The sequence below is a fragment of the Sitophilus oryzae genome, unplaced genomic scaffold (assembly GCF_002938485.1).
Source record: "Sitophilus oryzae breed Bouriz unplaced genomic scaffold, Soryzae_2.0 scaffold_1060_pilon_pilon, whole genome shotgun sequence".
Classification (NCBI taxonomy): Eukaryota; Metazoa; Arthropoda; class Insecta; order Coleoptera; family Curculionidae; genus Sitophilus; species Sitophilus oryzae.
This window is the reverse complement of record NW_022145683.1, coordinates 353,109-627,776: the sequence shown is the minus strand read 5'-3', so window position 1 is coordinate 627,776 and position 274,668 is coordinate 353,109. Positions and strand designations below refer to the sequence as shown.

Below are 274,668 nucleotides of genomic sequence, written 5' to 3'. Positions count from 1 at the left end.
ATAGTTCTTCCAATTTAGGTAAAAGGCTCAGTAAATTTCTTAAATCATCTCTCGGTACCCAATAAAGATTATTTATGTTTAAAGACCTGATATGATCATACTGCACTTTTTCTTTAATGAATTTAACGAAATCGACCTGCACAAACGTGTAGTTTCCTTGCACGTCAAACTTCCTTAAAACAAAAACACGTTCAATGTATAAAGAGGAGTTAATCCATCAACTGTTAGAATCATACTTTACTATATTTTCGTCTGTTAGCAAATACTCAAACTCGTTAAAAGCTTCACAAAAATTTATTAAATCAGTTGTCGAGAGATATTTAAAAATTTTAGTCCACATCTCTATAGGAAGGTGAATAATTTTCGTCTTTATATAGTATATAACACCAAATGTGACTTTGATATATAAAATTTTCTTTTTCTGAAATAAAAATATTTTGAAATTACAAAAATCAGTCGTTATTTTTGTTATTACAGCGTTTTCAGATGGAGCGGAGCGTCCGCGACTTCGAGCAAGTACCATGAGTTTATAGCTTTGTCCCGGTTCTTGTTATTACCGATTCTGAACCGTCCTAGACCTGTGATGCGTATGCGCAGAAGGAAATATGAAGACATTATTTCATTTGCGCATGCGCTGCAGAGCTCTAGGACGGTTCAGAATCGGTAATAACAAGAACCCGAAAAAAGCTTATATGAACGATTTCACATGGGTCGCGTACGCTCCGTCCGGATGAGCTATATCAAAGAATATTATAGTTTTAAGAACTCTCGTGTGGAAGCTTTAGTGATTTGTCATACGGTGGCGCTTTTGAACATAATCGAAGCCTGAAAATGCTAATATTTTAAATTTTGAGGACTACGCGCGGCGATATTTCGTACGGTGTTGCCAAACATATTTTATTTCTTGATATTTAAAGAAATATGTATTGATTATATATTTCGTATATTCGATAGTACATGAGGCATCCTAAGGCTATGAAAAAAAACGTAGCTATGAAAATAAAATTTTAGATTTTTAATTTTTTTTGTACCTTCTAATAAAATTACTTCTATTCAATAAAAAATTAACTAGTATGATTATGTGTTATCTGTGCTAGTATTAGGAAACTGGAGTAAATACGGAGAATATTAATTGTTCTCCAAGATGAGCACTACTAAGTAATTTTTAAAATTCGACCCATAAGGGGGGTGTAATTAGATAAAGGGATGTAATTATACAAAAAAAAAATCTGTACCTACTAGGAGTATGAACTTTTGCACAGATGTGGCGCATTTGAACATTAATAAGCGATTTTTGGAAATGTATAGCCTAAGGGTAGTGAAACTGGGGGTGAAATTTTGTACAAAAAGTGTTAGTTCTAGGAGTATGAAATTTTGTACAGAGTTTCCTTAAGTGACGAAAGTGATTACCTAGAAGCTAATTTTTGACATTCATCCCTTAGAAATAAGGGATGAAAATTTGTACAAAAGGTTAAAATCGGTTTTAGAAGTATGAATTTTGCAGACGTTCCTTATGTAACGTAATTTAGCATTAAGAAGCAATTTTGGAAATTCGCCCCTAAGGGTGTGAAATGAGGGGTTGAACTTTCTGGAACAATAAATTCTGTTCAAGGAATATGAGAATTTGCACAGAGGTTCCTTATGTAGCGTAATTGAATAATTAGAGTGATTTTTGGAATTCATTCCTTAAGGGGGTAAAACTAGGGGTGAAAATTTGTATAATTTTTTATGTAAAATCCGTTCTAGGACTAGGAGTATGAAATTCTGTTCAGAGGTCCCTTAAATGATGAAAGTGAGTACCTAGAAGCGAATTTTAGGCATGCATCCCCTAAAAAATAAGGGATGAAAATTTGTACAAAAATTTTGTTAAAATCGGTTTTAGAAGTATGAATTTTGCAGACGTTCCTTATGTAACGTAATTTAGCACTAAGAAGCAATTTTTGGAAATTCGCCCTCTAAGGGTGTGAAATGAAGGGTTGAACGTTCTGGAACAATAAATTCTGTTCAAGGAATATGAGAATTTGTACAGAGGTTCCTTATGTAGCGTAATTGAATAATTAGAGTGATTTTTGGAATTCATTCCTTAAGGGGGTAAAACTATGGTGAAAATTTGTATAATTTTTTATGTAAAATCCGTTCTAGAACTAGGAGTATGAAATTCTGTTCAGAGGTCCCTTAAATGATGAAAGTGAGTACCTAGAAGCGAATTTTAGGCATGCATCCCCTAAAAAATAAGGGATGAAAATTTGTACAAAAATTTGTTAAAATCGGTTTTAGAAGTATGAATTTTGCAGACGTTCCTTATGTAACGTAATTTAGCACTAAGAAGCAATTTTTGGAAATTCGCCCTCTAAGGGTGTGAAATGAGGGGTTGAACGTTCTGGAACAATAAATTCTGTTCAAGGAATATGAGAATTTGCACAGAGGTTCCTTATGTAGCGTAATTGAATAATTAGAGCGATTTTGGAATTCATTCCTTAAGGGGGTAAAACTAGGGGTGAAAATCTGTATAATTTTTTATGTAAAATCCGTTCTAGGACTAGGAGTATGAAATTCTGTTCAGAGGGCCCTTAAATGATGAAAGTGAGTACCTAGAAGCGAATTTTAGGCATGCATCCCCTGAAAAATAAGGGATGAAAATTTGTACAAAAATTTGTTAAAATCGGTTGTAGAAGTATGAATTTTGCAGACGTTCCTTATGTAACGTAATTTAGCACTAAGAAGCAATTTTTGGAAATTCGCCCTCTAAGGGTGTGAAATGAGGGGTTGAACGTTCTGGAACAATAAATTCTGTTCAAGGAATATGAGAATTTGCACAGAGGTTCCTTATGTAGCGTAATTGAATAATTAGAGTGATTTTTGGAATTCGTTCCTAAGGGGTAAAACTAGGGGTGAAAATTTGTATAATTTTTTATGTAAAATCCGTTCTAGGACTAGGAGTATGAAATTCTGTTCAGAGGTCCCTTAAATGATGAAAGTGAGTACCTAGAAGCGAATTTTAGGCATGCATCCCCTAAAAAATAAGGGATGAAAATTTGTACAAAAATTTGTTAAAATCGGTTGTAGAAGTATGAACTGTGCAGACGTTCCTTATGTAACGTAATTTAGCACTAAGAAGCAATTTTTGGAAATTCGCCCTCTAAGGGTGTGAAATGAAGGGTTGAACGTTCTGGAACAATAAATTCTGTTCAAGGAATATGATGATGATTATATATGATGATTTGCACAGAGGTTTATTATGTAGCGTAATTGAATAATTAGAGCGATTTTTGGAATTCATTCCTTAAGGGGTAAAACTAAGGGTAAAAATTTGTATAATTTTTATGTAAAACTGTTCTAGGACTAGGAGTATGCAATTTTGTACAGAGGTCCCTTAAGTGATGAAAGTGTGTACCCAGAAGAAAATTTTGGACATGCACCTCCTAAAAATAAGCACTCCCTATAAAACAATTAAAATAAAAAATTTGTCTAAAAAATAAAAAAAAAAAAGTTGGGGTGGGCCACTCTTATCACTTAGGGGTATAAAAATAGATAACAACCTAGGAATAGGTTGTGACCAAACCAAACCAAACCAGACCTACTGAATATACATATAAAATTTTATCAAAATCGGTCTAGCCGTTTCGGAGATGGTAACAAAAATAAAAAAACAACCCCTATTAAAATATAGGGATGATGGTGGAACGGTGAAAATTTAGGGTTATTTGTATTTATTAATGCCAACTAAAATAAAAACATTTTTTCTTTTCAAAAAAATAAAAAATGAGGGTGGGCTACCATTACCACATAAGGGTATAAAAAGATAACAACCTATTCTTAGACGTACTGAATATACATATAAAATTTTATCAAAATCGGTCAAAGCCGTTTCACGGATGGTAACAAAAATTAAAAACAACCCCTATTAAAAAATAGGGGGGGATGATGGTAGAACGGTGAAAATTTTGGGTTCTTTGTATTTTTTAATGCAAAATAAAAAAATAAAAATATATATTTTTTCAAAATATAAAAAATGGGAATGGGCTACCCTTATCACTTAAGGGTATAAAAAATAGATAACAAACTATTTTCAGACCTACTCAATATACATAATAAAATTTCATCAAAATCGGCAAAACCGTTTCGGAAATGGTAACAAGAAACTTAAAAAAAAACCCTATTAAAAATAGGGGATGATGGTAGAACGGTGAAAATTTTAGAGTTGTTTGTATTTTTTAAGGCCAAATAAAAAAATATTTTTTTCAAAAATAAAAATTAGGGTAGGCTACCCTCTCGGCTACCCTTATCACTTAAGGGTATAAGAATAGATAACAACCTATTCTTAGACGTACTGAATATACATACATATAAAATTTTATCAAAATCGGTCAATCGGAGATGGTAACAAAAAACTTAAAAAAAAACAACCCCTATTAAAAAATAGGGGATGATGGTAGAACGGTGAAAATTTAGGATTGTTTGTATTTTTTAATGCCAAATAAAAAAATTAAAATAATTTTTTTTCAAAAATAAAAAATGGGGTGGCTACCCTTACCACTTAAGGGTATAAAAAATAGATAACAAACTATTTTCAGACCTACACAATATACATAATAAAATGTCATCAAAATCGGCCAAGCTGTTTCGGAGATGGTATCAAAAAACAACCCCTATTAGAAAATAGGGGATGATGGTAAAACGGTGAAAATTTAGAGTTGTTTTTGTATTTTTAAGGCCAAATAAAAAATATTTTTTTCCAAAAAATAAAAATGAGGGTGGGCTACCCTCTCGGCTACCCTTATCACTTAAGGGTATAAGAATAGATAACAACCTATTCTTAGACGTACTGAATATGCAAATAAAATTTTATCAAAATCGGTTAAGCCGTTTCGAGATGGGAACAAAAATCTTAAAAAACAACCCCTGTTAAAAAATAGGGATGATGGTAGAACGGTGAAAATTTAGGGTTGTTTGTATTTTTAATGACAAATAAAAAAATTAAAATATTTATTTTTCAAAAATAAATAAAAAATGGGGCTGGGCTACCCTTACCACTTAAGGGTATAAAAATAGACAACAAACTATTTTCAGACCTACTCAATATACATAATAAAATGTCATCAAAATCGGCCAAGCTGTTTCGGAGATGGTATCAAAAAACAACCCCTATTAGAAAATAGGGGATGATGGTAGAACGGTGAAAATTTAGAGTTGTTTGTATTTTTAAGGCCAAATAAAAAAAATATTTTTTTTCCAAAAATAAAAAATGAGGGTGTGCTACCTCTCGGCTACCCTTATCACTTAAGGGTATAAGAATAGATAACAACCTATTCTTAGACGTACTGAATATACAAATAAAATTTTATCAAAATCGGTTAAGCCGTTTCGAGATGGGAACAAAAATCTTAAAAACAACCCCTGTTAAAAAATAGGGATGATGGTAGAACGGTGAAAATTTAGGGTTGTTTGTATTTTTAATGACAAATAAAAAAAATTAAAATATTTTTTTCAAAAATAAAAAAATGGGGGTGGGCTACCCTTATCACTTAAGGGTATAAAAACAGATAACAACGTATTCTCAGACCTACTGAATATACATATAAAATTTCATCAAAATCGATCAAGCCGTTTCGGAGATGGTAACAAAAAATTTAAAAAAACATCCCCTATTAAAAAATAGGGGATGATGGTAGAACGGTGAAAACTTAGGGTTGTTTGTATTTTTTAATGCCAAATAAAAAAAATAAAAATATATTTTTTTTTTAAATAAAAAAAATGGGGGTGGGCTACCCTTATCACTTAAGGGTATAAAAAATATATAACTACCTATTCTCAGACCTACTGAATATACATATAAAATTTCATCAAAATCGGCTAAGCCGTTTCGGAGATGGCAACAAAAAAAAAATAAAAAACAGCCCCTATTAAAAATAGGGGATGATAGCAGAACGGTGAAAATTTAGGGTTGTTTGTATTTCCTAATGCCAAATAAAAAAATAAAAAACATTTTTTTCTTTTCAAAAACTAAAAAAAAATGAGGGTGGGTTACCCTCTCGGCTACCCTTATCAGTTAAGGGTATAAAAATAGATAACAACTTATTCTTAGACGTACTGAATATACATATAAAATTTTATCAAAATCAGTTAAGCCGTTTCGGAGATGGGAACAAAAAATCTTAAAAAACAACCCCTGTTAAAAAATAGGGGATGATGGTAGAACGGTGAAAATTTAGGGTTGTTTGTATTTTTTAATGACAAATAAAAAAAATTAAAATATTTTTTTTTCAAAAAAAAAAATGGGGGTGGGCTACCCTTATCACTTAAGGGTATAAAAACAGATAACAACGTATTCTCAGACCTACTGAATATACATATAAAATTTCATCAAAATCGATCAAGCCGTTTCGGAGATGGTAACAAAAAATTTAAAAAACATCCCCTATTAAAAATAGGGGATGATGGTAGAACGGTGAAAACTTAGGGTTGTTTGTATTTTTAATGCCAAATATAAAAATAAAAATATATTTTTTTTTTAAATAAAAAAGGGGGTGGGCTACCCTTATCACTTAAGGGTATAAAAAATATATAACTACCTATTCTCAGACCTACTGAATATACATATAAAATTTCATCAAAATCGGCTAAGCCGTTTCGGAGATGGCAACAAAAAAAAATAAAAAACAGCCCCTATTAAAAATAGGGGATGATAGCAGAACGGTGAAAATTTAGGGTTGTTTGTATTTCCTAATGCCAAATAAAAAAATAAAAAACATTTTTTTCTTTTCAAAAACTAAAAAAAAAATGAGGGTGGGTTACCCTCTCGGCTACCCTTATTAGTTAAGGGTATAAAAATAGATAACAACTTATTCTTAGACGTACTGAATATACATATAAAATTTTATCAAAATCAGTTAAGCCGTTTCGGAGATGGTAACAAAAATTAAAAAACAACCCCTATAAAAAATAGGGGATGAAAGTAGAACGGTGAAAATTTAGTGTTGTTTGTATTTTTTAATGCCAAATAAAAAAAATAAAATATTGTTTTTTCACAAAATAAAAAATGGGGTGGACTACCCTTATCATTTAAGGGTATAAAAATATATAACTACCTATTCTCAGACCTACTGAATATACATATAAAATTTCATCAAAATCGGTTAAGCTGTTTCTTGGAGGAGTACGGTAACCAAAACTGTAACACGGGAATTATATAAGATAATATTATATGTAAACTGGCGGAGTGCGGAGAACGGAAAGACTGATTATAGCAATAGATAAAATTTAAAACTATAATTTAAAACTATTCAAGAAAGTACACACAAAACAAGGCAACGCCGCGCGTCTATTCGTTCAATTCCGAGCAAAATAGCGAGGCTCCACGAAGTTGGGGCCTCGCTCGCCAAAGCGAGGCCCCATCGACAGGTCAGATTTTGATGCCAGACGAGACTTCTAGGGTATTAAGATATTCTTTGGCTATATTGAAAAAACATCCGTGCGTACGGCCCGCTCCATTTGAAAGCGGTTACAGCGTTTTCAGATGGAGCGGAGCGTCCGCGCGGACCGTCTGTCGGGTACCATGAGTTTATATGAACGATTTCACATGGATCGCGTATGTGTACGATCCGCTCCATCTGAAAGCACTGTTAGACAACTACGTAATGTAATCATCGAGAAATAACGTATGTCTATGTTCGTCTAATTGGGACAAGCTAAAATAAAATATCATAAAGATATATTTTTTTATTTTTATTGTATGATTATTAGAAATGCAATATTGCACGGTGCTAGTCGTCATATGTGTATAACTCCCTTCGAATTTAGTACTTTTTTATATCACTATTATTATAGTATTTTTTTTATATCATAGTAATCAACCCCAAGCAGCAACACCAAGGAATCGATTTCATTTTTTGGCGAATCAAATTTGCCAAAGATACAATTTTAAGTGATGTTTAAATTTTATTTTTATGTAAATTTAAACTCTTACTATTTCTACTTTATTATTACTACTACTAATATATTGCAAAATACTTTTTTAATTACCCTTATTATTTCTATATTATTACTAATATTTCACTGTAAAACAATTTTTGTTTTTTGAAACCTAATTTATTACTATTATTTCATTTTATTATTGGCTCTTAAAATAGTTTTAGTTATTTGCAATGTAAATTTATTGGTATTTTTGAAAAATATTTGCAAAGATCTCAATATTTTTTTTACTCGTAGATATTGTTAAAACGATTATTTAAATAAGTTCGTTTTATTATTATCATTCTCCAATTAACAATTATTAATGTCAATATTTTACCTAAAACATGAAATTTATGAAATTTCTTTTAATCATTTTGCGGTTCTATCTTCCAGGAAATATCTATGGATCTTGCAACGTTGTCAAAATCTGGTGGAGGTTTAGCACTTAGGTTTAGCATAAACCACATAAACTTTCTACCACGTAAAACCACGTAAACTTCTACGGGTTTTTATTGATATCGAATCTGGGCCTACCGAGAAATAGAATGAAGAAAAAAATGCTGCATATCTCAATATCTCTTTCTGCGCGTGCGTTTCACAATTCTATGAGGGATCAGGAATCGATAACTGTAATTATTTTTATTTCCATTACAATCTGGCAACAATGCTGTCAAAAATGTAAGCACGTGTTCGACAACGTGGAAAAGCATTTATTTTGTACGATGGTTATCGATATTTTCAAAAAAATACAGATATACAGGGTGTTTCAAAAAACATGTACCATATATCGTGGCGAGATTCCTCACGTAAAAATAAGATTTATTTTTCATATCAACATAGACCCGATTCTGCTTTGTTTCGTAGCTACAGGGTGTTAAAGTCTTAATAATCTTTCGATTTATTATAATAACCCCCCACAGGCACATAGGTATATGTTTTCTGAAACACCCTGTATAATTAAGAGTTGTTAAACTGTAGACATAGATAATACCGAGAAGAAATATAATATACTACTCTAGATTGGATTTCTTCTTGTTTTATAAGGCGAGGCAAAATTGCCAAGAAAATATTTATCTAGTTTATCATTTCTTCTTTAAACGGTTATTAATTATTAAAAATTAAAAGTATAGGTATAGGTATTTACCGTAATTACCTTAACTCTGTAACAATCAACAATTCGAAGCCTGTATTTTAAGATGTCACTCAAACACCGCAAAATAAAGATACCGTAAAATAATGACAGCACAAATGGCAGTGATGGCAAATAACGGATCGATGGCCGATAGAAATGCTATATAGATTGATGCAACAGTGTTGCCAACTATTCAGCGTAAAATCCCGCGTAACTCCGCACCCCTACATCACCACTATGGCGTTCTCAAAATTTCGCTACATGATACAAAATTGTGCTACTATACAGAGTGTTTTTCAAACTGGTCCACCCCTATAACTTTCTTATTTTTTCAGATAAAAAAAAAACAGATTTGGTATGTTAGTATATGACATAAATAAGAATTGATTGACATATTCAATTAGTTTTATTCACTCCCTGTTTCACCGAATGACTATGACTTGTTTTTGAGTGCCTCGGTATTTTTTTAATCCTTGATAGAAAATGAAACTTCAAATAGAATGACATATCATATGTCAACTATAGACCATTTTCCCTTAAAAAAATAGGATTTCAAAATGATAATTTGACTCGAAATACGAAGTATATAAGTAGGTACAGTACCCTTATGGTACCAAATTATTTGTAAATAAGAGCTTTTTCCAAATATGCTAATGAATCACCCTCGTTCCATTTAAAAAAATTGAGTTATGATTAAAAATACGATTTGGGCATCTTTTAACTGGCCAGGAAAAGACAAAAAAACATTAGACGATATTGAAATTTAGAATGCTATTTTTTATTGAAAATACCAAAAGCTGACATATGATATGTCATTCTATGCACAGGATGTCATTTTCTATCAAATAAGTGAAACAAGGCAGAGACAATTTAGTAATTGTTTCTGAAATAAAGTAAAAATAGCAAAATAAAACACTAATTCGCCAAAATACACTAAAACACTTTACTTTTGAACTGGTTGCGCGTTTCGCTAACCATGTTAGCCTCATCAGCACATGATTACAACTAAACTAATAAGGCTAATATCTACAAATTGAGCATTTATATAGGCGCTCAATTGGCACTAACCAAGCATGTCAAAACTAGCCAAAATCACCCGGGCGTAATAATTTGTTACCGAAACTAGAGTATCTAATAGGAACAGAGAACTGGAAGGAATTGGACCATTGTCTCTGTTCATATTATCTTTACACTTATTAATTTTGACACCCTTATATGCATCTAATTGTCTGTTATTTGACACATGTTTAATTAATTTTAAATTATTAATATTTATACAATGATCTCTCTCAACTAGGGTTTCCATACGTCCGGATTTACCCGGACTTGTCCGGAGCGGTGCGGCCCGGATTTGGAAAAGCGTCCAGGATACCTGCAGTGGGATTCTGTAAGCTCCGTAGCAAGAAATTTCCTGTCTAGCCTATGCTATTTATAAAGGATTGATGAGTTACTAGACAGGAAATATGCTTACACAATCGGCCTCTGATCGCAAAAACATTTTAACTTCGTAAAATATTTTACAGTTACAGTTGAATTATGGAAACCCTCCTCTCAACAATATTTAAAAAAGGCGTCCATTAAACCCAAAGAGACCTGGTTTGTAATACAAAAGCCCAAGCAATAAGACTCTAAGTTTGCTCTAAGTATCGGACACTCAGTATTGTTTTAGTATGTAAGATGTAAACGTGTGTGGTGACCTTATCTGTAAATTTGTTTGAGGATGCTCGTATGAACAAAACACGTGTAACAATTTAATTTTGTCATATTAAATGTTGAGACCGAGACTGAGTCTTATTGCTTTGGCTTTTGTATCTCAACAATATGCAGAGCAACGCAAGATTTATCCGGTCTACCATAAATATCTTATCTCAGCCATATATTCTCTAAATCTAGTTAATATGTTTTTCTAGATTGCCCAACATATTTCTGATTACAATCTTTACATGAAATTTTATAAATAGCCGGCCTTTCCAGTGGAGGTGTTCAACAGAATTGAAAAAAACAGGAGTTCATAATGTCGGTTCTGTCTCTAATGAATGCATACGTGGATACCAATTCAAAGAAATGGGTGAGGGTGGATTAAAAATTTGATTTAAATATTGTAATATTTTTTATACTCACCATTTTAAAAGCCAAATAAAGCAAATTATTTTTGGTGGCCACGAATGCATTTTTAAATAATAAAATATCAATTTCGTATATATATTTTTAATAGATTTTAGCATTAGACATACATAAATGTTGAAACAATATTTTCAGTCCTAGTTAATACATAAAAGATCAATATACCTACATACCTATTTATAAAGTAATTACCGTAATAGTACTTATGTTAAAAACAACAAAAAAGTCTTCTAATGGCAGTTTTAAATAAATATCTACCAATAAAAAGAAAAATATCTCTTCTATAATAAAAAGACAAAAAACATATTACATCTAAAAAAAAATCAGTTCATAGAACTAGTACTGGTATTCGAATTATTAGTGTGATCAAATAAAAACGACGTCACAGTGGGTCAAGAAGTTAAGTTTCAATTTAACTTTACAAAGAACTAGAACAGCTATTATATACAGGGTGAGTTTCCTACGATGTTCTCTATGGGTATCTCGGAAACTACTGAAGATTAAATAGGGAAAGAATTGCAGTTTTGTGGGGTCATAAATATGCGCCTTTCAGATTTTTGAAAAAGTTTATGGCTAGATATTTCGAAAAAAAACAAATTTTGGCTATTTTAAAAATTGTCCCTAATCCCATTATAAGCTATTTTAGACAAAAAGTTTTCAGATGGAAGTTGTAGATAATCACATCCTTAATGAGATTATATCCTCCGTTTTTTTCTAAAGCCTGTCATTTTTGACATATAACACAAACTTATGTTTTTTAAATGGAAACCATAGTTGGCCATGACTTCATAAAAAGCGCCATTTTTCAAGATTTCATCGATATAAGCTGTAATATGTTTTTTTCGAAAAATTACTGAGTTATAGCCAATTCTTATAATTTTTAAACAATTTCACTTAGTTAGCCATGGAAACAAGTTCAATCATCTTTGCTCTCAGAAATTTAAAGCTGTCACCATAGACTAATGTCATGTACTAGAGATAGATTGGACACTGATATAAAACAAATGGGTCCGTCATTTAGAGCCACCTGGTGATCCGGAAGAAACTAATGGAGAGTTTTGGCATAACATAATTTTAGCGTTCCGTTACTTATTAACGCTAACTAAAACGGTAACGTTACTCAAGCTCAAAATTACTCCTTGTAAAATATAAAATAATAAATATAGACTTTTTTGTTGCATTTTATGTTTTATTAGATCATTAGAAATGTAACATAATTAAAACAAAATTAAAATATATACATACATTTTAAACACCAACAATAGAGCACATAGCGCCTATTTTTTGATTTACCAAATAAATTATATAGCAAAAATATAGACTACTAATTAACTGTTACAAAAAATACTATATATTACCAACTATGTACTTACTTATTTATGATTAAACTATTTTTTTTTATTTGGTTCATAAATTTATACTTTCTAAAATGTCAGAATGACTTTAATAAATAAGTTTAGTATCTAACACGAAAATGATGATCGACTCTAAATATCAGAATGCACAAACTAATAAAAACACAAACTATAAACACAAATCACTGAAATCACCGAACTTTCCGATAAATCAGGAATATCTGAATTAATGATTATTTAAATAATGATCAAAATAATGATTTAAAAATAACTTGACGGATCACCAACATTTTGTCAAAATGTCAACATGATGTCAATTAGACAAAAACTAGACCACAGACAATAGTCAACATAGGGACTGTCATGTCATCTTCATATATAAATTAGAAACCTGTACTTTAATGTCTTTTACGCCGTCTGGCGATGCGGAAGAAACTAAATTTGGAGTTCTATAAAATTACCATTGAGTGTCTAGGACATGGCTGTCATATCCAAACTTTGTAAATTAAATTAAACAAAAATTGTAAATATGAATTTTTCAAATGAAGAAAAGCGTGTAGGATTATTGGTTCAACTTTTCTTGGCCATACATTTTCGAGGATACGTTGACCGGTGAATGTTACGTTCTTTAGAGAACGGTTTTTAAGACATATGTTAGAAAAGCTAAATTTATTTATAGCCAATTCTTAGTTTTGAGTTGCCTCTTTCAAAAGTGAATTACTACCTAGTCTCACAGAAGGACCGGTCGACTTAATTAAACTTCTCTCGTACCGCCACAACGAATGTCTCTCTTAATTCATAAGTTTTTTTGTAAACCTTATTGTTAACCATACCGCATGAAAAAATCCAAAATGGATAGGTCAGGTGATCGAGGAGGCCCATGCAATTGGTCCACCTCTTCCTATCACTGCATTATTATGATATAAATGATTTTTAACATTTCTTTCATTATGGGGGGCATAATGAAAGTCTTGTTGGAACCACTCTATTGATGCACGAGTATCTACATGCTCTTCTTAACTTGAAAAATGCATATTTACAATTTTTGTTTATTTTAATTTACAAAGTTTGGATGTGACAGCTTCACATTTCTGAGAGCAAGGGCGATTGAACTTGTTTCCATGGCTTATTAAGTGAAATTGTTTAAAAATTATAAGAATTGGCTATAACTCTGTAATTTTTCGAAAAAAACATATAGCTTATAACGCTGAAAAGCTTGAAAAATGGCGGTTTTTATGAAGTTATGGCCAACTATGGTTTCCATTTAAAAAAACATAAGTTTGTGTTATATGTCAAAAATGACAGACTTTAGAAAAAAACGGAGAACACAGTCTCGTTAAGGATGTCATTTTCTACAAATTTTATCTGAAAACTTTTTGTCTAAAATAGATTATAATGGAATTAGGGACAATTATTTTTAAAATAGCCGAAATTTGTTTTTTTCGAAATATCTAGTAAGCCATGAACTTTTTCAAAAATCTGCAAGTCGCATATTTATGACCCCACAAAACTGCAATTCTTTCCCCATTTAACCGACTCTCTATCTCCAGTAGTTTCCGAGATACCCATAGAGAACATCGTAGGAAACTCACCCTGTATAAGTTTTTTGGTTTAAGCGTTAAAATTACAATATAAAAATATTACAACATACATTTTGGAAACTATAGTCTGTCCAGCGAGAGGATGCTTGACAGTGACGGTTGGTTATATTGTAGTTTTAACGAGTATTTGAAATATTAGAAAATCGAAAAAAAGAGGCGTCATAGTGGCTAAACGTCAATCGATGGTGGATAATAATTTCTATCGGACCGATCCCAATATTATTAAAAAGCGGCATAAAAGATTTTCAAAAAATTATAAAAGTATTTACCGGGTGTATCAAATTCGCCTCTCGCCAATCTCGGAAAAGATAAGAGATTGGGGGTGACACAAATTAGGGCAGTTGCTTGTTAGTCAATATTCAATGATAATCCGTTTAGTAATCGAACTTATCTTGGTCATTTCCGGAAATATGGCAGAAAAACTAAAATATCCGGTTTTGGTTTTTATTTTTTTTACGAGTTTATTTTGACAGAAAAAAACTACAACTACATTCTCAAAGAAACTTTTTTAGCTTTATTCTTTGGTGACGTCAAAAATCACTTAAGACGTTTCGTTTTTCTAGGATCATCATCAACTTTGTTATTCTAAATAGAGACCTGGATTTTTCTTATTTTAGAAGCTTATGACCTCCCAAATACAATGATTACTTACTGCACTTACCCAAAAAATGTTGCGTGTTTTTTACACGCACGACATAACGAAAGAGACCCGTATACCCATCTCTCTCGAACACATTGCCTCTTACGAGAATATTATTCATTGTACCACATTTCTGGTGCAAGTGCGCTACATTACTGTATTTGAAAGGTCATAAGCTTCTAAGAAATTAAATAGCTAAACCATATACGTATTTAAAAAAATAAAGTTGATGATGGTTCCAGAAAAACGAAACGTCTTAAGTGATTTTTGAAGTTCAGAAGATGAAGCTAAGAAAGTTTCTTTGAGAATTTCTTAATAGATTTTATAGACTGTCAAAATAAACTCGTAAAAAAATAAAAACGAAAACCGGAAATATCAATTTTCCGCCATATTTCCGGAAATGACAAAGATAAGTTCAATTACTAAATGGATTATCATTGGGATCAATAACAGGCAACTTTACCCTAGATTAGGCCACCCTGTATCTCTTACCGTTTCCGAGATCCCAATGCACAGTGGTTCCCCTTAATGAGCTGCGCGGTCATAACTGTTAGATATCTAGATATAGCTTGACTGCACTTTTTTTAATAGAAATTGATAACAAATGCCAAATAAATGTATATAAAAAACTTAATGTAATATGTATTAAAAAAATTGGGCCCAGTTCGTGTGATTTGCATTTTAAGTTTAACTATTCGGAAAGGTATACAGATGGCACATATGTACAGGGTGGGTCAAATTCGACGCTTTTAAATGGAAACACCCTTTTCTATAGGAGATAGACAAAAACTAATATCAGTGTCTGGAGCTCAATTTTTGTCAAAAACATGATGGTGAAAACCGCATATCGATATCTGGTACCGTTTCGGAGTTACGGGGTGTTTTTCAAAAATATGCATTTTTGACAAATCGCTGTAACTTTTTTGTTATGGAAAATTTTGTATTTTTATGAAAACATTTCCAAAGCACCTTTTCACGTAGAATTTAATGGTTTAAGTATAATTTTTCTAAAATTAATAATTTAAGATTTATCAACAGAAAATTTGATTTTTTATATGGGACACCCTGTATATTTTTAATTTATTGAAAAGAATTTAAAATTACCTTTCCAAAAATATAACACACTTGATATTTTGCTCGATTCCTCTTCGAGATATAGAGTATATAAAAATTCGCCCGCTTTAAATAAGTAGGCTTTGAACGGCACCGGCTGTAATGTAAAAATTTTTTAGCTGTGAGCATCAATTAAAAGGAAAATAATATTTGCTATAAGAGATGCAGAATTTTATAACAATTTAAAATATATTTAACCAACATCAACACATTTAAACTATCTAATAACAATAAAAATAAATAGCAAACCAAGACATGAGATTTTGCTACAGGTGTTCAACATATCAACCGTCTTCTGTTATGGACAGACGGGGCAGTTTTTTGAATATTTCTCGCGGAATTCATTAACTCAGTGGGGGTGAAAGATACCCTATCATAACTGCTAAGTATTTCTAATTCTTGTCTAGATTATACGGAAGAATAAGGAACCTTTATTCTTCCGCAAATATATACACAGGATTAGATCCATGGGCACTAAGTCAGGCGGCCTCGACGGCCAACGGCTGGGATCTTGGTTAGCTATTCAATTATTCTTGAAATTGGCTGCAAAAATTTGCTGATAACTTCAGCGTTCAGAGGCGGTGCGTCGTCTTGCTGGAAAAATATGTTTTTCGGGTTCCATTAAGGGCATTTCATCAATAAGGGGTCCAAAGCCTACTAGTTAAAAGTGGCGAACTTTTAAAAATTCTGTATTTCGAAGGGATTATATCAAAATATCAAGTGTGCTATATTTTTGGAAAGGTAATTTTAAGTTCTTTTCAGTTAATCAAAAATATACAGGGCGTCCCAAATAAAAATCATTTTTTCTGTTGATAACTCTTAAATTATTAATTTTAAAAAAATTATACTTAAACCATTAAATTCTACGTAAAAAGGTGGTTTGGAAATGTTTTCATAGAAATACAAAATTTTCCATAGCAAAAAAGTTACAGCGATTTGTTAAAAATGCGCATTTTTGAAAAACACCCCGTAACTCCGAAACGGTAACAGATATTGATGTGCGGTTTTCACCATCATGTTTTTGATGAAAATTGAGCTCCAGACACCGATATTAGTTTTCGTCTATCTCCTATAGAAAAGGGTGTTTCCATTTAAAAGCGTCGAATTTGACCCACCCTGTACATGTTCTTTTCATATTGAAGAGGTCAAATTTATTTTAAATGTTGAAAAAATAAAAGAGACAGTTGTTTCATTTTATAAATACAATTTTATTGTCAATTGATATACAGTGTGTCCACGAAATAAGTTGACACGAAGAGGAAAAAATAAGTTACTTTTATTTTAAGACAAAAAGTCAAATAACCACCCGATATAAGATCCGGCAGCAATTCGTGGCAGCCAGTGGCAATTAATTTATATGCAATATACTTTAAGCAACAAGTATTATCATGCCGTTTAAAGCTTGATTTTCATGCATCCGTTGTCCGACGATACGATATTAATTTTATTGGTTGAATTTAAAGACTTCGGTTGGTTAGAAACAGTAAACCAATCGAAGCCTTTAAATACAACCAATGAAATTAATATCGTATCAACGTATCGTCGGACAACGGATGCATGAAAAGATGCTTTAGAGGATTTGAAAGGGAAAGTGGTTAAAAGTCTTAAAGAGTGAGAAGCAAAAATGTAAAAATACTATTTTTGTTGCCTTCAAATAAATTGCCATAAACTAATATTACTTAGGTTTAATTAAGTGAAAAAAAGAAAAAACAGTTCTTTTTACCTTCTTTTCAAACGTCCATTACAGAAAAGGCAACAGCTTTTATCAATTTTAATAAAATAAGTAATTAATTGGCTTTATCTGAAAACTGTTTATGACAGCTTGATACCAGTAGCAAAAATGTGACATTTGTAATAAAAAAAAGCGCTACACTAGGCTTACTTGATTTTGTTATTTATTATGTATCGTTTACAGGGGAATATAAGAAAAGTATTATATAGCAACAGTTTCATGCAAACATTTTGAAATTAATATTTCTAAGTAATGACCTATCTGGGAACCACTGTGCAATGGTGAGAGTCGAATTTGAAACACCCTGTATGTAATAGGGGTCGGTCAGACAGAAATTATCATCCATTGTCAGTTTTTATTCAAACATATAAAATTTAAATTAAATCACGATCAGTAAAGCTCGAAGAAAAACGTTATTTCGACGCCTATTATGAGGCCTTTTTCATCTGCGAAACTAAGTCGATTCGTGTTTTAAACTATTTACAAATTGTAACAAAACTAAGCATTTCTCTTATCTGAAATCGGCTAGATCCACTATAGAAACGTTTGTATTGAATTGAAGTATGTCCTTGTGAACGTGCTGGAGAGAGACGTGAGACATCGATTCGGAAGTCGGATAGAGATAGTAATACTTGGCTTTGTTGTCGCAAAATTCCTTTAAGATCTTTCGAATGAGCATTTTTTTCGTAGTTTGTTCGATTTGGATGGCCAAAGCCACGAGAATCAGCTGAGGATTTTTTTTCAGTAGGGTCTCTAACTCCGTCTGAAATCGCGTATCTTCGTGTTTACAATTTACGTATATTCTTCTTAGTTTACACGAGTTGATTTCGTTCAAACCTTCCAGTAAGGATTCCAAGTTGATTTGTTCACTCTCGATACTGCAAAACATAAAATTAAGTTAAAATTATCACCCTAAATTTCTTGATACAAAAAAATAAATGTATTAATAAGAAGTCTATTACGCTGTACCGTTCGGGTTGCTCTCAGGGGTCGGGTAAAGCGGGTGTGTGGCCGAAGAAAATATATATTATATTTCAGAAATCAGCCTAGACTTAGCCCGATCCTGTCGTGTTAAACCATGCCCAAAATTCCAAACACATGTGCTTTGATTAAGGCTTCATTAACGTTTGCAGAGCTTCAGCATTTGCCATATAATAGCGAGCAGTTTGTTACAAAACCATATAAATTATATATCATTGTAATCACAAAACTTCAATCTATTTCCGTATTGTAAATTGTAACGGAATTTTAAATTATGTCTTTATTTTCGGGAAAATTTTGTCCAAACATTGGGAATATTTTGTTGATGTTTGACCATCAAAATCTTGAAAATAAAGAAGTTGTCCAAAAATGTGCTACAATACGGATATAGTATAATCCTTTATCTTTAATGTCCTTCTTCATTTGTGTAAAAATACCTAGCCAGTTTTACATAAAACGTTAAATACCGAACGCTTATTTTGCTACTTTTTCGGACTAGTGAAATGGACTCTTAATACGGCATCGCAATGATTAGAATGGCCACTGAGGGAATTCCACTCCTCCAACTACCAGTAGATACCAAGAATGTACAACTTTAAGAAACACCTCACTGTAGAATTGAGCAATAACGAGAGTACGATAGCTCTTCACTGGCGCTGTACTGGACTATGTTGTCTACACGTTTACCTTAGCTGATGTCAGTTTCACTGGTACGCTAGCTCTTGACTCGGGCAGAACTGGCTCAGATTGTTTAGACGAGTAAAGATGTTAGTAGAAAGTTTTTTTTATCTGTGATCAATTGTGAGGTTATTTATTATCTTGTCACATGCCCCCCATTGTCACTTAAAAAAATCAATTAAAAAAAACTCCGCTGTTAAAAATTAAATGTATACAGAAAATGTCTACGTTATTATTATAGAGATTATTATGAAGTCATTATTATGGTTCGACTGTGCTCTTGAACCAATTATAATTTCAAACAAAAATAATAAATAATAGATAAAAGATCCCATGAATACAGGTTGGCGTTTACTTTAGGTACATATACGTTTCGCCCAGCACCAGATCTTTTTTTTCTCAAATTTTTCATCAATCAATCATTCAATTGTATCTATTTCTAAATAATATATACTTCTAATATTCTTTATTTTGACTTTAATATTATATAACTCCTATTCTTTTGATTCCTTCATGATTTTTTTTTTGAAATGAACACCGATGCATTGTCTATTTTTATATTTTAATATCCCATAAGCATTTTTGTTCTCTCTAAAGCTGAATAAGTTTGAGAGTGTCATTTTCAGATAGTTTTCTGGCCATTCTACTACAAATTTAATAATTTAATTGCGTATACACCATGTATACACACACCAATTAAACTTCAGGTTTTATATTTTTGCTTTATTTTGCACCCTTATGCTTGTTTACAATTCGCAACGATTGCAAACTGGCTAATATAACGCAAAATGCAAGAAATGACGTGGCTTATATCACGTTGTAACGCTGAGAAGCCAACTCCATACTATACCCCATTTGGCGCATTATCCTATTTCATTTAACACCGCGTTAGAGACATCTTACATCTTCAATGCTGAAGTAAGCTTGGGGGCGGGGCTTAGAGTCCCTATGCCCTCTACATGGTATATTATGGAAATACGCGACCCGGCGCACGTTTACGCGCACGCCTGCATTTCGGCCGACAACGGTTTTAGAATCCCACAAATACGTTTAAATAAACATTATATATAATATTTAAACGTATTTGGAATCCCCAAATTACGCCAGTGTCTGAACAGAATGACATATCATATGTCAACTTTTGACATTTTCGCATATAGTTTATTTGAAATTGTAACATGCGGTTCATAACGACAATTTGACTCGAAATACCAAGTGTGCGGTACCAAATTATTCGTAAAAAAATTACTTTTTCCAAATATACTAATGGGCTATCCTCGTTCCATTTGAAAAAGTTGAGGTATGATTAAAAATACAATTTATCTTTTAGCCGGCCAGGAGAAGACGTTAAAAACATTGACAATCAAATCTATTTTTTCAAGGCTCCTTGATTAAAAATTAGTGTTTTAACACAATCACATCACTCTGAAATTTAAAATAATTTTTTTAAGCAATAATGTTAAAAGTTGAAATATATGATATGTCATTCTATTCAGAATGTCATATTCTATCGAATAAAGTAATACCGATTTTTTCTACAAACTAATGTCAAGTCGTATCGATTGCTCCAAGACATTTGAGGTCACAATCATTGCTACATTTAAAGACATATTCAACTTTGAACCCCTCTGGCGAATATTTAATAAATAAATAAATATACTTAAATATACTTACGAGAAATCTTCTAAATATTTTGCATCCTTTAATGCAAGTGATAAATTCCGATTTAACATTTCATTCGTTCCACAGCTAAGAACTTTCAGGTACTTCAGTTTTTTACAATTTTGTATCACCTAAAAAATTAGAAATAGTTTTAAACTTAAGCGTAATAAAAATATTTTGTTTTAAACTGTATACCTTTATGAGGAAATTGCCATTAACAAAAATAGGTACTTCGACAGTTAACCTTTCCAAATTAACTAACTGATTAATCAACATATAGCAATCCGCTATAGTGACATTACAACTAAAACAGAGTATCGCATTTAAAAGATTTAAATTAAATTAACATATAATATAATGTTTACAATGTGACTTCCGATCTTTCAGTCGAAGAATCGTTATCATTACTACAAAAAATAATACGGAATAATAAGACATGTATTATCGAATAACAAGACTAAGGAAGGAGTGTATCTACAATTTTTTTTTTCAATATGGCGGCCGACTTAAATTCCCGTTCATCAAATGGCGTTCTATTTTTTTTAAATGTATAGGAAATAGTAGGCTTATGTTGAGTCAATTGATGCTATATATTAGTTATTAAAATTAATAAACGTAAGTATTTGTGACAAAAATAAACAAATCAATATAATTATTTTAATAATAAATGCACAGATACGCTACTGAACAACCTGAAGAATCAACCTGAGGAATCAACCAAGTAAAACTGACGTAGCCTAATTATTTTTGACCACAAGTAGTAAATAAATGCGAAAATGCAAGAATAAAAACATAATCAGGTAACAACGAATATTAAAATTGGTTTACTAAAGATTGTTCAGCCATCGTTCGCCGTTACGTCATCATTATATATCAAATATGAGTTTTAAGGTGGGTCTGAGGGTGCAGCCACACTATCCTAAAAACGGCGTATCGGCGTAACGGCGTAACGACCTTGAATCGATTTCCAGTAATTCTATTGGCTGAAATTTTTGACAGATGAATTTGACAGATAAAATTTCTGACAGATGAATGTTTCAGCCAATCGAATTACTGGAAATCTATTCAAGGTCATTACGCCGTTGCGCCGTTTTTAGGATAGTGTGGCTGCACCCTGAGATCCAGTTCATATTGTTTACAAAATTTTAAGTACGTTCCTATATTACTGATTGAGCGAGTTTTTTTTTTAAATTAAACTCACAACATAGCAATAATTACTTTGAAAATGGACGTTTTAAACACTTTTTGGAATTTTTTCATTGAGAGCGGTTTAGATTTTGAAAGATTTTATAATCTTTGAAGATTCTGACTTTGACAAGAGATATGGACAAGTGAAAATTATTTCTGTTTTTGTTTGCGGTTGTTCTTAGCAACCGCTATAGCAGCGCCGGATCGCGTATAACGGTCGCGACCCAAAACAATTTCGCGACCACAGACCACAAACACTTAGATTGGCAACTCTCATCATTTATTGAGAACGCGTTTTACAGCGCTCGGTGAGTTGAAGCAGTACTAAATCTTCATTTTTCCCGCCAGGTGCTGGGAATTTAAAATTGAATTGCATTATTGCTTTTTTACGAAACGTGAAAGTATTAATACTGTTTTTTTTTTGTTAGTTTTCTGTAAAATATAACTTTTTTTTACAGAAAACTAAAAAAAAACAGTATTAATTCTTTCACGTTTAGAAAAAAAGCAATATTTATGTATATAATATTTCTAATAAGACTGATACGGAACAATAATACAAAAACCAATATGAAACACAAAAATTTTATTAAAAATCATCAAATAATACTATAATATTATCCCTTCAACATTTGAATAAAAAATAATTCGTTATATAGATTAGTACCTTACGTTATAGACATACACATTATACAGACATTTTACATTATAATATAAACAATATTTATCAACAAAAGCAATAAAAACATTAAACTTTATAAAGGGACTTGTTTAATTTTATTTAAGGCTTTTATGTTTTACTTTATTTTTTTAAAATACTTCAAATGCAAGTTTTTTAGAGGATCTCCTGGACTTGCATAACCCTAAAAAATTCTACATATACGAATTTTTTAAACGTAATAAGTACACTTACCTCTTTATCAACACACAGCAATATAACACCATTTTTAAAAAGTCAACACAATAACACTTCGTAACAATTACAAAAATTTAGATCAAACCACGAACAAGCCGAAAGGACGACGGGGATAGACTGAAGATTTTTAAAATTCAGCCGGTCGCCCCCCTTTTGACCAGGTACCAATCATAAAACAGAAAAATTCTTATTGGCTGTCGCTTTCTCCCGCCAGGCGACACTAGCGCACGGTGTCTTGAAGTCGTACTAATTTCGTGGTTTGACGTTTCGCGGAGAGTGCGCAGGGCCTGTTCGCGACCTAAAATTTTGACGGGCATTCCCTTATAAAAACTATGCTTACATTTTTGCTCTTTACTATCAAAAGCAGATAAATTTTCGTGGACCCCCATTAACATCTTATGGACCCCCATTTTTTGTTCACGCCTACGTAGACCCCCAGCAAGTCTCCCGTGGACCCCTGGGGGTCCACCTGGACCACTTTGGGAATCACTGACCTAAAGGAACGACACGTCCCTCCTGATATATACCACTTTGCGCAAAATCAATTAAAACAAAAAATAATCTAAAATAAACACGAAAAGACAACAACAAACTTTGTATCAACTCGAAAAATGTGGAACAAAACTGACAAGAGTCTCAATATGGTTACCATGACATCGCTTCTGTCTCTTTAATGGACGAATATAAAAATAGTATTAAATACGCTCATTCCCTAGTTTATTATTCTAATTTTTATTCAACGGATTGAACAGTACTTTACCTGGAACAGCTCATTATTTCAAGTTCTTCCAATTTACTACAGTTTTCAACTATATCCTGAAACGGGTAGATTCTTTCGAGATTTTCTACAACGTGATCTTTCGTAGGAGGTGGTTTTCCTTAAAAAAATATATTTGCTTATAAAAATATTATCGCATCATAACAAATCGTTTACTTTGCAATACGCAGGATTTTATACAAAGTTTTTTCAGGTTTCTCGAGTTGGGTGCTTTGAGAAAATCCCAAGTTGCAGTTATAAAGTTTATATTACAGAAACATTTATTGTGACAAAAATTCAGTTCCTCGAACTGCGCGTCCTTCACGTTCCTGGTCATGTAGATTTTCTAAAATAATACATACAGGGCGTGTCAAAAATACAGTTCATTGCAACGTTTATTTTAGCAAATTCGAAAAAACCGTTAAATAGAAAAAATTAAGGGTTTAATTTTAAGATAAACAATTTTAAATTATGTTTGAGTATACAGCGTATATGTAAAGGATATAACATACCGGGTGTTTCAAATTCGACTCTCGCCGTTAGGACAATGAAATCTCGGAAACAGTATGAGATACAGGATGGCTTAATCTAGTGCAAAGTTCAAATAGGAGGTCATAAGCTTCTAAAAAATGAAATAAAAAATCCAAGTCTATATTTTAAAAAACAAAGTTGGTGATGGTTCCAAAAAAACGAAAGTCTTAGTCTTAAGTGATTTTTGACATCACCAAAGGATAAAGCTCAGAAAGTTTCTTAGAGAATGTATTTGTAGATTTTTTCTAACTGTCAAAATAAACTTGATATATTACTATATTTGATATCAATTAAACTTTTTTATAATCGAGGGCGCGATTTTTACATTCGTTGTTGCCAACCATGGACTTATACAGGGTGTCCCAGATATAAGTGCAAGTATTTTAATGGGTGGTAGATGTCGATAAAAGAAACATATTTTCTCTTTATCGTTTTTCAAATAAGTCCAAAATAACGGAGTAAGATTTTTTTGCTAAAATTTTGAAAACCACTGGGTCTTTTCTGGATTTTCTTTCTTGTAAATTTTATCTAATACCTATGTTGCCATATTATCAAGAAATTATATTTTTTAACTATAAACTAAAAAAGAAAATTCAAAAAATTTCGAATTTTCAATTTTTTTTTCGCGAAAAAAAAATCATAGGCAGCTGGGGTTGAACTATACTGCCAGTTAAAATACTTGTACTTATTTCTGGGACACCCTGTATAATATGACTTTTAAAGACTCTTGTAGGAATGTGTTTAAAATTAATAATATATTAACAGTGTGCATATATGTAGGAGAGCATAGTTTTTTTTATTTAACAATAAGTCAATTTTTAAAAAATATTCACAGAATCATAACTATAATACAAGGACACTCAATTTTGACTTTCCAGTTCACAGATTTACACTGACGGAAAAAGGTGCATATCACATGTGCATAAAATGTTTTAACAAATTACCGAGGGAAATTAAATGCATTCAAATCCATAGAGTATTTAAGAAAAAAGTTAGAAAATTGTTAATTGACTTAGAACCATATTCATTAAGTGATTATTCCTATGGATTATTCGAATTAAAATAATATAGGGTTACATTGTTTTATTTGACGTCATTTCATTTTGTTTTCATTTGAAGCCACCCCGTATCACTTTCCGTTTCCGGGATTTCACTAATGAGTGCCTAATTTGAAACACGCTGTATATATTTTTCTATATATTGTCATTTTCTGTTAAGCTTACCTCAGCGGCTTTCACATCGTAGGGCATTTCACAATAAAACCTACGAAGTACGTCCCAGGCTATTTCGAGTTGAGTTTCGAAGGGATCAAATATGGAAATATTTTTTAAATGAACTATTTTGTCTTGAGGACACTTTACTAAAAATATTAATGAATTTATGTACTTAGTATATAAAACTCTATTGGTACTTTACCATAGATTATAACAATCGATTTAAATCGTCTACTTTCAAAAATTTTAGCCATTCCAACAGGTTTATAGTCGAGAAATGGTATGCTTATTTTCGATTTTATCACTAATTTATTCAAAAATTGCAATTTATAGACAATCATGTCATAGTTAATTAGCTCTGAGGGACGTTCTGTTAGATCCTCAATCTGAAATTATAACTATGTGTTAATAAACTTATAAGAAAGCAAATAAAAACACTAATTACCCATAATTCTCTTAAAGCAAACAGTTCTTTAAAGATTCGATACAAATTTGTTATATTTCCCCTTCTCGAAGTCACTTTAAGACAGAATCTCTTTAAAAGGAACATATGAACCTTAACTAAATTAATGTCAATGTTACAATCATTTACTGATGCGCAAACTGCCAAAACCCTAAGCTGAAAATAGTGTGATAATTATGAGATAATAGAACAGAAATTTGCACATACGTTTCCATAAAGTTTGACATCTTTTTCTCGTAAACTTAAGTTTGTTTCCAAGGCAAACAATTCTTCTAATTTAGTTAAAAGGCTCAGCAAACTTCTTAAATCTTTTAACGGAACCCAATAGAGATTATTTATGTTTAAGGACCTGATATGATCATATTGGACTTTTTCTTTAATGAATTTCACAAAATCGACTTCTACAAACCTGTAATTTCCTTGCACATCGAATTTCCTTAAAACAAAAATACCTTCAGTGTATAAAAAGAGTTTATTCACATAAATATTTCATTCATACTTTACTATACTTTTGTCAGTTAGCAAATACTCCAATTCCTTAAAAGCTTCACAAAAGTTTATTAAATCAGTAGCAGAGAGATTTTTAAAAATTTTACTCCATATCTCAATAGGAAGATGAATCATTTTTAAATATCAAATAAAAATTTGTTTGTTATATAAAAATTTCTTTCCCTTTTAAAAAAAATATTTAGAAAGTCAAAAAATCAGCTGTGTTATTTTTTTAGTTGTCAAAAACAGCTGTGTAATTTAACGTAATCAGGAGCGCCACAAGTGAAATATCATAAAGAAATAATTTATGTTCATGTTGGTCTACCTGGGTGGAATTCCTAAAAAAATTAACATAAAAGCCAAAGTTAACACATTTTTATTATATAGTTGTTTGAAAAATAATAATCTACAATTATTTGAAGCAAAGCAATAATTAAAATGTACTTTTAAACGTTATTTTTGGTTTTATTTCAAAATTCGGGGCGTAGTTATTCCGAACGAACTTACGTAAAACGTTTTCGAACGTACTTAGATATAGATACGTCACTTGTCACGTGATGCATCAGTTTTTTTGTGAATGTCGAAGTGGAAGTAGCTTTCGTTGGATTTTAAATAAAGAAATTTGTATTTTTCACTTCATTTTTGGTGAGTATTATTTTATATTTAATTCTACATATACGGAATGGTACTGAAGACGTAAGATATATAAGGATTTGTAAATAGAAAGCTTCTTTTTTGGCTTTAACGTTAATACGCCATTTCTGTTATTTGACAACCATATGATGAAATGGCAAAGCTCGTGTAAGTTATTATTAGTAAAATTCGTTACAGTAGTGCAATAGAGCTATTTATTGTTATTTCTGAATATAAAAAAATGTTGTTTGCTAAAATTTCCACAGATTTAAGTTAAAGCTTGTTGATTTTTTTAATCAATTTCCAAGAAACTATTGTGCAATAAAAATCATGATTTTCTTTATTGTTTCTGTTGAAAAACGCATATTTGATGAGTGTATTGTGATAACAACGTACATTATTTATTTTAAAGATGCTTTTTATTGTTTTTTAGGTAAAAACTAAATCAAAAGTGGACTTTTCATAGTTGGAATCTACAAAAGAAATGGTAAGTGAATTCAAATTAGAACCTTAAATAGACGAAACATTTTTACACTCCAGTGATATTCTAATGCCCGGCTAGGCTAGACAATGCCATTGTCCCATTGTCTTACCCGTTTCCTCATAACAAAAATATAAATATTTCATTAGACACATTTGTCCTTGGATTTTGCGAAATGTCACTAGCAATGACTACGATTTTTTTCCATTTAGCATTGGACAAGTTTAAAAAATACGCTCGTTTACAAGGCCAGAGAAAGTGTAAAAATGTGATAAAACGTGCGTTTGAACCAGTTCTTATGAGTATCTTTCGCTTGGTTATTTTGATTATAACAGTGATGTGTCAAGCAATAAAAAAATAGTTTAAACATGATTAAAACGTGGTCCTTGAGAGAGAGTCGTTAGATTTTTATTACCTTGATAGTAATTCATAAGAAAACATTAATTTTTATGTTTATTGATATAGTTGTATCGAGTTATTTTCAGCCAGCAGAATGAGTTCATAGACATGGTTAAAATGAATAGTACAGAAAATTACAAAATTTTTGCTTTTATTTTGCTGGATTTGAAAATTTGTCTCATGAAAAATAATACTATAATTTCATAGAAAATACACGTCTGTCATTTACAAGCACGAAGGCCCCGTCAGACTCACAAGTCAGGGAGTTAAATGAGGAGAGGAAATGGCATTGTATAATTGAACATGCCGAATTTAGCGTGCCTGACGAGCGTTGGACGAGTCTGGCAAGGCTTTCGGGTTGTTCCACATCAGCCAGACTATATTTACACCTGCAATTATAATATAAACTATCATTTGACAAATGTTTTAGGACTGCGAAAATAAGGGCGATGGTTTCAATAATTTTTATCCAATAAGTCTCACTAATAGAACTATTTTTATCGCTGTTCTTTGAGACTTTTTTACGTTCTTTTAAACTTTTTTCACCCTGGTAAAACTTGTATTGAGTTATTTATTGCAAAAATGGAAAATGGGGAAAAGTCCTAAGGCCATCGACACGAATGGCGTCTGTTTTGTTGCTTTGTCGTTTTCAAGGACGTTTTTATTTATATCCCGACGCTGTTCATGATAGATATACGCACATACGTGTTGATAATTATATACTTACCTACTCGACGCGTACAAAGAGCCCCGTCTGCAGTTCCGCCCCTGAACGGTGGGATTTTTCTCTTAAGCCCCGCCCACACCTGACGTTTTACCTGTCAGTTTTCCGGATATTAAATGCCGTGATTCCGAAAATCTCGAAAAAATTAAAAGCCGAATCTAAAATGATTAGAATTTTATACACTTTAGTCTTTCTAAGATCATATTTTATAAGTCCTGAAAATCAAAAGGCCTTTCTATGGCAATATAATTTCGATTTCATTCTTTGATAGACGCGGTGATTAATTTTGATTAACGTCATATTTTTTTCTGTCGTTAAAGTATCATATTTTCCAATAATTATGACCATCATTTCTGTAGCATTGAACTGAATAAATTTTGTGCTTTTTTAACATTTTATAACGGCAAAAAATATGGCGTTAATTAAAATTTCATCAATACCGATATAACCTTTGGATATAACAAATAATGAAAACGAAATTATATTACCCTGGAAACGCATTTTGATTTTTAGGTTTTAGAAAAAATTCAACTAGTATATTTTCATGTTTTTTTTTAAATTTTCTCTTAAACGGTATGAAAATTTTGAAAAGTATAAACAAGATTAACCTCGGGATTAACCATTTTAGAACAAGCAAACATTTTTAGCCGACCATACCAACAGGTATGGTAGGCTATTAAGATCGGCAAAAGAAAAGTTTTTTTAATTTCATTCAAAATGAGTTATTTGGGTCATAAATGACCTAAATACAAAATATTTTCATGGTGTCTGTCTGTCTGTCCGTCTGTCTGTAACACGATAACTCAAAAACCGATAAACCGATTTTAACCAAATTTGGGACAAAAATACTGTGCACCCGAGAATCTGGCCATTAGTTTTTGGTGGGGGTGGGGGGTTGGTAAGGGGGTATGGGAGGGGGTTAAAAATTTTAAAAAATCGTAACTCCAAAATTACAGTAACTAGCGAAACGCGGTTTTCAATTTAAGATTAGGAATATTTGCAACCAAATTTGTAATAACATCAAAATCAGCCAAAGTCGCAGTTTTTGTGATAAAAAAAAATATGAAAATATTGTTTAAAAAATTATAACTCAGAACCAAAACAGCTTTATGTACGGAAATATATTTTAAACAAAACTTAAGATAATATCAAAGTGTGTCGAAGCCGTAGTTTTTGAGATAGTTAAAAAACTTATAAAATGAAAAAAAAAATAAATAGGAAAAAAATAAAAAGTTTTCCTCCCAGCAGTTGTGTCAGTTTTTAATTACTTAGTTAAATTAAAAAAAGTTTTAATTTCCATTTCTACTTATCTAAAAAAGTTAATAAAAATCTCAAAAAAATATATAAAACTTATTTAAAAAAAAAACAAAAAAAAAATCTGTGTGGAGAACTCCAAACTCCCATCAGACGCGACCCCAGGTGGCGGATAGGGGAAATAACCGCGGACCAAAATTGGAAAAATTCCTTTACTTTGAAACTAAAAGAACTGCCTACTAACTTTTCATTAACATATTTTAGTATGGGCGGCTATACGTGCCTCCCGGCGCCAATTTTTTTAAAGACAATCTGGGGACATAACAGGGGATCTCGATCCCGAAAATTGGAAACGCTAATTATGGCGAAATAAGGTTTTAAACAAAACGTTTAAAACATAACAACCGTGGTTAAAGCCCTATACAATTAATCCTAGAGTTTTTTTACTAAACATTTGCTGAGTTTTTGCATGAAATAAATATGCATATTATATTGATTGGATACCCTGCCATTCTTTAACTAAGCGAATGACAGGGGGGGGGGAATAACACTGAAATAATAAACGGGGGAGTTTATTGTCAGCGTCGCTTAGTGACGCTCTTTGGAAAAGGGATAGATAACTCCCAATTGGCTGGTCCTGAGAGTATCATATGGTTTGGTTTGATTTAAAATTCTACCTGTTTTATAAAGTCATCTAAAAAATCAGCAAATATCTAGAATGATGGAGAAATTCATCAGAGCGAAAAAGTTCATATAGTAGAAAATTTACACATGCAGATTTGATAAGCAAAGTTAGAAAGATGGTCAAAACTGTAGTGGGTCTATTAGCAGGGCATTACTAACAGGGACTGAATAGGCATCTAAAGCTGATGTTAAAATCTGTCCAACGACAAGATCCTTGACAGTAATAGATGTGTCTGTCATTTTAATTTCAAAGTAGTTTATTTTATTTTACAAAAAAATAAGTTGGTATAATTGAAACGCATAGCAGGAAATTAATATATTTAAAATTTGAGTGACAAGTGCTTATTTCAAAATAATTTGAAATAAAACTGTATAAAACTGAAAAAATCTAATCGAGTTATTTTATTAAAAAAAAACGGTATGTGTGAATACAAAACAAACAAGAACAAAACACCATATACCAAAAAATATAAAAAATAACTATTTCTTACTTTCAAGCTTCCCGCATTTATTATTATATTTATCAATATAACTTTTGTACAAATACAAATTTGTAATATTCCACAGGAATAAATAAAACAACATAAATAAAACAAACTATTTTATTAATAAACACTTACCAAATTTTATAATATAAATATTTATATTATAAACACCCGTACTAACACGAATCAGAATGCATCATCTTCCAAAACGCAGGGTATTTGACATAAGTTGACACAAAATTATAACCTATAATTTGGCAAGACTTTGACAAGCCTCAAAAATCTAAAGGCGAGTTCATACGCACGGGCGCGCGGCGCGGCGTCCATTTGTCGTTCATCGTTCCGTTAAACCAATAAAATTGAAATATGGTCTGTCATTTTTTAAATAAACCAATAAAACTGGTTAAAAACAACAAGATACGACGTATAACGGATTTATATTTAAACCCATCCATAGTTAACTTAAAAAATATTAGAAACTTTTTTTAGTAAAATAAATAGATTGGTATGGACGTCATCTGCTTTTCTTCTGTCATCGTCTGTCGAAATCTTACTTGAGAAAAAAAACAGAGTATAGTCTATAAAGCTTCAGGTTGCTAGACTTTTTGAAAATGATAGGGTTGGAAAATATAACTTAAGGATCAGAAGAGGACTACACACACACAATATGGAAGGTCGTAGTGGAATGAATACCCACTATCGTTTTTTTTTGTGGAAACGAACATTACTAATTAAAAAACAAAAGACAAGGCGCACAAAGGCGGCCGTGGCGGTGCTATTTCGAGTGGCGCGCGAAACAAAAGAGCGCCGCCGTTTCCTGGTTCACTAGACTGTTGCGGCGGCCGCAGCAGCGATGACGGCCAGCCAAGGACGAAGTCGTACCGGGGTGGCCGATCATGGGCGTTGGTACTTAAGAAGACCACCGATCGTTTCCATGTGTAATTGGGCGGATCGAGAACAAAGTACGACGCGGCGGCTTTAAGACTCTTCTTTTTTTAATTTCCTATTAAAAATGTGAGGTAAATCGGTGGTCCTCAAACTTGAAGAAACCAGTAGTTCTCAAACTTTTAGACTAGGCACTGAGATGTAAAGGTACATCCATAGTGCACCGACTTTCCGGTGGCCGGCTTATCTCGCGGCAGGCCTTATCGCTTTGTGAACCTGCGCCATTGAAACAGGTAGTGGCCATTAACTATTTTAACTAACCGCTTGCAGGAAGCTGATCTATTATGTCTTCTTATTAGCTAGTGATAATGTTCATAGGGTGCCCGGTGGCGTAGAGGTACAGCTCTCGTCTACCAATACAAAGGTTGTTGGTTCGAATCCCACACCTGGCATTTCATCAGCCGACTATTTTTAATAAAATAAAAATAGTTTGGGTTTTTGGGTACCTAGGTCGACTCAGCCTTAAATGAGTACTTGGGATTCACAATCCTGAGGTAATAATAGGCGGTTGAAGCGTAATGCTAGCCACATTACCTTCCTTGTATACCGAACGGCTCTAGCATGGCAAGCTGTACCTTGCTTACTCTCAAGGCGTTAAACGCTATATACGGGAGCTATTATTATTATTATAATGTTCATATTAAATTGATACAAAAAAAATACTACTCGCGTTCATGAATTTAATCGGTCTTAATTTGAACTTGGTATACAGGGTGTCCCAGGCTGAGCGTGCATTAGAAGTTTCTAGAAAACCACAATATCTAGATTGCAGGTTTTTTGCACGTCATTGTTTTCCAACGGGATCTGTCGATTAAAAATATTTTCAATATGGCGGCACTTCCGGAAATACCGGAAGTTAATAACAACTTTCTTATTTTAAATGGGTGCCATCATTTTTTATTACTTACTTAAATTCTCTGTAAAATTCTATGAATATTGATGTTAAACACTCTATACCTAACATTAACCGTTTTTGAGAAAAAAAATATGTGTCAAAAAAAATTGTATAGCCTAAAAATTAAAAGTAAAATTTAGTGATTACTACAGCCACTCTGTGACATAAAGAGAAGACTTGTGTGGCTATCTATTTTAAAAATTAAATCGTTAAAATGTCCTATAATAATGGCGGTAGCTGTCATGGAATTGAGCGATTAAAAAATTATCATAATCATTTTTTTCAAATGGAAACCCACTTTTTTATTTCACTAGCGAAAAGGCTTTCCAGTTTGTTACTTTTTAAATATGCATGTTCCTATATGTACCTAAAATAAATTGTTTATAAGTTATTTAAGATTTAGTTTGAAAACGTGTATTTTTGTAGCTTCTTTTGACATGAAAAAAAAGTCTTCCTTTGATTTGAAAAAAAAAACAGCGCAAAATTGGCTTGGAAATGAGGATCAATAACATACTGATTTTTGAACAAAATGTCACAATATGACATGGCCAGATCTATTGTTTTACATTACTTGACGTTTAAAGTCATAGGCTGCTGGTTAAAATCAAGAAAAATATACGCTTTAAAACTAAATCTTAAATAACTTAAAAACAATTTATTTTAGGTATAGGAACATGTATCTATATATACAATATATGTATCTAAAAAATAACGAATTGAAAAGCCTTTTCACTAGTGAAATAAAAAGTGGATTTCCATTTGAAAAAAATGATTTATTATAATTTTTAATCGCTCAATTTCATGACAGCTGCGGTCATTATTATATGACATTCGAACAATTTAATTTTTAAAATAGATAGCCCCACATGTCTTCTCTTTATGGCACAGTGGCTATAGTTAACACTAAATTTGACTTTTAGGCTATAGGTACACATATTTTTGAGAGACAGACAGTTTTTTTCGTCAAAAAATTTTAAATATTTTTCTTCTCAAAAACGGTTAATGTTAGGTATAGACTTTTAATATCAAAATTCATAAAATTATACAGAGAATTTAAGTACATACATATGTAATAAAAAATGGGGGCACCCATTTAAAATAAGAGAGCTTCTGTCAACTTACGGTATTTCCGGAAGTGTCGCCATATTGAAAATATTTTTTATCGATAGATCTCGTTGTGAAACAATGAGGTGCAAAAAATCTCCGATCTAGATATTGTAGTTCTCCAGAAACTTCTAATGCACGCTCAGCCTGGGACACCCTGTATATCAAACTCCTGGATATATTTTTTCCCGGACCCTTCAGTTACATTTGACAATGATAAAATCATAGATTGACAACTTATGTTTTAACATTTGTCTGGTTTTACATTGTTACCTGTTTATTTTTTATTTAAAGATTATAAGAAAATACTTAAAATCGGCTTCTCCAAAATTGATGTAATTGACATGCAAAATTGATATGTAAGATTAACAGGGGAGCCAATATTCGGACAGTTCAATATTTTCATGAGATTTCCCATGTTTCCAACGACGATGCACCACCCGGTAGATATGTAGATAAAAATTAAAAAAATATTGTTACATCATTTACGTAGGATATACCTTTAACATCTAGCCAAATCGTTTGGCAAATGGCGATATCTTCCTGGCTTTTTTCTGGCATTTATTTATATTTTTATTTCTGGGCGTCCTAGATTCCCGGCTATATCGAGCGTCAATGTTTCCTAGTCTGTATTTTATGTCCGAATCTTATAGAAATCAAGGTAATATCTATTTTTTTCTGAAGGACATAAACATAGATATGTCGAGTTAGAAGTTATTATAGTAGGTGAGCCCAAGATGTTAAATTAGATTCTAAAAAGAAAAGGATTAGATGCTAAAAAAAAGGTTATAATATTATGATTAAAGTCCGACCGAACCTGATTTTTAGTCTCGGCCGAGACCGAGAGAAAAAGAAATTGTCGGGCGAGAACGAGACCGAGACACGATGCAATATTTATTTAATAGTTTATTATATTATACATGAAAAAACATCTGATAATACTGTAATAAAAACGTTAAAATTCCTAATACTAACAAAATACGTGCCTCCCGGCGCCAATTTATTCTACTTCGGAAGAGTATTTCATTCATCCACGCATCGATAGAGGTGGAGTGATGCGCTCAAAAATAATCTAATTTGACGATCGTGAGCAGTCTCGGCCTTTTTATGCCGAGAACGAGACCGAGATCTCGGCTTTATTTTTCGCCGAGAATGACTGTAACCGAGACGAGACCGAGATCTCGGTCGAACCTTAAACAAGAATTTTAAATTAATAAATTATAATATTATCCTGCAATTAAGTACATTGAAGCATATTTTCCAACGTTTCATAAGAACGACACCGACGACGGGGCCCTGACTGCGGCTCAGTTACTAGACCAATGTTATTTCAGTTGCGAATTGTAACTGCGATTTGCGATTTTGTTGCGACTGTGATTTTACGATCTAGTCTAGACTGCGAATTGCGCTGGACACCGTATGCGCTGGACGTCGATGACGCGACGGTGCGATCCAAAATCGTAGTGTTCGGAGCTGCGATCGCAACTCGCAGTGAAAAATCGCAACTGAAGTAATATTGGTTGCCTAAAAATCCAAAGTTAGCAGTCGGATATTTCAATCGCAACTCGCAGGTTACTATGAAAATGGATCGCAGTTTGCGAATTTCTGCTCATAATGTCCGGGTGACTTTTTTTGCAACTTTGTGATTTTTCCATTTCCTTATGTCACGCTTAAATTGTCATATTATTTAAATGTTCAGTTTTCTGTACGTAATTAACGCACTCTGCCTTAATCTGATGCGCTCGAGTTTTTCTAACGAACAATGTTTTTTACCATTCTGATGGGCGGCGCGGCGGCCCTACAAGCATCACCCTATATGAAAGGTTCATGTATGGTTGGGGTTATTAACAAGGTGCAAGGTTTTTCCCATCATATTATTCTGATGCGCTTGGGTAAATCCCAAAATCCCCGCTTGGGCTACTATTACTTTCTCATCGAACGTATAGTCCAAAAAGCACATTTTAAAATAACAATCGATGTTTCTTTCGATCCTACGGTATATAAATATATAAACTCGACAAGATTGAAGGCTATATTCAAATGATTCGTAGAAATCTGTATGCAACTGAAATCTACTAAGTAATTTTTGGCTGGGTATTTTTCAAATTCAACACAACTTGCATAACACCTAAAATCCAAGTTATAAATTCGACCTTCTTGGGAAATATTTCTGTAATTTTATTTTTACGAAATAGGTAGGTACCTCGTTAAATTCGCCAACCTCTAAAGCCGCGCCTACACGTAAGGTTTTACCGCGTTAAATGCGCCTGATACAGGCTAGAAAGACGTTTTAAAGACTAAAAAGAAAAATATTTATCATATATAAGAAATATGTGTCTATTATTAATGTATTTGGAAGGCCTTTCCATTTTCTTCTCTACATTTTTATTAATATTTTTTTAAAATTTATTTTACTATAATTCGAGCTATAAATCTATTAAAAAATGAAAACGATGAATTTCCGCAAGAAATTTCTTACGTGTTTATGTTTAGAAGAACTAGGGAATGCAATCCCGCAAATGTGGGATCCCTCTGAGATTCCGCGGGATCCGCGGGATTTACACATTACTACTGGGTAACCGAATCGATCTCGATCAAGGTCAAACCGCTTCGTTCCGGGGCCGATGCGTCGACGCTCGGAACCTGGGTGATTCCCCTTACGGCTTGGCCATTAAAAATAAGTGAAACAAACAGGTTAGTTGTTAGATTTCTTTCTGATGTATGTTCGTAAGTAAAGAAAAGCGTTTAACTAGTACTTGTGGACAATTTCGTCAAGTAAACTGCTGGACATAATTATCGGGACAAGCAAAATTTTAGGGTAAATTTAAAGTTGAATATCTCTTAAACTAAAAAAGATTTTGGGATGCGGTTTAGACCAGGTTTTAGATGCATCTATTGTGATTAAGATGCTATGTGGTTTTCGAAAATATATTTAGCGAATTCTCGTATACAGGATGTTTTATAAGAGTGTGAAAATTTGGTCAAGAATCTTTTTTACCGCAAATTTACAATTTTTAAAAAATCGAAATTTGTACCAAGTACGACTAATCTGTATTGAAATTAGAAAAAACAATTTGATCGGTTTTTATTTATTTGTTTGTTTTAAGGAAAATACGACGTTTTTTTCGAAAAATATGCATTTTTAGTCCTATTCGTATGGTCCTAAATGGTACAAAAAGCTTAGTACATTCTGCGCATATGCCAAAAAATTATGGATATAGAGTGTATCTAAAGCAGATAACTAACACAAGTTAAAAAAACTTCAACGTCAGAATAATATTTTTTTTATATTAAATATGTTTTTTGAACACCCTGTATACATCGGTCCAAATTTTTGTACAGCTAGTTTAAGATACACGCTACACGCTATATCAATATATTGTGGGCCTATGCAAAATGTACAATGCCTTTTGTACCATTTAGGACCAAATGTATGACTATTTTTTACAGTCCCGCAATTTTGCGAATCCGCGGGATTGATTGCTTTAATCCCGCGGGTTTGCGGGATTGAGATTTTGGTGCGGGATTGCATTCCCTCAGAAGAACGTATAGAAATGTAAAACAGGAAGGTGTATTTATGTAACTATTTTCAGTTCTACGAAAGTTAACACACTTTTATTTCAAAATGGAAATAACATATTTCCGCAAGAAGTTTTTTGTGTATTTAAGTTTAGAAAGGTCTTTAGAATAATGTATCTAAAGCAAGAACATGTTTTCATGTAACTGATTTCAGATGATTTAAAGTTTTTTTTCCATTCACAAGGTTTTATTTGAGCGTTTTGACTTTATAGCTACTTTAATCAAGTAATGTTTGTTTATTATCAACTAATATCCCTGATATTTTTTTTATTTTTTTAATATCGTTTTTTTGGCTGGCTGTGTAGCGCAAATTTCATTTTCCAAATTCGACCTTCGCAGATTTATTTTTGGTATAAATAAATAGTATTTAGCCCAGTGCGATTTTTGGCTCTCCGTATATAGCTTAAATAATGGGTTTGTATCAATGTGACATTGAGGATGTGATCTCAAAAGCGTGTGCCAGTGATAATAAATAGATAAAGGTTTGTAAAAAGTATTGCATAATAAAAAAACATATAGTGGACTGTGTGGCAGCAAATCATCAAAAAGTTATTTTCTAAAATTACTTTTTATTCATTTCAAATGCAAAAAATTTAGGATGTCTGTAGGATTCTGGAGTAGGTGCCCATTGATTCGGAGTATTTAGTTTTCGGCTCAAATACTCCTATGCCTGCTCCTGCTTTGGTTTCAGAAGCATTATATAGTATACTACGTTATGGTATTGTCTTTTTTTAACTGCTGAACAGACGTTTCTCTTTTCCAATTCTTTTTATTGCTATGTACTTGCTTTTCAGTACTACATTGAAGTGTTTCTCAAAGTTGTACATTCTTGGTATGTTATCCACTTGGAGTTGGAGGAGTGTAGTTTTCTTTTTGAGGGTGTTCCAAGCTAACAATCCTCCTACTGTTTCCGTTCGTTGGCGTATCTACCGATGAGCAATGTGCAGTGGTGTTAGCCAGTGTTGGCTCTAGAATGACCTCTATTGCTGCTGTTGGGCAGGTTCTCATGGCTTCTGTGATGCATGCCTTACATTGAGATGCATGCCAGTCTCTGCACTTTGCACAGGTTTTGCCTTGCTGAACGTTACTCTAGTTTTGTATACCAAGCAACTGCTCCATAAGTAATCATAGGTCTTACTATCATGGTATACATCCAACGCAAAATATTAACATCTATTTCCCGCCAGTCTTCTGCATATGATGAGAGCCTTTATCGCTTTGCTGGTATAATGTTCTTAATATTTCTATTCCATAGTTCCAAGTGTTTACTGCCCAGGCGTATTCCCAGATATTTGACTTCCTGTGATGGCAGTTGGAATGGGGGAGTCTGTTGTAACAAGATTTTACTTGCCTTTTCATAAATAAAACTACTTCCCATAATATTCTCCGCCATTCTTATTTTCCATTTTCTCCACTTCCCTACCCGACCATCTTTCCCCATAAAAGTCACGTTCATTCTATGCCGTAAATTTGAATATTCCACAAAAAAATTATGCTTACACAATAATGCATTTGAATCGTTTATGTATTTTGGCAGCTCGTATATTTTTTTGTCGGTACGCGTGGGCTGGACACAGACTGTGAACCCCAAATCGCTGTGGTGTCGGCCCCACGCGAGGGGTCATCGCATGCGGGTCGAGGCCGTTCCACCCGCTCCGAGGCAGGCAAACGCCGGGCGTCCGTACACCCCGTCGGGCTGGAGCGTGGGGCCCCACCGGGGTCGACGCCCCCGCCTAACGCGTCGCTTGAAGGGTGTCGACCACGAAAAAGCGGCGGAGAACGACGCGGACGCCTCAAAAACTGCGTGGCGCTATCCCGAAACTACGAGGACGGATCAAAACATTGTTATCGACAAAGGAAAAACACGTACTTTTTATATCACTTTTCATACTATCATTTTTTACTGTAGGTCGGTCCTTTTTGTAGGTACGGGGCATCCGTAAGGAGGGAAACAAAATTCTCTGTTAGCGAGCAATTCATGGACGTGCTATAAATGTTTTAACTTAAGAGTCCATTTCACTAGTCCGAAAAAGTAGCAAAATAAGCGTTCGGCATTTAACGTTTTATTTAAAACTGGCTAGGTATTTTTACACAAATGAAGAAGCAAATTAAAGATAAAGGATTAACTATATCCGTATTGTAGCACATTTTTTGAAAACTTCTTTATTTTTAGGATTTTGATGGTCAAACATCAACAAAATATTCCTTATGTTTGGACTAAATTTGCTCGAAAATAAAGACATAATTTAAAATTCCATTACAATACAGAAATAGATTGAACTTTTGTGATTACAGTGATATATAATTTATATGGTTTTGTAACAAATTGCTCCCTATTTTATGGCAAATGCTGAAGCTCTGCAAACCTTAATCAAGCCTTAATCAAAGCACGTGTGTTTGGAATTTTAGGTATGGCTTGGTATGGCTTAACAAGACAGACCCTGAGAGCGACCCGAACAGTACAGCGTAATAGACTCAATATACTCAAAAAACTAAGTATCTATAATTAATTGTTTTTTTTTCTTTGTTATATTTTATGAACGGAAGTATAAAGCACTGAATTCTTAATTGTAGTAGGCAAGCCAGTGGGCTTTTTTAAGGTCATCTAATAATTATTTTGCGTAAAATTACCTCATCGTTTCTCAATGACAAACAAAAATATTCGTACTTGTTATAGATGCGTGTGTGTATAATTTATTTGGTCGTTATATCCACCGATGCGGAATTTTCTTGGTCGTGTCCTTGCCATTATACGATACGTCATTATAAATTGCGACGTATGAACGACGTATCTAGTGATGAACGAGACTGGTCTTGCGGTCTTGGTCTTGCACAAAATGCAACACCAAGACTAACCAATGCAAGACTTCCGCTGTTTTAATTTGTTACAAATAGTTTTTCCTCCACAGTTTGCATAACATTTTAAAGAAAGAAATACTGATTCCATAAAATTTACAGTATGTCCCCGGATTGTCTCGACAAGAAGAAACTTTTTTTATTATTGACATTTTGAGAAAAATGCATTCTTTATAAAAAAAATTGCTTGTTCTAAAATGGTTAATCACGTTTATGCTTTCCCCAATTTTCATACCGATTTAGAGAAAATTTAAAAAAAAACATGAAAATATACAGTTCATACCAAATAAACTTTTAGTCACGTGATTAAGCTTGACTGGCACAGTTATTAACTTAATAAGACTTATTAACTAAGAAGACCAAGACACACGTGGCCGTTTTAATGAAAGAAAAATCGGAATAATTCGATTTTAACTGTATTTCAATGAAAACTGAATATTCGCATTAAAAAGTCATTAGCAGAGAAGCCAAAATAAACATCTCTCGTCTGTCCAGTGATATATTATTATGATTTCATGCCAATGAACTAAAGTTTCCCAAAATTTTACGACAATTATTCAGGGTTGGCATTTATACCTTGATATACATATATCATGATATTTATAAAAAAGTAAAACTCTACTCTTTTTTTAAATTTCTACGTTAAAAAAGTCAACATGTTTACGGCACAACGTATTTTTATTACGTAGTTATATTAATCAGAAAGAAAAAAACAAAAAAAATAATATTGATTGGATCTGGGACAATTCAAATGTACCAAAATCTTTGCCAGAAACAGTGTCAATTGATTTTGACTCTGACGATGATTTACCATTAATAAAATTAATAAATCAAATATAAATTTGTTTGTTGTTAGTTTTAGAATATCTGTTTATTTTTCTGAATTTCCGTTTATTTTTTAGAATTTCCGTTTATTTCGTAAAATTCCTGATTATTTTTTAGAATTTCTGTTTATTTTTGAGAATTTCTGTTTATTTTTTAGAATTCCTGTTTATTTTTTAGAAGTTCTGTTTATTTTTTTAGAATTTCTGTATATTTTTTTATATATTTTTGTTTCAATGTTGTTTCTATTATATGCAAAGCAACAATAATTAAGTTGAAATAAAAATATTTGCTTGAGCTCTTGATTTTGATACTAAACGCAGTTTTACATAAAAAATAAAAACAAAAATAAATATCATAACTTGATATATATCGGATATATATCCGATATTTGATATTTATATAAATATGATATTTGCCAACCCTGCAATTATTGTATAGGTATAATTTTATTACTAAATAATTTAAACGTTTAAGTCAAATTCATAATTTCCTTCATTTTCTTGGAATATACAGGGTGTTTCAAAAAGCATGCTCCATCTTCCGTGGGGATATTCTTTACTTAGATTGTATGGGAAGGGGGAAGTTAAGTTACTTATTTCCAACTACAGCCTATTGCTGCCTTCCCGTTACCCTACGCCACACGTCACGATTTAGAGCGTCATCAGCTTCTAGGTTACGAGCTTCCATTGCTTCCTTAACCGTACCGTTTCAGGGTTTTCTAGGTCTACCTCACTGAAAAACTTTTTTTGGCCACCTGCCTTTTTTTCTCCGGCATACGCAGAATATGTCCAAACGACTTCAAGCTGGATTATTCGATTCGATCTAGTACTGTTTCCTCCGATGCATTCATGATACGCCTGACCTCGATATTTGTCTTTTTTCCATCCTAGATATACCTGCGATTCTTCTAAGGTAGTTCATTTCAACAACTTGGATTTTGCGCTTCGCGTCTGCTCTCATCGTCTCTTTTTAATTAGTGCAAATAATTAAATTGGTCCCAGCAGAGGCTATTAAGACATCCAATAACTTGTTTTCTCTTCTGAATTCGGGTTTGTATTTGTTCTTTGCCCAAACCTTCGCTGTTGATAGTAGAACCCAGGTATTTCAATTTCCCTACTTGTTGAATCTGGATGTTGTCATTAATGAAGAGTTAGCGTTGGAATTGACAGCTAAGTATTCCCTTTTTTTTACTTATGTCCCCATTTGTTATATTCTTGATAAAGCCTCTCAGCCATGAACTCCGGATCGTAATGAGTTCTGCGCAATCACGACCCGATCGTCTGCAAAGCTCAGAGTAAATAGTGTATCGTCCACAATGAGTATTCCCATACCTTGACATCTCTTCGATTCCGTAAGGGCTATTTCAACGTAAACATTGAAGGTGATTGAAGATTAGAGGAGATAAGCTGCATCCTTGTCGCAATCCTTTTGTGGTATTTACTGGATTGGATAGCCTGTGTCCTATCTTAACGTACGCTTTATTTTTTATAGAGCTCTTTTATTATCTTAAGCAAGGGTCTATCTACTTCTAAAATATCTAAAACTTTGGCCAGTAATGACATTCATTTTTTTGATTCAAAGATTGCTTTTAGACTTGGATTAAAGCAAATTAATAAATAATTATTTCGTTTATCTCATCAATCAAGACAAAATATCAGAGGCAAACTTTAATCGGCATTACACGGCCTACACAGTTATGCCAACCAGAGAAAAAAATCAGTGGCGCACATGTTTAAGAAATTATTACTGTCGACACATTTTTAACATTAAGTTATGTATCATGTATAGTGTCTTTCACCCTCAAAATGTCGTTCAAATCGCTAAAGGCACTGGGAAGGAAATTGTGTATAATAAATCGAAAAAAAATGAAGACTTCTGCAGCTACGAAACAAAGCAGAATCGGGCCCACGAGTATATAACCCTGTATATTATTAGTAATTATTTCATATCTTTTGTACATTTTAGTATTAATCTAATAAATGTTTTTTTTTTCTACTCATAACTCATTTTTAATTGTGGATCTATTGAAAATCAACAATAACATTATAAAATCATTAACAGAGAGGCCAAAATAAACATGCCTTCAGTCCGTGCCAATCAACAACATAAATCAGGAACACAATCTTTATTGGTATATCTTTAAAGGTTTTAAGGTCTAATAGATATTAAATTGAGGTATTCAAACTAGTTTTTATGACCTCTCTACCTGGATAGTTTTATGACATACCATCGGAATCATTTAGAGCTTATTCAACCATTTCTAATTATGGTATAACCATAACCTCCCTAACAGATAATCTCCCTGTAATTGGGCTCACTGGTGTCTATTGTTGGCTATGCGGGCCCCCTAGGTATCCCTGATAATTTCCTTATATCATGGTTTCATCTTAAGTTTGGTCTTCTGGGTCTCCGTCTTACCGGCCAGGTACAACGTTAAGAAGTGTAGACGGAACTTTAGAGTAGAAATAATATTTTCTTATTTCTAACTTTATTTCTTACTGATTTCTTTACTATTTTACTACTTTTATTTCATACTTTTTATATACACTAACCTTTAATAGTCATAACTCCCTTGGGATATTATTAACTGGAATTAAGATGCCATAATTCGCTCTACCTTTTAAAGGGAACCATGAAATACAATAGAGATTTTAAGTAATAATATAAAATGAAAAAGGGCACCCATCTAACTACAACCTCATCTAACTGCAACCCAACCTAACTACAACTATAATTTATGTACATCATTAATGTCACATAATATAATAAATTTACAAGAGAAAGAGAGAGAACTGTTTCATCGATATCCCCTGCTACAATATTTTTCTGTTCCGACCACTGAAGGTATTTTTTATATTTCTTTTGGTAAAATGAATTCAGTTTTAGCTGGAAGTAACGCTGGAATAATTATAATAATGTTGTTTTGTTTTTTTTTGTACGGTTTTAGTTCAAAAAACTAAATAAAATAATCATAAGTATTTGTTTGTATATTTTGTATTGATAAGTTTTCGAAATGTTTCGATACTTCTCGAAAATCCAAGTAGTTCAAATCTGGTATGTGTTTGCGTCAAGAAACCGCTGTGATAGATACAGACGTAGGCGCCACTATCACATGCTTACAACGTGCGTCCTAGAATTTTCTTATCAATTACAGGACCATTAATAATGTGTATTATAACAACAAAGCAAAAAAACATTTATTAGATCTAAAAATAATGTGTCGATTAAAAATAGTTATGTTTTTTATTTTTTTTTTTAGAAACTTATTAGCTCCCAGACAGTGCCGAAATTAAAAGTCCCAATCTATTCCAACTGATTTCAGTTGGACAGTTGTAAACTATACCATTGGGCTCACTACAGGCAACTTATTAAGCCCCAAATTAAGTCACGCTGTATTTCTTACCGTTTCCTAAATCCCAATAATGTGAACTTAATTTTAAACACCCGGTATAGATATAGAATTCTGTAAACTTTGGACTTCGGGCAATTTTTCTTTCTTTTGTTTTTTATTTCTTCGTGAGACAATAATTTTGACGTAGCATTACTTTCGATTTACTTTATTTAGCGCGTTCTACGCAGAACATGATATTGTTATTATTCAGGAAATAAAGAACGAACGTGACGTCACTGTTTTTACGTCGAAACACGCTGACTTTTCGGAATTTGCCCGATAATTTTAGCCCCAATTGCGTCGCAGACGAGGCGCCTATGCCGTCGAGATGGCTTTGAAAACTGGCCAAGCCGCCATGATGATTACTCCACAATTCCTACGTTCGCTTTGTCCGTCGCCCTGTTGCCACGTCGATTTACCGAAAATCACTTCGGGGATTTTTTGTGGTTGAAATAATTTTTTGAAACGCATTTTGATAACTTTGAATGTAATTTATGAATGTTTCTTAATTTACATACGAACCTGGATTTTTTTATTGTACTATTCACTGCCTTTGCTATACTAATATACTACAAATAAAGCTTTTTAAGGATTATCCAAGTCAGAAAATAGTACATTGTTTTTTTTAGGAGTTAAAATGATACTTTCTGTGATGAGGCTGTCCGTTTGACGACATTACAAGCGAGGCAAAAACAAAAAGCATGTTTTATTCGGAGTACAAGTGACTTTTCGTGTCTCGCCTGTCAAACGTACACCCTCGCCACAAAGAGTGTTATTATTTTTACTCCTGATAAAACCAATATACTATTTTATACCGGGTGCGTCTCAAAAGTGGCTCACCTCTATAACTTTTTTATTTTTTCAGATAAAACAACGAGATTTGGTATGTTAGTATATGACATAAATTGGGATTGATTGACATATTCAATTGTTTTCGGTCACTTCTGGTTTCACCGGAAATAACTACAACTTTTGATTTTTAAATGGCACCCTCGGTATTTTTTTACTTTATTCGATAGAAAATGACACTCTGAATTGAATGACATATCGTATGTCAATTGTTGACATAGTCACTCAAAAACAAATTATATTTTAAATTTCAATCTAGAGTGCCATGGCTGTGTTAAAAACACTAATTTTTAATCAAGGAGCCTTGGAAAAATAGATTTGATCATCTAGTGTTTTTAGTGTCTTGTCCTGGCCGGGTAAAAGATGCCCAAATCGTATTTTTAATTATATCTCAATTTTTTCAAATGGAACGAGGGTGGCTCATTAACATATTTGGAAAAAGCATTTTTTACGAATAATTTGATACCACACACTTGGTATTTTGAGTCAAATTGTCATTATGAACCGCATGTTACAATTTCAAATAAACCATATTGCAAAATGTCAAAAGATGACATATGATATGTCATTCGATTTAGTGTGTCATTTTCTATTGAATAAAGTAAAAAAATACCGAGTGTGCCATTTAAAAATCAAAAGTTGTAGTCATTTCCGATGAAACCGGAAGTGACCGAAAACAATTGATTATGTCAATCAATCCCAATTTATGTCATATACTAACATACCAAATATCGTTGTTTTATCTGAAAAAAAGTTATAGGGGTGAGCCACTTTTGAGACGCACCCGGTATTGTCAATCATATCGCAAAAATTAAAACTTTCGTGACGATTGAAACAAAAGAGACTTCATCAAGAGAGATATCTCTCTGATTGATAAATCAACATTAGAAAATGATAGCAATCATCTAACTATCGTATCATTGAAAAAAACGATGTCCAGATGGTTTGAAAATGACGATCGATGCATTCCCCATTTAATTTTACATATGAAATGACGGCGACCGTCATTTCGTTGTTGACGCCTTTTTTTTCGATGGTATATAGTATGAAAAACAAACGAAAAATCTAAGATCTAGGGAATAAATGGCGAGATCCGGCAACGGGGCGATGGCGCGTGCACGCTGCTGTTTACATTTGAGCTCGGCGCGCCTGCGCACCACCCCCGTCCCCAGCCGTTCGGCTCCGCGACCCGACCCGATCGCACAACACGAACATCAGTCAGTGGAAACGGGCCTGGCGGAGTGGCCCGTCGCGCGTCTGTATTAAAATCTTTATTGTGTTTTCCCCAGTTAGTTAATTTTCTAGTAGTTTTTCCTCTCATTTTCAGTTTTTTTCGCAACCAACGTACGCACAACAAGATCCGCGTCGAAGGTGTCATTTCTGCTGGCAATTACGTGGACGTAATTATTATCGGAGTGGGCTGTGATTCGACTTTTGACGTGCCAGTGGCGTAGGCAGGCACTTGTTTCTCCGAAAACGGATGGAGAATTATTGTTTTTATTTAAGAAAATCGCGATGAACAGCTGTTGCAGTGCGGTTTATCTGTTGTGTGAAGTTTCTTTGTGAGTTTCATTTGGATTACAAGAAACGGAAGTTGTAGTAGTACCGCCCAGAATATAACGGAACGTAAGTACCAGGAATCTTCTTTGTGTATGTGTGAAGTGGAATTATTGCGGGTAATATTCTCGAAGCGTATAATACCTAACAATGACGTTAATCACGCTCTCTCCTTGATTGAACACGCATTTACGTTGGCTGCGTAGTTTCGCGACGAATATCGTACCGCTCTCCAAGGAGAGATAAAAGATTCCAAGCGAATTTGCAGTACCATTGTGCATGACGAAAGGTTTTGAGTTATTTCGTCGTATCTTGGTATTGTTATCTCGTAAGTTCAAGTGTCACAAATAGGTCATGTTGGTCGACTTTGACGACAGGAAATTCACAAAGATTTAAGCGCGGTTCACACGCAACGACTTATCGTATGATTTGCTGATTTTTGTATATGTTCTGTCACTGTATTCTTTTGATTTTATTCGCCATAAGGAAGGGAAACTCTTGTTACTTCAATTAACTCACTGAGAAACTCATGTGAACATTACCTTAGGTCAGACATCATTTGTATTTTATTAACTGACTAAAATTAAACTAAACCACGAACAAACCGTTGGGGGTGAGCATCCACACGTTACGACTTGGCTGTACAAACCGCCGAAATCTATGGCCAGGAGCTGAAATTTTTAACTCACTTCAGAGTTTGTGCAGTTCTAAAATTTTGTCAAGCTTGCTGTGCACGCGCTACGTTTATCTGCAACGCTTTGTCGACGCAAGTAAATCGTACGATACGTCGTTGCGTGTGGACCGTGCTTAACTGAGACCTGTTTGACAGAACGAGAATGAGACGTTACTGACGTATCATGTGAATAAACCCTAACCAAACTAAGTAAACTTCAGTTTAGTCTTGATATAATAAATCAATGGACAGATATCTATATCGTTATTTAAAAAATCAGACTGCGTCATATTGGATAGACGTTTCCAATCACGACATTACTGCTTCAGTTCGTTTGACGTCGACGTTGTATTTTTATTTGCATTCAAAAAATACTTATTTTTAGGCGCCGGAAAGAAAAACAAATAATTGCACGAGACCAGCCATCGTTTTTTTTTTCTCAGGCGTCTAAAACGAGCCAGTGCAACGCTGCCAAGTTTAACTTTTTCTATTAACATGCATTAATCTTTTGTTAGCTCAAAAAGACAATATAAAAGCGGACTTTGATGACTCTGGCAATAGTACGGCGTAGCTCCTTTAATAAATAACTTAGAAATTCTGTATAAACGCCTGACGCGCTTTGTATACCAATAACGATACCAAATACCATATTTATAAGACGAAAAAATAAGCAAAAAATGTCAACCGTGCCCCTCCTCACAAAGCCCTTTGATGACAGACAATTCCTGGTGACGCATAGTTCAGCTAAAAATTATGATAAAATTATTGTTCTCGTTGAGTCACCATGTGCGAGTATCTCTAGGAACTGCACTGAGAATAAATAGTCATGTACGTACATCTACTACTGTATGTTGAGTCATCCCATCATAAAATTAGAAACCAATCGTTGCACAACGATTAGTTTAGACGTCAAAAAATAACTAAAATGTCCGTTAAAAACAAAAGAAATAAAAGGAATATACCGATCTGGTCATCGAAACTGAGTGGTCTGGATTTTAATGTGTAAGACAGTATGTAGACAGCTTAAATGAATTTCTTCTATGCGGTATTGCCGGATTTTGCATCAAACTTTCAAACCCCACAAGTAGGTGTTTGTGAAAAATGTTGCATCTAGGGTTGGAACTTTATTTTTCACAGTTTGTTGTGTCATTTTACTACAGCTGTAATAGATTCTTAAACAACTGTTTAATAGAAATGAGCATTGTTGAATAGCTTATATTTATATATTTATTATCTTCGATAATTATTTCACATCTCGTACGAACTGGCAGCCCTGTATGCCGCTTTTTGTTTTGTCTCTCAACTGGTCGTATATATTTATCTCTGTCGTATGCATTAAAATATAGACCATGGAATTAAAGTGACCAGTGACCAGCCGTGTATATCTACTTCATATCTATTGACCAATTAAAATGTTTTTAATTTTTTTTTCAAATATGTAATTTCGTGTGAATCCATTAGACCTCTAAACGGCGGGGATTTATTTTGCAAATGATGTTACAAGTTACAAGCACAGATAACATAGTAATATATTAATGTTATCTGTAGTACAAGTGACAAAAATCCGCTGTTCGAATACATTTCATTCGCAAACTCTAGTGCAGAACTACGTTCTTGTGGAGCTAGAATATTTTTTAGATTGATATACAGGGTATAAATAATAAAATGCTCAGAAATATACAATATACAAATCGAGATACAAATAAAGAAACACCATCATATTATTATATATTTACCAGGAAATGTTGACGAAAAACAAATCCAATAAACGTTTTGAAATTCAAATAATATTAAACAGAACATTTTGAAAAATATTTACGATTTGACCGTGCCAAATTATATAAGAGGTGGAATCCGTGTTTGAAAATACATACGTCTTGTATTTAGTGCATAAAATTTTCGACAATTTTTTTTAAATTTAGATATTAGTTTTTAAATATGTACAGGGTGTCCCATTTTCGTGTTTTTTATGGGGTTTCTCGTTTGTGAGTAGAAATACAAAATTGCGGGTTTTACATCACAGTGTTACTTTTTTTTATTAATATGCTATACACAGATTTGACCGAGGGGTAAACCGCTGGTGTCTTTTTAGTGTACAAGATGTTAGCATTGGTATCAGTGGTATAGTCTGTGAAACGAATAACTTTGAATTTCACAGTTCCCGCGGGCTTTTCTAGTGTTAATTTTATTAGGTTAGCAACTTGCGGCCATGCTGACGTAACGTTAGCAACAATTCAAAAAAAAAATACACAAACACCACAAACTTAATCCAAGAACACTCTAAACGGTATAAAATCAACAAAATTCAATTAGTTAGGTCCATAAATTGGGGAAAACGTAAGAAAAACACCAGAAACACTAAGAAAAGCACTATTTTCACGGAAAATAACTGCAAAATGCATCAATTAACCTTATGCGTGTCTGATATTTAGAAATGTCAAAAGCTGATGACATTTTACTTTGACAATTATGACATTTCGTGTTGATTCTTGCAAGAAGAGGAAGAACTGTCACTTATTTTATGATTTTCCTATTTTATTTCACGAAAGTTTTGACAGAGGGATTTTATATTTGCCATGTTGGTAAAAAATAACGGTCAAAATTCAAACTTATTCATTTTATAGACTATATTAGTCGTGGTACTAGTGTACACAAATTTGTCAGCGGTTTACCCCGCGGATTTGACCTAACCCCTTGGTATCTGAAATACAGGGCGTTTATATTTTACGAATACAGGGCAAAATGTTGTATTTTCCTTGGGTATTTTCCGATCCCCTTCGTATCTTTGTTATCTTATATCTTTTCGAAAAGACGAAAATTGTGTCCCGTAGTATTTTTCACGTAAAATACAGTGGCGTAACTAGGTTTTCGCTGGAAGTTGTCATTTTCGAATTATGACTTTAAAAAGGAACACCCTGTATTATACATGTTACCTTGTTATGAGCTTTCTAAAAATATAATTCGATTTATAATTAAAACAATTTCTTCTAAAACATTTAATTGCGCAAACTTACGCTTTTTCGGACATAAACATATTTTTTTCAACCGCCACAAAAGTATTATTTTTTTGCGTTGTGATTGACAATATGAAAAAGTCATTTTAATGTCTAGGCATAAAAGTAAAGCACTTTTACACCCAGGCACAAAAGTACGAAAATAATATATTATTAAACTGACGTAACTTGTCAAATTCAACGAGTGTAACCATAGTTTCTCGGTATATAATTACTTAGAAGGTATTACTTTTAAATCTTTTTATATTATTTGCAATATTGAAATTGTCTAAAAAACTATTTGTGACGTTTGAAAAAAATAACATGTTCTATTCGGAGTAAAAATGACTTTGTGACTCGTCTGTGATGTCAAGCGTACAGCCTCGCCAGAAAAGGTGTCATTTTTATTCCTAATAAAGCAGTATACTGTTATAGGATCCTTTTTCACAAAAATAGCCTAAGAAATTCACCTGTTATATTTTAAATACAAGGACAAAAAGATAAAATGTTAAATAGAGGTGGAACCTGCATCGGTTAACGGTTGTTCCCGAGTTTCCGGATGAGTTTGGCCGTACCGCTGGTACCGCAAGAGCTGAATGTAGGAAAGTAGGGCAGATTCGAGCCAAGTAAAATGATAAAGAGAGAAAAAAAGATGAAATTCCTTCCGCACAACGAACGGTTTCGATTGCACTCACGAAATAACGGTATTTTGGGACGCCGATGCGTCGCGTTGCGTCCAAAGGTGAAAGGGATCGGCGTCGTACACCGTTGCCACATTTCCAAAAGTCGCCAATAAATATTTAGAAATCTATACGCCATTGAACAGGTGAAAAACGAAAGAAAAGAAATGACTAAGTATACCAGGGTAGTGCATCGTCGATATTCATTTTCTCAGGACTTACGACCGAGAAAAATCAAAGATTTTCCTTGATATAACTAAGAACAATCTTCGGACTGTCATGGTTTTTTTTGCAGGACACTGTCTCCTCAATGAACACCTCAGTAGAATGAAGCTAAGAAACAGCAGCGAATGCAGGTTTTGCGGGGGAAAAATTGGGAAAACCATAACAACAGTGTCATAAACTTTGGTACGACTGGTATCGGAGATGGAGAACTAACCTCTCTAAAACCGTCTCAGATACTCGCTACGAACGTTTCCATTAAAATGGAGAAAATATTTAAGAAAAAAACTGAAGCACGACAAGCGTTACTTCCACCTAAAAACGAATCCATTTACCAAATGAAAGATAAAAAATTGGCGCCGGGAGGCACGTATAGCCGCCCATACTAAAATATGTTAATAAAAAGTTGTTAGGCAGTTCTTTTAGTTTCAAAGTAAAGGAATTTTTTCAAGTTTTTTTATCTCAAAAACTGCGACTTTGACTGATTTTGATGTTTTTACAAATTTTGTTGCAAATATTATTAAGGCGGATTCTCACGACTGGCGTACTTGACAAGTACGCCAATATTTGCGTACTTGGCAAGTATCCCCACCAGTCCCCACTTTGTACTACATTGGCAAGTGTACTTGGCAAGTACGCCAATATTTGCGTATTTGCCAAGTACCCCTACAATCCTTTTCAAGTAAACAGTATAGTCGCATCGATGGATACTGGTCGTCCGGAAATTGTCGTTTAAGTTCTTTTACTGTACACTGCAATACGATTTCTATGTTCTTTATGTTTGGCCATCCATATGAAGGGCTCATTTTCGTATAAATCCCTAAATTCCAAAACAACATCATTTGAAGACTACACGGGAAAACCCAGTTTTGTACATTTTAATTGGAGCCGAGAAAAATGCAATTTAGTGTTTTTAAAGAAATATGTTATTTTCGGTTGAATAATTAGAAAAATATTTATATTACTACCAATTCTGAATTATTAATATTGCGAATTATCGCCATATTCTGAAATATTGAAATAAAAATCTAAATAGATAATCTAGAAAAAAATAGTCAAAATGCAAAACAAAACAGGGGAAAACCAGAGATGTTCAATTAATTAAAGGTTGTATAAAACTTAAATCTAAACTACATATTTTTTTTGTTGAAAATTAATATTTAAGTAGGTTTTTATTACAATACATAAATTTATAACATATTGATAACGAAAAAAATATTCCATATATACGTACATAAATTAATTACGTATGTGTATACCTTTAAGATTATTACATGAGAGGTCGAAAGTAAGAGTGGGATAAAATTTTGTTCAAAGCAAAAGTGGGTTTAAATTTTCTCTAAGATCAAAAATAGCATATACATCACAACTTTGGGCAAAAGTGAATCGAATATTAATCAGCGCAAAAATGGTTCGACAAAATATTCAGGGCAAAAAAGCTATAAAATATTAACCCGTTTTTGCGCTAAGAAAATAATACGTAGATTCGATAGACGATAAGAAAATGGTTCTTTTTACCTCTGCGCGCTGCCGTATTTATGTACTATCGAAGGGGCGTTTTTATAATACTATTGAGTATTGAGTGCTGTTTCACATGGAGCGGACGTGCGGACCATCGTGGACCATTGTGTGTATTTTTAAGAATTGACGGAGTACTTTCACCTGTAGATCGCCCATTGGTTGAACAAGTACCATGAGTATTGAATGTATGAATACTTTCACATAGGCGCGGATGATCCGTCGAAGCAAGGGATCGACGGATGGCTGTTGGACGAAATCATACGGGCGGACCATCCGCGCCCATGTCAAAATACTCATACAAGCTCATAGTACCTCTTCAATAAACGGACGGTCCGCGCGGAAGCCGGACGGCCCGCTCCATGTGAAACGGCACAACAGGGACGATCAGCGCGGACGGTTTGAGCGAATGCTCCGCTCCGTGTAAAACTGCACTTCATACTAAATTTTATTTCGTGTTTTTGCACCTATTTTAGTGTGTTGTTTATCTTTCTTGCCTATGGTGTTGTTCAGTATGGCAAAGCATCTCTAGCAGAGCTGCAAGCTCACAGAAAAATGTCTGTGTTTTTTTGACTTAAATCATTTTAGTGACTTAAGTCATTTGATTTTAAGTCGATAAATCAAATGACTTATGTCATTTCATTTATTTCGAAAGATGACTTAAAATACTTAAATCTTTTTTTAACGACTTAAGTTATTTTAAAAAAGATTTAAATCTTTTAAAAGATACAATATGACCGAAAAAAGAACGGCGTCAGCGATGACTATGAAATGAAGTTCGCTTTTTATATGTAAAATTAGATGGGGAATGTCATTGATGTTTATTTCCAAGCCAACTGGATGCCGTTTTTTTATCATACGGTATATACCTATTGATATAGTAATTATTTATATTTTTTTTGCTTCACACTGCTGTACTGCTGTTTATATAATTTTTTGTGTTTCACACACATTTTTTATACCTATAAGATAATGAGTTTGATATTACAAAACACAGTATTTTAGTTATAGGAAAATATAAAAGCCTAACGGCTCGGAAATTTTCAAAAGTGAAGAACATAATTATACAAAAATTATTTCCATTGTCTAGATGTGCACTTCCGAATATAACTTGTTTAGTTTATATCTGGTCGGCACCTTTTGACTTCGGCACGCGCTTTGATATCACACACGGACCGCCGCCGCCGATGCCATTTGAAGAAAAATATATTTCATAGAAAAATTAAATTACTCCCTCTTTTTATGCGATTTTTCGAAAAGAAAATGCGGACTGGGACCACATACGTATTTGCATTGATTGTGTCCGCACGTGTAATACGGAAGAATATAATATTTTTATACTTTTTATGGGGCGGAGTCACAACGCCCCCCCCCCACCCTTACCCCCCCCCCCAGCTACAACGTTGTAAAAATCAATTCATAGAACTGATTTTATGCCCTTAGCAATTTAAATACACTAAAAAGAAAAAAAATTCTTTTAAAATTTTTTATTATGAACTTTTATAACGTCATTACATAATTTCATATTATATAAAAGCTTGTAGCGAGATTTGAGTGTACAGTTGTACGACAACTTTATCTTGTAATTCCTTTTCTAGTGGTGTATCATAAGACAAACTTTCAAAATGAGACAGGGTAGACACAGGTTTTAGATTGTCATGTATATATATACTTAAAGTAAAGTTGTCGTACCAGGTTTTTATGAGTGCAACTGTACACTCAAATCTCGCGACAAGATTTAATATAATATTAAAATTATGTAATGACGTTATAAAAAACTTATAAAATTTTAAAGAAAAAGTTTTTTTTTTCTTTTTTATGTATTTAAATAAAAGCTTGTTTTTAAAAAAGTTCTTTTTCTTAAAATTTATTTTTTACTTTTTAGTTATGCTGGTTTTTCTTAAATAACTTTCTATGGGCATCCTAATAATATGTATATCGATTTTCATTAACAAAGGAGAACTTAAAAAAAACGACAGCTGTCAAATTTGACAGTTCAAATGTGAGACAAATAAAACGAAAACCGACTATGGGGTAGGGGGCATCCAATATATCGATTTTTATCAAAATCGGACAACTTTGAAATTTTTTTGGACAGCTGTCAATTCTGACAGCTGAATTTTTTTCTTCTTTCATTTTAGCCCATGGCCATCCTATATATATATATATATATATATATATATATATATATATATATATATATATATATATATATATATATATATATATATATATATATATATATTATGTCGATTTTTATCAAAATCGGTTCACTTCGAAATTTTGACATGTCATTAAACTGTCATTTTTTCAAGATAGCCGCCCACATATTTTTTTTTTTCATATGTATATACCCACAATATACCTATATTATAATAATTTTTTTATAATAGAATTTTAAAAATCAAAACCTCAAAAATGGCGCCATTTTGGCCGCCATTTTAACAGCTGTCAAAAATTCTGGTCATGCCTTGTAAAAAATGTATAATTTCCTACAATCAAAGGAAGTGGTTCTAATTTAGCTTACAAGATTTGCCCCGAACAAACATACATACAAAGCAAGTTAAATAAAAGCTTATAAAAAGTTGATTTTACACTACTTGTTGCATATGGTGCAAATGTTATTTTTGTATAGAAAACTAGAGGAACATGAATAAACTGACTGGCAAATACGCAAACAGATTTTTTATCTAATAGTAAATTAACGATTTTTCTTCGGACAAAAAAAGGAATATTTTTAATCTTAGAGTAAAAGTGGCATATAATTATAACCCATTTTTACGGTAAAGTTTCTTTCTCTCATTTTTGCTCTCATTGCTACTTAAACCGCTTTTGCCCTCTGAAAAACGCAAACCGTTTTTGCCGAGAGTAAAATTTTAACCCACTTTTGCTATCAGCCTCTCACATAAGGATAATATTTTTCTATCGATCGTGTCAGATGATGTTTTTGAGAGATTTGTTGATTCATCTATGTTTTTCGGTCAATCGAGATTATTGTTGTTTATTGTAAGCTTCGGCAAGTGAGCGGAATAAATTTATTTGTGTTTTTGATTTTCGACGTTTATTTTCTGTAATATCCCTTGTTTTAATAATATAGTACTAATTGCAAGATGCATGCTTGTCGCCCATGCGTAAGTACATCTCTGGTTTTTGCCATTTACGCGTAGACTACTCTGATTTTTCCTTTGTACGGCAAAATAACCAAGCTGTAATATCTCTGCGACTAAGCGTATTATTGCTTTCTTTTTTCGAATGACGTTAAAATTTGTCTATAAAGTTGTATCGCTATCTTAATTTCATAATATGTTATTGTTTTACCGTTTTAAATTATCCGCAATTAACTCGAAAAACACTACGATCCGCAAATAAATCGGACATACGCTATAACAGTAACATTACTTGCGCAGTCGTTTTTTTGCGCCTCGGCCAGTGTAAACAAGGCTGGCCCAGGCTGGCCAAGTATACTTGGCAAGTGTACGATTAATCGTTTGACTCGGGCTATATTTACCGACAGAGAGTGTGAGTGTGAGTGTGAGTCGTGAGAATCCGCCTTTAAGGCGGATTCTCACGACTGGCGTACTTGACAAACATTTGTTATTGGAATATACTTGCCATGTCGTGAGAACGGGTTCCTTGGTCACTTGTCGCGTCCCCACTCTTTGTCGGTAAATATAGCCCTAGTCAAACGATTAATCGTACACTTGCCAAGTACACTTGGCCAGCCTGGGCCAGCCTTGTTTACACTTGCCGAGGCGCAAAAAAACGACTGCGCAAATAATGTTGCGCAGCAATACTGTTATAGCGTATGTCCATTTATTTCCGGATCGTAGTGTTTTTCGAGTTAATTGTGATAATTTAAAACGTTAAACAATTATAGATTACGTAATATCAAATTTACATTAATAACTTCAATATTGGCGACATGCCTGAATCGTTTTCACAGCAATAAATGGAGTGGACAAATGAAGACTACACGGGAAAAACCTGATATGTCACATTTTCATAGAGATTAAGATAGCGATACAACTTTATAGACAAATGTTAAGGTTATTCGAAAAAAGAAAGCCATAATACGCTTAGTCCCAGAGATATTACAGCTTGTTTATTTTGCCGTACAAAGGAAAAACCAAAGTAGTCCACGCGTAAATGGCAAAAACCAGAGATGTACTTACGCATGGGCGACCAGCATGCATCTTGCAATTAGTATTATATTATTAAAACAAGGGATATTACAGAAAATAAACGTCGAAAATTAAAAACACAAACAAATTTATTCCACTCGAAACTTGCCGAAGCTTACAATAAACAACAATAATCTCGACTGACCGAAAAACATATATGAATCAACAAATCTCTCAAAAACATCATCTGACACGATCGATAGAAAAATATTATCATTATGTAACAATCTTAAAGGTATACACATACGTAATTAACCTTTAATTAATTGAACATCTCTGGTTTTCCCCTGTTTTGTTTTGCATTTTGACTATTTTTTTAGATTAACTATTTAGATTTTTATTTCAATATTTCAGAATATGGCGATAATTCGCAGTATTAATAATTCAGAATTGGTAGTAATATAATTATTTTTCTAATTATTCAACCGAAAATAACATATTTCTTTAAAAACACTAAATTGCATTTTTCTCGGCTCGAATTAAAATGGACAAAACTGGGTTTTCCCGTGTAGTCTTCAAATGATGTTGTTTTGGAATTTAGGGATTTATACGAAAATGAGCCCTTCATATGGATGGCCAAACATAAAGAACATAGAAATCGTATTGCAGTGTACAGTAAAAGAACTTAAAAAGAAAAAAGAATCACTAGCAACGACAATTTCGGGACGACCAGTATCCATCGATGCGACTATACTGTTTACTTGCCAAGGATTGTAGGGGTACTTGGCAAATACGCAAATATTGGCGTACTTGCCAAGTACACTTGCCAATGTAGTACAAAGTTGGGACTGGTGGGGATACTTGCCAAGTACGCAAATATTGGCGTACTTGTCAAGTACGCCAGTCGTGAGAATCCGCCTTTAAACGATTAATCGTACACTTGCCAAGTGTACTTGGCCAGCCTTGTTTACACTTGCCGAGGCGCAAAAAAACGACTGCGCAAATAATTGTACTGTTATAGCGTATGTCCGATTTATTTCCGGATCGTAGTGTTTTTCGAGTTAATTGCGGATAATTTAAAACGTTTAAACAATAATAGATTATGTAATGTCAAATTTACATTAATAACTTTAATATTGGCGGCATCTAAATCGTTCCCACAGCAATAAATGGAGTGGACAAATGAAGACTACACGGGAAAAACCAGATATGTCACATTTTCATAGAAATTAAGATAGCGACTTTGAGCGATACAATTTTATGGACAAATGTTAACATCATTCGAGAAAAAAGAAAGCAATAATACGCTTAGTCCCAGAGATATTACGCCTTGGTTATTTTGCCGTACAAAGGAAAAACCAGAGTAGTCCACGTGTAAATGCAAAAACCGGAGATGTACTGACGCATGGGCGACAAGCATGCATCTTGCAATTAGTATTATATGTTATAAATTTATGTATTGTAATAAAAAAACCTACTTAAATATTAATTTTCTCCCTACAACAAAAAAATAATAGTTTAGATTTAGGTTTTATACAACCTTTAATTGGACATCCCCTGGTTTTCCCCTGTTTTGTTTTGCATTTTGACATTTTTATTTCGGTATTTCAGAATATGGCGATAATTCACAATATTAATAATTCAGAAAAAAATCATAATTCAGAATTAAAAAGAAAGAATTAATAATTAAGAAAAACTTATGCAAATAATTCAGAATTGGTAGTACATAATATATATTTTTCTAATTATTCAACCGAAAATAACATATTTCTTTAAAAACACTAAATTGCATTTTTCTCGGCTCCAATTAAAATGGACAAAACCGGGTTTTCCCGTGTAGTCTTCAAATGATGTTATTTTGGAATTTATGGATTTATACGAAAATGAGCCCTGTATATAGATGGCCAAATATACAATATAGAAATCGTATTGCAGTGTACAGTAAAAGAACTTCCAAGGATTTAAACAATTTTTGTGCTGGCGTACTTGTTGAAATGGACACGTCGTGTGAGCGCCTTACTTGCCGATGTTGTTTACAAAGTGGGGACTGGTGGGGATACTTGCTACACCAGTCGTGAGAATGCTAAATGCGCATTCGCACAAAAATCGCTCATATGTAAAAAAAAACTTAAAAACTAAACAACTGATTTTTATTAACTTTTTTTAACTGTTAAGCTATAGGTATAGTTTATCTGAAAATCTGAAGTCAGTTGGAATAGATTGAGACACTGCCGTTCTTTAAAAGATCAGCCTGGGGGCGGACTTTTGTTTACTTCATCAGCTGTACATACTTAGATATTGGGTTAGATTCCGTTTCATATTTTGTCGGTTGATTTTTGGTTTTAACTCTATGATTTTTGGTATTATTTATTATTGTAGTGCAAAAAACTAATTATCTTGGTGTTTAAGTGATATAAACTACTACCAGATATATGGTCACTCACGGTTTCGCATAAAAAATTAGAAAAATTGAGAAATTACACGTTGTGTAAGTGATTTAACCTAAAAGTGCCCATACATTTTACTATCGTGATTTTTGTGTGTGTTTTTTAAGACTCTAACAATTCATCAATAAAGCTTAAGTGGAGTGTGTTTTTGGTGCTATGCCTCATCTTTGTTGTGTTCCTGGTGGAAAGGATAGTTATACTAGGCAGGCTAAAGTGTCCGGAAGAGCAAGAAAAGTGGGTACGAGTTATAAATCAAGAGAATTCTATTGAAATATCTTTAATAAATTTAAAAATAATATTCTCCCATGATGGTATTAATGAAAACTGGACAATTTTGTTTATTTTATTCATATTGTGGAATCTCCACTCCAAGTGTTGTTGGTTCAGCTTCGATAGATTCAAACACGTAAGTAGGTATTATGATCTAGGGAAAAATAAAAAATATGTGTATTAAAGATCATGAAAAAGATTATTATTTTGAGTTCAAATTTTAAAAAATATTTTTGTAAAGACAAGACTGATATAGTTTAAAAGAAGAATGTGTTTTTGTTTGATAATATATAATGTATGTCAAGCATAACATATATTTGTTCAGTAATTTTTAATGAATAGTGTTGATTATTTATAATACCAAATTAATATCAAATATTTAAGTGATAGCTGAATACAATATGAATAAAATAACAATAAAATTGGTATATTTGCATAATACAAAATTAAGTTTTAAGAATAAAGGTGTTACTAAAAATACTAAGAAATTCATATTTCTTTGTTTTAATTTGTTAATGTTATTTACATTTTACGTAAGAATTATACTGTATCATCGAAAAAAATCGGCCTCTAGTTGGCTTGGAAATGAACATCGATGACATTCCCTAAATAACTGTACACATAAAATAATTAACTAGAATTTTACAATCTTTAATTTACACGCACATAATGTTTACTGCGTACTCCATAGTCAATATAGATAATTTTAGTGTTAAGAATAATAATTTAAAAAAATATGTGGTCATCTAGTTTATATTAGTTTATTAATTGCAGTAAACATTATGAGGTGTGAATTATAATTGTATACCTATGTAATTTTTTGGATTATATTCGACACTATTTTTCTCATATGACACAACACTGATGAAGGCTATAGTTAGCCGAAACGTTTTTTTAAACCAAATAAAAATAATGAAAACCCAAATGAAAACTTAAATCAGCGTTTTTCGCGAACCTAAAAATCCCAAGAAAATCAAAAATCTTAGAATAATTTTACATATAAAATGCCAGCAATCTTCATTTCATATCCATCGCTGACGCCATTTTTTAGATAATATTGTATTATTTGTAAATATGATTTTTCGAACATTGATACTTGCAAAATATAAATTTTGTGAATGCAAATAATAATACATCACTATTAGTAGATATTGAATGTTTTTTGTTAAATTAGATCGATTTTCAAACCCCCAAATTTAAAATATATTTACATTTTACCCATTATCTTAGGTACCTATTCATTATTTGTACATTGTAAAACATTTGCTGCATTTGTATGGTTCAAAGTTTATTTGCCAAAGTATTTATTACTATAAATAGGTATATATGTTGTAGTTATTAACTGTATATTATGTATATTTCATGTAAACTACATCATTTTTAATATACAAACCAAAAATCTGAGGAATAATTATGTTTTCCATGTATTCTATAACATATTTATTAATCCGTTATGTCTAACTAGCGTGACGTCATAAATCTCGCCCGTAGGCTGATCTTTTAATAGAAGGCACTGATTGAGATTCTTAATTTCGGCACTCTCTTTGTCGACGCCTGTGTCGACATCGTCGGGACAAAGGATTTAAGAGTCTCGGTACTTTCAATTGACTTCGGAAATACTATACATACACAGGTAATATCCCTAGTACAATATTTAAATATTAAAATCGCAATCGCAGCGATTTAAAAATAGCAATCGCAGTTTCAATTTCGATTGGAGAATGGCAGTTTTGCTCATCTCTAATTTATAATGTAAATAAATTATTAGAGTATTGTTATTATTTAGAGTAGTTAGATGAGTGTTGATTTTCGTTTTATACTTTACTCAAAATCTCTATTGTATTTCGTGGTTATTACCTATAAAACGTAGAGGGAATGATGACATCATCTTCATTCCCGTTAATAATGTCCCAACGGAGTTATGACTCTGTTTATGGTTAACGTATCCAAGAAGAAATATATTAATTCAGTCAGAAATAAATAAAATTTAGCTGGCTCTTCCCCATTAGGACTAAGTATTCTAACGGTATTTGGTGTAATCCTATCGCTGTGTGAGGAAATTTAAAAAGCTCGGCTAACTCAGGTTGAACGCCCTTCGTCCGCGTAGAGGCGCTTTCTGCTGGTGTGTGTGCGTAGAGTACGACCTTGGCAGGTTATCGTCCTGCGAGCAGCGGTTGGTTCTCTCTCTGGGCCAGGAGAACCGGTACGACTCTGCTCGAATCGGTACTAACAGGGAATCACGACGATGGTTTTCGTCAAACATTGCGGAAATCGTGTATCTAAAGCCTCGTCTACACATAACATTTTACCTGTCAGATAAGACGGATTAGTAAGTCTAGTGTATATACTGGAAGTTTTATCTGCGGTTTTATCGATTATAATATTGGGTTTAGTGAAATTGAAAACAATAAAAAATGGAAATTTGCTTTAAAATTGTATTTATGGTTTATATGTCATTTGTAAACATTTCCCAGCAGTAAATCTTTGCTATCTGTCAATAAATTGGACGAATTCACGTGAAAAATAAAGAGAAGTGAGAAAAAAATAGTAGTGCCAATCAACTGTTCTTTTTTTCAATGTGGAACAAAAGAAGGAACTGAACGGGGTCTCGAGACACCGGCCTGAACAACCTTACATCTGGCCATTGTTCGTTTCCGTCTAGTCAAAGGGCCAGGTGTTCAAAAAAGTTCATCGTGCACCTTTCAGTAAGGTAAAGGAACTTAAAGAGGGAGATCGAGAGCACAAAAAAACACTTGCTTTGAGAACCAAATAAATGTGTAAATCTCGATATAAATAAAATAGGAGCACCTAATATTAAGGCTGTTTCTGATTCTTTTTCGTTTTATTATCGGTTATGCAAAGTATATAAAGCTGGAAAGATATTGTGTCAAGATTTGAATTACAGTGAGGTTATTCTGAATCTTAAACCCCGTCTATAAGTAACGTTTTAGCTGTCAGTTTTGCGTATCGAGTAAAACGGAAGACCGTCTAAAAAACTGTGAAAAGTTACTAAATAAATTGACTTGGTTTTACATGAAATCTCACAACGTATTGTAGTGGAAGAATTGCGTTGCGATTTGGCATTTTTTTACATTCTATTTTTTGATGGGATATCATTTCTTTTTGTAGTCCATCCTTCTAATTTTTTAGCTACTAAAGAAGTTTGACTAGCGATAATTCAGAAACTTTGAATTATTGTTGTAATATTGATATGCAAATAAAATCAGACAATATCAAATCGATAATTTCTAGTTTTCCACCTTTTTGTCAACTGGAAAGTCAGTTACCTGTAGCGGCTAGATAAAGCTAAAAGTTAATCCATAATTATAGTTCGAGATTTTTCATTTTTCCCTCCGTTATAAGCAAGTAGTGGAATAAATTAGTGGCTTCAATTAGCGTAGAAGTTTGTTCCTTCAATTTCAACGTAAGCATTCAGAACGTCAAAATTAGTGGTAGACATTTTCGATTAGTAGAAAAAGTTATCAAACTTTTAACTTTTCCACTAATTATACTTCAAAATTTGGGACAAATGTCATTTTGGTTTATGACTATCTTCCGTCAAGAGAAATTGTGGTTATAAATCAAAAGTTGATTGTTTTATAAGCTAAATATTCGGCTTTCTCTATGGATACAACTGACTAACGCAAACTGTTGCTAGGATATTCTATTAATTTTATTTGTGTTTTTTAAACATTGTGAATGATCGTAAACTAAAAAGTATAAACCTTCATTCAGAACCTCGCAATTAGTGGTATCAATTGCAGTTTATGCTTATAGAGAAAGCCTAATATTTAGCTTATAAAACAAACTTTTGATGTCTAACCAAATTTTGTCTTGACCGATGATAATAACAGGCCCAAAATGACATTCATCGCAATTTTTATAGTATAATTAGTGGAAAAGTTAAAAGTTTGTTAACTTTTTCCACTAATTGAAAGTTCCTACCACTAATTTTAACTTTCTGAATGACTTTCTTTCTGACATTCAAATTACAGGAACGAACTTCTACGCTAATAAAACCACTAATTCATTCCACTAATTGCGAGGTTCTGATTTAAGCTTGAAACTACCTAAAATTCAAGATTTGAAGTTTGTGACACTTCTGAAGTACCTTAGAATATTGGTGATCTGTTGGTGAGTCACTGTCGAAATTAAAGAAATTTGACAAGCGATAATTCATAAACTATAAGGTTTAATTACCAGATATATTAGCAATCCTAGTTAGCTATAGGTCCTTATGATTAGTAAAAGTTAATATTCTTGCTTTATCCACAACGAAGTTTCAGAGGAGTGAAAATCGGCGCCTGTTGCTGCGTGAAGAGAACTGGCACGGCTCGGCTCGACCTGGCGGGGGCTCTGCCGTGCCCTCAGATAACCTAAAATAAGCTGATAAAAGCCCCTATAAATCCGCAACATTTTTAATCAAATTAACACTTGAAACGTCAAACCAAACTGTCAAAAATGAGTATTCTCATAATCTCCCTTCCTTAATATTTTTATTGAAAGCCAAAATCGAATAACTCTCAAGCGGAGCGGGGGGACTGCGAGAGGGCGACCTAGTTTCCACGAAGCAACCGACTTTTTCTTCTGGCCGCCCGTCGAAACTACGCCCCGCCGCCCCCACCAGGCCCCTTCACTGGGTCGTCGGCGCGATCGAACGCACCGACGACGTCGCTGGAAGCGTTCAAGGTCGATGTAGAGGTACTGCCCGAGGCGTCGCCATTCGCCAGGAAGTTCAAATTGCTTCAATTTCAAAAAGAGCATGTTTCAAACTAAAAGAATTTCGGACTTCCATTGTCTTTATTTAAACTTACACATCGTTATCAAGTGTGAACTAAGACAGTGTCCGCATTGGTGTATTTTATCAGCAGTTGCTATTATCGTGGATATTTCCGTACTAGGATTGCTAAAGATGTTAATTCTTCTGTGTTCTTATTGTTTACTATAAAAACGACTTCTTCAAATTACCCGTCTTCCAGTGAGGGTATCTATGAACAACCCGAGCTTCCGGCCACTTTATATTGTTCTGTGTGGACCATACATAGTCTGCAATATCTGACATTGTTTTACCTCTGTAAGTCTTACATTTACAGGACGTTTAGTCTCTCCAATATACGACTCACCACTCACCACATTCACAAGGTACCTGGAAGATGCACTCTTGCTCGTTTCGATGTTTCCAGTTTTGTTTTTTGCTTAAGAGTCTGTTACGCTGTACTGTTCGGGTCGCTCTCAGGAGTCGGGTAAAGCGGGTGTGAGGCCGAAGGAAATATGTATATATTATGTTTCCGAATTCTGCCTAAAGCTTAGCCCGATCCTGCTGTGTTAAGCCACACCTAAAATTCCTAACATCTTTTTTTAAGGCTTGCAGAGCTTCAACATTTTCCATATAATAGCAAGCAATTTGTTACGAAACCATTTAAATTTTATATCATTGTAATCACAAAACTTCAATCTATTTCCATGTTGATGGAATTTTAAATTGTCTTTATTTTCGAGAAAATTTAGTCTAAACATAAGGTATATTTTTTTGATGTTTGACCATCAAAATCTTAAAAATGAAGAAGTTATCTAAAAATGTGCTACCATACGGATATAGTATGAGAGGTCGAAAGTAAGAGTGGGATAAAATTTTGTTCAAAGCAAAAGTGGGTTTAAATTTTCTCTAAGATCAAAAATAGCATATACATCACAACTTTGGGCAAAAGTGAATCGAATATTAATCAGCGCAAAAATGGTTCGACAAAATATTCAGGGCAAAAAAGCTATAAAATATTAACCCGTTTTGCGCTAAGAAAATAATACGTAGATTCGATAGACGATAAGAAAATGGTTCTTTTTACCTCTGCGCGCTGCCGTATTTATGTACTATCGAAGGGACGTTTTTATAATACTATTGAGTATTGAGTGCTGTTTCACATGGAGCGGATGTGCGGACCATCGTGGACCATTGTGTGTATTTTTAAGAATTGACGGAGTACTTTCACCTGTAGATCGCCCATTGGTTGAACAAGTACCATGAGTATTGAATGTATAAATACTTTCACATAGGCGCGGATGATCCGTCGAAGCAAGGGATCGACGGATGGCTGTTGGACGAAATCATACGGGCGGACCATCCGCGCCCATGTCAAAATACTCATACAAGCTCATAGTACCTCTTCAATAAACGGACGGTCCGCGCGGAAGCCGGACGGCCCGCTCCATGTGAAACGGCACAACAGGGACGATCAGCAGCGCGGACGGTTTGAGCGAATGCTCCGCTCCGTGTAAAACTGCACTTCATACTAAATTTTATTTCGTGTTTTTGCACCTATTTTAGTGTGTTGTTTATCTTTCTTGTCTATGGTGTTGTTCAGTATGGCAAAGCATCTCTAGCAGAGCTGCAAGCTCACAGAAAACTTAAGTCTTTTTTTGACTTAAATCATTTTAGTGACTTAAGTCATTTGATTTTAAGTCGATAAATCAAATGACTTAAGTCATTTCATTTATTTCGAAAGATGACTTAAAATACTTAAATCTTTTTTAACGACTTAAGTTATTTTAAAAAAGATTTAAATCTTTTAAAAGATACAATATGACCGAAAAAAGAACGGCGTCAGCGATGACTATGAAATGAAGTTCGCTGTCATTTTATATGTAAAATTATATGGGGAATGTCATTGATGTTTATTTCAAGCCAACTGGATGCCGTTTTTTTTATCATACGGTATATACCTATTGATATAGTAATTATTTATATTTTTTGCTTCACACTGCTGTACTGCTGTTTATATAATTTTTTTGTGTTTCACACACATTTTTATACCTATAAGATAATGAGTTTGATATTACAAAACACAGTATTTTAGTTATAGGAAAATATAAAAGCCTAACGGCTCGGAAATTTTCAAAAGTGAAGAATATAATTATACAAAAATTATTTCCATTGTCTAGATGTGCACTTCCGAATATAACTTGTTTAGTTTATATCTGGTCGGCACCTTTGACTTCGGCACGCGCTTTGATATCACACACGACCGCCGCCGCCGATGCCATTTGAAGAAAAATATATTTCATAGAAAAATTAAATTACTCCCTCTTTTTATGCGATTTTTCGAAAAGAAAATGCGGACTGGGACCACATACGTATTTGCATTGATTGTGTCACACGTGTAATACGGAAGAATATAATATTTTTATACTTTTATGGGGTTTTATATTTTTCAAACCAAACCAACCCCCCCCAGCTACAACGTTGTAAAAATCAATTCATAGAACTGATTTTATGTTCTTAGTAATTTAAATACACTAAAAGAAAAAAAATTCTTTAAAATTTTTATTATGAACTTTTATAACGTCATTACATAATTTTATATTATATAAAAAGCTTGTAGCGAGATTTGAGTGTACAGTTGTACGACAACTTTATCTTGTAATTCCTTTTCTAGTGGTGTATCATAAGACAAACTTTCAAAATGAGACAGGGTAGACACAGGTTTTAGATTGTCATGTATATTGTATATACTTAAAGTAAAGTTGTCGTACCAGATTTTTATGAGTGCAACTGTACACTCAAATCTCGCGACAAGATTTAATATAATATTAAAATTATGTAATGACGTTATAAAGTTCATAATAAAAATTTTAAAGAAAAAGTTTTTTTTTCTTTTTTGTGTATTTAAATAAAAGCTTGTTTTTAAAAAAGTTCTTTTTCTTAAAATTTATTTTTTACTTTTTAGTTATGCTGGTTTTTCTTAAATAACTTTCTATGGGCATCCTAATAATATGTATATCGATTTTCATTAACAAAGGAGAACTTAAAAAAACGACAGCTGTCAAATTTGACAGTTCAAATGTGATACAAATAAAACGAAAACCGACTATGGGGTAGGGGGCATCAATATATCGATTTTTATCAAAATCGGACAACTTTGAAATTAGTTTGGGACAGCTGTCAATTCTGACAGCTGAATTTTTCTTTTCATTTTTTGGCTTCTTTCATATTTAGCCCATGGCCATATATATATATATATATATATATATATATATATATATATATATATATATATATATATATATATATATTATGTCGATTTTTATCAAAATCGGTTCACTTCGAAATTTTGACATGTCATTAAACTGTCATTTTTTCAAGATAGCCGCCCACATATTTTTTTTCATATGTATATACCCACAATATACCTATATTATAATAAATTTTTTATAATAGTATTTTAAAAAATCGAAAACCTCAAAAATGGCGCCATTTTGGCCGCCATTTTAACAGCTGTCAAAAATTCTGGTCATGCCTTGTAAAAAAATGTATAATTTCCTACAATCAAAGGAAGTGGTTCTAATTTAGCTTACAAGATTTGCCCCGAACAAACATACATACAAAGCAAGTTAAATAAAAGCTTATAAAAAGTTGATTTTTACACTACTTGTTGCATATGGTGCAAATGTTATTTTTGTATAGAAAACTAGAGGAACATGAATAAAATGACTGGCAAATACGCAAACAGATTTTTTTATCTAATAGTAAATTAACGATTTTTTCTTCGGACAAAAAAGGAATATTTTTAATCTTAGAGTAAAAGTGGCATATAATTATAACCCATTTTTACGGTAAAGTTTCTTTCTCTCATTTTTGCTCTCATTGCTACTTAAACCGCTTTTGCCCTCTGAAAAACGCAAACCGTTTTTGCCGAGAGTAAAATTTTAACCCACTTTTGCTATCAGCCTCTCGTATAATCTTTTATTTTTAATTTTCTTCTTCATTTGTGTAAAACTACCTGGCCAGTTTTACATAAAACTAGTTATTTTCCTACTTGGTACTAACTACTTGGTTACAAAACCTGGTTTGTGCAGGTTTACCGGTACGTATATTCCGGCCTACTGCGACTCTGCAGGCCGTTAGTCTGACAAGGCCCTGCTTGAATGGCCTGCGCAAACATCGAAGCCTGAACTTTCAGTCTGTTGTTAGCTGGAAACAAAATACCGATTTGTAGTAAACAGTTTTTATGCCATTTTATATAAAGGCATGCCATGTTTACGGAAAATAAAAAAAATATATGGGACACCCTGTACGTAGTTTGACTATCTAGATCAAAAACTTTTCATATCACCTACGTATAAATGAAACAAAATTTAGAGAAAGTGTCTACTTGGCCTTTCTCTTTCACTGAGAAAAAATAAGACATAATACGATATTTGTGTCAGGTATTTGTTTATAATATTAAATAATATTTTTACGGTTATTCTTTAGTTTGCATAATTGAAGTTGCAACTAGGGATGCATCGATGGATGCATAATAGTACCAATATATCGATACATTAAAGGAAAAGTTCGATGTATAAAAGCCTCGATTAGAAAATATCGATTTTTTTTTGAAAATTTGGATTTTTACATAAAAGCACCTGCTCCATCTTTCTTAAATATTTTGTTTGTGTTGCCGCGTCATTTGAAAAGTGGTAGCATCTTTCTTGTTTTAAATTGAACACTCAGTATATTATTATATTTTTGGAAACTACTTTCATATCTCGCTTTCTAGATTACCAATAAAAATCGGTAAAAAAGTTCGTACAAATACGTGGCCTAAAATACTTCGTTTCGGAGATACAGGGTGTAGAAGTTTCATTTTTGTTTCGTTTTTTTTCAATTAATTTCTGAGCTAACCAAACCAATTAAACTTTTAGTTACGTAATCGAGGCGCGATTTTTAAATTCTTTGTTGACTACCATGGACATATTCGGCGCCGGGCTGACTAACTGCAATTTATATTTTCCGCTCGGGATTTAGGTGGTAGCTCTGCTGTAAAAGATGTCAAGTTGCCACATTTATTTATTTATTTCCTGACATTGTCATTCGTTTTGACAGTTTTGTTTTGTATTACGAGTTTTTGGTTTAAATGAATTGTGTTGGGATATTTTAAGCTTAATTTTTTTTTACTAGCAGACCTTGCAGTCGAACATTGTTATTTTTAGAACCTCTTTTAGAGGGAAGTGGTACAAGATAGCTTAGTAGCCGTAAAAAGTCATCGCAAATTTATTAGAATATTTTGAACGGGAAAGCGGTAGTAATTACTTTTTATGTCTCGTAAGTGCTGTTAAGGAGGTGAGTTTTGTTGATGTCAATAATAACTGTTTATATATTTTTTATATTTAATTTATTTGTGTTTCCTAAAATATTTTGATTAAAAGAAAATATGTGAAAGTGGGCAACGCTGTGGCGCCTTAATCACGTGACTAAAAGTTTATATGATATGAACTATAGGTAGAGCTCCCTGCAAGTAGGAGTCATATGGACATCGAAATAAAATTTTCCATGTCAAAAGTCAAAAAACTCCCAAATACTTTTGTATACCTATTTTCATTCAAATATCCACGTTAGTTATGAAATTATTCGGAAAAAATCGAAATAAAAATGAAACTTCTACACCCCTCTAAAAAAAGCATTTTAGGACACGTATTTATACGAACTTTTACTTATTTTTATCTGCAAAATATGCCCAAGTTTCCCGAATGCAGTTCAGACCACCCTGTATATTATCCAAACCTAATTCCACAATCATTTCGTTTGTCTCTCTGTGACACTGACACCATTCAAATTTTGACTTTTCACTTTCTACATTACAATTTTTACATTATTAGTCTCTTAAATCACACCAACCCGAATTAATCCCGATTTTTTCTCGTTTTCAGCGCGTGACACGCATCGAGGCACGCCCCTGACCCCCGCCAACCGCAACCCCAGGGCGCAGACTCGCCGCCCGATCCAGAGGCGCACGCCATCGCTCCCCTCGGCGTAGGGCGACGCGACTAGTTTTTTGGAGAGAAGTTTTAAGGGCCTCCCCCAAAGCCACGGACATGGAGAGGGAGTCCAACCCCATGCAGGCCCTCTGTCGGTCCGGATGTGGCTTCTACGGCAGTCCGGCCACGGACGGACTGTGCTCCCTGTGTTACAAAGTAAGTGGAGTGGATAATGTTTAGAGAGAACGGGGGATGTTTTATTATTATTAATAATAATTATCGATTTCAATCGAAAAAAAAACCATTGAAAATGTGAATGATAATCTAAAACATTATTACATGCTTCGTACTGATGTCACTCCAAGAACCATTGTATCAGTGCCGTGCATGTAAATGTAGGCAAAAAACATTTTTTCTCATATTGCAATATAACTCATTACTAATCGAACAAAAATATTCGCACTAACTGTGCTTTCAGATGGAGCGGAGCGTCCGCGACTTCGAGCAAGTACCATGAGTTTATATGAACAATTCCACATGGGTCGCGTCGCGTCCGGAGCATACATGTTCCGTCCGGATGAGTTCGTCGACGGCTATCTTAAAAAAAAACATCCGCGCGGACGGTCCGCTCCATCTGAAAGCGCTGTTATTTTTATTCTAGAGATTACCTAACAATATATTTAAATCATTTTCGACAACTATTGTGGTACCAAATTATTCGTAAAAAATGCTTTTTTCCAAATATGCTAATGAGCCACCCTTGTTCCATTTGAAAAAATTGAGATATGATTAAATATATACGATTTGGGCATCTTCTAACCGGCCAGAACAAAACACGAAAACATTAGACAATCAAGTATATTTTTCCAAGACTCCTTGATTAAAAATTAAGTGTTTTTAACACAACCACGGCACTCTAGATTAAAATTTAAAATACGATTTTTTAGCGATAACGTTAAAAGTTGACATATGATATGTCATTCTATTCAGAGTGTCATTTTCTATCGAATAAAGTAAAAAAATACAGAGGGTGTCATTTAAAAATCAAAAGTAGTAGTAAATTCTGGTGAAACGGGAATTGACCGAAAACAATTGAATACGTCAATTAATCCTAATTTATGTGTTATAATAATAATAAAATGTCTTTATTCCCAAATAAAAATAGAACTATTACAAAAAAATATCACGCTGATAAAAAAACATAAACCATATAACCAAAAAATTTCAAACAAAACAGTCAACCACTTTTAAATGGGAAAAGGCGAAATTCAGAACCTAACCGAGCCCTGCACTTCCATTTAACTCCTTATACTGTATGATCCATTTTGAGAAAACCATTTTTGAGAAACCATCCAACCATTTTTGAGAAACACCCGTTATAATATTTCCAATAAGGCGCTCAATATGATTTACGCGGATTGATTTACTTCATATTGTCTATGAGATAGTAAAGGCTGTGCCTTTGCTAATCTTGCGTCGCTTAAGGAATATTTGTGCAAAATTTCTTGCTTTTAGACCAAACGGTTTTGGATGTGCCTTGATCGCTAAGTCCGTCAGTATTGATGTTTTTTTATATTTATTAATGTGTGTTTTTTAGGAACAACTAAGAAAGAAACAACAGTTGCCCACGAACACGCCAGCTAGCCTCAGTTCCTACCGTGACACCTCAACGGCTCAGCCCACAGTGAGCCCACTACCTTCTGCAGCTGAATCTCTACAGGTAACATTTTAGATTTTTTTTCTTATACATCAATATTCCTATAAAGGCGGAGATTGACTTGAGCCGAGCGCTGTAATGTAATGTAATATACAGGGTGGCCCATCGAAAACGTTCCGCAAGGCATAACAGCCAGAGTAATTTTTTTTTTTCAGAAAATTCAAAAACACGTCGATTTTGTTTGTGAGGGGGACAACTTTTGCTTCAAAAATGATTGCAAAATCTTCAACCCTCTAAGCGGGGGTGTCATCCCCCAATTGATTTCAAATGGGAAGGGGGGTCAGGTGGTACCGCAATGAAAAGGGCTTTCTATTCTCTATACTTTCCCGCTTTGTTTTTGAAAATCGGTCGAGTCATTGTGAAAATATGAAGGATTGAAATTTGAAAAGTTTATTTAAACATTTATCAGAGTAAATGATACAGATAAATTCCTTCGACCAATTTTCTGTTTTTTCTTAATATTTCTAGATGTTTACGCATTTTTTCACTTGCCACAAGGTTGAACGATCAGGTGCGGTAGTTGCTAGATAGCTGTTCTGTGACTTATGCGTTGAAGTTCTTCTCAATGTCGTTAAACTTTTTAACAATTATCATTAATATTACTCACTTGCAGAAAAAGTGGAAATAATCGAACTTTATTAAAAATAGTGAATGTGGCAATCGGGTTGCGCAGATATTCAATGAACGCCATCCTGCCAAACACCTTTATAGTAAAATTGTTCGCGAGTTAGTAGCAAAATTTCGCGCAACTTGTTCCGTTATGAATAAAAAGAGGCAGAGGGAAACTGTAGTAAATGAAGCTATGGAGGTATTCGTATAGGGCCAAGTTGTCATGGATAGTACGCTGAGTACAAGAAAATTAGCCAATGAGACCGGCGTGAATAGTACAAGTGTCCAAAGGATATTAAAACACAAGTTCCACCCGTACAAAATTCAGTTGGTACAAGAACTCAACGAAGACGATTTTGATCGTCGCTTGCAATTTTGTGAAACTATGAGTTAACGAGTGGCGAATGATAATAATTTCCTATTTAATGTGTGTTTTTCGGATGAGTGTACTTTCTTTTTGAACGGTGTAGTTAATCGGCACAACTGTCGGTACTGTACTGAGGACAACCCCACGGTTTTTCACCAGGTGCACACACAAAACTCTCAGAAATTGAACGTGTGGGCTGGTATTTTTGGAAATTCTATTGCGGGTCGGTTTAACGATATTGAGAAGAACTTCAACGCACAAGTCACAGAACAGCTATCAAGCTATCTACCGCACCTGATCGTTCAACCTTGTAGGAAGTGAAAAAATGCGTAAACATCTAGAAATAATAAGAAAAAACTTCAAATTGGTCGAAGGAATTTATCCTTATCATTTACTCTGATAAATGTTTAAATAAACATTTCAAATTTCAATCCTTCATATTTTCTCAATGACTCGACCGATTTTCAAAAACGAAACGGGGAAGTATAGAGAATAGAAAGCCCTTTTCATTGCGGTACCACTTGACTCCCCTTCCCATTTAAAAAAAATTGGGGGATGACACCCCCGCTTAGAGGGTTGAAGATTTTGCAATCATTTTTGGGGCAAAAGTTGTCCCCCTCACAAACAAAATTGACGTGTTTTTGGATTTTTTGAAAAATTAAATACCCTGGCCGTTATGCCTTGCGGAACGTTTTCGATGGGTCACCCTGTATAACGAGCATATATGGGAACTGTATAATACACCAGTAACCGCCACAAAATATTGTATTACCCTTTGAATAAGAAAGCTAAGGAAGGAGCATAATGCTATCCATGTATTCATGCATGGTGGGCGGAAAAAAGGGACTCTAGGGTGGGGATCCTTGACAATTCTGTTTGACTATTCATTTGACACATTTGATTTTGATTTGAAATTTTGTGGATTTGTCAGTCTTTACGGAGCTTATTTTTTGTTATTTATTATTTATTCTACTACTGATAGTTGTATAAAGGTCAATCTAGATTGAAATTGTGGCAGAACTTACATTAACACTGACCCGTTATAATATTATGTTAAAAGACTCTAAAATAGTTGGTTGTGTAGCGTGCGGTAGATCTAGGCAAAAATCGAGTGAAATAATGGAACAACTTTTCGCTAGTAAGTAACTATATAATATACATACGTGTAGTAAACTGATCATTTTTGAAATTCACTTAAATTAACTAATTATATATTTTGTCTTGCATTTTTGCTTTTATTTACTACTTGTCAAAGATTAGATGTCAAAGAATTTAGATACGGCAATTTGACTACCTGCTTCAGTAGCGTATCGGATGTTTGTGTTAATAAATAATTATTAAAACTTATCTATTTTTATTATAATAATATGTTTTTATAACAATTTTAATAACTACCAACATTTATTCACAACGTAAAATTAAAAAAAATTATTGAGTCTACCCCACGTCTACCCTACATCATAGTTTTACATTTTTTAAATAAAATTAGAACGGCACTGATAAACCGGAATTTAAGACGGCCATATTTGAGTCCCATCGCGGTGGACCTAAGATTTTTGATATGCTCCTTCCTTAGTCTTCTTATTCAAAGGTATTACCTGAATAAACGAGTTTTTGATAGAAACAGGTAGATATTTGACGGAATTGACAGTTTGTCAATGTCACGTCAAAATTGTCAAGTATGTAGTAGAATGTCAAAAGAGAATTTGAGTCGATCGTCATCGAAGACATCGGGTTCGGAAGGAAGCATAGCCGAAGTCGAAGGCGATCAGTACTTTCTAGAGAACGCCGAGAATCAGGCTGAAGATCAGTTACAGGTAGCTGAGCGCTGAATTTGTTTAAAATTATTCAATTTTAAAGTTCCCAAAGAAAGGATAGCCTAAGATTTAAAAAGAATAAAAGGTATTTGTTTATTCTTGGATTTGTTGTGAAGGAGGTTTAAGAGAGCTGATAAAATTTTTTAATTTTTGAATGCTGGCAGTGGTAAAGTTAACTTAATTACGAAAAATATTATTTATTTTATGTGAAACTAATCTAGCTAGAAAAGGAGCGACAACTCTATTAACTGGATCAGAACCGCTCTATTTCTCAAGTGGAAACCAACTTAAAACAAAATTCGAGAACCTAGTAGACCCCATCCGTAACCTGGAATGCGTATTCTCCAAAGGTCTAAGACGCTTGAAGAAAATTCTTAAGTCTTAAGCACTTACGACCGAGAAAAATCAAAGATTTTCCTTGATTTAAGGAAGAACAATCTTAGGATTGTCACGGGGTTTTTAACACTGTCTCCTCAATGAACACCTCAGTAGATTAAAAAAAAATGACGAAAAGACCAGAACACTTCAGCACTGAGTGCGCCGAGACGACAACCATTCTTGTCATAAACTTTGGTACGACTGATATCGGAGAAGGAGAAGAAACCTGTAAAACCGTCTCAGATACTGGCTTTTGTCAAAGCCCTGAGACTGTATGATGAGTTATAACTCAAGAACGGGGGACACAGTAGATCTATAATATGCAACGCATAAGTTTGTCGATTTCTTGAACTGAGACGCGTTTGTTTATTGTATATTGTATATTATGCGGTGATGGCTTGTTTATTTATTGACGCACAATGCAATACTGGTTTGAACTACAAAAAAGTGGGTAAAGTCGGTGTCCCATTGAACTATTATTATCGGAATGATAAGAAGTATAATAAACAACTAGGTATTTATTGTTCTTATAGTCTAGCAAATTTGAAGAATTGCCTTGAGTCCGCCTGGAAGAAAATTGAAAGTTTTTTCGACTTGGTCTACTACTGTCGTATTGAAATAATTTATTATACAGAGTGTCCCAAATTTAAGGATGACCGCTAAGATCTGGGAAACCATAATAGATATTCCATCAAAAACAAAATGTAAAATATGTCAAATCTTGCACTGCAGTTCTTTCACTTCAAAAAGTTGAAAGATTCAGAAATTTCATGTAAAACCAAGTCATTTATTTTAGTTAGTGTCCAGGAAGCACCTATTTAACAACTTTGTTATAAATTGTTATATAATCAATTACCTATCCATATTTATAGAGACCCTATGAATATCAGACATATTTATTTTTGTAATAATTATACTGACTTAGCACCATAATTATAAAAGAGTACTCCAGTATTATCTAAACAAATCAGTGTTCCAAATCACAGTGTGTCCCATTTTCTTGTGTTTTATTGGATAACTCGTTTATTCATAGAGGTGCAAAAATGCAGTTGTCACATTATCGCTAATTTTTTATGAAACTAAACTAAGTTATAAGATAACCGAAATACACGAAGGGGATCGAAAAATGCAATATTTTCAAATTCGCCCTGTATTTCAAAAACCAAGGAGGCTAAGACATCTATATGTAGCATCTTTAGTTTCATTAAAAAGTAGTACATTAATGTGAAAACCGCATCTCTGTATCTCTACTCATAAACGAGAAACACCATAAAACACACGAAAATGGGACACCCTATACAATAAAGTTTTACTATGTAGTGTTAAACGGATATCTCACCAGCGACAATTTATCGATTTTTAATAGTTTGTTGTGTGTAGTAAACTTTTTTTGGAATTAATTAGTCTGATACCACATAAATAAGCAGCATACACCACAGGCGTAGTCAGAACTTTTATCGAAAATATAAATATCTCTTCAAGCAGGTAGGTTAAGAAAGATATGTGGTACAGCACTGTTTGGAGGTATGGTAACAATTTGGTCTCTGGTGTTATTAGTTCTCGAATTCTTTGGTCATTGTATTATACTGGCTTTTATTAAAATAAATATCTATAATTACTATTATTATTAAAACGAAACTGTTGTTTTAGATCGGCGAGGAATTGCAGTCCGCCTCACTCCAAGCCTCCCCCTCGGCCACGAGCGGCTCCGCAGTCGCCGCCCTCGAAGACGACGCCCCCTCCCCGAGCCCCGCGTCCCCCGCCGACGTGTCGGACTCGCCGGGCAGCGGCACCGACGACAAGGACAGCGACAAGGACTCCAAGAAGAAAAAGAACAGGTGCGCGACCTGTCGCAAGAAGGTCGGACTAACCGGTAAGTCACCCAAGACACCCTTAATACCTTACAATAAAAAGATTAAGGAGGGAGCATATTGTACACTTCTACATCACACTATTTTATCTACTGAACAGTTTTTCGTATTGCTACTCAGAAATGCGTTAATCCTATAGCACCAAATATTAATTAAAGCATGGGGAAACTATCTACACACCAGTTTGTTCTAGAACATCAAATTTTACCCTGGAGTACGACATCCTACGACATAAAATTGTTTAAAAGTCCTACAGCACCAAATAGTTCATTAAAACTTGAATTAGTGAAACAACATGAATTTTAGCTAATTGTATTAATAATAGTTTCTACCCACAATCTTCTTAATCCTAGTGAACCAATTTCAGATTGATCTAGCCATAGTACATTTTTATGTAGCATAATCGTTTTTTTATCTTTTGCTGGACAATTTTATTTCATTTTAATATTCAGAAAATTGTTAATACTAGAGCACCAAATTAATCCTAAGACATCAGATTTATCACAATGTAATTGTGGTCATTTTTAACGAAAAATTTTACATTTCTACAAGCGGTCCTAAAAATCAAACTTAACACATGGTAATATTAAATCCTAAGACACCAGATTTTACAGGAAAATGTGGATAACATTCGCTGAAGAATCTTCCATAGCGTTTTTCTGCTTCTGAGTGTATATAGTTATTTACCAGACATTATTCAATTTTTGACCGAGATCTACCGCACGCTGCACAACTATTTTACAGTCTTTCTGGAATTTGCAATAATGTCACTGTTAATTTAAGTTCTGATACACACAATACTCTTCTAGATTTACTACCTCTAAACAAAACCAATTGTAGAATAAATAATAAATATCATAAAGTAAGTCCAGAGAAGTCCAACAAAACTGTAACATTTTAAATCAAATTCAAATGTGGGGATTGAAACGTCAAACAAAACTGTCAAAGATGAGCTTGTGATGTTGATTTATTGAAAATGCATGAATATATAAATATTATACTCCTTCCCTAGCCTTTTTATTCTAAGATACATACCGTGTGTTGATAGTGGGCATCTAAAAAATTTAAAATACTATTTTTAAAAGTGAAACTGTCAAGTTGACATATGATATATGAGGGATTCTGAAGTGAACTGAAGCAAGTCCTAAAATGTAATTATGGAGAAAATGAGAGTTAAAATTGTTTAATGTTACTTAATTAAAATAAAACAACTTGGATAAACAGGCTATAGCTGCTTAATGCGAGAAGTATGACTTGATTCATTTCTCTACTGGAAAAAACAATATTCTATAAACGTATGAAGACGATTATCTGAAAATAGTAGGAAATTGGACTTCCTCCATTTTAATTCTGACCACTCCATATGTCATTTTCTATCAAGTAAGGTAAAATACTTTTTTAATAATTTCCGGTTAAACAAGAAGCGACTTATATTTTTTTTTTTTTTTAATAATGTGCCGCTTTTGAAAAGTATCCGGTAAATTCAACAATAATTAAAGTATTTCCCAAGTCATTTGAACTGGTGTGGGACTCTGAAGTTGTTTGCCCAGACGATTATTAATTAATGCCCGAAATTAAGAGCCCCACACCAGGGCAACTGACTATGGAAATATACCTATTTCTTTTTGGTTTGCGCAGGTTTCGAGTGCCGATGCGGCGGTCTGTTCTGCGCCGTGCACCGGTACAGCGACAAGCACGACTGCAGCTTCAACTACCGGGAGATGGGCGCGCAGGAGATTCGGCGCAACAATCCAGTGGTCGTCGGCGAGAAGATCCAGAAAATCTGAGCCCCGCCACAAGGCCGCCCGCGCGGGTTCTTCGCGTTCGCGCGGGGCGGCGCCCCCAGGACAATATAAAGTGCCGCGGGCGGACACCAAACCTCCGGGAGTGGCCCGCGTCCGGGGCGCAGTTTCCTAGTCCAATTTCTAACGTAGCACAGACGGTTGTGCGAAAAAGCTCCTAAATAGGCTAATTTTCTGTAAAAAATTGCTTCCCTGACAATGATTTAACTGGTTTGGGCTATGTCACAATGCTGTTTTAGCTGCCATTTATCCTAGGACATCAAATTTTGCTTTTGCTATAACATACGTATTTTAACCTGACAATTTAAAGCCATTATCAAATGTTTTGATGCTCGGGAACAGATTTTTTTACTTACAGCATCAAATTTTGCACTAAAATGTACCTGTTTATTTTTAAATCATCTAATTGGGGAATGTTTTTACATGCATTCCGAGCTCCTCTTTATCTTTTATGAATTTTACTGAATTTTAGCTTTCGGCAGTAATACTAGACACTTTAACACTTGCTATTTTAGCTGTCAGCGGTTTAATAATCATAGGGCATTAAATTTTACATTTGGCTTAACATACGTATCTGGAACTGATAGGTATTATCAATTAGTTTGATGCTATAAAAATACTCGGGAACAGGTGTTTATCCTACAGTATCAGATTTTGCACGAAAATGCAAAAGTTCAATTTTAGACTGTCTAGGATTATACTAAATTGTAGTTTTTGTCAGTTTATTAATCCTAGGTAATCAAATTTTACATTTAGTTTAGTATACATATTTTAACGTCACAATTTAAAGGCATCATCAAATATCTTAATGCTATAAAAATAGTCGGGAACGTGCTATAGCATAAAATTTCCACAACTTGTAAGAAAAAGGTCAAATTTTAGATCACCAAACGTTTTTCTACAGACGCAAGTTTTTTTATCTCATGGATTTATATTTTAACGGTATGGTAAATACCCAGAAACCTATTAATCCTACAGCATCAAATTTTGTACTAAAATGCAAAAAACCAATAATTTCAAATCACCAAATTAAGGAACATTTTTCAACAATGCAAGTTTTATCCTTCATGCATTTTAACTTAAAAAATTTTGTTTGCCATAGAGCATCAAATTTTGCACTAAAATATGTATTTTTGACCTTTTGTTCAGGGCATTTAATTGTAGAGTGTTCTTACATAATCTAAAGCATTTTTATCTTAAGCCAATTTTATCATTTAGGTGCTTGGAAATAGTCCTAGAACATCAAATTTTATACTCAAATGGACGTAAATTAAATTTTAAGTTATTGGTGTCTTATAATTTTTAAATATTTCTACATAGCACAAGTTTATCTTATTTAATAAAATTTTGACATCGCTACTCGCTCATAGGGAAAATCTCTAATTTTTTGTCTAAATAGTTACACAACAGTTTGTCCTAGAGCATTAAATTTTACCCTGGAGTATGACATTCTAGGGCATCAAATTGTTTTATAAGCCAGCCTCATATTTATATAATGGTGAACAATTTTACATTTTGTCACTCATAAGTATGTAGTGTTAACACATCAAATTTTATATTGAAATGTCCTAGAACATTTGGTGTTCATTAAAACTTGAATTATCAAAAAACACGATTTTTCTCTAATTGTATTAATATTAATTTCTACATAGTCTTCTTAGCCCCTAGAGCATCAGCAAATTTTATGTAGAAATGTGGAATCCTAGTGCACCAGTTTCAGAATGATCCTAAATACATTTTTTACGTAGCACAAGCTTTCTTTTTATTTTTCGCTGTACAATTTTATTACATTTACATTTGCTTCTTGATCCTAGAGCATCAAATTAATCCTAAGACATCAGTTTAAGACACAACACCAAAACATGGATGTAAGTGTGGAAGCATTTTTTTAGCTTGCTGAAGAATTTTGCATTTCTACAAGCGTCTGTTAGTTGTTAGTCCTAGAGAATCAAACTTTACACACGGTGATATTAAATCCTAGGACATCAAATTTTATACTAAACATAGGTAACATTCGCTGAATAATTTTCCGGTCCTAGAGCCGTCTGCCGGTAGAAATTGGACTATCGAGAGCTCTAGATGCTCGAGCTGGTGTATTGTGTCAGTGGCGTAGATCGTGAAGGACGCTCGAGCGCCGTTTTTCGTTCGCACAATTTGACAACATCGACAACAGCTGCACAGGCCGTTTCTCGTCGGTCGAACAACCCTACTCGGCGGTAAACCAAAACCAAAAGAACTTCCAATCGAAGACTAGACCCAAGTCCGTGCTAATTTACCATTTTACCTTTTATTGCCACCGAAATATTCTATTTCCAACATAAAATTAATTTTTATCGAGAAAAAAAAATAAATAAAAATTATTAGATATGTAATGTCATTTTAGCTTCTTTGTTATGTATATAGCTTATATCTATTGTTTACTTGTTTCTTCTTATTTTTTTTTTAGTCTAGAGATCGGAAAAAGCGTCTAAATATAGAAATATTCTCGTTTGGAGCATATTTCTTTAGTTGGACCGTAGAATTGCAATCTTTACTTCGTAGGTATTTTTGTTTCTACTGGATTGGGTCACCGCTTGCTCTGTGGCGTTCTGTTTTTAATAAAAGCTACATATCTATCTAGGGATGAGCGATAATTCACCTAACGATGAATTTTAGTTATCGGTATGTCGACATTTATCGACATATCGATAACTATCAAATTACCGTTAGTTATTGGTTCATCGATAACTATCAATAATAACTAATATTCAGATTTTTAAAAAGATAAATAAAAAATAATCACAATAATAAATTTGGATCTATCGGTAATGTATCGATATATCGGAAAGATCCCATCCCTATTACAACCTAACTTAATATAAAAATAACATTAAAAAAACATCAAGCCTGATTTTTATTTAATAGAAGTATTATTTTCAATAGTCCCAAAGTAAATTTTGAGTTTAATCCAAAAACAAAATAGATATTTTGATTTATAAAGGTGTTAATATATGCTAATATTCTCCGAACAAAGGCACTCCGAAATTTACTTCTGAAGAGAATTGAAATCATCAATTTAGTAAAATAATGAACGTTTTGGAGCAACCGATGACCCAACCGCACTTATTTAGAAAAAATGTTAAATTTTAGTTCCGTTTCAAAGTTATATAGTGTTCTTTCCTTTGGCAAAAATGTTTGGTAGTTTTTTTCGGGTTCTTGCTGTACTACACGTTGCCGACGTACCCTGTGATCAAATCAAAATGACGTCACACTATGCAAATATGAACCATCAATTTTTTTGCAACCATAAAATACTGTCACGTAATTTTTATTTGATTATAGGGTATACCATTATATAGCATGTTCCTAGATTGTCTTTATAAGAGGAAAAACTTTTTTATTAACTTTTTGAGAAAAATGCATTCTTCATAAAAGTTTTTGCTTGTTCAAAAATGGTTAATCCCGTTTATACTTTTCGAAATTTCCAGACTGTTTTAGAGAAAAAATATGAGAATATAGTTTGAGTTTTATGAAAATATGCCGTATGATCGAAACTAAAATGATGTCCAATTAGCTTGGAAATGACGATCCATGACAGTCTCCATATAATTTTCCATATAAAATGACAGCGATCTCCATTTCATAGCCAATTCTGGCGCCTTTTTTTTTTCATATTGTAGTTATTAATTTTGATTAAAGCCATATTTTTTGCTGTTTTAATATGTTAAAAGAAGTACAAAATTTATTTAGTTCAATATACTTCTTTAATATTTTAAAACAGCAAAAAATATGACGTTAATAAAAATTAATAATAACCATCTATCAGAGAACAACAGATCAGATCTACAACGAAATGATATGACCATAGAAACGCGTTTTATTTTTTATTTTTCTCTAAAACGGTATGGAAATTTGGAAAATTATAAACGAAATTAACCATTTTAGTAGAAGCAAAAACTTATTGAGAGTGCATTATTCTCGAAATGTTAACAATAAAAAAGTGTTTCCTCTTGTAAAGACAATTGGGGGACATACTGTGGAACAAAAAAAGGAAGCTGAATGATATTGGTTGAGGTTAGTGATGTGTCGTGTCTGATAAAATTGTTCGATCTTTTTTAAACTACTTTGGCCGTACAGGACCGTACTTTTTTCAATAATAATTTGTATAAAAATAGAGTCCACTTCAGACGTACGACTGTATTTTTTTTGAAAATCGTTTGGAGCGGACTCCGCACATTCAGCGTTCTTCTATATAGTTCGTTTCCGAAAAGAAAGTACGATGATAAAATGTAAAAAACTCAGGTAAACAAAAAAACTAATTTTTGCTTCAGGTTTCAGACTAATGTTTGTTATTAGACGATGTGGTTTGTGTTAATCATATAACGATGTTTCTTTATAATAAGCACATTATTTCTTGTATAGTTTGAGAGCCGTTCGAAGAGCGAGGGAGATAGAGAAAAAAGATAGTAAAGGCAAAAGAGTTTGTTTTTCTTATTTGTTTATCATCTGCAAACAAACTGTTTACATATTATATTATTAAGTGAAGCCCTGTGGCAATGTCTAATAAAATCTATTATACAAAAATGGGTGTTTTATTTTAACCTGACACTGGCGCAAATTTTAGACTGCTATGGATGGAAATTATTTTTGAATTATCAGTGTTTTTTAATTGTGAAATATTTTTGACCGATGCAGCGGCGCTTGCCATACGGCGTTCTCCACTTTGTGCTATCTGCGTCCCTGTATCTAGGCCGTCCTTTTTCGATGGTTGTCGAAATAGCTGCGATTTTTGATACTAGTATTTTTTTTGGAATTGCTTCGAGCCGATTAAAATTTCGTGGCGATGCTGAGCGCCGACTTCGTATCACGAGCGGTCGATCTCTACGTGTCGTTATTTTATATCTGTTATTTATTAGAATTAGCAACAGTTGCGTTATGTTATTTCTAAATAACAGATTAAATAACAACCCATCTCTAATTGACCGAACTCTTTGTACACACGAAATCGGCACCCAAGACCAAAAATGCCGACCCTAGTAAATCACAGTAACATTTTTTTGAAACAAATTGAAATACGTATTTAAAAAGTACCAATTTAGTACTTTATTCAAAAGGAAAAATTTTACCTGCCTTGAACCTTGCTTTTCCAAAATGAAACAACGAACGCTTGGAAATGATGACAGCTAAAAAGAACAATAAAAAAATGTATAACAACAAATTTATTAATAACTATTAAAAATAAAAAGTTAACAATTTTTTATAATTTAGTATAAAAACAAACTGAAATCACAATTTTTGGTGTAAATGAAAAATAAGTTAAATATATATAAATGTAAAAATTATAATTAAAAAAGTCAATAGCAAACCCCTGCTAAAAACGATAAATTAAAAATTTGGTTCTAAATTATTATTACTAACAATATACTGGGAATATTTACAAACTAACTTAAATTTCGTGCTTTCCATTAGTGATGTAAACTACTTTTATGGACTCGTAACTACTACTATTGGTAATAGGACTCGTTACTTTAGACTCGTGACTTTGGTACTTAGTATCGTTACTTTATAATCGTTGTTTTGTGTACAGGTTGGAAGACTTGGGCTTGACGTGGAACTTCGTTACTTATTGTGCGCGGCGATCTTCGTTGCATGCTCGGTTTAACCTATAAGGGGTTTCTACTTTCTTCTAGTGTAAGGGCATAATAGGATAATTTCAATACTCGGTATTCAAGTACTGAATAATATGTTTTTAATAATATGTATATTTTTATAATGATTATGTTAAATAAAACTATGTACTGTTAATAAAATTAAAAATAAAAGAAAACAAATCAAACAAAGAAAGTATGTGTATAATAAATATAAAGTATTTTTTTATATTTTCTCTCTTGTATTACATTAAAGAATAGGCAAACATTAAAGAGTAAAATTTTAAAAAAATGTATATATTTTTGTTAAAATGTAGAAATATTAAAAAAATGTATATTCCTCTGTGGCGGATTCATCTCTTCAAAAAAGTCCTTTGGATTAACGCCCCCAGCAGTGTTTACTAAAAATTACTATTTTTATTTTGTAGATTTTCTTACAGTGTAAGTGGCGAAATATCTATTCTCTTTTGAAGAAGAAAAATATTTGCTCCGCTTTTTCAGATATTAACATTTTTGTGACTAACGTGAATCCATTTTTAATTAATATCTAAGACATGTTAATCTAAATAAACAATTCTTTCTATAAATAAAAAGCGACAACAAACGGCAAAGGGACAGACCGCCTCCGGGTCGGCATGAGCCAATCATAATAATTGTAATAAAAATATCACACATTTGCCATCCAAAACACCGGCCGGCGTCAAGTCAACACTTTAAACATAAACATATTGATAACAACTAGACCTACGTCGAAGAAAGGAATATTTCAGTATCAAGTTTCGTTCGTGCATTTCCAGGGATTACGATTACTGCAGGCGCAAAAGTAACGAATTAGCTTAGTAACGAGTAACGAGTCCTAAATTCAAATAGTAAGCGTTACTTCGAGTCCTCCTAAAGTAACTGTTACTTTGTAACGATTACTTAGAATTTTTACATCACTACTTTCCATTCAAATAATCTATCCCAATTATACTATACATACTGTGACATTTTTTCTGACATACAGTGATCGCCAAAAAGTGCTCAACATAAGGGACATTTTTATTTCCACTGGGCATGCCCGATAACCAGTGTTGCCAACTGTACCGTAATTACCAGTAATATGAACCAGGATACGGTATATTATGGTGATAAGTTCATTGCAGTATGTAAAGGTAGTGTAATATACAGGATTAAAAAATGTTTTATTTGGAGCTATTCACATCTATCGAGATAAGATAAAATGGTTGGCAATGCAAATTCCTGCAATCATTAATACTCGGTTTTAATATTATACATTGTACAGTGTGTCGTATTTTCGTGTGTTTCATGGAGTTTTTCGTTCATGAGTAGAGATTCAAAGATAAAGTTTTTAAATCACTACTACTTTTTTATAAAACAAAAGGTGCTAAATACAGATCTGTGCTTGCCCTTTTAGTTTCAGAAATACAGGGCGAATTTGAAAATGTTTTATTTTTCGATTCCCCTTGTATCTCGGTTATCTCTCACAGCTGCCAGCGAAAATTTAGTTAAGCATACAGTTCTACGTGACAAACTCTATAGGACTCAGTTTTCACCTTTTCGATAGGTTAATGCAAAAAATGCATTTTTTTCAAATTCGTCCTGTATTTAAGGAACTAATAAGGTTAGGACAAATCTATGTGTAGCATGTTTAGTTTCATAAAAAAGTAGTACAGTGATGTGTGAAAACCTTACCTCATAAATGAAAAAACCCTATAAAACATATGAAAATGGGACACCCTGTACTAGAAGACGCTGTCGTGCCTCTGCTCGCTAAAAATCGATAACTTTGGCAACAGTGGTCAATATTTTCTTCTGTGGCCTGTGGCATCACTGCTACCATTGACTAAGTTAACTAGTCTATGTGTGGTATATTAACTATGGGGGCAGCTACCGCCGCGCCTTCGCTGTGTGCTTGGGATTTCCCGACCTCAATATCTTTAAATGTGAATATTTAAAAGAAAGTTTGGCAACGCTGCCAATAACAAAAAATGACATTTGTGCAATGGCGCAATAACGGAGGGAGGGGGTCGGCTAGGCACCTCCTATAAAGATCTTGAATTTTGACTAAATTATGACTTTTGAGTAAATATTAATTATCATTTGCTTGTGATATAGTAAAAATTACTTTTTTAGTTTTGTTTAGTTAATATTATTTTGTTGTGTCCAAAAAATGTGTTAGCTTTTATTTTTTTTTACAAAATTGTAGATATTTAAGTATCTACGGGAACACGTACGTGCAGTGGCGGATCCATGGGAAGGGGGGGGCTTCGGAGGCTAAAACCTCCCCCTTGAGTGCAGTCAAGTAATACTATATATTATACAGGGTGCTACAAATTCGAGGTACGAGCATTGGTATCTCGGTAAACGTAATAGATACGAACATGGTTAAATTGGGGCAAAGTTGCGCCTATAGATGTTCACCAAGATGCCATCAAAAAAGTTTTAAAAATTTCAAGGATTGCTGAGTTTTTTTGAAAAAAACGGATTTTTTTGAAAATCAATTTTATTTTTTCCTGGCGTTACTTTTTAGGAAATCAAAAAACTAATTACACATTCTCATTGCCACTTTATTAGCGCTATCCGATAGTATTTTTAAATTTTCAAATTAGCCGATAGTTTGTGAGATACAGAGGCCAACCTAATTTTTTTAAATACGGACCTGCATTTTTTATTTCAGATTTTGAAAGAACTCGGTCTCCTGAGTACAATGATATGCCACACTTTATATCTTTTTTTGTTTCGGATATTTGAACATAATTTATTTAAACTAATTTCAAGTCCGGCTCTGTTTTTTTTAAGATCTATTCATCGTTACAATATTGATAAGCTTTCAAACTTAACAATGATGTGTGGTAAAACATTGAATACAGTAAATGAAATGCAATAACTAAAGGGGCATTACTTGGCGTCATTTATAAAAGTGAAATCAATACATTTCAACATTTACAATAAAGACTACAAAATGCATTCGGAACTATAACAAGAAGTTATGTTCAAAGAATTATAAATAAGATTGAACAAAAAATAAATTTGTGCAATAACCCTTTCGAATATGTAGAACATTAGAAACTAGTTTGTAGAAGTTGATTTATTTATACTAACTACGATTAATATTATGAATATTATTAGAGCTTACACTGAGATTTCAAATTCACAATAAAAAAAGTTAAAAATAATATCTTTAAATTGCTGATTTGGATATTATTTATTTGAATCTTTCAATTGGCTCGATTTTCCTTATTCAATGTTAATTAGCTCTAATCGATATTGTTACGATGAATATAATTAGATTAAATGATTTAAAAAAACAGAGTCGTACTTGAAATTATTTAAAATAATAATTAAATAGTTTTGATATTTTTATGGTACCCAAAACAAAAAAAAGTATAAAGTGTAGCACATCATTGTACTCAGGAGACCGAGTTCTTTCAAAATTTGAAATAAAAAATGCAGATCCGTATTTAAAAAAGTTAAGTTGACCTCTGTATCTCACAAATTATCAGCTAGTTTGAAAATCTTAAAGTACTATCAGATAGCCCTAATAAAGTAGCTATGAGAATGTGTAATTAGTTTTTTGATTTTCTAAAAAGTAACGACAGAAAGAAACAAAATTGATTTTCCAAAAAATCCGTTTTTTCCGAAAAACTGAGCAATCCTTGAAATTTTTAAAACTTTTTTGATGGCATCTTGGTGAACATCTTAAGGCGCAACTTTGCCCCAATTTAATCATTTTCGTATCTATTACGGTTTCCGAGATACCAATGCTCGTACCTCGAATTTGTAGCACCCTGTATATAATTGAATACTATATTATTAATTATTGTAATAATTATTATATAACATTATATACTATGTTGTATTATATATTATTAATTTATTTTGTCACAAACGACTCTAGAGTATGTACTTTGAGACAAGCCTCCCCTTTTCAGAATCCTGGATCCGCCCCTGCGTACGTGGGATAGTTGGATAACCAGTATAATAATCATAGCAGTGGGATAACCAAGTCTATTAAATTTATTAATAAAGAAATTTATGTTGTCACAACATTTTATTCAAAAAATGTGTTAATTTTTCTATAAGTACAGGGTGTCCCATTTTGGTTGAAATCATACGGTATCTCCGTTATTAGTAAAGATAGGAGAATGCTGTTTGCACAAACCTGTCCCACTTTTTTGTCAAACGGAAGATGCTGCAAACAAAATTTTCATAGCCTTCTTCGTTTCTGAGCTACAGGGTCTTTTTGAAAATTTTGCAATTTGGGACACCCCCTGTATCTCTGTTATTGTTAAAGGTATCGAGAAGGTGAAAACTGTTTATTGTAGAACTTTTTACGTAGAATACAGTGACGTAGACTGGTTTTCTACGAAAAAAATATTTTTGAAAGTATGAACTAAAGTTAGGTTTTTGGTTTGGTTTGGAACACCCTGTATATTTATAAATAATATGATCTGTCTTGCTATGAGCTTCTAAAAAATGTATATCACTCTATATTTATTTTCAGTATTTACTGCAATATTTAAAATATATCATTTTCTTATTAGTAGGCCGTGATAAATAACAAAAAAAAAATAAAATGGTAGGTATTTACTAAAATAATCTACACATATTCAAATTTTATTTGGGATTAATATATTACACTTTTGTGTTACTGTTACCACTGAATCTGTGAATATATTTTTCTTTTTCTTATAACGAAATTTATTATAACGAAATGCGTTTGCAAATATCTAAAAGCTTGCATTATTAAAGCATTTTTCAGGTGTTCGACATTGTTGTAGTTGTCAGGATATACTTCATATTTCAAAAAAACCCAAAATCAGAAATCGAGAACGAACAAATCCGGGAATCAGTGGGGCCATCATATGGGTTCATTGGTTCCATATGTTGGGATTAATTCATTAATTTGAGAAATAATAGTTTAGCAAAATTCTAATATTTTCAAAGTTGTGAGCTGGAACCTCATCTTGCTGAAAGTATATTTCACGTAAATTAGCTAAAGGAATATCTAAAATTCCCTGTGCGGTAGCTTCCAAGATTTACAAATAGCGGTAGAGAGTTAAGTTTCCCTAATATATAAAGAATTTATTAATGGCTTCCAAAATAAAACAAGAGACAGATAGCAGTATACTTTTAATAATTCTTTAGTTTCATCATTTTTCAATCATGGCCTACTAATAAATATGATATTTTAATAAAAACTATTAAATATTGCAGTAAATAGTGAAAATAAATATAGAGTGATATATATTTGTGAGAAGCTTATGGTAAGTCAGATGATATAATTTATAAACATACAGGGTGTTCCATTTAGGAAAACATAACTTTAGTCCATATCTTTAAAAATATTCTTTTCGTAGACTGACAGACTACGCCACTGTATTCTACGTAAAAAGTTCTACAATAAACTGTTTTCACCTCGATAGCTTTAACAATAACAGAGATACAGGGGGTGTCCCAAATTACAAAATTTTCAAAAAGACCCTGTAGCTCAGAAACAAAGAGGGCTATGAAAATTTTGTTTACGGCATATTCCGTTTGACAAAAAAGTGAGACAGGTTTGTGCAAACCGCACCCTTCTATCTTCACTATTATCGGAGATACCGTATGATTTCAACCAAAATGGGACACACTGTACATATTCTACGTTTTTTTTTTTACAAAAGCCCTAGGCCCCCCCAAGATGAATTGCTAGTTACGCTAATGCATTTTTGTGACAACTGTCATGATGCGAAATTGAAAAATGTGCTTTGCATATGTTAATAGTTTTGGTTGGATGCTTGTTGGATGGCCAAAAATATTATGTGATGTTATAAAAACTTTTAGGTATGACTAATTGCTAATGGTTAGAATATTAATGGTTTAACTCTACCTATAATATTATTTGAAACACCTATTTGCACAGTTTAAAAACTAATATGATGCATAATCGGGCAATACTTTTTGTCTCTTTTTAAGATTAACTTATCTCCATAACTATCTAACATGTTAAAATACAGACAACAGTTTTAAGATGACAAGGTTTGTATACTATATATACTTTTTTTCAAATTATGATCTCGTCTCATGTGTAGCGACTTAATGGAACTTAAGTTACCCTTAAATTTCTCTATTCGGGTGATGGATATAAATTTTCTAGCATGATCTGATCTCAGACCTACCCTAAAACGGATATTAGATAAATAATGATGACGTACCGTTGCACGATCGTTGTGCAAACTATACAGGGTGGTCCGACCTGTATTCCGGAAACTTCGACTGCATATTCTGCAGATAAAAATAAGTAAAAAAGTTCCTATAAAGGTATGTCCTAAAATGCTTAGTTTCGGAGATACAGGGCGTAGAAGTTTCATTTTTATTTCGATTTTTTCGAAATAATTAAGTAACGCCAATATTTGGATGAAAATTGGTGTCTGGGAGTTTTGCGACACGAGAAATTTGATTTTGATGTCAAAATGACTTCTATTTGTAGGGGGCGCTACCTACATGTGTTTTAACTGTTTTGAAGAGTAATAACTTTTCGTCCGTACCTGTATAAAACTACCGGCTGAAAAAATATAAATTTCCATGACTATTTACGTAAAAAATGTCTCTTGGTAAAAATCATTATGAGCAACCGTTCTGAAGATATTTAGAATGGAAATAATCAATACATGTCATGATTCACAAAAATAAGCACACGCTGAGTATAGTTATTTGATTGAAATAATATTTTATTTTTTTAAATTAATCATAAATTTTTCTGCAAAAAAATGATGATTAAACAGTTTTTGTTGAATTTTTGGTACAAACAGATTTCAAATTTATGATTTCAGTCTAATAACTATTTAGACAACATGTTTAATTTATATCAATCATGACAGGTATTCATAATTTCGATTCCAAATATTTCGAGAACCATTACTCGTAGCGACTTTTACCAAGAGACCTTTTTTATGTAAAAAAAGTCGTAAATGTATTTCTTACTCAGTAGTCTTATACAGATATGGACGAAAAGATATTAGTCTTCAAACAAGTTAACAAATATGTAGGTAATATATGGCGCCCTCTATAAGTAGGAGTCATATTGACATGAAAATCAAATTTCTCATGTGAAAAAACTCCCAGACACCAATTTTCATCCAAATCCTGACGTTACTTAAGAAATTATTGGGAAAAAATCTCGAAATAAAAATGAAACTTCTACACCCTGTATCTCCACAACTAAGCATTTTAGGACATACACCTATACGAACTTTTTACTTATTTTAATCTGCAGAATATGCCACCGAAGTTTCCGGAATACAGTTCGGACCACTCTGTATATGGTAAAACTTAGTAAAGCCCTCAAAAAATAACTTATAATAAATAACTAATAAAACAGTCTCCATCATCTCCATCTAGATTACAAAACTATTCTAAACTTCAATATATTTTGGTTTTTTGATTACTGAATGGAAAGCAGTTAAAGCTTATAAAAATATGGACCCTGTTTTGTGATCAAACACTTCTAAAAATATCAGTGAAAAGGAAAAATATAATACTGTGAGTTATGATCTGATCGAAAAAAATGGTAAAAGACTGATGGGGAATGACTATCGATAATAATTTTGGCGAGGTCAAGCCCTAGACGTCATTTACTTTGCCCGTTCTCTTTTTTATTTTGTAAAGGCGCTTACTGCCTTAGTTGGCATTAAGAAGGTTGTAATTTATTTCTATATTGCGTAAAAATGATTTTTAAACAGTGTAGTTTAAAATTCGAGAAAATAGTTTTTTTTGAAAATAGATTTGTGTGTCTGGAAACGTTCTATCCTTTTTAAATCTTTCTATAATTAGTGTTAATGAGGTCTACATACTGACCTCGCTAAAATTATCAATTGTATTTTTCCAGCCGTCTTTGAACCCCATTTTTTTCGATCATACGGTATATAAATAAAGAAAACATAAACAACGAATAAGAAAAAAAATAAAAAGTTTCACACAATAAATCATTAAACGAACTTTTGAGACCTTTTCCCGTTTAAATATTAATTTTGACAAGCTATTACGTCAAAGAGTCTCAAGTCAACAATTGTTGTTTTTAAGTTTAATGTATTATTTGGCCATTTTTCGTCCTTTATAGGCCTTTGGTTACCTGCCTACTTTATCGTATACCATTTTGTAGAGGAACATCTATCTTGTCTGTATATCCAGACAGGTTTGACAGTACTGTCAGTCGTTGGAGGAACATTAATTTATGCCGTCTGTCATGGAGAAGCTTAGTCTTGGACGTTCTAAATAAAAAAAATCCTTAGATATATTGTCTATTATCGGAGGTTCTTTCTCATATAAATACAATATTAACTTATTTAGTTTATAAGATATATGGTTCATACTTCGCGTATTAGCCCTAACCAACTTAACATTAATATAAGTAATATTCTAATATGCGCTTGCGCTCTTACGAAACATATGTTTTGAGTTAACCTAACTTTAAAAATACACTGGTTGTTCACCACATACGACACGGAGTATTGTAGCTAAACGATTAGATTTTAACAAATTGTAAGTTTTCGGTTCGTTGAAGGACTATTAGAGCTACAATTTAAAAATATTTTTTCACGATACAGAGTGTCCCAAATTAATAAAAAATATCAAAGTTGTATTTTTTAAATGGAACACCCTGTATATTATTACATTTTTAGTTTCTATGATTAAAATAAAGGTAAATTTGATTAAAGTTTATCATACTTAAATCTTACTGTTTTCGAAATATTTTCAATTTTGTGAAATTGCAGTAAACATTTTAGAGCTTCATTTCTACAAGGTTATCAAACTTTTTAATACTAAATATTTACTGAAGTTTATTTATTGATCAGTTATTGTGTTGCAATAATAAAAATAATACTACCTCATACAGAGTGTGGAAAAATTTATTTTAAATAATTCCTAGCTTTAAACGGCAATAACTTGTTTAATTTAAATGGCACACCCTATATATTTTAAGATAATCAGATGCACGATTTAAATGTCTATCAAATAGTATTATACCATTTTTACCTATCCCTTCAAGTTTTTGTAGAAAATGCATTTTTTATAATTTAGACCTCATTTATCAATATATCCATGGAATATTGACATTTTAGATTGTTTTTAAAGCAACAAACGTACAAAATGTACAGGTGCTAAAAATATAATATTTCTAGCCCATTTCTATACAAAAAGAAAACCATTTAAATCTTTATAAAAATGTATACCATTAATTAAATATACCACCATTATTTCCGCACAAATATTAATTAACTACATACTTAATTGTGTTAGTTAATAAATTATTCTAAATAAATGTGGATTTCAATCAGAAATCAATATAAGAATAAGGTATGAAAATGAACGTCTCTGTTGTGATAAATGACCATTCGTCAAAAAATGAAATAAAATTTATAAGGTGTTACTTTGTACCACACTCTCTAATACACATACAAAATTAAGTTTTTTAGTGTTTGGAGCAATTATTATTAATCAACGCAAACAGTCAATTAATGTCCTTTGAATACTTTATTATATTAATTGGTCCCCTTTTACATATGTATTATTATATTAATTGGTCCCCTTTTACAAATATTTAAAGAGTTTTTTTTTATTTTTTAATGAAATAATCGAACTATATCGACAATTTTAGTATCTGTACTCTTTGAATATCCGTTACATCTATAAAAGTAATCTAAAATGTCAATATTCCATGGGTATACTGATAAATGAGGTATAAATTATAAGAAAATGCATTTTCTACGAAAACTTGAAGAGATAGGTAAAAAATGGTATAATAGAATTTGATAGACAAATAAATTGTGCATCTAATTATCATAAAATATACAGGGTGTTCCATTTAAATTAAACAAGTTATTGCCGCTTAAAGCTAGTAATAATTTAAAATAAATTTTTAGACACTCTGTATAAGGTAGTGTAATTTTTATTATTGCAACACAAAATTTAATAAATAGAAATACTTTATTACAATATTTCGGTTTAAAAACTTAAATACGCCTAGAGAAATGAAGCATTAAAATTATTACTGTATTTTGACAAAAACCAAAATATTTCAAAAACGGTAAGATTAAAATTGCGGTAAACCTTAATCAAATTTACCTTTATTTTAATCGTAGAAACTAAAATGTAATGATATACAGGGTGTTCCGTTTAAAAAAATACAACTTTGATATTTTTTATTTATTTGGGACACTCTGTATCTTGTAAAAATATTTTTAAATTGTAGATCTAATAGTCCTTCAACGAACCCAAAACTTACAATTTGCAAAAATCTAATCGTTTAACTACAATACTCCGTGTCGTATGTGGTGAACAACCCTGTATATACAAACAAAACAATTATCGCATATTTGAATAAAAATAATTATTACATATTTCTAAATGAAGCATGCATTTTTCTGCCTTTTTCTTGCGTGTTTTTTATGATAATTAGTGTACGCACTGACATGTAATTTTTAGTCGGCCCACTATTTAGTTGCAACAGTGAAAACAATCCATTCTTATGGAGCCGATCGGCCTAATATTTGATTACATTGCGTAGCCTTAGGCTATATATGCGCTGACAGGAAATGTTTAATCGGCCAACTAGTTAGTTGCATATTTGTAACCAATATATCCTTATGGAGCCGCGCTCACATGCAATCAAATAGTCGGCCGATCGACTTCATAAGTATGTATTTATTGCTTTCACTTTTCCAAACTAAATAGTCGGCCGACTAAAAATTACAGATCAGCGCGTAGGCTTATTGTTTCGAATTCCCCACAGTATTCATACTAGTTAAAATCGTAAGTCAGAGAATTCAAAGTGTTTTGTTTTTCAAATTAATATTTTTTTTAGAAAATATGCGCTAATTGTTTTAAGTAGTTTATTTTTAGAATTTTAAACTAAGGACTAATCGTCATAATGAAAATATTGATTTGTTTGTGAATTAAAATTAATAATTTCTAGACCAAAAAAGTAGAGACGTAATTATTATTAACATTTATAAACCGTTAAATTCAATATGTCAAATATTATTTCGAAAATTCTTAAAATCCCTATTTTGAGCATGCGTTAATTAATTTTGTATTAGCATTACCCTTAGAATATAAAATATCCCATATTTCTTAGGACCTGTTAGGACTAAAGCTAATGTTCGATGCATTAGAAGCATGACCACGTTAGTTAGTGTTAGGTTTAAAATCGAAAGTATGAACCAGCCATAACAGAGGCGTGCAGTGATATTTTGTTACAGACTTACTTTATATTCTGCACTGTATGTATCACAAGGCTTATAATTAAAATGAAATTTCTTCAGATACATGAACACAATAACGGAAACTATAACTAACAAGCTCAGGCATAGTCCTACAAAAAAGACAAAAACTAATAAGTTAAACCAAAATTAGATTTTTTACATATGTATAAGTGTGAAAAAAATATTAGGCAAGTTTACCTAGAAAAAACAGTGACACATTCCAAGAAAGTCAGCTAGAGGGTATTTAAGATAAATGCAAAAAACATTTTTTTTTAATTTTAACATACTGTATCTATCATTTACGGATTTATATTTATAGGAACATTTTTCCATATCTTTATATATTTATCTATAACTGTGAACACCCTGTATAAAACTTACCAACTATTAGGCCGATATGTGTAGACCCATAAGGACGCCGAGAACTGAAAAATTTACAGTAGTCAGGTCTCAAGTAGTTATTACTTATGTAACAGCTGTCATTCTGCAAAGATATAATAAGTGGTTTCAATTAGTCTACAAGTTTGTTCCTCTAATTTCAATATAAGCATTCAGAACGTCAAAATTAATGGTAGTATTTTTCAATTAGTAGAAAAACTTAACAAACTTTTAACTTTTTCCACTAATTATGCATCAAAATTTGGAAGTAATGTAATTCTGGCCTTTGATTATCATCCGTCAAGAGAAATTCTGGATAGAAATAATAGCTTTGTTCGGGTTCTTGTTATGACCGATTCTGAACCGTCCAAGAACTCTGCAGCGCATGCGCAAATGAAATAATATCTTCATATTTCCTTCTGCGCATACGCATCACAATTCTAGGACGGTTCAGAATCGGTATAAGAGAAACCCGAAGTAAGCTAAAAAGTTTGTTTTATAAGCTAATTATTAGGCTTCCTCTATAGACCTGGTGCATTTCAGTTGATTTCAACAAATTCCGACCGCAGCGCACTCTACGGCAAAAATCAGAAATGATCATAATGTACTTCACGCCGCCGTCATGTTGATCGCATAAAATAGTATTCAAATCGTGGTTTTGGCATAATATTTAAGTACTTTAGTTTCTTGCTAGTACAGTTATTGAGACTATAAAACACTCAGGTACGAAGTTTGTGTGATGTAACGCTGTTTCGGGTAGTAAAAAATAAGTGAAAAAGAATTCGAACCAGGCGTCGCATCGTGTTGTGTTGGTTGTGACAATTTCAAATGTTAATAAAATTGCCGAAAAAATGCTAACGCGTAAAGGAGAGCGTAATTAGGGCTTTGTTGGGTGCAATAACTAGGGCTGTAATGAGCCTTGTTTTTTAACTTGACAGAGTACTCGGCTAAAGGTAATGGCCGGTACCTAGTACTCGGCTGTCGAGTAGTGGAATTGTCGCGTTTTTAATAGTCTTAACAGTTATACGGCCTTTATCAATATATACTAATTATACCGTATGATCGAATAAAAACGGAGTCAACGATGGCTATGAAATAAAGATCGCTGTCATTTTATATATAAAATTATATGGGAAATGTCATCGATCGTCATTTCCAAGCCAACTGGACGCCGTTTTTTTCGATCATACGGTACTATACACCATAACATAATAATATTATATTTTATACATAATATAAATATATAATTTAACATTAAAGAAAGCTAGTTAAAATTCCCGGAATTCCCCGGCCTTAAACCAATGACCTTGTTTGTTTTGCCTATGATTGGCAAGCGGTTGGGATTCCCCGACTACAAACCAATGACCTCGTTTGTTTTCAATTTTCTGGTTTTCGGTTCTCCATCAATTTTCGGTTCTCCATGCAAACTGATATTTTTAATGTGCTGGATTCTGAATTGATTCTTTTAAGGTGCGGTGGCGACGGTGATTTTGTTTTAAGCAAAACTTATATGTGTAACTAATTTAAAAGTGAAAAATAATTCAAACAATTAATAATACCCTTTAAAGTTATATTAAAATGAGTTAGAGTGCTGACCTCTTTTAGATTATAAGTATTAAATTATTATTTCACTGTGTTTGTGTTATTACTTATACTTATTATTATTACTTTGCTAAAATACATTAATTAAAGTTATGAATGAATAACTTTTTGTTTATTTTATTATTTGCCACTGTGAGTCTCATTTCTTTCTGTTTTGGACATGCATAAATGGATTGTTTCTATTACTATTTACTATACTTTACTCGGCCTTACTCAGCTTTACTCGGCCTTACTCGGCCGGGTAGGCCCAGCACCGAGTACATATTACTCGGTTAAAATTTGGCCGAGCACTGAACTACTCGGAACTCGGTGCAGCCCTAGCAATAACATTCAATAACTCAACTTTCCCGAATATTCAACTCATAGTTCATAGTTTGTCATACCTATTTGATTAAAAGCAAAAATAAATTCAAGATTCAAGCAGTTCGACGAAACAAGTGATTAAACAAAGTGCTCGTTACATAATCAAAAAATTAGGTAGACATACTATGAGAGGATACTAATAATAATAGTATACTTTTTTTAATCAATTAGTGATTAAATGTTTTATGAACATCCTCTAAAGTTATAATTTTATGTATCTTTAAAAACTTTCGTTATAGCCAAAATAGCCCCAATTAGGCCTCACTAGCAAAACCGGTAATTAAAACTATGCTCGCTACCGTAGTTGAACTAATCTAAAAAAGTGTTTTTAACTGGAATAATAAATTATAATATAAGTTAGACCTTCTGAAGATATCAAAATTACTTTTTTATTTTTATTTTTAGAATTTTTACAAATTATACTTCCTAACACTTTTAGAATAATTAAATAATAAATTTTTCGTATACTCGTTATTTAAACCTGTGTATTTGTATAGATCGATTGTTCACGATATTCTCGCATGGTGGCAGCACCGGCGGAGAATGCACCAAGCCTATAGATACAACTGACTACCCCAAGTTGTTGCTAGGATATTCTATTAATTTTATTTTTATACATTGTAAATTATTGCAAACTCATAAGTATAATTGAAACTGATTGAAACCACTAATTTCGAGGTCATGAATGAGACTTAAAAAAATACACAGAATATATATAAAAAGTAAAAGAAAATACAAATAAAATAAAACTTACAAAAGGTACAATAGAGCTTTCTTTGGAACATTTGAAGACAGTCTCATACAAAACATCTAAAAAGAAAAATATTATTCATGAGAAACAGTATGGTTAATAATTATGTAACTTTATAAAAGACCTGTATAATATAAATAAAACATAAATATATTCAGGGATCAATAAAAGTTGACGTGCGCGTCATCAAAGACGTCGAAACTATAACCGCTGATCATCTTAGCCATCGATTGAAAGATTTGGGAAGATAGGTAACCTAATGGGCGAGTTCGCGACAAAGCTGATTCGATTTCTCCTTACGTCTCAAGTGCGCCACAGTGCGCCACCAATCGTTCTGCGGCAAACGCATAAAGCATTTATTTTCTCTGGTGGAACTGAAAGCGACAGCGTTGCCATATTAAAATGTGTAATGTCTGTAATACCTTTGATGGAAATATATTTGGATGAAAAATCCGCGTTTGTATTGTGTCTTAAATTGAAGGAACAATCAGTGACAAAATTACGAAGCTTATGTGACATTTATCAAAAGTCAAAGTAAAAAAGAAGCGTACATTCGTCAATTATTTTGATAAAGTGCACACCAATTTTTATTGATTTTCCTATAACTCACTTGTATCAGGCAGTGTCTCACATTTGTCTTCGCTGTTATAAGTGACAGACACATACTGGTATTTGGAATTAAATTCAACCTTTGGACAATGTGTAATACGATGTATCTGAAAATAAATTATAAAAAAAACATATACTGTGAGACTGTAGAATTAGAATATTATAATTATTGTAGATAAGGATTATGTAAAGTGATCAGAAAGGAAGCCAAAAATTCAATAATATTCAGAGTGTTTCAGGTTTGCACTTAAACAAAATTCCTAAGTTTTTTATTATAGGAGCTAGAGATGCTTGGCGCACTGTTGCAGAACCCTACAGTATACAGGGTGATGATACGTTAGACGTTTATAGAGATTGAAGATGGAATTTTTTAAAAATTTGGATTTAACCATACTGGATCTGCATTTTCACATTCTGTTTTTTTCAGGAAAGCCATTTAAAAGATAATAATTCTTACTTAATCTTAATAATATAAATATAGTTGTTTCGTTTAAAGAAAATCGTTACCATGGCAAAAATTCAAACTTTATAAATAGGTACCAATTAAAGTTTGTCAAGATCATGTTTTTGTCAATATGTTTTATTTATTATCCCAAAAAATGTTACAGATAGGTTTAATAGAAAAAGTGTGAGATATGAAAGTAGTTTCCAAAAATGTAATAATATGCCGGGTATTCCATTTAAAATAAAAAAGATGCGACCGTTTTTCAAATGATGCGGCAACATTGTAACGCTGAAAATATTTTAGATAGATGGAGCAGGTGCCTTTATCTCTATAAACGCCTAACGTGTCGTCGCTTTGAATCACCCTATATATTTTTAACTTACATAGTTCAGTACTGTTCTATTCAAAGGAAAATATTCATTGGTAAACGGACTTTTAACCAAGCAATCCGATAGGTTTTGTTCAGGTCTTAAAATTTTTCTTGAGAGAACATGTTTGGGGAAAGTTCTCTCCTTATTTTCAATATAAGGTTGATATGCATCGACTGCTGTCTCCTGAAATGTAAGAATTCAGGGATAGTCACATTAAATTATAAAAAAATAAAGGAGAAAAAAAAGAGAGTCAAATTTTATAACTGGTTTTTGAATTCAGTGCGGCAATTGTACGCGTCGACCGAATCTGTTTGTTTCTGTCCTCCTCAGGCCCCAGGCGTCGGTTTATGTATGAGAGAAACAGACAGTCTAGATTTTACTCGTATTTTCTTAGCCGCTGTTCTCTGTCTCTCCAGATTTTTCCACTGGTCCTCAAATGAGAGCGGGGCATATTAGTCAGGTTAGGCTGAGCATTAGTGATTTATATAAAATAATTTTTTTTTATATATGTATCATACTGTATTTTATTTATAAGAATAAAAGAAAGTAATAATAATTACGGAAAATGTCGAACCGCTCCGAAATTATTAAAAATGGCGTCCACTGCAAAAACAGCGCCTAATAGTATTTATTCTTATGACACTCTCCAATCTAAACTTATTTAATTTATCTATTTTTTTTTGGTTTAAGAAAAAAACAGGCGGTTAGAAGAAATAGGTATGTATATTCTGAGACCATAAGATGTTTTTTAATCTGTAATAAACTTACCGTAGAACAGACCAAATTTGTGCGATATTCTACGTTGGCACTACAATTCGTAATGTTTATTGATATGACACGGTCACTCTTGATAACGTTATCGCACACAAAATGGAAAAGTAATTTATTAAACAACTGATTGTCGTTTTCACATAGCTCTGGCAGCGTCCATTGCAACGTTGCTACATCCGGCAGTATTTTAACATTGGAATGATTGAAAAACATTATCGCACAACCTATAATTTAAAACAAAGTAATTAAAAAAAATAGTAGGGCTGTGTAAAAATATTGATATCGATATTTCTAAAATATCGATATCAATATTTTTAATTTTTATTAAAATACTAGAATTAAAAGGGATGCTCAAAAACATTATTGAACAAATTAAATACAAAACAAGCTAATTTCAAAAATGTGTAAAACTATTGAAATCGATATTTTTTAACCTCTAAAAATACAACAAGAATAATTAAAACTTCCTTGAAGTCCTCTACAACACTATTTTACATACTTTCATTGATACCAGTCAAACATCTTGTATAATTATTTTCACAGAGATTAAACTTGTAATCTGCAGCTTTCGTCGAGACACCTAGCTGTAATTGTGATAGTTGATTCAAATCTAATCTACAAAAAGAAAAAATAATAATAACAATGAACTAAAGCTCTATTAGTAAAAAAATTGTTACTTTTTATCATTATATTTGTCTTCAATAGAACAATCGTTGTGGTTTTTGGGACAAGCGTGTCTAGTTTCCCAAAGAAACACATAACGACAATCCCTTTCCTCTAAAAGAATAGGATTTTTCTAAAACGACAGAAAAAAATAGATATAAAGCTATATTAATTTAAATAAAAATAATATAAAACCTAAACAAATAAAATAAAGTCGGGCTAGTTACACCATTTATAATCAAGAACGGCTGAAACGATTTTTATGATCTCTGATTTGTTGGATTCGTCTCCGCCCCGAGTAGCAGAATAACTATAAAAATTTCGGAAAAAAAATTATACAGAAAATTAATTTTTAAATAAATTAGGTTTGGAACTCCGCCATCTTCCGCAAATGACAGCTCACATCCACACGCTTATACCGTATGATTGAATAAAAACGGCGTCAGCGATGGCTATGAAATGAAGATCGCTGTCATTTTATATGTAAAATTATATGGGAAATGTCATTGATCGTCATTTCCAAGCCAACTGGACGCCGTTTTTTTTTCGATCATACGGTACTTTATTTTTAATAATTGATGTCGACCGTAAATCTGATGATGTAAGTGATATACTAGACGTTACAGAATAGAAATTCAACGAAAAAAAAACAGTGTGTACACCAATAACTAAAGAATCCAAGGACAAATAGCACCCGAGAGCAAATTGTTACCATGTCACCAAACAGTGCCGAGGCACATATTTTTCTTAACTTAGCTGTTTGAAGAGATATTTATATTTTTTGATAAATGTTTTGACTACGCCTATGGTGTATATGGTAGTATTATACTAATTAAAAACTAGTATCGACGTATAGCACACATCAAGTACATATAATATCAGAAAAATAATTATCGAATTCAATAAAAAAAACTAAGAAAACGCTAAAAAGGTGGAGCGGACTGTTTATTTACCTATGAAACGTAACTCTTGGCTCTTTTTTATCGCTGCGGCTTTTACACTTGAAGGCTGAACAACTAATCACAAATCACAATTGTAATAAAGTTTATACAAAGTTCACTACACAAACTAATAAAAATCGCTAGAATTGTCGCTGGTGACCAGCTGATGACCTCATTCGTTGCCATCAAAAGAATGGCGTCTAAGGTCACATATTCTGCTGCAGCCCGCATATGGGTGTTACATGTCCTTATATCCTTTAGTCATTGGTGTGCACTATGTGCACTATGTGTATATAATCTATTAAATTGAAGGACTATCCGAACGGATAGCCCTGGTAGCTGTAGCCATTAAACCAAAATATTACTACACCTATATCTCTGACTACTACTAACCAACAGTTTGTTTTGTGTGGTCTGTTTTTGTTTAAATGTTTTGTTTATTATCCGTTATTTATAGTGATTTACAGTAATTTTATTAAATTATACGAATATGCTCGTTGATTATTGGTTTAAAATAAATATAACAGTGCCCTCCAATGAAAATACGAGTTACTAACTCTAAATTCTAATTCTGAACTGGCAAATGAGCTAAATGCGTTACCTAGATCGTTATTCAAAAGCTACAAACCTATCGATGAAAATATGCATGAAAATTTACTTCCTAGCACACAACCAGAGGATATTGGTACACATCAAGGTTGGTACAGTATCAAGTTAATTATAGTGATTTTCTAAGCCGCGTATGCGTATGGCAGATTGTTACCCAGTGTTGCCACAAGCTTATTTTTCATCGGGGTAGATTATCACGAGATAGCGGGGTTAAATTGTTTTATAAAGGGGTAGATCTACCCCCAATGGGGTAGTTGTGGCAACACTGCCGTTACCACTCTTCCTCTCGTTAGCTCGTGCGTCATGGTCGTCATTCAAGAATTGAATTTTTACTCCCATCGAGCGTAAAGAAGTTTTACTTCAAAAAGTGAGAAAATGGCATATTCAAATCTAGAAAGAGATTGAAATATATGGAAAAAATTGAATCAACAATATAGATATCAAATGACAGCAACTGTCAAATTGATTGGTCTCAATCATTCCAGATCATTAGGTCAACAAAAGGCGTTACGAAGTTACCTGGATTAGCTAGTAATAAGTTTAAATGTTGCACTTACCTCTACTTGACTGCATTTGAATCGAATCTCGCTGGTATAATCGACATAATTTTTCTCACACAGAGCACCGGTTGCATACTCTAAAATCAGGTTTTCGTCACGGACGATATCAACATAAAACTTCCCTAGAGAAACTAATCTAAAAATTGAAAAACAACATATACATATACAAGAATATACTGCGACATTAGCATATAAGCAATAAGAGAATTTATGTGCCAGTATTGAAGGAGAGAAAATCGAGTTGTATGGTTTGGCAACATAAGTCTGAAATACTATTTCAAGATCGGTTTATTCAGATATATAGAAGTGATTATCCTCTCTATATATCCTCTCTATAATATATCTTATTTGAACTTATTTAACCTCAATTTCAAACATGATTTAGAACCATTATAAAGTAACTATATCGACTCCAAACTGCATTCTGTGAAGCCGAACCGGTGAAATGGGTATATAAATCTTCTGAACGAATTTGGCACAAGTCGCTCAGTTAGACCTGCTCAAGCGTAGTGCGCAAGCCTGGATTTTGAATTATCGATCGGATAACTAGACCAATAAGAGACTAGACGCTTAACACCAGCTGTTCATTCTTACGGCTTCGTCCAACTTCGTACGGCTTTCGTTTGTACACCCGTTCGACAATTTTGGCTAATCCTCAGAGTAAGGGCTAATCGATATTCGGAATTTTGGAGTTGCAGAGATAGGCGATAGTCTGTATAGAGTTTATAAGTACATGTTTAGAACTTTCCAAATCAAAGTGCTCATGCGCAAGCGCAGAAAACTTCTGACAACACCAGGATAGACTTCTACACAGGGACAAATATTTATGAGGTATACGCAGTATATTATTTTGTATGTGGTCTGCGCTTGCGACTTTTTCATATCTCCAGTGTATTGTTGGTTACATAATTAGCGACACAGATGACAGAAATATATACTAAAAACTACGACTAAAACTACTATTCTTACCTGTGTTTTATATTCGTTTCCTTGAACGTCTTCAAGGCTATCGTGGCGCCCTTAAAACATGGCGCTTCTCGGTCCACCACAGAACCACACAGATTAATCAGTACTTCCTGCTCATCATGGAGATTGATCGAACGTTGAACGTCAGCCAAAGCTGTCAGATCGTAAATACTATTACGATGATAAAACGTGCACTTATGAGACTCTCTTTTCATATGGGCACAACTTGCTGGGTTCTAAGAAACATTTTTATTTACAGCGGCTGGTTAGGGAGCGTCCATTAATGATGTGAGGCATTTTTGAGGATTTTTTTACCCCCCCTCCCTCACTGGTGAGATGTAAGATTTTTCAAAGTTTGTATTTAGAATATAAATGCGTTGGATTTATTTAAAAAACATAATTTGACTTATTGTTTAGATCATACTCGTATTTACCATTCGAGGACAGGCGTGTGGTGTTTTCCATTGAAAAAACGTACGACATCCCTTTTGATCCAGAAAACTAGGGCCTTCTTCTTTAAAGTTGCAAATGAAATTGATGGAGGAGCTGTAGTACTCATCGTTGTTGCAACGCTTTCCGTCTGAAAATAATATTTCACAAATATAATAGACATAATTTAGTTCGTAATATAACTTTTTTATTATTATAATTAGTTTGTATATCTATGGCAAATAATAGAAATAGACAAATTTTAATGTATCGAACGGATGTACTATATTCAGATATCCAGACCAGATATAAACAGAAAAATACTGTAAATTATTTAAAAAAAATTATTATTTTTAGTTAAAAATCTTACTTAGGGCATAGGGGGATTTTTGGCGTTTTTGTTGGCTCGTTCAATTTTGTTTCGTTTTGATCTATTTCCAAAACGTATCTGTACCCGAGGCAAAGGATTTTTTTTCATAAATCTCAGTGAAATAAGTAAACCTAAACGTTTCTAAAATAGCTGTTGTTACGATGATATTTCGTTAATTACATCTCGTTTTATGTTAATACATATTCCGCAATTATTTGAACACGCGTTTATAATATGTATAGTAGATATTTAGGAACAAAACTTTTCACTTAAACTGCAGGAATATAATTATAATATTTTTATGATTTAATATTATTATAACGAATCTATACTAATATATAAAATCCTTAAGTGACTGACATACTGATTAATCACGATCCTGCTCAAACCACTCAACGTAAGAAGCTCAATTTTGGCATACAGGTTGATTCTAGGGTGTAGAGGTTCGATAAGATGGGATTTTTCGAAATTCCAGTTCCAAGAGGGTGAAACCACTCCTCCAATATTACAATATTTTTTATTTAAAAAAAGGTCAAGTTTCCGAAAAAACGCTTAAACACGTATATTTTATTTAGTTTTTTTACATATTTTAAGATTTTTTAAAAATGTATACAGGGTGTTTCGAAAAATCAGGTCATTGATTAATCACGATCCTGCTTAAATCGCTTGACGTAAAAAGCTGATTTTTGGAAAACAGATTAACTTTAGTGTGTAGAGGTTCGATAAGAAGGGATTTTTCGAAACTCGAATTCTAAGAGGGTGAAACTATCCCTCAAATATTAAAATATTTTTTTATTTAAAAACCGGTGAGTTTTTCGGAAAAACTCTTAAACACGTACATTTTATTTTGTTGTTTTACATATTTTAAGATTTTTTATAAATTTATACAGGGTGTTTCATAAAATATGACCACTGAGTAATCACGATTCTGATTAAACTGCTTGACGTTTAAAGCTGATTTTTGGTAAACGGATTGACTGGTGGTGTATAGTGGTGGTGTAGAGGTTCGATAAGGAGGGGTTTCTCGAATCTCAAATTCCAAGAGGGTGAAAATGCCCCTTAAATATTACAATATTTGTTATTTAAAAAACGGTTAGTCTTTCGGGAAAACGCTTGGACAAGCATAATTTATTTGGTTTTTATACATATTTTGAATTTTTTTAAAAAATCATACAGGGTGTTCCAAAAAGTTGGGTAATTTCTTAACCACGATTCTGCTTAAACTGAGTGACGTAAAAAGCTAATTTTTGGCAAACGGATTTTTGAAAGTCAAATTCCAACGAGATGAAACTACCCCTCAAATATTACCAAGTTATATAATAATATCGCCATATTGTTTTTTCTCATACTGACATAAATGTGAAAACATTTTATCCAGTTTGTATGTTAATGGAAATTCTTGCTTTGCTTTATCATCACCATTACAAATGATTAATTCGACGCGAACGAAGTCGCTAGTACAAGCTAGTTAGTATATAAAACTGTATATGTTATGTTTGTTTACACGGCCGTAATTGATTAATACAACAGTAGTATTGCTTGATGAGTAATACTGGCAACATCATCAATATATCGAGCTGTTTGTTAAAATTATTGATTGACCCGATGTCAATAAAAGATTAACATGGTTTGATATAAATCCATTTAAAAATAAGAAATAATTGACGATTTTTTAAATAGATCAACACCATGAATTATAACCTATAAAAGGCGGACAGCCAGAGCAGTTAGTCACTGCCTATTGTCCAGCAATTTTGCGATTTTAAGTTTCGGGAATATATATTTTTTACTATATTGTAATTAATAATGTTAGACAATGAGTATATATATATATATATATATATATATATATATATATATATATATATATATATATATATATATATATATATATATATATATATATATATATATATATATATATATATATATATATATATATATATGAGATCTACCATCGATAACTGTTTTCTAAATGCACTCTTCATATAATCTAAATCATTCTAAATGCACTCGTCATATCAGTTTAATATAGTGGTGTTACATTACACTCCATTACAAATTAATGATATTTATTCATGCTCCATGTTTACTTATTTTTCTGAAACCACTACAACGTTTGACCTCGATTGCTTCGTGCTACTTCACAAAATACGATAAATAAAAGCCCGTGTTATAAAAATTAGTTCCCACGTTTCCTGAAATTGATCGAGACGCGCCGTGATTGGTTGTTTGTTTTTTATTGTTAACCCAGATTAACCAATCGAATAAAGGCGATATATTCGATCTGTATAAATAAACCGATTAGATATTACACAGGGAGAGCAAAAATGGTATTTATTCTGTTTATTCTAAAATTGGTCAATGTTATTATAAATTCAACACTATGTATATTATTTATAAAATAAAAACACTAATAAAATTACTTTTCAACGATATATCATGTTCCTATACCTAAAAATTCCGGTTTCTTAAGTAGAATTATTTAAAAATTAATCATTCTATTATTATAGTTTCATTTCAAGAATTTCGTTACCATGACAATTTTAGAAATTTAGCATGTAAACTTTAATTGATACCTTTGAATAAAAATTGATACTTATAAAGTTTGAATATTTGTCATCGTAACGATTTTCTTTAAACGAAACAATTATTGTAATAGAATTATCTTTTAAATGACTTTACTGGAGAAACCAGAAGATTTAGGTATAGGAATATGATATATCGTTGAAAAACAATTTTATTTGTGTTTCGATTTTTTAAATAATATATATAGGCTTGAATTTAAAATAACAATGATTGTTAATATAATATGGTATAAATAATGATGTTATAACAAACGGGAATAAATATTTTTTTGATCTTCCTGTTTGATATCCAATCGGTCGATTTAGACAGATCAAACATGTCGTCTTTCCTTAACCTATAAACCAAATTTCAGCTTTCAATATGCCAAATTTATGACTTAACCAATGCTTATTCTATGTCAAGTTTTAGTCAATTTTACATGTTTTATTTTTTATCTCGAAAACTATTAGGGATTGGTATAGGTTAGTATAATACAAAAATTTTGAGATATGGAAGTAGTTTCGAAAAATGAAGCGGCAACACTGTAATGCTGAAAATAATTTAGACAGATGGAGCAGGTGCCTTTGTTGGCGTGCCATGGCCGTGAATCACCCTGTGTATTTAAGGTATTTGTTAAATATACTGTTATCGACTCAATTTTTATGATATTCTTTTTTCTTTTTAAAGGATTTAAATCGACTGAAAACTAACTAAATTATGTGCAAATAAAAGATATCATTCTTATCTGGATAACTCTACCTAAAAAACTGCAATATGCACAAAGTTAGTCGTATATTTTAGTGCCTTTCTTTAATAGTAACTAGAATTAAAATTAATATATAGTGAAAATGCGTTTATTATGAGCGAAATTAACTAGGTAAGATCCAAGTAAAATCATTTTAAATATTTAAAAAAAAATCGTATAATAATACTATAAGAGGTTAATGATGTAATTTTTCCATACACTTGATTTCAAGTAGGTAATTGAAGCACAAAATACTTGAACAGCTTAATATACACTACATTCCTGGGAATCACCAAAAAATGAAAGTGTTTTAGTACAGATAAGTGATGACACATTTTTCAGCTACACAATTTGGCAAAATAAGTTATTTCATATTTTTACTATAAGTACTATCGCCTTATCAATGCACTTTCGTAGTTTTATACTTAATTGTGACGTACTATTTGATATTTTATTTATTTCAATTATATACAACTTCGGCAACATATTCTGCAGACAAAAATAAGTAATAAAGTTTGTATAAATTTATGTCCTAAAATGCTTCGTATCGGAGATACAGGGTGTAGAAATTTCACTTTTATTTCGTTTTGTTTTTCAAATAATTTCTAACGTCGATATTTGGATGAAAATTGGTGTCTCGGTGTTTTCTATGAGAAATTCGACTTGTACAGTCTTAAGCTGCGTATAAATATGTCGAGACGAGTGCGAGAGACACCCGAGACGAGTCAACCTCAAGCGGATTTGAGGTTGACTCGTCATATTGGGACGGGGTCTGAGCTTCGAGCCGAGCCTATGCCCAGCCGGACGGCGTTGTCTCCGTTTTCTCCGGAGCCTTTGGCGAACCATCAAAAGGATTGGAGCGTCTATTTAACCAGTGGCGTATACACCGCGGCTCCGCGGAACAATTGCCTCGAATCTCAAGGGGCTCGGATTCCACATCCCATTTTTTATATAAAAATAAATATTCTTTCCTTTATTTGTAATAATGTTAATAATGCATCCTAACTAGAAAGATGCAATTTTGTCTTCTCTAAAATAGTATAGGTAAGTTAGCCAAAGTAGGTAAATCTCATATACAAAGATTTATTAGTGATTTCTTTTATAAAAACATGAAAATTTTAAGAAAAATGAATAAACGTAATGAACTTTTCGTCGAGTTATTAACGGCTCAAACGTAAATTATGCGCTATTTCTGCTGAACGGAATTAAAGATGTAAAACAAGCTTCTTTACATATAGGATGCATAGAAGATAAGAGAGGCAAATCGAGTGTGTTGAAAAAGGTGGCCATGCTCTCAGAAGTTCCTTACGGTACTTTCATAAATAAAGGGAATCGACAAAGAAAGGAACGATTCGATATAGAAAAATTCAGAAATTTGAACTATCCAGACTACTAAGAAACTTAATTTAAGGCAAATATGAAAATAATAAAGTTCCCGCCATAGAAATAATTAAAAAATACTCTCCGAGCTTTAAAAAAACCCTGTTCAGAAAGCACATTACGGCGAAGGTTTAAAAAACTGGGAATTAGATTTAAAATTATATACATAATAATATTTTAAAAATTATTAATAAGCGTGCTGCAATGATGGAAAGCCATAGAATAATAATGTAGCGAATTGAATACCTTGAAAAAATATACAACTTTAGAAATGAAGAAATGCAGATATATTATTTACAATATATGTTAGTTATTGGCATTTAAATGTAGATTTAAATTAATAATTTAAATCTTAATTACTTAAATTTCTAATTTTTTAAATAAATAAAGTCGAATTAGGTCTTATCTTACAGCGCTTTCAAATGGAACGGAGCGTCCGCGACTTCGAGCAAGTACCATGAGCTTATATGAACAATTTCACCTGGGTCGCGTATGCTCCGTCCGGATGAGCTATCTTGAAAGAACATCCGTGCGGACGCTCTGCGCGTACGGTCCGCTCCATCTGAAAGCACTGTTACTCTATTTAAAATTTTTATAGATATACAAACCACATACAAAATATATTATTGAATAAAATAATTAAAGACTCAAAAAAACGGCACTGACAGAAGGCTCCGCCGCCGCCGCTGCCGTGCTGTTATCTCCAGGTATCTCTGTCGGCGTTCTCCAGTTTTTTTTAATGTAAACAGTCCAAATATAATTTAAATTTATCATGAATTCCTTTAATTTATCTAGCTTGTTTTTTTACCTATTTGGAAATTAAACAAACATATACAGGGTGTTTCAAAAAACATGTTCCATCTCTCGTGGGGAAGTTCCTCACGTAAAAATAAGATTTATTTTTTATATCAACCAATCCAATTCTGCTTTGATTCGTAGCTACAGGGGGTTAAAATAGGGTTCCCAACCGTCCTCTATTCCAGAAACAGTCCTCTTTTTGATCTGATTCATGGGCGCCGGAAGAATGAAGTTTAGGGGGGGGGGCAAGGTAAAAATGAATAAAAAATTGAAACACATTTTTTATTATTTTACAGGTAACACCTAAAAATTTCGGTAATTATTGGGAAAACTGGAAATCGTCCGATTTTCACCAAAATTGGTATACACACTATTTTGAGGTCGTAGATTACGAATCTGAACTTTTTTCTTGGCGGTCTCTTACCGTTTTTCAGAAAAACGGAAAATTATTTCAACATTGAATTTTTCTTTATTTCGGCCCTATAAAGTAATCATTTCACTATATTTCCGTTATATTATAGTTTATCTAAAAGCTGCACTTGATTGGGGATAGAAAAATGTCCAAAATTTTACTGAAAAACACTTTTCCTAACAAAATAACAAAGAAAATTGAGACCAGATGGAAGTTTGACATTTGATATATCCTTCTTTCTCTCTCCTATGTTATGAGAGAGACAAATATATTCTAAACCTAATCTAGAAATTTGAAAATTTACAACGTTGCCATATCTTCTATTTTTCGGGTGATTAGGGATTTTAAATAAATTTCCTATTATGAGATCGACAAATAATTAAATATACCTACCTACCTATATCCACAAAGTTACGCGGAAGAGTTTTGATTGCATTGGTTTCAACTTCTATGCGGAGGGGGTTAATCTTTTGTTGTTATATTATATCAAAAAAAAAAGATTAACCCCCTCCGCAAAGAAATATAAAGACTATTTATAACCACGAAGCTGCACGAAGAGATTTGCTTGCATTGCTTACATCTCTTCTTTGCGGAGGGGTTAATCTTTTTTTGATATAATATAACAACAAAAGATTAACACCCTCCGCATGGAAGACAGGCAATGCAATCAAATCTCTTTCGTGCAACTTCGTGGTTATAAATAGTCAGTTCTCGTTGGTAAAATAGCAATTATGGGAAGGAGCCGTTCTTCTGGCGACCGCCTTTCGTAATCCCAGAATGAGCGAAAAAATCACGCTAAATTTAGGTTTAGCATTGGCAACGTTGCTTTAAATGCCAAAAACACATAACCCAACATTTTCAGATTGTTTACAAATTTATTTTAGCAAATTTTCCTCTATTATGCATAGAATTAGTTAAAAAAGTAACAGAAAATAGCAATAACATCATTGTTTATTGAATACCTAACAAAATATGTGCTAGAAAACCTTAAAAATATGAGAAATTAAGAAAAATTCGATGTTGAAATAATTTTCCGCTTTTCTGAAAAACGGTAAGAGACCGCCAAGAAAAAGATTCGTAATTCGGCCTTCAGATTCGTAATCTACGACCTCAAAATAGGGTGTATACCAATTTTGGTGAAAATCTGACGATTTCCAGTTTTCCCAATAATTACCAAAATTTCGTAATAATGATTATTTTTTTACAGATGGATGTAAAAAGATAGCTTTTATTTTTACTGTTTCAGTGATCCAGGGGGGGGGCAAATGCCCCCTCTTGCCCCCCCTGTCCGGCGCCCACGATCTGATTGTCCTCTTTTCTCTCACGTATTGAAAACTTTGTTACATACCAACTTCAAAATATAAATAATATTCGTTTATCGCCACAATGCTTTAAAGAATTGCTAATCTGTGTCTTTTATGTAATTTTATGTTTACTTACTGTTAGTTTATGTCTTGAAAAAAAGTTTTGTTGACAATGGTTTGCTTTATTTTAATAAGTTTTGAGTATAAATATTTTTGTGTATTTTAAATATTTATCGCATAGGTACCGTTTATATAACTTTTTGGTAAATTCTCGACATTTGAGCGACGTTTCAAAAATGTTTCGCCTGTGCCTTTTTTATCCTCTCGCCCCTATTTTTTATTTTCAAAGTTGCCAACCCTAGGTTAAGTGTTTTATCATTTTCTTCCAAGTGCTTTTAGTAATTTGAGATCGTTTATGACTGATTTAGTTCTGATCCGGGTAGTTTTTTGTATAAAACAGTGCCACCATCGTCGATTTTTTTCGTTAAATGCGAATAAGAAAATATCCTGATTATATTCTGGCCCTATCCCTTATTATTTTTATTTACAAGCGATCTTAAGTTTATAACATATACATATATTTTATTTAATTGTTAACATTAGGGTAGTTTTACCAATTGTGTATGTGTGGAATTCCACTGATATGTGTTTTAAGTTGTTTGTTAAATTTTTAAAATTTTTTGATTGTATTTTGCTCTCTTAACTTTGTAGTGTCCTGAAGATGCAAATAAATTTTGCGAAACGTCGACAAATTTAAAACAAAGGACTTCTGTTGATTTTTTTCGATCCTAATCCAATTAAAAAACACATTATACTTAAATTTATTAATTAATTTTTTAAAATATTGAATGGTATCGAATAATACTTTAATATATTTATCAATATTTTAAAGTATCGATACTTTATATTCAATACAACCGATACCAAAATATCGATACTGCCTCAGTATCGCACAGCCCTATGAAGAATTTTGTGGGTTCGCCAAAGGCTCCACTGAAAATGGATAGCCGCGAGACAACGCCGTTCGACTGGGCAGGGACTCTGCTCGAGGCTAAATCGCTCGGCTCGAGGCTATAATATGACGAATTCCGCTTGAGGTTGACTCGCCTCGTCCTCGTCTCGGCATATTAGTACGCCTTTTGGAAAGAATTTGCTATAGCCTCGTTTCATACTCGTTTCGAGTTTGTCTCGTACTTGCCTCGGCATATTTATACGCGGCTTTAGAGTACAGTACGTCTGTCCGTTCTGTAGCTACGCGGTATCCGTGAGGGGAAACGATATTCTCTCGATGTTCTTCGTAAAAAATTAGACGACGCGTCCCATCAATAAAAATTCGATAAATTTGCAAGTGGCCAATAAAATGAGTGGGCGGAGCGATTTGCGGTGACGTACTCGTCAAGTCGACGTATAAAATATATTGCTGTTTATTTAAATGTTTTTTGTCCGCATTCCTTTCATAGACACAGATCCAGCAGATGTACTGTAGTACCAGAAATAACGCACTTTTTGAAGAGATTCTCTGTAAATCCTACATAAAAATAGGTACGCGACAAGTATGTCATTAATTTTATAACTGGCGCAAATATGATAAGATATTATTATAGATTATCTTTATTTATACTAGATATTATTACCACCGAATATTCTGAGAAACACATATACAACTTATAATTACATTTCATCTACAAACACATGCCATATATTTTACACGTAAAAACTTACGCAAGCAATACTTATCGTGGTAATAAAATCAATCATTGCTATAAACAAATTAAGGCAAAAACAACATATTCCCACTGGTTCGATTTCACTATCAATAAACAACTCTTTGAATGATATTATATTTGTGTCCATGTAGTTTACTTTTTTATATAATCTTAAACAAATTTAAAAAAAATAAGGGAGCGTCCAAAGTGCACGGTCTCAAGAGTGACTGATGGTCTATCTGCTCCTTCACTTTCGCTCCGATTTAGCCAATCTTAACTGTTGTTACTTGGGTATAGAAGTTCAGTAGCTCGTTTTGTGAAACGATATCTCAAATTGTTATTTATTATTTAACAAATAGATAGTATATAGAATGTCAAAAAAAGGTTAACTATTAACTCGACTATTAACTTCCATATTATTTTAAATAGATATGTACAGTGTCCCATTTTAGTTGAAATCATACGGTATCTCCGTTATTAACGAAGATAGAAGGGTGCGGTTTGCACAAACCTATCCCACTTTTTTGTCAAACGGAAGATGCTGTTACCAAATTTTCATAGCCCTCTTCGTTTCTGAGCTACAGGGTCATTTTGAAAATTTTGCAATTTGGGACACCCCCTGTATCTCTGTTAATGCTAAAAGTATCGAGAAGGTAAAAACTGTTTATTGTAGAACTTTCTACGTAGAATACACTGGCGTACTCTGTTATTCTACGAAAATAATATTTTTAAAGATATGAGCTAAAGTTATGTTTTCTTAAATGGAACACCCTGTATATTTATAAATTATATAATATGGCTTGCCATAAGCAAAAATATATATCACTTTATATTTGTTTTCACTATTTACTGCAATATTTAAAAGTTTTTATTAAAAAATCATATTAGTAGGCCTTGGTTGATAATAAAAGAAACTAAAGAATTACTAAAAGTATACTGCTATCTGTCTCTTATTTTATTTTGGGAGCCACTAATAAATTCTTTATGTATTAGGGAAACTTAACTATCTACCGCTATTTGTAAATCATGTAAGCTATCGTGCCGGAACCTTTAGATATTTCTTTAGCTAATTTACGTGAAATATACTTTCAGCAAGATAGGGCTCCCCCACACAACCTTGAAAATATTAGAATTTTGTTAGATTATTATTTCTCAAATCAATAAATTGGAACCAATGGACCCATACGATGGGCTCCCTGATTCCCAGATTTGTCCGTTCTCGATTTCTGATTTTGGGGATTTTTGAAATACGAAATATATCGTGGCAACTGCAACAATGTCGAACACCTAGAACATGCTTTAATAATGCAAGCTTTTAGATAATTGCAAACCCGTTCCGTTATAAATTCCGTTATAAAGAAAAAGAAAGATATATTCAGTGGTAACAATTCAAAAGTAAAATATATTAATCCCAAATAAAATTTTAATATGTGTATGACTATTTTAGTAAATACCATTTTGATTTTTTTGCTAATTATCACGGCCTACTAATAAGAAAATTATGTTTTAAATATTGCAGTAAATAGTGAAAATAAATACAGGGTGCCAATAGACCCATTTTAAATGCTAATTTTGGTCCTTTGTATAAAATGAAACAATTATACACTAATAGTTTATTAATAGTTAAGAAATACGGAAAAATAAAAGCTGATCATGCCAATCAGCTGTTTATTGACACTGCTGACCACATCCAATTCCCCTACTATAGAAAATACTATAACAAAAGAGCGGCGTTGCCAGATTAAAAATTAATCCAACCGGTTGATGTAAAAATGACGAAATTTACAAATATTTCTTGTAATCTTTGACTTGAATATTATTAAGTACTAAATAAAATTATAAATATCGAAATTTTCAAATGTAGTAAACTAATTATATTATTATTTTCTTAAGATTTCCCCAAAATATACGTATACAAAATTAAAAATAAACAAAGGTTTTGACAAAGCTTCGATAGACTTGGCAACATAACAAACAATAACAATAGGATGTTGGCATTCGCATAAAATGTAAACAGTTCCCCTGTGCTCGGCCCCCCTTTCCATTTAAGAATTTAGGGCTGACTCCGCCCCCGCCTTGGGGGTTATAGGTGTGAAAGTGATTTTATGATATTTTCTTTTCCCCCTCGAAAACTAAATCGACGTGTCTGAGCGTTTTTCCAAATTTTAATTTTAAACTAGAAAAATTGGGGTGGAAAGTTTCAATTGACCCACCCTGTATAGAATGATATATTTTTGAGAAGCTCATATTAAGACGGATCATATGGTTTATAAATACACAGGGCGTTCCATTTCAAAAAAACATAACTTTAGTTCATATTTTCAAAAATATTTTTTTCGTAGAAAAACAGACTACGCCACTGTATTCTACGTAAAAAGTTCTACAAGAAGATAACATCTAACATAATAAAACTAAAAACTATAAACTACAATAATAATTATTATTATATGTATATAGTTTATGAAACCACAAGCTTTCTATGGTAAAATATCGGGTAAAATTAAAAAAAAGGAACAAAAACTTATAAAACTCAGACTTTTTTGTACGGTCTTCATATTAAATAGAAAAAAATATTCAAAGAAAGTCTTCAGATCAATTACTGTATCTTATCTTCAGGGAGTTAATACCATCACAGAATAGAGAGATAATAAACTATTATATAATAATAATAAACAAAATACAAAGGAAAAAACTTCTAAAGAGAAAAAACAGCTTAAAATATACAAAATTAATTTTGTACCTGTTCTCAGATTTTATATATTTTCTACTTAATATTCTACATTTTCTACACATTTTTCTATATACACGTAGAAAATTAATTTTCTACGCGTAGTTAGTCGGTACCCAACCATGCCTATGAAGTATTATTCTGCGACGCATTATCCTTTTTTTTAAATGGTACGAAACCTATTACGATTAGAACCAAGATATTTGAAAAGTTCTTAAATACCTATATTCTCGCCCTAAATGTCCAAATAAAAACATGCCCTAATTAAGTCTCCCAAGGCTGTTCTTACCACCGGCCTAACCAGCGGCACTTTAAATTCATGCATACGAGACGTTGTTATATCGATGAGATCGAGACGTTGTTGCACTTTTCAATAGTCAATAGTCAGATGATTTGAATGTGTTATAGAATTGTTATAAGTTATACTGGGATTAAATAAAAAGCTAGATACAAAAAATAAATCGTCCCTCCATTTTAAAGGCGAAGCGCGGCCTCAGAGGCCCATCCTGACGAGTCGCCACTGCCTAATTCATATCCTAATATTAGTATTTGGCGCCAGTGTAATTTCGAATGAATTACTTATCAATAAACAGATTTTATCTTTGTTTATATTGTTTGTGCTATTCCATGAACTCTGTAATCTACCTCAAATATTACATCTTTTCGATATTATCTTGAAAAACATTCTGTATATCTGAAAAAAGACTGAACTGTTTAAATCCATGAGATAATATAATAAATTACATGTCTATAGATGATTATTCCTATTAAAACTATTAAGACCAAAACTACAAAATAAACAATTATGAAGTTGTTGTTCAGTGATATAACTATGATGTAATTTTATTATCAATAATCGTCCAAAGCTCAATGAATGATCAATTTGTATACTATTTATTAAGTGACTTTTTTTAATTAAATCATAACACATTAGTACAATAGATATTACACATTGAAAATCACTTTTAATAAAATTATTAATTAATATAAAAAGTGTATAAATGACTCAGTTTTTGAAACTTTTTTCATATAAAATGTTTAATAAGAAAGGTTATTAACATTTTATAATTCCCTTGGTACATAGATAATTTTATTTCTTACTGAATTTAGAATATTTTGTCCCATTTTAAAACTACATAAATGTTGCATTTATTAATCTTCTGGTATAGGGAATGCAATCCCGCACCAAAATGTCAATCCGCAACCCCGCGGGATTAAAGCAATCAATCCCGCGGATCCGCAAAATTGCGGGATTGTAAACAATAGTCATACATTGGGTCCTAAATGGTACAAAAGGCATTGTACATTTTGCATAGGCCCACGATATATTGATATAGCGTGTATATTAAACTAGCTGTACAGAAATTTGGACACCGAGGTATACATATATAATATTAAATAAACTTAAATTTTATTATAATTTATCTACTTATTTTATAAATAAACATATTATTCTGATTGAAATTTTTTTTAACTTGTGTTAGTTATCTGGTTTTAGATACACTCTATATCAATAATTGTTTGGCATATGCAGAATGTACAGAGCTTTTTGTACCATTTAGGGCCATACGTATGACTAAAAATGCACATTTTTCGAAAAAAAATTTCAATACAGATTTTCGATTTTTTAAAAACTGTAAATTTGCGGTAAAAAAGATTCTTGATCAAATTTTCACACTCTTATAAAACACCCTGTATACGAGAATTCGCTAAATATATTTTCGAAAACCACATCAGCATCTTAATCACAATAGATTCATCTAAAACCTGGTCCAAACCGCATCCCAAAATCTTTTTTAGTTCAAGAGATATTCAACTTTAAATTTACCCTAAAATTTTGCTGGTCCCAATAATTATGTCCGGCAATTTATTTGACGAAATTGTCCACAAGTACTAGTTTTTTTTACGCTTTTCTTCACTTACGCACATACGCCAGAAAGAAATCTAACAACTAGCCTGTTTCACTTATTTTTAATGGCCAAGCCGTTAGGGGAATCCCCCGGGTTCCGAGCGTCGACGCATCGGCCCGGAACGAAGCGGTTTGATATTAATCGAGATCAATTCGCTTACCCAGTAGTAATGTTTGGTAATGTATTGATCCCGTGGATCCCGCACGGTAAATCCCGCAACTTTGATCCCGCGGAATCTTAGAGGGATCCCGCATTTGCGGGATTGCATTCCCTATTCCGGTATATTTGTATGAACACTGCTGGTAGGAACTTTGTTTGTTGCCAGTTTACTATTGTATTAAATTACCTATTTATAAATTGACGGTTGTTGTCAATCGAGTTTTTTTGTCAAAAAAAACGCCTTTCACACCATAGATAAATGAAACAAGTTTGGATTGGAAAGCTCGTCAAAATTTTGGGACGCAAAATGATTTTGGGTCGCGACCGTTGCACGCGATCTGGCGCTGCTATAGCGGTTGCTAAGAACAACCGCAAACAAAAACAGAAACAATTTTCTCTTGTCAAAGTCAGAATCTTCAAAAATGATGAGATGTGCTTATATTAAATCAATAAACATAAAGAAGATAATCACCTCCCACCAACTTCCATTATTATCGCAATTTTTCACTGTTCACACCCTGTGTAAATATATATACAGAGTTTCGCCATTTAATGCAAAAGTTAAAAAATTATGACTATATATTTTAAAAAGGCTGTGTTAAATTAAAAATCAAATCTTACTTTCTATCGTAGCTGTCAAAACGTCATTGTGTACTTCCAAATGCCTCAAAACTGCGCCTCTATTAATGTCGTCATGTCCAAAGTTTTCACAAATTTGAGCGTGCGTACCTAAAAAAAACAACAAATAATTTAGCGAATAATTTACAGTCTAGGCAAATAAATTTTGTAATTCTTAAAAGTATCGATATTCCGACATATCGATACGTTACGCAAAAAACTATCGAGATTGATATTAAAGTATCGATACATTTATACATCCCTAATTTCTATTAAGGTGTATGCGAACCGTTAACCCAAAGTGTTAACCAGTTATTAACGTAATTTGACCTTGCGACAGTGGCGCACTGTGGTCAATTTTGTCAAATTAGCCGGAAAAAAATATTAGTGAAAATTACTTAACTTTGATTAATAACTATATCCGATTTTATATGTTAGGTATCATAAAATTACATTAATAATATAATTAATAAGAACAGGTCGTATACAGGGTGTATAATAAATAAAAACTTGGAAAAGTTTCGTTATTTTTTATTTTAAATAGATTTTGATCGCGATCATTTGCATATGTTAGATATTTAAAAATTATCATATTATAAGAATAATACTATGGATCTTACAGATTTTGCTAACAGTTGCTTTTAAAAAGTCAACAACCTCCAAGCGTTTAATATGGGCAATACGTCCTAAAACATGGTCTGGACTTAACAGACGGACTAGGACTAGAGACTAGTAAATTTGTAGGTTTGGTAAAGTTGTCTAATGGTTTAACTATCAACTTAACGTTATTTAAAACTGAAACCTCATAAAACTTTTTTCTGCTGGTTCATTAAAAAAATGTATATTCTAATAATTTAAAAAAAAATCTAACCATATCAAAATTATTTACTCATATTTAATACTCAACAGAAGAACATTAATGTCAAAAAACTTACCAACAACAATATTGCTCTTTCCATTTTAGATAGTATTAATGACATATAACTTTTTGCACGGAATACGCAAATTAAAAACTTTATTCAGGTGCAAATAACAAGATTATTTAGTTTAATTTGTCAACTATACTACTATTTTCAATCAAAATAACAGTAAATTCGCAACGACCTTTGACATATTTGTTAATGAAATGTTCTTAGCAATTATTTCAAAGCCTACTTATGGAGTTTTTGACGCCGCTTAGCCTCATCAGATTTTTTAATATTTTCCTGTTAATTTTTAAAAATTGACCACAGTGTGGCGGCTCGTCAGGGTAGGCCTCCGAGGCCGTGCCTCACCAATAAATGGAGGAACGATTTATTTTTTGTATGTAGCTTTTTATTTAATCCCAGTATAACTTATAACAATTATATAACACATTTAAAATAATAAAACAAAAAAATATATATTATATAAATACATCCAGATACAGGCGCAACATAAGCCGCGTAAACCTAGCCCAAAAAGAACGCGACTCGGCGAAATAATTCTAGCTTGGAAAGTTCGAATTGCCTACCTATTAGCAGTAACGATTTAAGATCATGTGACGCCGGTGACGCGACGGGCGACGAGGGGGTACGCATTCTCTATCGCATGGTTGAGGCGAGATATTTGGCACTTGGGTGTGTAGGCACATATTCTTTCGGTGATGAATAGCAAGTAGCAAGCGACGAGCGATTCGCTTGATCGCTTAATTTAGTTTATTTCAAAGCATTGTCGATGTAGGTCGTAAAATTTTGTCCCTCAGATACGCAACGGATAAATATATATATATATATATATATATATATATATATATATATATATATATATATATATATATATATATATATATATATATATATATATATATATATATATATATTTTTTTTTTTTTATATTTATTTTTCTCTACTTTCGATTTTCGAAATTAGAAAAAATACACAGCTAAAGGCAAGAAAATATTATTTATTAATATACACTAAAGCTGTAAGAATTTTGTTCATTTCATATATTTAAGCGGGCCGAAAAACGCTCTTTGCCATCTTTTGACGGGAGATGCATTAATATCTCACCGACAGTTTACGACATCGTCTGTTGATATAGAAGAAGTTTTGCTTGCCGTATCGGTGAGAACCAGCCCCTGGACAGCCCACCTGATGAAGGGTAGGCCCAGAAACCGGTTGTGGGAGTGGAGCTTGGTTCCCCCCTTTACGACAAGCAAAACAATTTTCTTTTTACTTTTTATTTTTTTTAAATTTTTTCTCTACTTTCGATTTTTCGAAATTAGAAAAAATACACAGCTAAAGGCAAGAAAATATTATTTATTAATATACACTAAAGCTGTAAGAATTTTGTTCATTTCATATATTTAAGCGGGCCGAAAAACGCTCTTTGCCATCTTTTGACGGGAGATGCATTAATATCTCACCGACAGTTTACGACATCGTCTGTTGATATAGAAGAAGTTTTGCTTGCCGTATCGGTGAGAACCAGCCCCTGGACAGCCCACCTGATGAAGGGTAGGCCCAGAAACCGGTTGTGGGAGTGGAGCTTGGTTCCCCCCTTTACGACAAGCAAAACAATTTTCTTTTTACTTTTTATTTTTTTTAAATTTTTTCTCTACTTTCGATTTTTCGAAATTAGAAAAAATACACAGCTAAAGGCAAGAAAATATTATTTATTAATATACACTAAAGCTGTAAGAATTTTGTTCATTTCATATATTTAAGCGGGCCGAAAAACGCTCTTTGCCATCTTTTGACGGGAGATGCATTAATATCTCACCGACAGTTTACGACATCGTCTGTTGATATAGAAGAAGTTTTGCTTGCCGTATCGGTGAGAACCAGCCCCTGGACAGCCCACCTGATGAAGGGTAGGCCCAGAAACCGGTTGTGGGAGTGGAGCTTGGTTCCCCCCTTTACGACAAGCAAAACAATTTTCTTTTTACTTTTTATTTTTTTTAAATTTTTTCTCTACTTTCGATTTTTCGAATTAGAAAAAATACACAGCCAAAGCAAGCAAGAAAATATTATTTATTAATATACACTAAAGCTGTAGAATTTTGTTCATTCATATATATATATATATATATATATATATATATATATATATATATATATATATATATATATATATATATATATATATATATATATATATATATATATATATATATATATATATATATATATATTATATATACGGTGTCGTATAAATTTGCTACCTGCAATGTATGTAGAAAATTCGCTTGGCTTTTTGTCGAGTATGTCACATTAAAATCGGATTTCAACTTATTTCATTCTAGGATCGCTTGCGTTCGTCGCTCTTAACTCATCACTTGCATGGCTCGTTCATAATCGAGCGATGTCGGTTATATCAATAATCGAGTACTCGAGCGAATTTTCGCTCGAGTTATCCCATCACTAGCGACAACGTCTCGATCTCGTATGCATGACTCATGAATTTAAAGTGCCGGTGTTGAGAACAGTCTTTTTGTTTTGATTTGGACATTCAGGGCAAATAAATTTAAATTATTTGATGGCTATTAGATATAGGATTTTTAACTCGATTACACACAGGTAAGGTGGAATTTTAGGCAGTTTTTAAAATGGAACACAACAAATATTGTTGAAATTTGAAGGTTAGTCTTTTCTTTGCCGGTAAGATTTATTTTATTTATTTTAAAGTGGCCGAAGGGGTGTTGAATTTGTGTTTTCTTTAAAATGAATCCTATTGATATCATTATTCTTTCTGCACTTGAAAACCCTTTTCTAAAACGAAATGAAACTGAAAAAAGACAGACAGTAAGGAGTCAAAAATTTCCGCAATATTTAACGATAAGAAGCAAGGCAGGCAATGTTGATGTATACAATTCTTATAGTTGTAAACGCAGCATTATATGTATAATAGGTGTGAACCCTCCTTTAGTTACCTGTCACAAGAATATGTATTGTCAATATCGTGTTTGATCAATGCCTTCTATTAAAAGATCAGCCTACGGGCGAGATTTATGACGTCACGCTAGTTAGATATAACGGATTAATAAATATGTTGTAGAATACATGGAAAACATAATTATTCCTCAGATTTTTGGTTTGTATTTTAAAAATGATATAGTTTAAATGAAATATACATAATATACAGTTAATAACTACAACATATATACCTATTTATAGTAATAAATACTTTGGCAAATAAACTATGAACCATACAAATGCAGCAAATGTTTTACGATGTACAAATAGTGTATAGGTACATAACATAATGGGTAAAATGTAAATATATTTTAAATTTTGGGGTTTGAAAATCGATCTAATTTAACAAAAAACATTCAATATCTAATAATAGTGATGTATTATTATTTGCATTCACAAAATTTATATGTATATCTTGCAAGTATCAATCTTCGAAAAATTATATTTACAAATAATACAATATTATCTAAAAAAGGCGTCAGCGATGGCTATGAAATGAAGATCGCTGGCATTTTATATGTAAAATTATTCTAAAATTTTTGATTTTCTTGGGATTTTTAGGTTCGGGAAAAACGCTGATTTAAGTTTTCATTTGGGTTTTCATTATTTTTATTTGGTTTAAAAAAACGTTTCGGCTAACTATAGCCTTCATCAGTGTTGTGTCATATGAGAAAAATAGTGTCGAATATAATCCAAAAAATTACATATACAATATAATTCCACCTCATAATATTTACTGCAATTAATAAACTAATATAAACTAATCAAAACATGACCACACATTTTTTAAAATTATTATTCTTAACACTAAAATTATCTACATTGACTATGGAGTACGCAGTACGCAGTAAACATTATGTGCGTGGTGTGAATATTTTATATGTAATTTTTTGGATTATATTCGACACTATTTTTTTTTCATATGACACAACACTGACGAAGGCTATAATGTTAGCCGAACCGTTTTTTTTTTAAACCAAATAAAAATAATGAAAAACCAAATGAAAACTTAATCAGCGTTTTTCCCGAACCTAAATCCCAAGAAAATCAAAAAATTTAGTATATTTAGAAACAAGATTCAAGAATATCAAATTTTCCAAGATTGTAAAATTCTAGTTAATTATTTTATGTGTACAGTTATTTAGGGCATGTCATCGATGTTCATTTCCAAGCCAACTAGACGCCGATTTTTTTCGATGATACGGTATAATTCTTACATAAAATGTAAATAACATTAGACCAATTAAAACAAATAAATATGAATTTCTTAGTATTTTTAGTAACACCTTTATTCTTAAAACTTAATTTTGTATTATGCAAATATACCAATTTTATTGTTATTTTATTCATATTGTATTCAGCCATCACTTAAATATTTGATATTAATTTGGTATTATAAATAATACATACATTATATATTATCAAACAAAAACACATTCTTCTTTTAAACTGTATCAGTCTTGTCTTTACAAAAATCTTTTTTAAAATTTGAACTCAAAATAATAATCTTTTTCATGATCTTTAATACACATATTCTTTATTTTTCCCTAGATCATAATACCAACTTACGTGTTTGAATCTATCGAAGCTGAACCAGCAACTTACTTGGAGTGGAGATTCCACAATATGAATAAAATAAACATAATTGTCCAGTTTTCATTAATACCATCATGGGAGAATATTATTTTAAATTTATTAAAGATATTTTCAATAAAATTCTCTTGATTTATAACTCGTACCCACTTTTCTTGCTCTTCCGGACACTTTAGGCACTGCCTAGTATAATAACTATCCTTAGTAACTATCCTTTCCACCAGGAACACAACAAAAAGATGAGGCATAGCACCAAAAACACACTCCACTTAAGCTTTATTGATGAATTGTTAGAGTCTTAAAGACAATAACAACAAAAATCACGATAAGTAAAAAATGTATGGGCACTTTTAGGTTAAATCACTTACACAACGTGTAATTTTTAATTTCTATTTTTTTATGCGAAACCGAGAGTGACCATATATCTGGTAGTAGTTTATGTCACTTCAACACCAAAATAATTAGTTTTTTGCACTACAATAATAAATAATACCAAAAATCAAAGAGTTAAAACCAAAAATCAACCGACAAAATATGAAACGGAATCTAACCCAATATCTAAGTATGTACAGCTGATGAAGTAAACAAAAGTCCGCCCGTAGGCTGATCTTTTAATAGAAGGCATTGGTTTGATATCCTGAATCTCGAGATCCATACCCGCAGTTCTTCAGGCAATAGGCATTTGAGAACTTTTCAAATATCTTGGTTCTAATTGTAATAGGTTTTGTACCATTAAAAAAAAGGATAATGTGTCGCAGAATAATAGGTGAGAAAATTTTAAGGTTTAGCCTCACCTAATATCTGACAAACGAATCTAAAACAGCACAAGGAACGCGGGCAAAAAAAGTCGATGTTGTCACGTTTAATTATAGAAAAGCAAAGTTGCTCGTTATTACCTATAAATTGAATATATTGTCAAGGTGTATTACTGGTTGCATAACTGCATACTGCCAGTGACCGGATGAAAGCTCGTTACGACCTCAGAGCTAATTCTACGGGATTTCAACAGGACGATAGGGTATGGTTGTATAACCCACAGCGCAAGAAAGGAAGGTCCCCAAAGTTAACTCCAGCATGGGAAGGTCATTATACAGTCATCAAGAGGATAAATGATGTTGTGTACCGGATTCAACGCAGCCCTAGAAGTAAGATGAAAGTAGTTCATCTGGGATCGATTGAAGAGATACCAGATAGGAAACCTTGATCGGACGATCAAATTTGAAAGAAGGGCAATGTCAAGGTGTATTACTGGTTGCATAACTGCATACTGCTAAATAATCGCAACGTGCATTGAGGAACCTGGCGCATTCATAGAAAGTAAAAAATTATAGAATTTTTAGAAAATTCCAGAAACCATCGCCAGGGGGTATATAAGGGCGCTTTGACAGTTGGACAAGTCTGAAGATAGTCTGAAGTCTGAAGTTTGAAAATACCGCGAAATACCGTTAGAGTAATAGTAGTTGCATAAGTTGTGTTGTAAATAGTATAAGTTGTGTGTACAGAGTGAAACAAATAAATTCGTTAAGTATTTTATCGTCGAGTTTAAATAGTGGACCCACGGAATCCGTAACAATCCTGGTGTCGGAAGTGCGATTCAAGAGGATTTTAAGAAGAAATTAAGTGGATTGGAAGATTTTAGACCGAATTTAAGTATTTTTATGGTTGGTACAAGGGAGCAAGCGAAGAAAATGGAGGAAGTAAGCAAATTATTGGGCGATTTTATGGAGAATATGAGAAGAGAGAAAAGAAGAGGAACAAGACCGTCTACAGAAAATACTTATGGAAAATCAAGAAAAATGTGTTAGAAAGTTTAAGCGCGTCAAAAGAAAGAAAAACAAGAAGAACAGGACCAAAGCAAGACAAAATTTTCGAAGATTTGAAAATTCAACGACAACAAGACAAACAAGAAGAACAGGACCGGCTTGAGAAAATTCTCGAAGATTTCAAAGTTCAACGAGAGCACGACAAACAAGAAGAACAGGACCGGCTTCAGAAAATTCTTGAAAATCAAGAAATTAGACAAGAACGGTTGGAGAAAATTGTTGAAGATTTAGAAGTGCGTCGCCAGAAAGAAAAAATTAGAAGATCAAAACCGATTTAAGAAGAACTTTGAAGAACTGGAAAAAGGCAAGTCATCCGCCTTCAAGAAGCCGTAGAAGATCTTGAGGAACGCCTTCAGCAGAAAATGGAAAAATTAGAGATGGACCTACAGAAGACCAAGGTACAAGTAAAGACACCTGGCGTTCATGGAACTGCGAACCTCAAGGCCCCGACCTACGATGGACAAACCACCTGAACGATGTACCACCGCCAGTTTGAAGCAGCGGCTGCTGCCAATGGATGGACTGACCAAGAGAAAGCAGCAGCACTTGACATCGCGCTGCGTGGCCCTGCCCTAGAACTGTTGCAAACTATTCCTGCAGCCCAACAACAGCAATACCAAACTTTGATTGCTGCACTGGACAGAAGATATGGCGACCAACATCGACGTCAACTTTACCAGGCCCAGATCAAGACACGCATGCAGAGGTCCGGAGAGAGTCTGCAGGAATTTGAAGCAGACTTACGTCGCCTGGTACACCTGGCATATCCAGAAGCACCGGAAGGATTTAGGGAGGAACTCGCTGCTCAGTGCTTTATCAGCGGACTGAGGGACAACGAATTAGAGAGGGCGCTGCAAATATCCCGATTTTCTACCAGCAGCGAAGCACTGGTCAGGGCGCTGGAAATCGAAGCTGCTTTTAGCGCCATCCCTAGACCGAAGATAAGATCGGTAGCGGTCGAGGAACAGCCCGAAAACACTCACAGAGGTTTGGAGGAGATGTGTAAGAAAGTCGACAAACTATGTGAGCTACTAATAAACAAGGGAGTCAGCAACACCCAGACAGAAAACCAGAGAAGATTCCAGGACATAAGGTGCTTTAGAGGTGGCAGGAATGGCCACATTAAACGGTATTGCCGCGTTCAAATGCGATCCCGTTCACCATCCAGAGAACGTAGGCACCAGGAAAACTAAAATCAGTCAATACTAAGGGGCGAGTATTGACTGGGGAGAACAGAGCCCCAAGGATTTTTTCCATTAGAAATCTAGGAAGAACCGCTGACAGTTTGGTGATCGACGGGAAAGTCAATGGAAAGGGAATCCGAATGACAGTGGACACTGGCGCTATGGTTTCGTTGGTGCGGGCTAACTCAGTGCAAGGATTGAAGCTGGTGCCTCTGAGAAGAAGAGTGTGTTTACGTACAGTTACGGGGGAAATGGCCGTTGTACGGAGAGGCTATCGTCGAACTGAAGTTAGGAAATTTGAAGTTCCAGCATAGCGTTTTAGTGGCAGATATTGAAGATGACTTCATCTTGGGCATGGATGTGATTCGTCAACATGGATTTTCGTTCGATCACCAGAGAAATATCTTAAATATTGGAAATGAAGAGTTCATGTTATCTCCAGACGAGGGACCAGGAAGAATGGATGTAAGATCAGCGGAAACTGTGGTGATACCTGGTAATACCGAGAAGATCGTATTCGGTAAAGTGGAGAAAATCGCTGGGTGCTGTGTTGACTGGTACAAAGTAGCGACAACAAACAAAATAGAGTACTTAGTAGGAAAATCATTGGTGAACACCGAACAAGAATATACCGATCAGAACTGGAATGTTTTCCCGAATTGTGTCAAGATCCAAAAAGGTGACAAGATAGCCATCTGCGAACCTGTAAGAAGTGTCACCCGATGTGATGAAGTGTCATCAGCTGTTACACAAATGGCATCCAAAGAAACACTAAAACATCTAGAGCAGCCATGGGATCACCTAACATCTGATGAAAAACAGAAGGCTAAGCAGTTCCTGCTAAAGCATGGCAGTATTTTTGAGAAGAACAACAGTGGAAGAACGGATTTTGTGAAGTACCGGATTAATACTGGTCATGCTCAGCCGATTCGACAACGTCCTAGAAGGGTGCCCCTTTCCAAACAACAAGAAATGGAGACAATGGTAGATAAGATGTTAGAAGATGGAGTAATCGAAGAATCATCAAGTCCATGGTCATCTCCTGTTGTTTTGGTGACGAAGAAAGATGGTAGTACACGATTCTGCGTGGACTATAGGAAGCTCAATGACGTCACTAAGAAAGATAGCTACACACCGTGGCAGGATATTGCGGACAGAGGGCTTGTTTTCAAAGCTCTCTGGGCTCAGTGGAATTCACTGGTTATTGAGAATGGATTGTTGGCAGCACAGTAACAACTCAGTTACTGGTACCAAGGAAGAAAGTTACCCAGGTATTGGAAGAAATTCACGGTGGTAAAACTGGAGCCCATCTTGGGGTAAACAAGACCTTGAGCAAGCTGAGAGATCGCTTTTACTGGGTGGATTATTGCGAAGATGTCAAGAAATGGTGTCGACAATGTAAAATTTGTGCAGCCAGCCAAGGACCAAGCACTCGATCTAGGGGAAAAATGAAACAATATAACGTTGGACTGCCATTCGAAAGAATCGCTGTTGACATTGCAGGCCCATTCCCTGAAACGCACAAGGGCAACAAGTACGTTTTAGTGGCGATGGATTATTTCAGTAAATGGCCAGAAGTTTTTGCCATTCCAAACCAAGAAGCATCGACTGTAGCTGAAGTATTAGTCAATAATGTCTTCAGTAGATTTGGAATTCCCTTAGAGCTTCACACTGACCAAGGAAGGAACTTCGAGTCAAGACTGTTCCAGAAGATGTGTGATCTGCTTGGTATTCACAAGACTAGGACAACAGCTTTACATCCGCAGTCTGATGGGATGGTCGAAAGATTCAATAAGACCATTGAAGAACACCTCTCGAAAATGGTGGCCGAACATCAAAGAGATTGGGATCAACACATACCGCTGTTCCTAATGGCGTATAGAAGTGCAGTTCACAACACCACCGGACTTTCACCATCGAAGATTTTATTTGGTCGAGAATTACGGTTGCCTTGTGACTTGGTGTTCGGATCACCAGACGACGGCACCACAAATGTAGAGGACTACGCGGATGAACTGAAGGAAAGGTTAATGGAAATTCATAAGGCCGTAAGAAGTAAGATTACGCTAGCCAGTGACCGGATGAAAGCTCGTTACGACCTCAGAGCCAATTCTACGGGATTTCAACAGGACGATATGGTATGGTTATATAACCCACAGCGCAAGAAAGGGAGGTCCCCAAAGTTAACTCCAGCTGGGAAGGTCCTTATACAGTCATCAAGAGGATAAATGATGTTGTGTATCGGATTCAACGCAGCCCTAGAAGTAAGATGAAAGTAGTTCATCTGGATCGATTGAAGAGATACCAGACAGGAAACCTTGATCGGGACGATCAAATTTGAGAAGGGGGCAATGTCAAGGTGTATTACTGGTTGCATAACTGCATACTGCAAAAAAAAATCGTGCATTGAGGAACCTGGCGCATTCGCCAGAAAGTAAAGAAAATTATAGAATTCTTTAGAAAAATCTAGAAACAACCGCCAGGGGGTATATAAGGCCCGCGCTTTGACAGTTGGACAAGTCTGAAGATAGTCTGAAGTCTGAAGTTTGAAAATACCGCGAAATACCGTTAGAGTAATAGTAGTTGCATAAGTGTTGTAAATAGTATAAGTTGTGTGTACAGAGTGAAACAAATAAATTCGTTAAGTATTTTATCGTGAGTTTAAATAGTGGACCCACGGAATCCGTAACAATATTTTAGTTCATTTCAGCATACATAATTATATATATGCTAATATGTTGACGTAGTTCTTATTGTAATAATGTATATTTATCTAATTAACTGATTTCGTTCATTCTGCCCATTATAAAAGGTAAAGTATTTCCTTAAGATAAGGTCCGCTTAGGGTAAGCTGGCAACGCTGACAAAATTCATCATGGCATCCCGGATTCAACCAGTCTGATTGGTCGAGATTCTCACACGTCTTGTCGCCATTACCCCCAACTTTATGCCCCTCTCTAGGAATAGTAGAAACAGTCACTACTATTGAAAAATCCAGTGGCGGCGTTATTGTATTGTGTTTTATATCTTTAACTTGATTTGTGTTTATTGTAATTAGTACACGCGTTTTAACAAATATTACTATATTTGGCAAATGACTAAACAAAATGTAGGTACATTTAAAATAAAATAATATTATAAACTTTTACTGGAAAATACTATAAAAATTCCTGATATATTTTTATGAAACCCCGCACGCTCGTGGATATTTTATGAATGAAATCGGTCATGATTTTAGAAAATTGCGATCCCCTTGCCGTTGCCCCGTTGTTTCAGATCCGTTTGTCAGACTGTACCTATATACTCACGAGCCGCCACTGCCTTGCGATCTAATTAGAGAACACTTAAAAGTAAAATGTTCAAAATCAACCTTCATTTAACTATAATTACTTACTTCTACATGACCTGTTGGTCCTTGAAAGTTCGATAGGGCCACATATTTGCAGGAAATACAGGCTTCCATTGTGATTTTTTGTGGACCATGTGTTATGTTCGGTATAGAGACCAGAAATGTTATAAATTAAATTTGAATCAAGTAGCTAAAAGAGAATTAAATCTAGCTTAAAATACTAATAAATATATCAAACATTATAATCTTTAACTAATTTAAAACCGCATAATCTGTTAAAAAAACACTTACCACACATGGAACAGATTTCTTGATGCACCCAAATGATGACTCCAATTCAAAGTCATACTTTTGTCCCTGAGTTTGCTTCTCTGTATATTTTATATCAGTTGATAGTACTACGTCTTTTTCCCAATCGCATTTTAAAGTTAACTCAAATCGTTTATCAACTAAAATAGGACCAACATTTAAAAAAAAATAGGTATGGCTGGATTAGCCTCGGAGAAATAAGTAAATATAAAGACATCAAATCGTCGGTTTAAAGAGTATGTGCAACAAGAACAAGACTGGAAATATATCGACAGACGACATCCAAAAAATTAGAAGTTATCAGCTGTTATTATTACTTCCAGAGCTGCAAGCTCACAGAAAACTTAGGTCTTTTTTTATTTAAATAATTTTAATGGCTTAAGTCATTTTTCGAAAACTGACTTAAGACATAGATAAATGAAACAAGTTTAGATTGGAAAGTTGGAGAGCGTCCATAAGGACAATGTAAACACTATTTGGCGCTATTCTTGAAATGGTCGCGATCCAAAGTTTTTGATACTTTCGGCGTCGACCATGGCATAAGAAAACTTTTGGATGCTCTCGTCGAAGTTCATTCTCCCTACCCCTATATCTCTGTATATAATTCCCTCTTTAATTCCTTAGCTTTACTTATTTCTCTGACAGTTCTTTCTATTACTTTTAGAGCTGTTCATATCGTTCATTTTCTTAGTGTTGCTCTTAAAAACAAACTCATTATTGTCACCATCGTAGAATAACCTCAGTCCCGAAGCGGATGAAATAGGTATCTTTGCAAGGCCCTCCAATTCACAAGCGTTTATGTCTGTCAGGTTGCATACCGGATCCGTATCGCACAAAGTAATGCTGAAGTTCCTTTTTTTGGATTTAACTGTGTAAATTCCCGCCAGAGCGTTCAAGCTGACTAGTTTGCCATGGATGACAGTTGAACACAGGGACTTACACTTCGGATCAGTCATTTGAACATGGTACTCGCATCCGTCAGAACTGACACTCGTAAAGACAGGCTCGTCCTATGTAATTCAATATACAGGGTGAGGGGTGAGTCTTAAATAAGTGCAAATATTTTTAGGGGCGATATATTTCGACCCCAGAAACACGTCTATGAAGTTTTTTCGCGAAAAAAAAAATAAATATTTTGAATTTTTTCGAAAAAAAAATTGGAAATTGTTTTAATTTTTACTTAAAAACGTAATATCTTGATGATATGGCAACATAAGTTGTAGATTTAATTTAGAAGAACGAAAACTCTCTCAAAATTTAAGCAATTTTTTTTAATTTTCAAATTAAAATAATTCAGTTATTTTGAAGTTATTTCAAAAAAGTAAAAAGATTATGTGTTTCTTTTATAGAGATCTACCAGCCCTGAAAATATTTCTGTATTTCTGTAATTTTTGTAAATATTTAAGACTTACCCTGTATAATAATATCCAATAATTTGAGGAAATTGTAAATGTACACAGGGTGTCCTATTTTCGTGTGTTTTACACTGTTTCTCATTTAGGAGTAGATACAAAGATGCGGGTTTCATATCAGTGTGCTCCTTTTTAAGAAACTAAAGATACTGCACACAGATTTGGGCAGGGTGCCCCATTTAAAAAACAACAACATAAGTTTGAAGCATATTTCGAAAATGACAGCACCCAGCGAAAAACTAGTTACGCCACTGAATTCTACGTGAAAAACTCTACGGGTCCCAGTTTTCAAATTTTTTGATAAATTATAAAATAACCAGGATAAAAAGGGGGTCGAGAAATGCGAGATTTTAAAAATCTTCCTGTATTTCAGGAACTAAGAAGACTAGGAAAAATCTGTTGTAGCATCATTAGTTTCATAAAAAAGGAGCACAGTGATGTAAAAATACATTTTTGTATTTCTACTCATAAACGAGAGACCCTGTAAAACACACGAAAATGGGACACTAATTGTCTATGGACAAATTCAAGCTTACCTTTGTTATGTTGCAAGTAAAATGAACCACCAACGAATAGTTCTTAGATTTTTTACAAAAATCTCCATTCTTCGAGTATACCGTCCCATTTTCTAATACAAAACAACTAGGTTTTTATAATTGAATTACATAATATGTGAATTATTTACCCATCACAAACATATTGCCTAATTTTTGAACAGTAATTTCATTTGACTGATGTACACAAGCTATGGATCCTTTAGGACAACCATTATTATCACCACAAAACTTAAAACTTATTTTAAAATCTTTTTCTTCTACTAACCAGTCATTACTAAAAATTATTAATTAATAATAATATAATTAGCTATCCAATTCATTCAATCATTGCAGCTATCAAAGAAACTCTCTATTGAAAAATTTGCAAGAAAACAATTTAAATAGTGAACAACTAATTTATTTTGATTTTATTTATTACCTGTAACTAATAAAAAGACCAATTAAGAAATTACCAGCAAAAAATATACAGATATGTACTCACCTGAAGAGTTGTACACTTTCATTTTTTGTTGTATTTCCAACAGGTGTATAAATACAATAATCCAGTGCATCTTTAAAAAGAGTTGGTTTGGACAATATCGAATTTATTATTACAAATAATAAAATGAAATAACGAAAGAAATGCATAGAATCCTCTGTCAACTCCCCCGCAAATAAATATAAAGTCCGAAAGATATATCGGATCTGTATAGGATCTTTGCGTTGGTTGAAAAATGAAAATGAACTAAATAAAAACTGAAGAATCTTTGGGAATTTATATAACTCAAATGATTATTATCGCTTTATTTTCTTATGGCTGATGAGGTATTTATGTTCCTTTCCGTCCTTTATCAAGATTTTTTTTCAAAGTTATATCCCTAAATAGTCGGAAAAACCTTGGAGCACCTGTGCACAACACTTGCGAATAATAATGTCACACCTCGCACCGGTTAATAATATACACGAGTCATAAAAATAGAAACTGAAATCTGAAATCATTGAGATAAAAATGAGATAAGCTCGCTTGGCACATGAAAACACCGAAAACACGAGAAAACCAATACATAACCTATCAAGTATAAGCCAAACAGAGAAATAGAAGGGATCAAGATTCAAACCAAACCAAACCACTTCCATATCTCTGAAGCCAAAACAAGACGGCGATTGTCATATTGTCATATGCGATTGTCAAAAGATGCCCAGTGCCCAACCCAGTGCCAAGCCCAGTGCAAGCCCATAGCAAGCCCAGTGCCCAGACCATAGAGTAAAAGCCCATACACCACAGATACACATACTATAGTAGGAATGTGCGGATCATAAATAATAATAATAAAATGCATATTTGCTGTTTTTCCAATAATAAACAAATAGACCAAATAGTAGACAGTTAAAGCACGGCCAAAGACGTAGACGTAAACGTATCGTTTGACATGTACGCTTGCGCAGTGAGAAATTCACTTGCGTTTACGGATACGTGATACGTATCTTTACGTGCCTTTACGTACGTACAAAACGCAAACGTATCGAGCCGAAGGAGTTTCGATTTTCACCCGAATGATGCGGAACGTACAAATTCACAAACAACTCGTTTCCACAACTGGCTGGTAATTAAGTTATTTCATAAATTTTGGGGCCAGTGTCACAGAACTGGGCCTATTTTATTACAATAAATTAGTATGAAAATATTAAGCGTCATAATAAAGTCATTTTGGAATCTATTTAATTAAATGCTAGTTCTTATAGCCAAAATCCATATGAGGATTCTAAAAGATGGAATCTAATAAATAATCATAGAACTGTGTCTGTTTTCCAATATTTTTTATTACTAAGAGCATTTGAAGTTGTAAGGACTACTTTCTGTAATAAAATAATTAAATAATTTCCATTTATAATTTTCTTCATTTTTCGATATTACTTTTATAAATTTAATGTGGAATCAATGGAATAATAGATATCCATTTTCAATTTTAAAATTAAATAAATTGTTTCACAAAATAATTTAGAATTACAAATGTACCATTTGCGTTACGTACGTCAAAATACTTGCTTTAACTCTTGTTTACACGACAACGCAACGGCAGACGTAACGTAAGTTTGTGCGTTACGTGTCGAGAGATACGTATACGTATTGTGCCTTGCTTTAACTGTCTAGTATGGAAAAAAAACCGACGATGTCACAAAACCGACTTACGGAGAAAACGATGATTTAATATTTCAAAATACCACGTTAAAGATACAAAAATTTACTACTGGATGCGTTATATGTATACTTAGATTAACAATTATGTATATACATGACATCGTTTGTTATAATATGCAATTATATAGTAATGTAATAGTATTCTCTACGTATTCTCAACAAATTAAGTTGATTACTTAAAAATTCCATTCACAACCATTTTATGGACATCGTCGATTTTTTCTCCTTACCCTTGAAATATGTTTACGAACTGTTTCAAAACTGTTTTTAACATTTTATGTGTAATAATCACAAATCACAGGTAATTATATACTACTAGCCAGTGGCGTATCTAGAGATAAGGGTACAAGGGGAGAACCACAACTGCACCACAACTGTCCTAATAGTCAAAATAGTGCTATGGTAGTGGCTAAGGGTAGTGGCTATGGCATGGCTGCATATACCTACCTATGTGCTATGCTGTGTTAACGTTAACAATGTGCACGTTCAGGGAACATAGCGGCTGACCGACCGCTGACCGCTGAGTATTTTGCTCAGCGGCTGATTTTAGGGAAACCGCTTACTCAGCCGCTGACCGTCCCTGAACGTGCCCAATATATGACAATCAGACAATCTCTGAATGGCATCAGATGGCATGCAAGATTATTTATAGAAAAGAATACTGTTAATGTATTTGTTATTATTTATTTCGTAGTTATTTTTAAATTTGTAAACAAAATTATTAGTGTAAAAATTAAAGTAAAAAAAATATTGGTTTATTAAGTACACAATCGGTATAAATGAAAATTATAAAAATAAATGATCGAAGTAATATAAAAAAGTCAAAAATCATGTCAAAAATTAAATAAAAACTAGCGCTCTCTCCCGTTAGATATACATATATGTAGAATTACAAAAAAGGCATTTAGAAATTTTACAAATCACTAGACAACGATTACTAACCGTAAATGACTGATTACCAATCAGATTCCGTCTGCTGAATACAGCCAATATTTAAATAAAGTACTAGATTTACAAAAATTTTCACCGAGAGTTACTGTGACTGTGGAAATAATAAACTTTCATTTGATCTGAATTTTCTATTTTGATTGGTATTATTAATTTATTTTGTGACAATTTTATCTTAATAAATTTCTTTCTGGGATGGGAAATATATAGGTATCTGGAATCTGGAAATACCCCCATTATCACTCCTGTATATGTGCCACTGGTACTAGACTAATAAATAAATTTAGTTATTAACTAAAATTAATATGACGCCATATTTTTCTTAATCTAAGATATTTTTAGGATTAATAATGACCGTCAAGAAACTTTTACTTTCTGATTTGCTTTCTGACCTCCCCCCCTTGCCTCCACCCCCCCACCTATTAGATAAAGATAAAAATGGCGGCTGCCATTAGAATTTCTCGCGCATTCGTACTCCTCCCTACCTCTATATCTCTGGCTTCAATTTTCAATTTCAATACAGATCAAAATTTTCGACAGAACCTGACAGCTGACATTTGAAACGAGTTCAAATTCAAATCGATCAATACACGAAATATAAAAAATAATGCAAATATTAATAATAGCAACAATGTAATTCGATATCTCTGCTTTTTTACATAAATTTCATACCTTTAAAACTCATTATGAAGATAACCGCTGGTCGTTACACCTTTATCCTAACACTACAAACATTATTGCTCGTAGTAGATTGGAATATCAATATTTTCGCGTTATTGAGTAGACAAAGCAATGCTTTAATGTTAATATTATTTATGTAAGTTTGTATAAAATAATTTATTTATATTATACAAAAATATTTTATGGTGTATTTTCAGAGTTCAAGATGCATGTTTAATAACTTCACTCACCCTCCTGTTAATTACATTCTTTTCTACATACGTTTTTCAGGTAAATGAACGATTGATTTTTATATTTTCAAATATAATACATGATTATTTCTGTTCTAGACTGGCCTGGTTTATATTCTATATGAAAGATTTAGAACGACGCTGATAATATGCATGTTCTATTTTATTTTAACAACCATACTCCATATATGGTCGCTTATTTCGAGATGGAACAATTTCCGCCATAGTTGGAGCACAGGATTTTCAGTTTTCTTCATCCTTCAAAGGCTCAGTAAGAATTCTGAACAGAGTTTGAACGAAAATACTAAAATTGTTCATTTAATTTTTAGCAGGAACCATCTATTATTATTACTACAAAAGATCTTCGTTACGTATCAGCGACCCAAGATTCTACGAAGATACAGACATGGAATCAAGCAGGTTAAATGCTCAAGTGGTCCAAAATTAAAACAACCATCTACCGAAATAAATATGTACTTTTAAACAATTACAAATATTAAAAGTTTAACAAAAAAGAAGTATACACAAAGTTTTTATTTGATTTAAACAAATAATATAATATTCTAAATTAATAAATATGTAAAGTGGGTGTGGAGAGCGATTTCTTTATTTGCTTACTCTTATTAACTCTGATTCAGCTGATTCATCAATTTTTTTAAGTTTTTGATATACATATATTATGGTACAAACGATACAATAATACAGGATAGAAATCGCTAGAAACCTTCGTCGTCGGGTAGAACGGCGAACTTGTTGCTCGCCTGGAAATTTGGGGGCTCGGGCTCTTGCATTTTGGGCATCTCTTTCTCCGGTCGGTCCCTGTAAATGAAACAGTTATTAGAACTTGGTTAAAATATAGGGTCGGTGATTGATAAACCTTTTTTCATCACGTTTTGGTCTGTCCACCTTTTCGACCTTCTGTTTGTCGTCTGGAGATCTGTGTTCGCTTCTGGAGTTCGCTCCACTGCGATTGTCATCGCCTGTAATCAGAAATCATCTATTTAAAGCGATTTATGACATCGATTAGTTGATCGTTTGTCTTTTGTGTATAATTGTTATGAAATAAATTATATTCTATAGTCCAGAAATATTATTAATATGGATAAAACATTATTATTCAGGGTGTCCCAATATTCCGTGGACATAGAACCAAAGAATATTATAGATAGAACTAAGTACTACATATTTTTGGAATTAAAATAAGTTCATTGGACACAATTTACATAAGTGCTTCGTTTGTCCGCTAGAGGATATCAAACTTGTATTTAACATTATTTGACTTATACAAAAATGCAGAAAAAGGACAGGAAGGGTGAAAACTACCCCCACCCCTGCATAAATTTTAGTATAAATATTTATATATATATATATATATATCGCAACCAAACCAAACCAACTCCACCGACAAAGATTTTCCTTTCGTAAAATGATCCCTCTAGTATTTACTACATTTTTTTGTCTGGGCACATTGCATAATTTTTAAGATTTTTTTTTGGAGAATTTATTTTTCCAAAGCAGATCTACAAAATATACAGGGGGTTCCAATATTCCGTGGACGTAGAACAAGTATGTATATTTTGAATCAAAATAAGTTAATTGCACATCATTTACCTATACAAAAGAGGGCATCAATCAAAAATAAATTCGAATGTTAATTAATTTAAAATGTATTAATTTTTTAAAGCATTTTAGAAAGCTTATTGTCAAATATATTTTGTGATACTAACATAAAATTCCATATTTTCGCCAACTATACAGGGTGTCCCAGAAATAAGTGCAAGTATTTTAATGGGTGGTCGATCTCGATAAAAGAAACAAATTGTCTCTTTATCGTTTTTCAAATAGGTCCAAAATAACCGAGATATTTTACTTTGAAAATTTCCAAAACTAAATAAAATTACATTTTTCAAAAAATTCCGAATTTTCAAATTTTTTTTTTGTGAAAAAAACCTCATAGGCGTGTTTCTGGGGTTGAATTATACTACCAGTTAAAATACTTGCATTTATTTCTGGGACACCCGTATTATTAGAGCATAATAGATTTTATCTATCCAAAAAATCCTTTATGGGTATTTCGCCACTGCACTGCAAGAAAAATCTACAAAATAAAATAGTTATTTTTTGTAAAAACTTCTGGCGTTAAACCTAAACGGACGCTGCTTGTCAGAAGTTGTGTTTACAGTAATAAAAATTTGTCTAACAAAGAAAAAAATGCTTAACGTTAAAATGACATTATATTGACATTATTTTTATATTTTAACAGAACGTCAACGATTTCTTGTAGATGTATCTGTTTTAAAAAGTAAAGTGTTCTCGAATAGTTCAATTTAAATATTTTAAATAGTTTTTTTTCTTGATTCTTTATATTTTTCTTACTTCCGACGACGGAAAGAGAAAACTTTCCGAAACGTTAAGCATTTTTTTCTTTGTTAGGCAAATTTTTATTACTGTAAACACAACTTCTGACAAACAGCGTCGGTTTATGTTTAACGCCAGAAGTGTTTACAAAAAATAACTATTTTATTTTGTAGATTTTTCTTGCAGTGCAGTGGCGAAATACCCTTAAAGGATTTTTTGGATAGATGAATCCGCCACTTAGGTATAGACATTTTTTACAATTAATAGATTTTATGCGCCTCCATAGATTGATGTGACAAAAAACATTTTTTTGGAAGTCAGTTTTTGAGGAAAAATATTTTTTTTCCTCAAAAAATATGAGCGGTGACGTTTTTTTACAGGAGACAAAAAATGTAATAAATACTAGGAGCATTTTACGACAAAAAAATCGGTCGTCGATTGAGTTGGAAAATATTTACACTAAAATTATCTAGGGATGGGGGTAATCTTCACACTTCTCGTACTTTTTCTTGATTTTTGTGAAAGTCAGATGTTAAAGCACTTATCAAAACGTAAACCTCAAAAATTTCATTCAAATCAGAATAACGGTTCTTAAAATATCTGAAAAAATGTGTTTATTTTTTTTTAAAGTTTGGTGCCCCCTAACGGACTAACGAAGCACTTTTGTATAAAGGTAAATTGTGTCCAATGAATTCATTTTGATTCCCAAAATACACAGTAGTTCTATGTCCACGGAATATTGGAACACCCTGTATATTAATTATTCATTTTCCATATTTACGGGGATATTAATGCCCGGGCTACAGCAAACTGTGCAAACCCGGCGGCATGTGACGGTGGCCAAATTCGGCCACCGTTTGTGCCAAAATGTTAGGTTGATGAAATCATTAAAAAGTTGCGGCAACCAAAAGCCGGCAGCACAACTCGCGCGACTCGAAATACTCGAGGCCAAATGTCGGTAGAGATCAAATGAATATCGAGCAACCGGTGACCAGTCCTCATTTTTAGTCCAGTTGTATATGGTGAAATTTCTATAGAGTCAAGAAAGAACCCGAAATAGAATAGAACCAGAGTGGAATGAAAGATTCTCGTACATGACAAGGAACACTGACGACAGAAAACTGCTCGTGAACAAAAGGAATTATATCCGCCGAGACGAGTCGCGCAAGTTTGTCGCCGGATAGTCGGCGAGTGCCGCCGGGTTTGCATAGTTTGGTGTGGTGGTTCCAGCATTATGGTATAGGATCGGATCCAGAGAGTTTATAGGATCCAAATCCATTCATTTGGGAACCCCAGAAATTTGCGTACTTTTTTAGCACACCCTGTAGAATATAGATAGAAAAATATTACTATATTACTTACCGCTTTTTTCCTCTGGCGTAACGTCGCGTTCTTTAACTGCTTCTTTGTCTACATCATTTCTTCGGATCAAAGGCCGGCTACGATCGAACTGAAAAATTTTTTAATATTAAATTAAAATGTTCCCCCAAGTTGCAAATAAACAATACATTTTTTAAGTTTTATCAGATAAAACATTCACCAAAGTATTTTCTGCAGAGGTGTCAGAATAGTGTAGTTTTTTTAGCTTCATCACAAATACGATTTTAGACTTAAGTTTTTTTTAATTACATAGTTCTGTTATAATTTACTCAAAAAATGAAAACCCAACGAATAACCCAATGTGTTCTGTATTTTATCTTTGGAACTTTTAATAAATTATTATTTATAATGCAAGAATGCAAAATTATATTCTTTGTATCTAGCATGATTTTGTATGAACTTTAAACGTGTACAGGGTGGGCCAAATTGGACGCTTTTAAAGGGAAACACTCTTTACTATAGATAGACGAAAACTAAAACCGGTGTCTGGAGCTCAATTTTTATCAAAAACATTATGGTTAAAACCGCACATCGATATCTCTTACAGTTTCGGAGTTACCTTTCGGAGTTACTTTTTTGCTATGGAAAATTGTGTATTTTTATGAAAACATTTCAAAAGCACTTTTTACTTAGAATTTAACTGTTTAGGTATAATTTTTTTAAAATTAATAATTTAAGAATTATCAACAGAAAATTTGGTATTTATTTGGAACACCCTGTATATTTTTAATAAACTAAAAAAGACTTAAAATTACATTTCCAAAAATATAGCACACTTGATATTTTATTATAGTCTCCTTCGAATTACAGAATTTTTAAAAGTTGGTTAGGTATCCCCTAATGGAACTAGAAAACACATATTTTCCCAGCAAGACGAGGTACCGCCTCAGAACGCTGAAATTATCAGCAAATTTTTGCAGCCAATTTAGAGAATAATTGAACAGCTAACCAAGATCCCACATGGTGACGGTACTTTATAGTGAGAATCGCGCCTTACAACCCAAGGATGTATGTGAGATTTATGTAGGAAACGCATTGAAATTCTATATCCGTTCTTCAATATTGTTCTTCAATATTGGGACTTGAAAATAAACAGTACCCGCGGTATCAGGGGCGCCGACTGCGTGGGTGCTCAAGCACCCACGAGACAAAATTAGTGGGTGCGGAGCACCCACGGGCATATAAGCATCAAAACTAACCAGTTTAGCAACTTTAAGACACTCGCATCTCATCCAGCCCAATTCCCAATTCCAGACGTCAATTTCAGTAGTTCTAAGGAAGTTTCCTCGTTCATTCTTAGGTAGTTAAATCAATCCTGTGTTTCAACTGTTAAATTAGCACGCAAATTAACATTGAAATACTTATTTCCTTTAAGTAACCGTTGTTTTTCTGCTTTTTTATTTACTGCATAAGCGAATAAAATCCGAGACAGATGTGTATTTCGGGAGGCCATTTTTACTGAGAAAAATGTGCCGAAGTGATTCCGTAACTCAGTTCATTATAGATAAAACTGTACTATAAAATTGCGTGTGTGCGCGACAGGTTGTAATACAGGTTAAACTGCGCAGACTGGCCTGCACAGTCTGCCTGTGTTTAATAATAAAAATAAAAATAAATAACTGTGCCTTTGTGGGGCTCTAAAAATGTTCCTAAATTAGTACAAATATTTTAGGGGTGGTATATTTCGACCCCGGAAACACGTCTATAAGGTTTCTTTCACGATTCTTTTTTAAATTTGGTATTTTTCGAAAAAAAATGGATTTTTTTAATTTTTAATTAAAAAATATAATATCTTAATATTATGGCAACATCATCGGTAGTAGATTATGTTTACAAAAAAGAAAACCCAGAAAAAAAAACAGTGGTTCTCAAAATATGGGCATAAAATACATATTTTTTTTATTTTTAGTAAGTAAAATAACTAGGCTTATTTTGGGGTTATTTGAAAAACGATAAAGAGAAAATAAGTGTTTCTTTTAGCCCTGAAAATATTTGTACTTATTTAAGACTCTCCAAGAGATGTATATTAATTATATTTATTCTAAATTGGAAGCGAATTGTAAGCTACATTAGGAATGTGTGTTCATATCCACGATAGCTCACTATCAATCTATTTAGCTGGCCATATATGAACTGTGCTATGTGATGCGAAAGCTTGTTGTGTATGATCTTTGAGCATTTGTAGACTTGACGGATAAATTTGTTTATATAAAAACCCTAAGCTGTCCCCCTCCCAATCTCGGATATCCCTCCACTAGCAGCTCTTCTGAGCAACTTTTAGTTTCGTTTATTTTGTATCTCTTTAAAAAATACAGTTACAGTATCTGTCTGTTGTTTTAATGCCTGCCCTTACACGATTGTAATGGGTAGAATTAATATTTTCACAAACTGGGTATCTGTACTAAAAAAAGTATTTCTGCATAACTCAAATTATACTCAATAAAATTGTAAAAATTACAAATTGATATGATATTTTTCTAATATTGTTATGTATGTTACATATGTAAAAAAGGTGTAATAAATACGACAAATGTAACAATCTGGAAATTTGGTACATTTACTGATATTTGATGAGCACCCATGAGGTTTCATAAAAGTCGGCCCCCCTGCGCGGTATACTCTGTTTTTTTTCTCAGGTAAGATTTCGACAGACAATGACAGAAGAAAAGCAGATGACGTCCCATACCAATCTATTTATTTTACTAAAAAAAGTTTCTAATAATTTTTAAGTTAACTATGGATGGGTTTAAATATAAATCCGTCATGCGTCGTCTCTTGTTGTTTTTAACCAGTTTTATTGGTTTATTTAAAAAATGACAGATCTTATTTCAATTTTATTGGTTTGGCGGAACGATGAACGACAAACGGGCGCCGATGCGTATGAATTAGACTTTAGATTTTTGACGCTTGTCAAAGTCTTGCCAAATTATAGGTAATAATTTTGTGTCAACTTTTGTCAAATACCCTGCGTTTTGGAAGGTGATGCATTTTGATTTGTGTTATTACGTGTGTTTTGTGTCTTTTGAAGTCAAGTGTAGAAAAAATCCAGTGAAAATTAACTGTAGACCCAGAGCACAGTTTATGGTTAATATTCGCTGCCCAGGCAGAAAGTTTTATACATCAATAAAGTTACCATCAATAAAGTTAAAGTTCGTATACCATCTCGTCGTAGATAAGTGCATCTCGAATATGCTAAAAGGACCATACTAAACACATACTAAAAACTGGAGTAGCTGTAAAATATCGACATCACACAATAGGTAAATAATCGATTTTAGTACTGCAGAAAAATAATGTCAAAAGGTACTGGTTTAAAAAAATTAAGATTAAAGTTAATTATCAACCTTTAAGGTACAAAATTTGGTAAGTATTATTATTAATAAAATAGTTTGTTTTATTTATGTTGTTTTATTTATTCCTGTGGAATATTACAAATTTGTATTTGTACATAAGTTATATTGATAAATATAATCATAAATGTGGGAAGTTTCTTAAAGCTTGAAAGTAAGAAATAGTTCTTTTTTATATTTTTTTGGTATGTGGTGACTTGTTCTTGTTTGTTTTGTATTAACACATACCGTTTTTTATTAAATAAAATAACTTCATTACATTTTTTCAGTTTTATACAGTTTTTTTTTCACAATATTTTGAATTAATCACTTGTCAGTCAAATTTTAAATATATTAATTTCCTGCTATGCGTTCCAGTTGTACCAACTTATTTCTTTGTAAAATAAAATAAACTACTTTGAAATTAAAATGACACACACATCTATCGCTGTCAAGGATCTTCTCGTTGGACAGACTATATAGTCTTTTTGCATTTGCTAAAACTATGGAGGGTAGAGGTAAAGAGAGAAGAAGGGGACTTTGTTTGAAAAAGTGGCCACCAAAAAGGGAAAAATAAGAGTTCACAAAATGACCACAGTAGCGCTAATAAGCAATAAGGGACCGAACTGAACTTAGCTGTTATAAACAAAGTGAAGTTAGTTACAAAAGAGCGACAAGACGCGCCTTCAGAAATCGAATATTTATCAATCTCTTTTTAATTATTTCCTGTTCTAAAAATGTTGACGCTTTTTTCAAATGAAACTTTAGCTACAGCAGCACCATCTTAAGTCTATTATGCTGTACTGTTCGGGTGGCTACTACTCAGAGGTCGGGTAAAGAGGGTGTGTGGCCGAAGGAAATATGTATTATATTTCAGAAATCCGTCCAAGGCTTAGCCCGATCCTGTCATGTTAAGTCACACACAAAATTCCAAACACACGTGCTTTGATTAAGGCTTGATTAACGTTTGCAGAGCTTCAGCATTTGCAATAAAATAACGAGCAATTTGCTACAAAACTATATAAATTATATGTCACTGTAATCACAAAACTTCGAAACAAAAACGAAATTTTAAATTATGTCTATATTTTCGAGAAAACTTAGACCAAACATAAGAAATATTTTGTTGATGTTTGACCATTAAAATCTTAAAAATAAAGAAGTTGTCTAAAAATGTGCTACAATACGGATACAGTATAATCCTTTATCTTTAATTTCCTTCTTCGTTTGTGTAAAAATACCTAGCCAGTTTTACAAAAAACGTTAAATGCCGAACGCATATTTTGCTTTGACTAGTGAAATGGACTCTTAATTGTTCCCTCTTTGGATGTCCACTTTTGGCACTTTTCAAAACACGTAGATAATTTTCTTTACCTCCACCATCCATAGCTAAAACGCATATTTGACATATTATGATGAAGACGTGACATTGAACGATCGCTGAAGAGCCTCCCAAAATACCCCCCCCCCCAAAAATCTACCCCAACTCACCGGCCTCCTCTCCCCGCTCTCCTCCGAGCCTTTATCTCTCAGCCGTTCCTCCTGCACGCGCAACAGCTTTTCCTCGATCTGCCTGTCCCTTTCCGACGTGTCCACAGGTTTGGCGCTGCCGAATATGGAGGCTGATCCGGCCGCCTGCTGCTCCAGCGGCTTGGTGCGGGGGGCCAGCTGCAGCTTCGGCCGCACCGCCGTCGACGCGGATCTGCCAGAGTCGGAGGCTGGAATGGGAAGAACAATTGAGGTTAAGGTTTTTTTTTAATCTTTGAAATGCGTACTTTTATGCATTTCAATGATAAAAAGATAACTAGTAGAGAGAAAAAAAACTAGAAGAAAATATCGTTCAGGATGAATAAAAAAATGCTGATAAAGTTTGAAGTCCTTATTAATATTCAGATGCGTTTCATCGTGATTTCCCATTTAAATAACACGGGAAAACAATTTTTTGGGATTTAATTGCGTTCTAACTATGGAGTGTAGAGGTAAGGAGAAATATCTTCGTGCATTAAAAATGGTCATAAAAAGGGAAGACTTAAGATGGCGCTGGCTGCTGTAGCAAAAACCTAAAATTAAAAATATGCGCCGAAAATTTTTAGAACAGAAAATGATTCAAAAGAGATAAATATTTGACATGAAGGCGGGTTTCAAAAAAATACAAATTTTATTTTCATGTCACATGAAGTAAATTATCGATTTTTATTGAGCAGCAATAGACTGGGCCTCTAATAATAATCGTTTTATATTCTAAAAAATAAAAACAAAGCTTTTATGGGTAATGTTTGGTTATGTTATTTTTATTCTCTTATCTATGGCTACTTCTAATTTTTTAGCATTTATGCGTCATTAGCGCCACTGTGGTTATTTGGTGAACCCTTATTCTTCCCATTTTTGTGATCACTTTTTCAAATAAATTCCCATAAGAGATATTTCTCCTCATCTCTACACTCCATAGTTGTAACAAATTGAACGGTCTTTAAAAAAGGTCTAATATGAATTTTCATTCAGACAACGAGAGACCGTAAAAGAATAGAGTGGATACAACAAAAGACCCAGGTAATAGATGTAATCCACAGATTAAAATCCTTCAAGTGGCAATGAGCGTTGCCGGACATATGCCGATTTTTCGAGAGCGTTGCCTGACTTATACCGATCCCGGTATTATAGAACACTTACCATCACTCTGTTCCTGGTTCCTGTCCTCCCCCCTGTCCCCTCTATCGCCCCTATTCCTATTATAACCGTTCCGGTCGTCCCGGTCTCTGTCGTCGAACCGCCTGAAGCCGCTCCCCCGTTTCTCCTCTCTGTCTTCTCTAAAGTTCGACCTGGAAAAACCGCGGTTGTCTCCGTCCCTCCTCTCCTCTCTGTCCTCCCGGAAGTTGGGCCTCGAGAAGCCCCGGCTGTCGCCGTCCCTGTCCGCTCTGGCGTCACGCCACGAGCCACCGCTGCCGCCGCCGAACCGTTCCTCCTGTTGCGGTTGGTCTCTGTTTCTAGTGATGACGCTGTCTCTTTCCCTTGAGAATCCGCCTTCGCGTTCTTTAAAACCACCATAATCCCTACGAAAATTTTTTAAGGTGAAGTTTTTTTTACTTGAAATCACTTATAAAAAAACATCCAGTATATAGAAGCCTCCCCTAACACGAAATCATAAAAATTTCTCTGCAGAAATGCATCATTCTGTTTTTTCCGACTTTAGAATAACTGAAATCAGTTACATGAAAACGCGTTCCTGCTTTACATTCTAAACACTTTTTTGTGTAGGTATGAACTTAACCTAGTAAATACTGTAATTTAGACAACAATACTGTACCATATACATATAACTAAAATATACGCAGCCTAATCTCCAAAAAGTGAAGCCCAAACAGTGAAAGAGAAATATGGATTTCTGCATAAGTCTATTTCACCCTAATATTCATTTAACTGCGCATGCCTTACCTGAAGAAGTTTTCGTTGGGCAGTGTTTTTAAAGGGAAGTGGTTGACTGACATTTCACCTAACTTTCAATTTTATTTATATTTTTATTATTTATAACACATTATCATGGAGTTGGAAAAATATCAAAAAATAGTTGGAAACAATAAACTAAACAAAATCACTCTTTTACGCGCACAAATAAAAAGTAATGCAAATAGAACTATAACCACAATCAATCGGAGTTTGGCGCAATCGCAGTTCAATCGATATCCGGGTGAAATAGACTTATGCAGCATTAATATGGAGCTGAGTTATGTTGTCTTTTTCTTACGGCACGAAAACAGCACACGGGGTTAAATAGGGAACACTGAGTATATTTTAGTTATATTTATATGTACTGTACCGAGAAAAAACGAAAATAAACAAAACTAAGCCAACCAAGCCAGACCACAACAATCCTAACCAAAGAAATCAAAACACGCTGTAAGCTAAAACGCGTCTGTTTACGTTGTCTAATTGCCGAGTTCTTTTCAAATTGTGCTATATTTTAGAATATTTTATCAATAAATGAAAATGGTACACTTCCGCAAAAAGCTTTTTTGAGTGCCTATGTTTCGAAAAATTTCTAGAATGAAAAACAGAAACGTGTTTTCATGTAACCGGTTTCAGCTATTTTAAAGTTGAAAAACTGAAAATTATGCATTTTGACAGAAAATTTTTTGTAACATATGCAAGAAATTTCTTGAAGTTTCAAAGTAAGAAATAGTTCTTTTTTTTATAGATTTTTTGTTTATTTGTTTGTTCCATATTAACACAAACCCTAAAATATTTTTTTTTGAAACAATATAACTTGATTAGATTTTTTCAGTTTTTTCTTCATAATAAGTTGATGTAAACATTTGTCACTAAAATTTAAAATATATGAATTTCTCGTCTAGCATTCCAATCGTACCAACTTATTCTTTGTAAAATATAATAAACTACTTAAATGACAGACATATCTGTCACTGTCAAGGATTTTGTCCTCGGACAGACTATAGTTAGGCGACGAATGGTAAAAATACAGTGTTTTTTTTTAATTGGTAGAAATAGGAAGTTGTTAAAATATAACAAGCAGGACACTTACCTGCTACCATTTCTCATATTGTCTCTTGTAAAACCACCCCTTCGGTCGTCGCCGCTGGGCTCAGGTCTGTTGCTTGACCGCCAATCGCCGCCGGTGTCTGCACTTCCCATACGATCGCTGATCCCCATTCGCCCACCTCTACGTCTGTCATTTTCCGCGTTTTCCGCTATCTCTATTCTTATCCGCCGATTCTTTAACGTCTGTTAAAAACAATAATAATCACCAAATTGTTACCAAACCACCAAGAGAACTGGCCATCTTATCCGATAGTCAAGCAGCATTAAAAGCGATCAACTCAGTAACCATCAATTTGAAGTTTTTTTCAAAGAATGCCTAGAAAAGCTGAACAAATTAAGCTAAGAAAATAAAGTCCTCCAACTCTGGGCGCCAGCCCACCAAGGGATAGAAGGCAATGAAAAAGAAAATGATCTATCTAGAAAAGGAGTGAACACTCCACTAACCAGAATCGTTCTGCTTCCTAAGTGAAAACGAACTTAAAGGGGAACTGAAGAACCTGGAAGACCCCATCCATATCTTAGAATAGGAATCCTCCAATGGTCTAAGACACTCGAAGAAATTTCTCACTCTCAAAAAGACACAGAAAAATTAAAGATTTCCTTGATTTAAGTAAGAATAATATTGAGATTGTCACAGCGTTTTTAACAGGACATTGTCTCCTCAATGAACTCCTCAGTAAATTGAACAATGGCGAAAGCAGATTCTGTGTAGTGCAGGATCAAATCCCTCAAATGACTCAAGTGGCAATGGGCAGGACACCTGTCAGTAAGGATGGACCACAAAAATTACAGCATTGCAGCCACGAGGAATTTTGAAACCCAAAAGACTAAACCTAGGATAGGATCCTCAGGAAATTAGCAGGAATAACTTGGACCTGCATAGCCAACAATAGACAACAATGGGCCCAATTACAGGGAGATTATTTAAATATAATATAATAATAATAATATAATGTTTATTGTAGGATTCTGTGAGGTGATTCAATATGTGAGGAAGGCTACACCATAATTGGAAATGGTTGAATAAGCTGGAAATGATCATGATTAGGTGAATTAAATTCTACAAAAAATCCAAAAAGTTTCAATACAACAAAACACCAGATTTTAAAATTAATAAAAAATAAATCATCTATGAACAAAATAAATCTATATTTTCAGAATTTAATATTTTTAACCAAAAAAAATCAATCATTCTGTATTATCTGATATATATGTATATCAGATAAATATTTGAATTGAGTCACCTCTATATACTTAAAATAACTAAATAAATATGTTCACATCTATATAAAGAAAACAATTGACTAATAAAATTATGATAACAATTGTTTTTTAGGGAATTTACCCATTTTTTACTGATAAAAAACAAATATTTCGATTTTTAAATGATTATAGAAATGGCTACAATTGTTTTATTAAACACAGAGGTAATTTCTTTGTTAAAACAAAAAAAATATATTGTAAAAACACACTTACTGTATCTGGAATAATTAGTGCACTCATCAGGCTCTCCCTATCTTCAAACTCAACATATCCATAACCCTTAAGCTTGGGAGTGTCCCCAAGCCGATCACTTTTTGGAATTCTCATATTAGCTATCTAAAGTAAATTAAAATATAAAAAACTACAATATACCCACAGAAGAATGCTGAAAACACATGCTACATACCCTCATATTTTTAAAAAACAATGATATCTCTTCTTCATCTATGTCGTAAGGCAAGTTTGATAGGTACGCAATAAACGGCGGATCTTTCGGCACTTTGTCGGCGATATCGTCATAGTCTCTGGAAGCCTTGGGCGCAGTCGGCAACACCACATTGATAATTTTCTCGTCGAATCCATCTTTGGCACAAAATAAAATCAAAAATCAGTTCAAAATCAAAAACAAAAAACATCCAAAATCCACTTTTCGCGACTTAAAATAGTCAGATTGTTCAGAATGGCATTGAAAACACTTTAAACAGATTGTAGGTCTACGACAGACTAGTCTGAATTGAGTTTTGACAGCATTTGAACCATCAACTCGCAGATTAAACTTAAATTGCTGACTACGAGGGTTTCCAACCCACTCAGACACATCACCTATGCTGTGTAAAGAGCAATCCCGGGCTGAGTGCAGAGCTGGCATGTTTCTGGTTCCCCCGCCTTGCTGTTAAGCAAGCCTCCGGCTAGAAGGTGATTGTCTGTCTCAGACCTTCCCGTTGCTTTTGTTGGTGTAACAAGTACACTGTATGTGAGCCCCAGGTGCGAGATTGCCACAGACCTATACCTGATTTCAGCGAATTCTTTGCCATAATATCATCACTTATAATAAATTTTATTGAACTGAATTTTTTAAGAAATAGAAGTTACCCTTGAACTAAATACTGTTGTATAATCAAATTTTAAACTTTGTGGAACGTTTATAAGTAAAGAAAAACAAAATTTAACGTATAAATACTGGCACATATCGATTTAATTATCATGTATAAAACATTTTACCATAATCATCAATTTCGTCAGCCCAGCTTGTAGTAGATTTCCTAATTGGTTGTGTCGGTAAGCTTCCTGTTGTTTCTTGCAAGAAATCAGTCAATGCAAGGGTCTTCCCTTTAGTTTTCTTCCCTTTTTTACCTAAAAATAGAGAAAAAGAGGTGTTTGATAAGCGTCGATTAGCTACGAGCACGAGGACAACTTTACTGATCGCTATATCTAAAATTGGTACGCGTATATCTAACTATTGCAAGCATTCACTACGACCAGGATACCGTCGGCCTCCTTAAGTTAAAAATAACTAACAAACAACAACCTAGTTTATAGTTAAAGAGCGGATTTAACAAATGACCAACTAACCTGAAGCCATATTTCACGGAAAAGAAAATGAACAAAATTTTGACGTTGTCAGAACAGTCAAAACAGTGAAGACGTCGACGGTTCCGGCAGAGCTACCAACAGAAAATATGGCGCTAAATTCAAAAATACAATAAAATAAAGTTTAGCCCGGCCTTAAACTGTTGGCTGTGACTGTAGGTTTATATTTAATTATAAGTGCTATAGGTGGTTTTGGTTTAATATAATGATATATAATTCATACAATAATAATAGTTAATTTTATGAAAAACTGATAAAGTTTGAGCCGGTTTGAGCAGCTACAGACCTTTATTGGGAAAAGAAGAAGAATAGATTTCTGTTTTATCGACTCCAATGTCAATTTTTTAGACATACGTGTTTGGCGTTTTCAATGGAAATTTGAAAAATCTACTCTTTAAAAGATATTTTAATTTTAAAGAAAATGACCGACATCATACAGCAAAGTAGATTTGAGAAATCTCTGGGCTTATTGACAACAAAATTTGTTTCTTTGTTGCAAAAATCAAAAGGAGGTATTTTAGATCTGAAAGTTGTAAGTAGTTAATTTTTTTCCAATTTTACAAAAAAAACAGCATGAATGTTTGTTTTTAGGCTGCTGATATTTTGGAGGTTCGGCAAAAACGCCGTATTTATGATATAACTAATGTTTTAGAAGGTATTGGCTTAATAGAGAAGAAAAGTAAAAATAGTATACAATGGAAGTATGTATTCCTTCTTTTATTAATATCTATATCCCTACATTATTATTATTTTTTATAAAGACCATATACAGCAGCTAGGGAATACTGTTCTAATTTACCAGCGAGTAATGGTAGCAATTCAGATAATTTTTTAAAAATAAGGAAACTGAAAGAAGAGTTGGCAAGACTTGACGAATACGAACATGAACTTGACCTGCAGAAATTATGGATACAACAAAGCATAAAAAATATCACAGAAGATTTAGATACAAGCAAATATTTGTATGTTACCAGCGATGACTTTCTAAAAAGCCACAATAATGATAAAACAGTGTTTGTTGTAAATACCCCTATAAACCATACAAATATGAAATATCAAGTAAGAAAGATATTAATAATTACAAAAAATATATTTTAAATTGCTTATTTTTTTAGAGTGGTCAGGATACATTCAATTTAAGAATTAGATCTTCGAAAAACCCCATTGTTGCTCATGTTTTAACAAGAAATATTGGTGATAGTGAAAAACTAAACAGGAAGAGATCCCAACAAGTAAGTACTTTTAAAAGTAGTATTTTTTGGTAATAATATATTTTCAGCAAATGCAATCTGATATAGAGGATTTAAATATAAAGAAAGAAGCATTCTTTGATGATCCTGATTTAATAACTGCTGAAATTCTGTTCAGGAAGATTCCTAAATATAATTTTAATAGCAGGACTGAAGATCGAACAGGTTGTGGTATTGGTAGAGAAAAAAGTCATAGTAGTTATTTGTTAATTTTAGGTGATGAGCCTTTTCTTCGACTTAGCCCCGTTCCCTTATCGCAAGAATATTCATTTGGACTACTAGATAGTGAAGGTGCATGTGATCTCTTTGACTTGAGTTTATAAATATTTTATATATAGATATTAAACCTTTATGAATAAGGTACAATAAAGTGATGCTATTTTTATATTATTTCATATATCTACGCAATTTAAAAATCTCATTTAAACTTTATACTGTATATATTCTAATAAAAATATATTCTCTTTCTGCCTTTTGTAAATGTAATTAATCGAATTTAACAGATTTAGATTTAAAGAAAAAAAATGGGGAATATCCACGGAATATCAATTTATTGAAGTAATTAATATATGATTTTGTACCTTTCCTACGCAGAGGGAAAATTTTAAATCCAAGGACTACAGACGCTACAGACTACAGAGATTAATTATTAATCAGTGGCTTGGCCAGAGATATAGAGGTAAGGAGAATGAATCAAGGATACTATATAGAGTGCGTTCCACTAAGCGCTCATAATGCTCAAAATATGCCTTCGATCGTTCCACATGACGATCGCGGACGTTGTGGTCGCGGCGTAAACGTCACTAATGACGTCATTATTTTCGCTCACACCGAGCTCACAACGACCCATCTGAATATTAGGATCGAAGTGGACGTTGAGGAATTTTGGCGCAATTTTTAAAATTTAGACAAAAGATTATCGACTTAGGATAAAAATTTTCATAGATTCTCATAGCCAATAATACGTGGCCTAAGTGTTCGCTTTTACGTCGCGATTTTGTAAATGCATTCCACTATTAATTCGTCTGAACTAGATGAAGAAGTTTCAGACATATTCCGATGCACCAAAAATCCAACTGTCGCCAAAGACATTTTGATTTCTTTTTTTAGACAGCTTTTTGAATTCTCTTCTGTGATTTTGACTATTATTTACTATTTATTTACATACATTGACAGGATTGACGCTTAAAACGCCCCATAACCCATTCCACTTGAGTTTATGATTGTAACGCTCGCAAGCAAGTGGAACCGGAAAAATCGTGATCTTGAGCGTGAACGTTATGAGTGCTTAGTGGAACGTACTCATAGAGGGAATGAACTAACTCTGGAACATGGCTGGAATAATGTACATATTCTCTGGCAAGGATACTATAGAGATAATAAAGGATAGTTCGATCAGTGCCTTCTATTAAAAGATTAATAGAAGGCACTGGTTCGATCTATTTTTTATTCGAATTTCCAAGGTTTCGGTTTGAGTGACTAGTTTTGTGCACGGATGTGTGGTTTTGTACAATGACATAAGCGCCAGTAAGCGCGAACATGGCGGCTACCATGATCACAAAATAGGAATCAACTCTGCAATCTGCAACTATCATCAAAATAGCAATACCTAGCAATCCGAGATTCCTAATTACTGTCCTCCATTCACGCAGTTGTGCAGCTCTAATCGAGTCATAAAGTTCAGAACTGTTCCGCGCCATATGGAGGCACTAGGCTATCGCGCACATCTCTTTTCAGAACCGTTCTGAGTAGCCCAGGGCGTAAAGCTCTGAACACGCTCTGAAACTTGAAATTCGCGAATGGAGGACAGCAATTTGTGCAAAATTTGTGCCATGTTTATGATTTCTGCGCACGTTCCTGCTCATTCACCTTAACTCTATTTCTTTGGGCTAGATACAAAAATTGTACTCTGAAGCCCCGTTCTCAGAACTGCGTCGTGTCGACAGCGACACTGATTGACACTTCAAACGACCAATGGGAGCTATACTAAATTTAAAATTGACAGCTGTTTGAATTTTGTACAAATCTGATTGGTTCTTTTGTCGTGTCGCTGGCGACAGTCGCAGTTCTGAGAACGGGGCTTGAGGTTTAAATAACAAATCACATTTTTGACTTTGACAGTTTTTCTGACTTGACTTGCTTGACGTATGTTAAGAAATGGTAGTTCCTGTTATGTACTGAATTGATTCTTTAATATTTTTTGGAACAGGCCGGTGTTTTAAGCAACAATCATTTGAATCATTTTACTCAGTTTTAAATACGTGTTATGAGTAAAATGGAGAAGCTTCCTAAATTGGTGGACGTTTATCAACCGACTCATAAATTGAAGTCTAGACAGCTACCCTTAGTTGTGGACGAAAATTTAACGGTAACTAAAATTATGTCTTTTTGGACTAAAAACTATCAATAAAACACCACCAAAAAACCGTATTATTGTTCTAAACATTCGTTTTGATTTGTGATAAAATGGCACGCATGTTTGGGTTTCTTGACCTACAAAATATTTTGGTTTCAATTGAGATTGAATGCCTATTTCATATTTCTATACCAGTTTTCTTTAGATTCTTATGCTAATAATACAATCTCAAAGAGGATGTATTATGTTTAATGTTGTACAATACAAACTACCTTGATATTTTTTTAGCTTGTGATGGATATAAAGAATTCAAACATCATTTGCGACACGAGAACGTTAAGTAGCAAAGAACTTAACGAATTCTCTTCAAAGTTAGGCATACTGTCACCCGAGGAGTTTGAAGGCTCTTTACAAATCACCAAACATGAACTTATCGAGGTTCTAAATCAAAATGTCCCTTGTGTTGGTTGCCGTAGAAGGTTTGTTCAGATATGTTGTTTTATTCTCAAATAAATCGTAATTTTTGCTTTCTAGTGTTGAGAGGTTATATTTCCAACTGCTCAGTTTTGGTCACTCCACTTTAGACCCCATCATAGTCAAACAGGATGGTACAATAACTCTGAAGAAAGAAAAACACGCCTACAATATATTGGGCAGTATTTTTCATGATCACTCGTAAGTATTATTTATTTTCCTCCATCAAATACTTCATGTTGATTCTTTTAGACATCGTCTAGCTACCTTAATCGAAACACAACCAAAAAGAAATAAGAAAAGTGTGAGGTGTCTGTTACACTCTTTGGATTCGCAGAGAAGTCGACCTCTAACACCTGTGTGGAAGGATGTTTGGGACTGTATGAAGATAGATTGCCGTAAGGATATCTGTATCATAGAAGCATCCAGCTTATTTACCACTCTAGAGAATTATTTGAGGAAGCACAGATTTTGTGGAGAGTGTAGAACAAAAGTCTTAAAAGGTGAGGTAATTTCCTTTTTTGTACCCCTCATTTACTTAACCTGCATTTTTTTGTAGCTTATACTTTACTAGTCGATGAACCAGAACCCATCAAAGAAAAGGGTTATGTCTCTTCTTTGTATGCAGGTATAAAGAGATGCTTGCAAGATAAACATATTCATCTCAATCCTAAGACGGACTATATTACTAAAATGATCAATAGGGCTGAACCTGAATTATTAGGAAGGTAAGGCTTTCAGTGTTTTCTGTGAAAATATACATTTATAGAGAAATTAATAAAAGTTAGCGTTCGTGACCTCAAAGATGTCAAAACTATTACCTAGTTAATTCTAATAAATAAAAATTTGTTTGAAAGGTAGGGCGCATTTTTTTCTTTTTCTTATAATGTCTTGTTATAATGATTAAAAAAAACAGCACGCCATGGGAGCAGGTAAACAAATTTGGATAAAAAGGACTATGTTGGTAGTCATGGCAAATGTTGCCAGCTGTCATAAGATTTTTCCTTGCAAATCTAATTTTCACCATTTTCAATTTTATTATTTATTTCTTATCTGACATTTGTCATTTTCAATTTTATTCAGATTTTTCCTTGACAAGTGTGAAATTAAATCCGCGTAACTCCTTTTTTTATTCTAAGTTTACAATCACATATACTTAATATCTCTAAGCAGTGTACATAAGACACTGGCATAGATAAATGAAACAAGTTTAGATTGGAAAGTGCCCATAAGGACAATGTAAACACTATTTGGCGCTATTCTCGCAACGGTCGCGACCCAAAACTTTTGAGAATTTCGGAGCGGTTCGGCTTTTTCCGGAATTATATCGCCAAATATTGTTTATTCAAATTTATTATTATTTTCGTTTAATTTTATAAATAAAATACAGTGTGTTGCATACAAGAAACTTTATTTTATATAAGGACGCATGTATGAAATACCGATGAAACATTGGAAACCGACGTTATGCCACGATCCACGATGGTTTTTGCAGTTCACAGTTCACAGCACAGCTTTTTAAGTTTTTAATCAATTCACTTTTTCACAATTATTATCACCGGTTGGAGTAAATAAAACTTGAATTAAACTCACATGATAGCAATAATTACTTTGAAAATGGACGCTATAAACACTTTTCGGAATTTCTTAAATGAGAGCGGTTTAGATTTTAAAATTATTTCTGTTTTTGTTTGCCATTGTTCTTAGCGGCCGCTATAGCAGCGCCAGATCGCGTATAACGGTCGCGACCCAAAATAATTTCGCGACCTGAAATTTTTACGGGCTTTCCAATCTAAACTTGTTGCATTTATCTATGGACACTGGTATCAAGAATTTTTACCTATAGGCATATATAGGCATATTATGTTTAAATTTATTCCATTTTTACAAAAAAATATATTTTTTATGCACATTCCTTTTGCTAATAATAATACCTACCACTTCTTTATGGAGTAGAGGTAAGGAAAAATATCTTCGTGCATTAAAAAATGGGGGTCATAAAAATGGGAAGGTTTAAGATGGCGCTGCTGTAGCTAAAACCTAAAATTTAAAATAGGCGCCGAAAATTTTTAGAACAGGAAATTATTCAAGAGATAAATATTTGACGTGAAGGCGCGGATTTCAAAAAAAATACAGCAGTATTATAAAGTATGTTTCAAAAAATTCATTGCTTACAAAACAAATGATTAGATGACTTATTAGACATTTTTTCCGTTTACCTACTTATTTCTGTTCAACATCAAGAACTTTTTGTTTAGTTATTGTATGTATGTGTGTAATAAGACGTGTTGAAAGAAAAAATGTATCTATTAATTTTTTGTTAAATCTTTCGAATTGAGGCCTTTTTGACAGCCACATTGCTTTAAAGTGAGACATTCTTAATTAAACGCCGTTTAAAGTGGAAAAATAGATGTAATGAAAAACCATAAATACTCCTACTACATATTTTAACAATTTTTATTTTGCAAAACTGACTGTAAAATCCTTCATATTGAAGGAAATCCTTCAATTCTGGCACTGGTTAAAACCGTATCATCGGCATAAAATATTGCAAGTTGTCATGAAGCTTTGCAATTCTGATATTTGTCATTTTTGATTTCATTTTTTTCTGATCTGACATTTTTGCCATTTTCAATTTTATCCTGAGTTTTCTTCTCTGAAAATTTTGAAATTCAATCCGGGTTTTGTTTAGTTAAAACTGCGATTTTTATTGCAATAAAATGCCAAAACCATTAAATAGTCGGAATCAACAACTTGTCTCATCAAATGAATGCATTCATCAAATATTTTGATGACGTGCACTCCAACTTTTATTGATTTCTCTATAATTACATTTATTTTTCTTATAGTCGTAGGGAGAGGCACGCAAAAACTTTAGAAATTGCCCAAGAAGAAGTCTTGACATGTCTGGGAATTTGCATGTACGAAAGACTGCACAGGGTCTACATGAGAGTGCGGTAAGTAAAAATGATTTTCATGGTCTTATTTATGAACAGGGTTCGAAAATATTGTTACGTTTTTCGTCGGTTCCGTGTGGATAAAAAGTCTAATTTATTTAAACAAAAATTTATTTTACACTAAGTAACAAAGCAATAACGATAAAACACTTAAAAACCTATTGTCAAACTTATTTACAACTATTTATCTAAAAGGAACTTATTTGAATTTATTTAAAAGGCGCGAGCACGACTATCGACTGATTACTCTGTGCAGAGGGCCTTGGTTTTTATACCACCAGTTAAACAGTTCTCGATTAATCCATAGATCATTAGGTGCATAGAGAAGATTTAGATGTTCTAGTGTATTCGCCGCCATTCCAATGAACTTTCGATTCTTCTCGTACATTCGATCAGCTGAGTCATTACGGTGTCTCTTCTTTGATGCGATTCCAGAAGATCATATGGGGCATATCAGAATGAGGCTGATTTCGCCACAATATGGTGGTCCGAACTGTATTCCGGAAACTTCGGCAGCATATTCTGCAGATAAGAATAAGTAAAAAAGTTGGTATAAATGTATGTCCTAAAATGCTTTGTTTCGGAGATACAGGGTGTAAAAGTTTCACTTTTATTCGATTTTTTCCAAATAATTTCTGCAGTAACGTCAATATTTGGATCAAAATTGTTGTCTGGCAGTTTTTTGACATGAGAAATTTGATTTTGAAGTCAATATGACTCCTACTAGTAGAGGGCGCCACCTACATATTTTTTAACTGGTTTGAAGAGTAATAACTTTTTATCTGTACCTGTACAAAACTACTGAGTAAAAAAATATACATTTCGTGATTTTTTACATAAAAAAGGTCTCTTGGTAAAAATCGCTATGAGTAATGGTTTTCGAGATATTTGGAATCGAAATTATCAATACATCGTGTCATCATTGACATAAATTAAACATGTTGACTAAATAGTTATTAGACTGAGATCATAAATTTGAAATGTTTTTGTGCCAAAAGTTCAACAGAAACTGTTTTATCATCATTTTTTTGCAGAAAATTTATGATTAATTTAAAAAAACTAAACATTTCCCAAATTTATTAAATAACTATCTACTCAACGTGTTTATTTTTCGTCAACTGCGATAATGACATGTATTGACTATTTCCATTCTAAATATCTTGAGAACGGTTGCTCGTAGCGATTTTAACAAAGAGTTATTGTTTACGTAAAAAGTCACAGAGATGTACATTTTTTCCCTTTTCATGTCAAAAAACTACTAGACACCAATTTTCATCCAAATATTGACGTTGTTTCAGAAATTATTTGGAAAAAATCGAAATAAAAATGAAACTTCTACACCCTGTATCTCTGAAACTAGGCATTTTAGGACATACGTTTCTACGAACTTTTTTACTTATTTTTATCTGCAGAATATGCTGCCGAAGTTTCCGGAATACAGTTCGGGCCACCCTGTATATTCTTCTACTATTTCCAGTGTTGTGTTATTTATTAGAATGTCTTTCTTTCTACTAGTTCGTTTTGATATATATCACATGATAATGTATCCTCCTAACCTTGTTTATGAATGAAATGTGTCGTTTTAGGGAGGAAGAACGTATGTGCCAACTTTTCGCAGCGGTAGCCGTTCATAGCCTGAGTATGAGCTTTGAAACGGCCGTGGAAAAGGTCAGGGGAGTCTCACAGCTAGAACTACTTTACGAAGAGTTTGCGAGAGAAGAACAAGCGAAACAGAAACACAAGGAAGCGAAGAGGATAAGGCGCAAACGCAGAAAGGAAAAGCTGATGGATTGCGACGAGAAGGAGAATTGTTGTGGACAGGGTCATGACAGCAAAGAAGATCTAGATAAGGTAAGAAAATATCTCCAGTCACTCTTTACAAATGCCATAGAAATATTCATTGGTTTGTTCAGATTAGTTCAGAAACAGCACTAGTAATCGTATTTTAAAGCGTAAAGTTACGTTCTAAAACTATGCAGTGTTGCGGGCTACACGCCATAGAACCAATAAAATTTGTACTAAAGTCAAACAGCTGTCAATTTTGACTTTAGTTACTCAACTAACAACTATGAATGATTGTTTTTGTAGTTTAGCCAGCGACACAACTTTACTATCAGAATATCAACGAAAATAAAATAAAAAAGTTTTTGCAATGGCCCGGTCTTGAACTTTGAATCCTCGGTTCGTAGTCGGAAACTTTACCCGCTGCGCTATGGTGACTTACGCTTCGTCCTACGTGGGAGACAAAAGCGCGCGATTCGGGCACACGGTGGGTTATTAGCATGAAAAAGGTGATCGAAATTCGAAAAAGCAAATGTGATTATATAATAGATTTCCCAAAAAAAGATAAATGATAAGTTAAATCATGTCTGCCATGAATGACGTTGCCATGGGTGTGTTTAGTTGCATTCATTTGTTTCAACGAAACGTCAAAGTTGTTACTTCTCACAGATAAGAGGTAAATGGCTAAATTTTATGTTTAAAATTATAAATTGTTGTTGTTCTTGTGCTCTTTTTACGTTTATATTATTGTTTTGATTGAAAATGGTTCAGCAAGCTGCAGGTATGTATTCTACAAAAACGTATTATTTATTTTGATATTCTCTATACTAACGTTTTTTTTGCATAAAGTTAGGCGTTCAGAAAATTTGATTAGAAGACTTGGTTATACTTAGAGATTTAGTTGCGCTTTCGAAGAATTCAGCATATTGTCTATATACGTTTTACTTAGTAAACATTGGGCTTTCATACAAATAAAAAATACTGCGACTTTTTGCGACTTTTGCTGATAAAATAGAGAAAAACATTCTGGTTTCCTCTAATTTGCCAATCAGTGATATACTAATGCGAGGTGTAAACCGCGATGGCATTGTTGTGTACAAAGCGATCGCATTAGTGCCATTAGCAGTATAGCACTATTTGGCATTAATAGCAACTTTAGTGGTTGGGCATTGCTCGCGGATCAGTCGTAGCATTAGTAGTATTAGTTGCGATATTACTACTGGCATTAGTGGCATTGACCGTGGAAACACTGGAACAGTGATTTTTCTTTCTTTTTTTAGAATCGACGAATTATCATTTATTTTGGTCATATTATTTCCTCTTTAATTGAAAATAGCGATAATTTATATAAGGTCTACATAAAAAAATTTCGATCAACTATCTGTGTCAAATACCCCACTGTGGGGCGGTGCGAGCGACGCGTATTTATCAAATAACGTTTTCTTACGAAGCTGTCCTAGGTAGGAGAGTCGCGCGACTGAAGCGGCATCGCAAGCAATGTAAATATGTCGCGCTAGTCGCGCTCATCGCCCTCTGTTGTCGCACGCGTCGCTCGCTCGCTTTTGTCTCCCACGTAGGACGAAGCCTTATTCGATTTATATTCAATACTAGAATTTAACAGAATAAATAAAAAAATTATAGGATCTTCTTCCGATGCGCAGTAGTGAACGCAACGGGTATCGGCAGCCAGATGGGCCGCATGCTGTTCCAGAGAGCAAAGATATATCAAACAGCCATCTTTCTTAAAATACTTTCTCGAAAACGTTGCTAGCTCTTAGACTATAATTAGTGAAGATATTAGCAAGTTTTTTGAATGAAGGGAAATTCCAAATAAAATTGAAAATGACAAATATCAGATTTCCAAAGAAAATTTCATGACAATCTTTTATTATTTTTTTAGAATTGTACGTGCTCATTAAGTGCAGACAAGGAAAGCTCAAGGGATTGCGGATGTAGTAGTGAGGAACTGGATGATTTTGATGAGTGTTCAAAGCTCAACCAGTCTAGTGAGAAATCAGATAAATTAAGGTATTTATTTTTTATATATTTATTTTATAAGAGAAAGGAGATTTCACAGTTTCATTGTGCTTAAAGGGCCCCATACAGTTCGGTTATTTTGCTAGGTTTTAACCACGCGGTTAAAAAAGCACGGATATGTTAACCGCGTCGTTTATGAACGATGGATTAGATAAAGAACTTGCTAGCAGTGGCGGCACTAATTGTTGTAAAAGAGAAAACCCACAAAGGGAATACAAAAAAATGTTGCAAAAGTTGGCTATTTAAGCGGTAACCATTTTTAAATATTAAAAGAGCTTCCCTCACTGATACGTCATTACCTTCTTATTTTTTTTGTTGAAACATCCTCTTAAAGAGTCACTTTTCTTTTTTATACTTTCCTTGTTTGCCCGATAGTTGGCATTTTGCTATCAGTTTATTATAGACATCATTTTTCTTTTCCCTGTATGATATTCCGCAGATTTAATTTTCCATACATGGAGAACTAAATAACTCAATAAATTCAATGGTAAGTTATTTAGTATTAGTGATCATTTGTGTCGAACGCAAGCACCAAAAACAATATACAGGGTGTTCCGAACTGTATTCCGGAAACTTCGGTGACATATTCTGCAGATAAAAATAAGTAAAAAAGTTCGTATAAATGTATGTCCTAAAATGCTTAGTTTCGGAGATGCAGGGTGTAGAAGTTTCATTTTTATTTCTATTTTTTCCAAATAATTTCTGAAGTAAAGTCAATATGTGGATGAAAATTGGTGTCTGGGAGTTTTTTGACATGACAAATTTGATTTTTATGTCAATATGACTCCTACTAGTAGAGGGCGCCACTTACATATTTTTTAACTGGTTTGAAGAGTAATAACTTTTCGTCTGTACCTGTATAAAACTACTGAATAAAAAAATTTACGTTTTTTACGTGAAAAAGGTCTCTTGGTAAAAACCGGTATGAGTAATGGTTTTCGAGATATTTGGAATCATTGACATAAATTAAACATGTTGACTAAATAGTTATTAGACTTAAATCATAAATTTGAAATCTTTTTGTGCCAAATGTTCAACAGAAACTGTTTTATCATCATTTTTTGCAAAAAAAATATGACTAATTTAAAAAAATTAAAATTTCCCAAATTTATTATTTCACTGAAATAACTATCTACTCAACGTGTTTATTTTTCGTCAATAATAACATGTATTTACTATTTCCATTCTAAATATCTTAAGAACGGTTACTCGTAGCGATTTTTACAAAGAGATATTTTTTACGTAAAAAATCACAGAGATGTATATTTTTTTACTCGGTAGTTTTATACAGGTACGGACAAAAAGTTATTACTCTTCAAACCAGTTAAAAAATATGTAGGTGGCGCCCTCTACTAGTAGGAGTCATATTGACATCAAAATCAAATTTCATTTCAAAAAACTTCCAGACACCAATTTTCATCCAAATATTGACGTTATTTCAGAAATTATTTAGAAAAAATCGAAATAAAAATGAAACTTCTACACCCTGTATCTCTGAAACTAAGCATTTTAGGATATACATTTATACGAACTTTTTTACTTATTGTTATCTGCAGAATATACTGCCGAAGTTTCCGGAATACGGTTCAGACCACCCTGTATAAATAACTAAACAGTGCTGGAGCCACGGGTTGAAATAGAACCGTACAGTTAAAATATCTGGTGAATATGAACACTCACATACACTGACGTTTTTAACTGAACAATCCTGACTGTTCGGTTAAAACCGGGCAAAATAATCGGGGTGGGTGGGGGGCTTTATACTCCTTCCTTAGTCTGTTTATTCAAAGTTCTTTCCTTATTCTCCTATTTATTCCATCATTGTTTTGATATTTAAAACAGTATATACAGTCTGTTCAGCGATCGTTCAAAGTTACGTCATCATTGCTTGTCAAATATGCGTTTTAGGGTTTGTTTAGGGCTTGTCTGAGATCAATTCACATTGTTTAGGAAATTTTAAGTACGTTTTGAATATATTTATCGAGTGAGTTCCGTGTTTATTACTTAAATTCATGTAGGTATATTAGGCCTGTATTCATTTTGATTGTTTTTCAATATATAATTTTAGGCGCATTTACTAGTTTTTTCCAGGAAAGTCGTCCCTATTTTAAAAATAAACTAATGAAAAAGCTTGAGATTCTATACGATAAAATACACTTTCATTTTTGATACTTTAAAAATTGAAGATGCCTAAAATAATTAAATATACTCGTGCCTCTTTTACGAGTAAAGGCGTCACCAATCTGTTTCATCTGGTGAAAGGGAGAGTTCGACAGTATATGACGTGACATTGAACAATGGCTGAACAAACTTTACCTACAGGATGTTACTTAATAGAATAATAACTTTTTATTGCGTTATTTTGAAAGGTGTAGTAATCAGTTATGGCTAGAGGAATGTAGTAAATGCGAAAACGATGGGAAAGACTCAAATAGGAATGGACTAAAATTGGGTTCAATGTGCAAATGTGATAGTTCTTACGAGCCAAGCCAGTTTGGTCAGAATAGGTTAGTAAATTTGACATTCTTCATTAATTATTTTCAATACAAATCGTTTTTATATTTTTTTTTAGTAAGAAGGAGTCTGGCTCAACATCCGATCATTCTCACGACTGCGGTTACTCCTCAGAAAATAATAACGGCTGTTGTGAAACAGGTAATTTATCTATACATATACCGTGTGTTTCATCGTCGACCTGAACATAGGAAATTCCTTGTAAATTTTAAAAACGATGAATAAGTTTTGCCCATTTTATTTTACAGAAAAGTTTATTTGAAACTTTTTAAAGAACTTCTTAAAATGGAACAATTTGTTCATTTTGAATAATTTATACGAATTTGTTCTTGAGTTATGAGAGATACAAAAATACTAAATTAGACGAAAATCTAAAATAATCCGGTCCTGGTCAAACAAACATAACTATCACAAATGATGTCACAATATGACAAATCTATTATGATTTTCTTTTAAAGATCTATTAAAAATATCATAAATTATATTCTCTATGAAAAGTTACACAGAGTACACTGCAATAAATATAATATTTCTTTAAAAAATGAAATATATTTCGTAAATAAGTAAACATACTGCTTCAAAAGGAAATTTATTGATTAAACAGTTAAAAATGCACAAAAAACTAAGTAAATTTTTCCTACGCTCCTCACCCCCGTCCAATAATTCTTGGTGTTCGGAATATTTAAATGGCTTAAAATTATGCTTCTTCAAAATTCGCCAAGCAGTGATAAAATGTTATTCGGCTATTTCTCCGAGTATTCTGGTACTTACTTGTTTTTCATCTTCTACTTGTAACAAAATATTTAATTCATTTTCATTTATTATTTCCCTATGGTCCTGATCAATATTATTCTCCTTTTTATTTCTATAGTCTAATAACTATTTGTTTTTTTTCATAAAATAAATCGTTTACAGTCTGTAGACTATTTCCTCCATAGTACCACTAAATTATAATTTTTTTGTTCAGTTGTATAATTCATATTTACAAATTATTTTTGATACTTTTATAGTCAATATGACATTAAAAAAAATATATATATTTTTTATATGATATATAATTTTTTATAGGTTCCTTAATATCTAGTATATCCAGTTCTCCAGAAGGATCAGAACTAGCATGTTCTGAGTCCTGTTGTGAAGTCAAAGAGCCCACAGACTTTGGAAGCCAGTGCAGATTAACTTGCGGAGGAGGTCTTAGCTTACAAGAAATGCTTGAGGTGAGAAATCACAAAAAGTTAATGGTTGGATTATATTTCGAGTATTAGTCGAAACGTTACCCTTAACATTAACTCTAAGAAATTAATCTTCAGCTTAAAGAAATGCCGTTCATACTTCTCTAACTTAGAATAAATTAGTAAGCGCTTGTGTTCATATGAATCATATGTTTTCAGCAAACTAACTTCGCAAATATATTTAGAGTTTCGAAAACTAGCGAGACTATTGTTCACAGTAGTTAGTTATACCAATCCCGCGTAAAATGTTTTGTGCAAAATATATATATTTTTGACTCTTCATTAGGCATTTTGCAAAACGACTGAAAACAGATAGGCTCTTTGAAAAATATTCTTTTTTTGTTAAAAATGCCGGCGTTTTATAATATGCCTAGACTTTTTGCAAAATGCCGAGTTATTCAATACACCTGCGACATATTATAAGCTTCACAGCTTCTCACATCGATTTGATCAAAAGCAAAAATGGATTCAAGCAGTTCAATGAAACAAGAGTAAACAAAGTGCCCATTACATAATGAAAAAATTAAATAGGCATATACTTTGAGGGGATAAAATATAATTTGCAATATTAATGGTAACCTATAAAAAATTTCGTTATAAGCTAAATAGGCCCAGTTATGTCTCCACTAGCAAAACCGGTTCGTAAAACCCTTGATTATGAGTAGACAATGGCAAAACTAAGCTCGCTACCGTAGTTGAACTCATCTAAAAAGTTTTATTAGCTTGAATAATAAATTATAATACACAAGTTAGACCTTCTGGAGATATCGAAATATTTCCTTTTTTTTATTTTTAGAATTTTCACAAATTATACTTCATAACACTTTTAGATTAATAATATAACAAATTTTTCGTGTATTCGCTATTTAAACCCGTGTATTTGTTTGTCCGCTGTTTATGGTGTTCTCCTATAGTGGCAGCACTGGTGGAGAATGTACCAAGCCAATAGATTTCGATACGATAGTGACGATACGACATTTGATTTCAGGTGCATAGCGAGGACGACAACGAGGAGTGTTATATAACAGCGGAGGAGGTGAGAGAGTTCAAAAGTCGAAACCGGCAGGTCTACGAGAAAAGACAGGAACTGCGGGAGACGCTGCAGAAGAGGTTCGCCCAGTTCTGCGTGAACGGGCCCCTTACCGTTCCCCGTCTGCTGGTGCAGACCAAATATGCTTCAAACTAAAGAGATGCGGTGGCATTTTAGTCCCATAGTACGCCCAATTAAACGGACCCTTTCATTTGATGTCAGTTTCATTTTCAGTTTGATAAGGTTATATATAATTTCTATTTATACATTATATTTTTTATATATATAATCGCCCCCTCCTCCATCTTTTGTTTTCTTATTGTTTTTAAAATTTGTTCGATGAAATGGGATTTTTTTAAGAAGGTAAAGCCTCAATTTTCTATGTATTTGTTGCATTCCATATTGGGTTTAAATTGTTATAGAAATTGTTTTGTATTTAAGTAATAAATAAAGAAATTATTCAATCAGATCGACTATATTTAACGTGAAAATGTTCTATTATGGATTATTAATAATTAATTCTCTTTAAAGTCCCGTCTACATATAACGTTTTATCTGTCAGCCTTACCTGTTTAGTCAAAACGCAGCAAGTAAGACATTAAGTCTATTATTTGGCGCAGTTTTCGACAATATTGCAATTGGTAAGTGTGTTGTCCGAGACCAACGTTGGAAGGTGTTTGCCACATCGTGTGGGACCGGTTTTAAGTGTAGACGAAAAAACGGTTCGTTTTATTATTAGAATTGAATTGAAGACGCCCAGCATTTGATTGCAGTATTACAGGTTGCAGCTTGATTTTGCTGCGACTGGCTGTTGGCTGGTCACTGCGACCTGGTCGTCAGTGCGTTTGAGCTCTAAAGCATACCGTGCACTTATGGGCAGCGCGGCGCGGCGCAGTGAAAAACCGTGCAGTGTATTAATTGTATGTAATATAATGCGGGTTCACGGACTAAAGCGAAGCAACGTTGCTTGGTTTTGCATTGTTTTGTTTTTTCGCCGGTATGCTTAAAGTCGTTGCAACCAGTAGATTGCACTAAAATATTATTTTCTGCCGCTTGTTGTCGGTTTTCTTCCAAATTAATAATTTTTCAGATAAAATCCCTCAAATTCAACGCAAAATATTTTATTTTCTAAAAGATATAGTATTTTAGTGTAGTTTTTGCACACGTGCAGAAAATCCAAAGAAGTAGTATACAGACTGGATCAAAGGGAAACTTAAATCTAGTCCCTTTTTTTATCAAGGTTCGGGGTCGATTCTAGTAAAAATTCAAAACATTTTTATATGACATACTCTATTTATGGTTGATATGATACCTGTTATTATACCTTCGAGTTTCGATGTTAAAAAATAAAAAAACATATTTAAAGTTTCTTTTTGATCTGCCCTGTAGAATCTTTTTTTTGTTCCTCTACAATGTGTGAAAACTGCACTAATTACCCTGGTAGAACATTTAATCAGCTCATGCCGCTGATGAATAGGAACTTCGCTTTTTATAGTTAACTCAGATATTCTAACATTTCTGAAAACAATATTTTCTATTTGATAAAACGTAAAAAAATGTTAGATCTGACAGCTATGCCGAAACTGGTCGTTCGTCTGGCCGCCATCTATGTACGTAATATATCCGACCAGCCGACGGCCAGATCGCTGCGACCTGGCCGTCAGTGAGTGAACTCTTAAAAATCTAATATTTGTGAATAGTTTTAAAAAATATTGAGATTTTACACAAAATTGTTTAGAGATATTTAATGCTTATTATCAAACAATATTATTTTCACAATTAGCCTTGCGTGAAAATGAAATGTAAACTATAAATACAATCTTGCAGTAAAATTCTGTTTTTCTTTTCAACTTTATTAACCGCAGGTAAAATTTCAACTGTATAAGGATATCCGTGACAGGGAAAACGTCGTTATATGTAGACGTGGCTTAAATACTGTGTTATTAAATAACATTTTAGTTTAAACTTGTCTAAATTTGATATAGTAAAGCTGTAACCAAATTGTTATTTCTACACTTATTGTAACTTCGTTTTACCTCCTTTTAACCCAAGGCCGTGGCCCAAGATAAGCTGCACGCGTAGAGCGAAGCGAGCGGACAATAAAAAAATACGCCTCAATCCGCCTCGCCTGTATGTGAGGCCACTTCCATTTATATGACTTCAATGGATTTGAATGCTTCGCGGTCCTCTACGCCTCGCTAGGTCGTACGCCTCCCATGTGTGGCCACGCACTAAAAAAAAACTGCAAATATTTATTAAAAAGATCTTTTTATTCTTAAAACTAATAAGTAAAAAGATACACTTAAGATTAAATTTGCTTTTAAAAATCACAGCTATAACAAAAACTGACTGAAACACAGGCTTGCATTGGTCCCGCCAAACCCAAACGCATTTTTCAGTGCTATTCTTCTATTGTTACTCCACACTTGGGTCTTTAATGGTACAAAATTAATGTCTTTATTGTCGCTCTCTTCCAAATTTATCGTTGGGGGTAGAACACCAGTTTCAATAGCCTTGATAGTAAAAACTGATTCTAAATTTCCCGCCGCACCTAGGAGATGCCCATGGGCCCCTTTCGTAGAAGAAACTGCTATATTTTCAACACTACCATCAAATAACTTTTTTATAGCCGTTGTTTCAATGGCGTCTCCCATCGGAGTTGATGTGGCATGGGCATTAACATACGAGACTTCTTTAACATCGATTTTGGCGTCGTTAACCGCACATTTCATGGCTAAATAAGCCCCTATTCCATCGGCACTTGGGGCCGTTAAGTGAGAAGCATCACCGGACAGTCCATAGCCAAGTATTTCCGCGTAAATATGGGCATTTCGTTGTTTGGCATGTTCTAATTCTTCTAAAACTAAAATGGCACTTCCTTCTCCCATTACAAAGCCCTCTCTTTTTTTATCGAACGGTCTCGATGCTTTTTCTGGTTGGTCATTGAAACTGGTACTTAAAGCTCTCAATCTACAAAATGCTGCTATAGATAATGGTGATATACAGGCTTCTGTACCACCACATACCATGACGTCGGCGTAATTATCACGTATGAAGCGAAATGAGTCCCCTATGGCATGAGCCCCGGTAGCACAGGCAGTTGATACAGAATGATTTGGTCCTCTAAAGCCATATTTTATACTAATTTGCCCACCTGCCATGTTTGGTAATATTCGAGGCACAAAAAATGGGCTTATATGGTGATAGCCTTTTTTTAGCCCCTCATATGTAGAACAGATGTCTTGTAAATCGACCATACCCATACCTACTGCCACTCCAGTTCGTAGTTTATCTTTATCGGAGGGATTCAATAAATTTGCATCTGTTAAGGCTTCTTTAGCTGCTAAAAGAGCAAATCCAGTGGCAGGTGCCATTGATTTCATTTCACTCTTAGAGAAATAATTGGAAAGTTGAAACTTATCACCGTTTTCCTCTTTGACTACACCACCTATTCTGCATGGCAAAGAATGATACTCCGGTCCTTCTAACTTTGAAATACCGCTATGTCCTGACACGATAGCTTTCCAGGAGTCTTTTAAATTCGTTCCTACAGGACTTATCACACCAAGCCCAGTCACTACAACTCGTCTTTGCATATTTACAGAAACTGTTATTTGTACCAGAGCTTGAACATTTTGAAATAAATAATAACCTTCCGCGCATCAGCTGATATTTTGCAAAAAAGTCAAAGTCATGTCAAAGTTCAGACAAAACAGCTGATATCTATTAAAAAATATGATAAATCTAAGGAAAAAAACTGATAAAACTATTGACTCTGTTACTTAAAACCGGAAATTTTAAAAAGAAGATTTTTAGTAGCTGTAGCCCATATTTTTGTTCCATGGCTAATGTCATGTCAACAGATTGTCAAATATTTCGCGACTGCCTTCTAAGTTGCACGAGCGTTTTCTTCAGTTAGTTTAATTTCTAGAATTTTCTCAAATTTGATAGAAACTATATTTTGATCTCTCGTAATTATACCAGTTCACCGATCTTAGCAAGTGTCTCTGTACAGGCAAGTACTGAGTGTTCCAACTGAGCGCTATTTAAACAGTTTCTGTGAAAAAAGTATAGTGGAAATCTCTTAGCAAATTTGTTCTTAACAGTATTAAATTCCAATTTACAATGGCAAAATGGGGTGAGGGAGATCCTAGATGGATTGTAGAAGAGCGACCAGATGCTACAAATGTAAACAATTGGCATTGGACGGAGAAAAATGCAAGTCCGTGGTCTCAAGAACGGATCAAAGAATTGTTTAACAATCTTTCAGGTATTATAATTGTTATTTCCACTTATAATAGTCTGTTAAATTAACAATCTCAACTGTCTGTATCTAGTTAAGAGTGATTTAGCCAACCTAGAAATTAACGGAGTAGAAAAATGTGAAGGGGAAGCCTGTGCGAATAATAGAAAAGGTAAATTAATATTTTTCTATGAATGGGACATAATTTTAAACTGGAGCGGAATACTGAATGGCGGAACTGATCTTAAACATAGTGGTACCATAAAAATACCTAATTTGTCTGAAGAAAATGACATGTCTGATCTAGATGTAAGTCCTTTATTTTGTATTTTTTTAAGTCTCTAATAAGATTCTTTTTAGATACAAATAACACTAAAAGATCCTGATGAAGAAGGTCAGATATTAAAAGACATTATGTACAAAGAAGGCAGGAATATAGTACGTGAACAACTCAGTAAATATGTGACCAGTTTAAAACAAGAGTTCTCGAAAGGTATGATCCTACCGAAAAAAGATGAAGTTAAACCGGACACCATTAAGACATTAGCTAGTGGTTTCAATAAGAAAATAAATATGACACCTGTTGTTAGTGAAAACAAACAGGTCGGTTTAAAAATCGACACAACTACGATAACGCAAGAACACAAGTTTCAATGTACGGCAGAGGAGTTTTACAATGCCATGACAAGGATTGAATTGGTAACAGCTTTTACAAGAGGTCACGTGAAATTAGATCCCGTAAAAGGGGGTATATTTGAACTATTTGGTGGGAATATTTCTGGAAAATTCCAGGAATTAATACCTAACGAGAAAATCGTTCAGCTATGGAGGTATAAACAGTGGCCTGAAGGTCATTATTCCACTGTAACTCTGCAGATTAATCAAAAGGTTAGTTGACTATACGGGGTCTAGCCACAATAGGCCCTACCGTGGAGATCCCATTGGGGACCCACTCTGACAACTGAGATATGGGGCCTTTTTGAATTTTTTACCATTTTGAAAATTGCCCATAACTTTTTTATTTCGCGGAATAATAAAATCTTGTAAAGACGTTCTGAAGGCACTTTTTTAAGCACAATCCAGTGGCGTAGTAATTTTTTTCCTATACTGGCTCTTTTTGTCAGAAATAATAAAAAGTATAATTATTTAAATAAAAATCATAGTTGGCTATGAACTTAAAAAAATGCTTACGTTTAACCTTTTCCAACTTCCAACGATATAAAGTTATGGGTATTTATTTCTAAGAGTGAGAGCAATATTAGGTATTTTATCTTTGTATCGAAGAGGGCCTTGATTTTGTGTTGACCCAGTTGCCTAATTATTTTTTGTCGCAATTTAATATTCTTTATTAATTTATCTGCAAAATTAAAGATTTTTGAAAAGGCAAATTAACATTTTATATTAGTTTTATTTTAATTACAATTATAACGTCATTAAATGGAGAATTTAGAGAAAATCAGATTGGAACAAAGGGCCTCATATTTTGGCCTGCTAGATCCTGTGATTTAACTTCTTTCAACTTTTTTATGGGGGAAATTAAAAGACCTTATATATAAGGGAGCAACCATTGGGACGAGAGAAGAATTGCAGAAGGCTACTAGGCAAGCTTTTGGACTTATTACACCAGTTTACCTAATAAATCGCTATAACTCTGTGCGCAAAAGATGTTTATTGTATATTCAACAAGGCTCAGTTTGAACATCTTAGACGATTTTTTTTAGAAAACTATATTCGTCACTCAAAAAATACGTTTTTTAGCTTTGTTCTTTGTTTATTGTATCGATTTCAATTGTAATTACTAAAACTAAAATGTTAATTTACCTTTTCAAAAGTCTTTAATTATACAGATAAATAATAATATAGAATATTAAATTGCGATAAAAAGTAATTAGACAACTACGTCAACACAAAATTAAGGCACACTTCTATACAAAGATGAAAAACCTAATATTTCCCTAATTCTTAGAAATGATACCCATAACTTTATATTGTTCGAAATGGTTAAAAGCCAGCATTTTTTTAAGTTCATAGCCAACTATGATTTCCATTTAAAAAATTATATTTTTTATTATTTCTGACAAAAAGAGCAAGCATAGAAAAAACTCACTACGCCACTGGATTGTGCTTAAAAATGTGCCTTGAGAACGTCTTTACAGAATTTTATTATTCCGCGAAATAAAAAAGTTACGGGTAATTTTCAAAATGGTAAAAAATTCAAAAAGATCCCGTATCTCAGTTGGCAGTGAAAATATCAACAAGCGGTTTATACCATTAAACGTGTCTCAGAAATCGAGCTCTTCACATCTATGTCGGTTTTGCTCTATCTAGTCAGGAAATATGAAATAGGTTTTCTCTGTTAAACCAATTTCGACCACCCTGTACATATTTAACCTTTATACAAAAGTGCTTTGTTTGTCCGTTAGAGGGCATCAATGAAAAATAAACCTAAACGTTAATTTCAAATTTATTAATTTTTTAAAGCCTTTTATGAAGCTTATTGTCAAATATAATTTGTGATATTAACGTAAAATTCCATATTTTCACCAACTAGATTGTTAGGGCATAATAGATTTTATGTACCCCCATTGCTTGATGTGACAAAATGCATTTTTTAGAAGTCAGCTTCGGAAAAATATTTTTTTTTGAAAATGAAAAAAAAATTCATTTTTATAATAAATATTGATTATATTATTTACAGAGTGATCATACTGAAGTAAAGCTGCAACAGACAGGCGTACCTAAAGGTGAAGCCGACGTTACTAGGGTAAATTGGGACAGGTACTACTGGGACGCGATTAAACAAGCTTTTGGATTTGGTGCCTTTCTCGGAGCTATTTGAATAGTTTAGCTAATTTAATAATATTTTAAGTATGAATAAAATGTTCTACTCTGGTACGATGTCTACAATTTTCAGATTAATTCTATAATCTGTAAACTAAAGGCCTTCCTACACTTCGGTTATTTTGCTCTGTTCTAACCGCGCGGGTAGAAAGTACGGGCAAAGCAACCTCTACACATTGTCGCATTTTGAACAGTAGACATAGACAAGAACGATGGACTCGAGAAAGAACTTGCTAGCAATGGCGGTACTAGTTATAAAAAAGAACCCTAACCCCCTTAATATATAAACCCTTACTAAATTTTAATTTTGACATTGATCGCTGTCCGTCAATAAAATTGTAACCCCAAATCAAATGACAGTGACAATTACTAAAAGGAATATACAGTAATTTATGAAATGACGTAATGACGTCACTAATCTTTTTTTATCTCGTTAGCAAGTGATTGCGAGAGTTCGACAATGTATGACGTGACGTTTAACAATGGCAATATTCTATACAACTCAATAAATTCAATGGTAAATTATTCAGTGTTAGTGGTAATTTACGTCGAACGCGTGTGCGATATACAGGGTGAGTCTTAAATAAGTGCAAATATTTTCAGGGCTGGTAGATCTCGGTAAAAGAAACATATTTCCTTTTTACCGTTTTCAAGTTTTTTACCGTTTTACCTAAAATCAAAGTCCAAAATAACAGAGTTATTTTACTTTGAAATTTTAAAAAATAATTTTTTGCTTAAATTTTGAGAACCACTGGATTTTTTCTGGGTTTTCTTTCCTGTAAATTTAATGTTCTAGCTACATATGTTGCCATAAAATCAAGATATATGGTATTTTTTAACTAAAAATAAAAAAAAATCGAAAAATACCAAATTTAAAAAAAAAATTGGTAAAAAATCTCATAGACGTGTTTCTAAGGGTCGACATATACCACTCCTAAAAATATTTACACTTTTGAAAAAAAAAATAAAACTCACCCTGTATAAATATCTAAGAAGTGCTGGCGCCACTGGCTGGAATAAAACTGCGCGAGATTTATGACCATATACGATCGGGTAGGAATAAACGGGTCTAACCGTACAGTCAATATCTGGTGAAGACAGATATTGAACAAACAGGCAAAACTGGACTGAACACACTCATACACTGACATATAACGGTTAAAACCGGGTAAAATAATTGAAGTGTATGGGGGCTTAAACTAAGATGCCTTTTTATTTGCTTTCCATAAGAAAATAAATTATTTTAGTCATATTTGTCATCATCAAATGTAAACAGAAGTTTTTATATCAATGATTAGAACTGTTTTTATTCGCTGCTTTTTCTATTTGATAGAGCTAAATCTTCTAGTCTGAAACCCAGTATCAAAAGTCTTTTTAGGTATATAATAATATACTGATTCATTCTCATAATATATCAAATGGTTTTTGTGAATAATTCTTCGTCAGTATATCTGTGCACATGGTTCTAATAAATTGTCTTAGGTAAAGAAGTTTTTTTTTTTTTTTCTAATAACTCCGCAATTGAGAAAGTGTTCTCACCTTGTATGCAGGGCGATCTGGAGTCCTCAAAAAATTCAACAGGGTTTTCCTGAATAAGTGTCCAATATTTCAAAGGCTGATTTTTCTATCTCCAACAAAAATTAAGAATTTGTTGAAGAAATATTTGTTTGGATGAATTTTTCTCTTGGCATATTGAAAAATAGTACCGCATAATCGAAAAAAAAACGGCGTCAAAGGCGGCTGGGGAATGACAATCGATGATAATTTTGACGAGATCAATCTCCTAGACGTCATATAATAAAAATTGTCTCAGAATTTGTCAAAAATTAACACTGATTATAGAAAGATTAAAAAATGATGTCCTGAACGTTTCAGGACACAAATTTATTTCCGAAAAATTATTTTTTCTCGAATTTTAACCTACATAAAATCATTTTTACTCAGTATAAAAATAAATTACAACCTTCTTAAGGCCAACTGGTAGTAAACGCCCTTAAAAAGTAAAGAGTACGGGCCAAATAAATGACGTCTAGGGCTTGACCTCGCCAAAATTATCATGGCTTCTCATTCCCCAGCCGTCTTTGACGCCGTTTTTTTTTCGACAGTATGGTATAACACCGATTTTCGATATAAAAGTAATTTCATATGGAAGTTAATTAAATATCTATCTAAAACGAGCACATTTTTTGTATTTCACTCACATCAATCTTACAATTCCTTTAATACTATATCTAGAGAATATATACTTGTTGACATACAATGTTATTATTTAATAAATTTGCTTATTTATACGTATACAATACACACAGAACCACATATTTTAAATTAAATGAGCCATTATGTTAATTGACACTGGGCTTTTAAAAAAAACGACACACAAAATACATTATACAGGGTGTTTCAAAAGCATCTCTCGTGCGGAGATTCCTCACGTAAAAATAAGATTTATTTTTTGATTCGGCCTAGGTTTCGTGGCTACAAGTCATTCATTAAGGCTTACATATTTTAATGCTAAAAAAGTCGACAGATTCACCACGGACGTGCATAGGGGTGATCACTAGAATATTTTTCTAAAGAAAGTCTGTGCGCCACTGACTGTTCTCACACTTTGTCAGCACAGCGGCCACAGTGTTAAGTACCTGTTGATTCTTCATTAAAAATATATGAAAAAAGTTCCTATAAACATGGCTGTCACAACTTTTAAAAAAGAGGTCTTTTGTAATTATATTATACAATTTTATTTTTTGAATTTGCTGTAGGTAGCACTGAACATCAGTGTAAATTTTAATAAAATTTAATAATAAATTAGATAAAATAAATAATTATTAATTTTATTACTTGTGATTAATAAAATTGCGTTTATCTATCTCATCAAGGAGATGGAAATCGATAAATTATCAAGATCAAGAAGACTTTTAACGATGTATTCAACGACCTATATAAGACCTAAATATAAGAGAAAAAGTCAGTGGCGTACATGTCTTTTTTAGAAAATTATTCCAGTGATAACCCATATGCACGTCCCTTGTCTGTCCACACTTTTTTAGCATTAAAATATGTAACACTTATAGCAAATTTTACCCTCAAAATTCCATTCGAATCGTTAAAAGCACTTGGAAGAAAATTCTAATGAATTGCAAAAAAATGAAGAACTTTAATAACTGTACCTACGAAATAAAGCAGATGTTGACATAAGAAATAAATCTTATTTTTACGCGAGGGAAAATTGGTACATATTTTTTGAAACACCCTGTATAAAGCTACAAAAAACTATTTTTTGAACCAGCAAAAATTAATCTTACTTAGTGGTCTTTCTTCTTGGGCTTCTTAGGATTGCGCGACCGAGACTTGGCCTTGCACAAGGGACAAATAGGCGCGTTCCTGTGAATCTGCTGATGACAGCTGAGACAGGACTTCATTGGCGGCGGTTGCTGTCGGAAAGTGGGAGTCGGGGGACCCGGGTGGCTACCCGGACCCAAACCACCCGGTCTCCCCGGTTCTGGTTTGCTAGAAACCAACCGCAGAGGATTGGGGGGCGGTAAAAATGTTGGTGGTAAGGGTGGAGCCAACGAGCTCAGAGAAGTTTCCGTTGAGGTTATAGGCCTGGTCCAATCAGCCGTCTTGCTGTAGCTAGCTGACTGGTTCTTGGCGTTATTGTAAAGCTGAGAGAATTTCCTAGAAGTAATAGTTATTTATGTATCAAGGAGTGCCAAGGGGCAATAATTGCCCGAGGTTATTAGCACCCTTATAACTATCGTAGTACATGGATAATTTTATTTCTTACTGAATATAGTTAGAGTATACCTATCTGGTCATCGAAACTGTGCGGTCTGGTTTGGTTATATATATATAATATATATATATATATATATATATATATATATATATATATATATATATATATATATATATATATATATATATATATATATATATATATATATATATATATATATATATATATATATATATATATAATATATATATATAGGTTAGGTTAGTTATTTTAACTTGTAAGACAGTGATGTAGACAGCTTAATGGAAAATCAAATGTATTAAAAAGAGATAAAAATTGGGTCGATACATTTCTTCTATGCGGTATTGCTGGATTTTGCATCAAAATTTCAAACCGCACAAGTAGGCGTTTACGAAAAATCTTGCATCTAGAGTTGGATCTTTATTTTTCACTATTAGTTACTCATTTCACTACAGCTGTAATAGATTATAAATATTTAGCTTAGATATATTTTCTTCATTTTGGTAGTATACATGAAAGTTTTTAAAATAGCTTATATTTTTCTACACACATTTTCTAACAAACGCAAAAAACCGGCAACACTGTATGCCGTTTTTTATATTGTCTCTGTCTGTCAACCTGTCATTTATATTATTCTCTGTCACACGAACTAAAATCCAGACCACATAGTTTTGATGACCAGCAAAACGACTTTGTCAATCGAATTCAGATTTTTGTCAAAAAAAAAACGTCTTTCACGCGAATTCGACACAAGCTGGAGTACATTAACCCTCGAGCAGGCGCGTCCGGAACTTTGTACCGCAATTTTAGTAATTTCTTTAAAACAAAATATCCATTGGACGTAGGTCGGTGGTGCCATTAAATCTGGGGTCTGGTCCACTTTAGGTACGTCAAAATTTTAAAATTTTCTATACAGAATTGAGAAGAGGAACACTTATAATGACATTTTCTAACAAAAAAGTGCGGATCGTCCATAAATAACACCAAAAACAAACCCCCCAAAAAGAATGTTGTAACCAATGCAATCAAAACTCAGTTACGGCGGACGTTTTTACCATTGTGACCCTCTTCTCAACCTTTAACACAGATCAAAATATAATATCTATTCTTATCAGCTTAATATCGCTACCGCTATTTTTCAAAATTAATAGGAAAGTATAACTAAAACAAAATTCCGATTTTCAATATTTCATTGTTACCGCCAGCGATATACGCGGACGCGAGCAAAAGACAAATAAACTTAAGTCTGCGTCACAAGAATAGATATCAACCAGAAGCCTAACTTAGAGTTTGCGCGGGAAACATCGCCTAACCTAAAAATAGCGGTAGAACCTGTCAACGCACTGGCGTTCGCAGTTCACTTATGTTTTGCGTTTTGCTGAGAGCAGTAGCTGTTCGTCATTAGGGTTCCCAACTTGAGCACTGGCGATTCCGGGACAATTATTTTTAAGCTTTTAAATAATTGAAACAAAACATTAAATATTAGAAATTAAAATATATTATGTGTGTAGTACACACTTTTTTAATTTTTAAACATAAAACATAACATTAGGTCCCGGCCAAGGCAAAACTTTCGCCGGGACAAACCTTCTGATTCCTGGTTAATCCCGGCTAAACCGGGACGGTTGGGAACCCTATTCGTCATTCGTAAATATTGAATATTGTAGTTTGTGTTGTTTTATAACTGAACGGAGCGAATAGTCTGGAATAGTTATTAAATATTTGGGTTACCAATATTTGTTGTGCTAGGTACATTATTCATAATAACTTCAAAGAGTACTGGTTCAGTTTGTGCCTCAAGAATGTGCAAAAGCCGGAGTTATGTTTCGCCAGGACGCAAAATGTTTTACGATACGTTTGTGGATATTTAATAAAAAAATGTTTGAGTATACATTCATGTGATATGTATATATGTACCAAATATGCAAAGGCACGCAGTGAGTTAGATGATACATCGTTGTTTTGCCATTTACGTGCCTATGAAAATAATAAAGAGTGAAAATAATAATTTAGATATTTTTGGCAATCTTCAGATGTCACATGACAATTTTGTATCTTTTGTTTCTTCATTAAAACTTGTTTTTAGTAAATATTATGAAGAATATGGGACAAGACATTTTATTAAAGAAATATATATAATATGCAAACAAATTAATTTCAAACATCCGTGTACTAGTTTTCCCCTAAAATATGTAACTAAATTATATCTGCTTATGAAATTGTATTATACATTAAAAAAGATAAACCTTAATTTTAGAACAGCCAATAAAAACAAACTAATTATATGGAGGCATGAATAAATACCTAAGTATTCTGATGTTAGCTTGTTTATTTATTTCGTTTGAAACTTAAATGAACACCTACCCTATCTTTACAGGATGTTTTAAAACGGGCCAATTGAAGGTAAGTATCTCAAGCGTCCTTATAAAGAACCCAAAGTTTTAAATTTCAACCAAATCTCTTCTTATATTAAAAAATCCGCCATATTGGATCCGCTAATTTGATTTTTTTTCTTCAAAAATATTATAAAAGTGTCACCGGAACTCAATACGTGTGCAACATTTCGGAAAAATTGGGATAATAGAAGTGATCAATAAAGCTGCTGCCAGATTTGCAACAAACAAAGGTATGGTAAAGTTAAATAAAATCGTTTAAAAATATAAACTATTTTTATACCGCGATATCTCTAATGGTTTACTAATGCAGTGTTTTTTATCGCTGGCAATAAGTTTTACATTAAAAATATTACTCCATAAAATATGTTGGGACATTTGCACTAAACCAATATTACAGCATCTTAAACAAATTAGCCTTTACTTTTAACTTTAACAAACTCACTTATTAAAGTTTTAAGCAGTAGTTTTATTAACTGTCGAATGATATTAATTAATTCTCTACTTTTCAATTTACAACAAAAAAATAAATACAACTCTGTATACATTCAACGGAAATTTATTAAATACGTCTCTGTGTTCTACCGCTATTAAATGGCGGCCTAATTCGTGAAACGTCACGGATTTCAGCTCCAGTTAGGTTTCTGGTTGATATCTATTCTGTGTCTGCGTCTTCCTTGTCACTCTTATTAAACTTAATAAGGAAAGCTTATATTCTAACCTCAAAAAATAAATAATTTTATTGCAGAAATCTCAAACATTTAGCCGAGTATCCGTACGATCCGTACTTAAAACGTTAAAACATTAATTGTAGAATATATTAATATCAAATTTACATCAATAACTTCAAGATTGACGACGTATCTAAAGTGGACCATCACCTAGATATGCTTATTTAGGGATATTTGGCACCCTGGGTCTACATATAACTTGTGTCTAGCCCTAGCAGGCAACTGTTAAGTCCGACCAATCACGTTAGAGTTTTTTACAAACACAAATGAATTAACACACTCCAAATAACCACACTAACCAACCTGATTGGTCAAACTTAATAGTTGACTGCTAGGACTAGACACTTCTCTACGTATACAGTGATTTTGGTTCAGTAGCAATTCTGTCGTAAACCTGGCAACTACAGAAGCCGCGGTACTCCGCGCCACATAAGTAAAATAGGTTATCATATTATTTAATTATTTTGTTTTATTTGGTGTAATTTTTAAATTGTTAATTAATTTTTTCGATTGATTTTATAATAATCTGTTAAATCTATGTTATTAGTCCTTGTATTCTTTAGTCATTGGGTAGAGGGAATTATGGCACCTTAATTCCCGTTAATAATATCTCAAGAGTTATGAACTCTTAATAACCAAGACGATATAAGCTTATATTAATTCAGTAAGTAATAAAGGGATTTTACCTCTCTGTAAAATACAGGGTGGCGCCTCTCATACGAATCCAAGAAGACAATTTGTATTCAAATGATTTTTTAGCATATGTTGGTTAATTTAGAGCATTTCTTAAAAATATACGAGTTCACAACACAACTTTGATATGTAACAATTTTTTGAGACACCCTGTAGAACTTTATATATTTTTATAAAATGCTTTCACTTAACCTACATATACTCCCAAAATTTAATTTCAATACCAACTATCAGTCTCCCTCGAGCCTCTGCATCGTATGAGGGGCGCCACCCTGTATATTTGGCAAGCAAAAATAATTACTCGGGTGTAACACTCGAGCCCTCTTCTTCATGAAGCTCTGGAAGCCTTTCTAGACCCAAACAATCTCTTCTAAGTCTATCTATTTCCGTTTTTAGCGGTAAATATTCCTCATGTAGTCTTAAAGCAGAACCCATAGATCTGTGTCTATTCTCTTCCGCTTGTTTGATCACTCCCTCCATCTTTTAAGACATTAAATTAGTATTACTAAGGATACAAGCGAAAAACATATTTACCGCATTTATATCAGCATGAATTTGTCTCAATTCCTCAACATGGGACATCTTCTCTTGGAGTAAAAGGTCCATTTCTTGTTTGAATTCAGATAATGACTTTTCCTCCTGCTCCTGAGATTCGATTTCGCATATTAGTCGTGCTTTGAGTTTCTCAAGTTGTATTGTTTTTGCCCTAAAATAATATGTATTATATAAACCTAAGCAGGGGCAAATCCTAATTACCTTATTTCTTTAACTGCTTCCAATTTTGCAAACACAGTTCTCTCGTCTGTTGCTGTCATGTTAAATGATTTTCCTCTCAAATAAGCAGACAACAAAATAGTATTTGCAATACAAGATCCAGATGCACTTAAGTTCTTAAATCTCAGTTAACAACTTGCAGCTTTCAGAAGCGCAAATATAATTGCAGTAGCAATAAGTTTAGATAAAACGAATTATAGAACAAAAATCAGATCTAGTTATAGGCAATTTTGGCTACCAGCTAGCTATTTTTAATTTTTGTTTTAAAAAGCCGTGTTTTTGTTTGACAAAGGTGTCAAACTTCTCTTAATAATTCTCAAGATGGCAGATGGCAGCTAATTATTCAAATAGAAAGTATAACTGGTTGCCTAAAAATAAGACTACTTTTAGTAGTTATTACTGTGTTATTACATTACTTAAATAATTTTAAATTATAAAACTATTAGTAGAATATATCTCTTATACCTCTTGCTGTTTTTTTTAATCCTTACCTTAATTTGAAAATTTAAATCATTAAGTCAAGGTCAAATAATAGAGAAATATTTACTACGCTACGACAAATAGACCCACATTCAAACAAAAATAGCTTTTTTAGGAAGCTTTTAATGTACATTAAAAGATAACAAAAACTATATGATATATTTCAAATTTAGGTGTTATATCTAAAATTGAATAATTTGGAGTATATTTGAATATATGCTCTGATATGATTTGAATATTTTTTTTTTGGTCTTGACGTAATGACGCATGCATTTGACAACCAGCTGACGTCTTTTGCTTCCATTTTCCATTGAAATTTCGCAGTTTCTGGAGTTTATGTTGTTCATTCAAACAGCAGACGTTTTATTCTAGAACACAAGTTGAATAAATAAATTTGAATAAAATGAATTTCGTAGGAATAGTCTGCATTTTCCTCGTAGGATCGTGCTGGGCTGGTAAGGAATATTAGTCTTATTTTTTCTATATTATGTATATTTTTTTTTTGATGTTTAATTATTATGTTTAAATGATCGTTAAAGAAATCGTTAGTTATTTGATGGTTATTTGTGTTAAATTTTGTTTGATATACTTATTTATATAATCTATGTAATATAAGCTGGTTTTATATGATAAACTAGTACAAAGTTTAACTTGATGTTCTAGTAGAGGATGGAACATCAATAGACGGACAAAATGTCACCGATATATCTCCTACGGAAATCAGTCCAGGTAAATATGAAATAGTACAAGATTTTTCAGAAATTAACCAGAAATATATTTGCAGTGACCAATCCAACAGTAAAACCGAGTACGAGTAAACCTACTAAAGCTCCCGTCACTACCCCATCAAGCACCACACTCAAACCTAACACTCCCTCAACGCAATCTACTACAACAACTGAGGCTTCGACAACACCCACCACCACCACCACAACAACAGCCAACAGTGCAACTACGGCTTCGACTAAGGCACCCACAAGCACAAGTATTGCCCCCAATGTAACTAAATCGCCTGATCCGACACCAGTTCCTTCAAGAGACAGGGGATTTAGTGGACCTAGTTTTGTGGGAGGTAAGATCAAATTATTTGTTATACAGGGTGGTCCAATTATAATTGGTAAACTTCGGCAATATATTCTGCAGATAAAATAAGTAAAAAAGTTATAATTTGATTCTATTATAGCTTCAACATCTTTGATGATGTGTCAAGCTTTTTTGATTTCTCTCTAGATTGTTTTTAATTATTGCAGGTATAGTATTGACCCTCGGCTTGATGGCTATCGGTTTTATTGGCTTCAAACTGAATCGTCGTCGCCAGGAAGGACAGAACTATCACACTCTATAGATACGTTATTAGGGGGTAAGAAAAAAGGGTAAACAACGTTATGGTGATTTTTTCGTGTATATCTACTTATACCGTGTGTTGCATCGCCGACTTAAGGATAGGAAATTCCATGTAAATGTTATAAATGATCAATAAAAGTTCTCCAACGTTTTCTGTAAAATAAAATGAGTATTTTTATTTATTGTTTTTATAACTTAAATGGGATTTCCTATTTTAGTTCGGCGATGTTATTAAATTGGCTTAATTTTATTTATTTATTGTTATGTGCAATGTTATTGCTCTAGATGCAAACATGTTTTTAGGGTCATCGGTTCACCGAGTTTATCAGAAGATAAAACTAAGAAAGGAAATCGCATTCATTGTTGTATTAAGTAATTTTCTCGTTACTACATTAACTGAAATTGTTATAGATCAATATGTACAGGGTGTCCCATTTTCGTATGTTTTCAGGATTACTGGTTTATGAGTAGAGATACAAAGATATGGTTTTTACGTTACTGTGGTACTGTTTTATGAAATTTAAGATGCTACATATAGCAGTTCCTGAAATATAGGGTGAATTTGGAATTGTTGCACTTTTCAACTACCCTCTTTTCTCTGTTATCTTGTAACGTATCAGGAACTTAGAGGGCTAAGACAAATCTGTGTGTAGGATATTTTTTAGTTTCATAAAAAAGTAGCATAGTGATGTGAAAACCGCATTTTTGTATCTCTACTCAAAAACAAGAAACTCCATAAAACACAGGACAATGGGACACCCTGTGTGTTATATGTAACTAAAAAATCATCGGTTAATCGGAAAACAACTTAATTCAACTATGTAATGATATCAATTTAATTTTGAATAAATTATAATGTTTTATATTTTGTAACATGTATAGGTTTACATAATCAAAAAGTTTTATAACAATTGATATTAAATGATTATTTTATTAGTCCACATTCTGAAGGGTTATTAAGCTTTTTGATTATACAGTAATAATGTAAAGTATCAGTTTTTTAAATATTAGATTTGATATTATATTTTGAAGGGGCCATAGAATTCAAATTATTACAAAAATATAGGCATATGATTAACATGTAGCTTTTTAAGAAAACAACTGTACTGTCACTTTCACAATTACTGGATTTAAAAGACATTTTGATATAATCACTTTGCAATCACATGGAGTTATCACAAATAGTTTTGCATTTATATAGCAGTAATATATTATATATTTTATTTAGGCTACTTCCTTATGTAATATTGCTTATGTGAACACTTTTATTATCCAATTTAGCAATTAGCTTATGTGTAAGTAATTCAGTTTGTTTATAATGATAATAATTAAAAAATTTGACTTACCCGTTATGTATATTAAGATTTTTCCCTGTAATGAGGAGAAAATCATTTTCAAATTGTTCTGTCCTTTTGAAGTGCTCTTAAGTAGGGGTTAGATTAATGAAAATAAATATTATATAATCAAAAACTGCTTGTTAAGGGACTTGTTTATGTTCGGTACACAACTGGAATATTTTTCTGGAATATTTTATATGTTTAAGTTAGTTCATTCTGAAGATCTGATTTTGTAGAACAAAATACTTAATTTCTTATTTATTGCTGATATTAAATGGTAGGTAGAAATAATTATTTTAATGTATATTTTTTTATTGTTGTGTTAAGTATTTGAATATATTTCTTATTAAATACATTCTTGTTTTTTTTTATTTATACCAATAAGTCATTCTCCGCCAGTGCTGCCACCATCGGAGAGTAGTTAGCATAGTTTTACGCACCGATTTTGCTGTAGCGAATAAATGCGGGGTTATTTCCGTTATAACGATTTTTTTAAAGGTACATAATTATAATTTTAGATGTTCATAAAAAATGTAAGCATTAGCAGATTAAAACCAAAGTATACATACCATTAATATTACTATTATATTTTATCCTCTCATAGTATATGTCTATTTAATTTTTTGGTTATGTAACGAGCACTCACTTGTTTCTTTGAGCTGCTTGAATCCATTTTTGCTTTTGATGAAATCGGAGTGGGAATTTGTAAAGCTATAAATCTAAAATACTTAAATATTATGACAAAGCCACGATTTTAATATTATTTCAATGCGATCAACATCGGAAATGCGTGAAATACAGAGCCGAAAACTTCTGATTTTGCCGTATCGAGCGCTGCTTTCAGAATTTTTAAAATCAACTGAAATGCAGCAAGCCTATGTATAATCTGGCTCTGCTAGGGTACACAAATTATATCCTAAGCGCTTGTCACGATACAAGTGTACTTGTATCAAGATAACCAAATACGAGGGGAGTCAAAGAATGCAACATTTGAAATTCGTCATGTATTTCAGAAACCAAGGAGGCTATGACAAATCTGTGTGTAGCATCTTTAGTTTCATAAAAAAGTTGCACTGTGATGTGAAATCTGCATCTTTGTATCGAGAAACCCTGTAAAATACACGAAAATGGGACACCCTGTACGGTCAATACCTTAAGGTGCGTCCACAGACCTGACGAGACGAGAGCGAGACGAGCGCGAGACATTCCAAATTCGCTAAGGCAGTGTGGACGGGTACGGTGTACCCACGGAGCCTCGTTGCTATCCGTCCTCTGTCACAGCTCGCGCCACAGTCTGGACTTTGGTCTGGAGCCTTTTAATAACCTTGGGTCTGGAGGTGTTTTTGGTAGGCTCGCTAGACTGCGAGATATTAGCTCTAATTTATGAATTTCGACTATTTAAAATTAAATAATCTCAAATTTTTTAAATGGTACACCGTATGTAATCATTTTGCTGATAGAATTTACAAATTTTGCGTCACTGATAATTTTTACCGTACCGAAACCTTTCATTTCAACATTTCTTTAAAGAAATTGAATTATTACAAAATCTATTAATTTTGGATAATATGATATATGCAAAAAAAAGTTACCGAATTGTACGTAGAATCTAATAAAAAAATAAAAAAGTAGCCTCTGTATACTCTACAGTAATTTTAAAATGTGTTTCTATATAACTTTTCTATTTAACATTTTGTTCTAAAAAAAGTATTTTGTAAAAGCACAGTTGTAAAAGACGTCGTGTCTCGAAACAAATGAAGGGTTAAAGGGGAAAACAACCAAAAGGGAAAAAACCGAAGATGAATAAAATACGACGAACCAAATACCATGTAGATATACAAACCTTTATTACAATACTCGCTATCCTTTATTATTTGACCATCGTTTGTTATATTCAATTACAATTTAATATGTGTTTGGGTTCCTATCACTATGATCCAATTCGCTTGTCTCGTGGCAGGCTTGCCTCAAAAAATGGATTGAAGATATATGTCTCACTCTCGTCTTGCTCTTGCCTCGCTCTCAGTGGCGGATACAGGAATTTATTTTAGTGGGGGCCAAAATAAAAAGTAATGTAGAATATGCTTTTTAGGGCGCCATTTTTAACAAAAAAGCCTAATATTTAACACAATTTACAGATTTTAGGGTGGCCCGGGCCCCATGGGTCCCCCCTCTGTATCCACCACTGCTCGCTCTTACCTCGTTCTCGTCTCGCTCTTGTCTCGTCAGGTCTTGCCGCACCTTTACGATAAGAATAATATGTACTGAACAAAGAAAGAAGAGCAAGTATTTTCCCATGCGGTATGAAATAAAGCGTCGGATTAAGTGGTTATGTAATAAACACGTATTTTTCTCTCTCTCCTATACTTACAAGATCGCCATAGCGATTTACTCCTAAACATGTGAATATCGACGCAAGACAGTCTCTTGCCGATATGGGATGACTGCGGTTCGGAATCTGCATAGCAAAATAGGTCGTCAGACAGTAAAAAAGTCCATAATTAAAAAAAAATGTTGAAGTGAGTAGGAAGCAGATGAGCAAGAAATCGCAAATTGCGATTCAGTCGCAGCGATTTTAAAATCGTAATCGCAACTTGCGATTGGCTCTGCGATAGCGATTTATTCTATTTGCGAGTTTCAATTTAGGAAACCAGTATTACTATAATATAGCTGTGATTTGCGACTTTGTTGCGATTTTGCTGCGATTGTGATTTTATAATATACCGGGGTTTCTCAAGAGTGGTTCACCCCTATAACGAGGCTATAACTTTTATTTTTTCTGATAAAAAAAACGAGATTTGGTATGTTAGTAGATGACATAGATAAATGAAACAAGTTTAGATTGGAAAGTGCCCATAAGGACAATGTAAACACTATTTGGCGCTATTCTTGCAACGGTCGCGACCCAAAACTTTTGAAAATTTCGGAGCGGTTCGGCTTTTTCCGGAATTATATCACCAAATATTGTTTATTTAAATGTATTATTATTTTCTTTTAATTTTATAAATAAAATACAGTGTGTTGCATACAAGAAACTTTATTTTATATAAGGACATGTATGAAGTGCCTATAAAACATTGGAAACAGACGTTATGCCACGATCCACGATGGTTTTTGCAGTTCACAGCACAGCTTTTTAAGTTTTTAATGCCACTTTTTCACAATTATCACCGGTTGGAGTAAATAAAACTTGAATTAAACTCAAAGATAGCAATAATTACTTTGAAAATCGACGCTATAAACACTTTTCGGAATTTCTTTAACGAGAGCGGTTTAGATTTTGAAAGACTTTATGCATTTATGATTTTTGAAGATTCTGACTTTGACAAGAGAAAATTATTTCTGTTTTTGTTTGCCGTTGTTCTTAGCGACCGCTATAGCAGCGCCAGATCGCGTATAACGGTCGCGACCAAAAATAATTTCGCGACCCAAAATTTTTACGGGCTTTCCAATCTATGGTATATGACATAAATTAGGATTGATTGACGTATTCAATTTATTGTTTTTAGTAACTTTCAGTTTCACCGGAAATGATGAACTTTTGATTTTTTAAATGACAACTTTTGATTTTTAAATGACACCCTCGGTCGGTGACATTTTCGCTTAAACAATCGTATTTTAAATTTCAGTCTAGAATGTGTCATGGCTGTGTTAAAAACACTAATTTTAATCAAGATGCCTTGGAAAAATAGATTTGATCGTCTATTGTTTATCGCATCTTGGCCAGTTTAAAGATGCCCAAATAGTATTTTTAATCATGTCTCAATTGTTTTAAATAGAACGAGGGTGGCTCATTGGCCTATTTAGAAAAAAAACATTTTTTTACGAATAATTTGGTTTGGTAAATATTAAAATCGTAGCGACTATATTCTGCGTTTGCATAAAATCGCAATCGCAGTTTCAATTGCTATTGGAGAATCGCAGTTTTGCTCATCTCTAGAAGTGAGAACCTATGTAGGTAATTAAGAATGTGCGACATTTGAATTCTTCTTTTCCTGATTCCCCATAGAATACTCCCTCAGGTCAACAGGTGTGCGGCGTTTTATCTTTCAGTGGAAGGGGGGTTACGGGGGCGCCACCACGACGTCCAACAGGTGTCAGGCCGACGCGCAAAGGGCCCCAAAGCGCGTCCGTCGCCGTCAGTGACATCGCGGACTCGCACGAAGAAGCAGCCCGCCAAAAGGGGGCTACGCGATATAGGTCTAGCGATACGCAAAACGAAATTTTTATCGTGAAGCTGACGACAGATTTTTTTTTCTATTGAGAAAAAAAACTAACGCCATAAAAAGGTAAATTTTTGTTTAATTTTCTTTGAAATATAAAAACCAAATTTAGTTTAAGAGTCCATTTCACTAGTCCGAAAAAGTAGCAAAATAAGCGTACGGCATTTAACGTTTTATGTAAAACTGGCTAGGTATTATTACACAAATGAAGAAGGAAATTAAAGATAAAGGATTATACTATATCCGTATTGTAGCCCATTTTTAAACAACTTCTTCTTTTTTAAGATTTTAATGGTCAAAGATCAACAAAATATTCCTTATGTTTGGACTAAATTTTCTCGAAAATAAAGACATAATTTAACATTCCGTTACAATACGGAAATAGATTGAAGTTTTGTGATTACAGTGATATAAAATTTATATGGTTTTGAAACAAATTGCTCGCTATTTTATGGTAAATGCTGAAGCTCTGCAAACCTTAATCAAAGCATGTGTGTTTGGAATTTTAGGTGTGGCTTAGGCAGATTTCTGAAAAATAATATATATTTCCTTCACACCCGCTTTACCCGACTTCTGAGAGCGACCCGAATAGTACAGCGTAATAGACTCTTAAGACTTACAACAGAAAATCTATAAAAAAACAATTTTACTTAAAAAGGGTCTTGTCCTGAAAGTCCTATTTTTTCGAAATAAAAACAAGGACGAGTATAGTTTGGATTCTTTTGGGCTTTTATTAATATTTTTTCAACGGTATAAAAAATTCTCGTACTCAGCTTTAAAACATAATAAGCGGAACTACCATTGTCTCCCTTAAAATTACATTTCAGCTCAAACTAAAGCGGCTTTTACACGATGCGACTTTTGCTTAAGCTACGTTTGCACGATGCAAGTTTTGCTTGCGCAAGAACTTGATTGCAAGTACTTGCTTAATGTAAACTGTGTTTCAAGTAATTGCTCAACTGATTGTACAAGAAAAATTACTTTGCAATTTGCAAGTAAAGTTGATCGACGGTCTACTTTTCTTGCACGCTAGTAGGTACTTGCAGAGCGAAAATTTTACATGTAAACACGTTGTCAAGTTCTTGCAGTAGCAGTTGCACGAAAAAATGGCCCCAGGCAGGTTGTCTCACGACCAAATTATGAGGTTTTTAACAATTTACGAAAAGCACGAATGTTTGTAGATCGTTAGAGTACACCTTAGTGTACACTATAGAAATAAAATTATGAGATGCTGCCTCTGAAAGAGTTTTGGAATAAACAGTTTTTCCTCAGATTTATCCGTGGTTTTACCCATACTCTTGTTTTTTTGATTTTTTTCTGACAAAGTACGCAATTCATCACTAAACGTATGACAGAAAATATTTACACCACATTTAACAATCTCTGTGGTATCCATAGTTCTTGCACAATAACTTGACTAGTGTAAACATACAATTTTAAAATGTTCGGTTGCAAGTACTCGCAAACAAGTATTTGCGCAAGCAAAACTTGCATCGTGTAAACGCCGCTTTACGCAAATATTTGATTGCAAGTACTTACAGTTGAACATTTTAAAATTGTATGTTTAAACTAGTCAAGTTATTGTGCAAGAACTATGGATACCGCAGAGATTGCTAAATGTGGTGTAAATATTTGATGTCATACATTAGTTAAGTGATGAATGTGTATTTTGTTAAAAAAAAAGAAAAATCAAAAAACAAGAGTATGGGTAAAACCATGGATAAATCAGAGGAAAGATTATTTATTTCAAAACGCTTTCAGAGGTAGCATCTCTCATATTTTGATTTCAATTATAGTGTACAGGGTGGACCATTTTGGTTGTTTCTATAGGGTATCTAGGAAACCGTAAGAAATATTCAAATTTTGATACTGCAGTCTCGGGTTCTTTTTTTGAAAAACTCACAATGGCGCAAACGGATCGTGGCTATCTTGATCGGTTTCGAAGCTACAGGGGGATTCTTAAATTTTGTATTTTTTGAAGATGTTCGATAGTTTGTTTATTTCAGCAGCCACGAAAAAATGAATTATACATTCTAAAGGCTCTTATCTGTGTAGAATGCAGTGCCGTAGTCAGACTTTTTTGGAAAAAAATATTTTTTAGATATTAACTACTATACTTTTGTTTTTTTAAATAGCGCGATGGAATTGTTGTGTACAAAGCGATCGCATTAGTGCCATTAGCAGTATAACACAATTTGGCATTAGTAGCGACTTTAGTGGTATGGGCATTGCTCGCGGATCAGTCGTAGCATTAGTAGTATTAGTTGCGATATTACTACTGGTATTAGTGGCATTGTCCGTGGAAACACTGGAACAGTGATTTTTCTTTCTTTTTTTAGAATGGACGAATTATCCTTTATTTTGTTCATATTATTTCCTCTTTAATTGAAATTAGCAATAATTTATATAAGGTCTACATAAAAAAAATTCGATCAACTATCTGTGTCAAATACCTCACTGTGCGGCGTGCAGAGACGGTGCCAACTCCGTACCATTAAAATATGTTCTTTTGTTTCTGTCACACTTATTTTTTATTTGCTTCGTATTGTTCGAATTTATTTAATTGCTAATACATGGATTAATTTGAAAGTAGATATTCGCTTGTTTCCTTTAATACTCGGCATGACCTACCAAAAGGAAAGTCGATATCTTTAAATAAATTGGAATTTTAAAGTTAATAGTGAAAATAAATATATAGTGTTATATATTTTTGATGCCAAACTGAATCAGGAAATTTAAAAAAATAGAGGGGGTTGTATTTAAAAAAACATAAGTATAGTTAATATCTAAAAATATATTCGTTACGAAAAAAGTGTGACTACGCCACTGCATTCTACACAGAAATGTGCCTTTAGAATGTTTAATTCATTTTGCGTAGTTGTTGAAATAAACAAACTATCGAACATCTTCAAAAAGTACAAAATTTGAGAATCCCCCTGTAGCTTCGAAACCGATCAAGATAGCCACGATCCGTTTGCGGCACTGTGATTTTTTCAAAAAAATAACCCGAGATTGCAGTATCAAAATTTGAATATTTCTCACGGTTTCCTAGATACCCTATAGAAACAACCAAAACGGTCCACCTTGTACACTAAGGTAATACTTGTACTCTTCTATAACGTTCTTAGCGCCATTTTTTCGTACAACTGCTACTGCATGAACTTGACAACGTGTGTACATGTCAAATTTTCGCTCTGCAAGTTCTAGCACACAAGAAAATTAGACCTGTGGTTAACTTCACTTGCAAACTGATTATTCTTTTACAAGTACTTGAGCAAGTATAAAACTCGTACTGTTTTTTCAGTTTTAAGACAAAATAACCGACTAAATCAAACTACCGCTGTCTCTCCCTCAAGAATATTGACACTCCAGCAGCAGTGAAGCTTCCATTGATGCGGGCGATGCGTCGCATCCCTTCAAAACATTGTAACACGTTTTTATTTCAAAAACTCAGTAAGATCTCCTATCCACTATGAATTAAAATTCTCGTTAAATTTATTCAAATAATTAAATTCAATTTCAATTATTTAATGTGTGTATTGTATTGCTCTAGATAACGCTACCTACGTTAAACGCTAAAAATTAAAATATTTCGACAGCGCGATGATGCGACTGTGCTCATTACATCTTGAACACCGCCAAAAATATTGTCTTCTTCTTCATTTGAAGAAAATCTAATAAAAGTTTTCGCAAATATGCATTCTAGAAGAACTGATCTTAATTTTAAAATTTAAAATCTGCTAAAAGCTGTGAACAGATACGTTCACAGCTTTTTTTACCTAAATTTAGTTCTTTTTTAAATTGGTTTGATTATTTTTTTAACCTGTTGCATTTTTTTGTATATTTTATTGTTATAACTTCAAAATTAAAGAGTTTAATAAAAAAAAACGAAAAAACTTATTGTGTTGGTAAAATGTTAATTATTGCAGTCACTTACTATATCCCCGATTGTATTGACGCCACACTACGCCGCTTCATTCCAGCTGAAACTTGTATTAAATATTAATATTATATTATTATATTATATAATATACTAATATACCGGATGCGTCTCAAAAGTGGCTCACCCCTATAACTTTTTTATTTTTTCAGTTAAAAAAACGAGATTTGGTATGTTAGTGTATGACATAAATTAGGATTGATTGACGTACTCAATTGTTTTCGGTCACTTTCTGTTTCACCGGAAATGACTACAACTTTTGATTTTTATATGGCACCCTCGGTACCTTTTTACTTTATTCGATAGAAAATAACACTCTGAATAGAATGACATATCATATGTCAACTTTTGACATTTTCAAATGGTTTATTTGAAATTATAACTTGCAGTTCGTAACGAAAATTTGACTCGAAATACCAGGTATGTGGTATCAAATTATTCGTAAAAAATGCTTTTTCCAAATATGCTAATGAGCCACCCTCGTTTCATTTCAAAAAATTGAGATATGATTAAAAATACCATTTGAGCATTTTCTAACTGGCCAGGACAAGACACTAAAAACATTAGACGATTGAATCTATTTTTCCAAGGCTCCTTGATTAAGAATCAAGAATTAGTGTTTTTTAACATAGCCACGTTTTTTTTATTAAGCGAGAATGGCAAAAGTTGACACATGACATGTCATTCTATTAAGAATGTAATTTTCTATCGAATAAAGTAAAAAAATACCGATGGTGCTATTTAAAAATCAAAATTTGTAGTCATTTCCGGTGAAACGGGAAGTGACCAAAAACAATTGAATACGTCAATCAATCCTAATTTATGTCATATACTAATATACAAAATCTCGTTTTTTATCTCAAAAAATAAAAAAAGTTATAGGGGTGAGCAACTTTTGAGACGCAACCGGTATTTAAAAAAAATTAAAAATACTAATAGAATATAAAATTCTGCATAATAAGACAAGTATAGTTTGTTTTCTTTGATATTTTTTAACGGTATAAAAACTAGTATTGTTTTTTCAGCTTTAAGACAAAATAAGACAATAATAACTACCGCTGTTTCTCCCGGGCTCTCCCTCAAAGCTATTAACATTTTAGCTCAAACTCTAAGACTTATCTAATTATTATAAAATTCTGAATAGGACATATTTTTTCAAGAGTATAAAATCTCGTCAGACAGTGAATATTACCCAGAAATAAATGGGGTGCTAGTGCAACTCTGTCAATATTTCCTCAAACCTTGTAACACTGAACGAAATACCTTCTCACGCGTAAGTTTCTATTCATTTTTCAGTTAAAATGTAAGAAATACAGAAGTATGGATTTTTAACGTTTATTATTTGTATATAGAGTTCGGCTCAAAAAAAAATTCCTCGATTATTATTTCAATGGTTACTGCGACGTCGTTTTTCTTCTCGATCGCATGACAACGAAGTTCAATTTTCCCATGTAGGAGAACTTTATTTCCTAATAACAAAGAACTTTTAAAATTGAGCGTGTACATATACGGTTGCGACTCTATAAAAATATTTATAACCAATATTTTATAACCTACACCTTGGTGTGTAGTGGCACTGTGACGCCTTTCGGAAAAGTAAATATCGCCAATTAACAATAAAAGTTTACACGTCGTAAGCGGAAATTGTAAGTGGAAATGCTCATTTTCCCGATATTTCCATTAATAAAAATGTTTATAGATCGCACCGATGAATATGTTTCGTAATAATTTTATATACATTTTTATGTTTTGTTTGTTCGTTATTAGTTAGTAATTGCCTCAACTGCGACTACTTTCCTAGAAAATAGAGCCATTAAATGTAATAATATAGAGACTGTCATAGCTGTGGGTAATAAAAATAATCGCCCTATGTCGCATCAAGTGATTCCAAGAATATGTTGTCTGAAATATGGGCACGAAAAACGGACACCTTAAAAAGCTGGAAACCCTAAGAGTCCATTTCGCTAGTGCGAAAAAGTAGCGAAATAAGCGTTCGGTATTTAACGTTTTATGTAAAACTGGCTAAGTATTTTTACACAAATGAAGAAGAAAATTAAAGATAAACGATTATACTATATCCATATTGTAGCACATTTTTAGACTTTTAAACTTCTTTATATTTAAGATTTTGATGGTCAAACCAGTTTCTAATCATCTGCTGATGATGCTAACATGGTTAGCGAAACGCGCGTTCAGTGTAAAAGTAAAAGTGTTTTGGTGTATTGTGGTGATTTAGTGTTTTTATTTTGGTCAAACATCAACAAAATATTCCTTATGTTTGGACTAAATTTTCTCGAAAATAAAGACAAGTTAAAATTCCGTTACAATGCAGAAATAGATTAGTTTTGTGATTACAGTGATATATAATTTATATGGTTTTGTAGAAAATTGTTAGCTATTTTTGGCAAATGCTGAAGCTCTTCAAACCTTAATCAAGCCTTAATCAAAGCACGTGTGTTTGGAATTTTGGGTGTAGCTTAACACGACAGGATCGGGCTAAGCTTTGCGGATTTCTGAAATCTATACTAATATATAAAATCCTTAAGTGACTGACATACTAATTAATCACGATCTTGCTCAAACCACTCAACGTAAGAAGCTCAATTTTGGCATACAGGTTGATTCTGGGGTGTAGAAGTTCGATAAGAAGGGATTTTTCGAAATTCCAGCTCCACCCCTCAAATATTACAATAATTTTTATTTAAAAATGGTCAAGTTTCGAAAAAACGCTTAAACACGTATATTTTATTTTGTTTTTTTACATATTTTAAGAATTTTTAAAAATGTATACAGGGTGTTTCGAAAAATCTGGTCATTGATTAATCACGTTCCTGCTTAAAGCGCTTGACGTAAAAAGCTGATCTTTGGAAAACAGATTGACTTTAGGGTGTAGAGGTTCAATAAGAAGGGATTTTTCGAAACTCGAATTCTAAGGGGGTGAAACTATCCCTCAAATATTAAAATATTTTTTATTTAGAAACCCGTGAGTTTTTCGGAAAAACTCTTAAACACGTATATTTTATTTTGTTATTTTACATATTTTAAGATTTTTTATAAATTTATACAGGGTGTTTCATAAAATATGACCATTGAGTAATCACGATTCTGCTTAAACTGCTTGACGTTTAAAGCTGATTTTTGGCAAACGGATTGATTGTGGGGTGCAGAGGTTCGATAAGAAGGGGTTTCTCGAATCTCAAATTCCAAGAGGGTGAAAACGCTCAAATATTACAATATTTGTTATTTAAAAAACGGGAAAACGCTTGGACAAGCATAATTTATTTGGTTTTTTTACATATTCTGAAATTTTTAAAAAAATCAAACAGGGTGTTCCAAAAAATTGGGTAATTTCTTAACCACGATTCTGCTTAAACTGCTTGGCGTAAAAAGCTTATTTTTGGCAAACGGATTTTTCGAAAGTCAAATTCCAACGAGATGAAACTACCCTTCAGATATTACCAAGTTATATAATAATATTGCCATATTGTTTTTTCTCATGCTAACATAAATGTGAGAAAATTTTATCTAGTTTGAATGTTAATGGAAATTCTTGCTTTGCTTTATCATCATCATTACAAATGATTAATTCGACGCGAACGAAGTCGCTGGTACACGCTAGTATGATATACTAACCAAATATAACCAAATAATATATATATTTCCTTCGGCCACACACCCGCTTTACCCGACTCCTGAGAGCGACCTGAAAGTCCAGCGTAATAGACTCTTAAAAAGTTCAATATATCTTGACAATAAAAGAATTTCGGACTTCAATTGTCTTTATTTATTTTGATTAACGCAACGTTTCGGTCAGACGGATCACTGACCGTTATCAAGTGTAAAGTAAACTAATTCCTAAAACTACTGAGCTTTTATACTGATTCATTAGGCATTCACACGTGAAAAAGTTGGGTGTTGTCCACATAGAATGATTGCATTGGAGCGTTTTATCAGTGGTTGCCATATTATAGGTATTTCGGTACTAGGATTGCTATAAAAACGGCTTCTTTAAATTTACGCTTTTTGCAATGAGGTTTTCCTTGAGGTGGACAACCCGTAGTTTTCTTTTCTTTTTTTTTCTTTCTACCCGATTGGAAAGTCAGTTACCGATAGCGGCTAGACAGCTAGCTTTTAATCCATAAGGATATTTCGAGATTTTTATTTTTTCCATCCATTATAAGCTTAAAGCTACCTAAAATTCGAAGTTCGAAGAAATTTTGAAGTTTGTGATACATCTAGAAGTACCTACCTTAGAATTTTGATGATCTGTCAGTGAGTCAATGTCGAAATTAAAGAAATTTGACAAGCGATAATTCATAAACTATGAGGTATAATTAATTATACATATAAATTAATTCCTATATTAGCAGTTCAAGGCAAGAAACTCTTATATAATTTTATTATATACCTAAAAACGGCAAGAAATTTATTTTCCATTATTAATTATACATATAGTATACCTAATCTGTGGTATAATTGAGGTATAATTACTAGATTTTTGGTAACCTAGCCAGCTATAGTATGTCTTCATGTGTAGTGAAAATTAATATTCTTGCTTTATCCACCATAAAGTTACAAGGTGGTCAAAAGTGCCGCTCATACCGTTGAGAAAAGGATGGTACGGCTATGCTCGACTTGGCTAATAGATTCTAATACCCATTATCCTTGATTATAGATTAGACGAGGGTATTACCATTGGCTCATGCCATTGGCTGGCTTTACCAAAATTTGAGAAGGAAAACAACGAAAAAAACTTATTTAAAAAAAATAGGTAATTCCCTTTTCTAATTAATAGGTACTTAATGCAATTTAACTCTGAAATTAAAAAAAAATAATGTTATATAAATTTTCTCCCCATTCCACGATATAATACCCGCTGACATTTCTAAGAAATTTTCTATTCTATGATTCACTTCAGCACAGAAAAACGTGAAGAAATACCGCTTGGAAAATGTATAAGCTTTGGAAATTAATTGAAACGAGATATGCGGTCAATAGAGTAATTCGAGAACATTTCATTAGCTCGGGCTACTGAATTATAAAAATGAGACATTAAAAATAAAACCTACGTCTAACATTCTTTTCAGAACTGAGAAGATTATTTCAAATATTGACGTAAAATTTGACTTTTACACAAGAAATTTCATTCACCAAAAATTATTATTATAATTTATGACAAAAAATAAACGTATTAACTTATAAAAATAGTTACCAGACTAAAAAGTCTAGTAGCTATTAGCGATGGGAATACCGGTTCCAAATTAGTCGCGTTACAATAGCCGCCCAGAGAAATACCGCGACAAAATACCGCGATTTTGTAACCAAGGAACCTCCGGCTTCTAAAGTGTCGCTGTATGGCCTATGCGGTATTTCTGGTCACTGTACCTACCTACTCCTCCCCTACCGTTATCTCTGTGTCCGCTTGCAAATTTATAAACAACTAGCGTGTACCCGCGACTTCGTTCTCGTCGAATTAATCATTTGCAATGGTGATGATAAAGCAATGCAAGAATTTCCATGGCTACCATAAAAGCACCAATAAAAACGCACTGCATAAAAGCACCAATTGAAATCAATGTACTTTTGAAACGCCTGTCGCGACGCGTTTTGTAATTCCACGCGACAGGATTTCAGTACGCCGCGACACAGGCGAGGCGGCGAGCGGCTCATTGACGTCGATGCATAAAAGCGCACATTTAACAACGTGCTTTTAGAAAACGTCACGTTTTTTGTCGCTTGTCGCAGGGCGACATAAAACGCGGCGTTTTTTATGACACAAGTTTCCAAGCGTTACTTGTCGCGTGTCGCTTTTAAATTTGATCAGTTGCAAGTGGACCACACAACGGCAGTAATTAAAAATAAATCCGTGCGTTATTACGTATTTTATATACAAAAATTTCATTGAAAAAGACGGCAGAGACGTTGGGATGTGCATCCAATTAATAGTGCAAAACGTCTTAGAGGTATTATACGCTGCATGAAGAATTAAGACTCGACAGGGAGAAATTCTTCAATTACTACTGTATGTCAACAGGATCATTTGATGAGCTATATGAAAAGCTAAAAGCACTTTTATTACAAATGTGGTTTTTCTTTTACTGCGTCAATAAAAAATTCAACGTCCAGATTTTCCATCGTACACACATCAACACAACTCTGCAAACTGACTGAGCAAAATAAACACTACAAATATTTGGCGGCAGCGATAATAAACGCACTGCATAAAAGCACTAATTGAAATCAATGTACTTTTGAAACGCCTGTCGCGACGCGTTTTGTAATTCCACGCGACAGGATTTCAGTACGCCGCGACACAGGCGGCGAGCGGATCATTAACGTCGATGCATAAAAACGCACATTAAACAACGTGCTTTTAGAAAATGTCGCGATTTTTGTCGCCCGTCGCGGGCGACAAAAATCGCGTGCATAAAAAGGCCTTTATGAATCCGAGTATGAATCATAGTGAATCACCCTCATTAGATTTCCTCTGTTGAATGAAATCATTATGAAATTATATGGCAAAATGTCTACACTACGTCATTTTTTTCGATATTTAGCAGCCCTAGACGGTTCTTTTTTCCAACACTACATAATAAATAAGACCGTGAAAAAACACGAAATTACGTTTTCTAAATAATAGAAACCAAAGCCGTATCCCGACGGAGCGTAACAATGTTTCTTCATTATTTATTTAATTAATTATTTATTAGTGCCGAAAAATAAACGAATATTGATGACCTGTAAGAAATCTGAATAAATTACATCAAATTGAGTAGGTACTAGATTTTAGGTTAACCATTTGCAAATAATATTTAATTTGATTTCGGCTGGAGGGATTTTTTGTATTCCGTGGATGTAATTTAACTTCTAAGTTTGAAAGAATTTTTAGCTGGTTTCCAGAAGTTTTTTCGAGCTAAAAATAATTAGAAATGTCGGGTTTGGATTTATTTGAGTACACTGAAAAACGAGATTCAAAAGATATTTCTTCCCTAAATAATAAAGGGGTGTCTTATGGCTAACTCTGCACCTGTAAGGCCTATTGTGTTTGTCCCCTTTCTATGTCTGCACCCAGTCTCCTATCCCTGTGCCCTAGTTGCCCTAGACTGCCCCTAGTTGCAAAAACTTTACGGCAATTACAAGAAAAGCTGAACACATATACTTACCTGGGTATACTTTGGGCCTTAGGGCTCGAACTCACTGACGACCAGGTCGCAACGACCTGGCCGTCGGCTGGCCGGATGTATTGTGTTTTTAGCTGCGGCCAGATGAACGACCAGTTTCAACTGAGTTGTCAAATCTAACGATTTTTTACGTTTTACCAATTAGAAAATATTGTTTCAGAAATGTTAAAATATCCGAGTTAACTAAAAAGCGAAGTTGCTATTCACAACAAACAAAAAGCATGGTGTACGCGCGACCGACAAAAAGGGAGATATTCTGTTTCTTTTTTCTACTGATATGGCGCCCTTATCGAATTTAGAAGTAAACATATTAGGGCCATCGTAAAAAAAGATCGTCAGACACTGGCTCTAAATATAAGCAGGTAGAAAGTTTAGCTTCCAGTTATTTCATTGTTTACAATATAACGAAGAATCTACAACAGTAATTACTTCTATTTTTATGAATGTTTAAGTTACTTTCTTAATTTTTTTTTCAAAATAATGTACCTAGTAGAAATATAGTCTAATGAATCCTGTTAGAAAAACGTTAAATTAAATATAATATTTAAAATACAGTTGTCCTCCTTGTACATGACTACAATACAACTAAAAAAACTAATTTAATAAAAAAAACAAGTGGTGGAAAAACTTTAAATATTATTTTTTAACATCGAAACTCAAAGGTATAGTAACAGGTATCATACCAACCATAAATAGAGTAGGTATGTCATGTAAAAATGTTTTGAGTTTTTACTAGAATCGACCCTTGATAAATAAAAAAAAGGGATTAGATTTAAGTTTACCTTTGATCCAGTCTGTATACTATTTCTTTGGATTTTCAGCACGTGTGCAAAAACTACACTTAAACACTATATCTTATAGAAAATAAAATATTGTGCCTTGAATTTGAGGGATTTCATCTGAAAAAATATTAATTTGGAAGAAAACCGGCAACAAGCGGCAGAAAATAATAATATTTCCGTGCAGTCTTCTGGTCGCAACGACTAACGGACGGCCAGGACGTTAGTGTGCGCTATATCATTTGATTTAATGGTTTTAGAGGTAGCTGCGGCCTGGCCGGTGCGACCTGGTCGTCAGTGTGTTCGAGCCCTTAGGCTGAACATCGATAAAACTAAAATCATGTGCACTCCCCCAGAAAATCATAAAAATGCTATAAAAATCGGAGAAGAACTATAGGAATGTGTAGAATAAATTCAATTAGCTGGGCAGTTTGATTTTGGAAAAGGCTAATATCGACTCTGAAATTCAGCAGAATTAGCAGCGCCTCAAGAGTATTCTGGAAATTAAAAGACAGGGTTTTATGCAATCATGACTAGAGCACAAAAACGAAATTTGCAGTGTACGGAGTAATAATAATCCCTATGTTATATGGAAGTGAAACCTGTGTGCCGTACCACCGGCATCGGCACACGAACGCATTAAACAAGTTTCAACAGAAAGACTTTAGACAACTGATAAGAATCAACCAAACCAAACCAAACCATATCTCAAACGTATCGGTTCTCGGTATCGTCAGCAGGAAGAGAGATAACATCACGTTTTGAGTCACAGAAAAGGTCATGAAAAAAAACGAGTCGTCTAACCATCTTCTGATACGTATCAAATACCCTTCAACGGCAGCAATTAAATATCTCTGTGCCCTGTATCAGCTTGTATAGGTCTTTGATAAAATGGGAGCATAGCTCCTCCGGTTCGTTTCCATAGAAAATGTCGTCGATCGTCATTTCCCAGCCAACTGGACGCTGTTTTTTTCGATCATACGGTATTTCTTTAAAAGTAACAAAAACACTGAGAACGTAGTCCTGTTTGGATTGTAACTCAGTTGTATTTTAGAAAAAACAACTTTATATTTTTTAGTTTTGTGTTAGTTGCAAAATGTTGTCAATATTGAACAAATTATTCTGATGCATATCCTATTAAGTTTAGACCGTTCAATTTCAATTCAGTAGACTTTCTATGAAATATCTCCAGGAATTCCTTTTTCAAGTTACGTCCAAGTCATTTAGGATTATCAAACGGGAATCTAAAATTAGTTATTTTGCTTATATACTTAGTTTGCAACTTTATCACTTAATTTAAGTACTAATATTGATGATTAAGTTCGGCCGAAATATCAAAGGATTGATTTAAATTGGAATTTAATCAAGACGGTCCAGAATCTCAACTACACTAAAAAAAGATCCGATTATAGTTAAAGTATTTCTCTGAGATTTGAAGAAACGGGCGCGGCGTTTGGATTAATGACAATAATTATAGATAAATGAAACAAGTTTAGATTGGAAAAGTGCCCATAAGGACAATGTAAATACTATTTGGCACTATTCTTGCAACGATCGCGACCCAAAACTTTTGATAATTTCGGAGCGGTTCGGCTTTTTTCGAATTATGTCGCCAAATATTGTTTACTCAAGTTTATTATTATTTTCTTTTAATTTTATAAATAAAATACAGTGTGTACATACAAGAAACTTTATTTTATATAAGGACATGTATGAAATACCTATGAAACATTGGAAACCGACGTTATGCCACGATCCACGATGGTTTTTGCAGTTCACAGTTCACAACACAGTTTTTTAGTTTTTAATGCCACTTTTTTGCAATTATCACGGAACTGAGTAAATAAAATTAAAATTAAACTCGCAAGATAGCAATAATTACTTTTAGAATGGACGCTTTAAACACTTTTCTGTATTTTTTCAATGAGGGCGGTTTAAATTTTGAAAGATTTTATAATTTTTGAAGATTCTGACTTTGTCAAAAGAAAATTATTGCTGTTATTGTTTGGCGGTTGTTCTTAGAAACCGCTATAGCAGCGCCAGATCGCGTACAACGGTCGCGACCCAAAAAAGTTATATATTTTGTCGGGCTTTCCAATCTACTGTAAATTTGTATTTCCTTTATCTATGACGCGACGTTTAAAGAGACGTCATTTACTAAAAATTGACATAAAATTTCCTTAATAATTATAGAAAAACTAAAAAAGGATAGAATGTTCCAGACACAAAAATCTATTCCTAAAAAAGTATTTTTTCTCGAATTTTGAACTGCACCATTCAATAATCATTTTAACTCGATATCGATATAAAAATAAATTACAACCTTCTTAAGGTCAACTGGCAGTAAGTGCCATTAAAAAATAAAGAAGAGTCCGGGCCAGATAACTAACGTCTAGGGCTTGATCTCGCTAAAATTTTCATTAATTGTCATTCCCCAGCTGTCTTTGACACCGTTTTTTTCGATCGTATGGTATAACCCAAGGATATAACCATTATACACAGAAATTTTATATTAGTAGATAATTAATAGGGATTCTAGATACAGAATTAATGCATCGCTTTTACCTTAGTAGTTAGTCAAAAGGGGTTTTGGGTACAGTTATTATCCTAATGGTATATAGTCTTTCATATCTGAAGACATATATATCTACTTGTAATACATACATAAAAATTGTTAAAAATCTGTTTTTAACAAATCTTGTGCCTTTCCTACCATTAGAGTCAATCGTACAATTACTATATATTAGTAGTGAATCAAGAGGGGTTCTCGGTATAGTCATCCCCCTTCTAGTGTATGACCATTCACATCTAAATAGATATATAATAATAATAATAATAATAATATATCATTTATTTGTAGTATAAAAAAAATTACAACAATATAGTAACTATTATGCAATATGTACTACAAAAGGAATAAAATCAGTAGAACTGTTTTTCATTTAGCCCTAACAATAATCATAATAAAGAAAAATAATAATAATAGCAATATCCTTGACATGCATTAATAAATAAACGTGGAAATTCTTAGGTTTAGCAGAAATTCAACAATTGTAATGAAAACGGTATATACCTGGAAATACAATAAAAGAAATTAAATGATAGTAGACAAAATAATGAGGTCTGGGATGAGCATTTTATTCTCAGAGTTTTTACTAGATGACTTCTTATGTTCACGTTTGATATTTGACAGGTTTGACGTTTGACAGGTGGGCGTGGTACTTCTACTCATGTATATCTCTGTGTAGAGGTTCTTGTTTTTACTTAATTTTTTTCTTTACTTTTTAGGTCGATAGTATATTTTTAGATACAAAACAATATTTTATTGTAAAAAATATAAAAGAAAAATTTTTAAAAACTTTGCAGTGATCAGAATTTTATTTGTCTCCTTATCCTAAAAAAAGAAAAAATAAATTAAAATTGTTAGTGTCGTTATATCGTCAGGATTAAAATCACGAAATTAATCACTTTAAGCTTGTTGTGACCGATCCAGTAAAGAGCTGTAAACTTTTCCTTTTTTATTTATTTTGATTTGAAAAATATTCCAACCAGTCGCCAGTCTGTCATACCGTCTTGAAAATAATTGAAAGCATATCTCTAAATATAGATCATTTTAAAAAATAGAAACGAACTTTAATTTTAAAATGTTTAAATATTTGAGGACACATCGTTTAGTGGCCATCGATTCGGTTCCACGAACGTCAATTATTCTAGAGTAGTATGGGATTACGCGTTTGCTCTAACCATATATTGGGTGAACGTAGCAATTTTACGTTACCCTGAGTATTAGGGCACGGGGGTTACAAGGGTAGTGAAAAAGCAGATGAAATGGCCAAACAAGGATCTTCAATACTATTCATAGGTCTAGAACTCTACGGCGTTGCAAAAGCAGTCACGAGAATGACCACAAGATGGTGGATGGCCAACAAATTTATAGAATGGTGAAGAAATTCACTAGGGCAGAGAAAGGAAAAAAATCTTATAGTAGAACAATTGCCAAAATTCACGACAGACCTGATAAGCAAATACAGAAAGACAGTCAAAGCTGTAGTAGCTCTAGTAACAGGGCATTGTAAGCTGAATAAGGATCTAAAATTACAGTTGAGGGTTGGAACCTTCTTATCTCTTAAACTGATGTTTATAATCATCTGCTGATGATGCTAACATGGTTAGCGAAACGCGCGTCCAGTGTAAAAGTAAAAGTGTTTTGGTGTATTGTGGTGATTTAGTGTTTTTAGTTTGCTAAGGATCTAAAGCTGATGGGATTGACGGAGGAAGTCATGTGCAGGTACTGCCAATGTGAAGAAGAAACGACAGAACATATTCTATATTCTGTCGTGATTTCTCCATAGAACGTTTTTCTCTACTAGACTTAGAGCAAGGTATTATTATTATAAATAAGGTATTTCAAAAACTAGGTCTCTATAGTACGGGGTGCGTCTCAAAAGTGGCTCACCCCTATAACTTTTTATTTTTTCAGATAAAGAAACGGTTTGATTTGGTTGGATTTGGTATACTTATGACATAAATTAGGAATGATTGACGTATTCAATTGTATTTGGTCACTTCCTTTTTCACCGGAAATTACTACAACTTTTGATTTTTAAATGACACCCTCGGAATTTTTTTACTTTATTCGAAAATGACATTCTGAATAGAATGACATATATGTCAACTTTTGAGATTCTCGCGTAATAAAAAATCGTATTTTAAAATTCAATCTAGAGTGCCATGGATATGTTAAAAATACTAATTCTTGGTCAAGGAGCATTGGAAAAATAGATTCGATTGTCTAATGTTTTTAGTGTCTTGTCCTGGCCAGTTAGAAAATGCTCAAATCCTATTTTTAATCATATCTCAATTTTTTCAAATGAAAAGAGGGTTAAAAAAATAGAATAAAGTAAAAAAATACAGAGGATGCCATTTAAAAATCAAAAGTTATAGTTATTTCCTGTAAAACAGGAAGTGACCGAAAATATTTGAATACGTCAATCAATACGAAAATAATTGTTTTTTATATGAAAAAATAAAAAAGTTATAGGGGTTGAGCCACTTTTGAGATGCACCCGGTATAGAGGGTTCAGTCTTCAAGTGGCTAGACTTTTTGAAAAGGCTAGGATTTCAGAATGTAACCTAACGATCAGAAGAGGAAAAGAATCTAATCTCAAGTATACTTGAAATCACATATATATTCCTAAAAATGTGATCAACAATTTAAAAAATAAAAAAAAATAAATAAAAAATAATAATAATAAAAATAAAAAAATAATAATTACCTAAATTAACAAATGTTTACTTTTGTAATAGATATGCACTTTTTATTATTATTTCAGCTAATATAATTTTAAATTTACAATTAAATTTTGATGGCCTAGTCTATGTATAATATCAATTGATATGCTGTAGGTTTTTGATTGTAAATTATTTATAAAGTCATTAGGTTTTGGCCACAAAAAGCCAATTTTGGTTTGAAAATTTCAACGTAGCTTCTTTTATCCTATTAACAAAAATATTAAATTGTAATTAATATGCGTTCTGCAATAACGGTTATTATAGGCAGTATTTCATTTTAAAATTTTAATTTGAAGAGAAGTGCTTTATGTGAAAGGGCGTTTAATGTAGGTAATAATAAATTAACTAATTTCATTTTGCATTTATTGCCAACTTAAAATTCAGTTTTAATTATTTGCTGATGATAGAGTTTCCATATAAGTTTTTCAATATTCCAAATCAACCTATCGGAACCCTCCCCACCCCCATATATGAAATTTGGCTTACAATAACATAGCGAATAATTCTATCGGTGTTTGCTGACTGGGAAAATAAGTACCGAAAATCTTCACTGCCTCCTGGCTTCCGGACTACTATTCCGCATATTATATTTTGTTATTAGACCACGTAAACTTTTTCGCCTGCCTCTGATTTGTGGGCCATTCACTGTTTTGTGGTCATTCTTGTAACTGTACCATTGATGACCACAGAAAGTAATAAAAGTACTTCTTTCGATAATTCACTCATATATTGGCTAGTCAAAATTAAATTAAAATAAAACAGTTTTTTTTCTGAATAACTACGGTTACTTCTAAGTATTTTATTTGGATAAAACCACATTGTTACTAAAATGTAACATTAATATATTTTGACAACATATTTCATTACAAAAATAATATCCAATATTATTGGAAATTCAAGCTCCAATTCTGCCTACGACTGAACTTTGATATTTTTGTATCAAATAGGCTGATTTCGGAAAATTTTTATTCAATTATCAGTAGCATGATTGCATTTCAAAAATACTATTATTTATATAAGTAAATGTTTATTTCAATTGACACGCTAGACACAAGAAAAACAAATATAAAATATACAGGGTATTGCAATATTCGGTTGGCATACATTTTGAATTTTAACAACTATGTATTTCGGCTTCCAGGTTTATAGAAACTCTTTTTCATATTTTTCGATGAGGAATCACTGAGTACTAGCTGTACTAGTTCATATCAAATAAACTTTTAGTAGTTTAGGGCCCATCGTGACCGGCCCACTTTTACATATTTTCTCTTAATTAAAATATTTTAGAAAACAAAAATAAATTAATTATAAATATATAAACAGTTAACATTTACATCAACAAAACTCACCGTCTTAACAGCACTTAAGGGACATAAAGGGCCATTACTACCGCTTTCCCGTTCAAAATATTCTAATAAAGTTTTTACGGATGAGTTTTTACGGATATTAAGCTATCTTGTTCACTTCGCACTAAAAGAGGTTCTAAAAAGAACAATTTTCGACTGCAAGATCTGTTATTAAAAATTTTTAAGCTCAAACTGTCACAACACAATTCTTTTAAACCAAAAACTCGCAATAGAAAACAAAAGTGTCAAAACGAATGACCATGTCAGGAAATAAATAAATAAATATGGCAACTTGATTTTTTTTACAGCAGAGCTACCACCTGAATTCCCAGTGGGAAATTTAAATTCCAGTTAGTCAGCCCGGCGCCGAATATGTCCATGGTTGGCAACAATTATTAATTTAAAAGTATCGTATTCGGTATACCGTGCTGGCAACTGTTACTTTTGGGTCGGCATTAACATGTGTGGAAGTAAATCACATAGGGATCTTATTAAGTCGGAGTGAGAGAAATGCGACGGTGTGCTGTTGCAGTGTTGCCGGTACGCCCTTCCCTATCAAGTAAAGTAAAATCACGATCGCAAACCGCTTATTCTTCAAAGACTTTTTTTCAAAAGATAACTAGATAAATTCATTAGACATGTTTCTGAGGTATCTGAAATGGAATTATAAGGATATCGTTAGGGTGTCATTTTTATTATAACGAGAAAACATCTGTAATCGCGATAATTTAAAGACTCAACTTTTAACACATAACAGGCCATAACTCAAGAACCATTTTAGGTATTGAAACTTTTTTTTTATTTTCAAGATCGGATATTTTACAATATGTTTACATAAGAAAAATTCGATAAGGTTGCTTTGTCTATTCAAAAATTGTAAACAATTTTAAACAAAAAATAAACAAATTTTCAGCAATCGTGTAATTTTTTTATTGATAAAGTTTTTCACATACTGTCTACAAAGAAAATACAGCAGAAATATTAACAAAATTCTTGAAATTAGATTTCGAGATATCGATTTTTGAATTCAGAGTTCTAATAGCGCGACCACTATCGAACACCTACTCAATTCCACTTATTTTTACGAAAAATGAAAGTGTTTCTAGCTTGCACTTAAAAAAATTCAAGCTATAGGGAAAATTACAACGACTCGTTAATAAATAAACAAATTAAGTATCACGAGACATAAAATCGTGAAGCTGAACGCATGACGTATACCTTTCCCTAAAACTTTAAGTACTGACAGAGGTATTGATTGGGTCGACCGGTCAACTGCGACAAATCTGCTATATCCCCTTCCACGTCTCTTAGCGATGTGCACAGTTTCTTGGTTTATTTCATACGTTTGGCAACGTGTTTACTGTCTTCTCTTTGTTCGGTACATTATAAACGCAATGTACTCTTCTTATATACGGAAATCTCGACCCAAGACTAACCTTTGCCAGCCCTTAATATATTAGTTAATTGCATATATTTTATTAACGATTGGTATTCTTGGATTAATAAGGCAGATTAATAAAATTGCGTTTATCTCATCAAGGAGATCGAAGTTGACAAAATATCAAGAGACAAATTTTAACGGCCTACACTGTACTAACTAGAGAAAAACAGTCATTGGCGTACAATTTTTTTTAGAAAATCATTTCAGTGATAACCCACATGCACGTCTCTAGTGAATCTGTCGACACTTTTTTATAACTCAAATATATAGCATTTATAGTATTTTTTACTCTCAACATGTCATGAATTTATAATAAATCGAAAAAAAAGAAGCCTTTTACCTCCTGTAGCTACGAAATAAAGCAGAATCAGACTTGAAAAATAAATCTTATTTTTACGCGAAAAATGTCCTCACGAAATATGACACATGTTTTTTGAAACTCCCGGTAAACATATTCTTATCCTAAGATTATTATGGTTAACTCGATAATTAAAAAAAAATAGAATAATACGTATATCAAATAAAAATAAAAATATACCTACCCTAGATGATTATCTTTATAGAACGTAGACCCTTAAATGTCTTTAGAAAAGGACAAATTCCTAATGGCAAATGGAGGCAAATAAAACAGCTCTAAGACAATATTTGTCTTAAACGTCCAGCTTCAAATTTTGTTTTGCTAGGATCTTAGAAATAGCACTACGAAACCGAGGTCGAGTATCATTATATTTCTCCCTCTCTGAGAAAAGGTTTCCATGAAATTCCATTGTGTTCAAAAGTAAATGAAGTGGTGGATTGTTTAACTTTTTGAGAAATTGTGTATTTTTAGAACCGATCTGAAGAATACTAATAATAGAACATTATTAAATTAATAAATATTTTTATAAATCCAGCAAAAATTAATATACCGGGGGCGTCAAAAAAGTCACCCCTATAACATTTTTATTTTTTCAGATAAAAAAAACGAGCTTTGGTATGTTAGTATATCACGTAAATTGGGATTGATTGACGAATTAAATTGCTTTGAGTCACTTCCTGTTTCACCGGAAATTTTTGATTTTTAAATGGCACCCTCGGTATTTTTTTTACCTTATTTGATAGAAAATGACACTCTGAATAGAATGACATATCATATGTCAACTTTTGACATTTTGGCTTTAAAAGAATCGTATTTTAAATTTCAATCTAGAGTGCCATGGTTGTGTTAAAAATACAATATATACAATATAAATGTACAATAAATTTTTATTCAAGGAGCCTTGTGGTGTCTTGTCCTGGCCTGTTGAAAGATGCACAAATCGTTTTTTTAATCATATCTCAATTTTTTCAAATGAAACGAGGGTGGCTCATTGGCATATTTGGAAAACGCATTTTTTTACGAATAATTTAGTACCACACACTTGGTATTTCGAGTCAAATTATCGTTATGAACGGCATATTACAATTTCAAATAAACCATATGAGAAAATGTCAAAAGTTGACATATGATATGCCATTGTATTCAAAGTACTATTTACTATCGAATAAAGTAAAAAAATACCGAGGGTGCCATTTAAAAATCAAATGTTGAAGTAATTTCCGGTGAAACAGGAAGTGACTAAAACAATTGAATAGGTCAATCAATCCCAATTTTTGTCATATACTTACATACCAAATCTCGCTTTTTTTCTGAAAAAATAAAAAAGTTTTAGGTCTGAGCCAGTTTTGAGACGCACTCGGTATAGCACTATACAGCGTGTGTCTAAAATAAGGGCAAATATTTCAGGGCCCGTATTCTGTAACTTTGACATAAAAATGTTACGCTTTCAAAGCGGTGAGCGCAAGTATTCGATCGCAAGTATTTGATTGCGAAACGCAAGGCAGTCGATTTTGGTATTCTCGTTGCCATGCGAATCGTGTTCTGGATACGCGTTGAGCACATATTGCCAACATCACAATTTCTAATGTAGGTAATAGTCAAAAGTTGATAACTGACGGATGTAACAATGAAAAATGTCAATTTTACGTGAATTTTATAACCTATTGTTGAGTTATGTCAAGCTATTTTTCTATGGATATGTCATTATTCTTATTATACGAGGGAAGTGTTGAAGTCGCTTCTCAGCATTTTCGATGTTTTGAACAATATTTATAGCTGCCAAGTCGTAAATTATCAATTACTTATTGAGGAATTTATAGAAGAAGTAGCAATTTTCACTAAAGAGCAAGATAACGCATAAAATCACAATTTTTTCCATTTTCACTGACAGTTCGACAAACAAAACGATCTTTTAAGGCAACGGTTTTCAAAGCGCTCAGCGCAATCAGTAAAGACGCTAAGAGCGTCAGACGAGAATACCGAAATCGTTAATTAAGTGCGCGCTCAGCGAAAATTGACGTCATATACGCTGAGCGTCTAAAAGCGCTTAGCGTTTTCAAAGTTACAGAATACGGGCCCGGGCTGGTAGATTTCGATAAAAGAAACATATTTTCTTTTTACCGTTTTTCAAAGTCTAAAATAACCGAGATATTTTACTGTGAAAATAAAAAAAGAGATTTTTCGCTTAAATTTTGAGAATCACTGGATCTTCTCTGTATTTTTTTTCTTGTAAATTTAATCTGCTACCTATGTTGGTATATTATGAAGACATATTTTTTAATTCAAATTTAAAAAAAAATCCAAAAAATTTCTCAAAAAATCCAAAAAAAATTTTTTCGTTTTATTTTCTTTTTCGTCAAGTGTTTGTGGAGTGGAAATATACTACCTCTAAAAATATTTGCACTTATTTAAGACTCACCCTGTACAGGGTGATTTACGGCGATGTTATCTTGGACGTTTATGGAGAACCGGTAATAGGATTTTTTAGAAAATTTTGTCAGACTTTACTGACAGAGAAACAGAGAAACCAGTGTCGAATAATATCCAAAAATTATTACATTTAAAATCATCACAGGACACATAACATGTGCATTACAATTAGTCAAACAAAATACATTTGTAAAATGATTAGGGTCAAGTTTCGTTTACTTGAAATTAGTTATGTAAGAAATATTTGTTTATTTAGTATTTGGGAGCCTTTTCGAATAGTATATTATACTTTTTTTTTGGGAAATGCATAATGTTCAGTTTTCAACTTTAAAGTGGCTGAAACCAGTTACATGAAAACACGTTTCTGTTTTTCATTCTAGAAATTTTTCGAAACATAGACACACAAAAAAACTTCTTGCGGAAGTGTACCATTTTAATTTATGGATAAAATATTGTAAAATATAGCAAGATTTGAAAAGTACTCGGCAATTGGAATTCGTAAACAGACACGTTTTGGCATACAGCGTGTTTTGATTGCTTTGGTTAGGTTTGTTTTGGTTTGGTTTGGGTTTTTGGTTTTAAGATTCAATTCAATTAAATGACAAAGTTTATTTTTATTTTTTTCTCGATACGGTATTGATGTCTAAATTAAAGTATTTACTAGGTTAAGGTCATACATATACAAGAAAAGTGTATAGAATGTCAAACAGGAACATGTTATCATGTAACTGATTTCTGAGAAGTTTATATACTATATATATATATATATATCTAGTAAATATAAATATATATATATATATATATATATATATATATATATATATATATATATTTACTACTGGACTACTTGGTTTTGCATGATGTAAGATTTCATGTAGTTTATGTACTTTATTAGTACTTTATGTAGTTGCAATAATTTTGGTGTTGCGAGACTTGAGTTTTTTACATTCTATGTTTTTGACGGGATTAGTTCTACCAAAAATTCTGACACAAACGGCATAAAAGGAGAAAAAAAGAGGATACGACTTGCCCAAATGACGATCGACGGCTCATTTTCGAAACATTTAACGTTACGATTACGCCGAATGACAAGTTGATTTTTGCCGTAAGACAGAAAATATGTTTTCTCGATTCGTCCGCGAGCGCGCGTTAACAACAACGAAAATCCACTGATTTATGAAAAATAAAATATAATACGAATAAACGCCACGTTGGGTGCTGATTCAATTTGTCAAATGCAGCGTTTAAGCAAGAGAACGAGACAGATATATAGTATAGAAACGAGGCGACAGGGTTGTGACAGTCTATAAATGGGGCGTCGAGTTGCAAAACCCGTCTATTCCAAAAAAGTTGTTTCGACATAATATGCAAAAACTGTTTTGGCAAATGTTTAAACGGTAATTTTACAAAAATCGTGTCCATTGAGTGAAATCATTGTTTTGTATCTCGTCATAACAGTTTTTAAATGATGTAATACTTCCTCATGATGCGAAAAGAAAATCTTTTCGTTAGCACACAAAGGATAACCGATATGTTTTTAGCTTATTTTTAGATTAGTTACTTGGATCCTCGTGTCAGTTCAAAGACGATGAACATGAAAATTATTTACCACAAACATCGCAAACTAAAAACCTAATAAACAATTTTATATCCAATATAGAAATCAATTTAGTGTTCTTACCTATTATCGTCCAAATCCGTGTTAATAGATAATCTATACTAATATATAAAATCTTTAAGTGACTGACATACTGATTAATCACGATCCTGCTCAAACCACTCAACGTAAGAAGCTCAATTTTGGCATACATGTTGATTCTAGGGTGTAGAGGTTCGATAAGAAGGGATTTTTCGAAATTCCAGTTCCAAGAGGGTGAAACCACCCCTCAAATATTACAATATTTTTTATTTAAAAACGGTCAAGTTTCCGAAAAAACGCTTAAACACGTATATTTTATTTTGTTTTTTTACATATTTTAAGATTTTTTAAAAATGGATACAGGGTGTTTCGAAAAATCTGGTCATTGATTAATCACGATCCTGCTTACAGCGCTGGACGTAAAAAGCTGATTTTTTGAAAACAGATGGACTTTAGGGTGTAGAGGTTCGATAAGAAGGGATTCTTCGAAACTCGAATTCTAAGGGGGTGAAACTATTCCTCAAATAATTTTAATTTTTTTTATTTAAAAACCGGTGAGTTTTTCGGAAAAAAACTCTTAAACACGTATATTTTATTTTGTTGTTTTACATATTTTAAGATTTTTTATAAATTTATACAGAATGTTTCATAAAATATGGCCATTGAGTTATCACGATTCTGCTTAAACTGCTTGACGTTTTAAGCTGATTTTTGGCAAACGGATTGACTGTGGGGTGTAGAGGTTCGATAAGGAGGGGTTTCTCGAATCTCAAATTCCAAGAGGGTGAAACGCCCTTCAAATATTACAATATTTGTTGAAAATTGAAAATGCTTGGACAAGCATAATTTATTTGGTTTTTTTACATATTTTGAAAATTTTTAAAAAATCATACAGGGTGTTCCAAAAAGTTGGGTAATTTTTAACCACAATTCTGCTTAAACTGCTTGACGTAAAAAGCTTATTTTTGGCAAACGGATTTTTCGAAAGTCAAATTCCAACGAGATGAAACTACCCCTCAACTATTACCAAGTTATATAATAATATCGCCATATTGTTTTTTTTTCATGCTGACATAAATGTGAGAAAATTTTATCCAGTTTGTATGTTAATGGAAATTCTTGCTTTGCTTTATCATCACCATTAGAAATGATTAATTCGACGCGAACGAAGTCGCTGGTACACGCTAGTATAATTAATATTTTGGATTTCTATATTTAATTTTTAAATATATTTTTGGAACTGCTGGTTTTAGTAATTATTAAATCAAACGAACTAAAAAGTCTGAATTAAAAAACAATTCTCAACCATAACTCATAACACAAATAAGATAAAATAACCAAAATAACGCATATATCTTGTCAGTTTTCTCTGATTGGACGGTTGGTTGCGTATTTTACAGTATCCTATTTTTGTGATGCCTGGCGACCTTGGAGTGAAGCTTCGCGTGACGCTTTGGCCATTCATGGCCGTGTGTGTTTGCAACACCCAGTAAATGAAAATATATTTTATTGATATTTTGGCAAGTATTTGGGATAAATATGAATAATAGTCGATGACATTTTGAAACAAATGTATTCAAAGGATTTCTTAACAATCTAATAGTGAGTTGCACCAAGTTGTACCTCCACGTAAGTTTTGACTTTCTCTAACTCTTCGTGGCATGCTGCGAATCAGATGATCGATGATATCTTCCTGTGGTAGGTTCTCCCAGGCTAATGTCACCCTCGTGATGTAGATGTTGCACATCTAGTATAAAATGTGTCAACCGACTCTGGTGGCCTCCTACCTGTCATATCCCAGACATGTTCAATTGCGGACTACAAAAAAAAGTGTTACATTAGCTTGTCAGAAGAAGTTTTTAGTAAATGCAGCGGTATGTGGTGTGACATTGTCATGCTCGAAACTTCGATTTTGCAGTTGCTAAACGCGAGAGGTTGTAACACGTTATTAATGTAAAATTGAGCATTCATGTTTCTGTCCAAAAAAACTGGAAGTGATCTGTTTCCAATTGTTATGGTACCCTGAAAAATAAAGCCCCTCGTAAGCTCACTCTCACGCTCTATGCAAAATTGAAGTTGGTGCCTTCATGTCTGCGGACTCCTCTACGGCCATCGTGAGCCCAGAAACAAAAACGTGACTCGTCACTGAAAACAACCCGATTTCACTCCTGATTCCAGTGAGGTGTTCTTGACACCATGCTAGACGTAGCATTTTTTATAGAGGTAGGAAAATACATTTGCTTATCTCAGAGCCAGATGTTTGGCTTGGTATGTCGCTCGCACTCAGGTTGAAACCGAGAAACCGCCGTTAGACATTAGGTACTTTGCAGGGAGAGGATTTAGCTATTGCTCTTCGTTTCATTAACTGAAGTCAATGCTTCTCTTCCCCTAACCGTTCTTGTTGCTGGCTCGTTTTCTCTCTGTAGAACGCAGGTGCTGGAGCTCTTTCGTTGCGAAAGTATTGGTCGCGTTCCAGGATACCTTCGAAGAAAACATCGCATCAATTAGTGTCTCTGGTTGTCAACGTAGCTGTCTATTAGTTAATGGCAATACCAATCGCAGACTGTATGAGTGTAGCCTCATGGATATTTGTTGACCGGTAGCTACCCTCATGTCCAATTCCGTTGCTTGTATTAAAGCTGTCTCTAAACGCACTAAATCTAGGGTGCCTTTCTTCAAGATGACTTGTTCTTCTTGAAGCCCCTGTACCCCTATAATATGTATGGCGATGATACCCTATCCAACATTGCAGCATTCCTGTCAATCCTGTTTCCAATTTTCCGAAAAGTTATCCCAGCCTCTCGTAGGCCTACTATCTTACCTCGTTCAAATTCAAATAAAAAAAAATCCTGTCACCGGTTTCCCCATAAACGTATAACACATGGCCACGAATCCATGGCCACAAATCCATGGCCACAAATCACTCTGTATAATTCTCGATGAGGCACCCTGTAACTAACTGATCAAAATATTATCCCAAAACTCTTCACACACAAATTATCTATATTTAGAGCGCTTATCATATTATTTAGACAACCCTGACAGTGAAATAAGTTGGCTCTCGATCCACCGTACCGCTAGTTCTATAGCGTGCATGTTCAACAGCCACTTAACACACATCAATCGCATTATTAATCGATAGATGTCGCCTCGCATTTCAGAGCCGCGCCAATATCGAAAAGGTAGGTATGGTTTTTTTTCTATTGCTAGCAGCGATCCATTTGTTTTACTTTACGTCTGAAATCGCATTACAATAGAACTTTACTACCTCTAATTTTTTACAAATTATTGATTTCGTAGAACGTTTGCAGCATACGACATTTCTTTTAAAAGATTTGCGCTTCGCGATAGCTAAACGAATAAAAGTGTATCGCAGCATAAAGAATTATGACTTAAAAAACGTAGCGATATGGCGGAAAAATTGATGCGAATTGAAAATGAAGTATATTACATGAGTTGCACCACTGGTAAATGTCAACTAAATGACAGAGAGTACATGGGATGCTAAATAATTGAGTGCTTTCTTGTCAAGTTGTATATTTGTGATATTTGTAATAAAATCGTATCGTATCACAAAGAATTATAACTTTATTTACAAATAAAATATGATGCGACATGCTAGGAAACATTGATGTGAATTGAGAATAAAGTATATTACATTAGTTGCACTACTGGTAAATGTCAACTAAATGACAAAAAGTACATGGGTGCTAAATAATTGAGTACTTGCTTGTCAAACTGAATATTTGTGATATTTTTAATAAAAGTGTATCCTATCACAAAAGTTTTTTTAATTTCACTCAAAATGAGTTACTTGGGTCATAAATGACCAAAATACAAAATATTTTCATGGTGTCTGTCTGTCTGTCTGTCTGTCCGTCTGTAACACGATAACGCAAAAACCGCTGAACCGATTTTAACCAAATATGGCACAAAAATACTGTGGCACCCAAGAATCTGGCCATTAGTTTTTGGTGGGGGTGGGAGGTTGGTAAGGGGGTATGGGAGGGGGTTAAAAATTTTAAAAAATCGTAACTCCAAAATTACAGTAGCTAGCGAAACGCGGTTTTCAAATTAAGATTAGGAATAATATTTGCAACAAAATTTGTAATAACATCAAAATCAGTCAAAGTCGCAGTTTTCGAGATATTAACATAATTTAGTATGGGCGGCTATACGTCTCTCCTGCACTACTGGTAAATGTCAACTAAATGACAAAAAGTACATTGGTACTAAATAATTGAGTACTTTCTTGTCAAATTGTTATTTGTGATATTTGTAGTAAAAGCGTCTCGTATCACAAAGAATTATAACTTTATTTAAAAATAAAATAATGATGTGACATGCTAGGAAACATTGATGCGAATTGAGAATGAAGTATATTACATTAGTTGCACTACTAGTAAATGTCAACTAAATGACGGAGAGTACATAGGATGCTAAATAATTGAGTGCTTTGTTTTCAAGTTGTATATTTGTGATATTTGTAATAAAAGCGTATCGTATCACAAAGAATTATAACTATTTTTAAAAATAAAATATGATGTGACACGCTAGGAAAAATTGATGCGAATTGAAAATGAAATATACTACATTAGTTGCATTACTGGTAAATGTCAACTAAATGACAGAGAATACATGGGATGCTAAGTAATTGAGTACTTTCTTGTCAAGTTGTATATTTGTGATATTTGTAATAAAAGCATATCGTATGACAAAGAATTATAACATTTTTTGAAAAATAAAATATGATGTGATTTGCTAGGAAAAATTGATGCGAATTGAAAATAAAGTATATTACAATAGTTGCACTACTGGTAAATGTCAACTAGAGTACATAGGATGCTAAATAATTTTTGAGCATTTTTTAGCTAAGTTAAATAATTGTGATATTTATCATGTATTATAAGAGTAATGGAGACCAATCGATTTAACAGTTGTAGTCATTTAATCCCTATATTTTTGGTTACATTTCGAAACAGGTATTTTCTATATACAGGATGTCAAAAAATAGTGTATTTAACTTTGGAGGATGATTATACCAATAAAAAAGTTCCTGTGAATATATGTCCTAAAATGTTTGCTGAAGAAGTTACAGCAATCGAAAGGGTAAATAAAAATAATATATTGTGTTTATTTTTAAGAACACTGGTAAACCGTTTTCTTGAAATTTGGTACTCTTACACACTTTTCAATGCCAAAGCAAATGGCAATAGTGTAAAATTCCACCTGAAAACTCCCTGAAAGAGTACTTTACATTAGGGTGGAGAGTACTCTTGGTCGGACCTTTTGATCCTTATAAGTACAGTAATTTAGAGAAACGAGAATGCCCATAAAATACACGAAAATGGAACATCCTGTACAAAATCATTTTTCCTCAATGATTGCATTATCCCTAATTTCATATATATCAGTTACACACACGCGTTACACATGTATACGCCCTAAATCACCAGCTTTTGACAAGCACGTGAACTTTCTTTAGGTAATCTGCCCCAAAATTGAGGCTCTTTTTAAAGCTCTATCCTGTCTATTAAAACAGCCCTCCCATAATAGACTCGGCAAATTTAGCAGCCCTTTAGGGTACCTTCATTTTAACGAAACTCAGACTAAATAGTGTCAAAATCCGTGATATATAAACGTTTATTATATACGTTGTATATGAATCGGCGAAGCGAGTAATATTAGAGAAACGTTTATTTGTTTTAAGTTAATTTCTCTTATGACTGATATTCCACCTCGCGGTTCACGTATAACCAGCTCAGCCTGTTTAGTACCAGCCGGCCAAACTATCGTCTTTTACATTGAAATTTGCAATCATGCCTACATATTGGTTTATTTTAAGTTGTGTAACAAGTATTCTGAGCTCCAATGATGTTAAGCCTTATAAAAACATCGCGACTGATTTTGTGACCAAAATTATTTTGACTGAAAAAACACTTTTGATGGGCTTTGTAGGGCATGGGAGAATAATTGTGCAACTCATGTCAGGAGCCCCCATACAGCGACAGTAAGATTCTTTACACATAAAAGATATATTTAACTGACTTATTAGTTTAGACTGATATTAGTTTTAATCATCTGCTGATGATGCTAACATAGTTTGCGAAACGCGCGTCCATTGCAAAAGTAAAAGTGTTTTAGTGTATTGTGGTAATTTAGTGTTTTATTTTGCTACCACTTTTATGTTGAAACAAATAATGTAAAATTATTTGTTATAATCCACACATTTATAAAAATACAAGAATAAAGGTAAAATTTTAACAAACTACGTTTAAATTAGCTATCTTTTGGCTGATTCGTGATTTTTACCTCTAATAAATTCACCTTTACCGCCTTAAAAAGGTTAAAAACGAACTTTTGCTGGTATTTCGTCGGTTCTATCTAACTTTTTTTTCAATTAAACCGTAGGAACAAAATGTTTTGCTTTCTACTTTATGGTTTTGTAGCTTTATGACGAACACTTGAGAAAACCACAATAACTAGTTCTAACGTTTTCTACTATAGTAAAAATATATTTTTCAAAATTTTAAATTAATAGGTTTCATTATATTTAGATTTTAAATATTTTTTTACTCAATATTAAGAAGCGTTTGTGTTTGTCCCCTTCTATATCTCCTCCTCTATCCCTGTGCCCTGCACGAGCTAGTGCAGGTCCTTAATAGGATGGGAGCATAGTTCCTCCGGTTCTAGTATTGCTTACCGTTTCAGCATCTTTCAGCACCTTTTACCTGTTTCAGCATCTTTATCGCAGAGTCTGCAGCAAATATTTCCTTGATACAGTTTGAACTTTTTTCAGGTAGTACTTAACTACTAACTATGTCCTGTCAAGAAACCTGTTGTACTCCGCACTTTATATTTCTGCTTAGTGTTAGCAGTTTCTTTGTTGTTTTAGAATTAGGTCCTTTAGGTCCTTGTTAAAATGATAAATTTTAGTACACATTAAATTAAATTATTAAATTTGTTTTCAGATGTGGAACCTGGTATTTCTTATAGCTGTCGTACAGTTATGTCACGTGACGACGAAGTCTATAGAGCCCACGGAACCGCCCCTGTGGTTCTATCCACTGAGTGATTTGCTTCGACAGGCACAGGCAGAAGAAAAATCTGGAAATAGTGACGATTCGGAAGATTACATTAAAAATATCTTGGATAACGGTAAGTCATTAGCAGAAAAAATGTAGTGTTGTTGTTCCATTAATGTGCCGAGGGAGATTAAGAAAATATCTGGAGACAGACATAAAAGAGCATCCAGTTTTTATTTTTTATGAGTTTATTTTGACAGTTAAAAAGAATCTATAAAGGCATTCTTAAAGAAACTTTTTTAGCTTCATCTTTTGGTGACGTGAAAAATCACTTAAGATGTTTCGTTTTTCTGGAACCATCAACTGGTTGGAACCATCATGTGAATCATCTTTCTTGTTTGTGTTACACAGCAAAATAAAACACTAAATCACCGCAATACAGCAAAACAGTGATGTGATTTAGGATTTTATTTTGCAGGGATTTGTTTTTTTTATGTCATTTTTTAGAAACTTATGACCTTGCAAATACAATGACAGCGCAAGAAACGTCTAATAAAGAATATTCTTATAAGAGACAATGTGTTCTAGAGAGATGGGTATACGGGTCACTTTCGGTTATATGCGTCTAAAAACAAGCAGCATTTCTTGGGTTAGTGCTATACAGGGTGGTCCGAACTGTATTCCGGAAACTTCGGCAGCATATTCTGCAGATTAAAATAAATAAGAAAATTCGTGTAAATGTATGTCCTAAAATGCTTAGTTTCGGAGATACAGGGTGTATAAGTTTAATTTTTATTTTGATTTTTTCCAAATCATTTTTTAAGTAATGTCAATATTTGGATAAAAATTGGTGTCTTGATGTTTTTTGACATGAGAAACTTGATTTTGATGTTAATATGACTCCTACTTGAATAGGACGCCACCAACATATTTTTAAGTGGTTTGAAGAGTAATAATTTTTTGTCCATACCTGTATAAAACTGCTGATTAAAAAATATACATTTACAACGTTTTTTACGTAAAAAAGGTATCTTGCTAAAAATTACTACGAGTAATGGTTCTCGAGATATTTAGAATGGAAATTATCAATACCTGTCATCATTGACATAAATTAAACATGTCGACTAAATAGTTATTAGACTGAAGTTATAAATTTGAAATGTTTTTGTGCCAAAAGTTCAACAGAAACTGTTTTATCATCATTTTTTCGCAGAACATTAATTTATGATTTATTTGAAATAATAAAAAAAAATCCAAAAAACAAATATTTTCCAATTATTTCAGTTAAACAATTATCTACTCAACTTATTTATTTTTATGCCAATAATGACATATATTGACTATTTCCATTCTAAATATCTTGAGAACGGTTGCTCGTAGCGATTTTTAACAAGAGATATTTTTTACGTAAAAAATCACGAAAATTTATATTTTTGTACTCAGTAGTTTTATACAGGTACGAACAAAAAGTTATTAGTCGCCAAACGGTTAAAAAATATCTAGGTGGCGCCCTCTACAAGTAGGAGTCATAATGACATCAAAAACAAATTTCTCAAGTCAAAAAACTCCCAAACACCAATTTTCATCCAACTATTGACGGTACTTCAGAAATTATTTGGAACAAATCGAAATAAAAATTAAACTTCTACACCCTGTATCTCCGAAACTAAGCATTGTCCCAGACATACGAAACGTTTTAAGTGATTTTCATGTCACTAATAATGGATGATGTAAAAAAGTTTCTTTGAGAATGTATTTGATTTTTTTTCTGTCAAAATAAACTCGTAAAAAAAACAGAACCGGAAATTTTAGTTTTTCGCCATATTTCCGGAAAGGACAAAGCTAAATTCGATTACTAAACATATTATTGGAAACGGGCAACTTTGTCCAATTTAAGCCATCGGGCCCTGTATCTCTTGCCATTTCCTAGTTTTCAATGGTGAGATTCGAATATGAAACACCCTGTATACTGAAACACATCTACTAACACCGATTTAACCTAAAACACTAAATTAAATCGTCAAAAGCAAATTGAATTTTGAGCAAAACAAGGTATTTCGGAAGTAATCGGGTTTCGAGCACTCCGGTTTAACGCCCGACCGAATTTGCGATGTTGTGAAATTTCCAATTTGCATGAAATTTCCATAGAAAACAAGAATATCTTTAGAAATTACCGCGCCTTTATTAACACTGGACAGGTTAATTCTTGCGTGTTAATCGGTATTTTGTTTGGTATAGGAAAATCAATAAAAACTCATTGCTACTTTTTACTTTGACTTTTGACAAGTATCAAATACATTTCGTACTTTCTCACTTCAGTTTTAGACACAATACAAATACAATTTTTTTATCTACATTATTACTTTACTATTAGGTCTATGATTAACACAGACAAATTCTAATTAAATGAAGTTATTAGCAAGTTTTCAAATCAAATTCAAATCTAGAATGCCACTTTATCTAAAGAAGAAAACATTCGACCAATGTGTACTACGAGTGATGCCTTATGCATGCGAAACCTGGACACTTAAAATGGACATCATAATGGAAACTGCAGGTCGCAAAACGCTCAAAGGAACGAAATATGCTGGGAATAACCAAGAGAGACCGTAAACGAATAGAATGGATATGACAAAAGACGTAATAGATGTCATCCACAGAGTCAAATACCTCAAATGGCAATGGGCAGGATACATGGCAAGAAGGACGAACAACGGATAGACCACAAAAATTACAGCATGGTACCCACGAGGAATTAAGAGACCTAGAATAAGACCGAACCTGAGATGGGACCATGACATTATAATCCAGTAATATTACGATTTAAACCCGACAAAATTCAGAAAGTTTTGAAAATTGGTAGGTATGTTGGGGATAGCATGAGGATTACTAAACCGAAAAGTTCCCACCCCTAAATAGTGTGCGTCATCCCCCAGGACATCGTTTCTACCCCCATTTTGAGTTTTTTTAGATAATCTCTGCAACGGTGCAATCCTCGACAAAAATACCTATATAGAAAATTGTTCGTTATAAAATTCTCTATCAAAAAGATAATTACACTTTTTTTCTAAAGTTAATAATAAAGTGGCAAATAGGATGCAAATATAAGGGTTGGTTATGACTAGCACTATCTGCAGTTCAATCTAATTTAAAGTTTAATGTTTAACGCTAACAAAAAGCAGTAACCACTACATTATACAAAGAATTTTAATATACGTTCTTCTCTAGCACTCCTCTAGCCCTGTAAAAAGGATGATTTGTACTTATTTCCACATCACGCTAGAGGTAAAGTATTTGATGCGTTTTTTTTAAAGTGGTATTCCTTGTAGGCCTAATCCACTAATTATCAAATGTTAACTAGTAATCTTTGTCATCTTCCACAGGTTCAACATTCAAGCATGACTGTCCATGGCAATGATAACACATTGTAGGGCAACGCAAGCCTGCTCTTCTGCAGCTACATCTGTATTCGCACCCTAATTTGCATGAACAGAAGCGTTAAAACAGATGCGGGGGCTGGCTCTTTGTTTGTCATTGTTGGGATTAATATACCGCCAACTTTTTTCCATCCCCAGTCGGTAGGTTCGAGCATAACTCCTCTCCATGTTTAAATTTGGTGAAAACCCCGATACGAGTGTTGCCGAGCTGCAGCAGAAGTGGGTGGTAGTTTTGACAACATAACAATGTAGTTGGCTTTACCAACAAGTTTGTTGAAGTACATAAAAGAGTGTGAGAGAAGAACATATATTAAAATTCTAAGTATAATTTAGTGGTTACTGCTTTTTGTTAGCGTTAAACTTTAAATTAGATTGATCTGAAGATAGTGCTAGTTATAACCAACCCTTATATTTGCGCCCTATATTTTAATTTATTATTAACTTTAGAAAGAAAGTGTAATTATCCTTTTGATAGAGAATTTTATGAAGAACAATTTTCTATATAGGTATTTTTGTCGAGAATTGCACCGTTGACCTGACTATAGTGGTTATCTAAAAAAACTCAAAATGGGGGTAGAAACGATGTCCTCGGGGATGACGCACACTATTTAGGGGTGGGAACTTTTCAGTTTATTAATACATATGATGTCCTGATTATTTCCACCAATTTAGAAAACTTTATGAATTTTGTCGGATATACCGCAATTTGAGCCATAATATTACTGAACTATTAGGAAATTAGCAGGGATAACTTGGGCCCGCATAGCCAACAATAGACAACCAATGGATCCAACTACAAAGAGATTATCTAAATATGTGAGAGAGGCTACACCATAATTGGAAATGGTTGAATAAGCTAAAAATGTTAATGATGATGATGTTTAGCAAGTTTTCTGAATGAAATATTTAAAATTCTAATGAGTTAACGTTAGTCTTCACTTTTTGTGAGATTCTACTCACAGTCCGTAAACTGATATTGAGAGCAGATCTATCTAGAACACGCTGAAAGTTCATGTATTTTCAATAAAAAGGTCTGAAGCAGTATACCATGCTATGGCATGTTCTTTTACCTGCTGAACAAAGGTTTCGAGCTAGCATTTCTTCCAATCATGTTTATTGCTCAATACTACAGTTGTTCATTGTTGATATGTCCTCCACTGGGAGTTCTAATCATGGCCATTCTAATCATTGTCGCAGTGGCATATCTACTATCTACCGACGACAATGTTCAGTGGTATTAAGTATTATTATTATTAGTGTAGAATGGCCTCCATTGCTGCTGTTGGGCAGGTTCATGGCAGGGTCTTATGGCATCTGTCATGCAGATGCATGCCAGTCTCTATATTTTGCACAAGTTTTGCCTTGCCGTACGTTGCTATAGTTTTGTGTACCAATCAACTGCTCCATAGGTAATCATGGGTCTTACTATCATGGTATACATCCAACACAAGATGTTAGGGGTGCAGCCCCATCTATTTCCCGCAAGTCTTCTGCATATCATGAGAGCCTTTGTGGTTTTGCTGGTAATGCTCTTAATATGCCTGTTCCATAGAAGTTAAAGCAATGTTAAATTGTATTATACTAATAAAGATTTTGATATGTCATTGTTGATTTCTCTCGTATATTTTGCAGGTGACAGCGAAGCCCTGTTGACGGAAAAGAGGGCCTTGTCCATGTTTGCACGGTGGGGTCCCGTGAATTCTCTGGGCAAGGACAGGAACCCTATCAGGAGCGAGTACAGGACGAAGAGCTTAGAAAATATCAGGTGAGGACGTGTATTTTGGTCTTTATTTGTGAGTTTATTTGGTCTCATGATGTAAATTCTGTTTCTAATGCATGAATACATGGATAGCATTATACTCAATGACATCTATTGATTATACTCCTTCCTTGTAGTTAAATTTCATTCTTTCTTTACATAAAGTCGATTAGGCACTTAGCCAGTGACTTATTTGGAACCTGACATGTACGTGTTACATTTTCACTTTATAAATATAAGTAGGCGAAAAATACTATCTTCAAAATGTAATATTTATCTGTTTATGACAACTCGAATCTCGAATCGAATGTATGTGTAAAATACATTTCGAGAAAATGTCATTGTGTAGATACTTAAAATCGAAATCTTAAAGAATAAAAATTCTAAAGTAGAGGATGTTCTTTAATAAAATGTTAATATTTCAGGGAGAGATTCTTGGATCTATTATAAGAAAAAAAAAACTTCATATGAACGTATGTCCGAAACATCTTAACTTTTGAGATACAGGGTGGTAAAATTTTCTAAAAAAATGTTTACGTTTCTTCATAACTCTGAGGTTTTTATACAGGGTTCGGCAATAGTGCGTCGGGCATCTGTAGCTCCTAGAATAAAAAACTTCGGAATGTTGTTTAAGTACAAACCTAAAGTATGTACTAGGATGAATTTCAGGAAAATATTTTAACTTCTATAAGGTGGCTCAAAAAAGTGTGAGTGAATTGGGATGATTTTTTTAAATGGAACACTACAAATAATGATGACAACTACAAATAATGAATATGACGTAACGTTGAACGATCGCTGAACAGACAATACATTCATATGGATTTTTTTATTAGAATAGATCTAAGAATCACTTTGTATTATTTAGGAATTTAATAAAATTGAGAACGTTCTTTTTAATATTATTTTTTCTCTAAGACTAGGTATATTTTACCTAGACCAAACGAAATTATTTCTCTCAAACGGCAAAATTTATCTAGGTAAATTTTTAGAAGCTCTCTCAGCATTTAATTCAGTTTGTTCGAAAAGTATGTATTTTGTTAAAAAATTTTACTGCTTCTAAATATATATATATATATATATATGTTATCGACGCCTATGATCCTTATGATAGGCAGTCCTTTTCACGCCGTGCCTGCACCCCGTGTCCGCTGATGTTGGCGAGTAGCGGAGTAGTAGGCTTTGGAAACAGTTGAATGTGGGAGTTTGTTGATTTCGGCCCAGAGAAGACATTGTTTGTCAAGCTAGTTAGAATTACATTTTAGCGTAGGTATTTTTACAATTTTCAGAAAAAAAAACAGTAAATTATCGCAATAAATGGATTTTTATTATTAAAGTACAACATAGCGTATGATGACAAAAAACGGCGTCAAAGAGCTCTAGGAAATGACAATCGATGATAATTTGGGCCGGGTCAACCTCTCGACGTCATTTACTAAAATTGACATAAAACTTAACACTAATTGTATAAAGATTTAAAAAAGATAGAACGTTTCCAGTCACACAAATCTTTTTCCAAACAAAAATATTTTTCTCGAATTTTAAATTACACCATTTAAACACATTTTTACTCAATATAAAAAATAAATTACAACCTTCTTAGAGACCCAACTGGTTATAAGCGCAATTAAAAAAATAAAGATGAGTACAGGCCAATTAAATGACGTCAGTGCTTGACCTCGTCTAAAGTATTATCGATTGTCTTTCCTCAGCTGTCTTGACGCTGTTTTTTCTTTAACCTATAGCGAAACGCGCGTCCAGTGTAAAAGTAAGAGAGAGTGTCGGTGTATTGTGGAGAATTAATGATTTATTTTGCTGTTGTAACATCAAAGGTTCCAACACTAATATGTACGGACACTGTAATACGGACACTGTAATACGAACACTGTAATACGAACACATGTACCGTATGATCGAAAAAAAACGGCGTCAGAGATGGCTGTGAAAATGAATGGCTGTCATTTTGAATGTAAAATTATATAAGGAATGTCATCGATGTTCATTTCGAAGCCAACTGGACGCCGTTTTTTTTTTTTGATCATACGGTATTTTGCTCAAAATGTTAATAATAAAACAATTTCTCCTCTTGTAAAGACAATCCGGGACATATAAACACAACATTCCAATTTTGCAAACAAAGCTATTGACTAAAATATATCTACCTGAACACCACTGATATACATTATATTATTTTACTTTTATGTGTCATTTATAGGTACCTTGGCGCCGCTCCGCGAAACATTTTTTTAACATGTACTTTTGAAGTGTATTTTTTTAGCGCGCCCAAAAGTATATGTTAAAAAAATGATTTGCGTGGCGCGGTGCGGAGCGGCGCAGCCGGTGTGAACGCACCTTATTATAACATTTTTGTTTCAGTACACAAACAAGGGGAAGAATAATGGGTCAACCGCTGAGATGGGGTTAAAATCACCCCAAAATATAATTCACAAGAAAAAGATGATAACGGCGTAATCCTGTCCAAACTTGTTGATTTTTTATCCGAATTTTAATCAACAAAATTTAAGCCTAATATTGATTGGTGCTTTACTGGGAATAATTAGAACACTTCTCACAACAAACAATTTAATTTCCATTTGATTTCGGATAAAGAATTTATTTACGACTAGTTATTGGTGGATTTATCATGCGGTTAATACATATAAATTGGGAATCTAACCAATAATAGGAACATAATTTTTTATTTTAATATAATTTTTAAATAAACAATGTGCCATCTCTCGAGGGGAGATTTCTGACGTAAAAATAAGATCTTTTATACCGTATGATCGAGAAAAAACGGCGTCAGCGATGGCTATGGAATGAAGATCGCTGTCATTTTATATGTAAATTTATATGGGAAATGTCATTGATGTTCATTTCCCAGCCAACTGGACGCCGTTTTTTTTTTCGATTATACGGTACATATTATTATAGGTCCGATTCTCCTTTGTTTCGCGGCTACAGGATGCTAAAGTCTTTTTTTAACAATTTTTTTTGATTTATTATAATTTTCTTCAAAGTGCTTTTAGCGATTCGAATTAAATTTTGAGGATAAAAGTTATTATATAAGTGCGACATAATTTTAGTGCTAAAAAAGTGTCCTTGTATTCACCAGGGACGTGCATATACCAAAGAAATATGAAGATACGACTTTTAATCGGCATTAAACGGCCTTAACAATTTTCCTGACAAGAGAAAATCAGGGGCGCACGTGATTTTTTTTAAAAAAATATTCCAGTGATAACCCATATGCACGTTCCTGGTGAATCTGTCAACACTTTTTTGACATTATAATACCGTATGATCGAATAGAAACGGCGTCAGCGATGGCTATGAAATGAAGATCGCTGTCATTTTATGTGTAAATTTATATGGGAAATGTCATCGATGTTCATTTCATAGCCATCGCTGACACCGTTTCTATTCGATCATACGGTATTATAAAGTCAAAAAAGTGTCGACAGATTCACCAGGAACGTGCATATGGGTTATCACTGGAATATTTTTTAAAAAAAAATCACGTGCGCCCCTGATTTTCTCTTATGAGGAAAATTGTTAAGGCCGTTTAATGCCGATTAAAAGTTGTATCTTGATATTTTTTTGGTATATGCACGTCCCTGGTGAATACAAGGACACTTTTTTAGCATATGGGAAATGTCATCGATGTTCATTTCATAGCCATCGCTGACACCGTTTTTTCTCGATCATACGATATATATCACTTATAGTAACTTTACCCTCAAGCACTTGGAAGAAAATTATAATAAATCGAAAAAAATGAAGACCTTAAGCAGAATCGGACCTGTGTTGATATAAAAAACACAAAATCTTATTTTTACGTGAGGAATCCCCCACGAGAGATGGCACATGTTTTCTGAAACACCCTTGATAATGACACATTACGTACCTATGAACGTAAGTAGATAAATCAACAAGTTTGGGAGTATATAATAAGACTGCAATATAATATATTTTTATTTATGATGTAGACACTTTTATGACATTCGACAGTAATATTCTGTTGTTAATCTGTGTTAGAGTCATTAATAAGATCAAGTAAAAAGCACGTGTAAATTACATGGTTCGATGTGTAACCAGTTATTATGTCATTCGATTTGTGTGATGTTGATTTTGCAAATACAATAATCCTACATTACCAATAATTATTAGAACACCTACATTTGAATATTACCTACGTTTTAATAACAATAAATTTTATTTTTACAACATAATATGGGAGTTGTTAGAAACTATTATACACAAAATAAGATAACATAATAATTCATATAAATATGTATTTTTAGCTTTTATCTCAATTTTGCTACTAAAAATACTATTACAGAAAAAAAGTCAAACGGCGCCGGCGTAGGTGTAAAATAAAACATTTCGATTTCAATTTTTCCATATCTATATTTCTGTTTTAAACTTTAAAACTGCAATACCGGGTGTTTTTCAAAAGCGGCCCACCCTCATTTTTTTCAGATAAAAAACGAGATTTGGTATTTTAGCATATGACATAAATCAGGATTGATTGACATATTCAAACAAATTTTGATTATTTTTTATGATCTTTTGATTAATTAAATGGCACCCTCGGTATTTTTTACTTTATTTGAAAGACTAAATAGTACGAGAGCTAGCAACGTCGGAAAAACAAGTATTTTAAAACGTCTGGCTCTTTGATATATCTTTTATTATGCTCTTTAGAACAGCATGCGGCCCGTCTGGCTGCCGGTAAGCGTTGCGTTCCCTACTGCGCATTGAAAGAAGATCCTATATTTTTATTAGTCCTTTAAATTCTAGTATTGAATATAAATCGAATATGTCTCCATAGCGCAGTGCGTAGAGTTTCCGACCACGAACCGATGATTCAGAGTTCGAATCCCGGTCAGGGCAAAGACTTTTTTTATTTTATTTTTGTTTATATTCTGATTAAAGTATTATATATTTTTTTTTAATTACCAGAATTATTTAATACTTTACTATCAGAATATAAACGAAAATAAAATAAAAAATCTTTGTCCTGACCGGGATTCGAACTCTGAATCATCGGTTCGTGGTCGGAACTCTACGCACGGCGCTATGGAGACATGTTCGATTTATATTCAATACTAGAATTTATAGGACTAAATTAATAAAAAATATAGGATCTTCTTCCGATGCGCAGTAGTGAACGCAACGGATATCGGCAGCCAGACGGGCCGCATGCTGTTCCAGAGAGCATAGTAAAAGATATATCAAAGAGCCAGACGTCTTAAAATACTTTCTCGAAAACGTTGCTAGCTCTTAGACTAAAACTTTTGACATTTTCGCAATAAAATATTATTTTAAAATTCAATTTAGAGTACCATATGGGCTGTGTTAGACCTATACCTATATATACAGGGTGGTCCGAATTGTATTCCGGAAACCTCGGCAGCATATTCTGCAGATAAAAATAAGTAAAAAAGTTCGTATGCATAAATGTATGTCCAAAAATGCTTACTTTCGGAGATAAAGGGTGTAGAAATTTCATTTTTATTTCGATTTTTTCTAAATAATTTCTGAAGTAACGTCAATATTTGGATGGAAATTGGTGGATCGATGTTTTTTGACATGAGAAATTTGATTTTGATGTCAATATGACTCCCATTTGTAGGTGGCGCCACCTTCATGTGTTTTAACTGTTTTGAAGAGTAATAATTTTTCGTCGGTACCTCTATAAAACTACTGAGTAAAAAAAATATACATTTACGACTTTTTTTACATAAAAAAGGTCTCTTGGTAAAAATCGCTAGCAGTAATGGTTCTCGAGATATTTGGAATCGAAATTATCAATACCAGTCATCATTGACATAAATTAAACATGTTGACTAAATAGCTATTAGACTGAAATCATAAATTTGAAATCTTTTTGTGACAAAAGTTCAAAAGAAACTGTTTAATCATCATTTTTTTCGCAGAAAAACTTATGATTAATTTAAAAAAATAAAAAATTATTATTTCAGTCTATACTTAACGTGTGCTTATTTTTTGTCAATAATGACATGTATTGACTATTTCCATTCTAAATATCTTGAGAACGGTTGCTCATAGCGATTTTAGCGAACCAAGAGACATTTTTTACATAAAAAGTCATGGAAATGTATATTTTTTTAGTCAGTAGTTTTATACAGGTACGGTCGAAAAGTTATTACTTTTCAAAACAGTTAAAACACATGTAGGTGGCGTCCCTAAAAATAGGAGTAATTTTGACATCAAAATTAAATTTCTCGTGCCACTAAACACCCAGATACCAATTTTCATCCAAATAGTGATGTTACTTCAGAAATGATTTGGAAAAAATCGAAATAAAAATGAAACCTCTACGCCCTGTATCTCCGAAACTAAGCATTTTAGGACATACATTTATACGAACTTTTTTACTTTTTTTGGTCTGTAAAATATGCTGCCGAAGTTTCCGGAAAAGAGTTCGGACCACCCTGTATACACGGTGAGTCTTACATAAGTGCAAATATTTTCAGGGCTGGTAGATCTCGATAAAAGAAACATATTTTCTCTTTACTATTTTTCAGATAAATCTAAAAAAACCGAGTTATTTAAGTTTGAAAATTTAAAAAAAAAATATTTTTTCTTTGAAAAAATGTTGACAGCCACCGGATTTTCTCTGTATTTGCATCCCTTTTATTGCCGTAACCATAGAGTAAGCCATAACTATGACAATAGGGTAATATCTGAGATTAAGGAATATACCGTGGGAAAATTTGCGGTGAACAGGCAGTTCTAAAAAGTTTTCGAAAAATATTCAGCGAAATTTAACAGAAAATGCACGATTTTCAACATCTTTTTTTAGCGAAAAAAACATCATAGACGTGTTCCTGGGGTCGAAATATACCACCCCTGAAAATATTTGCACTTATTTAAGACTCTCCCTGTATATATATACCTGTGCTAAAACACTAATTTCTAATCAAGGAGCTTTGGAAAAGAGATTAAATTTGATAGTTTCATGTTTGTTGTGGCGTTTCCTTGTCAGTTAAAAGATTCTTCAATCATATTTTTAATCATAATTCAATTTTTCCAAATGGAACGAGGTTAACTCATTAGCGCATTTGGAAAAAGCATTTTTTTACGAATAGTTTGGTACCACATACTGGCTATTTCGAGTAAAATTTTCGTTATGAACACCGATATATTAACACTCTAGATTGAAATTTAAAAATACCATTTTTTTAAGCGAAAATGTCAATGGTTGACTATAATATATCATTCCATTCTGAATGCCATTTTCTATCAAATAAAGTAAAAAAATACTAAGGGTACCATTTAAAAGTCAACAGTTGTAGTCATTTCCAGTGAAACAGGAAATGACCAAGAATAATAATTGAATACGACAGTTAATCCTGGTTTATGTCATACCAAATCTACTAACTACATACCAAATCTGTTATTTTATCTAAAAAATAAAAAAAGTTATACGGGAGAGCCACTTTTGAAAAACATCCGGTATAAAAAATATGAAATGGCGCATCTATTATACAGGGTGTTCCTTAATAATGACCTTTCCCTGAACATTATAGGGTCATTCTGTATAGAAAAATTAATTTTTAGAATTTTCTTTTTTTTTTAATTTATTATTATCTTAATAATTAATTGAATTTTAATAAATATTTACGAACCAAATATATATTTATTTGAAACTGTCTTTTGTTATTTAAATTATACAACGATATAGAAAATATCTATCGAAAACTCTGGATAATAACGTTAACCTTATTCAACTTTAATTTTCAATGCAATATTTCGAGTTAAAACGAATGTCATAAAATAATAAAGTTATCCATTTTGATTTAAATAATATTGTGCAATAAATAAAACGATGTATATGTTAGTTTACTGTCTTTTAGAGTTTTTATTCTTCTTTCAAACATTCTACGTAGATTCTGTATGCAGTAGTCATATATTTTTTTTCTTAAAAATAAAAAATAAATATTGGTACCAATAATAAAATAATAAAAATATTAACAGATATTTTTGTGTTATTTTTTTTAAATTTTAATTCCACTCTACCTTATATGTAAATACATTTTTACTGATTAACACTAATAAATACAACTATAATAAATATGTACTATAAAATCTAAGACTATACATGTTTGTTCTTGACAATTGACATAAAAAAATTGTCCGTTATTAATATTGGCAATAATAAACTATTGTTTGCTTTATTTCAAAATAAGTGTTACTAGTTAGAATAAAAATGTAGATGTCTCTAAATATAAAAAAATAAAGAATATTTCGCTAGTACATTGCTTTGTTTTATTTAACTCCAACATTGTAAAAAAGTACCGTATAACGCGTATGATCGAATAAAAACGGCTTCAACGATGGCTATGAAATGAAGATCGCTGTAATTTTATATGTTAAATTCATGTTAAATTATATGAGAAATGTCATCGATCGTCATTTCATAGCCATCACTGACGCCGGTTTTATTCGATCATACGGTATATTATTGTTTTATTTGGAGTAAAAATGATTCTTTTTGTGGCGAGGCTGTACGTTTGGCATTATAGACGAGGCACAAAAAGTACATTTTTCTCCGAATAGAACATGCTATTTTTTTTTAAACGTTTACAAAAATATTTTTTTAGACAACGTCAAACGTCGCAAATAACATAATATAAAATGTATTACCTTGTCGTAAATAATTATAGGTATACAGAGTGTTTCAAAAAACATGTGCCATTTCTCGTGAAGAGATTCATCACATAAAATTAAGATTTATTTTTTATATCAACATCCGCTTCTGCCTTGTTTCGTAACTACAGGGTGTTAAAATCTTAATAATCTTTCGATTTATTTTTTCTTCCAAGTATTTTTAGTGATTTGAACGACAGATTCATCAGGGACGTGCATATATAGGTTACCACTGGAATATTAAAAGAAACATGTGCGCCACCGATTTTTTTTCTTTTGGTATTAAAATTGGCTAGTCCGTTTAATGCCAATTAAAAGTTATCTCTTGATATTTGGTCCAATTCGGCCTCAGTGGTGAGACAAACGCAAATTTATTAATCACAATTAATAAAAATAAAATGAATAAATTATATATTTTACCTAACTTATTATTAAACATTATTACTATCAGTTATTATTACTATTAGTCCAACCTACAGCAATTTCAAATATAAAAATTATGGTATTTAAAACAATTACAAAAAAACAAATTTTAAAAAGTTTTAACATCTAAAACTATGCATTTCCATACTCATCTTGATAGAAACTTTTTATCATATTTTTTGATGAGGAATCAATGAGTACTTATTTAAAACCTTCGCAAGTTAATGATATTAATTTTTTTTAAAGGTTGTTATTAGAGTTGGATCAAGGCAAATTAATAAAATTGCGTTTATCTCATCAAGGAGGCCGAAATCGACAAAATATCTAGAAACTTTAAATCTGCATTAAACTGCTTACATTATTTCGCTTACAAGATAAAAAAAGTCAGCGGTGTTCATGATTTTTTATAAAATATACCAGTGATAACCCATATGCACGTCCCTGATGAATATATTGACACTTTTTATATTATTTGGAACGTTTGAAATTGTTTAAAAACTTATTTATGGCATTTGAAAAAAATAGCATGTTCTGTTCGGAGTAAAAATCACTTTTTGTGCCTCGGCTGTATGTCAAACGTACAGTCTGGCCACAAAAAGTGATGTTTTTACTCCTAATAAAACAATATACTATTGTACTTTTGCGCCTAGGCGTTAAAATGATCTTTTTATATTGTCAATCACGTCGCAAAAATTAATACTTTTGCGTCGTTTAATTTTTTTTTCTTTCGTTTTCGTATTTTTTTTATTGAAGGCTAATACTCTGTCTGCACCTTTACTCGATGAAATCGAATCATTTCGATGTTAACAGTATCTCCACTGTTATCCTTCAAACGGTATCGATCTGCAAGCTTACGGAACGTAAACCTGGCGTCTAAATGGATGCATAATATTCACATTTCTGTTGACTCACTAAATGCATCCTCCCTTTTACTTGTCGCTAATGAGATTAGAAGGTGAAAAAAATTTAACAGAACGGAAGCTTTAATTTTTTTGAATTGGTACAGTTATTCAACAAAAATTTCATCTTTTATTAAAGACTGTTGATATTGTTTCAGGTAAAGATCAATTAAGTAGTTTTCGGTAAAGTTATGTACTTATTGATCACTCTTATAGTTAAATTCAGAGGTATTAGCATACCTTCTAATTTGTTTGTTTTGCATCCAAAAAATTACTGATTTTTGAGAAAACATGCATTCTCTTCATAAATGAATAATAGCTATCCTGTTTATACATTTCCAAATTTTCATACTGTTTTAGAGAAAATTAAAAAAAAACATGAAAATATGGTTGAATTTTTGAAACCTCTAAAAAATGATTATACCTACCACCTTTAGCGACACACCTTATTCTTAGTTAATACTAAATTATTTTGTCAAAATTTCACCCATATAAATTTCCAGGCAATGACTAAAGAATATAAGGACAAATAACACCTGAGATCAAATTGTTACCATACCACAAAAACAGTGCCGTGGCACATATTTTTCTTTAACTTAGCTGCTTAAAGAGGTATTTATGTTTTTGATAAATGTTTTGACTATGCTTATGGTGTATGCGGTGGCATCATACTAATTAATTACGAAACAAACGCATTTAAATGTTAACAAAAGGTACAAAACTAGTATCGACGTATAGGACATATCAAGTACATGTAGATAATATCCGAAAAATAATTATCGAATTCAATAAGAAAACTAAGAAAACGCTCAAAAGCTGGAGTGGATTATTAGTTTATTTACCTATGAAACGTAACTCCTGGCTCTTTCTTATCGCTGCGGCTTTTACACTTGAAAGCTGAACAACTAATCACAATTGTAATAAAGTTTATACAAAGTTCACTACACACAAACTATTAAAAATCGCTAAAATTGTCGCTGATGACCAGCTGATGTCTCATTCGTTACAACCAAAAAAATGGCGTCTAATATCACAAATTCTGCTGCAGCCCGTATATGGGAGTTACATGTCCTTGTCCTTGTAGTCTTTAGTCATTGTTTCCAGGCAATATTCTAACCATATTTTCATGTCTTTTTTTAATTTCCTCTAAAACGGTATGAAAATTTGAAAAAGTATATACCATTTTAGAACATGCAACATTTTTTTATGTTTATTCACAATTTTTCTCAAAATATCAATAAGAAAATAGCGTTTTCTCTTGTAAAGACAATCAATTAATATAGTAGTCGCCATATTTTATAATTAATTAATATTACGCCTTATTTTTAAGATAACTAAATATGCTCGTCAAGAGACTTATAATTACAATTACTTTCTGACCTCCCTCTATAGACCTAAGCGAGGCCTTTATATCTCTGGGAAAAAGTAAAAAAGGACAGAAAACATGCTTCATTCTTTCCATCCCTACGAAAGGTCGTGCGTCCCTTAATTAGGATATTATCCTGTTTCAATTTGAAGGGTCGGAGAGACTCCGTTTTCAATATTTAATGACCGCCCTTCCGTTGGAAAATGTGTAAAACTTTTTCCCGGGAGCCTTAAACGCTAATTTTATTAGCGCTCTTCTCTTCTGACCTCCAAGATGTCTTATAATTTTTGACGTCGATCCTCTCTCTGTCATTTTATTATTACGTTTTAGCCTTAACCTTTTATGAATTACTCTATTATTTAATTTCGACTAAATGACAAAATATTTTTTCGTATTATTCATTTTAAAATGTTTAATAAAATATAGAAACTTTTTTTGTGCTTCTTTGATTTAATAAGCAGATTTTTTTATATTAGTAGTGAATCAACAGGAGTTCTTGATTACTGTGATCACAACCTAACCTAACCTAGTCCCGCATCCCTTTGACCTAGTCCTGCCCTTATAGGATTTAGGTGTTTGGTGAGGTTGTCTCCCCTTGGTTGTGTGCTCTTGCCCAGTGATACATGACCACAGGCAGTAGAGGGTGTTTGGTATGACGGACAGAGTAGTCCCATCTGGCATCGTTATGACAAATCATTTGGCTACCAACTCGCTATGAACTGACCAACTCCGCCCTTCAGCATACTCCTTTTATATTCTTCTATTCCTCGTAGTTATCGCCAGTTACGACGTCAAAATAGTTATTTTTTTAATTAATTACACTAACCCGGCTATGACCATGAGGAAATCAAACTTCGGTGACCTGCGTTTGATTATCGACCCGAGATTGTTATATTTTAATTGTTTAATTATTAATGTTATTTAATATAATATCTGGGTCGATGGCATGCAGGTAACCGATCTCCTGATCCAACAGAACCCAAGTTGACATATATTTAAGTTTTGACAGTATAACGATCAAGACAATTGCTATCATTGATCATACAATCAAACGCAGGTCACCGAAGTTCGATTTCCTCATGGTCATAGCCGGGTTAGTGTAATTAGATTGTAAATTATTTTGACGTCGTAACCGGCGATGACTACGAGGAATAAAAGAATATTAAAAGAGTATGCTGAAGATAGCGGGGTTAGTCAGTTCATAGCGAGTTGATAGTCAAATGGTTTGTCAATTGACAGTCAGTTAATCAGTAGCCAGTCAGCCAGTTAGTGAGAAGACAGCGTAGACGTTGAAGATTGTATTTTTATCCACACTGTGCATTTTCATTTAATAAATGTATATTTTTCTAATGGTTGTTCTGATCGGAAAAGAGAACCCAGTCGCGTATTTGTAAACGACGTCCATGATCGCGATTCAGTATCGCAAATCCGTCTAGTAAATATCATCCGCGATTCCAAATTTTAACTGCAGTAACTCCTCTTATAAAAAGCGAAAAATATCGCGAAATGTTTTGATTGGTTGCTCGTAATCAGCATTCAAGATCGCAAAATTTGCAAGTGCAAGATGTTTACCAAATAATATAGTAGGTACTAAATAGTATTTTGCAAAAAATTAATTTGCCCCCAAACCACGAGTATACAGGGTGTCCCAGAAATAAGTGCAAATATTTTAAGGGGTGGTAGATCTCGATAAAAGAAACATATTTTCTCTTTATCCTTTTTCAAATAAGTCCAAAATAACGAAGTTATTTTACGTTGAAAATTTAAAAAAAAATGATTTTTTGCTAAAATTTTGAGAACTATCTTTTCTGGATTTTTTTTCTTGTAAATTTAATTTAATACCTATTCTTTCATTCTATCAAGAAATTATGTTTTTAATTAAAAACTAAAAAAAAATCCAAAAAAAATTTCAAAAAATTTCGAATTTTCAAATTTTATTTCTCGAGAAAAAAAACTCATAGGCGTGTTTCTGGGGTTGAACTATACTACCAGTTAAAATATTTGCACTTATTTCTGGGACACCCTGTATAAGTTAATAGGTAAAGAAATTATTAGAATTTTAACATGAGTAATTTTTTATGACGGAGTTTAATCATCCGCTGATGATGCTAACATGGTTAGCGAAACGCGCGTCCAGTGCAAAAGTAAAAGTGTTTTGGTGTATTGTGGTGATTTAGTGTTTTATTTTGCTGTGTAACACCAAAGTTTCCAACCCCCAACTGTAATAAAGAGTAATTACACAAAACAAATTAACTTTAAAAAAACAGATTATAAATCGAAACCAAAAAATGAATGCTGAAATGTTTTAATTTAGTTCCTTCTTGAATATTTCTTATAGTTGAGGACATCTTTTTTTAAAGAAAAGTTAGGTATTAGAAATTTATATTATATATCTATTTTGTTTTAAGTAATTTACATACGTGGTATGTAAGTTGGATGAACATAAAATAGCGTTATCTGGGAATCTATGTTGTGTTGATTTCTCAGAGATATAATCCTCTATAATAATCGAAATTTTTTATGAATCAACAGCACGTTGACGTGTATTTTTTGGTACTATCACCAAAGTTAAGCAGCAATATGCGTGGTTGTTATTAGAAGGGTTGGCCGTTTGAAAACACCCCTTTTTTGATTTTTGGATCGTTTAATTTGCGCTGACAAACAAAATTTGCGATCCTGAATGCTGATTACGAGCAAACCATTAACAAATTTCGCGATGTTGTCTGCTGTTTATAAGAAGTGTTAAGGCAGTTAAAATTTGGAATCACGGATGCTATTTATCAGACGGGTTTGCGATATCGTATGCTGTTTACGCGGGATCGTTCGGCCTAGAACGGAATCGCGATCATGGACGTTTACAAATATGCAACCCGGTCTAGCGTTCCTAGTGAACAACCTTCAAGCTAGATCGCGACAATACTATTGTCTCAATAGGTCTTGGTGCAATTCCCTGGCCACGACACTTCAGCCAGAAACAAGACAATGCGATGCTCCTTAGACCTCGCGAAAGTGCCAACGACAAGGTCTCGCATCTCCTAGAGGAAGTTCTTATAATACCTATATAATCCTAATTTGTTTGACTAAAATTGTCCCTAAATTAAGTTTACTCAAGTTACACAATTAGATTCTAGCTTATACACATTTGAATGAAAATTAACTATATTGTTTAATGTACGTCAGAAATAGTAAAACGTATTTTAGTTAACCATCCAATTTATTTTTCAAAACATGCTGCCCCGAGTTGTCGGGCGCTTCCTAATAGCTTGCATTAAATTTATAATTGAAAAAGAAGACGCATTTTTGCCGGGCAACTAAGAAAGTCATGCTGAAAATGTATCTTGTAATGAAAACACGACAATTTGACGTAATTTTGTACAGGCTCAGTTTACGAATAAAACAGAATGAAAGATATTTTGCTTAGTTTAAACATCATTTTGCATAACTGTTAGAATAAATAGGAAATTATTTAAACACTAACAGCTAATTACATGTAAATTATACAAAACTAAATAATTTTAAACATATTTCCTGAAAATTTTATAGTAATGACAATTATAATAACATTTAATAAAATAAAAATATTATACAGAGAAGTAAAAAATGCTTAAGATTGATTTTAATGCATCAGTTGTCCGACGATACGATGATACGATATTTATTTTATTGGTTGAATTTAAAGACTTCAATTGGTTAGAAAATTATGCAGTTGGCACGTTAAATTTAATGCATTTTAAAAATGCACGTTAAATTTACTGCATTTTTATGCCTCCGTTCAGAGGATATACGATTTGCTTGTGATTGGTGTCATTTTATATTTTCATTTCCATAACGAGATTTCGCTGTTTTACTTATAGTCTAAGAACTAGCAACGTTTTCGAGAGAGGATTATTTTAAGAAAGCTGGTTCTTTAGTATATCTTTTGCTATGCTCTCCTGAACAGAGCGCATGCGGACCGTCTGGCTGCACATCATATCTGTATTCAACATCTGTTTACTACTGCGCATCACAAATTCGCCCTGTATTGCAGGAACTAAAGATGGAGGCTAGGACCAACCTATGTGTAGCATATTTAGTTTCATAAAAATAGCAAAGTAATGTGAAAATCGCATCATTGTGTCTCTACTCATAAACGAAAAATCGTATAAAACACACGAATATGGGATACCCAGTACAGGGTGGGTCAAATTCGACGCTTTTAAATGGAAACACCCTTTTCTATAGGAGATAGACAAAAACTAATATCGATGTCTGGAACTCAATTTTTGTCAAAAACATGATGGTGAATACCGTCATATCGATATCTGTTACCGTTTTGGTTTGGTTTGGTTTGGGGTGTTATTCAAAAATATGCATTTTTAACAAATTGCTGTAACTTTTTTGCTATGGAAAATTTTGTATTTTTATGAAAACATTTTCAAAGCATCTTTTTACGTAGAATTTAATGGTTTAAGTATAATTTTTCAAAATTAATAATTTAAGAATTATCAACAGAAAATTTGATTTTTATATGGGATACCCTATATATTTTTAATTTATTGAAAAGAATTTAAAATTACCTTTCCAAAATATAACACACTTGATATTTTGCTCGATTCCTCTTTGAGATATAGAGTATATAAAAATTCACCCGCTGTAAATAAGTAGGCTTTGAACGGCGCAGTCCCGGCTGTGATGCAAAAATTCTAGCTGTGAGCATCAATTAAAACGAAAATAATATTTGCTATGAATTTTATAACAATTTAAAATATGTTTAACCAACATCAACACATTTAAACTATATCTAATAACAATAAAAATAAATAGCAAACCAAGACATGAGATTTTGCTACCGGTGTTCGACATATCGACCGGCGACCGTCTTCTGTTACGGACAGACGGCGCAGTTTTTGAATATTCCTCGCGGAATTCATTAACTCAGTGGGGGTGAAGTATACCCTCTCATAACTGCTATGTATTTCTAATTCTTGTCTAGATTATACGGAATAATAAGGAACCTTTATTCTTCCGCAAATATATCCATAGGATTAGATCCATAGGCGGCCTCGACGGCCAACGGCTGGGATCTTGGTCAGCTATTCAATTATTCTTGAAATTGGCTGCAAAAGTTAGCTGATAACTTTAGCGTTCAGAGGCGGTGCGTCGTCTTGCTGGAAAAATAGGTTTTCGAGTTCCATTAAGAGCATATCATCAATAAGGGGTCCAAAGCCTACTAGTTAAAAGTGGCGAACTTTTAAAAATTCTGCACAGGGGGTTATAACAAAATATTACGTGTGCTATATTTTTGGAAAGGTAATTCTAAATTCTTTTCAGTTAATTAAAAATATAGAGGCTGAATTTTTCTGTTGATAACTCTTAAATTATTAATTTTAAAAAAATTATACTTAAACCACTAAATTCTACGTAAAAAGGTGCTTTGGAAATGTTTTCATAGAAATACAAAAATTTCCATAGCAAAAAAGTTACAGCGATTTTATAAAAATGCACATTTTTGAAAAACACCCCGTAACTCCGAAACCGTAACAGATATTGATGTGCGGTTTTCACTATCATATTTTTGATGAAAATTGAGCTCCAGACACCGATATTAGTTTTCGTCTATCTACAATAGAAAAGGGTGTTTCCATTTAAAAGCGTCGAATTTGACCCACCCTGTACAGATGTAATGCGCAGTAGTGAACCGTAGTAGTCTACCGGCAGCCAGACGGCCCGCACTTTGGTCAGGAGAGCACAGGAGAGTATAGCAAAAAAATGTATTAAAGAACCAGCTTTCTTAAAATTCTCGTTTTGACCAGGTGACCTTTTTGTGACTCTTCCACATTAGCATAACTAGCAATTTATCGTGGGGTGAGCCCGGGGGGGGGGGCTGGTTTTTAGCCCGGGGGGGGGGGCCTAGGGCTTTTTTTTAAATGAACAATAATTTAAAAAAACACATATTTTTAATAAAACGTATGAATTTCTCTATCAATAAATTTCATAGACTTGGTTATCAAACCGTGTTCCCGTATATTACTTAAATACCTACAAATTTTCTAAAAAAATAAAAATTAACACATTTTTTGGACACAACAAAATAATATTAATTAAACAAAACTAGAAAACGTCATTTTTACTGCATCACAGGCAAATATAAATTAATACGTAGCCAAGAGTCATAATTCGGGATTTCTCTGGGGGGTGCCCAGCAGTACTTAGGGGGGGAGGGCCCGGCACCCCTGTAGTTACGCCAAGGCTCTTCCATTTTATTATGCCATGCTTATCGTCAAATTATTTAAATGCACATTTTTCTGCATGTAACTCACCTTGCCTTAATTATAATTAATTAATTAGTATTTATTCAATTTTGCTTTATGATCCATACAGCAAAATATTTAATAATGTTCGTATTTAAATTATCTTAAGATCTCTACGTTAAAGAACAGACGTTTACAAGACCTAAATAAAGAAAAATTATTAATAATTAATTAATATTTTTCTTTAATAATCCATTAATATTCTTTGTTTACTGAAAGCGATGTTTACTTTCTTAGAAATATACATAGCAGAAAAATTACTGAATGAATAACATATAATGATACCTTACACCCTGTTAAGTACTCCTATCATATACAGGGTGAGCTTCCTACGATGTTCTCTATGGGTATCGCGGAAACTTTTTGAGATAGAGAGTCGGTTAAATGGGGAAAGAATTGCAGTTTTGTGGGGTCATAAATATGCGCCTTTCAGATTTTTGAAAATGTTCATGGCTTACTAGACATTTCGAAAAAAACAAATTTTGGCAATTTTAAAGTTTGTCCCTAATTCCATTATAATCTATTTTAGACAAAAACTTTTCAGATAAAAGTTGTAGATAATCACATTCCTAATGAGTTTGTGTCCTCCGATTTTTTCTAAAGCCTGTCATTTATGACATATTATACAAATATATATTTTTTAAATAGAAACCATAGTTGGCCACAACTTCATAAAAAGCGCCATTTTTTAAGCTTTTCAGCGATATAAGCTATAATATGTTTTTTTTTTCGAAAAATTACTGAGTTATAGCCAATTCTTATCTTTCTTGACTAATTTCACTTAGTTGGCAAATGAAAAATTCATATTTACAATTTTTGTTTATTTTAATTTATCTACGTCAGTGAGTTAAGAAGCTCTTAACTCACGCATTTTGAGTGAGTTAAGAGCTTCTTAACTCACGCATTTCCATTACCGCACTCCTTGTTTAGATGACTACAAAGATATTTTGTAAAACATTTATTTTGCACTAAATACAAATAAACTGTTCTATTGATAATAATAATTATAAAAACATAAAAATTTATTTATTATAAATGTTAATGATACAGTTTGAACAATCTTTCAAGTAAATACCTGATGAAGCATATATATTCATTTTAATACATATCATAGTATGTATCATTGAATAGAAAACCCAAAGAGACGAAGGCTTATAAGTAGCGGATAAATTGGAAAAATATGTTATGAGTACCTTTTCACTTCCATAGCTGTGTACTTTTTTTTCGGTGCACCATTTTTCATATTTAAAGTATGTATATTCATACTTCTATCCAAAAATATCCTTATGGGTTTTTCGCCACTGCACTGCAAGAAAAATCTACAAAATAAGATAGTTATTTTTTGTAAACACTTCTGCGTTAAACCAAAACGGACGCTGCTTGTCAGAAGTTGTGTTTACAGTAATAAAAATTTGCCTAACAAAGAAAAAAATGCTATTCATACTTCTGTTTCGATCTTGCTGGAAGCAATACAGAAATGGCTCTGAATGCCACTTCTTCAATGTCAGAGGGAACACTGTCCGAATCGCTCATTTTTTCAACACAACAACGTTTGTCAACAAGTGACATCAATATTATTTACTGTCATATTGACATTGCCATGAATGGTGTTATTTGAACAAAGGTATTAAGGTAATTGATTTTTAGGATAGGTATATAATTCATTGTGTGTTTTTATAGTTAGTATCGTAAATATCTATTCCAGTTTGGATGTGAGCGGTTCGTTTTGTTCGTTCGGGCTAAAATACTGAAGTCTGGACGCACCTTAATACTCGTTCAAATGAACGACTTGTTCAATCTTTGCCCACCATTTATCTCCTAGTATAATAAATACCTAATTACCGAATAAAATGCATAAGTAGAAGCGTTTGACACAGGCGAAATTTCAAAAGTGATATCAAAGAGCGCCTAAGTGGTCGGTGGTTTTGTGCTTTTAACGGTCTCAAAGTTCCTTGAACCCCCAGAACGTTCGTTAGATAGTCTCGCGTAAAACGACAAAATTGAGTACCAGATCTAATTTGCTAATTGATCTGACTGACGAGATGGATGCACTTTTCTTCCGCCAACGTACTATGTTCGTTCAATAAACTCGCAGCTCGAATAAATTTACTAGTTTTAATGTTTTTTTTATTTCAAATGAAACTTAGTATGGGTGTTTATCCAGGGTTGCCACCTTTTGTATTTAAAAAATCGGGACAGAGCACTAGTGCAACCTATTTTCTTAAATGTAAAATTTTATGTGCCCATCGGATTTTGAAACGATATTTTATGCCTTTTTGCGTTAACTTAAAAAAACTATTCAATATTTATAAAAAATTATGTAAAAATAAAAAATGAAAAGTTGAAAACAAAATTAGTAAACAATCCATTAAATCTAAAACAACTAGAACAAAACCTAAACAAAATCAAAAGTTTCAGCTGTATAATTGGCTTTATTAGTTTATTTAATTATTTTTAAATGAAGATTTTTTGGCAAAATAAAACACTAATTACTCCCAATACACCAAAACACTTTAAAATATAACATACTTAGTATACAGTGCGGTAATTTCCATTAAACACTTTACTTTTAACACTGGACGCGCGTTTCGTTAACCAGCTTAGCATTATCAGCAGATGATGAAAACTGATGGTTAGCGAAACGAGCATCCAGTGTTAAAAGCAAAGTGTTTTGGTGTATTGCGGTGAATTAGTGTTTTATTTTGCTGTTGTAACACCAAAGGTTTCAACTCCCACTGTATTGAATATTTTTTTATTTCTTTTGTTGCTGTAATAATAAGAGCCTTGTCATTTTTAATAACATCCAAAAATTCTTAATTGCGATATATTAAAATTAAATGAGATTTGAAGTTCCGTTCTAATGACCTTAACTAAATTTTCAGAACCACTGGATCTTTTCTGGGCTTTCTTTCTTGTAAATTTACTCTACTCTTTAGTACCTATGTTGCCATATTATCAAGAAATTATGATTTTTTAACTAAAACTAAAAAATTTCAAATTTTCAAATTTTTTAAGTGACAAAAACCTCTATAATTGTGTTTCTGGGGTAAATATATTACCCCTAGAAATATTTGCACTTATATAAGACTCACCCTGTATATGATACTTATTCTGAATAGAATGCCATACTATGTGTTAACTTTTGACATTTTCAGTTAAAATAAAAACAGAATTTTAAATTTCAATCTAGAGTGGTGCCGCTTTCTTGCTACTTTTTGATGCAACTCAAAACATACAGTCTCAGGACTTTGGACAAAAGCCAGTATCTGAGACGGTTTTACAGAGGTTAGTTCTCCATCTCCGATATCAGTCGTACCAAAGTTTATAGCAGGAATGGTTGTCGTCTCGGCGTACTCAGTCATGAGGAGTTCTGGTGTTTCCCCATTTTCCCCACAGAGAATAGTTCTTACTTTAATGAAGGAAGATCTTTGATCCGTCGGCGTCATAAGAAAAATTTCTTCGAGTGTTTTAGATCATTGGAGGAATCCCATTCCAGGTTACGGATGGAGTCTTTCAGATTATTGAGATATACGCTTTAAGTCGGTTTAAACTTGGGAAGCAGAACGGTTCTGGTCCAGTTAGTGGGGGGGAGTGTTCGCTGCTTTTCTAGTTTATAAATAATAAATAAATAAATAAATAAATGCCTTTATTGTCAAAAATTTTTTCAATTTGTGGACAAAGGTAAACTAACAAACAAAGTAAAAAAAAACAAGGTACACAAACAAACAAACAAAAGATAATACAAAACATTATACAAATAATATTGTCAGTCTTATTGTTAATTCAATTAAATTGTTTGATATAATCCTATGAAGTGCCGCGATGTCCTTGTTGCTCCAAGTGAAGCTAGCGTCGTCCGCAAAAGACATATTTTGCCACTGATGTTTATGTTAGCAATGTCGTTAATAAAAAGAAGAAACAAAATAGGGCCTAGTACTGAGCCTTGTGGTACTCCATTCTATTGGCTTGCTAGAAGACAACGTGGTATCCACCCTCACAAGTTGACTTCTGTTGCTCAGGATACGATTTAAACCATTCGAGAGATGATCCCCTGAACCCATAGTGCTGCAGTTTATTAATTAGGGATCTTATGATTTACACAATCGAACGCCTTAGAAAAAATCACAGAAAATTGTTGCTGTAGAATGATGGTTGTTTAGGCTGGAGTAAACTTTATTAAGGAGGGAAAACATAGCGTCATTTGTGGACTTGTTGCTTAGAAATCCAAATTGATATTCAGTAAGTATTTTGTACTTAAACAGAAAAGATACCAGCCTGCTTTTAACCAACCTTCTATGATCTTAGATAGCGTTGGAAGGAGTGCAATTGGGCGATAGTTAGAAGCTTCATCTTTGTCTCCTCCTTTGTGCAGTGGAATGATTATTGCCGTCTTAAGACATTTTGGAAAAATACCATTTTGGAACGACATGTTTACTAAAGTTGTTAGGTGATTCAGAGTGCTTTCTGGCAGATTCGAAAACATTTTTAAAGTTAGCCCGTCATTTATTTTTGGTATTAATTGTACTGCGAAGCTCTTCAAGAACTACGGGCGAAAAAAAGAACCTGGTGTAAGTTTACATTATCATTAGAGAGATAAGAAAGTGGATCATGAGGAGGACATATGGTATTAGTTAAGTTTTTCGCTACATTTACAAAGTAAACGTTAAGGTTCTCAGGCGAGGTAGAGATATTGCTAGACGAAGAAAAGCTTTGTTTCTCAACTCGTTTGATCGTTTGCTTTTTCATTACCTACTATCCCTTGGTCGTTTTTTTTGTTTGAAAAATATTTGAAAACACCCTGTATATGTAATTAATCGTATTATAATTAGTCTCCCCTCTTTCTTTCTATATTAAATAATAATATTAAACGTAAATTAGGTGGTGTTTGCCCTAATCGATGGTAATCAAATGTTTTTGACATTTTCCCCCCATTCGCCAGTTATTAAATGAGGACTAAAGGGCACAAAGGGTTGGGAATTAATAGGGTGGCATTATTCAAATCAGTCCTATCGGATTGGTTTAGTCACATAATTAACACACGTTCCATTACACAGGCCGACAAAAAAAATTTTTTCGATGTAACACAAAGCTCAATAGGATATTGTGGTAGAATGAACCTATCTAATCACGAAAGTGGCAAAAAAAAAGTCGTAACACGTAAGGTTTTTTTGTTACATTAATAAAACATCATTCAATATTACAATATTCAATATATTAAGATAGCTATTCAAAACATGATTTAAGAACTTTTTAAGCCTATATACCGATTATATTTTATAGTTTACACTCCTCAAACATTACTTATACCTAAAAAGTACAAAAACAATCGAAACGAGATCAAAACATAAACAAAAACTTTTACTTTTTCCTTTTATGAGGGACCGCGTCTTCTCTCTTCAAAAACCAACAGTAATCACCCATCATGGCTGGATCCCATCGTCCTTGATAACGAATTTCCATTGTCCTTATGTCTTGATGGAATCTCACCTTGCTCATCACTGACAGCACCCATATTTTCAGGGAAAAATGACAATGAGAATGGAGAAAGTGAATTTTAAAGACATTCGGGCACCAAGCGTTTATAAGCATCTAAAAGCTCATTAACCAATTGTTCGTAGTTCGCATCCTTATTGTTTCCCAAAAAATCCCCTCACTACACTAACAAATGAGGTCCATGCTCTGAGTTCCTGCCTGGTAAGCGTGTCTGTGAAATTTGTGTCGTCCAACAATTTCCTGATTTGTGGTCCAATAAAAATACCCTCTTTCAATTTGGCATCACTCAACTGGGGAAAGACTTGCCTTAGGTCTTTAAATCCATCACCTTCTTTATTCATAGCTTTCACGAAGTTTTTCATGAGGCCAAGTTTGATATGAAGAGGAGGCAGGAGGACGTCTTTGGGGTCTACAAGAGGATATACTTGACATTTTGGGAACCCGGTTGAAATTCACTTCTTTCTGGCCAAATTTTCTGTACATAATGATGATTTACTGCACGACTGTCCCACAAACAAAGAAAAACAGCAATATTTTGTAAATCCTCCCTGAAGTCCCACTAAAATTCCTATAACTTTCAAGTCCCCACATATCTGCCATTTATACCTGTTGTAGTTGATTCTATCTAAAGCATGCGCATATTTTCATAAGTTTCCTTCATTGTCACTGAATGGGCAACTGGTATAGAGTTTTAAATTTCCGTTATGCAATAACACAGCTTTTAGGCTATATTTCGACGAATCTATGAATAAGCGCCACTCACAGGAGAATGTTCTATAGAAAGTTCCTGCATTAAGCCATCGATATCAGTACATGCACACACAACGAATCCTCCATACTGTAGAATGCAGAGAACGGAGCATTTCTTTTTCTAAAAGTGGTGATTTTTGTTTCATTGGCTAACAGATTCCATTCCTTAAGCCGGGATCCAAGAAGTTCTGACTGCTGCTTTGATAACGCCAAGTCACGCACTAAGTCATTCAACTCGCTTTGAACAATCAAATGTGGCTTGTCGGAACCGCTCTCTGGGGTAAAGGTAGGATCAGTACACTGGTCTCCAGAGCTGTTTGATTCAATATCTTCCTTATCTTCCAAAACAATACCTTGCCAGTCTAAGGGCGCGATCGGCACTGGGAGATCTGCACCTCATGAAGAACAGGTCGTATGGCAGACGGCAAATTGGGATACTCGATCTTGTGCTTTTGTTTTTGAAAACCTTCAGTTTTCGTCAGGCAAAAATAGCACCGTCAAAATGGTTAGTTGGTTCTCGCCATACCATTGGAACCGCAAATGGCATTTTTTCCTCTTCCCTTTCATCCACTGCACAAGCGACACGCTACAAGTAACGCAGCACACATGAGGAGCCCACTGCTTGTCTTGGATCTCCAACCAAAACTCCAAAATACTTGAAGTAGGCTTTCTTCACATTTTCAGAAAATGAAGGTCTGGCTTGTGATTGCACCATAAATTCTCCACAAATGTAACAAAATCGATCAGGAGACACTTTACAACTGCGGCGCGTTTGACTTGACATTTTCGTACTATTTATCTACACGCATAGAACAACTCACGTCGAAAATCAACTGAAAACTGAACTCTCTTATGTTTTTCACAATATATATTATAGTGCACAAAATGCGTCCCTTTCTAATCATCCCATCATAAAATTTACCTGTATGTAAACGAATCTACCTAGACTTAATACCGGACATCTATAAAATTGACTACCTGCAAAAAAGAGGCGTAATTAGGCAACTGAAAAGTGGTACGTGTAGGAGCTTCAGGAGTATTTTTTCTGTTATTAGAAGCATATTTTTATGAAGAAATTCTGCAACTGACTCGTGTTACAAAAATCATGTCGGCCTGTGTTATTTATTAATAATGTTTCGATTTATTTTGCTAAGGGTAGAAGTGAATTGTTTAAGCAGTTTAGTTTTATATAATACCTTTCGCTATCAGATAGTGATACAAATAAAAAATAAAATAATATACAATGAACTGGTAGACAGAAATACATTCGATAAACAACACAACACTGGAAATAGTAGCAAATTGTATATTCAGGGTGAGTTTCCTACGATGTTGTCTATGGGTATCTCGGAAACTACTGCAGATAGAGAGTCGGTTAAATGGGGAAAGAATTGCAAAGTTTGTGGGGTCATAAATATGCGCCTTTCAGATTTTTGAAAAAGTTCATGGCTTACTAGATATTTCGAAAAAACAAATTTTGGCTATTTTAAAAATTGTCCCTAGATCCATTATAATCTATTTTAGACAAAAAGTTTTCTTTTCAGATAAAAGTTCTAGATAATCACATACCTAATGAGATTGTGTTCTCCGATTTTTTCTAAAGCCTGTCATTTTTGACATATGACACAAACATATGTTTTTTTAAATGGAAACCATAGTTGGCCATGACTTCATAAAAAGCGCCATTTTTTAAGCTTTTCAGCGATATAAGCTATAATATGTTTTTTTTACAAAATTATTTAGTTATAGGCAATTCTTATCTTTCTTGACTAATTTTACTTAGTTTTTAGTTAGCCATGGAAACAAGTTCAATCGTCGTTGCTGTCAGAAATGTGAAACTGTCACATCCAAACTTTGTAAATTAAAATAAACAAAAATTGTAAATATGCATTTTCAAATGAAGAAAAGCGTGTAGGATTATTGGTTCAACTTTTCTTGGCCATACAGTTTCGAGGATACGGTGACCGGTGAACGTTATTTACGTTTTTTAGAGAACGGTTTTCAATACATGTTAGAAAAGTTAAATTTAGATACTCGCGCATTAATAGAGTGGTTCCAACATGACTTTCATTGTGACACACCACCACCGCCTCCTTCACAATGAAAGAAATGTTAAAGATTATTTATATCATAATTATGTAGACCCAGGGATAGAAAGAGGTGGACAAATTGCATGGGCCTCCTCGATCACATAATCTATCCATTTTAGATTTTTTAGTTAAGTCGACTGGTCGTTCTATCTGTGAGAATAGCTAGAAATTCAGTTTTAATAAGATGCATTTATGTACTCAAAACAATGGCGGATTATTTGAACATTTTCTAAAATAACTTAGTGTATGTAGTGCATATTATTATTTTTTAAGTTTTAGTTTGTGTAATGTAAATTGTAAAGAGCCCTTGAATAATATATTTTGTCTTTTTATAAGTTATAAATCATAACAAAATAAGAACACCATGTCAACTAAGTGAAATTAGTCAAGAAAGATAAGAATTGATTAAAACTCAGTAATTTTTTGACGACGATTGAACTTGTTTTCATGGCTAACTAAGTCAAATTAGTCAAGACAGATTAGAATTGGCTATAACTCGGTAATTTTATGAAAAAAAACATATTATAGCTTATATCGCTGAAAAGTTTAAAAAATGGCGCTTTTTATGAAGTCATGGCCAACTATGGTTTCCATTTAAAAAAAACATATGTTTGTGTCATATGTCAAAAACGACAGGCTTTAGAAAAAATCGGAAAACACAAACTCATTAGGGATGTGATTATCCACAACTTTTATCTGAAAACTTTTTGTCTAAAATAGATTATAATGGAATTAGGGACAATTTTTAAAATAGCCAAAATTTCTTTTTTTCGAAATATCTATTAAGCCATGAACTTTTTTAAAAATCTGAAAGGCGCATATTAATGACCCCACGAAACTTTAATTCTTTCCCCATTTAACTGAGTCTCTATGTCCAGTAGTTTCCAAGATACCCATAGAGAACATCGTAGGAAACTCACCCTGTATTTGAGACAACCAATAGACAGCTCAGGATATCACTAGCAGAAGAATTAAGTTAGCATAGAGTACATATGGAAGAAACTCATATTCAAATCTAGAAAGCGAACAAAGGAAGGCGATACGAGTCTGGAAAATCTGGATGGGCCGCCATCTTTAACATATTTTGGACAATATGGCGTGACATAAAGACACTAAAGTGACATAGGAACAGTGCCGCCGCCATCTTTAACATATTTTTTTTTTTATCTTAAACGTTTTTCGATATGGATTCTTAGACACAGATTTTTTATATAGCTTCTACGATGCGTATCCGCAGTTTCCTCAGAGAGTTCAGAAAGAATTCCTTTTAGGATTTCTTGTTTTATGGGTAAATCATATTTTGAAGTACTAGCTTCACACAAAATATCTTGAATAATACTTTGACTTGCCCTCTTCATAGTACCCATTTCAGCAGGCTGAGGGCAAGTCTGTTTTCCATGTTGGTGGCAAGCAAAAATATGGGGAAAACAGATGTTTGTCATTCGTTTTTGAACATACATCATTTTCCATTCCATATAGTTTTCCATATTCTACTCCAACTAGAAAAAATTACTATTACTATGTTTTTATAAACTCCATAAAAATAAAAGTGATGTTAGTTCAACCCTTATTCCTTATTTTCCACACACACACAGCTGTTTTATATTTGTACTTCTCAACTACCTCAAAAACAAATTTGTAATTTTATTAAATGGTCTTCAGAAACGTAGATCTGGCTTTTTGAACAACTTCAGACTGGCGCACGGTGGAGTATTAGCATGAAGAAGGTGATCGAAATTTGAAAAAGCAAATGTGTTTAAGATTTCCCAAAAAAAGATAAATGATAAGTTAAATCATGTCTGTCTGAATGGCGTTGCTATGGGTGTGTTTAGCTGCATTCATTTGTTTCAACGAAACGTCAAAGTTGTTACTTCTCAGAGATAAGAGGTAAATGGCTAAATTTTATGTTTAAAATTATAAATTATTGTTGTTCTTGTGCTCCTTTTACGTTTATATTATTGTTTTGATTGAAAATGGCTCAGCAAGCTGCAGGTATGTATTCTACAAAAACATATTATTTATTTATTTTTATATTCTCTAATACTAACGATTTTTTTGGCAACTAAAAGTTAGGCGTTCAGAAAATTTGATTAAATTTCTGACATTTTTATTATACTTAGAGATTTAGTTGCGCGAAGTCGAAGCGTTTAGTCGAAGAATTCAGCATATTGTCTATATACGTTTTACTTAGTAAACATTGGGCTTTCATACAGTAAAATAAAAATACTGCGACTTTTTTGCGACTTTGCTGATAAAATGAGAGAAAAACATACTTGGTTTCTCTTATTTGCAAATCAGTGATATACTAATGCGAGGTGTAAACCGCGATGGCATTGTTGTGTACAAGGCGATCGCATTAGTGCCATTAGCAGTATAGCACAATTTGGCATTAGTAGCGGCATTAGTGATATGGAATTGGTCGCGGATCAGTCGTAGCATTAGTAGTATTAGTTGCGATATTACTACTACGGCATTAGTGGCATTGACCGTGGAAACACTGAAACAGTGATTTTTTTTCTTTTTTAGAATCGACGAATTATCCTTTTATTTTGTTCATATTATTTCCTCTTTAATTGAAAATAGCAATAATTTATATAAGGTCTACATAAAAAATTTCGATCAACTATCGGTGTCAAATACCCCACTGTGTGGCGCGGCGTCTAATTTTCTAGAGCCAGATTTTTCGCCGTTTCTCTTCGATATGCAACCTTTTAAATCTTTTCTAGTAGTGGAAAGTGGAGTTTTAAGGAGTTTTAACCATTTATTACAGCGTTAATACACCAGATAATTTACAAAATATTTTACAAAGGTTCTTTTGGGGTCTAAATTATCATTTTAAGACTTTAAGACCATAAAAAATACCTGCAACGGGCCTATTACAGTTGTTATAACAATAATCCTTTTTGTAATTTTTTTCTCATAGCAACTGTTAAAATTGTCTTATATCTATCAAAAATAATAGATAAAATAGTACTTTAACCAGAGCTTTAACCGCAAGGGTAAATTAAATGATACTTTAACAGCGAGGATATGTTAAAACTTTATTTCTTCTCGCACGTTTTTTAATTGCTTCCATTTTTGAAAATTTTTGTAATCTCTTTCATAAGTTATTCGGGATTTAAATGGAAGTAGTTTGGATATGGCGTTTGTCGCCTCAGCCTGAATATTTGTTGGTAATTAACTTTTTTTTTTATTACGAGTTTTTACTCGTTTTGAGCCATTTCTGGCTCCAATTCAGTCAGCAATCGACAAGAAAAAAGAATTAAAAATATTGACTCAAAACTGACAACTAAAGAGACAGCTTTATTTATTTCTCAAATTACATAGAAACCAACGCCAACCCAGCACAATATTTTTTCTACTCATAGTAAATTCCTTGAAATAATAATTTCTGAATATTGTTTATATACGACGATAAAATTGCATTATCGTCTCCCGAAATTAATTCACAAGCGATTTCATCGCTCGTGAATTAATCTTTTGGTCGACAATAAAATACCATTTTATCATCTTGTATAAAAAATAAATATTAATTCATTAACTTAGGCACTTTTTTTCACACATTTTTTCAGGGTTATGTCAAAGTTTAAAATTTTTCTGGGACGAATGGGAGGAATTGGCAAATGGGGGGCCCTAACTCGTCTCACAATCTTTTAATTAAGTCGGCATTACATTTTAATCGTTCCCAGTCGTTTTCTTTAATTGAATTCCTGTTTAAAGGAATCCCCAAAGGGAGTGAAAGGCTTAATTTTGCGAAAAAAGTCATGAATATTTCAATATTTCGGGTGGCATTTACGCAAATGGATATCGTAATGAAAATGGCTACGTCTACTATACCGTATAATTAATTTAATTAATAACGATGTCACAGTCAACATACTTAGAAGGATTTTGTAAAACCTATATGGAAAATTAAAAATGGTATGTAGATAGAGTTTGTAGAAACGCTTGCCAATATATGCGGCGTCAAGTTGCAAAATCGGCCTTATCCAATTTTAAAAAGAAATGGCCTAATTACATATTATTATCTTAATAGTAGGGGGGAGGGTGATCCTGAAATCTACATAAACATAGACCCAAACTGCAGTATAAGCCGCCTATTCCTATATAAAATTCACTACAAATTACGTTACTGCAGTAAAATCCGTCTTATCCACTTATATTTGCTTTTTATTGTCAGTATTGTTGCAAATCCTAAACTTTTTCATATGTTTTTCTAAACAAGTATAATATTGGTAATCGAATGGTTTTTGTCATTTTCATTTAATAAGTATCGTTACCTTATTAATTTACAGTTAATAAGGTAATTACAATTAATAAGGTAATGATAAACTTAATAAGGTAAAACCAAAAAGCTTAAAATTTTCTGTATGATTATTTTTAATTTGTTTTTGATTTTTGTTATGTTTATTTATGTTATGTTGTTTAAAATAAAAAAAGCGATTGTCATACATTACGGAAGGTGGCTACACACACTACTGCAAGCTTGACAAGCATGCATGAACAATCATTTTGTACAAGCCATGCTTAATTTACCTTCGCTGCCAAACGGCATGCATGCTTGAACAACCTTCAGTTTATGCCGCGAAAAAGAGGAAGGAAATCCGAAGAAAAAGAAGAAGGAAGTCCGCGAAAAAGAAGAAGAAATCCTGAAGGTATTTATCTTTTTAATAACGGCATCCTTATCGGCTTGGCTGTCAATTAATCTATACTTTATTATATTATATATCCGGTTTTATAGCGTTCTCCGCCTTCCGGTTCCCAGTCTCCATTGCCTTCGATCTTCCCTATCTCCTGGAAGTAAATTTCTTTCGGACATGGCACGGTTAATGCCCTCAATCCAGGTAGCTTTAGGTCTTCCTTTCATTCTTCTTTCCGCCGGTGTCCATTTTAGGATTTGTTTTGGTAGACGTTCGTCAGCCATTTTCTCTACATGTCCATACCATATTAGTTGGCGTTGTTCAATTTCATCGAGGATAGTTTTCTTTACGCCCATAATTTCTCTAATTCTCTCGTTGGTTATTCGTTCTATTCTTGACTTTCCGGCAGATCTTCGCCAAAAATCCGAGAAGGAATCTATACTTATTAAGTAAAATTTTGTATGCTGCATCCTTCTTCACCCTATTATGATATTCTGGTGATTTAATTCGCCAATAAAGACACGGCTGATTTTCGTATGCGCGAATAAAATCTTCCAATAATCCTCGATTGCTCCTTTTCAGATCGCTAGACATGATGGCGACGCGACGTGCAGGTCATTTACGATCACGGACTGAACTAATTGTTTGTACAAGCTAAATACATGTGGTACACGCGTACCGTATCACTTACGCAAGCATGGCTTGTCCAAGCTTTCAAATTCAATCAATTAATTGATTGAATTTGAATCAATCATTATTAAAATGCTTGCGCAAATTTTCCCTACAGACACTACAGTTTGCTTGTACAAAAAGATTGTTCATGCATGCTTGTCAAGCTTGCAGTAGAGTGTGTAGCCATCTTAACATCTACAGATGCATGAGCAATATATTTATTTTTATTAGATTGTATTAAAAAAAGCTTCTTTTACTTTTCTTTTAGAGACTATCGCTTCTTTCTGTAGATGTTAGTGTATGGCAGTCGATTCTTTGATTTTAAAAAACATAATATACGTAAAAATTAAAAACAAATTAAAAATATTCATACAGAAAGTTTGAAACTTTTTGGTTTCACCTTATTAATTGTTATCAGTTAGCAATTGTTAATTTTGTAGTTTAACTTGATATAATGTCATTTTAACAGAGCGTCAACGGTTTTTGTAGACGTATCTGTTAAAAAAAAACTAAAGTGTTCTCGAATAGTTGCATTTAGATATTTTAAATGGTTTTTTTCTTTATTCTTTGTATTTTTTTTTGCTTCCGACGACGGAAAGAGATATATTTTCCGAAATGTTAAGCATTTTTTTGTCCATTAGGCAAATTTGTTTATTAGTAAACCACTGCTGACAATTAGTCTCCGTTGGATTAACGCAGCAGTGTTTACAAAAAATAACTATTTTATTTTGTAGATTTTCTTACAGTAGTGAAACTAGTAGAGCCCTTAGAATTTTGGAGAGTAATGTATAAAATAAACATTTTTATGGTTAAATTTCCTAATTCATGCATCAGTGCAGTTTAAAGCTACCCATCATTTCTTGGAAACTCTAACTGAACATTCGGTATATTTATAGGCCATTGACGTTCTAGTTACGTATATAGGTTGACACAGTCGTTCAATACGTAATAGTAAGACAATCGGAGTTCTACATACGTTCCTTATGCATACAGAGAGTGTATCTATGGTCAATAGGTCTCTAATCTGCATTGTTTGCAGGGTGATGTGTTGTAAATATCTCCTGTGAAACGGCGTTAGACTATAAGCCTGAATATTATTTGTAGAAACTTCACCATTCTCTCTAAATAAGTTGTACTATCGACTGCTAAAGAGTTGCTATTAAAAAGTAGAGCAACCTTGTGACATGTTAATATATAAGGGGGTGGTTTTTGAGCCTATTCTAAGAAGAAAAAATCATTTGAATGTATGTCCTAACCCTCTTAAATTTTGAGATACAGGGTGGTAACATTTTCTTTAAAAAAATCATAATAACTTTGATGTTATTATATAAATTTTTGTGAACATTGATACACGTCTTCTATGCATCAAAATGCCTTTTTTGATGTACCTACACATAATTTCATTTATTTCAACGTTTTTTTAAGTGGCGTTCGTACAGATTTTCTATTATACATTTTTGGAGTAAACAATGGTATGCCACTAACTGTTCTTAAAAAAATAGCAATGTTATGTTAACTATCAAGTTAAGCAGCCTTAAAAGCGATCAACTCAGTAACCATCGAATTTGAAGTTGGTCAAGGAATGCCTAGAGAAGCTGAATAAAAGCATGAAGCAAAGAAAATAAAGTCCTCCTACTCTGAGTGCTAGCCCACCAAGGGATAGAAGGTAATGAAAGGAAACTATCTAAGCAGACGATTTCAAGTACATGGAAGACACGTAACCTGGAATGGGAATTTTGCAACGGTCTCAGACAAAGAAGAAATTTTTCAGAACTTACGACCGAGAAAATTTTCCTTGATTTAAGTAAGAACAATTTTCGAATTGTCACGGCTTTTTAACATTACTCTGTCTCCTCAATGAACACCTCAGTAGATTGAAGCTACGAAACTCTGTAGGGAAATTCTGTAGGAAAAATGGTGAAACTTTAGTACGACTGATATTGGAGATGGAGAACTAACATCTCTAAAACCGTCTCAGATACTGACTTTTGCCAAAGCCCCGAGACTGTATGATGAGTTATAACTCAAGAAAGGGTGACACAATACATCTACCGGGTGCGTCCCAAAAGTGGTTCACTCCTATAACTTTTTTTATTTTTTCAGATAAAAAAAACGAGATTTGGTAGTTAATATATGATATAAACTAGGATTGATTGACGTATTCAATTGTTTTTGGTCACTTCCTGTTTTACAGGAAATAACTACAACTTTTGATTTTTAAATGACACCTTCGGTATTTTTTTACTTTATTCGATAGAAAATGACACTTTGAATAAAATGACATTTCATATGTCAACTTTTGACATTTTTGCATATGGTTTATTTAAAATTGAAACATGCGTTTCATAACGACAATTTGACTCGAAATACCAAGTGTGTGGTACCAAATTATTCGTAAAAAAATGCTTTTTTCAAATATGCTAATGAGCCACCCTCGTTCCATTTCAATAACTTGAGATATGATTAAAAAAACGATATGGTCATCTTTTAACCGACCAGGACAAGTCACGAAACACATTTGATGATCAAATCTATGTTTAACCAAGGATCCTTGATTAAATATTAGTGTTTTTAACACATCCATAGCACTCTAGATTGAAATATAAATTACGATTTTTTTGTAACCCAAAATGTGAAATGGTGACATATGATATGTCATTCTGTTCAGAGTGTCATTTTATATCGAAAAAAGTAAAAATATTCCCAGGGTGCCATTTAAAAACCAAATCTCGTTTTTTTATCTGTAAATATAAAAAAGTTATAGGTGTGAGCCACTTTTGAGACGCACCCGGTATAAGAATTGCAGTTGTTAACTTCCCACCTTTCATACAATCTCCATCTCAAGGATCACGCAGTATAGAAAACGTATTAAGTATTTTTCCATGCCTCCAAACTCAGTTCAAAGATAAAGAAAAATATTTCGCTAGCCCATTTAAGTACGCAATCTCCCTTCGAATAACAAAGAAGAAATAAACTTTTTATCTGATCTTATTGTGTGAGAATTATACGAAAAAAACATTCCACATCACGCCTGACAAGGATCGCACCACATAAATTTTAATAATTTTTAAATAAATTCTAGGCTGGAAAGCGATTCTCTGCGGTACAACACAATGAAACGCTACGTTTTTGTTATATCTCAGAATGATTTCTAAATGCCAACTCTATATCACAGATAGATACATATGCAAATATGTTTGTACACTAGGGACGACCCAAAATATTGATACATATTACGTATATTTGTTACGTTAGTCTGGGTACCAGGGCACAAGGGTCACAAGGCAAACGAAAACGCAGATGAAATAGACAAACAAGGCTAATCAACTCCAGAAAAGATAACCAACAACAGAAAAGCCTAACAACTCCGCAAAATTACAAATCAAATTCCAATGTGTAAATTGAAACGTCAAACAGAACTGTCGAAGATGGAGATTCAAGATGTCCTATGTTCCTATAGTCTCAGAGTAAGATCTAAGAGCTAGCAACGTTTTCGAGAAAGTATTTTAAGACGTCTGGCTCTTTGATATATATTTTACTATGCTCTCTGGAACAGCATGCGGCCGTCTGGCTACCGATACCCGTTGCGTTCACTATTATGCGCATCGGAAGATTATTATTAAGGAAGATATTATTAATTTAGTCCTATAAATTCTACTATTGAATATAAATCGAACATGTCCCCATAGCGCAGTGCGTAGAGTTTCCGACCACGAACCGATGATTCAGAGTTCGAATTCGGGTCAGGGCAAAGACTTTTTTATTTTATATTCGTTTATATTCTGATAGTAAAGTATAAAATAATTCTGGTGATTAAAAAAAATATTTAATACTTTACTATCAGAATATAAACGAAAATAAAATAAAAAGTGTTTGCCCTGACCCGGATTCGAACTCTGAATCATCGGTTCGTGGTCGGAAACTCTATGCACTGCGCTATGGAGACAGGTTCGATTTATATTCAATACTAGAATTTAAAGGACTAATAAAAATATAGGATCTTCTTTTAATGCGCAGTAGAGAACGCAACGTTTACCGGCAGCCAGACGGGCCGCATGCTGTTCTAGAGAGCACAGTAAAAGATATATCAAAGAGCCAGACGTCTTAAAATACTTGTTTTTCCGACGTTGCTAGCTCTCGTACTACTTTGTTTCCACCTCCAATGCATGAATACATGATTAGCATCTCATATACTTCCTTGATGTTTTTATAGATAATATGTCGATTATAGAATATGTCTATTTCACATGGCCTGGTTGGTTAACTAATATAATAAGATATGTAACTCCAATTAGCAGAATTTTTTGATACCACACTCTGATACTCTATTCCGAGAGATGGTAAAGTTCAATTGTATACTGTTTATAATCATTCAGTGGCACTGAGCTAACGGGTGACTTCCCTTATATTCCCGGCAAGATCATGAAGATCTATACGAAGAGCGAAGAGATAAAGATCTATGATGCTCTAGCCTCCGAGGAAAGGATTCCGGGTGCTATACAAAGCCGGAGAGCAGCATAGAAAATGCAGGACCCTTTCCAGTTCTTTCGGATCCATGCAGCTTCGGCAAACTTCGTCAAAAGCGTTTCCCATTCTCGCCGCATGTTCACCAATTGGCCAATGTGTCTTTTCCAGTGTCATGTATATGTCTCATGTAAATTACAACCAACTTTCTCTATTTTTGGATCTATTTGACAATGTACAATACTAAAAATATCGATAATAAATATCGATAATCGAACGTATGGTACACATCTCTAATATACACGTGGAAAGGTCTTCAAGCTGGCCCATATGTGGCACAAATATCTCTTTACGGTTTTACGACTTTCCATTCTTATTTTAATTTTCGGAAAGACGTACCAAGGAAAACAATATTATAATATTTAAGTGTAAACAAATATATTTTCTCTGCGGTCTTGAGCGAAAACCGGAAGTTTCTACAGGGAATTGAAAAAGAAGAATAACATTTTTCAGTTGAACGTTTCCGTTAAATTTGCTTATTTTTGTACTAATAAGAGGAACGTCTTTTTTACTGTAAAACATTTCAATACTTTCACTAGCAAAAATATTTTTTAATTGATACAACATAGCAAGTGGACAACAAGTTAGACAAATTTTAGAACTGCACAAACTAGTGATGGGTTGTTATTTAACTATCTGTTATTTTATAACAATTATTTATAAATAACATAACGCAACCCTTACTACTTCTAAAAAATAACAGATATAAAATAATGACACGTAGAGATCGGCCGCTCGTGAAACGAAATACGAAGTCGGCGCTCTGCACCGCCACGAAATTCTATGCTGCTTGAAGCAATTCCAAAAAACAACTAGTATGGATGGAAAACATGTTATTTCGTCAACCATCGATACAGGCGGCGAGACAACGGCGGAGTAATGCGCTACGGCGAACGTAGCTGCTGGTCGATGCCGTCGATGGTCGTATTGTTTGCAGCTTAAAAATAATAGGATATAAAAGAAGCAGGTTTTTGAAACAGTTGCGGGCATAACGCCTGGCGGTCGAGATAACAGGAGTGAGAAAGGAACGCTGCTGCATAGGTCTATTGTCGATGGAGGCTCGCAACGGGTTGGAGAAGCAGTCATTTTAGATACGTTGTTTTTCAACCTGTTACGAGCATAACAGGGCGGCGGTCGAGATAATCGGAGTGGGAAAGGAACGCTGCTGCATCGGTCGATTGTCGATGGAGGTTCGAAACAGGTTGGAGAATAATTTCGTACCACCGAGGCACAACTATCGATAGTAAATTATTTAGTGCCTCGGTGGTACGAAAGTACTACCATTCTATGGTACTACCATTGTACGCAGGCCGCTATCTTGCGATGCGGGACTTAATATCTTACCGCTACTTTACGACAAGTCGTTTTCATATACTCTGCGCTGTGCTCGACATATTGTGGAAACGACCCAAGCTCACCTGATGGTGGGGTAGGGCCCCAAAACCGGTAGTGAGAACAGGTTGATCCACATTATGTCGAACACAGCGTGGAATTAATTTTTATATTAGCAGTTCAAGGCAAGAAACTCTTATATAATTTTATTATATACCTAAAAACTGAAGAATTTTCTGAACGATGAACTAAAACAATATTTAAACAAATGGCAAAAAAACTAAACAAAACAGTGTTTCCTCCATGATAATATGACAGAGAATACTAACTCGCATTTACTTTTTTTTTAAATATTATTAAAACAAATTTTTATATGATTTTTTATCTTACTTTATCTAAAAATGCTTGTGTTAAGTTCGCTAAATTTAGGTTAAAGCTTTTTTACTCAAATTTATCCTTGAAAACGGCCCAAAACAATGTCGAAAAAAGTGAGCTCTTCCCGTATCTCGTTTAGGGTAATTATTTTTTTAGGTCATACCCTTGTAGCTGCGAAAGTTTGCAAAGTGGGTCGCGACCTCTATAAACTGCGATTTATCATTAGGGGGAAATCCCTAATCAAAAAAATGCATAGAAAAATCTGAAAATTACGCATTTACATGTATTTTAAAGTTCAGTATATTTTGTAATAGTGGCCCGATTTTGATGATTCTTTAAGCAATTTGTTGCTAAATTATATTTGGCTTTTACCCTTTTTTTGATATTAAAAATCCCGTCCCCATTTGTCTTTTATACGAGGGAAAACAAAATGTTGCTATTTTCGCATTTATTTATATTAAAATGCATCTTTTCTCTAAAGCATGTATTTTGGTTTATCTCGAGAGCTTTACATTTATTGGATAATATTCGCTTTTGGAGAAGACAGTAGATGTTGATTGTATGGGAAGGAGGAAGTTAATCACCGCGATCTATTGCGTCCTTATCTCTTAAGTTTTAACTCATTTTACAGTCTCAGGGCTTTGAGAAAAGCCAGCATCTGAGACGGTTTTACAGAGATTAGTTCTTCATCTCCGATATCAGTCGTACCAAACTTTATTGCACGAATGGTTGTCGTTTCGGCGCATTTAGGAATAAGATGTTCTGGTGTTTCCCCATTTTCCCCACAGAATCTGCATTTGCCGTTAATTCTTACTTTCAATCTCCTGAGGTGTTCATTAAGGTGTCCTGTTAAAAACCTCGTGAAAATCCGAAGATTGTTCTTACTTAAATCAAGGAAAATCTTTGATTCTTCTTAGTCTTAAGTTCTGAGAAATATCTTCGAGTGTCTTAGATCATTTTAGGATCTCTTTTAGTTGGTTTCCAGGAAGCAGAACGGTTCTGGTCCAGTTAGTGGAGTGTTCGCTTCTTTTCTAGCTAGATTGTTTGCTTTTTCATCGCTACGCTTTTGCGTCTTCTCTTGGTGAGCTGTCATCTATCTCTTGGTGGGCTGGAACCCAGAGTAGGAGGACGTTTTTATCTTGGTTCGAATTGATAGTTATTGAGTTGATATCTTTTCATGCTGCTTGACTTCCGGATAAGATGGTTATTTCTTATTTTCGATACTTCCTATCTAAGATAAGTTGTACGCATCTTTCGATGGTGTAAATTTCTGCCTGAAGGATGCTGGTTAGATGCCCATTGGTTCGGGGTATTTAGTTTTTGGTCCAAATTATCCTATCCCTATCCCCACAATAGACAGATATGGGCCTTATAATTTTTAATTCAAAAAGATGCTAGAAAGTAAAATCTTGTAACGTTTTTAGTTCGCTACATGTCTTTTGTATATGATATATGATGTCTGGCGTATCGTCATCGGATTCCGTATCGCTCAGGCCTGATATTTTATTTCAGACGCTTGGCGTAATTTTTACGTTCTCTAGTCGACAACCCTGTTATCATTTCACTCTGTGGAGGCATGGTGGAGGCGCTGTCAACATCGCCCCAAGGTTTCGCTCTCTGCGCTGTGGACTTTGAATAAGAAGATTAAGGAAGGAGCATATCAAAAATCTTAAGTCCACCGAAAGGTCCACCGCGATGGGCCTCAAATATGGCCGATTTAAATTCCGCTTTATCAGTTCCGTTCTAATTTTATTTAAAAAATGTAAAACTGTGATGTAGGGTAGACGTGGGATAGACTCAATCATTTTTTTTATTTTACATTGTGAATAAATGTTGGTAGCTATTAAAATTGTTATAAAAATATAAAATTCTAATAAAAATAGATAAGTTATAACAATTATTTATAACCATAAACATCCGATGCGCTACTGAAGCAGGTAAGTCAAATTAACGTATCTAAATTCTTTGACATCTAATCTTTGACAAGTAGTAAATAAAAGCAAAAATGCAAGAAAAAACATATAATTAGTTAATTTAAGTGAATTTCATAAATGATCGGTTTACTACACGTATGTATATTATATAGTCACTTACTAGCGAAACGTTGTTCCATTATTTCACTCGATTTTTGCCGAGATCTACCGCACGCTACACAACCAACTATTTTAGAGTCTTTTTCGATAAATCGCGATAGTGTCAATTTAAGTTCTACCACAATTTCCATCTAGATTTACTACCTTTATACACCTATCGGTAGTAGAATAAATAATAAATAATATAAAATAAGCTCCGTAAAGGCTGACAAATCCACAAAATTTCAAATCAAATTCAAATGTGTCAAATGAATCGTCAAACAGAACTGTCAGGGATCCCCACCCTAGAGTCCTTTTTTCCGCCCACCATGCATGAATACATGGATAGCATTATGCTCATTCCTTAGTCTTTTATTCAAAGGCTGTGGGCTTACTTTTTGCTTTTGCCGCTCTGTAGCCATCACCAACACACCATCCCGACTTTTAGAAATGGTAATTATTTAAATCTTGCTGTATAATCTGAATCAGCTGCTATTTCAAAGCAACAGGTAAAGATGAGATATTATCTTTTATAGATTCGATATTATTATTGAGTATTTTTAGGGTAGAGTTTTGGATTGGCCCACCTTAACTCGTATTTGTATTTTGCTGACACGTTGGTGTACTTTTGCTGTTGTCCTCCAGAATGTTAAATGAAAGAAAAGACAGTTCTTTTGTTTATTATTGAGCCCTCGGAAGTGTTTCGAGAGTCTTATGGTTGGATGTCCAAGGTACGGACAGTATCCAAGGTACGGGCATTATCCAAGGTATGGACAGTATCCTATGGTTGGATGCCCTATGTACGGGTAGTTCCCTATGTACAGATGTCCCATGGACGAGTGTCTACTGTACCCATATTTTATCTCATGTATAGAATGCCACAGTATGGATGTAGCGTAAGCACCATGCTGCTTTACTCCTATCTTTAAGGCTAGTCGATAGTTACAGCTGTATTGGTCCATGGTATCCTCATCCTGGCCCCTTTTGTTGTATTGGCCAACAGCATAGCCGAGAGACAGTACAGAGATAAGAGCCCACCTCACGTTGTTACTCTTTGAAACAGGATTACCTCAAGAACAAGCAAATAAGTTTAATTCTAAGTTCAGATTTTACGTCTTACATCTCAGTCTTAAATAATATCGTATAGACCATGTTTAGTGGTTAGATTGTTAAGAACTTATTTATGTCGATTTCGTATTTAAAATATGATTTAGATCTTTAGCTCGTACGAACATTACCTTTTGTAATAGTATTACTTTCTATATAAAAATAGCGTCATTTTGACAGATGAATAACCAAACAGATCCTAGAATCTACGGGTTGCAACATCTCAGATTTAACATCGTATGAAATATAACAAATTGAATAAAGTAATGCTACATTTTTTTATATTTTTAATAGCTCTATCTATATCGTATTTTTCCATAGTCTTTTTTGAACATATTTAACATTAGTTCTAACATAACTTTTACTTGACATATAACCACTATAATTATTAAAATTGTACAATGCTATTTATCATCAGAATTCATCATGAATAAATATAGTCATTAGCTTTAAATAATATACAACTGTGTTTTCTTTCTCTGTACATGCCTGGCGCCCAATATCTATTTTTTTTTGTTTATTGTTATTAATTAGTTTTCTTTCCAGTGAAATACCTTATCCACGACTGCTTTCCGATAAAAAGCTGCCGTTCGCAGTGGTAGTGGTTTAAAAAACGCTATAATCTCTTAGCTAAAAATGATATAAAATATAATCACAACGGACCCATAACAACTAAATATATTGAACTTGAATAAAATACATGTGTATATAAAAAAAGTGTAATATATTGTAAAAGAGTTAAAGAACGTTATATAATGGTTATATAGAAAAGAAAATATAACTTCACATAAACTCCTAACATTGTGTTTTAGGTTTGCGTTATTTTTATATCTTTATCACTGGAAATATTACAGTTGGGGGATGGAACCTATGGTTTAGTTTTAGTGTTTTTATTTTGCCGGATATATTTTTCCTGAAATTGTGTTTTAGGTGTATTTTATTACTTTATGGGAATCAGATAAAACCGAATGATATACTGCTCAAGGAAATTTATTTTATGGCTTAAAGAAAGTCAATATATTCAATTTTTCTCTCTAAAGGCGATTGGATTTTATACAAAGTGTTTTTCTTATTTTCTGAAATTATTATTTAAAAAACAAAATATTTCTACAGATCTGCATACGGCAGTTATTTTCCTGTATAAATTATAGTAGTAGAGAGGCCAGAGATGCGAAATGAATAATAATTATTGTGTTGTGAAAATTTGGTGCTAAAAAGAATACAAGTTATATTATGATGTATGCTCTTTTACTGGCGTGATTATTTTTTTACTACTCTGATCGGCTGTCCTCCCTACATGCACGACCCTGTATAAAAGGTGTATGTATGGGTAGGGTACTTAAGAGTGCGCAAGATTTTACCACTTAACTATTCTACCGCGCTTGAGTATATTTTAAAATCCCGGCTTGGGCTTCCCTACTAAAATGTAATATTATTACAGTGAATATTTAATTTTCAGTTTTATAAGTGTGTTATTTTAGTTTCCCCAAAAAGTACTTTTTTAAATCACTGCGTTTTTTTTATCACACTTATACAGTATATGATAAGCATTTCTTTATAATTTATGTTTGCTCTTTACTGTTTGTAGGTTTTCTCCGACTTACATGTAGAATGTAGGGGAATATAAAATGTATGCTTCTTCTTCTACTTCTTTTAGAAGGCGTATCGCCTGTTTAGTTCCGGTTTCCTCCTCGTCTAAGCAACTCTTGCGAGGTTGACTGCCAATTGTCTTGCCAACGTTTAGGTGGTCGTCTAGTAGGTCTTCTGCCATGGGGTACGTTGTTGCGAATTATTATGGCCATTCTGTCGGGGCCCATTCTATTGACATGCTGGTTCCATTCTCTTCTTTTCTGCCTTATCCATCTGACAACGTCGTTTGTTTGGCACTTTTCTCTTACATTTCGTCTACATTTCTCTGTCTGTCCCTCAATGTGTATCCAGTTATCATTCTTAAAGTCTTCATTTCAGTAGTTCGTAGGATTCTCTTTGTTACTGCTGTTTCAGCTCTGGTTTCTGCACCATATGTCATCACTGATCGTATGCAGGTTTTGTATATTCTTGGCTTACATTCTGAACTCAAATGTTTGTTTTTCCATATGTGATATTTAAGATGTCCTGATATTGCGGCAGCTTTATTGGCTTGTTTCCTTACTTCTTTTTCCAGAAATCCTGAGCTTGTAATTTTGCATCCGAGATATTCGAATGACATTATCTGATCAATAGTTTTGTTTTTTATTACCAATTTGCACCGTAGAATAGGCTCCTTTGTAATGGTCATGCATTTGGTCTTATTTGTGGAAATTTGCATGTTAAGTTTTTCTGCCTGTCTGTTAAAAGTTTGTAGCATTCTTTGGAGGTCGTCCTCTGACTCTGCAATAAGTACTGCGTCATCGGCATAGAATAATATGTTTACGCATTCCCATTCGATATCCTAATCCAGTATTCTTGACGGTTTTTATTACTTGATCCATGATTGTATTGAATAACAGAGGGCTGAGACTGTCGCCTTGGCGAATACCAGTTGTAGTTCGAAGATGCTGCGTTCAGGTAAAGTTTGTTTTTATTTGGGTTGTTGTGTTTGTGTTTAAGTCCTTGATAAGTTCTGTGAGTTCTTTCGAGACATTACTGCTTTCCAAGATGGTGATGATATCTTTTAGTTAGACTCTATCAAAGGCCTTTGTTAAATCTATAAAACATAGATAGGCTGAAGAGTTATATTCTAAGGATTTTTCAACTAGTTGCCTGAGTATGAATAGTGCATCGGTAGTTGATCGGTTTCTTCGGAATCCTTGTTGTTCCTCGCTTATTGGCACTATTGAGGAGATTTTGTCCGCAATGATCTTAGTCAGAAGTTTTAGCGAGGTGCTCAGTAATGTTATTCCTCTATAGTTTGCTGGGTCTGTTTTATCTCCCTTTTGAAAAATGGGTATTGTATTTTTGTTTCATTCTTCTGGTATTTTCTTATGTTGTAATATAATGTTAAACAGTTTTGTGTATTCCTCTATGATAGCCGTGCCTGCGTTTTTTATTAGCTCGTTTGGTATTTTATCTTGATTAGCAGATTTTCTATTTTTAAGTTTCCTTATTGTCTCTTCTACTTGTTTGTAAGTGATTTGCGCATGATCTTCTATATTATCTCTTTGGCTTGTCTCTTGTGCTTCCATTGGTTCATCCGTTTCTGCGTATATGTCTCTGAATTATTTTTCCTACGTATCTTCTGCAATTGTTCTTAGTTGTATTGTTTCATTTGTTTCTCGTTTTAAACCCCTCAACATCTTTTAAATACGTTGTTGTGCTCCGTACATATCCGCCTCCATTTCGCTATTAAATCGCTGCCAATATTCTTCTTTAATTTCTCGTACTCTATTATTAGTCCTGTTCCTTATTTCGGTATAGATATTTCGGTTCTCCGGTGTTGGAGATTTCTTGTATTGTAAGTATTTTTCCTTCTTTTCCCTTGTAATGTTCTTGACTTCTAATGTAAACCAAGGTTTAATGTTCGGTCTTCTATTGTGTGATACAGTACGTGTTCCTAAAGCTTCTTTAGCACCTTTGCAGATGTTTTCTTTCAGTTTGTTCCAAGCTGTGTTAGGAGTATCAAACTGTGCTATGGGGTTAAGAGTGAAAATGTATGCGAAGGGGATTAATCACCGCGTCCATATAGATTTATTGTGTCCCCCTTTCTTGAGTTTTAACTCATTATCCAATTTTAGGGCAATCCTAAGATTGTTCTTACTTAAATCAAGGAAAATCTTTGATTTTTCTCGGTCGTAAGTTCTGAGAAATTTCTTCGAATGTCTTAGACTCTTGGAGGATTTCCATTCCAGGTTACGGATGGAGTCTTCCAGATTGCTGAGTTCCGCTTTAAGTTGTTTTCCATTTGGAAAGCAGAACAACGGTTCTAGTCCAGTTCTTTTTTAGCTAGACCGTTTGGTTTTTCAATGTCTTCTATCCCTTGGTGGGTTGGCACCAAGAGTAGAAGGACTTGTGGTTGAGTATGTTCTTTGGCTAATTTGTTCAGCTTCTCTGGGTATTAGTTGACCAATTCTTGAAACATTGAAAAACTCACATTGACCAATTTTCAACACATTGAAAGACTCAAATTCCGTTTTAAATAATATTTTTATGTAAAAAAATCTATTTACTATATTTCCCAAAATTGTCAAAATTTTGTCTCGGTTAACTTAAAAGTTGGTAATGCAATTCCAGTCTTTTACATGAAAAGATATCTTAACAATATTCTCAGAAAATTTAGAGAAAACAGAAGCCCACCGAGCAAATGTTTACAGACATTACTCCTAAACTTCAACAATGCTAGTAAGTCTTAAACTCTTCTACATTCGAATAATTTTCATGTTAGTTTGAATAAGGGCTTTGTTATTGTCGGGCCCCAGTGACGTTTCTAGCGAAACAGAGTGATATACAGACAAAATTTTGCGGAAAAACAATGAACCGGAGGAAAGTTGTTCGACAAAGGTAAACACTTCTAAGGTTTTCGCTCGAGAGGAAGCCTATTTACGCGTAAATTTAATCGTTTTGATGTTCAGAAGAATGCCTCCCCCGCTCGTGTTTTCTTGGTTTTCCTTTAGACCAACCGTAAAGCAGTTTCGTTTCCATTGAGTTAAAGTTTGATGGGCTTTGGGTGATGTGGGAATAGTCTAGACATAAAAAGACTTGATAAATGTTAAATTATTCTATCTACACTAATAGGAGAACTAAATTATTGATTTATATTCTAATATGCAAAGTTCAGACAAATAATATATGGTCGAAAAAAACGGCGTCATAGACTGCTGGGGAATGACGATCGATGGTAATTTTGGTGAGGTCAAGCTCTAGACGTCATTTACTTAGCCAGTATTCTTCTTTATTTTTCAAAGGCGCTTACTGCCTGTTCACCTTAAGAAGGTTTTAATTTAATTTTATATCGAGTAAAAATTATTCTTAAATGGTGTAACAGATGAAGAGTATCAAGATGAAGAGTATACAAGTAAAATAAAGCATACTAGAAACCAACAATTCTTTTAGAAATTTGAAATTTGTGTATAAATAGAATTTTTAACATAAAAATATTATTTAAAAAGTAAATTGAGTCATAAAAATCCTACAAACATAAGGTTTGTTCCAACCCGCCGCAGAACCGTCACCGAACGATCACGCTCGATCACGCTCGTGCGCGAGTAATTCAAATGTGTTCCAACCGAGATTTGACGGTTATCGGACAATCCTATTTGCTTACCAACCTACCTTGGGGTCGTTTAGTTACGATTTCAGAACGGTAATTTCGGTACATGGTCCAAATTGAGAACTGTTTGGGTTAACTTGCGCATTAAAGCATATTGGTAGGGATTATCGATTTTTAACAGCTGATTCTGGTCCGGCGTCCGGCTGATGCTTCTGTCTTGGTTATTTTTTACGAATTCGAATACGTGTACGTTATACTTTTGCTTTTGAGTTTGTGTGGAGTAAATCGTTCGGAAATTTTAATTAATTTTTTATTTATAAAATAATGTTCAAAGATTCTACCACTGCAATGAAATAACAGAAAACTACGCATAACAGGATCATAAAAGAGAGGATAGGTAAGTGATATAGTGAGTATACAATTGAAACAACACTTACCAACAATTACTGGGTTCTGATTCTCTATTTCAAGAATAATAATTATTAGTAGTATTCTTTGGTTCTGAACGAACTGAAAATTTTCACTTAAACTGATTATTATTCCATTTACGTGGTACAGGAAATAAATCAGTTTAAGTGAAAATTTTC

At 33.1% G+C, this 274,668-nt stretch overlaps 13 protein-coding genes across 20 annotated transcripts in view; 7 read left to right on the top strand and 6 right to left on the bottom strand.

Moving 5' to 3' along the window:
- LOC115877187 overlaps positions 1 to 396 on the bottom strand; it is a 7,074-nt gene extending 6,678 nt beyond the window's left edge. The window contains exons 1-2 of the mRNA XM_030893350.1: positions 237 to 396; positions 1 to 173 (exon numbers count right to left, since the gene is read on the bottom strand). The exon at positions 1 to 173 is cut by the window's left edge and continues 56 nt beyond it. Of these exons, the coding sequence (XP_030749210.1) occupies positions 1 to 173; positions 237 to 340 (277 nt within the window). The 5' untranslated portion in view covers positions 341 to 396. The remainder of the gene's footprint in view (positions 174 to 236) is intronic.
- A 17,494-nt stretch (positions 397 to 17,890) lies between these two features.
- On the bottom strand, positions 17,891 to 26,772 carry LOC115877506. 2 transcript variants are annotated; one of them, XM_030893709.1, is made up of 11 exons: positions 26,537 to 26,772; positions 26,245 to 26,473; positions 26,020 to 26,193; positions 25,777 to 25,960; positions 25,584 to 25,720; positions 24,007 to 24,175; positions 23,833 to 23,950; positions 21,337 to 21,378; positions 21,167 to 21,275; positions 20,984 to 21,102; positions 17,891 to 18,528 (listed from the first exon to the last, which is right to left on the bottom strand). In XM_030893709.1, the coding sequence occupies exons 1-11, from the start codon at positions 26,659 to 26,661 to the stop codon at positions 18,162 to 18,164; spliced, it is 1,773 nt and encodes a 590-aa protein (XP_030749569.1). In that variant the 5' UTR covers positions 26,662 to 26,772; the 3' UTR covers positions 17,891 to 18,161. The 2 variants fall into 2 exon arrangements, with proteins under 2 accessions (XP_030749569.1, XP_030749573.1); XM_030893713.1 differs by lacking the exon at positions 21,337 to 21,378 and having other exon boundaries at positions 26,537 to 26,771.
- A 306-nt stretch (positions 26,773 to 27,078) lies between these two features.
- LOC115877490 (AN1-type zinc finger protein 6) lies at positions 27,079 to 83,966 on the top strand. Of its 3 annotated transcripts, XM_030893681.1 has the most exons (6): positions 27,079 to 27,171; positions 27,593 to 27,646; positions 70,795 to 71,058; positions 72,440 to 72,562; positions 77,381 to 77,603; positions 79,240 to 83,966. In XM_030893681.1, the coding sequence occupies exons 3-6, from the start codon at positions 70,960 to 70,962 to the stop codon at positions 79,386 to 79,388; spliced, it is 594 nt and encodes a 197-aa protein (XP_030749541.1). In that variant the 5' UTR covers positions 27,079 to 27,171; positions 27,593 to 27,646; positions 70,795 to 70,959; the 3' UTR covers positions 79,389 to 83,966. The 3 variants fall into 3 exon arrangements, with proteins under 3 accessions (XP_030749541.1, XP_030749550.1, XP_030749558.1); XM_030893690.1 differs by lacking the exons at positions 27,079 to 27,171; positions 27,593 to 27,646 and adding an exon at positions 46,833 to 47,256; XM_030893698.1 differs by lacking the exons at positions 27,079 to 27,171; positions 27,593 to 27,646; positions 70,795 to 71,058; positions 72,440 to 72,562 and adding an exon at positions 75,207 to 75,352.
- An 8,945-nt stretch (positions 83,967 to 92,911) lies between these two features.
- Positions 92,912 to 135,753, bottom strand: LOC115877482 (cation-independent mannose-6-phosphate receptor-like). 2 transcript variants are annotated; one of them, XM_030893667.1, is made up of 20 exons: positions 135,646 to 135,753; positions 135,079 to 135,565; positions 134,726 to 134,871; positions 134,577 to 134,668; positions 133,287 to 133,638; positions 132,611 to 132,768; positions 132,365 to 132,509; positions 120,439 to 120,546; positions 105,743 to 105,888; positions 105,312 to 105,544; positions 104,340 to 104,478; positions 102,247 to 102,365; positions 102,069 to 102,184; positions 101,567 to 101,793; positions 100,811 to 100,981; positions 99,984 to 100,089; positions 99,377 to 99,432; positions 96,661 to 96,763; positions 96,283 to 96,389; positions 92,912 to 93,285 (listed from the first exon to the last, which is right to left on the bottom strand). In XM_030893667.1, exons 2-20 carry the CDS (start codon positions 135,222 to 135,224, stop codon positions 93,271 to 93,273), a joined length of 2,685 nt encoding a protein of 894 aa, XP_030749527.1. In that variant the 5' UTR covers positions 135,225 to 135,565; positions 135,646 to 135,753; the 3' UTR covers positions 92,912 to 93,270. The 2 variants fall into 2 exon arrangements, with proteins under 2 accessions (XP_030749527.1, XP_030749518.1); XM_030893658.1 differs by having other exon boundaries at positions 135,079 to 135,723.
- Positions 135,754 to 138,245: 2,492 nt separating this feature from the next.
- Positions 138,246 to 139,150, top strand: LOC115877475 (transmembrane protein 138). Of its 2 annotated transcripts, none has more exons than XM_030893642.1 (4): positions 138,246 to 138,541; positions 138,603 to 138,675; positions 138,735 to 138,906; positions 138,968 to 139,150. In XM_030893642.1, the coding sequence occupies exons 1-4, from the start codon at positions 138,411 to 138,413 to the stop codon at positions 139,081 to 139,083; spliced, it is 492 nt and encodes a 163-aa protein (XP_030749502.1). In that variant the 5' UTR covers positions 138,246 to 138,410; the 3' UTR covers positions 139,084 to 139,150. The 2 variants fall into 2 exon arrangements, with proteins under 2 accessions (XP_030749502.1, XP_030749492.1); XM_030893632.1 differs by having other exon boundaries at positions 138,249 to 138,541; positions 138,965 to 139,150.
- Positions 139,094 to 153,170, bottom strand: LOC115877464 (eukaryotic translation initiation factor 4B). Its single transcript, XM_030893622.1, has 10 exons — positions 153,092 to 153,170; positions 152,741 to 152,872; positions 151,926 to 152,101; positions 151,733 to 151,855; positions 150,240 to 150,439; positions 148,373 to 148,752; positions 147,194 to 147,420; positions 142,356 to 142,443; positions 139,513 to 139,615; positions 139,094 to 139,454 (listed from the first exon to the last, which is right to left on the bottom strand). Exons 1-10 carry the CDS (start codon positions 153,099 to 153,101, stop codon positions 139,352 to 139,354), a joined length of 1,542 nt encoding a protein of 513 aa, XP_030749482.1. The 5' UTR covers positions 153,102 to 153,170; the 3' UTR covers positions 139,094 to 139,351.
- Positions 153,171 to 153,437: 267 nt separating this feature from the next.
- LOC115877179 (transcription factor E2F5-like) lies at positions 153,438 to 154,744 on the top strand. Its single transcript, XM_030893342.1, has 6 exons — positions 153,438 to 153,641; positions 153,701 to 153,810; positions 153,871 to 154,168; positions 154,225 to 154,341; positions 154,389 to 154,524; positions 154,576 to 154,744. Exons 1-6 carry the CDS (start codon positions 153,531 to 153,533, stop codon positions 154,680 to 154,682), a joined length of 879 nt encoding a protein of 292 aa, XP_030749202.1. The 5' UTR covers positions 153,438 to 153,530; the 3' UTR covers positions 154,683 to 154,744.
- Positions 154,745 to 156,473: 1,729 nt separating this feature from the next.
- On the top strand, positions 156,474 to 169,208 carry LOC115877456 (gametogenetin-binding protein 2-like). The gene is made up of 12 exons (XM_030893611.1): positions 156,474 to 156,727; positions 157,004 to 157,194; positions 157,250 to 157,390; positions 157,442 to 157,692; positions 157,749 to 157,917; positions 160,039 to 160,146; positions 161,733 to 161,997; positions 163,829 to 163,956; positions 166,335 to 166,472; positions 166,538 to 166,620; positions 167,548 to 167,696; positions 168,700 to 169,208. Exons 1-12 carry the CDS (start codon positions 156,626 to 156,628, stop codon positions 168,895 to 168,897), a joined length of 1,923 nt encoding a protein of 640 aa, XP_030749471.1. The 5' UTR covers positions 156,474 to 156,625; the 3' UTR covers positions 168,898 to 169,208.
- Positions 169,209 to 170,992: 1,784 nt separating this feature from the next.
- LOC115877445 (3-oxoacyl-[acyl-carrier-protein] synthase, mitochondrial) lies at positions 170,993 to 172,419 on the bottom strand. Its single transcript, XM_030893602.1, has one exon. The coding sequence runs from the start codon at positions 172,335 to 172,337 to the stop codon at positions 171,075 to 171,077; it is 1,263 nt and encodes a 420-aa protein (XP_030749462.1). The 5' UTR covers positions 172,338 to 172,419; the 3' UTR covers positions 170,993 to 171,074.
- A 181-nt stretch (positions 172,420 to 172,600) lies between these two features.
- LOC115877437 (activator of 90 kDa heat shock protein ATPase homolog 1) lies at positions 172,601 to 177,315 on the top strand. The gene is made up of 5 exons (XM_030893594.1): positions 172,601 to 172,756; positions 172,848 to 173,011; positions 173,079 to 173,293; positions 173,345 to 173,872; positions 175,683 to 177,315. The coding sequence occupies exons 2-5, from the start codon at positions 172,867 to 172,869 to the stop codon at positions 175,821 to 175,823; spliced, it is 1,029 nt and encodes a 342-aa protein (XP_030749454.1). The 5' UTR covers positions 172,601 to 172,756; positions 172,848 to 172,866; the 3' UTR covers positions 175,824 to 177,315.
- A 679-nt stretch (positions 177,316 to 177,994) lies between these two features.
- Positions 177,995 to 184,495, bottom strand: LOC115877426 (zinc finger C4H2 domain-containing protein). Its single transcript, XM_030893584.1, has 4 exons — positions 184,156 to 184,495; positions 183,934 to 184,105; positions 183,701 to 183,879; positions 177,995 to 179,500 (listed from the first exon to the last, which is right to left on the bottom strand). The coding sequence occupies exons 1-4, from the start codon at positions 184,212 to 184,214 to the stop codon at positions 179,128 to 179,130; spliced, it is 783 nt and encodes a 260-aa protein (XP_030749444.1). The 5' UTR covers positions 184,215 to 184,495; the 3' UTR covers positions 177,995 to 179,127.
- Positions 184,496 to 184,913: 418 nt separating this feature from the next.
- Positions 184,914 to 186,810, top strand: LOC115877407 (salivary glue protein Sgs-3-like). 3 transcript variants are annotated; one of them, XM_030893568.1, is made up of 5 exons: positions 184,914 to 185,108; positions 185,317 to 185,382; positions 185,438 to 185,725; positions 185,904 to 186,013; positions 186,301 to 186,810. In XM_030893568.1, exons 1-4 carry the CDS (start codon positions 185,057 to 185,059, stop codon positions 185,996 to 185,998), a joined length of 501 nt encoding a protein of 166 aa, XP_030749428.1. In that variant the 5' UTR covers positions 184,914 to 185,056; the 3' UTR covers positions 185,999 to 186,013; positions 186,301 to 186,810. The 3 variants fall into 3 exon arrangements, with proteins under 3 accessions (XP_030749428.1, XP_030749422.1, XP_030749435.1); XM_030893562.1 differs by having other exon boundaries at positions 185,904 to 186,810; XM_030893575.1 differs by having other exon boundaries at positions 184,935 to 185,108; positions 185,320 to 185,382; positions 185,904 to 186,810.
- Positions 186,811 to 221,039: 34,229 nt separating this feature from the next.
- Positions 221,040 to 230,620, top strand: LOC115877226. The gene is made up of 4 exons (XM_030893387.1): positions 221,040 to 221,072; positions 222,935 to 223,121; positions 228,058 to 228,190; positions 230,561 to 230,620. The coding sequence occupies exons 1-4, from the start codon at positions 221,040 to 221,042 to the stop codon at positions 230,607 to 230,609; spliced, it is 402 nt and encodes a 133-aa protein (XP_030749247.1). The 3' UTR covers positions 230,610 to 230,620.
- Positions 230,621 to 274,668: the final 44,048 nt, after the last annotated feature.

What these genes read in the sequence shown, in the direction of transcription:
- LOC115877179 (XM_030893342.1), top strand. Translation starts at nt 153,531, where the DNA reads ATGACCGACATCATACAGCAAAGTAGATTTGAGAAATCTCTGGGCTTA. An exon ending in AAAAATAGTATACAATGGAA is followed by an intron (nt 153,811 to 153,870) that starts GTATGTATTCCT and finishes TTTTTTATAAAG; the next exon opens with ACCATATACAGCAGCTAGGG. An exon ending in ATACAAATATGAAATATCAA is followed by an intron (nt 154,169 to 154,224) that starts GTAAGAAAGATA and finishes TTATTTTTTTAG; the next exon opens with AGTGGTCAGGATACATTCAA.
- LOC115877426 (XM_030893584.1), bottom strand. Translation starts at nt 184,214, where the DNA reads ATGACAGCAACAGACGAGAGAACTGTGTTTGCAAAATTGGAAGCAGTT. An exon ending in TTCATGCTGATATAAATGCG is followed by an intron (nt 183,880 to 183,933) that starts GTAAATATGTTT and finishes ATGTCTTAAAAG; the next exon opens with ATGGAGGGAGTGATCAAACA. An exon ending in GGCTCGAGTGTTACACCCGA is followed by an intron (nt 179,501 to 183,700) that starts GTAATTATTTTT and finishes TATTACTTCTAG; the next exon opens with GAAATTCTCTCAGCTTTACA.
- LOC115877437 (XM_030893594.1), top strand. Translation starts at nt 172,867, where the DNA reads ATGGCAAAATGGGGTGAGGGAGATCCTAGATGGATTGTAGAAGAGCGA. An exon ending in ATTGTTTAACAATCTTTCAG is followed by an intron (nt 173,012 to 173,078) that starts GTATTATAATTG and finishes GTCTGTATCTAG; the next exon opens with TTAAGAGTGATTTAGCCAAC. An exon ending in ATGACATGTCTGATCTAGAT is followed by an intron (nt 173,294 to 173,344) that starts GTAAGTCCTTTA and finishes GATTCTTTTTAG; the next exon opens with ATACAAATAACACTAAAAGA.
- LOC115877482 (XM_030893667.1), bottom strand. Translation starts at nt 135,224, where the DNA reads ATGCATTTCTTTCGTTATTTCATTTTATTATTTGTAATAATAAATTCG. An exon ending in TTTGACAGCTACGATAGAAA is followed by an intron (nt 105,889 to 120,438) that starts GTAAGATTTGAT and finishes TATTATTTTCAG; the next exon opens with ACGGAAAGCGTTGCAACAAC. An exon ending in CAAATTTGGTCTGTTCTACG is followed by an intron (nt 100,982 to 101,566) that starts GTAAGTTTATTA and finishes CTTACATTTCAG; the next exon opens with GAGACAGCAGTCGATGCATA.
- LOC115877445 (XM_030893602.1), bottom strand. Translation starts at nt 172,337, where the DNA reads ATGCAAAGACGAGTTGTAGTGACTGGGCTTGGTGTGATAAGTCCTGTA.
- LOC115877407 (XM_030893568.1), top strand. Translation starts at nt 185,057, where the DNA reads ATGAATTTCGTAGGAATAGTCTGCATTTTCCTCGTAGGATCGTGCTGG. An exon ending in CGTAGGATCGTGCTGGGCTG is followed by an intron (nt 185,109 to 185,316) that starts GTAAGGAATATT and finishes TTGATGTTCTAG; the next exon opens with TAGAGGATGGAACATCAATA. An exon ending in TCCTACGGAAATCAGTCCAG is followed by an intron (nt 185,383 to 185,437) that starts GTAAATATGAAA and finishes ATATATTTGCAG; the next exon opens with TGACCAATCCAACAGTAAAA.
- LOC115877506 (XM_030893709.1), bottom strand. Translation starts at nt 26,661, where the DNA reads ATGATTCATCTTCCTATTGAGATATGGAGTAAAATTTTTAAAAATCTC. An exon ending in ACTGACAAAAGTATAGTAAA is followed by an intron (nt 26,474 to 26,536) that starts GTATGAATGAAA and finishes TTTTGTTTTAAG; the next exon opens with GAAATTCGATGTGCAAGGAA. An exon ending in ATGTCAAACTTTATGGAAAC is followed by an intron (nt 26,194 to 26,244) that starts GTATGTGCAAAT and finishes CACTATTTTCAG; the next exon opens with CTTAGGGTTTTGGCAGTTTG.
- LOC115877464 (XM_030893622.1), bottom strand. An exon ending in CACTAATTATTCCAGATACA is followed by an intron (nt 150,440 to 151,732) that starts GTAAGTGTGTTT and finishes TGTTTTTAACAG; the next exon opens with ACGTTAAAGAATCGGCGGAT. An exon ending in AATATGAGAAATGGTAGCAG is followed by an intron (nt 148,753 to 150,239) that starts GTAAGTGTCCTG and finishes AAATTTTCGTAG; the next exon opens with GGATTATGGTGGTTTTAAAG.
- LOC115877226 (XM_030893387.1), top strand. Translation starts at nt 221,040, where the DNA reads ATGTTTGCTGAAGAAGTTACAGCAATCGAAAGG. An exon ending in AAGTTACAGCAATCGAAAGG is followed by an intron (nt 221,073 to 222,934) that starts GTAAATAAAAAT and finishes ATTTGTTTTCAG; the next exon opens with ATGTGGAACCTGGTATTTCT. An exon ending in TAAAAATATCTTGGATAACG is followed by an intron (nt 223,122 to 228,057) that starts GTAAGTCATTAG and finishes TATATTTTGCAG; the next exon opens with GTGACAGCGAAGCCCTGTTG.
- LOC115877456 (XM_030893611.1), top strand. Translation starts at nt 156,626, where the DNA reads ATGAGTAAAATGGAGAAGCTTCCTAAATTGGTGGACGTTTATCAACCG. An exon ending in TGTGTTGGTTGCCGTAGAAG is followed by an intron (nt 157,195 to 157,249) that starts GTTTGTTCAGAT and finishes TTTGCTTTCTAG; the next exon opens with TGTTGAGAGGTTATATTTCC. An exon ending in GAACCTGAATTATTAGGAAG is followed by an intron (nt 157,918 to 160,038) that starts GTAAGGCTTTCA and finishes TTTTTCTTATAG; the next exon opens with TCGTAGGGAGAGGCACGCAA.
- LOC115877490 (XM_030893681.1), top strand. Translation starts at nt 70,960, where the DNA reads ATGGAGAGGGAGTCCAACCCCATGCAGGCCCTCTGTCGGTCCGGATGT. An exon ending in TGTGCTCCCTGTGTTACAAA is followed by an intron (nt 71,059 to 72,439) that starts GTAAGTGGAGTG and finishes TGTGTTTTTTAG; the next exon opens with GAACAACTAAGAAAGAAACA. An exon ending in CTGCAGCTGAATCTCTACAG is followed by an intron (nt 72,563 to 77,380) that starts GTAACATTTTAG and finishes CTGTTGTTTTAG; the next exon opens with ATCGGCGAGGAATTGCAGTC.
- LOC115877475 (XM_030893632.1), top strand. Translation starts at nt 138,411, where the DNA reads ATGAAGATAACCGCTGGTCGTTACACCTTTATCCTAACACTACAAACA. An exon ending in TTAATGTTAATATTATTTAT is followed by an intron (nt 138,542 to 138,602) that starts GTAAGTTTGTAT and finishes GTGTATTTTCAG; the next exon opens with AGTTCAAGATGCATGTTTAA. An exon ending in CTTCATCCTTCAAAGGCTCA is followed by an intron (nt 138,907 to 138,964) that starts GTAAGAATTCTG and finishes TTTAATTTTTAG; the next exon opens with CAGGAACCATCTATTATTAT.